Source organism: Oenanthe melanoleuca, chromosome 9, assembly GCF_029582105.1.
Source record: "Oenanthe melanoleuca isolate GR-GAL-2019-014 chromosome 9, OMel1.0, whole genome shotgun sequence".
Taxonomy (NCBI): domain Eukaryota; kingdom Metazoa; phylum Chordata; class Aves; order Passeriformes; family Muscicapidae; genus Oenanthe; species Oenanthe melanoleuca.
In genome coordinates this window covers 969,721-1,249,374 of record NC_079343.1, presented here as the reverse complement: position 1 = coordinate 1,249,374, position 279,654 = coordinate 969,721, and the positions used below count along the sequence as shown (strand labels likewise).

The 279,654-nt window shown below is 42.9% G+C and overlaps 4 protein-coding genes and 2 long non-coding RNA genes across 11 annotated transcripts; 2 read left to right on the top strand and 4 right to left on the bottom strand.

Moving 5' to 3' along the window:
• Positions 1-25,579: 25,579 nt before the first annotated feature.
• Positions 25,580-27,230, top strand: LOC130256749 (transcription cofactor HES-6-like). Its single transcript, XM_056498682.1, is given in 5 exon segments — positions 25,580-25,658; positions 25,661-25,731; positions 25,803-25,889; positions 25,965-26,074; positions 26,076-27,230. Coding segments are annotated over 5 exon segments (804 nt in total). The 3' UTR covers positions 26,533-27,230.
• Positions 27,231-42,071: 14,841 nt separating this feature from the next.
• On the bottom strand, positions 42,072-88,185 carry PER2 (period circadian regulator 2). 5 transcript variants are annotated; one of them, XM_056498258.1, is made up of 27 exons: positions 88,087-88,121; positions 83,331-83,815; positions 81,765-81,822; positions 80,824-80,887; positions 78,730-78,890; positions 71,423-71,912; positions 70,642-70,710; positions 67,401-67,555; positions 66,765-66,886; positions 65,026-65,227; positions 63,415-63,466; positions 61,975-62,117; positions 61,697-61,775; positions 57,211-57,317; positions 56,421-56,574; positions 56,148-56,256; positions 55,642-55,773; positions 54,419-54,515; positions 53,729-53,885; positions 53,519-53,646; positions 51,900-52,073; positions 51,382-51,642; positions 49,785-50,629; positions 47,869-48,055; positions 47,166-47,358; positions 45,466-45,616; positions 42,072-44,520 (listed from the first exon to the last, which is right to left on the bottom strand). In XM_056498258.1, the coding sequence occupies exons 6-27, from the start codon at positions 71,692-71,694 to the stop codon at positions 44,371-44,373; spliced, it is 3,939 nt and encodes a 1,312-aa protein (XP_056354233.1). In that variant the 5' UTR covers positions 71,695-71,912; positions 78,730-78,890; positions 80,824-80,887; positions 81,765-81,822; positions 83,331-83,815; positions 88,087-88,121; the 3' UTR covers positions 42,072-44,370. The 5 variants fall into 5 exon arrangements, with proteins under 5 accessions (XP_056354233.1, XP_056354234.1, XP_056354230.1 ...); XM_056498259.1 differs by lacking the exon at positions 83,331-83,815 and having other exon boundaries at positions 78,730-78,982; positions 88,087-88,185; XM_056498255.1 differs by lacking the exons at positions 83,331-83,815; positions 88,087-88,121 and adding an exon at positions 87,771-87,929.
• Positions 88,186-89,003: 818 nt separating this feature from the next.
• On the top strand, positions 89,004-103,077 carry LOC130256547 (uncharacterized). The gene is made up of 3 exons (XR_008841151.1): positions 89,004-89,262; positions 90,000-90,215; positions 102,991-103,077. It is a non-coding gene; the product is annotated as an uncharacterized LOC130256547 (long non-coding RNA).
• Positions 103,078-110,304: 7,227 nt separating this feature from the next.
• On the bottom strand, positions 110,305-158,618 carry VAMP2 (vesicle associated membrane protein 2). The gene is made up of 5 exons (XM_056498260.1): positions 158,106-158,618; positions 120,899-121,016; positions 115,560-115,718; positions 113,576-113,627; positions 110,305-111,669 (listed from the first exon to the last, which is right to left on the bottom strand). Coding segments are annotated over exons 1-5 (348 nt in total). The 5' UTR covers positions 158,108-158,618; the 3' UTR covers positions 110,305-111,652.
• A 12,621-nt stretch (positions 158,619-171,239) lies between these two features.
• Positions 171,240-239,325, bottom strand: PIK3CB (phosphatidylinositol-4,5-bisphosphate 3-kinase catalytic subunit beta). Its single transcript, XM_056498727.1, is given in 25 exon segments — positions 171,240-172,881; positions 173,345-173,477; positions 174,269-174,414; positions 175,415-175,538; positions 175,956-176,120; positions 181,407-181,485; positions 181,784-181,893; positions 182,533-182,711; positions 184,928-185,027; positions 186,000-186,143; positions 187,028-187,149; positions 191,837-191,908; positions 191,910-192,026; positions 192,736-192,789; positions 195,680-195,810; positions 196,598-196,694; positions 197,008-197,259; positions 199,790-199,867; positions 200,331-200,501; positions 200,746-200,928; positions 203,582-203,805; positions 206,406-206,631; positions 207,605-207,807; positions 220,193-220,308; positions 239,172-239,325. Coding segments are annotated over 23 exon segments (3,198 nt in total). The 5' UTR covers positions 207,758-207,807; positions 220,193-220,308; positions 239,172-239,325; the 3' UTR covers positions 171,240-172,743.
• Positions 239,326-239,697: 372 nt separating this feature from the next.
• On the bottom strand, positions 239,698-259,600 carry LOC130256771 (uncharacterized). 2 transcript variants are annotated; one of them, XR_008841185.1, is made up of 4 exons: positions 259,497-259,600; positions 256,217-256,540; positions 240,347-240,515; positions 239,698-240,119 (listed from the first exon to the last, which is right to left on the bottom strand). It is a non-coding gene; the product is annotated as an uncharacterized LOC130256771 (long non-coding RNA). The 2 variants fall into 2 exon arrangements; XR_008841184.1 differs by having other exon boundaries at positions 256,217-256,499.
• Positions 259,601-279,654: the final 20,054 nt, after the last annotated feature.

The following is a 279,654-nucleotide window of genomic DNA, read 5'->3' as shown; positions in this document are numbered from 1 at the left end:
GTTTCCATAACTAAAAGTTCTAAATAAACCCTTTGAAGATAACGATTGACATTTCTCCCAGCCTTGTCCCATGTGCTCTGAATAAAGAGTGTTTGAGCATCTGCTTTTGTTTGCTTCTTTCACAAACAGTTTTTCCTCGATGCAGTTGAAAGAGCTGCTTTGGGGTTTTCCCCAGATACTTTGTAGGAAAGCATTGCCTGGATCATAGGAACACTTTAAAATTATGAAGGAAATAGGGAGTTGGGTTTATTAGCCTGGATCGATGCTTCAAGTTTTACTTATAACTGAACCACAAAGATCATCTCGAGGTAAAGTTAAAATTCCCTGCGAAGTGGACCGAGGAGATTGGGACAAATCCTCTTGCTCGCTGGCGACGTTTGCTGCCCGTTTTTCATCTCAAAGGCAGTTAGAAGTTGCTCACAGGAGAAATAAAAGAGCAGGGAGCTCTTAAACAAACACGGCGCATACTAATGAATGGCCCCGCAGTTCAGAGGGGCTCATTATGCAGCGAGACCCATTTGATGAGGAGCAGAAGCAGTGAAAAACAGCACCTCCGGCTTTAGTATCTTTTTCTGTGAAGCTTTCCCTTTTATCCAGCCCTCTCGAAGAGCCATTAGGAGCAGCGGCATGAGGGTGGTAGGAGAAACACCTGGCCTACACCTGGCTGCAAGGAGGAAAAGGTAAGACACAGAATTGCACAGATCAAGAACTGCAGAAACCTCAACCTCAGTTTCCACCCCCTGCCTGGAAACGATGGGGCCCTTTGGAGTGATCTCCAATGTGAAAAATACACATCATCATCATCATCATCATCCCACTGCAAAGGTCCAGAGGAGGAAGGGAGCAAACCATGAAGAAAAACCAATCAGACAAAGAAAACTGCAGAATCCTGGCAGATAAAAGACATTAAAGATCTTTCCAGTTTACTGTCACACATACTGCTGAGTTTAGGTAAAATCCCACCCATGAGAGCCCCACAGCTGCACCCACCAGAGGAACCTCCACTGCACACCAGTGAGACCACCAAGGAGAGCAGCTCCCCACCCCAGCCTGGGTCTGAGATGCTCTTTTACTTCTAGATGGTGTCAACAGTGTCTCTCAGGGCACTCCTGGCCACCTTATTGCTATGCTGGGAGAGATTGTGATGAACATATTTTACTACAGTTTGACAGCATCATCTTAAAAACATACATTCCCTCTAAGAGCTGTAAATCCCCAGTGACTATAATTATTAGCTATGGTTGCTGTGCTGAAAAGAGATCAGCGGGAAATATCTATTTCCCACTATCTCTGCTTGTTTATTTTGTGTCTTTGAAAATACTTTGTGGTTAGCGAGTTTTATTATATCCTGTTTCTAATCAGTAGGGGCTTTTTTTCTGTTGTGGGTGTGGAGGGAAGGGTCACATCACAGCTGGTGAGAGAGTTTTAAAAATAGGAAAGTGAGACTGCAATACTTGGCCAACAAGTACAAGCCACTTATTTTTCATTGCCTTCATTTCAAACAAAGGGGAATTTTTATATGATCTCCTTGTCCTTTATCCAGCCAGTACTTTATCCAGCCCAGCTCTGCTGCTCTCCCATCTGCAGCAGTGGCTGTGTCTGGGCTGCCAGAGGTGCCACAGCACAGCCCAGGATGGATCCCTCAGCACCCAGACCAGTGTTCCCAAGGCACAGACAGGGTTTGGAGGCACAGACACCTCATGTGCAGGCTGAAAACAGCCAACACAAGCACCCAGACCAGATTCCTGGGCTCAGGCATGGCCAGACAGACCTGTTTGCTGGATGCATCACATCTCCCCAGCACATGCAGGGTTGGGACAGCAGCAGAGTTGGGCTTTGTCCCCTGCCAAAGTGCTGTTCCAGGCATGTATTTGTGGATGGAGAATTAAAAAGCAGAGACCAGTTGCTGTGTACACAGGGATGTGGGGAAGGCTGGACCTGAGACTCAGGACCCTCACATGCCTTCAGTGTAAAGCAATTACTGATTTTTATTTTGTAGATGGACAAAACAGCCACATGTATAAGAGTCCTCTTTGTATAAACTTCACTCCCAGACTTGCTCTCGTGGAAACCAAGAGGAAAACTCCCACTTATTTCTCAGAAAACAGGACCAAACCCTTTCCCACTATGGAGTACAGAGCTCCATCAGTATGTAAGAGAAACTGGGGCTTGCCATGCTCTCTTCTCCCGGACACACACAACCCATGGGGCCTCTGAGCACCCCTGTCTTTTCTCTTTCTCCTCCTCCCAGCCTGAGGGTCCCACAGCCATGCTCAGAGACAAGGCCAAAATGCTGTAGGGATTTAGGAGTGGTGCTGAGCCTCTGCACATCACTGCCTGAGGGGGCTGAGCAGTGCAGAAAAAGGGAACACGAGCTGTATCTTCACTTGACTCTTTGTTGAGTGCTCACTTTGGCAGAAAGGAGACTCTGTGCTGCCAGTGTGACCTCTCAGGGCCTGGAGGGGCTCCTGATCCTCTGCACTGCCAAGCAAGCAGTCTTGAGAAACCCCATGCAGAAATGTTTTCAAACTGCTCTGAAGCATGCTGCCATGGCTGTGAGTGCTGCAGATCACTGGCAGAAGTGATCTCCTCTTGGGAGGAAAGTGAAAACAAACCCACCATCAGCAGAACACCAAAGGCTTCACTTTCCCTTTGTAAATGCCATTATCCCACAGCTTCCAGCCAGTGCATTCCTGCCTTACAGGGACATCTCACATTTCATCTCATGAGAAGCAATGCTGTGTTCAGGACCTAACCCAAAGTCTGTCACATTTTTCAGAGCTTTCACATACTCATGAATAATGCAGCAGAAGCTGGAGCCAGCCCTGGATCTGTTCTGCACTGCTGAGATATTTCATCTCTAGTCAAAGTCCTGGTGAGAACATGGCTTGAGGCATCACCATGGACCCACCAGAGCCTGGGAACACTTTGCTCTGAGACTCTCCTATGGCTCCTGCTCTAGGTAGCATGCACTGCATAAATCCTACCACATATTTGGAATTAAAAAGTGAATTAGAACATTTCCATCAAGTTTTCTGTGGCTGACAGCAACAAGCAAATGGACTTCTTCAGTCAACCCACATCTGCTGCCACAGATGAGAGAGTGTTTGGGTCCTCTGGAAACAGCTCAACGGGCTCTTCTTCAGTGCTGAAGGACTGTGCATTCTGCTCTGCAAAGTGCCACTGAGGAGAAATAGGAATGATGTCTCCTCTCCAGGGTCCCCAAGGAGGCAAGGGGAAATGGCAGCACAGAAGCTTTAGTGGCTATTGGAAAGCTGCTTAGCAGGGAATGACTTGCTGGGATAAGAGAAACCACTGCTAAGTTGGTCCTTCCTTTACTAGGTGTTCTTCCAAACCCCCTCCTCTCTGCCTCTCTCCCTGCCCAGCCTCCTCCTCATCCTTCACAGAGCAGGAGTCTGCTGTAGGACAATTTCTCACTCCAGCTGGCATAACCTGGAAGTGGTTAATTGGCAGCCCCAGAAGCACCTTCCCATGTTTGCACCATCTCCCCCTGCTCAAGCTGTTTCTCTTACACAAAACTGAGAAAAGCAAATGTTAGCCAGGATGCTGCAGTGAGGCAGGGGAGCCATGGCTGAGCTCCTTGGGACAGGGCAGCTGCAAAAACAAGGGCAGAGCATCCCTGTGTAGGAGCTGGGACTTTCCTGGGTCCCTCTGGGCTGTGGCAAGAAACCACTCAGGAGAACCACATAACCCCAAACCTCTCTGACCCCTGCCCTGCCCTCCTTAGCCTACATGGGTATTAAAGTACAAAGCAAAGCACTTCAAAATATGAGCTCTTCCCAGTGCTGTGAGAACAAGCAATCCACATGGGATAGCAATCACATCAGCCCATGTACTCCTCACAAGTGCTGAGATGTTCCTTTGATAGGTATGATAGAAGAGCAGTCTGGTCACTGAACAGGACAAAAGCAATGCCTGCACAGACAGGTTTTCCAAACCAGACATGGTGCTGTCAAAATACTCTGGGCTAAAGGAGACCAGTGGCTCCTGGCACCTCCCATGGTTTTGCACTGCCCTCTTGAACACACCTGTGAGAAAAACCTCTGCAGGAGTCCAGGGCTTTGTGCTGCCTTGACCATGAGAGCCCAGGAACAGAGAGCACTTCCCAGCACAGAGCCAGGACACCAGAGGAGAGCCCTGAGCTTTCCACAAGCACAGCTCACCTCAGCCACAGCCCTGGGGGTGGTGTCAGTGGCCGCCTGGTTCTCCAGAGCAGACACAGTCTCAGCAGTGCAGAGTGGGGCAGCCGCTCTTGTTCCAGTCCAAGCTCTCACCTCCACCTGCTCTGCACCTGAATTTTTCCAGCCTCCTGCTTGGGGGTGATGACTGTACTCATCTCAGAGATCTCTAGATGAAAAGCACCAGCAAGATGCCAGTGATTACACAGATTTGAGAGATGAGGCAGGACTTGAAAAGCACCTCTGCAACCAACTGCCATATGAATCACTTCTCCACTGTCCCCCAACTCCAGCACTTGCCCCTTCCCTGTCCCTCTGTACAAACACACCTTTGCTACCACTGGAGCCTTTCCCCTGCTCCCCACTGCTCCCAGCATTCTCCAAGGCACATTCCCACCAGGTATGGGACACCAGGAACACCTGGAACAGCTCTCCTGCCATTCTGCCCTGTATGAACACACCCCCCCAGACCAGGCATTGCTTATCCTCCAACAGCAAACACAAAGGTAACATGAGAGCGCCAAACTGTGCTGGGCAAGGTTAGTTTGTGGCTGGGAGATGGCTCAGCTTTGAGGAGTGACTCTTGCTTTCATGAGAGGTTTTTTCCCATCCTGGCCCCTTATCAATTGGCTGGGAGGGGATGTTGTCCCTATCAGAGCTCTGTCCCTTCCTGCTGGAGGTGGTGCCTGGCCACTCCAGGCCCCAGTGATTCATGCAGGAAGAGTGTGGGTTGAGATGATAGCCCAGCTTGACAAGGAGGAGCGGGAAACCTTGGCACTGAGCCTGAAAAGAGCCACTTTTCCTTCCAGGTGTGCCTCCAACAGCTGCAGGGAAACTGGCACTGCTCTGAGCACTCACCTGCCTCTGCTGCCCCACCCAGCTCAGGGGCAGCTGAGGCACAGACCCTGAAGGTGGGCAGCTTGGAAGTCCTCCTGGGGGGATTCCCTGGCCCAGAGCATCTCCTGGTCAGGCTGCTCAGCCCTGTGCAGCACAACCAGCCCCAACCAGCAAAACACCCAAAACACCTCCAGCTGCCAGCCCAGTGCCTCCACACCCTGATTTGTTCCTGCAGAGGAGCTTTTACAGCTGCAGAAGGCAGCAGAGGCCTTCCCAAGGTGTCCCAGGATGGCTGCAATTACTCTCCAGATCACAGGGATCCCAGGGAATATCCAGCATCTGTTCTGATGGTCTCAGCAAGAAGAAGTGGAGGAAGAAAACCCTTCTGGCCATTCTCTCAAACACCTACTGTGTAAAACAGCAGCCAGTGTTCTCTTGATGGCCCATGCTGACCCCACCACAAAGGGGGAATACTTGACCCTCACCCTGGCAGGGCAAAGCCTGCAAACACTTCAGCACAGGCCACGCTGCAGCTGTAGGTGTGGGACACAAATGAGATGACCTCTGGTCCCTGCAGAGCCAAATTTCAACACCCACTTAAGGCCACTACTCACCAAGGGCTCAAGGTCACACAAGCCCAAGGGCAGTGCCCACATGAGCAAAGAATTGTGTGTGGCAGAGGAGATCAGCTGGCTGAAGCTGTTGGTTTTGAGGCTCCTACCCCTGGGTAGGTGCCCTGGTGGGCTGCTCGAGGATGGTCCTTCCAGCTAGGCTGGATCTCCTGCTCCAAGCCCCCAGACCAAGCCTAGAGGAGCAGCTGCTGCTTTCATCCACCACATCCTCCTCCACAGCTGGAGAACGTCTGGTGCAAGCTCAGACAGAGCTCCTGATCTGGTTTACCCCAAAATGAACCCAGTTTGCATGCAAAAAACTGCACTGCCAACCCATGGAATGTGCAGAGAGTGAGCACAATTAGGAAATTTGCTCCAAAATGAAACCAGTAGAGTCAGAGCCTATGATCTCTCATCTCCCACTGGTTCTGGAGGGAAATATGGATACCCCAGATGAAGCCTTAAGTGCTTCCATAAGCTTTTGGTTTCAGTGCTTCAATCCTGGTGCCTGGGGGGGATTTTACACACCTTTCACCTTTCATCCAGCTGCTGTGTGTGCATCCAGCTCCTGGCAGGCACATCAGAGGGGCCTCACCCAGGCTCAGACAGCTCTCCTGCCCTGAGCCGGGGCGGGCAGCGCTCCAGCCCGCAGCTCTGGGATGGAGGCACGTCTGAGCAGGAGGGATCTGCTGCTGGGCACACCCTGCACGCAGGGCACACAGCCCTGGGATGGTGCTGGGGAGTGCTGGGTGCCACGGGCTCCTCCACAGCCGTGCCCTGGCCAGGGAGCATCCCCAGGGAGCACGGACAGCTCGAGGGGCCAGCAGCAAAACACCGTGGCACAGGGGCCAGCGTGGGCCAGGGGCTTCCCCTGGGCTGACTGAGTGCTGCCAGCAGTTCTCCATTCTCTTGGCAAGTGCTGCTTTCAGTGGTCCTCTGTTACCCATGGGTAAGGTATCAGTATCAGCTCTCATCAGCCAAAGAGGAAATACTGGGAGTAAAATGAACAACAGGGACAGCAGGTACACCAGCTGTGTGTGCTTGTTTTAGAACAACAGCAGGTTCACCCCAGCATCAACATCTCTGCCATTCCCAAGAAAAGGTCCTTCCACCACCCTTTGTGGTCCTTCCCACCACAAAGGTCCTTCTGTCCCTTCCTTCTGGGACAGAAACCTCAGCAAAATGGGCAATAACCACCTCCTCAAAGGCAAGATGTTCTCATCCCAGAGGTCTTTCACAGCTTCAACAAATTTCAACAATTCAGTCTGTTTCAACAGAGCTATACAAAGAGTATTCTCTTTTCAACCTTGTCACCCCTTCACAGGGAGGTAAAAGGCTGAGGAGGAGTGGAGTCTGGCTGCCTCAGAGCCAAAATATCTGAAATATCCATGGCTGAATTGAGTTCCAGACACCTTCAGAGCTGCATGGTGACTGTGTTCAGCACTTCTACACTGCTGCCATTGGTAAAATTCCTGCAAATATATGTGAAAGCCCCTCTCAATAAACATGTGAAGGGAATACACACTCATTTTCAGGAACACTGCAGTAATTCAACAATGTTTTCTTTGGCCCACCATATGTGTGCATGTGTATACATAAATATACATTCATATGGGTGTGCATGCATTTAAACATACACATACAGAAATATCTGTGAGACTTCTTGGGAAACAGAAAGATAAGGAGGCAGCAAAACTTGAGGAGCCTAAAGCCAGTACACAAAATAATTGCTTCTCTGAGAGCCTCCCTACATTTTTCCACAATAAAGTCAACACCATGGAGGGCAGAAGAACCAGCCCAAAGCAGCAGTGAAACTTCATCTTGGGCTCCCAAAGAGTTACTGCAATCAGGCAGGATGAAATGGTTTCCAAGATCATACAGCTTGTTTGCTGTGGAGAAGGGACCTCCTTTTCTGAAGGGACATTTCAGAGATGTGGGAACAAGAGAGCCACCATTTTCAGGAAAAAGAAGGATAGAAATGCGAATTATTTCCATGCTCCTCTCTTCCTCCAGCTCCCTCAAAACCATCAGAAGGTTGTTCCTAGAGGCAGCATGGTGTGTGTGCACTGAATGAAGGCTGTGCTGCATTCCTCCTGGGGAGATAAGGAGGTGAGGGGAGGAATTCTTTCCCCTGCATGTCTGTGCATGACCCAGACCCAAAGAGCAGCAGTGTGTGACTGGCAGCTCCCCAGCAGATGACTCTCAAGTGTTTGAATGCAAGTCAAGGTGGCAGAAATGGTCAGGCAAGAGGTTTTCCTCCAAGCAGCCCGTTCAGACCTCCCTGCCTGCTGGGCACCTGGGCTTGAGAGCTGAAATATCTCACCTTGGGGTGCCCTGAAGAAAAACCCCAGCCTCAGGATGTGACTGGGTGTGGGAATGTGGGCACAGAGACGTGCACAGTTCCCTGGCATGCTCTGCTCCCACCACACATCCCTGCTTCCAGGTGGGAGCAGGGATCAGCCAAGCCTTGCTCACAGCCCTCTGAAACTGGCTGAGGGAGCAAACCTCTCCCTCAGATTGCTGAGCAGGAGGTGCAGTGTATTGGCTGCCAATCCATTGATACAGCTCCTGCCACTGCCCTTCACCCATCCTGCTGGTGCAGCTATCCTGGCAAAACTCCCCACCACAGCAAAATCCACCAGTGCCACCAACACACCAGACAAGCAAAACCAGCTTTGTTTACCCAGTGCTTTTACAGTGGTATGACTGGAAGAGATTTTGCAGTGAAGCTGAGTGATTAAAGTCAAACAAAGAAACATCTTTGTGTGGATGCCCTGTGCTGTGCAGCTGTTGGCAGGTGAGGTGTCTGATTTGAGGTGCTCTGCAAAGCAGGCACAAAGGGCTGTTTAATTACTGCTGAAAAACTCCCAACCCTTGGGGGAAGGATATGTGCATTTCACTGTTCTTTGGCTGGGGTAAGCAATCAAAAATCTGTAGGCAGCTGGAAATGGAGGCAGAAAAGCAGAAGAGAGCTCTCAGCATGAGCTTCACTCACCTTTACTCTGAGACTGGTGTAAGTGGCCTTGGGCCTGGAGACCCTCCAGGATCTGTGGGATACACCTGTGCAGGAGTGTTTGGTGCCTAACAGCCAGGTCAGAGACAGGAATTTCCCCTGTTTGCAGCACTGCTCCAAGTACCTGTTACAAAACCAGAGCATAAGAACCACTATAGATGAGAGTAGGAGCCCACCCAACATAACATCCCATCTCTGATGGCCCAGGGAAAGAGTTAACAGGGTAAGCACAGAGCAGTCACTCCATAGCACAGCCTTATTTTGCTTTTTTTAATGGTTTCCATTTGCAAATTGCCTAATTATAATGCCTGTACGTTGAAATCAGAATTAAGCAGGGCCAGAAAAACAAAGCTTGAGGAGAGCTGAATTTCAGAGAGCTGATGCTGAGGTTCTATTTTAAGTCCAGTCAGACTTAGGGCTGCCAATCAAAGGGTCACATTTGCCTTCAAAGGCTGCTGTGCTGTGAGGATTTCCTGATGCTAAGCCCTGGTTTAGCTGCCCATGGCAGAGACCAATCCTGCCGACGTATCAAATACCCAGCAGCTCAGAGCTCTTGTCTGGGGGATACAGAAACACATTTGCCCTAATCCCATTTTCCAGGGGCTGCTGTGGCCTCCCAGTGCAGGAGATCCCACCCCTGGAGCCCCTTGCTGGTCTCTCCAGCAGTGTCCCTGCACCTAGAGGTGCTGGGGACTGTGTGGTGCTTCCATGGCCCTGCTGTCCCCAGGGAAGGGTTTGACCAGGAACACAAGGATGGGAAGGGATGGGGCTGTCCCTGCACGGGTGCCCCTGCAGAGGGGCAAGCTCAGCCTGAGGCAGCCACAGAGCAGCCACAGAGCAGCCAGGACAGGGATCTCCCCCACGCCTCCCATCTCCTCCCACCACCTCACCAGAGAGTTTACAATTACTTTTATGAGTTTCCCCAAGGGAATGAAAAGATTAAGGCATGAGTAACAAAACCAGAGGCATGTGGAGTCTGGCCATGGCACAGGGAGCAGCCCAGGCTCCCACCTGCACAAGGGGGCTGCTTTGATGCCTGCAGCATGCAGGAGCTCCCATTTGGATTATTGGAGACCATTTTCTCCAGGAATTTTGCCACACCTCGTGCTCCCCCCGTGCCATCCTCCATTGCAAACCTGACCCCAGACATGAGCACATCTCACCCTGTCTGCCCAGGGATTGCCAGCTTTTCTCAGCTCACAGTGCAGTGAGTAGCAGCGGCTGTTCATAGGGAGAAAAGATGTTTTCAGAGCTGGTTTTGGCACCCCACACCTTCCCCAGTCGAGGGGAATTTTGAGTTCTCATCTGGTTCCAAAGTCTGCACAACCTTTACCAGAGCCACAATTGCCCAACTGCCTACAACAACACAGTCTGTGGGTGAATTCCATGTTTCTGGGTGGTATCAAATCCATGTTAGAGGAACAGAAGCTGCAGAGGAGGAGGTGAAGTGTCTCTGGAGGAGACACAGCACAGGGAGGCCAGGGGAAGAGAAATTCCATGTTGGTCTCTTGGAAACACCTCATTTCACATGTAACTTTGGCATGGATGACCACCAAACCTGCTTTGAGGGGCCAAAAATAATACATGTACATCACACTTGTGAGAAAAACAGGTACAGGAATGAACTGGCATTGACAAAGACTGCCCTGTGCAGGGTGTGCTCCACTTGGGAACAACCTGCTCTGAGAGAGCTCCACATTCCAAGCTCAGAAATCAGAAACACCTGCTGAGGCTCTGAGCACAGGCAGCCCCTTCCAAGCTGGGGCTGGAGAGGTGGAGCAGTCTGCAAACCCTCTGGTCCAGCATGCAGGGGTGGCTCAGGGTGTGCAGCACCTCCCTAAAGGTATCTGAAAGCAGAGTGCAGCCAGGGGCTCACCCACAGCCATGGCTGCTGTGACAACCCCTATTTTGGGAACACAATACCCACAGGAGCACTCTGGGGACTGTCCCAGCTGCTGGAAACAGGGCAGCTCCTGAGATTACACTTGACACAGGAGGGAGAGGATGCCAGCCAGCACCTGCCCTGTGTGTACAACACCACAATCCAACAGCTGCTGCCTGCCCCCGCCCCCAGAGCTCCTGGAAGGTGAATACACTGATATAGGATAGCCCCAAATCCTCAGCAGCCAGGGCAGCACTCAAAGGCATTGCTGGGCTCTGGAAAGGACAGGCACAGGGACTTGAAACAGGCTCTCTAGGATGGAGATATCAAAACACTTGTGTTGTGGAATAAGGACTTCACAAATTAAAATTGTGAATTGGTGGGTCTCATTTCCAGCTGGGACACATGGGGATATTTCTTCTATACATCATACCTGGTTAGGGCAGGTTTCAGGTTTAAATACATATAGATTTCACAGACTTACACTTTGCTCACCTATTCTTGCCCTTTTTCCATCTCTTTGTGATTCATATTATAATTAGTCTTTTGTGGAGGTCTTCTGACGAAGGAAAAACTTTTTTTTTAGATGTCTGCTATTTGACTTTGCTTCTGGGTAGGTGCAGTGGAGGTTTGGCTAGTTCTCAAGTTAGCTTATCTTGGCTAAAACTGGGAGTCTGGTCTTTGCTGGTTTCTCAATCTGCAGGTTCTGTTTTATTGATTCTTCACAATATTTAAGTTTTGCTTTACTGAGTTTTCATAATGTACTACTTATTTTTATGGCTTTTACTTAGCAACTAAATTTTTATGTGTTTTGTTACAAATTTTTATGTGTTTTGTTTTTACTTAACCAGCTGCGTTGTTGTATCTTTTATTATGTTCTCTACTTTCACAAAATTGTTAAATTGTTAAATAAGCTGTGGGGCAGTGTGGCACACACAGCCCTGCCTGGTGCCTGTCCAGAGCAGGAGCTGCTGTAGGTGCTGGGGGGGGTTCCATGCAGAAGTTATTCCAGGTCTGATCTGGGGAAATGAGACACACAGTAATTCAATTATCAATTTCTCTCCATCCTCCTCTGCACCCTGCATCAGGTGTGAGAGGCAATCTTGCCAAGCACCAGCCCCTTTCCTGGTTTCAGATGATCAAGGGAGCTGCAGCACAGGTATATTTAAAGAAAATGAGCAACAGAGAGAAATGGCCCAGGTTTGCTCAGAGCAGATGGATTCTGCCAAATTACAGCACACAGCACTTAATCCACACAAAACCCTGCTAAATTTAGTGAACTAGACTCAGACCAGGTAAAACTGCCAAAATACCCATGGGAGGCATGACAGAAATCTGTCCAGATTTCCATAGGACAACAGCTAATTTAAAGCCAGAACTCATGCACAAAGATACCAATTTCAGTGTGTACCTTCAGTGCAGTTTCAGAGCAGAAATTTCACCAAGAAAAGCTGGGATGAACTGAACGAAAAATACTCAACAAAGGGGTTCCATGAAGGGTGAAACCATCAGGCATCCATGATGGTGTGTGGGTCCCTGCTGTTGGTAGCAGAGCCCTGACCTGAGCACAACAAAACACCAAATGCTCCCACTTTGAAGCCAAGCTAGGAAAGCAGCTCACCTGTTGGTTTTTATTGTGCTGCTGTTACCTGTGTGGTGAATTCCAGGTGGGGAATGTAACAGCAGACAGGGCAGGAGTGCCTGGCTCGTGGTGAAGCTCAGGTGCAATGTGAAGCCCACAATGAAGAATTCTGTGGAGTTCCATCCTGGGGTCACTGCTGAGTGCAAACACAAGGTGGGACAACTGGCAGCATTTGTCACCTTTGGGGAGAAGAAGGATTTTTAGCCCAGATCTGGAGATGCTAAAAATTTATTAAAAACCAGCCAAGGTTATTCCTTGGCTGTTGAAATCCTTGATTTGGGTGTTGGTTGCAAGCAGGAGTTGTGCAGCTTTGCCTTCCAGTGAAACTCAGCAACCCAGATTCTCCATACCCATCCCCTCCCCACCTCACCCTGCAGGCTGGAAGGAAGGAAGAGCAAGGGAAGGGGATGTACACAAAGGAATGCTGTGGAAGGAAAGGTACAGGAGCAGTGTACTTTGGTGGGTAGGGCACAGAAGGGCTGGGTCGTTCCTACATCTGCCAGATGTCTGCTCTGTGACTTCTGTGTCATTCCTCCACCTAACTCTTCCAGTCTGCACAAGTATTTAGCTGACAGTGTTTGCAGAAGTCCTATGGATAACAAAAGTCCTATGCATAACAAAAGTCCTATACAAAGCAGGTCTACTCAAGCCCAAGTAACCTGTGTGTGCTGTGCTCAGAAAATACACTGTTTTCTTTGACCCCAGCTGTCATACACATGTAAAGCCCAAAGGTGTGCATTGGTCTGTCAGTCCTGGTAATGCTGCACCACTGCAGTGCACAGTGCAGAGAGAACAGCACCCAAGTAGGATGGAGAGCCTCAAACTCCCCCACACTACACCAACATCAGGTGATCAGTGGCAATCACACAGGCTGTACAGTTTGGGCCTGCTGGTATGTCTCTATCAGGCAGTGACCTTAGGGCCAGGCACCCCTGGAGGATTTTCAACAGCAGAGGCACAACAAATCAGTCACCAGGTGAGATTTGGCACTGTGGTGAGGTGGCAGCTGGGACACTCCTGGGCAGGTGCACACATCTGAAGCAATGAACGCAGGAAAGACACTCAGACCCCACCCTAAGACATTGCCTGGGTCTCTTAGGGCACTGATCCACCCAAACCAACACTTCCTGCACTGCCAGACCCCCCAAAAAGCTGGGAATGTGTCCCTGCTGTGCTGGAGTGAAGGCTGGGAGTGCAGGGGGTGCCTGAAGGCAGCCAGGAGTGAGAGTGCACTCAAGCAGCTCAGCCAAAACAGATCAATGGGCACTGAATGGGAGGGCCCCATGGACAGCCAGGGTACTCAGAAAGCTGCTGAGGGAATGGAATGGGCCAGTGAGCAGCTTTCCCTGAGATCTGATGTGGATCAGGCTGGAGCAGCCCCAGCCAGACACGCCATCTGCTCAGAGCATTCCACAAGGACAACGCGGTCAGCGGTGTCAGGACCAGCAGACAGATCAAGGGTGTTAATGCAGAACATATCCCTGAGCCAGCTGGCAGGGACAGATCATGGAAGGCCTTCCAAAGGGCTGCCTGAGGACCATGCCTCCTGCTTGGGCCAGACTGGAATTCATCAGTGGCATTGTGTATGCAGAGGTGTGACAGCCACGAGAATGTAAAGGCTCTCCAGAGGGGAAGGAATGGCAGGATGGACAGACAGCAGCTGACAAATCACCCAGCAAAAGACATGGCTGCTGTGAGACAGGAGATTTCACCCGTCTCACTGCTCTAACAAAGCCATCAGGCTGTACAGAAGCCCTGGCAGAGGATATGGTTTCACAAGGATCATTGGTACACTTGCAAGCAGAAGGCCACTCAGATGAGAAGGGTAGCAATGAATTCACAGCATATCTCTGAAAGTTCACCTGCTTGGAGTGATCTCCAGGGAGCTCCCACAAGATGCAGGACATGGCCAGTCCAAACACATGGCTCATTAGAGGATCCAGGGCAGTTGTTCTGTCTCTGGAAGGTGCAGGTTACCTCTGCTTTTCTTTTCCAGGGTTTTCTCTCTGCACCTCAGCTCCTCTGCATGCTCCACTCACCAGGGTGGCTGTCTGAGGTAGAGGGGGAAACAGAGGGAGCTGTATTACAAAGTTCCTGAAGGATTTAGAAAGCAGACAGGCATTAATGGGGAAGGTGAGAGTTGTATCTCTTTTCTTTATGGGATGGTTAATGCCTGAAAGAGGCAGCTCACGGCTTGTTTGCTGTATCTCCGGAGTAAGATGAGTCAGTGCAAGAAAAACAAACAAGCAAACAAACAAGCAAGGGCTGGAGGCCAACCAAGGGCTAATTACACTGAGCATCGTTTGCCAGAAGAGCCCCCTGCTGAGCTACAGCTCCTGCTGGCAAAGGGAGCCCTCAGTGTGTCCAGACAATCCCATCCCACAGCAGCTCCCAGCAGCACAGGGCTCTCCTGGGGACACCCTGCAGGCCAGGTGCCCTTTCCTCCTCACTCCCCCACGTTCTGAAAACAGGCTAGAGAAATGCAGCTCACTGGAGGACAAGCCCCTTGTGGCAACCTGGATTTTAAGGAAGAAATGTGGAAATTGTACAGGAGTTCCTGGCATGTCACGAGCTGTCTGCAGCAGAGGCAGGGGACACCGAGTGCAGCCCTGCAGAAGGGCTCAGCTGCACAACATCTTCATGCTTGGCTTGTTCAGCTGATCTCACCCATGTACAGAAACAAGGCAGGCCCTGGGAACACAGTGTATTTACTGTGTTTGAGTTGCTTTTTAAAAACCTGATTCCAGCAGCATTAAAATTAACTAACTTGGCAGGGAGCCTACAAAAGAGACTGCATTTCAAAACTTACCAAGACAGTTCATACAATTATGCTGACAGTAAAATGCTGAACTTAATTATGACTTCAGCAACTATGACAAATTTGTGATGATTAAGTTCAAGATCTGCAGATAATAGGACATGGATAAACTGCTGGGTTCCCTGGGCTCCCTTTTTGACTCTCTTCCTCTCTTCTCTCATGAGGAAAAAATCCTGCCACAAGCCTCAGTCAATCCCAGTAATGTTCAACTTCTCCAGATAAATTGAACAAAGGAACAAGGAAGAAAAAAGCTATGAGGAAATGAAGTTCATGTAAATTCTGTCAACATGGGCATCTGGGCTGAAGTGAGAGGTCCTGCATGGGGGTTTTCCTTCTGCTGTGATGCAGAGCCACAAAGGATGGGCACAAAGGAGAGAGAACCCAACCAGACAAAGCAAAGCCACAGGGAATCAAGCTTTTCCTCTCCCACAGAAGCTCCCTAGGAGGCAGTGCAGGAGGAGACACTCTCCTGGAGGCTCACAGTACATCACAAAATACATTAATGATAGTTTCATGTCATCCCTCCTCTCTTTCACTGGCTACTTGTGTCACACAAATGCTAAGCACAGTATTGTTACTGCCCCAGGGTCTCCTGCACACCCTGCACCAGACCTGCTCCTACCCAGAAAACCTTGCCTTGCTTCTATTCCAAAATCCTGAGTGGGTTCAAACAATATTCCAGCCACCTTGGTCTGCTAGAATAGCTCCCTCCCCTCATACCCACCTCTTGGTCAGGGGCAAAAGTGACTCCTTTTCACATCTATTTCCCTTCCTGGCCCAACAGTTTTCATATAGAGATGATACTGCCCTGGGAAACTGGAGCAGAGAGCCTCCATCTAGATCTGGGTTACTGTGTCAAATGAAAATCACCAGGTACTTTGATCCAGAAATTCCTGAAATTCTGACAGCGTGCTGGCAGTCTTACCAGAGTGAGCAGAGTGACTGGAAAGCCTTTTGGAAGGGACCTGTGGATGTCTCTATCCAAACCCCTCGAAGCACAGCCACTGCCAACAGCAGGTCAGGGTGTCTGCAGCTTTATCTGACTGAGCCCCAAAAGCCCCACAGGAGGGACATTCCCTGAGCTCTCTGGGCAGCCTGGGGCAGAGAGGGTTCCCAACACCTGGTCTGAACCTTGCATTGTGTGACCCCTTGGACTGTGAGCTGTCTTTGGTGGGAAGGAAGAGCCTGACTCCACCGACCCTGTAGCTGCACTTCAGTAGCTGTGGGATGTTGCCAGATTCCCCTCAGCCTCCCCCTGACCAGACTAAACCCCTTTTCCCAGTCCTGACTGTGTTGGTAGTTCCCTGCTGGACCCCTTCCTTCTCTCCTCACCACCCTTCTTACCCTGGGGTCCCAGAATTGGATGTTCCTGCAGTTCATGGCACAAATCTGGAGTCCTGCCCACTGTCCAGCACTCAGCATTCCTGGAGCTGTGAAGCAGCCTGATGCTGGGCAGTCTCACATGGATAAATCTATCCAGCAGGACCATGGAAGAGGTGTTGCAGACCTGCTGAGCAGTCCAGGGTGAAACCAGAGCTTTCAATAATTCCTGGCAGTGGGCAGTAGTGAGCTGCTCAGTGTCAAACACGTGGGTCCAGGGTGCCAGCCCTGCTCAGGCTGCTGCACAGGGATGGACATCTGCTAAAACATCGAATGAAGTTTGGCCAGCCCTCCCCTGGGACTCACCACCTTGCCTTGGGGGGCCTCAGGCAGTGCCTCTGTCTGGAGAAGGAGCAGGAAACTGATTTGGAAGCTTTCAAGATCACTTCCTCCTCCAGATGAATTCTGTGCAAATAACATTATTGACACAACACAGAGGCAGATCGCACTCGAGTAAATCATTCAGTGCCCTCCCTACGTGGATCTGAACTCAAACATTGTAAACTCTTTTCCTGGGACCCAACACAAACAGAATAAAAGCAGCCTTGTAGCCAGGACACGAAAGCAGAGCTCCCCTCTCTTAACCCCTAACCTAGAGTCCACATTCCCCTTCCCTCCTTGCTTTCAGTGCCAAGAGCTGGGTTTGTCTGGCCTAAAAGGAAAAATTGAAAGCAAATCTCCTGCTGGATGCCAGACAGGGCTTGCCAAGAGACCCCAACACAAGGGCAGCCCCTGTCCTGGTGGAAGCAGTGCTGCCCACGAGCACTGTGCATGTCCACCCTCATAAGATGGGTCTAGATCCAGGATGGATCAGCCTCAAATCAGCCCCAGGGCTTAGGAGGTTTTCATACACATCCACACAAGGTCTCCTGACAATTTCCAGATGGCTTCTTGCTAAGAATAGGGATTTCTAGATCTCCCTTTCAAGAGACACAGTTCTCAGACACTATGTTTAGATGGTTGACATTTAGGTTTCTTCTCAGAGCTCAACTCTTTATCCTTTTAATTCTTCTATAAAAAGCAATAAAAAATAAATGAATGCATAAAAATCAAAAGAGTCATCATAATATATGAACTTTACCTAGAGGAGAAAATCCTAGAAAACAGGAAGGATTCTAGGAGAGGTGACTGGGTCAGCATAGCTGTGGGGAGATGCTGAAGGAAACCACATGCTGCAGCACTTGCAGGACCTGCTAAACACAACTCACATGAGAGCCAAGAGAAACTCATGACAGCTTCTTCTGCCTGCACTTTGGACTACATTTATCACCAGAGAGCTGCCCCAAAAAGCACCACACACTTTTGGCAGTATAGAGAGCTCTAAGGAATATGTGAGTGCCATGGCCAGGGACAAGCCAGTCCTCCACTCTGAGCTGCAGGAGCCAGCTCAGCCCTGCCTGCCCAGTCCGGGCTGGCTGAATTTCAGGCACTGGCAGGTAGGGGCTTGCAGTGTTGCCCTTGCTTTCCATAATTAGAGTTCCCCCAGGGTCTGTTTACATTGACATCTAGGGTCAAGCCTGAGGGCTGGCTCCACCCAGCTTAAGCCTGCATCTGAGCTTGGGCTTGAAACCATCTGCTCTGTCCTTCCTGATCCTCCAGATGAGCTCTTCAAGGAATCAGTCCTGTTTCTGCCAGGCTTGTCTCTGATTACAGGTGTCAGGGACAGGAAGTGAGCTCTGCTCCAGACCAGACAGCTGTGGCTTTGGTGTTTGTGGCTTTGGTGTTTGTGGATTTGGTGTTGGCCAGCTGCTTGAGCTGATATCTTGTAGGGGTGGATTGATCCCAGACACTCAGCACGGAGGGGTAGGAATGACAAGGTGATTTCTTCCCTGATCCTGAAGTCTGCCCAGAAAGCCTTGAAGAGCAAAGCTAAGGGAGGTACCAGAGGGGATGGGCAGCAGGGCAGGGATGGAGGTGCAGAGGGGATGGGCAGCAGGACAGGGATGGAGGTGCAGAGGGGATGGGCAGCAGGACAGGGATGGAGGTGCAGAGGGGATGGGCAGCAGGGCAGGGATGGAGGTGCAGAGGGGATGGGCAGCAGGACAGGGATGGAGGTGCAGAGGGGATGGGCAGCAGGGCAGGGATGGAGGTGCAGAGGGGATGGGCAGCAGGACAGGGATGGAGGTGCCAGAGGGACATGGAGGTGCCAGAGGGGATGGGCAGCAGGACAGGGATGGAGATGTCTCTAGGAGCAAGCCTCAGTGATTTCCCTTTACAACGTGACACAATACTCCTAACAAGGCTTGTACTCCATGCCCCTGTAGCCAGGGCCATTTTAAAGATCACCTGGAGCAAGGGCCACCTTCTGCACCTCCTCCAGTCTTGTGATACTTGGGAAGCGGCTGGTCACAACTCCAGAGCTCCTGCTCCCCAACACCCAGCTGAGGACACAGCTCAGCTGAGCTTGCTGAGCAGGCAGCTCAGCAGCTCTGGGGACAGGCCACCCCAGCTCTCTCACAGCCCTGGCAGACCACACAGCACTCCTCTGAAGGGCTGCAGGGAAGGAAGCAAACAACAGCCCAGCCAGAGTTGCCCACGTTTCAGTTTGTTGTTTTTCAGACCTGCCCTCTAATTACAGTTTTAGGCTGTGTATCTTTGGGATTTTGATTTGCCCCAGCAATGTGGAGCAGTGGATCTAGTCCTGCCACTCTGCTCAGAACCCCCTGTTTGTGCACGTGAGCAACCTTGGTGTTTGCTTTTCTATTAATTGCAAGGACACAGAAGCTATGGCTGTGCTAAGAAATTTTACTGGAGTTTACAGAACATCAAGTAATTCCCAGAAGGCAATAAAATGGCTTCACCCCCAAAACTAGCCATTTCAGAGTCCAGTTAAACTGGATCCTGAATTCATGGAGTAAATGAACCCCTTCCCAACATGCCTCATTAAACCAGGTGTGCTGCAGGGATAGTGCTGCCCTTTCTCCAGACTTTAAAAACAAACAAATCAAAATAAAGCACTTTTAATTCTCCATTAAAAATAACATGTTTTAATATGAACCAGCATTTTTTCTCTTTTAAGTCACCCTGCATAGCATAAATACAAGCCTACATGGTATTCCTGACTTTCCATGATTCCACTGCTCTTTCCTGAACTTTTTTGCTTCTGTGATTTGTGATTAGCCAGGTGAGCTGGCTGCAATGCCCTGTGCCTGCTGACACGGGCAGAATCATGGGAACAGCCCTCATTTCTGACAGATTTTGGAGGCACAGCACCCTCAGAAGGTCCCTTCCTTCACCACCCCACGACAGCTGAGAGGTGAGTAGATGTCTGAGCAGCCCTCCATGACCAAAAGCCAGCACATGGCAAACAGCAGGAAGACATTTGGCATTTTCCTGCAAATGCCTGAGTCCCACTAAAAAAAGACATGAAGAAAAATGATGATCCAGCAGAGGAATTGTGTTCTCCTCTTCCAGCTGCAATCCTGCATCATGTTTGTGAGACCTTGTAGAGTTCATGTTTCTCTGTGCTCAAGCTCCAGAGCAGTTTCTTAGTCCAAGTGTTCAAAAATGTTATGCTGCTCTTAAACTGTGCTAAGCTCTTCCAGAAAGGACAAATAGATGTGGAGAGGAGGGAATGGCAGCACTCACCTGCTCCTTCAAAGCTGCCTGGTAAGCTTCCTTCACACAGCCACCCATCAATGCAGCACTTCAACCACAGCTCCCCACCCAAATGGATGCAAGGAGCTCTTGCAGAGACTAAGGGGACTCAACCACGAGCATAAATTAAATGTGTACTATGCCAAACAGATGAGCTGTGCTGGGCAGCAAGGCTGAAATCCACTCTACACTTAAAGTGGTTAAAAACCACCCCTTGCCATAGTACACAGCAGACTGAGAGCTCAGGTTCTTTTTTTCACACCATTAAAAGGACCCTAGGCTACAGAGTGTCACCTCCTTGAAAAAATACCAGCCTAGGACTGGAAAATGGCACAGTTAGGACAAAATCCACAAATACCTTGCTGTGGCCATGCCCCAGGTTGTTCATGGACACCTCCAGAACACACATCTGTCCAATGTGAGGCATCCCCTGCAGCCAGATCAAACCCAGTATTTGTGCAAAACACAAAATGGGGTGCCAAGACTCTCAGTTGGTCTCTGCTTCTAAAATATTTGGACTTAGAAAAGACCAGTGTTTCTCAAAATCGACCATCAAATATATTCTATTGCTAAAAAGGCTGTCACAGATTTCCCCTAGGGAACAGGACTTTCCCCTCCTACAGACATGCAATTTGTAACGTGAGTACAAACCTCTGAGGGACAGTGAAAGGGGGCACTTTCCAGAGCATTTCACAAAACAGACAGGAGCAAAGTTCAGAGCCCAATTATGTACATGTTCATCTGATAAAAATGAAACCTGTGTCCTGTCAACAAATGTGGAGTGGCACACCAGAGGTGCTCTGGGAGTCACCCTGGGCACGCACTGTGTGTCAGAAGCAATACTCTCTGAAGGGCACACACTTTAAAAACCTTCAGCCCTAGTCAGGATTGTGTTTAAGGGCTTCAGCACCTTCTCTGAAGCAAATGTACTTTAATGAGGATGCCTGTAAGGCATTTAGGAACTAATATCTGGCAGAGGAGGGCTAGTGATACACGCAGCCCTGTTACAAACATAGTATAAAGCCTGTGATGAAGACAGCCCCATGATAAAGATAACTTTTAGTTAGCAAAAATATTAGAGAAATCAAATACAAGAGGCTTCCCTGGAAACACGATGGAACTGCTTCCTGAAGCATCACAGGCAGACTCTGGTTTTTTTAATCCAGCTGAAAAGAAACCCTCTGTACTTGCTTCAGACAATTATTCTCACCTCCCTGAAATACCTTCCACAAACGTAACGTGCCCAAGTGATGCTTTCTGTAAAGTCAAAGGCACAGAGGGGTCCTGCCACAGTCACCCACGACAGACCACAGCTAAAAGGCAGGAGCTGAAGCAGTTTGCAAAGCTTTATGAGTTTGGGTTCCCTTTGTAGAAGCCCAAGAGGTTGACAAGGTCAGAAACGTGGCACAGAGGCTTTTGCTGGGGCAGTCCCACTGGTGCACAGCACCCATCCATCCCTCACCATGGGGGAGGCTCTGCTCCCCTCTCTGCTTACTCAGCACAGCCCCTCACCATTTTTTCCATCTGAAAATCACCACCTCTTGAAATGGCAGAAAGTCAAAGTCAACCTTTGACAGAAGGCTGGGCCCATCTTCTCAGGCAAAGGGGACCCCCAGCTTCCACAGGCAGCAAACACAGTCCTGGGGCTCTTGTGTGAATGGACATAAGACCCTTTTGAATGCCACTCATTAGTGTTTTGGCTGGCATGAACTGTTCCTCTGTGTCCCAGATGATGAACACTGGCACTGCTGCCAAGTCTGCTGATAAATAAATAAGGATAGGAAAGCCTTATGGTTTTTGAAAAGGGCAGCAGGAACTCAGTGCTCAAGGCAGCAAACACAATTTGCAGTAACAAACAGACTGGAGTCCAAGAGCAGCTCAGTGGTGATATTCAATCCTATTTTCCTCTTAAACATCAGCAGAGAAATCGATGGCACTGAAGGCAGCTAGGATCAAGCTGATGGGGATGCTGCAGCCTTCTCCCAGCAGCCTTCCTGGTTTGCTTCATTTATCACCTACAGCCTCAGCTCTTCCAGCTCCAGCCTCACTCCTAGGCTCTGCTAGCAGGACTAATTTTCACCAGTGACAAGGCAAGAGACTAATTACAGTACACATTTCATTTGTGGAGGGACCCCAGGGAGAGGAGGAGGGGGAAGAAAGCTTTTTACTTGCTCTGCCACCTAAACAGTTTGTATTTGTTAGTGTAGAAATAAGTCTGATGGCAGTGAGCTGATGCCTAAGGAGCAGCTCATCCATTAACCTCACATCCACAGCTCACACCCCACCATTTATATGCACCATTAATATTTATAAGGATGACGTGTCTTTTTGACAGGAACTTGTGCCTCCAGCAACAACAGATGTTACACCGTTTATGAAAGAAACTACTCAAGCATTTCCAATGGACCTTGTGCATGCTCATCATGTCTTTATCCCGTGCCCTGATTGTATTATCCACACAGAGCTGGGTCACCTCCCAGCTCCAGTCCAAGAGCATGGATGGCAGCACACTTGTCTGCAGAGTACTCGAAAATGTTTTGAGTTTCATTATGTCTCTGTGAATGTTCTTCTGGGAGCCAGAGACCTTCCAAATGTACCTGCCAACTCAAACAGAAGCGTGTGAGGCCATGACATGTCAGAAATGAGGGTTTGCCACTTACCTGGGCCTCCAAAACACATGGCTGAGGCTGCAGGATGGCCTCCCACGGTTGCCTTTGCCACTGTCACCACAGCTGCATTAGTGCTCATGCATCATCTAGAAAGAATTTAAGCCTGTTTCATAGACTGTGTTATACACACAAGCTTACAGGAGAACACATGCAGCAAGGCCCAGATGCCATTATCTCTGCTAAAACTGTGCTGTTCCTTGGCTAAACTGCAATTTCTAGCTTGTCTCTGGTAGGACAGAGCTCCCTGCTCTAGCAAAGGTTAATCTCCCACCCTTGATGCAGGAGGAAGCAGTGCCTGCACACCTCCTCATCAGCAGGGAGCAGGATGGGCTTAACCTGGATAAAGTACAGGTAAGTCAATGGGTTTAGTGAAATCTTCAGGAGCCACCATGCATGGACAAGCACCAAGGTATTGGACAAGGTATCTAAGGAAGGTTTTCTTTTACTAGATTGCAGTTGACATTTCTATTAAAATGCATGAGGTTACCATGACTCGCTTCGCCTGATGTGATGGAACTTGTTTAAAGTAGCACAAAAATGTCACATTGTCCCTGTGGGCTAGAGGAGATAGCTTGCAGTGCCTTCCTCCTCCAGAACAGCAGCTCTAGTGATTCCCTGATATTTATGGCACATACATTTTTAATGCCCAGCACAAACAGCTCCAGCATTTGTCAACTCATTTGACCTGCAGCTTTTCAAAGGAAATACAAAAAGACATGCTGCAGAACAAGAGGCAGCAGTGTGTACAATGCCTTGCCATCAGCACCCACCCTGTCAGAACAGAAATAGGGTGTTATAGACATGGCCAACCCTCTCTGGCTGTTCTTAGCCAAAATTTGCTGCTGAAGTCTCCTTGTGCAACCAGAAAAGCTTGCCTCTGTCTCCTCACTGCACAAAAACTCAGACTGAGATTTGTGAGAGATCACTGCTATTCAGCAGCCACCAGAATTTCATCACCCAAGCCCTGACACATCTGAACCTTGACTGGGGTGAATTTGGGAGCTCCTTCACTTCTCATTTCCCTACATTAGCGATGCAGCACCTCTAACCCAGGTTAGCTGTGAAACACAGCTGGTACAAACACCTGCAGCAAAGAGGCCTGGCAGGTTTGGGGACTGCACACGATTTGCACCAGTGTTAACCCCACTGCTTGAGCAGTGAATACATGAATATTTGTGTGGTTTGGTTTTATCCCCAGCCAGCAACCGGCTCACCCACTTCCCCCCACCCCCATCCTAGGAAAAGGTGAGCTTTCTCTGAAAACAAGCTCACAAACACTTGGAGTTCATCTTTTACCAACAACTACATGCACTGTGCATTACTGCACATTTCCTAAATGTGTCTGTGCATTTGTGTGTTTTTATACACTCTGATGACCCTTGGTGCCTAGTTTTGGTTCAGAACGAAGATGCTTCCCTCAAAATTGTGACACCCATTCTTTTGCTGCAGTTTGGTTTTCATTCATGGTTTTTCAGTCATGGTTTCCCCTGCCACTTAGGCAGGCTAAGTATGCATCAATCAGGCATAGAATGGTCACTGGTGTCTCTACTTGCTTAAACACAAAAATGTTCTGTATCTGGCCTGGTCCACACAACATTTCTGCTTAGCCAGTATTAATTATATCATTGAAAAGAATGAGCTGCTTTTCCATTGTGTTATATGGAGAATTCAGTGCATCAGAAGCAGAAGGACAGATTTAGACACCCAGCCCCCAGTATATCCCACTCTGCCCCTGCCTGGTGCAGGGAAACTTGTCACCACCTGAGACTCTCTGACAAAACCCAAGCACTGATGCTTTAACATAAAAGGGGAAAACACACCAGAAACACCTTTCTGCAAACAACACCTCCTGTGCATTGCGATACAAAACAACGAGTGGCCTGAGCTTAGATCTCCAGCCAGGACATCCCAGGTGCTGGCTTTACCCTTCTCGCTCCGTGGTGGCCCTGGGAAGGCAGCGCTGAACTCCTCCACCCCAGCTGCCTCTCCTGTCACACGTGGATCAGCACAGCGCAGGCACGGAGCTTTACACGGCACTTTGAAGATGAAAAGCAGCGTTAAGCAACAGCGGGACTGCCAAAGGAAAAGCCATCCTGGCCTTTCCCGGAGCACGCCCCGGTACCCGCCGGGCCACACGGGACTCGCCAGGCACCGATCCAGGCGCGATCCATAGAAATGGATGGAAGCGGGCGCCCCGCGGCTCCGAGCTCTCCGCAAGGAAAGCCTCAGCACCAGCACACCGAAGGGCTTTCCGTGGCGAGACACACCGGGGCAAGCGGAGCCGGAGGGAGCTGTGCCGGACACGCACAGGGAGCCGAGCCTGCGGCTCCCAGCGCCGGCTCCAGCGGGGAACGCGTCTCCCGTTTCCTCGGGCGGTGAAAATATGACATGCATTAGCGAGGAGAATAAAAGCGGGGAAACAAAGGAGCGGGAGCGAACACCTGTCGCTCTCCTCGGGGACGAGCCCTAATGCTTTTATTTGCCTCAGTCTGCCGGGGGAACTGCAGCTGCCAGCTGTCATCAGCATCAAGTTACCGCACAAAGCGGGGCAGGCGGGCGGCGCCCGGGCCGGGGTGCCCCGCACAGCCCCGCGGCTCGGCGGCATCACCGCACCGCCTCCGGGGCGGCTGTGCCCGCTCAGCCCCGCGGCTCCCGCTCACCGACCCTTTCGGCCCAGGTCGGTGCTGGCGCCCCGCTTTCCCCGCCGGCCCCGCCGTGCCCTCCGCTCCACGAGCAGCCCAGCCGCACAGAGGGGCGCTCCGAGGCTCCGCGCCCGTGACGGGTTCGGGGCTCGCTGGGGTGCGATGGCCCGGGAGCCGCGCAGTCCCGCCCGGCCCGGCCCGGCCCGGCGCAGACAAAGCGCGCGGCCGCCATTGGCCCGCCGGGCCCAGGCTCGGCGCGGCCCGCGCGGCGGCCAATGGGCTCATTGACATGCAAATGGCCGGGTATAAAAGGGGCGGCGCGGCGGCAGCGGCGCGGAGCGCGGCGAGCCGGCAGCGGCGGGGCCGGGCTGGGCCATGGCGCCGGGCACGGACCGTCCGCCGCGGGGCGAGCGCTGCGCGGAGCCCCGCAGCGACCGGAGGGTGAGCGGCGGGGCCGCGGCGGGCGGGCGGGGCCGGGCCGGGAGGGGCTGACGGCGCTGTTGTCCCCGCAGACGAGGAAGCCGCTGGTGGAGAAGAAGCGCCGGGCGCGCATCAACGAGAGCCTGCGGGAGCTGCGGCTGCTGCTGGCCGACAGCGAGGTGAGGCGGCGGCGCGGCGGGGCGGGGGCCGGCGGGGCCCGGGGCCGCGCTGACGGCCGCGGCGCCCCGGCTCAGTTCCAGGCGAAGCTGGAGAACGCGGAGGTGCTGGAGCGGACGGTGCGGCGGGTGCGGGCCGTGCTGGAGCGCCGCGGCCGCGGTGAGTGCCGGCCCGGGGGGCGGCGGGGCGCCCGGCCCGGCCCGCGCCTCACCCGCCCCTCTCTGTCCCCGCGGCGCAGGGGGCGGGCGGCGGCTCCTGGAGGCCAGCGAGCGCTTCGCCGCCGGCTACATCCAGTGCATGCACGAGGTGCACACCTTCGTCTCCAGCTGCCCCGGCATCGACGCCACCACGGCCGCCGAGCTGCTCAACCACCTGCTGGAGTCCATGCCCCTCAGCGAGGGCGGCCGCCCGGCCTCGGTCACGGACGCTTTGGGGGAGCCGGCGCTCGGCGCCTGGCCCGCGGGCGGGGCGCTGGCCCTGCCGGCCGCAGCCCGCCCGGGGCTGGCCCTGCCCTGCCCCGCTGAAGAGACCTGCTCCGACTCGGACGAGGCGGAGGCCGAGCCGGGCCAGACCGGCACCGACGGACTGGACGCGTCCCAGACGCAGGGCCTGGCCTCGCCCAAGTCCATGTGGAGACCCTGGTAACGGCGGAGGGGCGGGCAGGCTGCCCCCGCACACACGCGTTGAGCGTGTCTGTCGCTGTGTGAGTGCCTGTCTGTCTGTCTGTGTGTGAATGTCTGTCTGTGTGTGGTGCGCTGGCACCGGGGGCTCGGGCTCTCTGACGCTGTCACACCCTGACAGCCTAATAGCGAACGCGTTCACGTTTCATCCCTGCGTGTTTTGTAACTTCAGGGGTTGTTTTTACGGGAGGATGGGGAGGAAGGAGGGAAGGGGTTTGTAGTAGCAAAGCTCTCTGGTGGAGACACAGCAGTTTTTTTATAACCCTGGCTCTTCTTGGCCCTTAGGAGCGGCCCGAACACCACTATCTTTTAAGAAAAAACCCTCGTGCATTTTAAATCGCGATAGTTAATTCCAGGAGAAGCTCCAGCTAAGTTTTAAGTGTTCTAGCGATAGCACAGACCCCTGTAAGGTGTCACTGGGGGTAGCATCTGTACCTGGTAGCAGTCTAAAGCCTCACCTTTAGGGAATGGAGAGAAAACTAGAAACCTGATGGAATTAGACAAACATAAGATGATGGTGGCAGGGTACCTTTTAGAAAGGAGTGTCTTTATGCACATTTTGCTTTTAGCACATTTGAGTTTGTGATTTTATGTATATTAGGGTGTGAAATGTTTTTTATTTTTAATCTTTAATAAAAAAAAACCTGAGTTCACACCGTGGCATATATTGTGTAATGTGATGAGCTTCTAACCCATTTAAAAACATTTAAAATACAGCTCCCTCTTGTTGGATCTTAACACCAGTATGTGCATATCATGGAAACAATGCTGGTAATTAAGCACTTAATTCTTCTACTAAGCATTGTTAACTTAACTATTGGAATTCAAATATCTCTTTTGTTTAATTCCAGTTGACACTTAGGTTTATTGCATGAGCAAGGTCATACTGGCTGAGGTTGGTCTTGGGCCACAGAGTTTGGGGCTGGTTGGTCTGGATGCCAGTCTCAAATCTACTCTGCTTGATCTGCCATCTGAAGCGTTGCTCACACATGCACAGCCCTAACTTCAGAAGTGCTAGGCAAATCCTGTCCTGGGGCATAACTCACAGGGGGGTGGTTTGCTTTTTGAGTTTTTTTTGTTGGTGGAGAGTAAAAAAAAGACTGAATTGAACAGAGTGTGCAGTGGATTTGGAAAGTTCTTTAATGTTTCTGGGGGCTTGGAGGGGGACCCTTGGCATTCTGATCCATGAGGTTTGAGCCCTCCTGGTTCCTGCTTTGGGGAGATGCCAGGTTATTTATGCTGTGATACAATACCTTTCAGGGAGCTGTCATTGTAAAGAAGAAAAAAGGGTCTTAAATACATGGAAGTTCCCAAACATAGAACAAGCAAGAAAGGAAGCAACCCAATGGACCAAGGGACTAGAGCTGTAGCTTTGTTAATAACCACAGGATAATAAAAACAGAAACTGAAGTGCTAGCACAGCCTTTTCTTTGCAGTTTTCTTTACCTGAGGTGGGTGTTCTTGTTCAAAGGTGTCTATCTGAATGTTTGGTCCTTCTCCTCCCCTGTTGTGCTAAATTCCCTTTTGAACTGGAAGAGATTGGCAGAGAGCCTCTGGTGATCTTTCTGCTTTAGGGAGGGAGGTTAGGGGTTTGGAGTGTAAATGAAGCCTGGGACTCTTGCACCAAAACTAACACCCCACACACCTGATAACCTCTTGGACCAAAGCTGCACTTCTCTAGCCCCAGCCCAAGTCCAGGTTTATTTATATCACTTTACCTCAGGTCTGACATCTTGTGTGATACTTGGCTCTCCCCTCTTAGCTCAGAGCTCCAAGGGCAGTTCACACACAGCCCCTCACCCTGTGTTGGGACCCTGCTCAGCCAGAACCCCTGGAAAAGGGCTGGAAAAGGCTCTTGGGAAGGAGCTTGAAGCCACAGCCCAGTTCCTTATAGTGACAGCAGCAGCCACCGCCCAGCCTGTGGCTCATAGCAGCATTCAGACCCTGCCTGAGCTCAATGGCATCCAGGGCTGATCCTGGCCCTAGGCAGCCTCTCCACTGCTGCAGGAACACCAGAGGCAGCTTGGCTTCATCTCCATGAGATGAAGGACCCTCAATGGTAGGGCTCTCTCTAATGCTCCTATGAAAGCAAGTGCAAATCCTGGCACTTTGGTGACAGAAACACAGCCCAGAGTCAACATAAACGTGCCAGCTTTGGGGCAGCTCAAAACAAAGTCATCTCTGCTCAGCAGTACTGCACCTGTGGTGTTCAGCTTTCCTTCTGCTAGCCTTGGAGAATGAGAGCCAAAGCTGGTCTTCCAGGTTCCTGCTGCTTTTCCCACTCCTGCTTTTGCTGCTGCCCTTCCCACAGCCAGGGGAACCTTCCTGGTCTGGGCACCTGGGCCTTTTCCATTTCCTCTGCTGCAGGAAAAACAGGCACTGGGGCTGTGAGGCCACCTGGGCAGCTGCTCTCCCAAAGCTGGGGTGGTTGGGAGGAGCAGAGGGAGTGCAGCTCTTTCCTCTGAGCACTGGCTAAATATAAAAGCCAGGTCAGAGCAGTACTATGAGCAGTTTTTCAATAAAAAGCATTTTAGAAATGTGTTTGCAATATGGCCTTTTTTTAAAAAAAAATCCACAAATTAGGTTCACAGAAAGTTTATATCCTCTGATTAGGTGTTGTTGGATTTGTCTATTTGCATTTCTGTACCTTACTGCAAAGGTGTCAAATCTGACACTTGCCTGACAAAGTCAGGAAGAGGTGAGCATTTTGGGGGTGGGATTGGGGAAGGGGCACTATGGGGAAAGAAGGTTTCCAACAGCTCTGATGAAAAACCAGGGAAGCCTTTTCAAGTCCTTTATAGAAACTGCCTTTATTCTTTTCCATTCCAAAGTAATACAAACAGACCATCTGATCTGACAGTGCACTGCCTTGTAAAAGGACAGAGGCAGCACACTAACAGGACTCCTCTCATTCGATATGCAGGTGGAGAATAATAGAAAGAAGGGCTCGTTTTCCCCTCTCTTTGCATGTCAGTCACTCACACCTGTTACAGGGGAAAAGTGCTCCTTGTTAGACCAGGTCAGCTGGGAGGACTTGGAACTCAAATCTCTTCCCAACCTCCTGGCAGCATGTAGCAGGTCTTTTATCAGAGCCTCTGGCCAGGAGGCAAGCTCAAGCGTTTAAATCACACCAATCAACTTACATCTTCTTTCATCTCCCACTAGCAAGTATCCTGCAGCTCTCTGCAGTCTCCCTCTCCAAATAAACGTTTCAGTCTCTATTCCAATTAATAGAATAGAAGAATAAAGCCAGCCCAGGCCTCAGCAGCAGGTCTAGGGGGTGCACAGACATCATGCAGGAAATCTCTGCTAAGCAGCCAGTTGGTTTCTGTCTTTAACACACCTTACATTTCTTACCATCCAAGATGCTGCTGTGAGCAGAATGGTATCAAAATGTCACAGAAAAGAGAATTTATTCCTATGAGAAGAGCTGGAGTGAGTGTTGGTTAACCCTGGCACCCAGAGCCTTGCCATGCTATGGTAAACTCCCCACAGATACCCCCACAGTCCCAAGTGGCCATCCACTCTCGACAGCTCCAGTGCTGGAGCCCAGTTTCAGGATTTCCCAATTTTTGGCCCAAGCACAGTTCTGCACACACACTCACAGCAGCAGCTCTCAGTCCTTACTGCTCATCCACCCTGCAGACACACAGGTTTTACAGCTCCCTGTTCAGCTGCTGGAACACACCCAAACTTCTCTCCAAACCACTTGCTCTTTCCTCTGGAGATGGAAACAACTGGGCCAAGCAGCACATCTCCTTTCAGGTGTGCCCCAGGCCATGGTCTGGGCCATCCTTGTTGGAACCTGATACACACACACTTCAGTAATTGAACCTGATACACACACATAATCAGTACTGACCCTGATACACACAATACACACACACACACACACACACATCAGCACTGGACCTGACAGACACACACACACCCCAGTACCTGAACCTGATACACACACACGTACATACATCAGTGCTTAAATCACACATACATATTGTACTGAACCTGATACACACACAAAAAATACACCTGATACACACACATACATCAGTACTTAAACCTGCCACACACAATACATATATCAGTATGGATGGGACTGGGAGGGAATATCATCTTGCTCCACAGAAGAGCACAATGGTTCCAAGGTCATGCAGGAAGCATGTGGAAAAAGCAGGGATTCACTCACTAATCCAGCTGTTTTAACCAGAAGCCTACCCTTCCTCTGCCTCTTAAGAGATATTATATTATTTTCTTTTTTGTATGAGATGCCTAGTTCCAAGTTGCATCCTCTAGCAAATTCCCGAGTCCACAGTCATCTAAATGGATAGTGTCACTAAATTGTCCACTTTAGACTCCTCAGGCTTCTCCATGAGCTAAGCTAAAGGAAGAGCAAAGGGGAAAAACAGCCTCTCTTCTTCCATGAGATTTTAGTGCCCTACACTACATTATAATTTCATTATAGTTTTCAGCAAGTGAGATTCATTGCACTGCATTTTAAGGAGGTAAAAAAAAAAAATCCAAGCTGGTTCAGAAAACATTCAAACATGAAAATATACCTCAGAGCATGAGGCCTTAAGTTAATTTAGTTAAACAAGATAATGACTGAGGGTGATTTGATTAGTTATGCCTAGGATGCATTACACATATGTTCTATAGGTCCCTTACCAGCCAAGGAAGTCATGGCTTCAAGAAGTCTTTTAATCCAATAAAGTAGAGCCTTAAGTGCCAAGACCTAGATAATAGATCCAGATTGTCTGAAATGAGAAGGAAAAGGATTGAAATTAGACACTGAAAGAAGTAATGAATTTCCTTTCTTTTAATGTCAAGTGAAACAGAATAGATTTCCAGAAGCAAATACAAGTTGCTTTGGTTACAAACAAAAACTACTTAGTAAAACAACAACATATGAGTAATTACATCCCTTCTGGCTTTGGATTTCTTAAGTGTAAAATTAACTCAATTTGTGGTTTTATAGTTTTTACATTGGTCTCTGGCTAAAATATTAGTAGAAAGCAAGGAGAGTAGCTTTCTTTGTATCTGAGAAAGCTCAGACCCAAGGCATCTTCAAAATGCATTCACAGGCCATTTCAGGAATTGCACAGATTCAGTCACCCTCAGCTGAGCTCTGCAAAGCTCCTGCACCATTTAAGAACGAAGCAGAGCAGCCTAATTCAAAATCATCCCCAGAGAGGCACAGCTTAAAGCATCCTAAAAATGATGTGCCTGTGTGCACTGAGAGGGAAGGGACATTACTGAGCATCCCCAGAGCCTGTGTGCCCACCCAGGGGTTCCTGAGTGGGTTTCAGCTCCTCATGGCCCCTGTGGAAGCCTGGCTGTGTTTTGGGCTTTGCACCATCCATGACTGACACATACACAAATAAAACTTCAGACTTCCAACCTTCCCATCCTAAAATAAGTTTGCCAGAACCAGCCTGTGCTTAGCAAAGTCACTGTGAAACCCCTTCCACTGTCATCATGAAATAGGTTTTATAGTCAATGTTCCACATGTTGAGAAAGGAGGGAAGCAGAAGAGACACACCAGCCCCAAACTCTTCCACCAGTGGGGAGAGGTTGTTCACAGCAGCCACACATCTCACCAAGAACGGAATCACACCAGATGAGAGAATTTGCCTCCTTTGGCCTTGTCCTGGGTTACAATGTAAAGATGTGCCCAAAAGTGTGTATTCTATCACCATCTGCTGAAACCAGGTGGGGCAGTGATCCTTATCTCTGTGGAGATATCCTCTACTAATGGGCCAGCTGTTAAAACTAGGTGGGGCAATGTTCTTTACCTTTCCCATGACCCATCCTTCCTCCAGGAGATATCTCCTGTTAATGGGTCATTGAGTCCCAGTGCATGACTGATAAAATTACATCATCCCACTGGGAGAAGCTCCACCCAGGGGGAGGAGCCAAACATTTCCTACCTAGATAAAAACTGATATTTGGAACACCAGAGCTGCCCTTACATACTGGTTTCCAGAGGACAAGAGCTACCAGACCTTTCTACAGGATCACTGCTTCAACAAGACCACTACATCTGCACTGCTGCCACCACTCTAACTAGCAGATGTCGTCAGTGGTTTTTTTTTTGTACTATTGCATGTATTTTATTTTTCTCTTTTTTTCCTATTGAATTGTATTTCTGACTTGGAGTCTCTCACTGGTTTTGGTTTTAAACCATCACAGGCCTGTAGATGTCACTTGATGTTTACAACCAGCTTTGGAGGCCTCATTACTCGTGGGTGACCCCAACGTTGATAATATCTATCTACACACTTCCACTTTCCAAAACAGCATGCTCAGATTCCTTTCCTGCCCAACAGATCCTCAGCAGATGCCTGCACAGTACCAGGAGCCCAAGATTACTTTACACACATAATCCTGTTCCAGATTCTCTCTGTCATTCACAGGAGCAGATAAACTGCTCAGAAAATGAGTGTAATTGAATTCCCCCATCCAGGCAGAGGGGGCACACAGCTTCTTACCAAAATCTGGGGTTCTGGAGCAGATGCCCACTGAGGAGTTGCTACTCCCCAAGCAGCTGAAAGCCTCCCAGTCATTAATCCCTCAACTGAACCAGCATTTCTTACTAAGCCGACACACACACTCAGAGAAGCCCAAGACACCTCAGGAGCTTAGGGCACTCTGTAGAGTGTCCAGGATGTCCTTTATTTCCCAGCAAGCTTTATATAAAGTGACAGATTTCAGAAAGCTCCCGAATGTGCTTGGTCTCTCAGAGAAAGGTTTAAGACCCAAAGGGCACAAGCAGTGCCACATCACACCTGGTGGAGATGCTTAGAGTGGCTCCCTGGAGCAGAGACTGGACAAGGTTAAAAGAATAAAGTGGGGATTTATTAAAGACCTTCAATAGATACACCTGGGGCAGTCAGAAGCCTCAGAGGCTACACCCAGAATGGACAATGGTCACAAGTTTTTCAGACAGATATAAGTTTGGCCCATTTACATATCAGGGGTTAATCCTCCAATTACAGCTTCAGGTAATGAAGTCATTTGCCCCCAGTTTCCCCCCTCCCAATTCATTGTTGTTTACTTCTCCTGGGGCCTGAGCTAGTGAGGTGCCCTTGAGTTTCAGGCCTAGAGGAATTGTTTTGTCTGAATAAAATGGGACAGGCTGTGGAGTTTAGAGTTCTACCCTAAAGCAGTACAAGAGCTGGAAGATATAAAAGCTAAAATCCTAAGGCATGTATGGGCCTGGCACCCCCAGCTGCACTGGTGGCTCACAGTGACCACAGGGGCTCAGTGGGACACCCTGCACTTCCAGCTGCTGCAGGAAGCAGGAAAAATGATTCACATCCTCTCAGCCAAGCTGGACTGTTGCTCCATGGCTACAGAGCTCCAGTGGCAAAGCAAAACACAATGCAGAACCCCCAGTCCCTAATGCTGCTCTGTGCTTACTCAGGACTCAGCTCCCTGCTCCTTCCCAGCAGCACCACTCCTCTATTGCTGAAATTACAATCTACTCCCCAAACCCCTTTGAAACAAATCCACCAAATTCCTACCTGTCAGCTTTTTGCTAGAAGAATTGGATGCATTTCCAGGGAAACGCACACACACAGAGCAACTTGTGTTGCTTGCTTTATCACCTTGGGATTTATTTGTGTTTTTTAAGGAATGCAACAAAAACATTATGCTGATGTACAAGCTGTTATAATGACAGCCAAGAACAGTTTACTCTTTAGTTCTATCATGAGCTATACAAAGAAGGGAGAAGTATTATCTCAGGGTTTCTTGGGGGGAAAGGTGATAAAAACAGAATTTACCAACAACTTCCATGTGTCTTTTGTGGGTTTAAACAGCCACACACCAATTTACAGCTGTTACAATCCATCCTTTCATAGTAGAGGGAGGCAAAGGGCAAAGGAAGAAGGCAAGGGGACTAAAAAACTCTTATTTAGGCTACAAGGGAGAATGAATCTCTAAGGCCAGAGCATCTCAGAACTGTAAAATCTTCTCTGAAAATCAAGGCTCTTTCTGCCAGCCACTGTTGTTGAATCAAGCCAATGTTTTCCTACACTTTAATTTGTATCTTATGAAATTCAAATAAATCCATTCAAAACAAGTAAAATCATCTCAGTTTCCCAGGATGGAGTCTGCTGCCAGACACTTCTCCCTCCATTCTGTATTTAGTGTGAATTTAACTCCAGAACTACATTAATGGACAACTGGTCATTTGTCTCTCAAGGCAGTTTTACTGCCTAACTGACCAATTCAGCTGAAAAAGCCTCCTCAAATTTTACATTCACAAGTCTCCTATTACTAAAATATAATGAGACTCAGGTACTGGATGAACCACTAAGGTCTTACACAAAGAACAAGTGTTGATGTCTGAATAACTGATGCATAAACTCTACCTGTTCTCTTTGGTCACCCAAACAGATTTGTTAAGTCCTACAGAACACTGAAAACTTCAGGGAAGGGTTCTCCTTGGCCAGCCTAGCAATGACCACTCTGACTCAGCCAAATATATGCATTTAAAAGTAATAGATGCAAATGACATGGGCCAGATGGAAACTGTAATATGCAAACAAGCATAACCCGTGCCATGCAAAATAAGTAGATCAGGAAAGAAAAAAAGTTACATGCATTCAAGCATTCTTTGCTTTGGTTGTGGGTTTTTTGTTCTTCCCCTTCCCAAACAGAATGCTTGCATCCCTACTGCCTGCCCTGGGAAAAAGGATTCCTGCAACACCATGGGGATTCTGAGGTATTACCACCCCCTAACACATTAGAGTCCATGCCAGGTACTTTTAGACCTGTGTGCATGAACAGGTGGATCTTTTGGTCTGGCAGTCCTTCTGTCACTTTTCCAGCACAGCATCTCCAGTCACTGAGCACAGGGAGTCACCTGTGACACACAGCAGGGGCTGCCCAGGCTGAAAGGGGTTTAGCTGTGGACCAGTTTATTCCATCCCTCCTGGGAAAACCTATCAGTTTGTGAGAAAGTCCCCACTGAGTGTGCTGTCTTCACCTTTCCTTCATTTCTTGTTGGTGAGAAACCAAATCAAAACTGCTGCTTACACTGCATCCCCCCCTAGAAATGAGCAGAATCCTGCAGTGTAACTGGGGAGATTTGGCTTTCTGGCCCAAATTGAAAGATTTTGACCTCTGGTCCTTTTTGAAACACATGAGCCTTCAACCTTGCTGCATCTCCTGTTAGAATCTCAGTACTGGGCAGGGAAGTGGGGACTGGAGAGGAGGGAGAGCCCACCTGGTGCTCGGGGTTTGTTTTCTGCAGTGTCTGTAACCATGGCATCTGAGCAGCACCAAATCAAACACACACCTTCCAAAGAGGAAGGGCTCCACTTCCCCTGGCCTTCCCCTGGAACAAAAGAGTATCATTTTATACATGTTTTGTTTTCAGAGAACATTTGATATGAAGGAACTGTTTGGACAATGATATTTTAGACATTTTTCTGAATAAAGCAGCTCAGTTACTTATCTGGGGTTTGGTTTTCAAAGAACCCAAAATCTAAAGTGCCTGGACACACAATTTTGATTTAACTCATGCTAACTGAAAAGTTCAGATCTGTATTGGTCTGACAATGCAGCTTAGCACACAACCTAGATGAACACAGCACTTTGTGGGGTTGGGTTTTGCAGCTGTAGCTTCTTTTGCCAAAAAGCTCTAAACATCACTTTTCTATGTCCTACTCAAATTTTTTTTTCTATTTTTTTGTCTAGACACAGGGCAATTCCAGCCTGCCCTGTTTTGACAGCTTTCTTGTTTGTTATGGTCACAGATTATAGATACACACAGATTCAGCCCCGTGTCTTTCTTTTCTGCTTGTATTTTAACATCTCCTCACTTCCATTCAATTAAACTGTTCCTAAAGGTCCAAACATGCTCAAGCCTCTGGAGTGATTCATCTTTGTTTCTTTCTCAAATTCTCTCTGACAAGGAACCCCTGTATCTCACCCAAAGGAAGAAAAATTGTGTTTTGCTGTTAACAAATCGATTTTTAAAAAGGCAGCGTTCAGCAGTTCCAAAGAGGCCTCTGGAGCTGTGTTATTATCCTCTTCCTCCAATTCTTTCACCAGTGTCACAAACCAGACAGCAACCACCCAAATGTTTCCAAGAAGAGCAAGCTGCCACCTTCTATATATAGCCCAGGTGTCACAGCTCAGCCCCAGCCTTATCTAACAGCCTTAGCAGTGCAGAAACAAAGCTTGGAGGGCTGGGGATACATTTAATTACAGCAATTTACTCATGCTAAGTTTTGGCAGCTTCAAGTCACCACTGTGTGTAAAATCTGAAGAATTTGGGGAAAGCTCTTGTATCCACACTCCTGGGAGCAGCCCTGCAGAACAAATAGTGCAGATCTCTCTCCTCTCCACTGAAAGACAAATTTTACATCTGAAAGTTGTACAAGTTTTCCTTGGAAATGCTCGAATAAGCGAGTTGGACTGTGTGAATTATCGAGGTGACAAATGCCATTCCATTTCTGGACCCTTCTCAAACCAGATCAGGACTCAGTGCTGCACTGCCCCTGATTTACTGGGAGCTCATTCAGCAATGCAGGATTTATGTGCCAAGATACCCCAACCTGCCCTGCAAGGCTGCATTTGTCCCCTCAGAAGGCACCATGGGCACTGTTCCACAGCTTCTTCCCAAGCCTTTGGGCCCTTTGATCCTGCCAAATCCACCCAAGGAGACTCTCCCTGCAAAGCCACCCTGTCAGTGTAATGAGTGAAAGGTAACACCATAAACTTCACAGGCCTGTGAACACTAAATGAGGTGGTGAAGGCAGTCATAAATCACTTCATCAAACTAATTGTGTCAGTAAGTGAAACCTGTAAAACCATTTACAGTATGCAGTCTGCTTCAATTTATATCATTCTGCCATGAAATCCATGTGAGACTATAAATGGTTTTCTCAGATTGAGATACAGACACCTTTATCCCACCTGTTAGCTGACTATCAGACAAAAAAGCCAAAAAGCAAACAGATTTTCCTTAAAAATCCAAGCCAGAAATCCCTGAAAAGTCTATTAAAATTTAAGACTTAAACATCACCTCATAATGATAGAGCAGCACATACAGGGTTGGTATTTTAGGGGGACTGGCAGGATAATAAAACAACGTTGTTCATATGTGTGTTCCTAATCAGGGCTTTATAGCTGAACTCATTTAAATTCACTGCTCATGTAATGCAAAGTAATTATCACTAAAATAATATTAAATTCACTGCCTGACTACATCCAAAGCTTTAGAAGCCTTCATTGAAAAGAAACATCATTTTGAACACTGAAAGACAATGGAAGCTAAAGACAAAGGAAGAATTTCCTACTTCTATACATGATGTGGGAATCCTTCAGTATTCCCACGTGGCTTTGGCAGTTAAAAATTTCAGCACAATTCTAAAATAAATTTATTTATACAAATATTTGCCTCTAAAAGGGAGGGTGGCAAAAGATCTTCAAGGCAACCACGAGTGAACAGCAGTTTTGCTTCCCCAGGGATGTGGGGTTTAGGAAGAGGCAGGCATCTCCCTAAATCAGATCTGAACAGAAGGCTCTCCTGCCCCTCCCCTCCCAGCCCTGCCCTGAGCAGCTGGGACAAAGTCTTCCCTATTCACAGGCAGCAGCAGCAGCTCTTCAGAACACAAAAAGAGGAGGAGGCTTGTGAAGACAACTGCATATAGACACTGGAAACAAGTCCCGATGGCCACATTCCTGCCATTGTCACTGCTGCCCGCATTGTGTCACTGTGCCATATGCTTTTTAAATGCACAAATTGCAATACAGAAGGTGTTGGGTTTGGCCCCAGGCTCTGCATGAGGCAGAGCCCCAGAGCTGGGTTTGTTACTGAGCCCTCAGCCCACTCTAAAGATCCTCCTGCAGCCAGAGCCATTCCTGGTCATTCCTGGGTTTTCCATGTCCTGAGGCAGACATGCATTTTTTTTTCAACTCCATTATTTCCTGGAGATTTTTTTTAAAAGTAAATTGAAACCTCATTTAGCCTAAACAGGAAGAGAAACTACACTAGAAGATACATAGAACAATGAAAAATTCAAAATGGTTCACTTACATTCCATTTGATACACATTTGAGATACATTGGTTGATATAGTAAATGACATGTGTTCTCTCACTGCAAGAGAAAAATAACATGATTTTATGTCACAGAATCCTGTATTGCTACAGAAAAAAACTACTTGTTTTAGGACTCTAGAAGAAACATTACCTCTGCATTGCAGAGGTACTGCTCAGCACAAAGTTGTTACTCTGCAATCTAATTAACCATTTTCATTAGAAACCCCTGGTTTTTACCAAATTTAGGAATGTAAGTGAGCCATGAAAGATCAGTTTTCCAAAATATGTGAGGAAAGATCCGCCAGTATTCAAAACTGAGACTGAAGGTTAAAGGAGGCGAGAGAGGTTTATTAACGCAAGAACAAAAAATCCTGAGCCTATTTTATGTGTCAGCCTCAGTCTTTACATGCTCCTAACAAAACTGCAAGCACTTAAACGCTGGAGAGAGGCTGTCAGGAGGAACAAAAGTGACAAACAGAATGGAGAGATGGCTCAGGTTAAATTATTGGTGTAAATCCTGTGTACCAAGCACACCACTCACCTGGGAGCTGAAAGAACCCATCCCACCAGGCTCTTCAGAACTGAGCTGCTCCAAACCAGAGCAGGGCATGCTCAGGCCACCCACCCAACCCTTCCTCTGCTTCCCACAGCTAAGCACGTTAAAAATTGCAGCCAATCAGAGAAGTACATTTGCTGAATTTATCCAGCACCCTGTGCAAAAAGGCCACAGATTTCCAAGGGAGTCAGCTGGTGACAACAGAAGGGAAAGCAGCAGACCTTACCTTAGACAAGCAATAGTCAGGTTTTTTAAAAAAGAAAAGCATAGCCAGTAAGTTCTTGGACAGAAGTAGAACTTTTGAAGCAGGCAGTGCAACAGCAACACAAGCAGTTTACTTTTAGATCACCGTAACAATTAAAAGAGAGCAATAAATTCACTATATCCTGTTTTACTAGAGACTGAGGAGTGAGAAGCACACCTTGACAAATCCTGGAATAGCAGGAAATTTGAACCCACTCTTGTATTTGTCTCCAAAACAAAAGAAAACAAATGAAGTGCAAAGCAGTGCATCCCTCTAGGGTGAGGGTGTAGTGGCTGCCCCACCAGACCTTTCACCAGCTGCAGCAGGTGCTCGTTTCCCCTCCTGCACTGCACAGACAGCACTGTCCCAGCTGGACACCCTCAGCCTGCCACAGCACCTTTCACAGCGTGCCCTTCAGCTACAAGGCACTTTCTCTCTAAGTGACTGAAGTGTTTTCATACTCTCTATCATCCACTGAGCTTCAACACCATTCACATGCTGCCACAGCAGCTTCTCTGTCTGCAACTAGACAGCCAGAAATCCTGGGCAATGAAACCTCTCCACACACACACACACTGCTATTGCAGCCTGGTGGATCTCTGTTTTATCTGCAGATACCAACAGAAATACCCAGGATTTAGAGTTCAGTTGCCTCAGTTTCTACCCAGCCTTATGTTATTTCTCCACTTAGAACGCCTGGAGAAGTTTGGGTTGAGTCTTTTGTTTGCTTGGTATTTTGTTTCAGAGAAGCAGAGACACAGCTGTTACACACCTTGTGTACCACCCCTGAAAATAAGGTCCTCTTCCACAGCCCCTGAGAAAAAGGGGTTTCTGAACTGTTCATTACCTTGTTCACTATGCTGAATAAATTTCTTAAACTCCTAAGAACTTGTGATCAATGAAACAGTGGAATTTCTGGAAGTTACACTTACAAACCTTATCTTCCTTCAAGCCATCCGTTTTTCACTTTGTCAGAAACATGCAACTCATTTCACCGTGTTCTTTTTTGGGTCAGAGGCTTATCAATGTCTTGTGTTCTTTCCACCCTTCTTAGAGACAAAATAACCATCAAAGACCTTAATTCTCAGTAAGAATAGCATCTTTTTCCACCTCTGCATTCCTGACAGCTGTTAAGTGGACTAAAACCTGATGCTTTCAGCAGTCTGTTTCCCTTTTCCAAGCAGAGCTTATGTTTGCATTCACTGTCATTGGCCCAACAGCTCCTCAGTATGAATTTTCTCATCTCATTTGAAATTCGAGCCACAGAGCTTTCACTTCACATCAAACAATGTCATGGCAAACTCAACAGCCCCAACGTGCAAGAAGCTGAATAAAGACAAACAGGGTGGAATGGTGCCAAAGATAATCCCAGGACACCAGTGACATCTAGGGGCTGCTGAGGTGGGAAGAGCTCGGCCAAAGGCTCCTCCCAACAGCTCTGCACTGCAAGCCCTTGGCTCTGGGTGCTGACAGAAGATTCCTCACCAAGGAGGAGTACACGAATACCTGAAGCCACGTTTAACTCATACTCATATTTACAATTGAAAAAAAAATTACCAAAAGCAGAAATAAGCGTGAAACATTACCTGGCAGTTTATCCAGCAGCAGCAACTCAGAGCTCCCAGGGCTCTTGTGAGCAGTTATCAGAACTTGTATCCAAATGCCAACACCTCTGCAGTGGCACAGGGGGTTCAGGGGGGTGACACTCAGGTTTGCAGCTCTGCCAAAGCACCATCAATGCATCTCTCCTCTGCACACTCACCTGAGCAATGGACCGAGGGGCTGTCAGGACAGAAGTGTTTTCAGACAGACACAGAACTGCCCAGAAATCTAGAGTTAATTCAGAGGAGTGCAAAGGCCCTTGGATGATTAAATAAGCATGTTTTAAAATGCAGGTCCTGGCAATTAAGTGCCAACACCACCATTCTGCCCTTGGTGTGAAGGAAATTCATCTGTGTACTGAAGTGTTCTGTGGTACCCAAACACCTCGACTGTGCAGCTTACAGAAGTATCTGGGTCCTTTATGACCACATCAGGGCTTGTGCTAGCTTGCTCTATTTAAAAAATTCCACAAACCTCTCAGAACAGCCATGGAAAAAAAAGAGTTAATGAAGGTCTCATAACTTGAGTCCCTTCTGAACAGGAGCCCAAGCCCTGAGCTCCAGCACTGCTCACTCACCAGAGAATTCAACACCAACAGGGAAGAACTCCAGCTTGAAAAGTTTCAGCAATCTTCAAAGACAACACCTCACACCTCGACAGAAAACTGAAAAATCACTGTACAGAGCAAATCCAACTGGAATTCTGTCCCCAAGCCACCTTGTAAATGCTCAGGGACTGCAACTGACACTGAGCAAAGCAAAAAGCACAACAAAGGTGTCTTCCAGCAGATCTGAACAACAAAGAGCCCAGCTGCACATGCTCTTCCAGGAAATTTGCACATGATTTCAGAACAACTCTTCAATATAAAGATTCAATCTTCCATGTGACCCTAAAGTCAGAGGTCAGAAAAGCTGGCAGCAATTTTACTCCAGGACAGGAAGCCAGAGCTAACATCACAGCAAGCTCTAGAGTCTGAAATACCAGTTCACATACCATCAGCAAAGCACTGACTTCTTACTTGAAGCCTCAAGGAACAAAAAGGCAACTAAAAATATATCTGTTTTATTTACCAGTTTTCTAAAAAGCAAAGTCATAAAAATTAGTCACAAGTGGCAAAACCAAAATATATTGCACAGTGTACAGAAAACATTGTTGACATGTTGACAAAGTGTCATCACAAATAAATCATCTTACAACAGTTTGGAAAAATTACAGCTTCAGAATCTTATCTATAAATGGAGGCATGTAGATTTAAAGTTACAGGAAAATATTTTCATACCACCCTGTAAATGCAAACACTTTAAGGATGCAAGATTAAGTCCATAAGTAAGCACATCCACAAAATGCTCTAAATATACTTTTCTCTTCCTTTCACTAAGTTATGGTTACAAGATGGTCATTGAAAAAAAAATAATAAAAGAAATGAGGACAAATTTAAAAAGATATGGGAAAAAAAAAAAGCATGCTAAAGCAAAGAAGTTCAAAGTGGTTGAGAAGTCTTTGAAAATTATTTGTATAATTATGATGCACTCCTTTTATATAAAGCTTTTATTTTTCCCAAACTCTGGTCCATGTTTGTGTTTCCATGTAAAAATGAAATATATTTCATATGTTGGTATAGCTGCACTGTTCCATTTATGATTAAAACATTGAATACATTGGACGTGAACACCAACACTGGAAAATTTCTCATTCACGTTGTATTTACAAATATTTACTTTTGACCTTGCTGAGCTGTTAAAGACAGCCATCAGATCTTGCTGGGTAGTGCTTCACACTACATTTAAGATACTTATTTTTAAAAACTGTTTAGAATTGATTCTGCCTGTTTCACAAGCTGACACGCTTTGCTACCTGCAGAACCTGTCTCCAGTGCAAATTTTCCAATTAACAGCTCATGACTTGAAGCAAATTATTTCTTCTGCAAAGCGAATACCAGTCACTTTTGTGTGTTTTTGGTGTCAGATCTAACTTCACATCCTCTCTGTGTGCAAAGAGAAATATTTGTATAGAATGAAAATAACCTTAAATTTCAGTGAATAGAAATGTTACCCTAATAAAAAAGAAAATGCTTCCCATGAAAAATATTTTAAGACAAACATATCAAAGTTAATTGAATTAACTTTCGTCATTTTTTACCCCAAGACTTACAGCTGACATCTAGCAATACAGCAACTAAATGTCCTTTAACTAACCAACATATTAAAAGTAGTTCTCTCATGTTCTCTTCCCACATCCAACAGACAGAAACAGCACAAGAACATAAAGCACACATATTCAAGTCAATACAATCTCAGAGGCATTAAAATGAAATCTTCGACAGCAAAGGATTCCAGCCACGCTGAATTTGAGATTGTGTAAATCAAATAGAGTGAGTCAACACTATTCTCAAAATCACTTCTTTTTTTATAAGAACCATCTTCAAATGACAAGACAATCCTCCCTTGCCACATACAAATTTGATGTTTGTTTAGCCACACTGGATAAACTGATGGCCAACCTCCTGACAGAACAAGTCAGAAATAAAGGTTAAATTTACCCCAAGCTCTGTCTCACAGCCACTGGAGCAGGGCCAGCCATCCTCTGTGGTCTTAAGTATTTAAAATCTTTAAGCATAAGGATTTCTTGAGTATAAAGTCTCAGAAATTATGCTTCAAGGTAATACAGTTCATAGATTTGCAGTGTCCATTTAAATAAAAGGTTACAAAGTTGTCAGCACTCCTCTGCACTTACACATCAACATGAACTTTAACCCCAGACCATTGTACAAAAGTAGCCCAACATTCCTCTTAGACAAAAAAAGTTCCTACATTCAAAACTAGAGGAGACAAACAAAGAGGATGAGATCAACTGGTATGAGAAGGGCAAATGTGAATTGATTTCCATGAAGGTTATTTCTTCTACTACGCTGGACCACTTCAAATATTAAGAACAATGCTAAAGAGCCACTAAGCAAAATTGCTCAGCAATTTATAATGCTGAATCATCACCAAAAGGAGATTTGAAGAACTGCATGTATGTGAGGAAATTTTCAGCACTTCTTAACCCACTCTACAAAAAACAGTAGGCATCAATGAAAGTTTCTATAGTTTATAAAGAAATACTTGAGGCATATAAGTGCAAAATGAGTCTTTTAAAGAAAAGCTATACCATCTTCAACAATGTCCTTACTGGGAAGAGATTGCCACCATTTAAAAAGAGATTCATTCACAAATGACTCTTCTAGAGCAAGAAAAACACATTTGCTTTTATAAGCTGGATTCATCTTCCTGGATAAAAGATTAAAACCTTTATGGATCCTTCACTGTTGTTTTGAAGCAATTTTCAAAACAACAGGCTCAAAGGCTATGTTTGTTCTTCACTGGCTTGATTCAGGGAAACCAAGTTGTTTTCTCCACTATCTTCAATCATCTCATTAAGGTCCATTTCATGGATTTCTTCTTCATATGATGTATAAAAATTGCTCTGTATATTGTCCTCACAAAAAATACATTCCTAAAAAGAAAAAAAAAAAAGAATACAAGCACTCATAAATAAAATTAGAAAAAAGCTTTTGCAAGCACCAATTCACCTGCATGCAATCTTTGATTCCAAGAGAACCTTTCCACCTGTGCTGCAGCTACCAGATATATTTTACTCCACAACTTTTCCACACACCATGATTTTATAAAGTGCAGTGTATCACAATGAAACTACTTGAGAGCTCTGCTGGAAGCACTTGTGCCACAGATCACAAGGTGGGTGCTTGTAGGATGAGTGCTGCAGCAACATTAATACCATAATTAGGATTCTACTCTAGTCCCTTGACACTGACTTTTGAACACTTATGTGCAAACAGAGCTTCTGAGTTTGACAGCTTTTGTGCAAAAAAGCCACAAATGATAGAAAGCTTAGAGAAAAGAAAATGCAGTCAGGTATTTGTGTGTGAATGAGCAAAATACATAGACAACAAATTAAATTGCATGGATCCTTTGTTTTGTTGGTTTATTTTTTTTTTCCCTTTCGAGCTATTAAGCTGCTTAAGAGGAATAATAATCCTGAGTGAGAAGTCTGATAGAAAAAAAGGATCAGTATATTGCCATTCATTTTGTACTCTGAAAACAATGGGCATCCATTTCTGCACAAAAAGTAGAGATTTTAATGTAGTGAAGTTTCTGCTATGTTACTAAAGCATTTCAAAGAGAGACACAAAATTTCAGAAAGAGAAAGGAAATTTCTTACACTATATTCACCAGCACTTTAATTTCCTCCATTGGAAAGAAGATTTATGCTAAATTGAATCAAGCTAGAAACCACTGTATGGAAGTTTGAATTTCTTTCTTTTTTCCTATGCATAATTGACCAAGATTTCATAGGAACAGGAAAGGAAGAGTCTAACACAGGCAGTTAATAATTTAAGCCCTATTATACATGCAAAAGTAATTAACCCATTAAACTTACAGAATTAGCAACAGTTTTTGGCAGTCCACCTTGCTGGATCCATGGATGAACTTCAATAAGCTCTCTTTTTTGTTCTTCTGTAAATTTTGGCTGTAGTTTCTGCATTTGCTTTAATTTCTGCTTATCTTCTTTTAAAACTGTTTCCAAATCCCTAAAAAAAAAATGTGTTTAGAAATTGAGCTTCAGCAGTTTCTGGGCCTCATGCCTACACGAGGTTACACAGTCAAATACTAACATTTTTAAAGACTATTTTTGTTCTAGAACGTTACGCTTAGAAATCTTCCATTGGAAGAAAATGAAATGTGGTTACTCCAGCTGCTCTCTGCATTTGCAGACATCTCTGCTGGCTCACTGTCTTTCCAAATCCCAACAGTGAGAACAGTTTTCTTAGAGCCATTCAGGCAGCAGCACCAGTGGAACCAGCAAAACTCCAGTTTCCCTCTGCTGCAGTTCCAAGCTCCCCTTCAGTGGGAGGACAGCCCAAAGCAGAGACTCGATGCACAGGAGATAAAGCAGCAGTGATAAGATGTGTTTAAGAGGGTCACCAAGAATGAACTAAACTTTAGAACACAGCTCTATTTCAGCAGCCAAAATTCTCTACCCCTCCAAATGCCCTACATCTCCATCCAGGAACCTACAAAACCCCATCCCACAGCAAGATTTAGGAGCTGTATCCCTTTACAAAAGACAACAGAAAGCTAGTTCTGAGAAACCCAAAATAATTTCTGCTCCTTACAGGGTACCTAAGAACAGGTTGGATTTACACTTCACTTCTTGGGCATCACACTCTGACAATGAGCTTCACTCTTCTTACCAAAATATCCTGTTCTTTGGCAGGCTTTGCTGCTTTTATGGGCTGCTGGAATTCCCACCTATGGCTGTCAACACTTCAGACTACAAAAACTGAGAAATGTCAAAGTATTTTTAAAACTAGGGAAAAAAAACACCCAAAGTTTTTACAATGTATTCTTTACTTTTCCCATCATGCCTCTGCTTCTGTATTTTGAAAGCTTGTTTACCTTCCTTTTCAAAGGCTTGTCTTTACTGAAACCTCTTATTCTTCTCAAAACACCATTCATTGCTCCCAAGAAATATAAACAAGTAGGTTGAAAAAAAATAATCCACAGACTTGTCACCCCTTCTTCCCCTACCTACTCTTTGCTACTGAAATAGTGAGTTTTATATTTTTTAAAAAAATGTTTCTTTTATTAGAAGCCTTACAATTTTTACCTTCTAGATACTTGTCATAATTTATGAAGAAGAGTGAACACATAGAAGTTAACAACTCAGAAAATAAATCCACAAGTCCAAGAGCAGCATTCCACTGGATGTGGCATCTCAAGGACAAAAGCCAAGAACTGGAGATCTTCCAGGCCAGACCATGCCTAGACCTAAGTACATTCACCAGGGATTTCTGGGCAAGTAGTTACAAATCACTGACTATGGAACAGCTTCCAAAAAATACACATAGTTCATTTCAACTCAGGAAACTGACCTAAAAATACAGCTAAGCCTAATTAAACAATTTTTCCTTCTTGAGAAGCTCTTGTATAGTATACAAAAACATATAAAGGAAGCAAGAATTTTTCTTGACACTGAGTTAAACATTAAAACCAGTTTATTTCTGCTGAGACAGAGATTCCTATCCACCTTTCCTCCTGTACATTCTGCTTCCCCTAAATACAGAATGTGTGAATTACCTTGAGGGGATCTGGTAGGTCATCATCACTGTGTCATCTGTGTTAGCCATCAGCAGCCAGATGGGATCCTGAAGCACATATTTGATGAAGTGCTCACTTTCTTCCATTTCTGTCTTCATTTTGGTTTTATGGTGATTCTCTGAGGAATCAATGCTCCCAAAGTATTTGCTGGTGTGACTAGTTTCACTGCTACCTGTAAACAGAGATTTAACATTTCATTATAAATTGTTCAATACATGGATTATACATAGAAAGTTTTTGAGTGTAGAGAAGATTAAAGAGAACTGAATGTATAAATACAACCACTATTCTACTTCTTTCTTTCAAAGAGAGGGAAATTCCACCCTTCCATGCACTAATCTTTTAAAAACTTGAATTCTTAAGTAAAGTCTCCATTCAATTTCAACCGAATATTTAACTCACTTTAATTTAAAAGCTTTAAATGAACATGAAGGAGTATGGTCTTTTTATTATTCCTTTATGCCTGTATAATACTTTAATGCCTGTTTTACACACACTTAGAAAAGGTTCTATTTTGTAAATCAAGCACAATAGAAGAACATCTGTGTAATGATGTAAGAAAGAAATCAAGAATAAACTATGCAACAAGGAGTAAAGACAAAGCTTTTCACTTGCTGTTCATGGTGTCTGCAATAGCTCAAACTCTTTGCAATGCCAGGAGGGCTCTGGCTGCCTGAGTTACCTGTTCTGCTCCCTGACATGCCACAGCCATTGGACCCAGAGCCCAGGGACTCAGCAGCTGCAGACACACCACTCCCTGAAGAGGCTGAGCCAGTGCCTGAACATGCATCCTCCTGCAGTAAAATGTCAAGCAGGACACTGGACATGGAGAGTTCATCACTGTTTTGAGCATCCATTGGAGATTCAGCCTAGTGATAAGGAGAAAAAATAAAATTAAAAAACTAAACACCAAAAATCAAAGCTTTTCAATACTAAATGTAATAAATTTATTACTTTAAATAAATACTTAGAAATTATGCTTCAGGGTAATAAGCAGTTCATAGTTTTGCAGTGTCCACTTAAATAAAAGGTTACAGAGCTGTCAGCACTCCTCTATACTTACACATCAACATGAACTTTAACCCCAGATGATCTTACAAAATTAGCTCAACATTCCTCTTAGACAAAAAAGTTTTTACATTCGAAACTAGAGGAGACAGAGGATGAGATCAACTGGTATGAGAAGGGCATATGAGATTGGCTTTATTTATTAATACATTTATTACTAAATGTGATAGCTGTATTACTAATCACACAAATCATTAGTAATAAACCCATTTCACTTCATACTCTAATGTTTATGTAATTATTCAAAGACAGTCACTAATAACATAAGCCAAGGAATAATGAAGTGGAATGACAGGCAGACAGGGGGTCTTTCAGTAAGACCAATTGAATTTCTTTTCAAAAAATTAATAATATAGTTTCATGAGAAAGTAAGAAACGTATTTCCTATTCACTTTTGACAGCACCTACTGTCCTGGGCAAGTCAGATTTTACCCAAGCCACTCACAACATACTAACAATTGCTCCTACTATAATCTACCTCAAAGGATATGCACCAACATTCTTCACTGTTCATCTCCTTGAGATGAGAAGGAACAGTAGCATTGAGAGTAAGAAAATGTTCCCAGGTGCTTCCCAGCAAGGTCACTTATTTGTATATTTTTAAGGGAAGGAGCATTAACTACACTAATTTTTCACCTAATCAAAACTTGACTGCAAATCAGTTTGACTCCAAATCAGTTTGAAGATTAAATATTAGAAATTAATGCTGACAGAACTTAGCAAAACATGTAATAATGAAGGAACTGACTTTACCCTGAACACATTCCTGAGTAATGGAAAGAGGCAGCCAAAAAGGATATAGGATGCAGCTCCATCCCACCAGCATTTATAACAATACTCTATGGTGCCTTTAGAAGGCACAAACAACAGTTTACATATTTCTACCATGGAAACCTTTACAGACATAGTACTCCATCTCAAGTTATTTGTTAGACTGATTTATCAAATGGAAATGAGACAGGAAATAAAAAAAAAAACCTTGAAACAACCAAACAGTTCAGCATAGTTTTAGTGCAACAAACAAAAAAAATAAAGTTATGGTCTGCAAGAAACTACGAATTCTTCATTTACTTTGGTTGGTTGTTTGTAAACACAGATGTGATTTCAATTTAAATCAGCTTCTTTCAGACCACTTACAGATTGTTTTTCCCATGCACACAAGCTCACTAGCACAAAAGTTTTTGCTAAAAATAAAGTGCCCACATTCTTTTACAGTTTATTTCAGTGGTTTTCAATGGGCTTATCCATATTCTTATTTTCTTCAATGAAATGGAACAAAACTCTTTTAGGACATATTTTTAATCTTCCTAGTGTAACTTTTGAAGAATAATGAGGTAGATTTAATTTTGAAAGGTTGAGACTATTCTGTTTGGACTTCATGTTTTATTCAGTTTGCTGAAGTTTGAATTTACCAACTACAGCTCCTGGCATGCTATAACTTCTGTCTATTGCTAACAAATAGGTCCTGGAAGTGAAAGGACTGAAAATGATGGAGCAGAGCCAGGAGAAGGGGGTGTGACCCAGACTTACAGGTAAGGATTCCTTCCCACTGCCGTTATCCGCTGTCCTGATCTTGCCTATGGCTCCTTCCTCGCCCAAAGCTCCGTGTAAACCCGCAGGAGCTCCACTCTCTGCAGTTTTTGTGGTTTCCTCCAGCTGCAGGAGATTCAGAGGAGAGCTGCACCTGGACTGGAACAGAGGTGGGGAGGCCTGGTCCTGAGGCCCCGGCGACTGTGGAGTGCAGGAACGGGAGGGGTCGTTGCGCGGCTCTGCCGCTGGAGCCTTCTCAGGCTCTGCTGGGGGGTTGTACTGGAACGGCTGGGCTGGGAAAAACGCCTGCTGTGGGAAGGGGCTGGCTGTGGCAAAGGGGGGCTGTGCTGGGAACACCGTCTGGGAGAAGGCAGGGTGGGCAGGGAAGTTGGGCTGGCTGGGGTAAAGCGTTGGAGGTAAGTTACTGTTCATCTCTGGGTACATGTAGTTGGGGAGCACAAGAGCCACCATGGGGGTCATGAAGGGTGCAGAGAACTGGGATGGCTGCATAGGGCAAGTGTTTCCAGAGTCTGGCAAGTGATTAAAACCAGAGAGAGAAGTTTCAGGAGCCGGCGGCACTGTCCCTGCTGCTGGAAAAACAGGAAGGGAATATGCAGGCATGACAGTGGGGAAGGACACTGCTGAGTAGCTAGCTTGGGAAGTCTCTGATGGTGACCAAGCTGTGGCATTTAAACCTTGCAGGGGGAACCGATGGGGGAATTTAGCTCCAGAAGTTGTGCTGTCTGAAGATTCCTGTGGTTTAATGCGCTTCGATTTCCTGTTCTTTCCACTTTTCTTCCAAGGCTGATCCATCCCAGAAGTGGCGTTTCTTTGTCCCCGGCCACCTGCAAAAGGAAAAGTTGTAAGAAAAGTTATAAAAATATAGCTGTGCAGGACCTGCATAACCATTTAAATTTTAAAAATAAAGATAAAAATCTGAAAAAAATGCTTAGCAGTGTCTGACTTCTGTTCCAAGTCAAGTCCAAGACTTAAATGAGAACAAAGACAGATCACATCAAGCACTTTTGAAAATGCTACCCAGAGCTTCCAGGCCTAATAAACAAAACCATCTCACTATTACTGCTAGTCTCTGCCATTTCCATTCTGCTGATCACATTATTACCTTAAAGGCAACCAGACAATTATCAGATTGTCTCACCAATTACACAGCAGTGGAATGGGGAAAACTGGAAAACAAAGGAGCTGAAAACAAAACAAAACCACAAATCCAAACAAAAGACAGATGGCAAGACAGAAGGAAAAGAAAAGCATGGGAATACAAGCACAGATACAGTAAAGCAAACATCCTAAAAGCAGGTTTTGTTGTCCCTTGAAAGTAGATGCATGACAGTAATAGCAGAGAACAGAAAAATCAAAATATTAGCTACTAAAATGTCCATTATGACACTAAAAGCAATATTCCACTTCAAATCTTCTAGCAAGATTTGTCACAAATTTTTTCTGTGGGTTTGGAAAATAGCATGCAACTGTCACTGTCCACACTGGTCCAACAAAACAATTAAAAATGGAAATGCCCTCCCAACAGGATGCACTTTCTATATAAACACAAGTTTTATTGTGAAAACTATTGCCATACCACGTTCAGCAGGCCGTCCTTTTGGTTTATCTTGTAAGTAGTAATTGCAGTGTGATTGAAAAATATTAAATCTCTTGATTTCTTTGAATTTATTCAAGAAACTCTGCTCCTCTTTTTGTGTATGCACTGCAAGGACCTCCTTTGTAAGTCCCAGTTTTTTAAATGGCTCCTTCTCTTGATTTATGTGTGCAGAGCTGGATGGAGGGGCAAGAAGTTGGCCATCTATGACTTCTGCTCCACTTGGCCCATCTTCTATCATTTCTATAGGAACAGAAAGCAAAATACTCAAGATGAAGCAAAGAAAGCCCTGTACATGCATTTTTAATGTATTACAATTCTGTAATGATTTTGCTGCAAGTTTGAGATTACACATTCCATCCCTATTTATCCCATTTGCTAAGACCATCTTGGCTGTAAGAAAATGTAAGTCACGAGCAGACATCAGCCATTCACATGTCTGAAATGTGAACTTGCTAGCACTTGCCATCTTGAAGTAAAAATATTGGCAGAAGTCCTACCTAATTCAGGTTGTGTTTTTTTGTCTCCAACGTGAACAATGGTGCTACTGTAGCTGCACTGACTGGTGAGGGACACAACACTTTCAGGCTTGCCAGGTAAAGCCAAAGATGTTAAGTGAGCACCAACCACTGGGGGACCACTTGATTTACCAGATGCCTTCAACACAGCAGGATCTGTTAAAAGAAATAAAGCTGGAGCTTACTGAACATAAACTAGAGCAAATTCAAGTTACATGCTGATAGGGCTGCAAAACAGTAAAGGATAAACTGTGCTTGACAAGACAAGAAAGTGAACTTTTTACTTTATACATTCCAGGAGCAACAAATGCAATCCTCTAAGCCCATATACAGCCAAACCAAACCTTTTCTATGAAGAACACTTCCTCTTTTTCTGGTCTTCACTCTTTTATGGCACAATTTTGGAAGGAAATTTCTAGCCTCTTCCAGCCCAAGAATAAATTGCTCCCAGCTCCCACAGTGTTGTACACTGATTTATTTCATTAGCTGGTTACTCTAAGAGCTTTGTTTTGAACATCTAGCTATTTAAAATTCTCTCCCTTGAAAGCTACACACAGTAATCCAGCAGAGGTCAGAGCAGTGCCTCACAAACAGCATTAAGACATTCCTCCTCTCACAGCAATACTTCCATAATGCATATTTCAGGTCTGAAGTTTGCCTTTTTCCTGACTGGTGACTTCATCTGTCTCAGACATCCATGCAACAAAGATCTGGTGACCCACATCATCTCCTGCCAAACAGGACCACAGAGTCTCCAAATTACAGCATTTCAATCTTTTCTGCAGGGCTCTCTGCTCCTGGTCTACTGATACCTTCTAATTTGATTCTAAAAGCTGCATTAGAACCTCTTTTCAAAGCTCATCAAATAGCCGAGATCATTCCCACAACCAATTTTTGACAAACTCCACTAGACACTCTCCCTTCAGCCTCATATAATGACAAGGTAGAATGAGCAAATCTCTCATTTGCATGCAGTTCTTTACCAGTCTCACAATCCTTGTACTAACCAGTTGCATTCTTCATTTAGCTCCCCATCCAGACAAGGATGCTACATCTAAGGCCTAAAAAACTAACTGAATGTTTCTGCCTGCAGCAAACTTTTTAGACAGCTCACCTCAGTAATCCCCATCCTTTTGTTTTCCTGGATGAAAATTGGGTTCTAACTTCTTATAAAACACAGAACAGTCCAGTGCTGCATTTTACCTTCTCTTGTCCATTTTTTAAAGCAGAAATTTAATATGCATATTTGTGCTGCAATTAATTAGCTGCTAGGTTCTTCAGCTGATTGTTCTCTCAAGTCCTAATGGTGAAATAAACTTCTTACATTTGATAATGATTCAAGTCCTGAACCTCAAAATCCTGCTGTATTTTGCACAGTACAAATTAGTTTATTGCATCCACAATCCAGATATGCAATCGACTACTCACTACTTTAATTGTAAGGAAGATATTAATGATAAAAGTTAAATCACCAACATCAAACACTGAGAAAGGGGTATGAGATCATGCCTAAGACACATTTGTCATTATTCTGCAAAGAAGTAGCATCCAACTGCCTGCCAGCAAAACTCAGTCATGAAAAAGCTGTGATGTAGAGTTACCTCCCAAAGGCTGGATAGAATTATCAGCTGCTTTTTGTTCATGAACTCCAGAACTCAGTGATGCAACACTTGTTGAAGGTTCACATTTTCTTTTTGCTGTACCAGGCACGTTACAACTCTCCAAGTACCTAAAATACAATGATTTAGCAATATTAGACATACTAGTCTTGTGTCCAGAGGTCAAGAGTAATTTACTCACTGGTTGCTCACCTGATAACACTGTCCAAACAACTGATCTGCTGATAGGAATACACAGGTTGTTCTTTCCAAGCCAGCTCCTCAGTAGCGACATTTTTTGGAGCAGGTGTTCCTGCAGCATCCTTTCCCCCTACACCTTTCACCTGACCACCAGCAGTATTCTGTTTTTCTGTGGAAAGAAATACTGCTATTAAGCAATTAAGACATTAAATCCTTACAAACTCCCCTAAAAGCAACAGTAGTAAAGGTTTTTCATTTCTACAGATTTAGCAGGTCACAAATTAACCACTGTAATGCACTAATAAATTAATATGTATAAATATTTTCCTGTCCTTACGGATTCTTGGAGTTACAAAGTTTAATTAGATTGCATATGGATCCAAAGGGAATAGAAACTATGGCTGTAAGAGAATATATATCATTAGGGGTGGAACACACTCAGGATGAGGACAACTCTAGTGCCCACTTAAATTATTTCAAGACAATAGCTTCAGGCCATGCCTTAGCTGTGTCACACCACTATTGATTCAATACAGCCAAACACAATATTTGCCTGGGCACACTACAGAGCCACAGGACAATATAATTTCAATTGATAAAATTCTGTCTTTATGCATTGATTAGAATTCAACTATTAAAGAGTCCTGCTGCCATATTAGCCAAGGCACCAGCACAAGACACTGGGAACTGCTAATGTCTTACCTGCAGAAGACTCTTTCTTGGAGTCCAGTTTTGCTTTACTGTCAGTGAAAATATGCTGTCCTTTATTCTTGACCTTACGGGCATATTGACAAACCTCCTGAAAGCAGTTTGGGAAGAACAGTTATTTCAAAATTTTGACATAAAAGGTGTATTACAAAATTTTGACATAAAACATTACTCACAGCAATTCCTCAGTAGACTAAACCTTAGTTTGATATGAGGAGAAAAATGTATATATACAATTTTATTGTGCCACTGCAAAAAATTGAAATTGGAAAGAAGAAATTGGAAGTATATTTCTTGTAAACAACCAAACTGTATTTTGTTTAATCTGCTTGAATAACTTGGATAGGAAAATATAAAATACCCATTACAAAGATGACTTCGGAAAAAAACAAACCTATCACTTGGTAAAAAAACCTAGAAGTCTAACCAAACAGTGACAGGATGTTACAGAACTGAACTGTAACTGACTTCACTGTCTGTGAAAATAGTGAAGGAATGCCAGCCATCTATTTCCCTGTAAAATAAGAAATCCTGAGACTTCATCTGCTTATTCCACCAGGGTTTAAGAACTGAAAGCCAGGAAAGTATCCACCTTGGCAAGAGCAGGAGTCTGCCATGTCTGATCACAGCAGCACAAATCAGATTTGGGAGAACTTGCCTACAAGCAATACAACTTCTCAAGGAAAATTTTTGGCTTTCAGAATTAAACACAAAGTTTGAAGCACAAACTAGAAGTTCGTTTTATTCCATTCAATGTACTTCATGCTGTATAAATGCTGTATTTTTGCAACATTAACAGTGATCAGCTATCAAGCTATCCCTTGGTTATGCAGGTATTACTGCATTTAATCTTCTTATTTTCATTTGGGAAAACAGTAATTACAGAATTTCCCCTCCCAAAAGGAACTGCTTTCACACATTCAGCAGGTTTCCCAAGAAACACAGCATATAACATGTAACAGACATTAGATTAAATAAACACACTGAGCAGGGTTAAATTCTTTATAACACTGACTTTCATGTCTATCACTGTGCTTCAGTACCTGAGGCTTCATCTACACCAGAAATGTTTATTCCCTCAGACAAAAGCGTTCTTCTACATCGAACAAAAAAAGAAAGATGGTATTTTCTTTATACTTTCTCCTAATTTTAAAAATCCCTACTTTAACTGGTTTGTTTTGTACCACATACTTGAATGAGAAAAATTCAAAACCTACTGGTTTATCCTTATGAGTGTCTTCATTATTATTTCCTGTGCTGTCACTGGAGGATGCCACACTCATCAAGTGCTCATGTGAACCATTGCTACCCAGACTTCCATAGCCACTGGATCCACTGTTGTGTACAGGCTGTTAAAACAACATTTAAAAAAAATATGTATACACACAGACACCACACTCAGGACACCAGTAATTCCATGTCAGGAAAAGAGATTTTATTTTATGCTGGGTTTTCTGTTGCTTGGTTTTGGGAACTTTTTGTTTGGTTTTTTTTTGTTTGTTTGTCTGGAGGACTCCATAACTACACAAAATTCTTAAGATATCAACTGGAGCTTTAACCCAGTTCACTAAGCCTTGTCTGGTAATCATGAGTGCAAGGAATTCCCAGGATTATAGCCAAAAATTCCAGTAGAGTAGAAGAAGCTGACCAAAATGTCACACCAAGATAAGCAGCCTTTGCTCAGCAGGACATGGGCAGGGTAAGAGCAAAGCACTTGCTGTACCTGCAGTAAGAGCCGATAGATCTGCTCAGTGATCTCCTGAACACTGGGGTGAAGGATTCTGTCCTCTGTGTAGTTGGGAGCAGCAAACACATCTTCATTTAAGGGACCCCTGCACAAACCAAACATACACCAGCTCACTGCAAAGGCAACTGCTTCAACCACAGAGACCACAGTTTCCATTTACCACCTATATATCCCACACAGAATCTAATGCTTATTCTGTTCCCTCATCTTAAACCTGAGGGAAGAGAAAACAAAAATATATTGACTTACGTCCTAACTTTGTGTCTTCCAATAATAAACGAAACTTTTCGACTCCAAGGGTTGATGAAACTGGACCAGCTGGTGTCCATGGTGATGTAATCTCCATTCCTAGTGCAAAACCTGATTGGTGAATAGTCAAAAGGCTGCCCTCCATACTGAAGAACTGCAATGAAGGATTCAAACAGAAATTTCAGATGGATGTTTGCACAATTCTACATAACGATTCAGGATTTCACAATGAACTGTACATTCATGGAGGAATGGGCATTCAATGTACTTCCTCTTCATGGAGGAAGATGTCACTTGAAGGAATAAACACTGGGTACATTGATATATTTAGAAATACTGAGCTACCAGAACAAGCAGATCTTCATAATTTACTGGACTATGGTCAAGAAAACCACCTTTAGAATAAAACAAGGCTGAAGAAGCAGCTTTACAAACTTTGCCAGAATGGCTCTTATTTTCTTCTCCATGAAATAAGAAAGACTATCATATAAGACAAGACTTCTATCACACCATTCTCAAGAAAATTTTCTTTATATATGAAATATTCATTTACAGTCCATTTGTTTACAAGAGATATGTATGCTTCAAAGAAAGTAAAAAACTGAGTGATTTCTCATTTTCATAGATTTGCATTAAGAATCGAGTTGTGCAGTAAAAGATTCAGATTTACTTGCAGAAAAAATCAAAATCACAATTGATTTTCTCCTACTACTTTTTGAGGTCTTTGTAGTCCTTATTATTAAGTTCTAGAAAGAAATTGATACTTCTGCCACAATAAAAGGTTACATACTTTTTTTGTGAATTGCTAGCATTAAGGGTCTGTCATTTGGGTGAAGATGCACCAAGACTGGTGTTCCTATTAAATCCTGAGGTAGGTATCCCAACAGAGGTACTGCTCTGGAAAAAGAAAGACAAAGAAAACATAATAAAAATCAAGCAGAATAAATGTATATTTCATTTAAAATGTTATCATTTTAAGCTTTCTTTACTGTTTTTCCTGTGAAGACAATTAATGGTTTTAAGTTTACATTTGGTGAAAAAGCAGTGACAAGTTAACAACAGTCATACACCTAGGGCAAAGGGGGCTTGCTTTGTTTGTGGAGTGGGGTTAGACCAAATCAAGGAGTCTGCTACAGCAGCTCTGTCTTTTCTTTGCTGCCTAACTTTAGGGGATAAATACTTACCCTAATTTTAAAAGAGCATTAATAAAGTTTAATCTTGTAAAACTCTCATGAAGGTAAATAGTACTCCAATCCCTTGGCGCAGAGCCATGGCTAAGGATCACAGGATTACCAGAGCTGAACTAGCACCAGGGGAGCTGACCAGCACTCAAGACAACTTTCACACAGGCAGGTGAAGAGTTCAACTCAGAGGAGCTGCATGGGAGCAAGCTTATTAACCAGAGAATTAAAAGCAGTGGTACTGAATTCCTGCACATTATCCATGACCATGTCTAGTGACGTGAAAAACTAATTTATGTGACAAAATAATTGTTACTGATCACTTCAAGCATTTGCATTAAGGATAAAGGAGGGAAAGTTCACAAATACCACTTTGCACCTTACTCTGAGGGTTAACCACTGAAAATGTGCTTTGGAACAAAAAAGTACTAAGTCAACACTACTCAACAATGTTTAAGTTGCCAGATGCCAACAAGTGACCTTGTAAACTCAAAATGCTGTACATCTTCCCCCCAGCCCCACTCACTGCCAAAGGCCCAAGGACAGGGAGATACCTGAGAATCTGAACTGCTTTAATGAAGAACTCAGTCCCAGTGCACCAGACAGGGGATCTGTGTCATGCAGGAACTCAAAAGCATCATGCAGCAAATGCCTTCAACACTGCCTTCCAACAACCCACTGGAATTACAACAGTCCCCCAAAACATCAAACATACCCCTCCTGCAAGGAGGCTGAGAGGGGAAAGAGGATAGCAACTAATGCCTTATTATCAAAGCAATTAGTTTAATAATGAGTCTTAAAAGCTTGTAGATGAACTGAAGCAACAGAGCAGAAACTGGCATGGAACTCATACCAACTCAGATCACTTTGACACATTGACATTTAGAAGTGCTGCCAAGTTCAAAGCACATGAGAAAAGTTGTGCTGCTAGAGGACTTTAAAATCTCAGTCAACTCCAAACAACTTCAGTCAGGGCTTCATCAAATAACACTGTTAGAAGGTTTTGTTCAGCACTGCTCTGTTCTTTGCCACCTGCTTTATGAAAGTCAGGGATCTAGAATGTGAGACTGAGCTGGCCTTGCCTGCTCTGATGAAAAGGAAACTAAAAGATGATCCAGGAGCTTCCCACACTGCTGGAAAGAGGAGTTACAAAAATGGAGTTACATTTTCTTGAAGGTGCCAGACAATAAAACTACGGGCAATGGTCCCAGACTGGAGACTGGAAAGCTGATGCTGGATGTTAGGTTTTTAACAGAGCAGAGCAACACAGGAGGGCTCCCATACAGACTGTGTAATCTCTGTCCCTGAAGGTTTATTATGGAGGCAAGACCACAAGCTGACCCCAGCCAGGATTGAGCAAGGTTTCATTTCAAGCAAAAGGATGGAACCAAGACCTCCAGCAGTCCCTTCCAGCCAGCCCTTCTGTGCTCATATAATGCTGCATTTGAGAATGATGTCTTGGCATCATTATGCTTCCTCATAATGAGTAACTCATAAAAATTCAGAGGTTAAGTTAATAAATTAATTTTATGAATGCAAATACATGTGTGGCATAAGAATGGCTGATGAGAAGATGCTGCCAAGTTTAGTGTGTGGTGTAGAGTGACATTTAAAGTGTCAAAAAAATAAGTCTCTTTAGATTATATACTGTTATATATATATGTATATATATTATTGTGAGTTACATACAAAACTGCTTTAAATTAATTTACAAAGATCAATCTACTGTGAACTACTTACACCCATATGCATGAAGTATCAAATATATTAAGAGAAATACATATAGGTATGATCCATTTAATTTCAAGAAATATTTACTTTTACTTAACATACTCTGTGCAGAGATCCACCTGCAGGGTTGAGACAAATATGCATTTTTCCAACCCCTGACGTGCTGATTACAGAAATTAACTTTATTTTACGCAAGTCAAGCAACAGTTTTGGGGTTATGTTATGAACAACGCTCAGTCAACAGCAGGTGCTCAGTCTTGCATTTTTAAACATTAAGAGTCTGCTTTCTTTAAGAATCTCTTGCTTTGTGTATTCCACCAAACCCTGGAGGGCTTAGGAGTAGTAAACTGCATATGCATGTCTCGGTAAACATTTATTAGGCTGCCAATGCTCTCAGGAGTTAAATAATTGAAAGCAAAATCAACTACACAATCACAAGAACAGAAATAAATGACACAAAGTACTAATTTCAGACCAAGATGCAATCAACCCTCACTGACAGTGTTAGAAAGTGGTATTTGATAACAAGTGGCAACATCAGACTATGAGGAAAGAAGCTTCCATAGGATCCACAGAGAAGGATTTACTGGACTTGCTCCACTCAAGCCCAAGAATAAGGACAAGGCTCTCCACTCAATAATTTTGCCATTGCTGTTAAATGGCTACTGCAGATCACTGAGCTGTGGATGCACAGAGGAACAGAAGCTTTGCACTGTGCCCTCAGCCTCTTGGTAAAGATAAACCCACTCTGCAGCTGGCTTGAGCCATGTGTGGAAATGAAGGAGAGAGAAAAATCCATGAAGAAGACATAACTACAGTGGATTAAGTTGTTTTTTTATCAACTTGAGCCATTTAGAGGGACTGTATAAATCACAGCATGGAAAACCAGTTTGTCAGCATTACACTGTCTATCCTACAGGAACTCAGCCACAACATCTGCCTCTCTACAGATAAAACTGTCTCAGAAGTCAAACAGTGCTCTTTTTACATGAGTCCATCTTAGTCAAACATCTCAATAACCTCCTTTCCCCAATCCCTCTCCTGCTGCAATTAAGGATTTTGCTAAGAATTAAATATTTTTTCAGAAAAAAGATTTCCACACAAAAAATACCACAGAATCTCAAAATTGTCCATTGTACTCCTACTCTGTCTGAAGACATCCCCCCATCTCAACCTCCAAAGAAAATTTCAGCATTCTTAGAATGCTTGAAAACAGATGGGACAATCTCAGCAGTCAGATGCTACCATTGCAGCTAACTTAGCTTTTGCCAAGGAGAAAAAAAAAAAATCAAAATGAAGTGCCATATACAGCCCAAATATCAGAAACCATCACAAAGAGAACATCAAGGGAAGTGGAAAAGGAAGGGGAAAGACAGTGTTTTCAACTCAGGAATAAGTAAATTCTCTTATCAAGTCCCCAGGGCTCAGGATTGGGTCCAGCTGTGTTTAATGTCTTTATCCATGATCTGGCCATGAGGATGGAGAGCACCCTCCATCAGTTTGCAGACAACAGCAAATTGGGTGAGAGTTGATTTTCCCAGGGAATAAGCGACAGGACAAGAGGAAATGGCCTCAAGTTACCCAGGGCAGGTTTAGACTGGCTATTAGGAAACATCTCTTCATGGAAAGGGTTGTCAAGGAACAGGCTGCCCAAAGAAGGGGTTCAGTCACCAATCTCAGAGGTATTTAAAAATGTGCAGATCAGGCATTTAGGGACAGGATTTAGTGCCAGACTTGATTGTCTTAGAGGTCTTTTGCAACCTAAATTATTCCATGAAAGCTTGGTTTAAACCTCACTAAGTCTTTGTATATACATAAAGATCACAGGTGGCATTTTTGTTTCTAATTTAGAAAGCAAATACTTATTCTAATCAGCTTTCATGACTGTCAAAGGAATGTGAAGCCTTCAGCCAGTGTAATTTGAACTATTTTTATATAATTTTTTTTTTAAAGATCTAATGTTGTACTGAAAAGCTATACCTCTGGTTGTACCTGGGCCAGAAGACAGCAACAGCAGCATATTTGCTGAATCAAATTAAAAAACCCAAAAATCCACACCTCAATGTCTCATACAGATAATAATTGGCAGCACAGGAATTCCTTTGAACATGGGTTAATTGACTGAATTTATGTCCAGAATTTCCCAAGAGGGAAGGAAAGTGGGAGAACAAGTTGTTTGCAGGCACTTAAATATCAGTATAACGTGTTCTCATGCTTAGTGAAAATGGGGGACTGTACCTTTCTTAGGTTACACACTCTTCAGCAGTTACATGATTTTTTAACCCCATATAGACACCTTAAATCCTGCAAAGATACTGGACAGCTTGCTCATCAGTAAATTGAAAAATAGTTTTTGTAAGTTACCTTTCATCTACATCCTGGAACAAACAGGTCGGGGTGTGTGTAGTTGTAAAAATCCTTTTGTCAGGAGGAATTCTGGGTGCTGAGAGAAAAATAAAAGCACATTAGCAACTGGGAGTTTTGCATATATAATACTTCAAGCTGCCAGTCCAAAACTCTGGCCAAGCATATAGGAAAGCAGCAAGGACAGAGAACAGAAACAATTCTCTTTCACGTTATTAAAGCTTGAACAGTTCTTAGTTTTAGGAAAGCAAACTAGTCTTTGAGCACTGAAGCATTACCTTCATAACCAGAATGGACTTTTTCTGCAAGCAACACACAGCAAAGCTGGTCTTCTGCTATTTCTGGATCTTGCACTTTGATAAGGTAAGGAGTCATCCGGAACGGGTGATAGCAAATCTCATTTTCACGCTCCTTTCCCGCACTAATAATTAGAGAGTTAATTATTTCAACAGATTCATCTTACACTAAATAAAATTTTAATTTGTCCATTGTATTTCCCCCATGACACAAGAACTGCATGTTAGCTACTAAAATAGGACCCCAGATCTTAGCTTGAGGTTTTTTTGGTGGAAGAGAATCTAAATCTGATGGTATTCTTTGCACACCAGCTTCCATAAGGATTGTGCTGTTCTCTCTACTGCCTGAAACAAATATCCACAACAGCATTACATGGAAGTCTGACAGAAAAGCCCAGCTCACACAACAGATTGTTACTCTGTTGTCCTTAAGAGGGATGAATTTACAGGGCTTTTTTATGAAGACCGCTGTATCCCCATAGTTAACACAAAGATCACCTTTTAATCAATATTTACTCCAGTTTAGAAGGAGTGAAGACTCGATATTTAATAACAGGTGTTTGCTTAACCAGAATGCAAACATAGTAATGAAAATAACCATTTACACACTGACCAAAGAAGAATCAGTTGTAATAAGTTTGTAACAGCAAAGCTTAATAAAAGTAAAGCTTTTGGAATTGTTAGTTGGACAAAAAATCTCCAGTAACACTAGCAGTACTTTTACAGTACATCTAATGCGACACTCTGGAGCACTGCATTACCTCCAATTCATTTCAAGTTTATTCATACTGCAATAATAAGTATTTACTTCAGAAGTAAATCAAATAATTGGATCCACTATTTTTGTTTCAGGAATGCTGCCAGAGACGCAGTAAGCATCAAGAAATCAAATTGCACAAGAACAAACATGAACTAAGTTGTTAGCTTTTCCTAAATGAAAAAATACCAAAAAAAGAGGAGTGATTTGGGGCAGGAAAAGAAGGAAGAAAAGCAAACCAAAAAATTGTGTCCTCTATTAAGTGCAAAAGAGATAAGTCAAGTTACCCTCGAGTATCTTCCTGGGGGATACTCGAGACAAATTTGAGACACTGGTTTTCTAGAATGAAGACGACCCTGAAGCAAGTGCTGAACCATTTACATGAACCAGAGGCTTTCCAGAGCAAGAGGAGATGTTGTACCACCTTCCTTTATGGCACAAAGGTCAATATTCACAGGGATTAACTTCCAAGATGGAACTTCCTGAAATCAGTTCAGTTTTCTCTGTTGCTGCTACAGTAAATCAAGGCTGTGCATCTGTTTTGCTTTACGATCACATTATGAAGAAGCACAAAATGTACATACCATATGGTTCTTATAAAAGTCAAATACTTATGTAAGGCTTGGTTTCATAACACAACACTAAGCTTTACAGTATTGTCTTACCTGATGCGACAGAAAAAAGATTTCTCTTCCATGCAATCCTGGGTGGAAGACTCTAGAAATATTAAGCATATTTCATAATGAGTTACAAATTACCAGAAGATGATAATATTTAGTATAAAAATTTTTCCTCAGATAACAAACATTGAAATTTTTTAAAGTTTATGTTCCCTGAAGTTTCCATATATATATATTAGTTAAACAGTTGTACATCATAAGCAACTAAATCTAACCATCACTCAGATTCTGAGGCTGGCATGTGAATCACAGCTACTTGTTTATCAAGTCTTTATCCTAAACATATCTTTTTCCTAAGCATATCTAAAGAGTTGGAGCTGCTTACTCTTATCTTTCACAGTACTTTATACCAATGACTGAAAATATTTGATTACCTAGGACCCCAAAATGTGACCCTTTTCCTAGTAGGACACTAGGCCAGCTCAAACACCAAATACACACACCTCCTAGAGCCCCTCTTCTCTTTCCTGAAGACTTCTCACGTTTGAATCTTATTTCCCTCCTTTTCCAGAGGAGCCATACACTGATTTCCAAGGGAAGCTCTAGCATTTCAAAGGCCTCTAGTGCACAATATTATGGATATTATATAGTTTGGCAGTTGATGTATGAGAGAAGGTGAACATTTCTACTTACTGCATTTTTTAAATTTGAAGCTATACACCAACATAATAAAGCTACAGAAATTGTTTCAAGAAAGCAACACCAAAAACCTCCTGCATAATTGAGTAACCAGGATTATATATCATTTACCTCTGACCCTGTTTTGAGCCAGAGGCTGCACTAGAAACCTCACAAGGTCCCTTTTGACCTGCTTTATGTGCATTGCTTTGCATACATGCATATGTATGTATGCATGTTTATTGCTAATTGTTTTTTCAGATTAAATATGGTTCACACCCTGGCTTTACTTCACAGATTTAGTATGCAATGGATTGGAATTTCAAACATTTAGAGCAGACCTTGAATTTCAAGTGTTTAGTTGAAATAGCTGGCAGATATTTCTCAATTACTTACAGCTGTAGGTACATGAGTAAAACAATCCTACCACAAACATATATCAAGTGCCCTGAGACATCTGATCCTTCACAATTAATTATGCCTAATATAATCTAAGGCTAGAAGAAGAGAGCTGTGATCACACTTGGTGAGTGCACAGTGATGACTGCTGAAACACCTTTTTCTATACCATAATCTGTGTCCAGTATTCAAATCATAGCCATTTTAAAAGGAGACAGAGTATTGTCCCTTTTATATGTGAGAAGGAGAAAATGTGAAGAAAAATTGTTTGCAATTGCTAGTATAATTCCTAGCTAGCATCAATTCCTACTTTGTTTTCATTTATCATCTGGTTGAAAAGGGAATGAAAAATGATAAATAATGACATTGAGAAGACTTTTAACCAACAGACAAGTCTTGTTGATTTATAGAATAGATTTGTATACCTAACGTTGTTTAGAAGTGTTCTCTTAATGCCTCTGTGCTGCACCATCAAGAAGTGACAGGGAAGGATGGAAGGACATTCAAAATCAGTGCAAGTATTTGCATTTGCATGACTGAAAGAAGGCCAGAGAAGTACCTGCTGTTGAGACCACTCACCAGCTCTATTGCAAATGTTCCATGATGGTAATCTGTATGGGGTGGTAGAAGTATAGAACACACTGACATCCTGAGGTGCCAAAAACTCCACAAATTTGGCATTTTTAAAATAACCTCTCTTGCAGCGGAGAATAGAAGCAGCTTGATCAGAGATGTACAAAATTTTCCCAGTTATCAAAGAAACAGCTACAGCAAACATATCCTAAAAACAAAAATCTCAAATTATTTAGACAGTTGGAAATCTTCCTCGGTGCAGAATATATTTCTGAGAAAAACATTTAAGATACAAAAACATTTGTAAGTTCAAAATGAGAAGAAAGAAAATTTAATTTTATTACAGATGTTGTTCAACACAATGAATCTGCTCATCAAGTAGACACAGACAGAATATTTTTCAATTATGTAGTAAGAATAATACACTACCATTTACTAGGTTACAAACCCTAAATATCCTTGTCTACAGTTCTATGATGCAGAATGAATTTGCAAATTAAGAATTAATGACCTTTCAGCTATATAACTTCACATTTTCCCTGTGCTTGTTATAGACATGATTTACATTTATGAAATTCAGGTGTTTCTGAAAGGCTGTTTGTGTTAGTTGGTCCATCCACAAAAGGTGAAAAAAGGGCTCTAAACCACTTGGTAAAAAAAGAATGAGTACACAGGTGGGAAGAAATCCCACACACTTGGATTGTTTCTCTTCCTGCCACAGAGGAGCTTCCTGCATCAAAACCTTTAGTGCTCCATTCATAAACTCTGCACAGGAACTGGAGAGCTGTCAGCAGAACACTGCTTTTAGAAACGGATATTCACATTAATTGAAAAATGTTAATGATATTCGGCTGAATTTCTCAATTGTACTTTACACTTCCTATTTATTTCACCTTGTGGGCAGCCTTTACTACTGACAGATTCAACAAAAACCACCTATTTAAGCTATGGAACATACCCCACCATGCTTTTGTTTTAGAGCATTCAGACTTCATATATTCAAACAGAGGCTACAGTTCAAAAAAATAGTAGGAGGTAGTCTAATACATTTAGATGCCATTATTTTTTGAAGACTCCATAACTTATTCCTAAAATACTAGTAATATGGAAATAAATATAATTTTAAAAATCATTCAGGTTATCATTTAACTGCTAGAACTACAGTGATGGTCCTAGCTGTTCTTATCTCTATGGGAACACAGCATCACTGGACCCCACAGAAAGCCTGTACCAGTTGCAAAGACCAGTCAAATCCCACAGAACAGGACACAGCGATTCCAATACTTCTGTCACTCTTCAGTCACACTAACACAAAGAACTGGTGAAACATCAAATAGCCCCTTGTTATAAGAATAAGCTGAAGTGATTCACCATGTGCCTTGACTAAAATTTGGAAAAAGTTAACTCTCCAACTTTTGCAGCAAGTGCACTGAAATGAGAACTAATGTCTCTCAGTGCTTTGTATCACATGGACACAGAGATGTGTCACACCAGCCTCTCCAGGCACAAGGTACAATTCAGAGGATCAGGGAGCTCAAGACTAGTTATTGCCCGCCTAACCAGAAACAAGTTTTCAGACTCTGCAAAGGCTGAGTTTCTTAGCCTCTCCTGGAAGGCAAAAGGATGTTTTTGCAGCTTTGTGGTCCAGCTACCAACTCTTCCTCTCTAAGAATAAGGCATGCCTGAGAATCTCAGTTCCAGGAAACATTTTCAATACACACTGAGACTCAGGGCACCGTACTCACCGCATTTTTCATGATGTATTCTGAGGTTATAGTCTCCACTTCTTCCACTGTGTAAGATGATACATTGAGACCAGCAGGTTGGGATTCATTAATCATCAACAACTGGTAATATTCCTCATTGGCTACATGAGAGCAAAACAATTTATAATCAGGATTATCAATAAATACACAGCCCAGGAGCAGTAAATGGCAAAAATATTTTTTGGCATAAATGCAAAAGTTGGGAAGTTGGCAGTTGGGAAATCTAGGCACTATTCCAAATGCATCACCTTCCCTGGTAGAGCTTCCTCATCACTAATTCAAACAAATGTACACATCTAAATTTACCCATATATGAACGAAAATGTATTTTAGTCTGACAGTTCAAACAGTATGAAATGGTAAATTGTTTTCAAATCAATTTTCTAACTCAACCAAACAGCAGTAAAGTATCAAGCCTCTAGAGAGTTGCTTCAACTCCCAAAGGAACAAAAGTCAACAAAGCCAGCAAAAAGGAACTACATGAAAATATCTGGTTAGAAAGGTTTTCAGCCATAATACAGTTCTCTGTGTAGAGCTATGTTTATTTAAATTCCTATTTTGAAAGTTTTGCTTTAGCCAGGTTAGCATTGTCTAGGCAGTATCACACTTTATTACCTTTAACTTGTTTAATGCTTTTAAGGGCATATTTCAACGTTGTTAGGACACTGGATTTGCCTTTGACTCTCTTCTCAGAAGGAAGGTGAGCTTTCAGCTCCTGCAGTGTTTTCAGCAATTCTTTTTGTGTTTTGGCTTTAGTGGACTGCTCACTACTGCAATATGAAAAACAAAAACACAACATCACTCAGATGCTTGAAGTGACACATCATCCTCAGAGAAGCCCAAATGTACTCTGGCACTTATCCACATCCATCTGTACCACTAGCCTCATTAACTTTGCCAGTACTCAGTATCAGCTTCCAGAACTCAGGGAAATTCTTACATGACCATTGGAAATGAAAGATTTACCACCACCTGGAGTGTGATTGTAAAACGTACTCTGTATGTGCAACAGTACATATGCCCAAGCACCACAGAACTTATTTTTTTCTTTGCCACAATCTCCCCCCTCCCTTTTTAGTGGTTTTTTCCATGGTTCCTTTCAAAATCGAACTCAAAAATGTTCATGGACTTCAAAGGAGGGAAGCAGGAGGTCCATTCAAGTCTTCACCTCCTGTTCAAGCAGGCTCTCTTAAGAAAGGTCCCTGAAAAGGGAATGGCAGTGGGAGAGCATCAAGTTAACAAAACAAATGGAGAAACCCTTTGAATAATACATCCCAGCTAGGCATAGCAATACATTAAGATAAGGAAATTTTGACTAAATCTGTAAGGAAAAGAATCAAAGGAGGCTGGAGACAGAAGCTGCATTCACAGGTCTCAGGTGCATGTTCAGAAGAGCTGTCTCAGTGGAACAGAACAAACCACAGAGACTATCAGCACCAGTATCAGAAAGTTATCATCATCTTCCTTTCCAGTTCCTGATATCTCTCCCCATTACTGAGTGGTGCTGACACAATCACAAAGGAAGAGAAAAGGAGGCAAGGAAAGTGAGGGAGAGGGTAGCAAAGATGGATGGCAGATATCTAGGAAAGAGTTAAAATGATAAATCACCTTGTCTTTTGCATTGGAGATTTTAAACATTCACGACAACCAAGAGGATTATAGAGCTGTTCTTAAATCTTCCTGAAAATTTTTTCCCTTCCAAAGGAAGCTCTTCTCTTACCACCTGATTGTCATGGCTGACAACCTGTATGTTATCCTGGGCACTGCTGGAGAAACAATAGTCCTGGCAACTGCACTGCATGACTGAAGCAGCCAGAAAAGCAGCTTCAGCTGCCAAGAAATTTTCAAGAGGATTTGTGAACATTTTTCTGAGAAGTTTTAAGACTTTGAAAAGGTAGTTAAATCATCTGACAGGTGTTGGGTGTATTTTACCAAAAATGCTTGCAAAGTGACAAAGCTGTATTAGAGAACACACATTGTTCTTGCTTCCATCACAATGCACTGTGAGAAATGCAGCATTCATTTACTCACTGGTCATTTTGTACCAAGAAATAATGGCAAGGGATCAAACAAAAGGCTATAGTACCCTCTTGGGAAACATTATGTTCATGCTGTGTGTTAAAATCACGTGTACAACGTGGCTTGACAGTTTGGACTGCTGCAATCAAACAGGGCTTTGTTAACAGAGGTTCATAGAAGAGCCCTCCATGCTGCCAGTAGGGAAAAAGAGAGAGAGGAAAGATTCTGAAATAACTGAGCATACTACTGGTTTGTACTCTCAGAGAGCAGACTGCTTTATGGGCATGGTCAGACTCTTCTGCAAGGAAAAAGAAACCTTTCCAAATTAGCCTATGGCCGCAGCAAATACAGAAGACAGACATTATTGGAAAATAAGTTACACCACTCCAAAATGTTTTTCCAGAGAGCAGTAGCACTAGGCACAGCAGCAGCCACAGGGAAGGTGTGACTTGCAGAGGACAGAATAAGAAAGTTCTATAAAGATATGAGATTTTCATTTTGGTTTTTGTGGACAGCAAACTGGAAAGGTACCTACAGATACTAAACTAAAGTTGTTGGTTGGCACTGATACTGAATGCAACCCCAGCAGTTCAAATCAAAGATTAAGCCTACAAAGAGAAGTAGTTTATCAGACTACTTTAGTCCTCTCTTTCAAGAGCATTCTCTAGATACTTTCAGTCTCCCATTGTCAAATGATGATCAGATCCTCTAGAGCTCTGCAACCCTCTAGCACTGTGCCTGATGCCTGGGAAGAATACTCTACCATCTGTAGTCCTAAATATTTCTGAGCAGAGAGCTATTAATAAAATCTAAAATTGAAACACCAAAAAAACTATAGTAAATAACCCCCTCCAAAATCTCACAATGAAGAAAACAGAATCAATGGGAAACAAAGATGAAGAAACGCCTTTGGTTCACTCTTTCACACTAAGGCAACATAAACTCTAGATCACAATTTCCAGTTGGAAATACAGCACGGAAAAATATCTCAATGTGTCTGCAAGGCAGACACAGAAGGTATGTTGAGCAAGCACCAAATGGTGCATAGGAGTAATTTGAATTTGCCACTTTTCTAGGAACCGCATAAGGTAGAAACACATTCAGGTAGGCAGGTCTTAGATACAGGTCTTAACATCAGCATGTTCTAGCTAGATAGATTGATCTGCTCAGGACCAGGCTTTGATGTCTTGATCTGACTCCAAAATTGACTTTAAAGAAGCTGACTTAAAAAAAGAAGTGCAGCAGGGCACTCTGAAGTGCCTAAATATGAGCCTTCAAGCTCCCAGGCTATCAGGGACAGAAACAGAGTTCATACAGAGGGATTCATTCCTGCAGCTGGTGTTTGCACATCCTTTATCTTTACACCTTGGGGACTTGAATCCCAGCAAATGGGACACAGGAGAGGCAGGTGATACAGCTGCTGGACACCAGGAATAACCCAAGTCAATGCTGAATTCTGATGTTAACACACCACCAGGTTCAGACTAAATTCCAAAGAGCAAAAAAAATATTGTAAGCTAGAAAACTCCACTGAAGCAATATTCAAAGGGACCAACAAAAAAAAATTACAGAGTTAAGTTACCCAATCAAAACAAAGTAACATGACTTAAAAGGTTACCACACAACTTGCATGGAACAGCAACAAAAAGATCTAATTTAATCAAGCAGTTAATATGACAGGCTACTGATTATGGAGAAGAAGAAATCAAAGACAAAGAAATCTTGTGTAGTCATCCAGGCTGAGGCAAAACAACAAAAAACCAAAATACAGTATTATTTAGTTTTCAGCATTTAGCATATGTGCAAATTACTGAAAAATATATGCCTGTTAATTTACCTGCAGCCACTGCTGGATTGATTGTGTTCAGAGTTTGCAATCATCAGACTAAATGCATTTGAGCTTGAACTAGAGTAAGGAAAAGAGAAAAATATTAATATTTGAAAACCGAACAAACAACTTTTAGTTCATTGTAGCTTTTTATTTTCCTATTAATGACTAGCTGCCTTAAAAACAAAAACAAACAATGCAAAACCAAATAATCAATCAAACCTGCAAAACCCTCAAAACCCCAACCCCAAATTTTAAAAGCTTCTGCATGGTACAACAAATGGGCACTAAAGCTGTACACATTTATGTAAGCAGCACAGAACAGCTTGAGCTGGAAAGGACCCATAGGGATCACTGAGTCCCAACACCTGGTCCTCACAGCACTACTAGGGAGGTGGTTCTTAACATAGCTTTGCTCTGTCCAGTAAACTATTATTGGAAAGATTAAAATAGCATGGTTTCATCTTCACGCACAAGAATCAACTGACAGGTTTTGATATACAATTACAGAAATTTTTTACAAGAAAATTAATTAATAATAAATAAATAAATAAAAACACAATGATGAGAAGAAAGATACAAATGATGCTGGCCATGCAAACACCAGAGACTTTTTCTTTATGAATTATATTACATAATTTACATCACATAAGAATACAACTTAAGCAGCACACAGCTTCCATGCTGAAGAGGTTTTATACCTCAGTTATTATTCAGAAATATTGATTCAAATTTAAAAAGTTTTCAGAGGCAAAAATAGAAGTGAAATGTATCTAATAATAGCTCCTACCTTTTATGACAATCTGAAGATTCCATAAGCATTGCTGAATCCTTCCCATTTTCATCAGATTCGTGACCATGAGAATCATGTCCACTTGAATAGTTTTCATTTGTGTCATTCCCACTGGAGTCATTCCCACTGGAGTCATTCCCACTGGAGCCACTGCTCATTTCAATATCTTCCTGCAGAACTTCATGAGAGTCTTCAGGCTTCGCTTGAATTTCTGAATCTTCAGCAATCATCTGGCTATGGCCACTTGGAAGTCCAGAATAATCACTCATCTTGAGCTGCTCTTTTAAGGAGAACGATGGAGAAATGTTTCCACTGATGCCAGGCTGCTGCTCAGGGTTCTGCTCCTCAGTGCTAGAGGAGAACCCCCAGAACTTGACAGAGTCCGTGGGACACTCATCAGAAACACTGCCAAGACCAAGAGCAAATCAAGCCATATTCAGAATTTTCTCTCTGTACAAACTGTGTATGGAAGTACAGATGCACAAATCTGAGGAGGAAGGGAAGGAAGAAAAAAAAATTATTTTCTTGTTTGCCTTGCTGACAAACTGGAATTTGCACTGACTGAAGAAAGTAAAAAATGCGACATGCATGGTTAATACAGTCACCATTTGAATGGTGAAATGTTTCAATTAAATTGAAAATCTTAATGTTTTATAATGGAAAAGGTATTTATTTTGTAGTAAAAACTCACACATAAGAAAGAAAGTTGAATCATCATGGAAAAACTCCTGAAAAGTTCACTTATTCCCTTGTTTTCTATTTTCCTACTTAATACTTATCAGTATTGCTACCTAGATTTGGAAAAAGTTATTATGATTTACCTTGATGAAGAAAAAAAACTCTATTCAGATATCAGAACACCGCTTATTTGGTTTGCAGGTAATTTGGTCTTCAGTTTTACATTTTGGGGTTTTGGTTTTTTTTTTTTAAGATCAGTTGGGAGGGAATACTACTGTACTCTTCATTTCTTTCTTTCGACAAAAGCCATGTAGATAGGCAGACAGAACACACAGCAGGAACAGAGAAACTAAACACACCTTATCACCACTACCAAAAATTCTAAGGTATAAATAACCCTGAGAATAGTTTTATCTACTGATTGTCACTAATTTGGGGGGGGAGGGTATAAAAAAATGCTTGGAAAAGTAAAGTTAAAAAAAAATAAAAATAAAAAAATTCCTGCTTGTACACCAAATTCTAATGCATCAGGCTCAAAAATCAGAGTGTATGCAGAGGTGAATCAAGGACAGACCAATACTGAAGCACCATCAAAAGAGAAGTACTGGAGAGCAGTTCAACTTTATTAATAAAAAAAATCATATTTAATCTGACTCATATCCTTATCCATTTCAGTAACTTAGAGACAACAACAGTGTAAAACTATGAACTAAGACTCTCTGTTGAGAATCTGTTGTTTTCAAGACAACAGAACAATGTGTGTTCTTGCCTCTTTGTTCCTTTAAAATAGTCAAGATTACAATTATTAACTAATAAACCACTGACTGGATTACCAGTCAATAAAAAATTCACAACCAAGTTTTTTAATATTAAGTATAGCAGTTTTGTCTTAAACACAAATAAATATAATATTTATGTTTTTAAGAAAGACTCTAATGGAAAACATTCACAATAGTAATTTAAAACACACCATGATTCAACTCCCCCCCACCAAAGCAACACCACATGGAAGCTATTTTCTTACACTCCTAATTGATGTTTTTCCAGACATTTTATATTTATTTGGCATTTTCCAGGAAACACTACTTGTCTCCTCATTTGATCAAAATAGTATGTGAGATATCTGCTTTCATTTAAAAGTATAGTTTAAGGACATCCATTTCAGCTATCAGTAACAGTATAAAAATAGAAATAATTTTTTCCTTATAAGTTTATTCAGAAGTAGTTTATTGTAGTTAATAATAGAAAAATGCCTTTCAGTAGAGCAAAGTACACTTTTTCCTTCTGCAGGTATTCACTTCAGGTACTTCAAAGCAGATAAAAGAGACCTCCTGTGATGCTGCTGTATTGAACACTATATCCAGGCACTGAATTACCCCTCAGGAGCTCTGACAGTTATTTTCTGGACTAAGGTTAACCACTTCTGTCTTGAAAATTACATAACCAAGCATGCGATAAAAGAGTATTTACTCTGAGATGGAACTGTAGGATTACATCACAATGCACATTCTCTGGTGGCCAATGATTAACTAGGCCAGACAGTTCATCTCTGGTTTCATCTCAGTGACAGAAGCAGCTGCCCCTTGCCTTGCCTTCCCCAGGACACTGAGTGAAGCCCTGTGGCTCTGCCACACACTGCCCACATCCAGGGCTGCAGGGCATGGCCTGAGCTCAGCCTGCCTGGGGGTGAGAGGCACTGAAACCACCCAGCAGAGCCAGGATGGAGCCTGGCACAGGGCACACCTGCATGCACAAACCTCCTGCTGCTGCACAGGTGAGGAATGCTCTAGAGATGTGCTGATCCATGTGCTCCCAGGGGATGCTCTTCCCACTGCTGTGTAAATCAGAGCATGTCTGCTTAAACAACTGCAGCCACTCCCAAAAGCCATTTCCCATGTGTCATTTATTCTATTCTTTCTCAGAGGACACCGAGGTTGTAAAGCTCTATGGAGAGTTCTGAGAGTAAAGGTAATAAACCCCATCAGGATCCCAATGAGTTTTAAGAAAAAAGGCACTCACAGCATCACCTTAAAGGAGGTCTGAGGTGTACAAAAGGTAAGCTGTTGAGAAAGATAAGGATTTGACAGGAAGGTCTCACAGATATGTATGTATAACAGAAAGATCTTTGAATGTAGAATCTGAAGAAGGAATAAAAATGACATATTATATTGACATATAAGAATTGCTGAGCCAGTTTTACTGGGTAACTAAGAAGGCAAAGAGCAAGTGAGTTGGAAGGGGCTTTTATGACTCTGAGCAAAGGATAAATCCACCTCAAACAAAAGATGTTTTTACTAAGCAAAAAGATTTTCACAGACAAACGAGAAAATCAATGTTGCAAGTAGAAGAAAGATCTCAGAATTTTCCACTGCAAGAAAACTAAAAACCAACTTCTAGCTTAAACTGTAACATACTAACTTTTAGTGATTGGACAATAGTAACATGAATATTGTAATGTTAGTAGTTAGGATAGGCTACAGGTAATAGTCAAGGTGTTGATTGGTTGTAATGTAAGAAGATACACAGCAGAGAAAGAAATACAATGTTTTGTAACATGAATAGAAGAGAGCTTCAGGGCACACAGCTTGCCTATAACCAGCAGCTAAAGGCCCACACACGACCCACAACTGCTGGAACCTCCTCAATGCAATAAACAGCATTTTAAGAGCAGTCTAAAGTCTCCATCTCTGTCCAGCTCTTACATAAGCCAAGATCTAAAATTTCTCATCCTATATTCTGTACCCAAGGCTGGAGTTTGCTCCTGTTTTCCTAGCAAAATGCTACTTAGAAAGAGCTTTAGATACATGAGAAATAATACTGCCATGATCAAAACACTACTACCTGTTAGGAAATTGTGTTTTCTTTAGAGATAGGAGAAGAAAGCTCTCACAAAATAAACTAAAAAAAAAAACTTTGGGCTGCTATATTTATTCCTATGAAGAAAACTACGTAAATCACTACTGATAGTTTTATAAGCATGAGCTACCAAAGACAGACTCTCAGCATAGTCCTAAATTCTCTGAAGGTAATTAGCCCAATATCACAGTAACACAGTATTAATAAAATTGTGCTATTTATATGAAGAGCAATGAATGTGCCACAGCTTTCCTACTCTGATGTAAATACTGTGTTTTAGTCTTTCAGCACAAGAAACCTCTTCTCCTGAATTCTGATGCAAGAGAGGATTACACGTGCTGTAATATTTCCAGCCACGAGAATTCTTCACAGACATTTTTTAGACACAACCTTTCCTTGGAAAATTATTTTCCCAAAGTCTTTTGTGTAATCTTTGGAAGTTTAAGAGGCAATGAAAATGTGCCATGGCTAGCATACAGAGTCTTACAGTTTGAAATTCTGAGTTATTAAACCACTGCTGAGTAATTTTTTCCACCTCCAAATATCATCTATTGTCTCGTCTCCTCCCTTTTTTCCTTGACACCCAGGCTAGCTTCTGCCAGCTATTTGTAGGAAACTTCATCAGTGTTTCCTTAGGTGGGAGAGAATTGTTCCCCAAAATTAAATAAATAAATAAATAAATAAATAAATCTGCATGCTATCCAATAACTTTTGAGGAATTTCCCATAACTCCTGGAACAAGGTTGATTGATTCAATGAGAGTAAAGCTTTCAAGGTTTTAAAAAACATTTTTATTTTAAGCAATGAGCACAAATTAAAGAGTCAACAACAGAAAAGAAATAGCAACTGACCCTTAGGAGATACTATGTAAATTTTTCTCTTGATACCTGGCAGAAATTTGTGTCAAGGATCAATTCAATCCTGTTACTTCTGGCTCTAACAACATTCCAGAACTTCTGCAGCTTCATCTATACCTAGTAACCACAATTTGGATCCCAAGGACAATCACACCAGGGAAAAAAAAAAAAAGAAAAAAAAAAAAAAAAGAAAGAAGAAAAGAGTATATGAGTAATGGAGAGAACACAAGCTTGTCATCTTGAGCTGGAATGGTTTTCTTAGGCAAGACTGGAAGATTAACGTCACTGAAAGTCAGTCTTGCACAAAATTTCTTCAGTTTCAAAATCTCCAGAGCCTCAGTGCCAGAGGCACATACCAAAGTAAGGAATACAGGAAGAGTAAAGAGGAAGGAAAAAGAAAAATATAACAAACTTGCAAGAGCTTCTGAAGAAAAAGAGAAGCATTTCTAAAACAAGACTTTACTACTTTGGGGGAATCTTGATGCCATTTTAATTTATAATGTGATGTTAATACATGCCCTAACTTTGGAGACATTTTCTTAGAAGAGGTTGGAGTAACTGAAAAAAGCTCAGGCTGGCAATAACCCTTCACCACGCTCTGCAATTTAGATAAGAAGTGATGCAGCTGGCTAGACTTCACTCCCAGCAGAGAAAGACCTTTAAGTGGAACATCTGCATGCAGACACCAGCACTGTGCAAACACTTCAGGAGCACAGACGGTCAGACAGCACAAAGAGATTAATTTATCTTTGAAACTAATCTCAGGGAAAATGACATAATAAATTGCACATATTCATCCCACTCATATGCTTGAATAAATTCCCAATCACTAACCAAACACTGGAAGGCAAAAGCTTGCATGTTTTCCCAGTCTGAGGTGCTCTTCTGTTACCAGTGTGAGGAAGGTAATTACATCCTATACCAAGTTCAGTAAGCATCTGAACATGGAAACACAAAGAGCTCTTTTAGGGTTGATCTTGGAAGAAGACAGGTTTTTCTTTATTTTCTGCTCCATCTTCTAAATTTTTAAGGGATGTTGTCTATTTTGACTCTACAAATAAAAACTCTTTTAATATTAAATTTGCACCAGTTAAGCTCGATTTTAAGGCAACTGGCTCACACAAAGCCATTCTGTTCCCTCTGGCAAAGACTAGAGCTCTCTAAGATCCTGATGCAGAGCATGAAAGATTACCATAATTCCACTGAGCACTAGGGACAAATGTAGGCATTGATTTGCCAGGTTAGATATGCAGCAAATGTCTTCTGGTTACTCATTACCTACAGTTGCTCCTTTATCCAGCAGTAAGACAAAGGAAACAGCCTGAACTTTTAACATTACCAAAAAACCACACCAAAATACGTATGGACAAATGCTGAAAGAATTGAGCTTGTTTTTGAAAAACTCCCTTATAGAAGTGTTGTAGAACACCAAGGAGGCAGATTTCTTCTGAAATCATAACTTTAAACCCAAAAATTGTGTTTAAGCAGAGATCTGGTTATGTTCAGAAAACAGATTTTTTCCAGATTTCTTTTCACATAAAAACCATCATGTTTAGTACTGGCATATAAAGGAGGAGAAACTAAGAATCCAGAGTCAAAATTATCCCATTCAAGAACTGAGTAAGAGGCAAACATCTCATGATTTGAGTCTAAATTTGCAACTACTATAGATCTACCAATATTCCCAACAAAGCAAGAGCCACACTACATTTTATGCCTATAGACATGTGAATATTCAGGTACTCTTAACTGTACCAGAACCAAAGAGAGATATTCCTAATGGTCAGGATTAAATTTGCCTGAAGATCTTGTCAACAAGAAGAGCTTCCAAACGTCTTCTGGATTTTTGCTTTGCAAAACAATAAACGTTTTCTTATTTAGATGACAAATAACTAGCAAGAGTTTAGTCATATCATGCAATTCTAGATATGATTGAAAATTAACATCTACAATGAATGCATTCCCTCTGTGCAATTAGACATAATTAAATGCTTGGGAGTTGAAAAACGTTATGAGAAAATGTTGGAAAACAAACAATAATCCAAGAAGTGACTTGCTCAACTTCACCAACATTGAGAGCTTTGTCTTTTCCTGGCAAGAACAATTAACAGAATATCTTCACTGGGACTTTTCTAGGAAGGGGGGAAAGTAGAAGATGGCAATATTCTCAGATTATAGGAAACTATAATAAAGATGTTCAATAATTTCTTGTGACATTTTTTTACTTAAAAAAGGGAACTTTTTCACTAGATTACTTAACTCACTCCAAGTAACCGTGAATAAGTTTTGCTCTTTTGCTAAACAAGCAGTGAGATGTCAATATCAATAAAATTATCAACATCTAGTACACCACACATGTGCCCATAAAATCTGAATTTCACAGTACTCATTTCACAACCATTTGAAAAGGATTCGCCTTTCAGCTCAAGAAAATCCTGAGCACAAGACTCTTATTTAAGTAAGAGTTACTAATAGCCTTACAAGGGTCATCTTCATTAACCAGCTTTGAGCTGCCTCTTTACAAAGAGAACTGATCAAGTCACAGCCTTGTTCCAGAAGCATTGAGTGCCACCCTGAATTTCTAACAGCACCTATACAGGAAGAGGTCAGCATAAGATCAGGCCCTGGCATTCACAGTGAGGATGCTTCCAACTAGATTGTTTCCTCACTGAAGAAAGTAAACCTGAATTTAAGAGTAAGTATGGTTTTAGGCTAAAAAAGGTTTTAGCTTCAAGTAAGGTAACTCCCAGTTTATAGCCAAAATATTGTTCTGAATATGTATATATGACTGAAACCCTAGTTTAAAGATAACACAAACACAGAACAATGTATTTTCTGCATAAGCTCTAAAGGAGCAGGAGGGGAAGCATTTTTCTACTAGCATGAATCATAATAATTATGTGTGATTCTTACCTGTTTCTTCTATGAAAAGGTGGCAAAAGTGTTTATCAAGCTCCCTCCCAGCTAGCATCAAAAGCATGAGGTGCCTAGGTCCAGAGTCTCCCACATGCACTTAATTCTTGTCTCATCCTCTTCTACTGGAAATCTTTGACCATTACAGAGTCCGGACACCTCTATAACTATAAAATATAAAAGAAATACCTGGGCCCCCCAACAGTGTCCTCTTCAAACAGATAGCAGAGAGATGCTCACAGCTATGTCACTCCTATGCAGATAAACGTTGGTTAAACATGAAACTGTCATACAGCACAACAAGACAAAAATTTGCATTTTAAACACTTTTGCTTTGAAATAAGATCTTAAAGAGTTTTAAAGTATAGCATGTTCTGCACAAGATAAAATAACCCCTAGGATTCACAATCAGAGTGGTATCACACTATGTACAATCAGCATGGGCTGACACAGCCACTGGGAACACAGGGCTGGCCTCCCCAGCAGGGCACCGAGCCAAATGTCTGATGTGGTCAGCAGGAGCTCCAAGTACTCATCAAGTTTGGTTCCAACATCATTTTTTGGCTCTCTATCACAGTAGGATTGATAAGAGCATTAAAGATTTTACCGGGCAGTTATAAAATTTCAATTCACATAATGACTGAGATCAAAAGAGACTTCTGGAGGTACCTTGTCCAACTCCCTGTTCAGGCAGTCACCTAAGAGCAGGCTGCTCAGGACCACCAACAGCTGACTCTTGGATATCTCCAAAAAAATGGATATTCCATAGTCTCTTTGGGCAATCTGTTCCAGTGCTCACTCACTCTCACAGTAAAAAAGTGTTTCTTAATGGTCAGATGTCTGTACTGACAAAATCCATCAACATTATTATTTTTCCTAATAAAAATATTTTCTCAAGAAAGACACTGGGAATTTTGATGAAAAACACAAAAAAAAAATCTGAAGTTCTTCTAGCAAACCTGGGAAACTAAGCCTGTTGGTGCATGCCACTGCCATGTGGCACAAAGAAATGGTAGAATAAAAATCAGAAGTTCAGAAGACTAGCATTTATGTGGCAGACAATTACATCATTCTAAGTGCTTCATCTGAATATGCAGAAGAAATGTTTTGAACAGTGTTCAAATCCCAAGCTAACCACTCTGGAAGACAGCCCATGCTAACATGTCTTAATTTAACATGCTGCACGTCTACCAACTGTTAAAAGTACATTTGTGTTGGCCAGACTAAAGGAAGAATTTATTCACAACATTCCATCCTGCATAACATTGTGAAGCCAATCCAATTCTAACACACTCATATTACGATATAAATCTGAATGCACTGGTTCTTAAGTATTTTGCTTCTGTTTTTATCATAAACTGATAATACAATATTTAAATTATAGGCTTTATCTCTGACCACAAGAAGTATTAGAAATTGCTGTAGCCAGAAGTACTTGCAGATTTCACAGGTTTTAGCCTGAACATTGAAAATGTGGAACGTCTTTCAGCACCAGTTAAATCCTTGTTTAAAGGCAGCTCTTGCAATTCCTTTACACTAACTCAACTCCCTGTAAAAATTTTAATTAAAAAAAGTAAAAAAGGCTTTCAAAAGTTTAAGTTTGAAGATATATCCACAGCAGCAGCATGTACCATTTTAATTGTGTATCATATTGGTTTCATGTATTTAACACATTTAAAAAGACATTAAAACATTAAGAAATAATAGTCCTTGTAAATTACTACTACACGATAAGCCTTTCTACAATTTAATGGAAAGTAAGACAATTTTTATCTGAAACAAAATGCCTGGTTTGAATGACTTGTATTTAAACAGTCTGAACAAAATTAGAGGCAGCCAATTCTATTTGTTTTCTATTATTTTTCAGAGGAAATGTAAGGTGATTGAGTATGCTCAAGTCCCAAAATACTAAGAGTTCGTCTACAGATGGCATCTCCAATAAGGTGTTTTCCACAGATGAAAGTCTAATTTGTTCAGTTTACAGAGAAGGCAGAACTTGTGACATTTCCTCATTTCCTTCCATACTGATATATATCTAAGCACAGAAGACTTCAAACATTATCAATGAGTGAAAACCCAGCTGTAGGAACACACCTGTGATACAGGAGGCAAACCACGCTGAACCAGGTTCACTTTCTGCAGAGAACTGAAGTCACACCTGCAGCATGGAAAAGAGTCAGCTTTTAGAACCTATTCAGATCACATTTTCCAACCACAGAAAAACAGGTTTCTTTGGGTTTTTTCCTCAATCATTTAGACTAAACAGACATTGTAGTGTTGATCCTCAAAATGTCCCTAACAATTCCATCTGTATTGCAATATTAAAGTACTATCCAGATCAGCTGTCTTTCCTGTCTGGGGCCAATGCTGTGGCATCATCAGATCACATTTAATGAAATCACATTACAAATTTTCTTTGCATCACAGATTACATTCCTCCACCATTTTCCTTTAATTATGTTTCCATTTTTTTTCCTCCAGTAGCAATCAACTTTTCTTCATTTTCAGAGCAGAGCACAAATGACTAAAAAATACTGTTGGAAGCTATGATCAGCTTTTTTAAATCCAAGTTTAGGAACAAAATATTTTCCCTTTTCTTCCTGAGCTATCATCCTGATTATCTAAGTAACAGGAGGTACTTGGTTTTCTGGACCCCAAAATTCTCCTCATAATTAAAAGTTCCCTAACACCTGCAAGAGCAATCAAAAAAATGGAAGCCATTAATAAACATCTGCACAGCAAGCAATGCAGATGCAGCACTGGATAGTGATACTACATTAAATTACAGTTTCATAAAGATTTAGAGAAGCCACAGCATTTCCATGTACTTCATGATTTGTGCAACAGGTCTTTAGAAATGCAAAGCCCTGAAGGATCTCAATTTTTGGACATTCTGACACTACATTTCAAAGGAAGTACACAAAAGAGCAATAACAAAATCACAGAGACACCTCCCATGCCCTCCCAAGCTCAGAGTCATTAAGAAAGATCTGGTACCATAAATCGCTTTATTGAGTACAGCATAAAAAACTCACCTCAAAAGAATGTACTAATCATGACCTTTCCAAATCTCAAAGTGTCATCAATATAGTCCTATAAAAAAGAAAAAAAGAATATCAAGCTTTGTAAGCAAGGAAAAAAATTATTATAAAAGATAAATCAAGTCCACTTCATAATGCAATACAAGTCCAACTATGCAAAATACGTCTTTCACAGGGGAAGAACAATTATAAAGACTACAAATACAAGATGAGAGGAGATGCAAGAAATTTTACTAAAAAAGTATTTATTACTGTAACCCAAGTTCTAAATTGGTTCTTTCAGCAATGCACAGAATAACTACCCACAGAATTCTATTCCCTGTATCAGCATAAGAAACCCTCCCCCCAAATTCTAATTTCTGCCAGACGAGAAATAAAATTTATTTTCCCCTTTCATATAAGTATTCCTTGTGCTGTTAAACCCATCACCTGTGCTCAAGACTCCAGAGTGGATCTGAACAGATCATCCCCAAGAGCAAATAGAAACTCTCTCAAATTTGTTCTTTCACCTTGAATAAGAGACTTGGCCCAGAGCCAAGTTTAATTGCCAACAGATTGGGTATTCGCCATTATTTAAAAAAAAAAAAAAAAAAAAAAAAAAAAGAGGCAGCCTGAGTGCTGAGACATCCTGTAAAGACACTAAACACCATCTCCTTCACATGCCCCATGCTAATTTCTAGACAACCTTCTTTCCAGCTTCCAATCTTAAAAAAAGGTGCCCTCTTAAAGGTACAAAAAATTACTTCTATGCAGTGTGAATTTTAAAAAACACCTTATTTTATTTGTAACCAGAAAATGCTATTGTCTTCCCAAGTGGAACTGGAGAGACAATTAAGGGCAGCATCAATAGTCAGAACTCTAATTTTGCAAATCAACTCTCACCCCTTTTGAAAAAAAACTACAAAAATTATGCATTTGAGGTTGACAAGTGCTGTCCCAGAAAGGAGGGAAAAATTATCATGTCCCATCATACAGTCAGATATTTCACTGTTATTAAAGGTGAAACTAGATTTAAAAGTACCTCAATACCATGCATCAACTTTAGGATTTGCTGACATCCCCATTAAGCAGTATATTTGCATATCTACTACTCCTTTCCTTTGACAAAAAGGGCAGACTTTCATCACATTTACTGTGGTTCCAGGCTAATGCTGCTCTTCAGACATTGCTGTGGTTCACACCCTGTTCAAATCTCAGTCAGAATCAAAGTCCCCTTCTGGAAGACGCTGTGCCAATTAAATTCTTGTCCCCATCGCATCAATAATCCACTCCAACTAGAGCAGCAACCTAACAAACACCATGTACTTGTACTAGGAGTTGGATGTATTAGTACTGAAATAAGAGTCCAAGTCACAGGAGAACCATGGCAGAGATGTAATTGAAATCAAGTAAGTCCTTTATATACTGAAGATTTTCATACAATTAAAGAAACTAAGCAGAAGCATAAAAGTACATCTAATAAGGTCAAGCACAAAAACTGTACTAAGATACAAAAGCTCCAAAGAATAAGGAGGATAGGAAGCAAAACCAAGAAAAATGACAAGTACTAGACATCCTCACCACTTCATCTTGACTCTCTAAGCTTCAGTTACAATAAATTGCAGATGTTATTTAACAGCGAATTGCCTCTGTTTCAGGACAGGATGCTAGAACAGCAATGTAGTTTGGTTTTACTTTTTAAAAGTCAGCTCTACTTTAAAAAAAAAAAATCTATACAAGGAAATCTCTGCCCATCTCTAACTATTCTACCTATAAGAAAAATCAAGTGTTAAGAATCACTACAGTATGCTCAAAAACAGGTGGAAGCAAAACTAAAGTCTTTCCCAGACATTTTGGCATACAGATGAGGTTTCTTTCCCAGCATCAAATACTGTCAGGATCAGCACTGGTACTGCTTGTACTGAACTTCTGCAGCCTCCTCACTCCATCTGCAGAATCTCCTCATTTTCTTCTCCCAAGAAATGCTTTCTGTGTATTTCAGTCCACTCATGTAAACAGCATGTTGAGTCACTACTCCTTCAGCATCCTCAATAAAATTTTCCATCCTATTGGCAGAAAACAAAGGAAAAATGAAAACCATATTCCATGGTTATATATGTTGAGGAAGGTGAATTTAGCCTCACTTCTGATTGTGTTCTACAAGCAAAGTTGCCTAAATCAGACTACTAAAAAACATCAGAGAACTCGTAAGGCTCCTCTAGGACTACCACAGTACTTCAGCAGCAGATCACCAGTAGCTGAGAATACCTGTACAAAAAATCCTTGACCTTACAAAAGCTTTCACACACACGAATTCTCATAACCTCCCTTTCACATGTGGATAAGCAGGAAAAACATGCACTTTAGAACCACTGCCTGGGCAGCTCACACGAAACTCAGTACACTGCTGCCGTCCCTTGGTAACTCCTCAACAGGGCAGAGGACCAAGCAAGCGGTGCAAACCCAGGGCAGGCATTCAGACAAAGACCCATCTACACCTGAAGGCACCCCCAGAAATCCAAAGCAGAGGCACAGCAGGCTGCCCAGGTGCCAGCACTGGCAGCAGGCAGCGTACGAGCAGGCTGCACAAGCGTGCCTGGGGATGTGCTAAGCCACTTAGCAGAGCAGCAATCTCGGCATGGACACCCGGGCATGTGCAGCCCCATGTGCTCGCTGCCTGCCTACTACACATGGCTGCTGGCTCCCGGCAGCACGGACAGAGCTGCTCACAGGGGCACTGCAAACATCTCCACTCGCCTTACACAACTCCAACCATCCCACCTCCTGCATTCTGGCCTTCTCTGCCATGCTATTTCACTAAAGCAGCCTGGGGCCGCAAGAAACCCCAGTGACAGATAGCAAAACTATCACCCTCTGAAGTGTGGTTTGGACTGCTACCTTCTCTTTTCCCATGTCCTTTAAACATACTTCACAGAAAAAAGTCATCCTCTCACAAAAAAAGCTCTGTCAGAAGTCAGAGTTCTACAAGCAAAGGCAATGTAGCTTTGGTTCTACTTTTAAAAAGTCAGTTCTACTTTAAAGAAGCCTTTACTAACCAACAACAACCAACAATGTTCCAGTCTGACCCCACAGCAGGGGTTAAGGGAGCAGTTAAAGCAGGAAAGCAGACACTTTTTACACAGGACACAATACAGCAGCAGCATTACTTTCAAGACCAACACTTTCTGCATCCGACTTCCTCCATAACCAAAAGAACAAGTAAAAACCCTTCTTAGTAATACAACAATATCACAAAGAATAATACAGGTATTAATTGACTCCTTTGCTGTTCAGTGCTTGACAAGCTAAGTTAACATAAGGAATATTTAAGCAGTTTAAAACCTGCACTACAAGGATATAACTGAGTGTGGAAAGTATGAATGCAGTAAGACAATCCAGTTAAAAATCTCAATAATTCACCATCCTTATAGAGGAATTCTAGGCCATGCAATCAAAACTGGAGACAAAAATTCCTTTTCAGAAACACCTGATTACCTAGTAATTAAGATGTGGTAACGTTATGAGTATAATATAGTGTCTACAGGACACTCATGCCAGCTGTTGCATAAGGCCTTGCTAAGAACATGACGTTCCTTTTAGCATAGGCCAACCATAGCAACCCTATGGAAAACACTGCAGCTGATCTAGACTAGTGATAATTTACTTGTTCTACTGGCTACTGGTAATCTTCTTGCTTTTAAACTACAACAAATATACCTCATCCCATGGTAACTAGCTCATTTCCTTATTCTTTGAGGGGTGAAAAAAAGATTTTCTGCAGTAAAGCACATTCTAATACTCTAAAGATGTTAGAGAAATGAGGGCGTGGCAAGAACCCAGGAAAAAGAAAACTGTTTAACAGTCTGTATCTAAGCCAAGCACTTCCTGGTCATAATAAACGTCTGAAGCAGAAGAAGCATCCAGAACTCTACTGCCAATCACTTCCCCACTTCACTCTATTCTCATACTTTGAGACCAAACTCCATCAACATCTCAATTTACTAAAAAAGCTCATTACTGTAAGAGTGTACTGTTTGGGGAGAGGTTCAAGTAAGTTTATCAAGTAAACCGTGTTGTTACATACTTTAATCTTATGACTGGAGGAAGAAAAAGTGGAGAAGGTATTATGCCAAGAATATGCTGCCTCTTTAATGTCCCTCTGTGGAAATCCAAAATGAGTAACAGTAAATGGTAAAAATGAAGATGACTTAGATTTTCACAGACAGAATTTGTTTGCTGAAACAAATATAGAAGTCTATAACAAGTCCCACCAATGGAAAAATAAACAAAAATTCCAGCAAAACCACGCAGCCTTTGAATAAATGAAACCAGAAACACTTGCCAAATCTGAAGATGTGCACAAAAGCCAAAAACCTGATTTCCATGCCTTTGCCTTCTGAACTACATCAAGACAAACCACTTCTTCACAGGATAGACCATACTCCTTCACTGCAGCATTTGACATTTATGACACCCAACTAAAATATCTTACTTCTACCTTGAAATACACACTTGAAATGGTCAAAATCTCACCAAAACATGAAGGGTATTACTTTTTTCCTTCTACTCCAGGCCAAAGGCCATCTCTTTTCTTCTATGTGCTACTAGTGAGGTAAGTAATTTCCACAGTCCAGAATCAGGACTCCAGACCTCAGGACAATGTTGTCATTACAAGACTAACATCTAGCTTTGCATGGAGCTAGGACACTCCAGTCCTCCAGTGAAACTTTCTCACTTTGCAGAAACAATGTAAGTTTCAGAGACAAAGGTAAAACAGAAACATCACAAAAGCACTCAAACACGCACAAGCGTAAGCTAGAAGGAACTTGATGTGACAGTGCAACAATGCGGGCACTCTACCTAACACCAGTCAACTGTGGCTGAAACAATACTGGCAACTTGGAAGGGCTTCTCACCATACTAATCAGGTTTTCACTCTACTTTTGACTTGAGAGACACTCTTACTGCTAGAATCATTGGAGAATTTCCACTTCTTTCCCTTTACTTGTGATAGCTATTCAAACTTGAGTGTCCAAGACAATACATCTCAGAGTCTTGCATTTGGAAAAGAAAGATGTAAGCTTTGGAGAAAGACTCCTTGTCAGAGAATGGACTGACAGGATGAGAGACAATGGTTTGAAACCACAAGAGGGTAGATTTAGATTTGACATACAGATGAAACAGTCTGACTTAAGGATCTCAGAGGTCTTTTCCATACTTAATGATTCTGTTTCTCTGCATTGATCAGACTCAATTCACTGTCTCAGCCAAGTTACTTTCTCACTGGAGTCCACTCGCAAAGCACTGCAGTTTCCCAAGTACCCGAGACCTCATACCGATCTCCTGGGAGGCCTTTCTAAGCTCCTACGGTACACACAGAAATGCCGTCGCTTATCCTACCCTATTATGAAAAGTCAATGTAAAGCATCAGCCTGACTGTTACCATGCTACTCATCTATTTGCATGAAACTACTTACATAAAGCGTTTTGTAATCATGCCTGTAACAGTACGCACCTATTGTGAACAGCAGCACAACCACACCGTCTCAAGGAACAGACTGTCCTTACAACTACCGGCAAGACAAAAATAGGCACCTGTTGCCCATTCTACCTGTAGCTCACGCATCTCGGCGGCGCTGAGATTCTGTTACTCACTGCCACACAATTCCTCCCGCCCGGCCGGTGGGACGCAGCCCGTCCCGCGGGACGCGCGTGCCGGCTTTCCCAGCTCGCCGCCCGGCGCTGCCCCGCCGCACAGACACGGCCGCAGCCCGCGGCCAGCAGGGACGCCAGAGCGGAGCCCCGCCGGGAACCGGGCCCGGTCCGGCCCCGCCGCCACCGCTGCCCACCGCCCGCCGCCTCCGCTGCGGGCCGGGCCAGCGCCGCCCCCTCCGCGGCCGCCCCTCGGAGAGCCCAGCTCCCGTCCCGGCCCCGCCGGGGGCCGGTGTGTCTGCGCCCCCACTCCCGGGCGCTGTCCCGGTCCGCGCTCAGCCCCGCACCCCGCCCCGGGCAGCGACTCACAGCCGGCCGCGCTTCCCCGGCTGCGGTTTCACGGGCGGGGGGGGGGGCGTGTCACGGCCGCCGCTCCGAGGGAGCCCCACGCGCCCCATCCCCGGCGGGCCGGGGGCGGTCAGCGGGACGGACCTCGCGGCACCGATCGTCCCGGTAACGGGAGAGCACCGGCGCGAGCGTTACGTAACCTCGGCCCGGCGGGCGGGGGAAGAGAGAGAGCCCCTGTGCCCCCCGCGGCCGCCGCCGGCCGCCCCCTCCCGCCGCTCCCCAGGGCCCCCCAGCCCCTTCTGACCGCGAGGAGCGCGCCCGGCGGGCCCCCACTCACCGCGCGCGGCGCGTCCCGCCGGCCCGGCGCGTCCAGGCTCGGGCTTCATACGGGCAGAAACGTGACCGGCCGCCGCGCGCCCGCCCCGCCCGCGCTCCCATTGGCCGCGGCCGCGTGACGCCAGCGGGACGCGCGGGCGGGGGCGGGGCGCCCGCCGCTCCTATTGGCCGCGGGCGCCGCCGCTCACTTTACATAAGCCTCACGTGTGGCACCATGTTTCCACCGACCGCCGCGGCCGCCTCCCGCGCCTGCCCCGCCGCCGGCCCGCCCCTCCCCTCCCCCGCGCCGCTGCCGCCGCCGCGCACTCACCGCCGGGCCCCGCGCCGCTTCCCGCCGAAGCCGCGGCAGCTCCGTTCGCCGCCGCCCGCGCCCGCCACCGCTACAGGACCGCGGGGCCGGGAGGATGGATGTGGGGGGGGCAGGGGTCACGTGATGGCCACAGGGAGAGCTGCCCCGCCCCCGTCCGCTCGGAGCCGCGCGTGACGTGTCGTGCGCGCGCGCGGGCCCGGGCCGTTGGCGGCGGGGGCGCGCGCTGGGCCTGGCCGGGCCCCTCAGCGCCGCCCGGGCCGTGCCGAGCCGTGAGGGCGGCGGGAGGGCCCCGCTAAGGCACCGCGCCCGGCACCGCAGAGCCCCGCTCCGGGACAGCGCCCGGCACCCTGCCGGCCTCGGCCGCCTTACATAAGGCAGCAGCAACCGTATCCCGTTTCCTGGTGCTGCCGCCCGCGCTCGGTGCACGCCCTGAAGTTTCGAAACTGCCCCAGAGTATTGTTCGGGAGGCGCCGGGTCACAAAGCAAAGGGCAGCGCACGAGAGTGCAGGGCTTCAGCGTTCTCCCGCACCGGCCGGCACATCAGTCTGAATTACTGTAACAGTGATTAAACTAAGAATTTAAACGTATGTGCTGTTCCAGGGAACAATAATTTCCCCATGCGGTAACATGTTACCATACCATTGCTTTCCATTCCAACTGCTTAAAAAAGTCTTTCATATTTATTATGAAGAATATTTCTCCCTTTTGTTCAAGCAGAACATTCAGAGACCATTGACGTTTCCCATCGTACAGTAAGAAAGAATTTAATGAACTCTTGTGCATCGGTCGCACAGGTTTTCACTCGGTCCCCTGCGCCGTCCATCCCACGCTGGCGAGAGAACCCGAGCTCTGAGTTGCTGCAGTTCGGTGAGTAACCCAAAAACCCATTGCTGAGCACTTCAGCTCTGGTCCCGTCTCCACACCTTCCAAGGCTAATCAGAGCAATCAGTAGCTGAGAAATTAATGTTACTTTATCCACATTCGGAGCTTCCTCTGTCTCCACTGTGGTGCATAGCTTTGCAAAGACGGAGCAAAGGAGCCAATGCCACATCCAGGCTGATAGCAATTTACACTCACTGCATACAGGCAGTTGCTCCATAGGATGAAACAGGACAGAGCCATCAAGGCTTCCACTGTTTATCTGCAAAATGAGGTTAATGCCACTTCCCTCCATCACTGTGGTGTTAAGGATAAGTCCATTAGGTACATAGATATTTATGCTCTGACTGTTACAGAAACAGCCTCTGAGTAAAGGACTGTAGAGTATTTAACTGCTGGAGAGGAGAGGGGGTGGGTGGCGGAAGCATTAGGACCAGATTCTGCAACTGGATTTGTTGCAATGCACAAGTCAGCTTACCAGGATACCATTCTTAGTTTGTGCTCCTCTGAGGAGTCTAATTTTAACAATAATCCTAATTAGTCTTTGTGTAGTTTGGTCAACTCCTCATTGGTAGGCCTTCACATCCAGAATTTCATCGTCTTTTTGTAAGTCCTCTGCTTTAGGCCTAAAGGGATGTAGAATAATATCCTTGGTTTCCATGGGATGTTGTTTTTTGTGCTATGTGCCAAAATTATCTATCCCTGGCTGTATTCTCTTACCACAGACTCAAACTAAGGCACTTTAACCAAAGCAAAACCTCAAGATCCACGTTGTTCCCCACCCCATCAGATTACAAATATGAGAAGGATGGCAAACCATGGCGCTGTGTTAGAGCTAAATGAGTTTCCAGGACACACATTCTCCACTGCAGCAGGGCATGCCAGTCCTGGCAGAAGAGTTACCACTGCCATCACAAATAGCCAGTACCTTTCCCACCCAGGTAACTACCAGAGGTATTGCTTGAGTTCTGCTTATTTTAAAGGGATAATAATCAGTTGTTTCAGTCAAGCTTATGGGAATAATTTTTAAGTTCTATTCATACCACCTTTTAGTAGGTACAGCTTTATATTTAATGTATCAAAACCCAGAGTAAGCTATGTTACTCAATATGTGATTATGCACACTGAAAGAGTTCAGTCCAAATTCTGCAACTTCCAGAAAATTGGCGCAAGACAAACCATGTATGTAGATACAAATTATCTCAGACACCTCCAATTTGAAATAACAAGAGCCTAGCCATGGGGCTTCTAAAGGAGTAAATATTGCTACTGACTCAATGGCTCTTCTACTAAGGAATAAAGCAAAATAAAGTTGTTGCAAAATTTTATGGGTTCTACATGTTTGTTTTTAAGGTCACACTGCCTGGTAAGCAGCTATAACATAAGAGTTTTTATAGCAGCAGGAATAAAATACATATATGCACACACAAATGGTTCTAAAGGACACAAAGATTGTAAGAAAAGCACTTAAATAGTCGTGGTTTTTTCCCAGCTTTGTTTATTTTGTGTGTGTGTATGTTCAGTTGTAACTCTTTGTTCTTGCCATGCTCCAATCATTCCTATATTCAGCGAGCCCTTTCTGTGTATGCCTCACACACCAGGTCCCACAGGGTCAGGAGTTTTCACACTTTTATAAGTTTTGGTCCATTTTCTTATTGGGGCCATTGTCCAATTCCAGCTCCAGGTTCTGCACACCCATCCTCCCAGATTCTCTCCTCAATTCGCTGCTGTTTGCACTTTTTGGACTGAAGCTGCAGCAGTGTCCTTGGTTCTGGGGCTGGAAAAGGATTGTTTTGTGTGACTAAGCTGTGAGGAGAACTTGCTGACACTTTATATGAAGTTCAGAGTTACTAATGCAGTACAGAATCTGGACAATATGAAAGCCAAGCCTTAAGGCATCGGCGGCACTGCCCCAAGGCTGCCCTGCCCAGGCGAGCTGGGGCACAGCTTCGAGCGCTGCCCGGCTCCCTCGTGCGGCCCCGCCAGGAAAATGCTGCTCTGCCTGGGGCTTTTTAATGGGATCCCGCTGCTTCTCACACTTGGATTTTTAGCCACACACGTAAATGCCAAACCTTTTCCCAGCATACATAAAAAGTAGAATTTTTGCTTCACTAAAGAAATTCAATCAGTTCTGATAAGCAGCAGTGTATTGACAGTATCTACATTTTTAAAGGGGGAAAAAAAAAATCAAGTCTTTCAATATGGAAAAATCATAATTTGAAACCACTTGAAAAACTACCTGAGGACTGCTTACTTGGATTTGCTGAGGAAATAAGTCTCCTTTTTTTGAATAACTGTGCTTCCCTATCCACTTGTAGAAGTTGCCTGTTCCAAGATACTCCACAGCATTGATGGAACTGTATATTATTATTAAAAAAAAAAAAAAAAAAAAAAAAAATCAATGCTTTACAGCTGGAGCCCACGTCTAATTCTTCATTTCCTAGGTCTAATTACTCACCGTTTACAGTGACGCTGACAGTCATTGATTCTTGCAAAGATCCGGAAAGGCTTTTTTTGCTAATGAGCAAAAGTCGTCACTCTTACTCTCTGTACAGACAAAGGAGGAGGAAAGGAAAAAACCCACTTTCCTCATTACCAGTAAGTATATAGACAGGTTTTCTAAAAGCATTGGAGAGTGTAGGAACAAACTGTAACAAATAGACAGCAATATCATACAGTTTTGAAAATACTTTGATTAAAGTGTAAAGGAATGTAAAAAACACGATAAAGAACTTCAACTCAAGCAGCAATTTTCTGAAATGTGCTGCAGTTCAAAAGTCCTTTCCACAAGTGTCTGCTTGTCATCAGACAGAAAATCCTTTGCTAACAACTTCTGGGGAATGTAGTTTTTCATTTTGTCCCTATTCTTACTGTTTTCTAACTATTCTTATTAAATTCAGTTTCTGTTGTCAAATGCAGTGTAATTTTATATTCCAAATATCTTGAAAAGTGACACATGAAGGAGCCCTGAATTGTTAATTTAGAAGGATACAAATGGAAGGGTTGTATCTTCCCATTGTATCTCCAAGTGGTTATCCCCAAGCCCATGAGCATGATTCTAGAAGCAAACAACTCAGAGCACTCCAGTTCTGAGATCCTGCTGTTTAGTGTGTGTTAGCAACTCATTTTCTGCAGTCAGCCTCACAGAAGACTGAATGAAGAGAACTTGAAATTGAGTTCACAGTGCTGAAAAGGAGTTTAAAGCTTCCTGCATAACTCAGAGAGTGATAGTTTGTGATTTCATGGTCACCTAAGGTGATCAAAGACCTTACACATCCACCAAAAGGAACAGTCCTACCACCTCCTCTGAGTTAAAAATCAGTGGTTATGCAACTGTACTGTTAGTCAGGTTAGGAAATCAATTTGACTGAAAATATCCCGTGAAAGAAGTTTTTGGTTGGATTACATCACAGCTGTGGGAGCACAAAAGCCAAACCAAAACATGATCAAAGAACATATTTTGAGCTGGAGCGAGGATCCAAGACCAAGAGGAACATCAAATTACAGAGTTAGGCACTTAAAATGAAATTTGCATGTCTTTAGATTAGCATAAGAGAGCTAATAAGAGATGCCAAGCAGGAAAGTGCATCCTTGCTCTTGCCTTGTGTGTTGGACTTATACATCCTCCTCTGCCCTGAAAGAAAGTGATTACGTCAGGCTGGGCTTCATCATTCAAAACCATCCAGACATTTCTGCCAAAGACAGCTTGCACAGTGTTTCTGAGCTGATCTAACATTTCACTTTCATCAAGGGGTTGGCACCATTGCAATCGAGTACTCATGGCTGTGTGGTGTTAACTGTTCTTTTTCCCATTCTGCTGCTTTCCTGGCCCCTCAGTGACCCAGTTCACTGAGTTTTTTTCCTGCCTGTAGGCTGCTGAGTCTGATTAGTTGCTGAGAAGGTACGTTCCCACATCCAGTTGTGGCATGGACAGGGCGTTGGAAAGCTCTTTTAAAGGCAATGAGACAGCAGAAAGCATTTCCACAGCTTTTGATACCCGAGGCGCACTGCTTTCTGGATTAAATGTGCCCATATATAGCAGGTGCTCTTGAGACACCCAAATTCCTCAGCAGACACCTGAGCATCCAGGACTATGGCATGGTGTGTATTCCAACCCTTGCCTCCCTGCTGGTTACTAATGCACACTCTTTGTGTTAATTTAAACTCTGCATTTGCTGACCAGAGCCAGCTTATTGCCCTCCATTGCATTTATGATCTGCTTTTGGGCTCACTGCTGCAGAGTGAAATATTACCAATCTTTTATAGAGTGAAAGACATACCTTTTAAAAACAGAGTAAGGGTAGAGAGACAACATCTGGGTACTGGCTTCCCCACCAGTGAGCATTTATGCAATTTTCATTAAATAATCATTACATAAAATGTTGGATTAGGTCTTGGCATGGGATTGGAGCTGGACTCATTCACAGGTAAACTGACAATCACCCTGCAAGGGAGTCATGCTGCTGCTCTCAGCTACTGGGAATCAAGGCACCTTTCTTCCTGACTGGTTTCTTTTAATTTTTAACAAATATGATAGCATTAACAGAAGCATTTGTAGGAAACTGGATGCTAAGTGGCAAAGGAGCTAGAATCTGTTCCAGCACACCAACTGCCCTCCCTGTCACAGTCACAGGCCTAACTCCAGCCAGACACTCAGCCATTCCTTCCACTACAGTGCTAATTATAGACCGGTGATTTGCACTTGGTGAGGAAGGAAGAGCCAAATTTTAAATGGGAAAGAGTGTCTTTCTGTATAATACTGGAGAGTGTCTCTTAATTAAAAACACTTCATTTTCAGATTGAGTTTCCCATTACTCCTCTGTGTCAATTAATTTTCCGGCTTCAGTTCACACTTGAGCTGTTTTGAGCTGCTTGTTGCTGCTACTGAAGCCAGCGGAAGCTTGGGCTTGTTTTCAGGAGAGGGTGTTCAGTGACTGGCTGAGTTTGCCTCAGGAAGGAAACCTGATGTACCTGACCACACTACTGAAAACAAAGCAGGGATTTTAATAAGCAGGCATTGCAGAAGTCCCTTGTACTAAGTCAATTCGAGAGATTTTAGGAAAAAAAGTTTTACAGATGGTGTCAATAAGTAGAAGCTTCTGATAAGCAATCAGAAATTCTTTTGGCTTAATTCTAATAAATTAAAAGGAAAAGAGAGAGCTCACTTTGCACACTGTCATTGAAATATAGAAACGGGGGGTGAAGGATTGATACAAAGTGTGTTTGGATAAATCCCTGTGACATAAACAGCTTTGGCAATTTGCTCAAGAGAGTAACTAAACCAAAGACTGCAGAAATCTTTCCCATATTTGTGGATTATCTGGTATTTAATTGGTATGAGCTTAACTACAGTCCTTTACTAAGTGGAGCTCTAGGGAGAAATTCCTCAGCTACCTTGCTTCCTAAGTGTAAAATTTCATGAAAATTATGTGGCTGGAATATCCTTGGGATTTCTTCCTATCTGTCAGGAGCCAATAAATTTAAAATTACCATGTGAATGGGGAGAGGTAAACAAGCAGACAAAATGAAAACAATCACATGAGCCTTTTTTACACAGAAACCCACTAAAATATAGTACTCATTTCCATAATGAGACATATTCTATCCACTTGTTGCATGTCATACTTCATTAGCAGTAGAAGAACTCTGGAATTCAATGCTTCTGTTGTGTAACTTCACAATAAAAAAAAAAATAAACTAATAGTTTAAGCCAGTGAATAGAAAAAAAAACCACAAAACAAAGCAAACCCTTACATTTCTTAAAGGAGAATGGTTAAAGGACATAAAATGAAAGCAGGAATTAGTGATCCTAAGTCATATCAGCTAATTGTTGTTCCTTAGAGGAAAGGCTGTGCTACAGGAAAGCAAAGGAACTATATTTGAGAAAAATGGAGTAGCTAGAGCAAAACAGAAAGATTAAAGAAATCTTACCTTGCCAAAAAAGCTGAGCTCTGAGATATGCCTTCCATAGGCATTTGTAAAAATGCTGTAGAGCTCATGGTTTCTTTGGGTCTGGATAGGGAACTAAGTGAGCATTGGGGTATCTTTCTTTCTAGAGTGTCTAAAAAGCATATCCAGCCACCTTTCATTCCTTTTATTGATATGGCTAATCTACAATTATCATTTTGTTTCCCCAGCCCTGCTCTCCTACTGTGCATTACCAACCAGCTCTTGTTGGTAACAATGCTGGTAGCTTTTGCTGTCTTCATTTAACACTGAAGGAAGCAGTGCTTAGTGCTTAGTTAGGAGACTAGCTCCTCTCATGCAGTGGTAGAATTCTTGGTCTTTTTGAAGTGGACAGTGCAAGGAAAACTTGGGGCAGCCTTAGACTGCATCTGCATTGCAGTGGCAGGACTGTGAAGCATATTCAAGCCATCTTTAAGCAGTAAAGTACTCCCTGGACAGGCACAGAGCTCTCTGGGTGGAAAGCCCACCCAAGGAACCCTGAATCATTGAGCCTTGCTCCATCTGGGGAGCACACAGCAGTGTGGGCAGGCTGGGCTCCACTGCAGCTCTTGCAGCTGCTGCCCCCCTCACTACTCATGCCCTAAAGTTTGCTGAAGTGTTTCCTTATGTGCTCCACTTATGGCACTGCTAGAAAGATCAGAATTTTCCTCTGCAGAAATACTCTACACCTTCACTGTGTTGGTTTCCCTATATTCCATCTGGGATCCCTATCAAGGGGTACCTAACTCACTTTAAGAGGAGGGTTAAAAGCAGCAGGTGTTTTGACTAAACAGCTTGTATTTAAAGACAGGGCTAATCTACTTCAGTTACCTTTTGGCCTAGTCGTAGTGAATGCTGTCCTACTCTTCAAGGCACTTCAGAAGCAAACAAAAAAGGGAATGTTTTTAAAATGACAGATTTTAGATTTCACTGGAACCTAATAACCAATGAATCAGCTGTTCTTGTCATACACTGACTACTGAGAAAAGATTTCCTCAAGTTCTAAAATTAATTAAAGCACATTATGCCCCTGTCTATAAGCTATAACCTCACTACAAACTTGATCATTAGAACTTGGACTCAGATTCCTCAGAAATAAAAGTCACTGCCCAAGACCAGAAACGTGGCACTTCCCACATCATGAGGCCCTTACACCACAACTCAAATCCTGAGATTTTATACTTGTTGAGAAAGGAAGAGCCAGATTTTAAATGGGAAAGAGTGTCTTTCTGTATCATTCTGGAGAGTGTATCTTAATTAAAAACACTTCAATATCAGATTGAGTTTTCCAATCTTGCAATTCACACTGAATTAATGTCAAATGTCAGTTACAGAAGCCAGATCTATTTGGATGAAGCTTTTCCTTCTTTTTTTTTTTTTTTTTTTTTTTTTTTTTTTTTTTTGGTTGGATTACAGTGCAATGAATTGTACAGGGAGATTATTAACAAAAGGTGCTTGAAAATTGCACTGAGCCCATCCAAGCACAGCCACTGCTACTGAAGTGAATGGATTCCATTGTTTCCAATTTGGGATGCCACAGCAATCCTGCAGTATCAGTCCACTACAATCAAAGTGAAACAATAGGAGAAGACCTAGTCTGGTAATTGTAATTAATTAGTAATTATTAGCAATGGTATTGCTGTTCTTAGTATTGATATGTCCATATCTGCTGCTGGAGGTGATTACAGTGTGAGAGCTGGGACACCACCAGAGAAGATGGAATTGTTGTGGAGCTCTTGTTTCAAACGTGCTCCTGCAGCACATCAAGGGGTGTGTGAGAACACTGTGCAGAGCTCACTGAGGAACTCTTTGTTCTCCCTTCAGTTCTACTTTTCTGACTTTGGAGAAACCAGTTATTAAAAAGGAAGGTAGAGAATGTTCTTAAATGAGTCATGTTTGTTCTGTGGCTGTCAGATTGCATCCATAACTGGTTCAGTAGCTCCATTCAGCTGGTGAGGTCATTCCCATGCAGCACATGACACAGGGAGCCTTTGTACAGCTGCAGGCAACATGCTTCACATTGGCTTCTGACTTTGGAGATCAACAGGTATTTCTCCTGTTGATGAAGAGTTTTCTGATGCTTGCAAGAGCACAGGACAGGCCTAAAACACACAGGAAACTCACAGCCTTTCATTTGAAGACCAAGGTGCGTTTATATTTTATACTAGTTTTTAAACAAGACTTGAAACATTCTATTAATGACAAACAAGACAACATGATCAGACAGCCTGAGCAGTGCCAAAGCAGAGAATGTCAATGTGTAGGAAGCAGCCCTGGAAGCATCAGGATAATGCAAAGGTGGCTTTGACAAAGTGTGCAACTTTTGTGGGTAGACACAAATCATCTGATTATTTTTTTCCTTAGAGGAAGTGTGGAATTTAAGAATTAATGTACTTGAGATGTAATAGCTATTGTAGACAAGAAGGAGAACAATATTTTGTTCAGCACCATGAAACAGAGAATAGGTGGGATGAAGCAGAGAGGAAGAATGAGACAATGACAAACCCACAAAGAAAAGTGCAGTTACGTTTGAAAACACTTGAGCAATTCGAAGCCTCCATCAAGAAACTGATTGACAAGAGATGAAAAAGAATTCTGAAAAACTAGAAAAACTATTAAAATTAATGCCAGTTACAGCAGAATGCCTAACCCAAGGGGTGGACAATGCAGTTTAGTCCCATACAGACAAAATTTGACCAAATTTATTTTGCATTTGAGATTGAGTCTGACCCTCTTAACCTATGTTGGCAGCATTTGTGAAATAAATTCACAAGAGCAGTGAGCAGTGACTGACAGTGCCCCTGCTGTCACAGTGCTGTCACTGACTGCCCCTGTTTGACATTCCCAGGCTGGGCACCACAGGGTGGTCGTGGCTCTGCTCTCTGGGTGCCTCCTGACAGCAGCTGAGTCACTTCAGGGAGCTGCAGCAGGCAGGTGGCTCCACTGCTGGACAGCTGAAACCAGAAAACATGGGGCTTTTTGTTCTTTGGGATTTTTCCAAAAGAAAAAGAATTTCCATTTTATTTTAAAATCAACATTTTAATATAAACATTTCTTATTAAATATTTACTTATTTATCTATGGGAAAATAAAGTTTAAAAGACAATCTGCTTTCTATCATTGCAGCTATATAGTGATGTGCCCACCCTTGTCAGTGTATTTTGAAGGGCTGAGGTGGTGCTGCAAATCTCTACAGAAAGCTCCCAGAGGTTGTACTGAGGACTGCAAAGAGAAAACAATCAGGAGTAGAAGCTGCTAGTTTGAGTGGATTGAATTCTGACTCCTCCCTCGTATCTGGGCCAAAGAGGAGCAGAGAGGTTATGTGCTGAAGAGGTCCTTTTTATGCTTAAGTGCCTTTTGCTTCCTCTCTTTTCCAGGCTTACACCATGATGTGTTGTACAAGGCTGAAGAAGTGTTCAGACTGCACTTAGCTGTGCATTAGTGATCTACTCAAAGACCATTTTTAATCAAGTCCAGACACAGGGATACCTTGTGTTACTGGCATCAGAAGACTTAAATATCCTAGATGAGAGCTGATAAATGTACATATAGGCAAAGGGAAGCCCATAATGGGCACAGCACCACTGCTTATAGAGCCAAGCTTGGCTTTCTCATTCCATCCAGTTTCAAATTCTAGGCTCAGCTGCAGAAGAAGATGTGGGCTGGCTCTTTGTCTGTGGTAAAGACAGGCCTTGAGGATATGTGTGCCTATAGCTATCCAAAGATGCCTTTTTTCCTTAACAAAGACTGTTTTTTTCATCTAGCTGCCAACCCTAGGCATCCCAAAATAATAGTATTTTCAACAGGCATTCAAAGAGAACAGAGATGCCTGAGTAGTCAAGAAATACCTCAGATGGTGAGTGCAGTATGGAAATTTTACATTTGGTATAAAAAATCTCTGGGGGGAGAAAAAGTCACTCAAATTGTGAGACTTTTGAGTAAAACAAAAGACTAAAGTGAAACTGTTAGGTGATAGGTCACCTGGCTGTCACCTGGGTGGGGACTGGATGTATCAATAGGATTTGTTATGTGATAGAGGCAGTAGAATTTGGATCTAATTAATTGGTGAGGATATTGTTTTCTATTGATTGAACAATGATAATTTTGTTGGTCCTAAACAACAGAGGTAAGAAAAATAGATTAAAAAACCCAGCAGGTGTAACAGGATTATTAGGATGACTGCCATGGGGGTTGGAGGGTTAAGGTAGTTGTGAGAAATTCTAGCATGGTAGTAAGATATTTCAGGTTTCTTCAATACAGACACCAAAACGTTTATGCCACCATGTACAGCATTTGGCAAACCTTTACTTGGAGCAGAGAATGGAGAACTGCAATGGTCAGAAGAGATGGAACTGGCAAGTGTGCATGGATGGACTGTCAGGGTGCCTAAGGAGGACATGGGCAGCCAAACTGCAGAAAAACAGCAAACAAAGAGTGAGAACTATGCATTGTGCCCAGATCAGAGGCAGAACAACAAAAAGAGGTTTTGAGCCAGCTCAGAAATGAAGCTCAGATCGAGCTTTCTAGAGGACTGAAGCATGCCAAAAGTGTGTGATTATGAAATGATGACTGATAAGCAGGTAAAAGGATGGCAAAACTAATCCAGACAGTTCCTGGTGATAAAATGGTTGAACTTTGTCACTAGAACTTGTAGGTGTCTCCAGAGTGAGACATTAAAAGGAGATTAAAGTATTCTCTGCCAGGGCAATATGTGCATTGTAATGACTGGTTTACATTCCCAGATCCTCAGTCACTATTAACCCCAGTGTTCCTTGGGCATGACAATTTCAGATACTTCCTTTCTGCATCGTATTCAAAACTTAACTGACTCACTGGACAGTCTGATCTGAGAAAAAGGAATTTCTCTTTGTCTACCTGGGTGTTTGACTCGGACTAGTGAGAATTTTTGGTTTTCTCTCTTCTGTACCTTTCTTAGATCATTAGAAAGGAAGTCTAAAACAACCTGGATTGGTGCAGGGCTGTATGGTGCTGGCAATACCCCTGATCTAGGCAGCTTTTTCAGTGCACTGTCTATATGGATTACTACAGATTATGTCACATTAATGAACTGGATGGTATTGGGGAGCCTTTCCAGCTCCTGCTGTAACTGGACTGTGGAGCAGGTGTTTTCTAGGCTGAGCCAGGGAAGGTGTAAATGATGTTGTATTGTACATTTTCTAGCAAAAAGAACAATCTGCCAGTCATCAGGTAAGTACTAGAAGTCAAATTATCAAACCTCCTAACTACATTCTAGAGAGTAAATCTGCATTGTGGCCAACAGGATGTAGAAACACCAGGCTTTACGTGCCTTTATAAAACAGTCAGCCAACAGCTGTTAAATTGTAATTACACTGTTCAGATGATAAGGGAGGAGACAAGGATGTCATTTCTACAGAATCGTTCTAAAAACTGCCTTAAAAGCATAATAACTCAGTGCCAGGAAACTCCCCTAGTAAAATGTGCTGTTATGGTTACCATGGCGTGGCAAGAGCTTTTGATGATAGCTGCCCAACCACAGGCAGTGCTACAAGGTTATGTTCCCCTAGAGCATAACTCCTGTTAGAAACTTCTGGGAAAGCAAAAAAAGCTGCCTTGGCTCTACAGTACTTACCAATGCCTAGCTCTCTTTCATGTGGAACTCAAGCAGTTTACCAACTTTTCTTCTCAGATTGCAGTTTTGACCATCTTTAGTCACAAAACATTTTTAAAAAATTTTAAAACTGTCAGGAACACTTACAAGCACTCTTTCATTCACTTACCTTACAAAGCCAAGTGTACAGGCAGTCACTTCAAGGATTGTTTTGTCTTTGAACTGTTTTGTATTGACTTTCCAAAGCATGTGCATGTCCCAAGAACTCATCACCCCACATAATAATAATAATAATAATAATAATAATAATAATAATAATAATAATAATAATAATAATAATAATAATATAAAATCCTTAGGAAGCATTCTTTCTGTTCCCTGAACTGCCATGAGTGATGTAAATCTATCTGACCAGAAGGAAAGATAGATTTTTCATATCACCTTACTGATTCTTCCATATTCATCTAAATATCTCCATTATTTTAAACATAACTTAATTTTTGCTTGGTTTTATCATTTGCTGGAAAATTCTGTGTAAGATCAAAAGTCATGAATTGGGATTTTTTTCAATAAAACTGAGCTAATTATGCAACCTTGCTGTAAGAGCTCTACTGGAGCATCAGCCCATTGTGCTCCCTTAATGAGACTCACTTTGGCTCTGATCAGTTTCCTGTGTTCTTTAATATCAAGTTCACATGCACCAGTCAACATAATTCACTTTCTCACTTCATCCTTATCATTATCCTTCTCCATTTCACATAGAGCATAATGTGCAAGGTATGAAATCAGTGATTGCTTTGTCTCCTTTTAGACTCAAAAGTGTCCCCAGTTTTTTGCCAGGTGCACTGGGTTGCCAAGGACAAATCTATAGTTTTGCTAATAAAGACCCTTCATTTAAAAAGGCATCTTGACATTACCTAGGTTTAGGATGTGGAGAGAGGATAATGTGCCTTTTATGTGTTCTGAGATCATTTGCAACAAAATTAGAGAAGTTGTTGAATAATGCCCTAATGCATTGAATGTGTGGAGCTACCTGGGAGTTACTGTGATGCTTATGCAATTTAAAATTTAGGTGTAAAGGCTAGAAAGGGGAGAAAAGCAGCTTCCAACCCTTGTCCCTTCAAAGGGCTTAATTGCTCATTAGGAATAACCATGGCAACAGTTGCCATGCCCCATTAATCCATCACACAAGTGGCAGCACCAGCTGCCTCAAGTTGAGGCAGGAGAGGACCCTGCAGGAAAGCCAGTATTCCCCTCGCTGAAAATCCTTCTTTCTTCATCTAAAACCTGCCCAGCAGACACCAAACTGGGGAACTATCAGTATTTCACAGCATTGAGTTCCCCAAGTTCACTGTGCCCTAATAAAAGGAAAACACACATTAACCATTCAGAAAATCAAGAAACTGGTCAAATGCACTAAATACATTTTCTCATCTGCTCCTAGTCACCATTTGTTAATGTTTGTATATTTTTGTGCAGGGTTCATTACGGCTTATACAACGGAAGTGCTTTTTTTTTTCTTTTCTGTTACGCTGACCATGTAAAAACTCAGTGTGAATTAGAAAATCTTCATTTCTACAAGTCTCTAGTACTTAACACAGAGGGAAAGTGAATGCTGAAGCTGTTTATCTGGCCTTAAACTGTGTGCATTGGGAACAGAATGATACAAACTCAAACTTTTTAAAACAAGATTTATTGGCACAAACATACATGTTACAAATGTCTACGATATTCTTGGAAAATATGTTCACCACTTCAAAAAAATCACTGTTCACAGAAAAGTACAGTAATATCAAACTTTGTAAGTCATCACAATTTCAGCATCAAAATACATGCATTTTATCATTTATAAATGAAATTCCACTGACCTCCAGGTAAAGCACTTTAAGAAATGTCCTGGTCTCCACAACATTATTTTTTCCTCTCCAGATAGTTCCAATAAGGTGCAAATGGATTGTTTTCTGTAGAGGCACAAGTCACAGCTCCTTGCTCAGTACAGCTGAGTCTGTGAGGTGAGAGATGCTGTTTCCAGCACAGACTTTCAGGTCCTTTCTGAGTGTGTTACTACGGAGCTTAACACCACTGTGTGGCCTTTAAAAGAATGCAATTAGAGATTTGGTCTGCAGTTTGGGCTTTTAAAAGGGCAACTGAAAACTTATTTCTGATTATTCCCATTACAGGAAGTAAAGCTTGAAGAATTACAAGGAAAGAGGTAGAAGAAAGGTTTTTATTTTGCACTGCCATTCCATCAGCATTTGAAACAGGCGTGGCATTGCCAAGGATACTTGTGAGGAGTAATCTCAGTAAATCCTCTTCTTTCTTTGGTGCCAGTCTAGTAACTTAGTAGCCACTCAAGATTTTGTCACTGACCTCAGACCATACAGAGCAAGACTCCAGCAGATGTCCCGAATCTGATCCTATTATGCCTATTCCAGTTTCAGTGTCAGAGAAGCAGGATTCACACACACACAGGGGAAAGAATTCACTGATGTCCTCAGCATGAGCACATCTTAGTCCAATGGCAACAAGAAAAAGAAAATTTCTTGATGTCAGTGGAAGTTCTTTAAACAAAGGGGGGTGCACTTAGTTCCATTAGATCTGAATTTTATTCTAATCAGATCAGTGCACAACAGAACAAAAAGGCAAAGCCATAAAGCACATGCACTTACAAAGGTGTTTCCTGCACTTTTATCAGCCTTGGTAGGGCATTGAACATACTCAATGACAGAATTTGTTGTGGAGCCATGGGCCTTGGAGGTTTTTAAGCCTCATCAAGACAAAACCCATGCAACCTGCTCCAACCTCAAAGGCAGACCTGCTTGAGCAGGACATGGCACCAGGCAACCCCAGCGGTCCTTTTCTCCCTAATTCTTTTATCATTCAAAGGAAAGGTTTTTCCTCTTCTGAATTAGAGCATGGCACAGATCCCATGCCAGGCCTGCACCTAGCAAGGACAAATGAGGGTTTTTTTGTTGTATTAAACAGAAAGGAGAAATTTCCCTGTATGCTTAGGCACATGTTGAAGTCACTTCCAGACCAGGGCATGCCTTGCTCCTCCCTCCAGGCTGGCGAGGGTGAGATGCTACAGAGCTGAATTGATTACACAAACACCTCCAGAGGCTGCTCTTCTGTGCTAAGACCCAAGCATAAGTCATTAAGGAAAATACTAATTAGCTGGCTGTGAACTCATTTCCTGCAATGAGCATAACAAGTTTATAATAAGAGTTCATATATTGCCACTTAGAGGACTTTTTATGCTGCAAAACAAACTAAAGGTTGCTCACAGTAGATAGTGGCTGTTTAGTCTCTTTCACACTTGGAAGGAGAACTTCTCACCCAAATGGCAAATGCCTGTCTACATTTATAAGCACTTCCTTTTGAAAGGGTAAAGAAAAAAGAATAGGAGTTGTCAAATAAAACTTAAACCTCTAGACAGTTGGTGCTTCCCCCTCAGAATGTATTTTTGCAACAGACAAAGCATGTTTTTAAGCCCCACTCTTGAGTAGGAGGTGCTAATTTCTAATCTTTCAGTGATGCTGATAAACCTAATGTGAGCAATATTTTACCATGTTTGTGGTTTGGGGAGGGAGGATGTTTCATTTACTAAAATAATTACGTTTTTCATGACAATTAGTGGGCTATCTGTAACATTTTATTGTGCAGACCTGTGAGTGTGTCATAGCAATATTGGCATTTTGCTGTCTGGGGAAAAAAATAGGTGGAACATAGATTGAAGTTAGCATTTCTAATGAGAAAAAACAATATTCTTTCATCTATAGGTAAGCTTTGGAAATGAACTATTTGACTACTTTTATAGCTGCCAATTGCTTAAACAACACGTAAGTAAGTAATAAAGTTTATACCCATGGTCTTTACCATACATTTCTACTTTTAATCAGAATATTTCTTCCCTTTGGGTTTCATGAAAGGCTGAACTTGCATTATTTAGTAACTTGCTAGTGGCATGGTTGTCATACTGATCACTGAATTTTTGGTTCCTGCCAAGACTACTTTCATTAATAAAGAAATTTTAGCAAACTTTCAGATCAATACTATAAATATTAATAGCTAAACTTCTGAAAAAAATTATTCATTGTAGATCTATGAATTTGTAGATCCATTACATGCACTATCTCAATCCTTCATCTTACAAAGAAATAATTGCAGCTGCCATTATTTAGCTTTACTTTAAACAAACCTGCAACGTATCAGGGGGAGAAACCGATTTAATGCTTTTAAATTTCTCCTCACAAAAAGCTCAGGCCACCACCATGTGTTCACATATATTTGACAGGAATGTAATGGATTCAACAAAGGGATTTTTTAATCCTCACCTTAGACCTTTTATAGGTGGGCAAGGACAGGTACTGGAGTGGATCAAGAGTAATAAAAATCATCATGCTATGCCAAAAAGATTCCCTCACCAAGCCCAAACTGCTTCAGGACAAAGTGGACTTTCAGGCTGGATCTTTACTGCCCCCGGCACTCTGAAATTCTGATTTGACTAGCCCAGGTCTTGGGCTAGAACACCCCAAATGGTGCTGTCTACAAAGGATGCTGCACCATCCTGCCTGCATAGATCTCCTGCATTGTCCAGAAAAAAACCCACCATCTGTCATTGTACATTTTAATATTTGAATTTAATAGACAAGCACTGCTTAATTTTAATATAAAAAGGGGGCTCTTAGGTAGAGCCACTTATAAAAAGGAGTTGACTGAATGTTTGCAGTATTTCACTTAGACCATTTCCCAGTCTACAACATTGTGATTACTACAATATCTTTAATTGCTGTTTACTCTCTTTCCAACAAAATTAATGAAACTTCTGCTACAAGAACTGTTAAATAAATTGAACTTCAAGTCCAATGTTACAATGTAAGGTAGTGTAGCAAAAATGCTGTTGCTTAGCTTTCTTTTGTATCACATGATTTTGAGCCAAATGAAGAGCCAAGAGAGAGTGAGGGTTTGAGGAGAGCTGGGCACTGTAGGGAGGAGGTTCTGCTGCAGCCGAGGCCCACCTGAGCTCTGGCTCAGGACAGCACTGACAGTGCTGAAGGCAGGGAGTCAACCCAGAGGGCAGAACAGCCCCAACACTCTGCCTTCCAAATACTCTACACTCCAAAACCACAGCAGCTTTCTAAGAGAACAGAAAGAGACTTGAAGAACAATGGATAAGCCAGACACTGTGAGAAGAGCAGAAGAATGGAGAAGGTTTTCTTCATAACTTTGTTGTTCTCTATGATATTTTCTCTTTGAGAACAAGTACTTTGCCCTTTTAAACTTCTAGTACACGGCTTCTTTGGTTGAATAGAGTGTTATGTGCAAGCCACGAGGCTGTATTCATGTTTGAAAGCCATGCAGGTTCTGGTTTTTGCTGTGGAGAGTTAGCAGATGTGATACACTCATGACAGAATGAGGTTACTGCAGGAGTGACTCATTGTTGAATAATCAAGTGTTTACTCCACCAAAACTGCATGTAACCAGACTGCCACAGTTTTTCTGCTTTATTCTAAGATGTAGCTTTTAAATGTCAGTGCACCAGGAAGAAAGGTAAACTCCTTGGGTGGCTCAGATCTCTTTTTATGCATGGGTTTAAAGGCAGAGAGTCTTACAGCTCTCAATGGAGAAGAAAAACTACTGAGCACATCAATTGAGGCATTAATCAACTGAAGAAGGGAAATTAACTGAAGAGGAAAATAAAGTCCTTTCCTGAAGTATTTCTGAAGTAGACCAGATGGAGAAAGAAAAACTGGTGTGAGGTTCTGGTTTGGTTGCTTCCCAGTCTAGAATCCCTCCTGACAATAATGTTACCATTTGAGAAACTTTCAGCCAATAATTTCTCTACAATTCACTTTTTTCAAACTACTTGCTTCAGCCTTTTAATTTTGCTTTCAAAGAAACTAATTTGAGGGTGCTTTGTGCTTTCTTTGGCTCTTGTCTAGCAACACGGATCTAAATCAGGAGAGGAAGAGCTGGCTGGAAGAACATCTCAGTCTTCTGATGAGATAGAGGGCCAAAGGTTATGATCTGTTACAGGTCTAAAGTTCAGCATGAAAATCCAGATCAAAGAGACTTTGGGGCCTTTCTCTAATACTCACTGTGTACATTGGGAGAGAGCCCAGTGCCTTATATGGCTGCTGGTTCAGCCCTTTTCCCTGTTTAAAGGGCAGGAGAAGCAGGGCTGGGATGGAAATCCTGGATCGTACCCAAGTGCTCCCTTAGGTTATTTCTGAAGGTCTCCCACCAACATGCAATCAAGCTGCTCTCTTAAAAAAAATAATACATCATGCATGTTCCCTCTGTGTGGACAATCTCTCACAGAATAGAGAAAATTCACTCTTAAAAAGCATGAAAGAGCTGAAATCAAGCTTCTAAAAGTTCCTGAAGTTTGAGTCTCCCATGGTTGATGCCCTTCTGACAAGCAGACATCACCATTTTGCAGATATGCTCTAATATCGACGTCAAGAACTTGCTCTTAAGAGCTAAAATCCATTGTATTCAGACAAGAAGTAGTTCAGCTACTCATAAATATTTAAGTTGGGTGAAGCCCTGTCAGAGGAGCAGTGACAGAAACTAGTAGAATTTGATAGACAGAAATTAGTAGAATTCTAAAAGGTCTTGCTACTCAGACAAAAGCACAGCAGATTGAGGCTGTTCTAATTCACTCCTTGCACAGCCAATAATGTCCTGCTCTTCCATTACTGAGTGTTTAAGTCACTTATTGCAGATCACTATATAAAAAGAAAAATATTTTATTTGCCTGAACTGTTCTCAGGGCTAACACCATGCAGGTTCCAACCGAATGAAGAAATCCGACTGACTACATTTCTAAATCACCCCTCGTCTTACAGATCCTAGGTTACATTGAGAATCTTTATCAGATTCTCCCATCCTCCTTCTAATAGTATTGGATTAGGTTTGACTCTGCTGGATTGACTGTGCTGTTATGTAATGCTGTCCAGTGAAAATCAGGTCAAGTACCTTGCTAGAGCTTCCACTCTAGGTTTTCCTGCCAAGTTCTGTGCAAGACTGTTTTTGGGTTTAAAGCCACATCTGTGTTACTACAGCATGATCTGAATTTGAGAGAAAGTGTAATGCCCAACAGGACCTCAGCAGCCTGCTGGTAGTGGGTGCAAGCAACACTTGTTCAAGCTCAGAAGCTGATGTGGGATCATTTACAAGATCACTGAGAAGGGCATGGTACAGGCTCTGACCAGCTGTTAACCCCTTCTGTTGTTGGATGCTGCAGGGAAAAGCAGCCTTGAAACCTTGCCTTTCTCAGCCTTTACAAGGACAAGAAATTGATTATACACCTGCAGGGTGTTTGAGAGCCGAGTGTCTGATGTTTTGCAGAAAGCATGTTTTCAAAGAGGTGTTGCCTTCTTGGACCAATGAGTCTTTTCTATTCTGTTTTTCACGTACTACCCTATATAAAGTGTAGTGTTTAAATAAACACTTTAAATAAAGCTCTTTCTCTCTTTTGCTTCTCCATTGCATGAGGAACTATGTTGCATTATTCTTTCTGCCACTCACCTACAGCCTAAAATGCAACACCCTTCTTTTCAGCTGTGCTGTGTGTGAAGGGCATCTCCTGCTGCACAGCCTCTGGGATGTACAGCTGTGCTCCAGAAAGCAGAGGAGGAGTTTCTTGTAAGGATGGAATGTGCCGACCTCAAACAATGTCCAATTCTGGATAAAGTTATCCAAAGCATTGCTTCCAGCCAGAAGAGGCTACAGTTTGTCCCCAAGGTGGCAGTGGAGTCCTCTGAGGGTTTGCCAAGGGGTCACTAAAAGGAAGCTTTGTGTGATGTTCTACCAGCCCAAGGGAAGGGTCAAGGCAGTGTTAGTGAGGCAGAGCAGGTGCTGAAATTCTCATTGGTGGTGACCCAGCAAGAATGACTTCAGCTTTTCATGGGAAATTTACAGGCAGGCAGTTGTACCTGCATGGACATTTCAGATGTAGAAGCAGTGAGTGGAAAGCAATCAATCCTGGTCCCAGCACAAGTAAGATCTCCAGCTGTGTGTACACATATTGTGCCCTGCACCAGCCTGCACATAGGTGATGCTGCTGTGCAGTCTGTGACCCTGAACAGTCCTGTTTTACATATCCTCCCTGCTGAAGGTGTAACCCTCTGCAAGAGCAGCTGAGCTCCGTGTGCACCAGGGAAAGACACACTTGTTCATGCATCCTGGGCTGAATTAGAAAGGTTACATGACTTATCTCACCAATTACAACCAACCACCACAGCACAAATAGTAGCAAACATTGAGCATTCATGAGCACACTGTGGGCAAACAACTTTGAAAAGTTAAACACATTAATTTGCCATATTTCATTACCACACAGAAGGAAATAGTCTCTTCACAAACATTCTACAACTCACTAGAAGGCAGGTTCCTTAACTCTTCCTTGCAAATTCTCACTTATATTTAGCAGTCATCCCTATTAGTTACATTCCACATAGTGCAGTTTCTATTCTTCACTCTCACCTAAGGTATTGATTATTAACTTGCTTGAACTACATTAGCTGGGAGGATGTGAGCTTTGTATCCTTGTAGCACTTCCACTGCAGTTTCACTTGGAGCTTTGTGTGTTTGCAGCTAGAGGATTCAAACTCTTTAATGTGTATTTGCAGTCCTATCAGCTGAGTATCAGTTCAGCCTCCCAGAGGAGAGGGAACATCTGCATTAAGGCTCAGTATCAGCATTTCACCTTCCTGATTGCACCATCTCCAGCAAAAGCCATCCTCATCTCATGACTGTTCAGTAGAGAAGCTCTGTGAGGACACCAGGCTCAACAGGGGTGTGGGTGGCAGGGTCTCACTCTTAGATAATTCCTCCATATCAGCTATCCAGTTATCTTAGCAGTTTGAAAAGGCTCCTGAAGTTGGATGGCTCATTCCTCTACCAGTGAAAGCTCATTTATACACAGCTGTGTCACCTCATGGAGTCAGCCTTTCATCACTGCTACGATTTTTGTCCAGCCCATGAGGATTTCAGAATTGTTTGTGTTCTCACCCAGCTGAAGGACTGAAGTGATCAGGGCAAACCAGGGAGTATCACATCAGTAACTTTGAATATTCTGCTTCATTAAGACTGGGGCTACTTATGACTTAATGATATGAAGCAGTACATGTGATTATAAAGTGATAAATCTTTAGGGAAAAATGCAACTGGAACCTTTCAATTCATCATCATCATCTGCAAAATTCTACTTCAGCACAATTTATATACAGATTCATAGCAACAAACTGGTCAGGCTCTCCCATTTTTTAAAATCTAAAACCATGTCAAGAGAGACACTCCACAACGGGAATGTTTGCACTACTATTATCACTGTTTCTATTCTCTAATTACATTGCAGACAAAAACCCCCAACCCATCAAATTATTATTTTTTTAATTCCATGAATTCTTTCTCGAAATTCTGAGAAAGTTATCCTAAGAAGAGCCTTTTCTGAATTTCCTGGCTCAAAATTTGATTGATTTATTTTTAGTTTGGTTAAGGATGATTAAACTATTCACTGTTTCAAAAAGAAAGAAACAAGAAATTCACAAGATCATACAGTAACTTCCTCTCAAGCCATAATATATAATTTCTTTTAATTACTAATTACATCAAATGCTAATTTAAATGCTAATTTAAATTAATTGAGTGTAATTGGTCTCTCAGATGAGCACTTTACAAAGATGACACTATAGTTTATGAACTGTCAGCATGCACAAATTAAAATATATATTTTTTTTAAGCCTATTAACACCACTATTTTGAACAGTGTTTCTGTTCCTCCCTCTTCTCCAGGAAAGCTTTGTTAGGCATCCTTCCCTTTCTCAGCCTCTCCCCACTGTTCCCCCCTCCCTTCTTCCTGATTTTTGAACCATCCTGGCAGTGGGGACCATTTCTGCAAACTGCTGCAGAGGCAGTTTCCTCCAACAGAGCTGGGCAGCCACAGACATCACCAACACTGCCCATGGGCTTTAAGTCAGGGCCTAATAATTGGGAATTGGTATTCAAGAGATGTCCCATGAAACCTGACAAATGCTGAGTTTTCAGCAGGAGACTGTACCTGAGTCATTGTGATGCTTGTATTACCACTTCTGCATTTCCCTTGGCTTTTTCAGGGCTGTGCTAACTAATGCTTTTTATCATACCAGCTTTTTTTTTCCTGGCTTTCATATTGAGGCCATCTTGGTTATTCAGAACACCATGAGGTGTTTTCTTATAAGGAAAAAAATTAAATGCATGAAAGATGATAAACCAGTCTTAATTTATTTTCTGCGGACAACGTTTTTAGACTTGGATTCTACATTTAATCTCAAAAAAGTCCATGTTTGGTTGGCTAAATTGAAATATGATATCTTACATGAATACTATAGGTAACTCTCTTCAGTGGGAGTAACAGATACATCTGACAATGGATTTTGCCATCCAACTTGAGGAGCTCAGATTGAGAATTTTGGTCCTTTTATTTTCTGCAACCTTAGATTTGGGTCCAAATCCACCTGACAGTGTCCCTTTAAACAGGAGCTTCCCCACAGCTGCATTCTCTGATTCTGAGATGTTTTAGGATGCTTTTCATATACTACAGTTTCTGAAGGTCAGTGCGTACACATTTTAAGACACAGTGATTAGACAGTGTATGGAACTACTTGGCAGTATTTAGCTGGTACAGTTTCTTGTGGAAACAACAGAATTCCAAAATACACCACACTGAATGCTTATGGGTTATTACAAGCAAAAATCCCAAGACACCGGGAATTAAAAAGCGGAGTTCAACAAAGGAACACTGATATCGTCGGTTGATATGAACAAAGTTGTGCCAAGTCTTCCTTCTTTGCTTTTTCAAGTGGAGAAATAAACTGGGAAATGAAGCAGAGGGAAAGAAAAAACAATTTTAAAGACAAAAACTAGGAGTTACTACAGAGTTACTGTTGTGCTTTATCTTACAGCAGCCCCTGCAAAGCCGTGTATTGTTTCCTCCAGCAACAGGAGCAGGCAGCTTGGGACATCTCAGCACCCATGGCAGCTTGCTGCTGTGAGGAATGGCTCAGTTTGTCTGCACCTACAGCCACCCCTCGTGGAGAGCATGATCTTGCTCCCACTCCAGCCACAGACTGGAAAAGTCATGCAGGCCTTGTCTAACAGGACTTGAATGCTTGATGTCTATAGGGTTTAAACATACACTTGAGAGCTACTGTAAATAAATATAGCATTGATTTAAATACACAAGGTCCTTCCTGAAGCTGCAGCCTTTAGGCACTTATCACAGAAGAATCAAATAGACTGGAAAAATAATTTGAACAACAGGTATACTTGAATCTCACTGAGCTGGTGCTAGATCTCACTGTGGTGAGCCACAGCCTGGGTTCAACAATGTGACACTCAAGTTGTGATTAAAAACATAACCCTAAACTCAACCTAACCCATGTCAAACCTGCACTGTCTTTTTTTGTTGTTGTTTTTTAATTTACCAGGACAAGCATTCAGCATTTTAAACCAGAAGTCAAACAACATTCTTACTTACATATGTTTCATCCTAAACTTCTGTGGAGGAGTTATGAGTTATCTTGACCACTTTCTACTTTCTTGTTAAGACTCACATAATGCTCAATGAGGAATGTATACCCAGCAATTAGTTCAATGGCTGCACATCTTCTTTTGCCTGGTTGCTGCATTAGACTGCAGAGCAAGGGCCAGTCTTCCTCCAGTCAATACAGTTAATTAATATCTAACCATTTCCCACTCTTGCTGTATCAGTGTTACGAAACCCTGGAATTATTCTGGGTCACTCTGGTGCCAGCATTCATAAGACTAATAAACTGTCACATGTATCTCATTCCATTTAGTCATGTTTACAGGTGATCCTGTAAGCCTTCTTTACAGGAGCAACAGAGGAAAATGGAAACATGCTGGATACCAGGCATGTAACTTGAGAGCTGGCATTAACTCACATCCACAATCTGGCCTTCTGGTGAATCTCTTCTGCATTACCACCTGCATTGTGTATCTGAAGAAATCTCCCTTTTAGGAGTTAATGCCATGTTACAGTTATGTCACCTAACAGCTGTTGCTAACACAGGGTTACATAAATGAAATGTTCAGTTCCTGTCATTACAAGGTCCCTGAGTCCCAACCAGCATGACTGCTATTATTCATTCATAGCTAACTTCCCTGCAACAACTGCGTGGAATGAGATGATCTTTTGAGAAAATAAATCAGCGAGACTTTGGGCCATCTTTTAACAACATTTGGGCATTTGAGGTGCAAAAGGATCTTCAGAAACACTGACATCTCAAATTCTAGCTGATATGGCAGAAATCAGGCACCTACACACTTTTAAAAAATTCATCAGATGCCTGTTTGACTGTGTGCCTTCACCCTCTTTTTATAGACATGAGGTATTTCAAGAACTTCTTAGTAGAAAACACCAGGACTGTGTCACTCATCATAATGAAAGGAACATCTCTGAGACTGCATAAAATTTTATTTAAAACATAGAAAGGGAGAGCTCTTAATCCTAGGGAAAGTTATGTAACATGCTAATGTAAAAAACATTAAATGTCAACAAATTCTGCCAATATGTGTCCAGGGAGTTTGCAGTAATTCTCACTATAAAAGCATAACACTGGAAGGGAAGTTTCACAAATTAATCAGTTTAAATATTTCATATCCTTTTTTTTTTGTTGCTTTGGTTTTTAATGTAACAGCCATTCTTAAGTCACAAGCTACTGAGATCATAAATAAAAGAGAAAATGAATTACTCACTTATAATTATAATGAGAATGACTGCGCATACTACACCAAGGATGATCATCATCTATAAAAAGAAAGTTATAAGAAAGAAAAAGAGAAAGTCAGGCTTTCACACAAAAGGCATAAACCCCTCATTTATTTTTGCTTTTACTTTGTGACTCATTCCTCATACTTTTAACTCTTGTAAACTCACAACAGACTTGTTAAGGCCCCAAATTTAGTGTTGGTTTTAAAATCAACAATGGACACAGCCTCTTACCAAAGCTGGCCAGTCCTTGCCTGTCAGCTAAAGATGCTGTGACCAACCTCAACCATTCCCAGAAGTAAAGAAAAACTCAATTTCCAAAGTAAAGCAACTCCAGTGGCTGGGTTCACACGTGGCCATTCATCCCTTTATTCCAGAGTCACCTCGTCCCTTTTCCCAATGTTCCTGAAGTCAGTGAAGGGGCAGCTGGAGATGAAACCCAGCAGCTCTGTGCTGCTCTGTGTGCTGGTGCTGCTGAGACAGGAAGCCCATGCTAGCCACAACAGTAGCCACAACAGTTATAGCCATCAGGTTTTCCTGGAAACAGCTCAGGGCAAAGCAGAAGCTGCTCCCCCAGGCACAGAAGAGCAGAGGCAGATGTGCCCAGCCCACACCTGCACAGAGCTGCCTCAGAGCCCCCACCTGGGCTCTGAAAAGCTGAAAGCTAACAAGCCCTCCAGGGATGCTGCAGGCCAGTTGCCATTATTACCCAGTGGGTAGAAAGACTGAAAAACAACCAACAGGGCATGTCAAATCAAGGCTTTCATTCCTCCTAACATGAGGACAGAGCATTGGCTTGCAGGACATTTTTTTAAAAAATTTCTTCCCTCTCTTTCCAGAGTTTGGCAGTCAGAGGAAGGACAGGGAGATTGTTTGTCAGGGAAAGCAGGAAGGGAGAATGAGGAAAGGAGAATGAGGATGGGTTTGAAGGTCTAGTGTAGTGCAGGTCACTGTTGTGACTGCAGTCACGTGGGGGACCCTAACTCAAAATCTGTGCTTATAGCCCCAAAAGCCCTGCTTCCTGCACTTCTGGGCATATCAATTGGGCAACAGCTAAAAGAGGCCCAGAGGACCTGCTCAGATGAATTTCTAACCTAGATCCTCTTATTTCTGGAGAGCTTGTACATGTAGTTTACCCAGAATATTTTGTCTTGCTTTACATTTCATAGTGCTGTGGGTTGAAGACAACAGGCTGGCAAGGGATACATGTGGGATTCTCCCTTGGGAGCAGCTGGTTTTATTTGGGTGGACACAAGCAGTCAGCAGGAAAGCTGGTATTGGGAAATGGAAATTAACCTGAATTTTTGGCACAGTAGTCATGGTGGTGGTGGTGCACAAGTAGGAAGAAGCAAAGACATGAGCCTTAGAAGAAGAGTAAGAGGAGATGAAGTTTCTGGGTCCAAATTCCAAAAATACTGGAGGACTTCTGAAAAAGGAGAGTGAGGTTCCCCCTGCTCTTGGGAAAGGATTAGATTTTGAAGGCAGCTGGCTGATGAAAGTCCTGCTTTATCCAAACCAGCCCCTCTTCATAAGAGACTGTAATTTCCTCCCTTCTCAAGCAGTTTGTGGAATCCAATTTTGGGGGCTTTTTTAATGGTTTACCATCCTGGAGAAAAACGAAATCAATAATAATCCCCACATGGAAAAAGCTTTTTTTCTCCCACTGCTAGAATTCACTGCACCTGATGAGGTTTTGTGGTTCCCACAGAGAACTGACATGAATTGACATTAAATGCTTTCCCATCCCTATTTGAAGGCACTAGGGAAGTGCCAAGAATTGTATCTACATTTTATATACTGCAGAATATATGTGTTCTGGTAAAGATCAAAGTTGCTTGAGTTCTGGAGTCTCAAGGTCAATGCACCTCTTTCTCACCTTGAGGAGAAGAGATGACTCAGAGGAGCCATCCTGAAGGCAAAGTCCCACTGAATGCAATGAAGCAATTCCCAGCAATGACTTCTATTCCTTACCTTGCAATTTTTCCACCAGTATTTCCTCTTCAGTTTGGCTGCACTGGTCTCAAACTGTGAGGCACCTGCTTGCAATGCATCTGCCCGGTTGTCGAGCTCTGACAGCTTCTGGTCCCTCTCCAGCACCTTGTCCACGTTCATCCTCATGATGTCCACCACCTGTGAAGGCACAGACACACCTGGGACTCCTCCCACGGGCAAGCTGAGGGACACCCACCTGGTCACCCCCTGGAATGTCACACCTCATCCTAAAGCAGCCACGGTGTGTGATGGGATTCCCTGGGCAGTGCCACAAAATCCCACTGTGGGAACACACTCAGTGAGCTACACTGTGTGGATGCCCCTTAAGGCAGAAAGTAAAGAGACAGTATGAAATACCACAGTTCCATTAAAGGTTTTGACTTCTTTTATGTTGCATTTTGGCTATAGGAGAGTGGTGAAAAGGATAATGCAACATAGCTCCTCATGCAATGGAGAAGCAAAAGAGAAAGTTTATTCAAAGAAACACTGCACTTATATAGGGTAGTAGGTGCAAAACAAAACAGAAAAGACTTATTGGTCCAAGAAGGCAACATGTCTTTGAAAACATGCTTTCTGCAAAACATCATGCAGGACACACATGGCTCTATGATCAACAAGAGGTGTTAATCATTGTTATAATTTCTTGCTCTTGAGCAGGCTGAAAAACCCAAGGCTTCAAGGCTGCTTTTTCACTGATTCCCAGCAGAATCCAACAACATTTTTATAGTGATACAAAAACCTGATGAAGATCTCCATACCACACTTTGATTGATATCACTAAGGACAAGCCATTATTTTCCTTGTACATTTAATACCTTCCTTAACTGAAGCAGAGAAATCAGCTAAGTAAAGGCCACTCTAAAGGGAACTGTATGCATTTCCTTATCAAAGAATTTTTCTCATTCTGCAGATCTTTTGGGCAAGATGACTCCTCAGCCGTGATTTGAAGTCCTGCTTGTAAATGGAGAAAGTTCAGCCTGAAGAATGGCAGAAAGCTCATGGCTCCTTATTGCACAGCCAGCACACAACAGGCAAGGGATGTTCATGCATGTTTTATACACTGGGTAAAGTGAAAATCCTCTTCTAGCAAGCCAATAACTGAATGGAAATCCTGTAGAAATTCACCACTAAAGCAAATGTCAGACAGCGTCACAATCTCAGTAAAGTTGTGTCCAATTTTTCTAGCAGTGGGTGAGGCTGATCTCCTGTTAAATTTCACTCTCTATAATAAGGAATTCCATGTTATACATATTTAATAAAACTTAACTATTACCTGTATAAATCCAGAATTATTTAAAGGATACATTACTCAAATACAGTGAGATGAAACTGGTAGTGAAAGAATCTTTAGTAGGACTGGCAGAAGGTCTCAAAAGATTTGTTTCACTTGTCCACCAAACTTAACCCAAAATTAAATATATTTTGGGCAATCCAAATTTTCTTACTTGCTTTTCCAAACCAAAACCTTCCAAGCACTTAACTTCATATAAAACAATAATAACATTTTAAAGTATTGATTTCTTAGCTAGTATTCAGTTGAATTGTATCTACAACGATTTGTAGCGAAAATGCTAAACTATTTGAAAATGCTGAAACAAAATACTCCACTATTTCCTACCCATTCTCTTAGCTTTTTGGAATTTTGGTGGGTTTTTTTGTCGTTTGTTTATTTGTGGGGGGTTGCTTGGTTTTTTTGTTTGCTTGTGGGGTTTTGGGTTGTTTGTTTGGTTTGTTTTTGTTCTGTTTTGTTTGGTTTTGGTTTTGTTTGTTTCCCCAGAACTACTCATTGAATCTAGCCTGGCTGCAGTGAACACTTTTCCAGGTGAGATTTCATTTTTGTCAAATAAATATATGTTTGCCCGGGCCTTAGAAAATGAGCCCTACAACGCCTAGAGGAATCAGGTGGGAAAATCCAATAGAGGAATAGCTAAAATACTCTATGGTCATTGGTGTAGCATTAAAAATATCCGTGATTTCCTGCAGATCCAAAGTTTCCTGCACTGCCCAGGGCTCTGCTGCCACCTGCGGGTGATGTCCCCTACCTGGCAGGGAAAGAAAATACCCGGGGAAGATCAGAGAGAAAGGGCAAAGGAATTTTATTTTATTTTATTTTATTTTATTTTATTTTATTTTATTTTATTTTATTTTATTTTATTTTATTTTATTTTATTTTATTTTATTTTATTTTATTTTATTTTATTTTATTTTATTTTTATATATATTATAATTTATATGTGTTTATATTCATTTCTATTTAATAAGGATCTTTATGGTACTGACACCTTAGGATTTTAGCTTTTATATTTTTCAGATAATGTAGTGTTTCAGTGTGTAACTCTAAAACTCCAGAACCTGTCAGCTCCTGTTCTCCCATTTTATTCAGACAATTCCTCTCTGGGTCTCTGGGCCTCGCAGTGTCAGGGCCAAAAAGTATAAACAAAAGTGATTTGTGGGGAGCAAACTGGGGGTAAATGACTTCATTACCTGAAGCTGCAATTGGAGGATCAACCCCTGATATGTAAAATGGACAAAACTTATATCTGTCTGAAAAACTCATGACCATTGTCCATTCTGGGTGTAGCCTCTGAGGCTTCTGACTGCCCCAGGTGTATCTATTGAAGGCTTTTAATAAAAAGCTCCTTTGTTCTCTAACTCTGTCTAACCAGTGTTCCAGGTAGCCACTCCAAGGAAACAATTCATCAAGGTGGGATGTCTGAAATGCACATGCATGGTAGATCACATATATAAATTTGTAGACCTTGCAAATTAGCATATATAACAAAGATGCCTCAATGAGAGGCTTAAATGAATGGTGTGACATCTCCCTATTCTAAAGTACTCTCCCCAAATCAGCCTAATTTTAATTTGCAGATGCTTTAGATGTGGCAGCTCAAGATAGCACAAAGCTTTCTGGTCCCCTAATGTGAGGCTTTTAAGATGTCTGGTCTTCTGACCTAGCAAAATATCAGCACTATGTAAAGATATTAAGTTTAAAAAATTACAAATGTGCATGTTAAGGGTATTGAGAATACATAAAAGGTATATGGAAAGTAAAAAAATCATCATGGCATCACCACAGTGTTACAATCAGTGTCACCCCAGCGACCTCACAGTGCTGGAAGTGCCAATTTGCCTCCCATGGCTACTCTTATATCGTGATTTCCCTGTTAAAAAGGAGCTGCTGACCACATGCTGTCAACTCCAAACCCGTGAAATATTCTTCATTGAAAGAGTGATTGTGTGCTGGAATCCTCTGCCCAGGGAGGGATGGAGTCACCGTCCCTGGAGGTGTTTAAACAAAGCCTGGATGTAGCTCTCTGTGCCATGGTTTGGCTGATGAGGAGGTGCCAGGTCATAGGCTGGACTAGATGATCTCAAAAGGTCTTTTCCAACCTAATTCATTATCTGATTCTGTGTCAACTGCAGCCTCTCTCAAACAGAAGACAAAACCCCCACAAATCCTGAATTTCACCCACATAATCCTGAAATCCAAGCACTACTCATTGTCTACTCATACTGGACAAGATTATGTGGTCTCCCAAAAAAACCAGATTTTTGTGGGTCTCATGAAAGAAGTCAGAATACAGAGTACTTTAAACACAAGCATCCTCACTGATGCCATCTCTACTGATCTACTTGAAGAGCCCTATGTATCTGATAGACACCACTCATTTTAGGATAATAAAAAGCAATTATTACAATATTTTAGGGACAGTTACTTTTGCTGTCACTCACATAAACAATTACAGGACCACTGTGATATATCATGTTCAGGGCAAGAAGTTTATTTCATTATTCTGACCAAAGACAAAAGCTAAAATGTAACATTCCTTTCCCCACTGGAAGAGAAAACAAAGAGATAAAGAGAGAACCTAGTCTAGACATTTCTACAGGCGTTTCTGCAGCCAGAAGGATGTTGTGGACACATCTGAGCACCAACAATGGGGAGACCAGGAAGTCACTGTTCCAGATTTTCAACAAAGAAAAGCTTCTCAAAAAGATAAAGCTCATTTTGACAGGTGTATTTAATTCATTTAAGAAATGCATTTCAGTTGGATATTTTAAGGTCTTCTCACTATCTCTAAAGCATGCCTGAAGCTTTTGAAAACAGAGGCCTTTATGCATGTAAATAAATATTTTCTAATGTGTATTTTATCAAATTGGTGTTTAAGAATCACACAAGCTCTGTGCACTTCACTATGGAGAGTAAGCAATGAGTTACTTCAGTCTTTGGAGGGGTTTAACAATATTCTTTCCTTAATAGAACACTAATGTGGACACTGCTGAAGGCTCAGGGAAAATTCCACCTCAGATTTCTCCCAGGCTGTTGGCTTTCTCAGCTCCAGCTCGGATCTTTCCCAGGCTGGAGACTTTCTCAGAAATAAACAAAAGAAGGAAGAAGAAATAACATAGACTAACACCTGTTGTTGATCACAGAGCCGTGAGTGTGCTACGTGATGTTTTGCAGAAATCATGTTTTCAAGAAGTGTTGCTTTCTTGGACCAATGAGCCTTTTCTATTCTGTATGGCACAATCTATCCTATATAAGTGCAGTGGCCTTTCAAAAAAACACTTCTTCCTGCCTCAGAAGTCGTGTGTGTGTGTGTGTGTGTGTGTGTGTGTGTGTGTTGCTATATTTGCTGTTCCTAGTCTGACAGCGACACACAAAGGCACACAGCAGGTGTGTAAGGATGCTGCAGCTGATTCTGTCCTCCTTCCACACTCAGGGGCTGCACCCATGAGCAGTGGGGTGCTCACTGTTCCCATTCCCAGAGCAATTGGATGGGCACTGGCATTACAGTCAAGACAAGAATTTAAGGATCCAAGCTGGAACAGGCACATGGTTCTCTGAAAAGGAGTGGGGATTTTTTAAAGATGCTGTTATGACATCATGTGTGGGTGTCTTTCTTTGGGAATAAATTGTGATGATCAATGGAGCTCTTGCTAATGAACACCACCCTCAGGGCTCAATTCTGATGGCTTTAATCTATCCACGAGAAGGTGATGGCCTATCTCTGTGAAACAGTCTGTGAAATCAGCATCTAACCTTTAGGAGTGCAGGAACACACTACAAGAGCTGCTTTCACTATGACATTTCCTCCTAACCAGACTGGGAGGAATTCCTGAATTGGCACCAGTGCCCACATTTAATCTGCAGAACTGTTGCTGGTACAGGGATGTTTATATTCAGGATCTCTCTTGCACTGTCTGCCTCCTTTGATAAATCTCATTTCTCAGACCCACTGCCTTCAGATGAGTAGGAGTTGCACGAGGGAGGAAACTGCCCACAGCAGCACCCTTGTGCTGGAGCCACTTACCTCGTCCACCTGGGCTTGTGTCTGCTGCAGCCTCTTGTTGCTGGACACATTGGTGGCAGGAGGGGGCCCTGCAGCCCCTGCAGCACCGCTGGGACCCTGGGCAGAAGCTGGAACAGACCTGGAGCAAAACCAGAGAACCTATGTCACCAAAACTATCTTTACTTGTTCACTACCCCTTTTCTGGAACTGGCAAAAGGTACCTATCTCTTCAAAGAACTTCTGAAGTTTCAAAGAACCTTCTTCTTCAGAGAACTTTTCCATTGTTTCAATCCATGTCTTCCATTCCTGGATCACAACCCCACCATTCCATTCCATTCCATTCCATTCCATTCCATTCCATTCCATTCCATTCCATTCCATTCCATTCCATTCCATTCCATTCCATTCCATTCCATCCCATCCCATCTTATACCACAATCAGTTTTCACACTATTTCTTGATGGGACTTTATCAAACTCTTCCACCTCCCCTGCTGCTTTTTTAAAGAGCAAACAATTCAGATGACCTACCTTAAACTGATCACAGGCCTGACTAGGAGGGCAGAGCTTATGTCCCACTAAGGAAACACACTCTACTCTGGGGACCTTGTGTTCATGCAGTAAGAGATGGGCTGTGACCCTGTCTTCCCTCTCAGTGCACTGAGTAAAGCACTGCCCTGCTCCTCTCTTTGGACTTCACCAAGCAAAGATAAAGAGGAGACAAATGGAAACAGGAGGAGATTACATCCCTCACAAACAGAAGGGGAGGAGAAAGAAAGGGAGGAGGAAGTGGGGGTGAGAATTGCACACATATGGGGTCAGTCATCCCTGGCATCCAGCAATGCTGACCCTCCCCAGCCCTGGGCACCAAATGCCCCACCAGAGCAGCTTCAGCACATCCACAACCCCTGGATGAGTATCTGCAGCACTGCTGTGAACAGAGCCCTGATCTTCTGCACAGCAGCTCTTAAGCTCCAACACTGGCTTTCTCCAGTTTGCCCTATAACAAAGGACAAAACAAAGTGTCTGAAAAAAATCCAACAACAGATCTGGTCTGTCTCAGAGTGTCAGCTTGTGCAGACAAATCACCCTCGAGCCTGAGCAGGGTCCCTGAACCTCAGCCAGCCATCCTTCACACCCACTCTCTAACCTGGGAAACCTCTCTTCTTTCAAGGGACCCCTCTCACCCCTTCCCGCAGGCAAATACAACCCTTCCTGAGGAAATCCCTGAGCATGTGAACTGAAAAATATCACAAATCCCACTCATGCATTACCAATGCCTTCCCACAGTGACAGACTGAGAGAACACAGTGTTTCTCTGTGAATCATTCCCTTCTACATCCTGGGGTCTGATTAATGCTGCTGGAATTACGGCCTCATTAATACACTGTCAAAACAGTGCCTGGGGGCACTAAAGTTAGCTCCCCAAAGGTACCTTCAGCTGCAAAATTCAGTTTGACAGTTGTCTTGGGTTGCAATACAAGCTGTGGCCAGAAATGTGAATTCTGTCCCCATCTGTTGGAGCTGGGTGGGGCAGTGACCCTCATCTCCTGGCACATATTATCTGCTAATGGGCCATCTTCATCCCAGTGGGAGATGCTCCAGCCAGGGGAGCAGCCAAGCCTTTCCTACCCAGATAAAAACTGAGATTTTGGACAGCAAGTTACAGCCCTTCCACTGGATTCCAGAGGAAAGCCAGACCTTTCCACATCATCCCTGCACCTTCAGAGGAAAACTGCACCTTCTCCAGGAGCACTGCTCCAGCTGAACCACATCTGCCCCTGCAGGAGGATGCAGCCACCATTGAATGGGACTGTGCCAACACCCTGACTGACTGACAGGTGTCAGCTTGGATTCTGACTCTGGCAGGGCTGGGATTGTTCTTTGTAATACTGTATTTCTATTTTAATTTTCCTAGTAAAGAACTATTATTCCTAATTCCCATATCTTTGCTTGAGAGCCTCTTAATTTCAAAATTATAATAATTTGGAGGGAGGGGGTTTACATTCTCCATTTCAAAGAGAAGCTCCTGCCTTTCTTAGCAGACACCTGTCCTTCAAACCAGGACAACAGTGTTGCCTGAGGGCTGAGATCCCTGTGGATAGCACTGACCCTCAGAATCTCCCAGAGGTGGAGCAGCTGTTTGCAGACCTGCTGTAGCTTACACTTCACTTTTTAACTGGGGCTAAGAATGTCATTAGCAAGCTTGAGCTGAAAGAGAAGGAATTGAGCCATGCTTGCTCATCCTTTGAGGACCTCATGGCCACTACTAAAAACATAAAAAACAGATGCTGCTGCCACCTGCAAGGGAATCACTCCATCCACTGCCATGGGCCAGCATCCCAACAGGATTTATTTTGAGTTGTCACAAAGGATCAAAGTCTGCTTATAAAGTACATCACATGTAATACAAAATGAGATCTCCCTGGAGCATTAACAGCCTCAAAGGGCGATCCTGGTACAACAACAGAGCTAAAATGGAAATAGTAGAACTTCTGTGCATTTAAGGAAGTAAATAGGCATTTTCCCAAACAACACAAGCAGTTTTTTTCCTGTGGAAACACTGTGTCACTACTGGAAACATCAAGGGAGCTCCTCTCTCGAGTTATGCACTGTTAGAATCTCAGAGACTACAGAAGAGGAGTATGTGAGAAGAGGTTTCCCTGCCACATGTTTTGCTGTAAGCAGAGCTTACAAATTCAGTGATGTTCTTGGTCAGAGCTACGAGAGAACTCCAAAGTTTGGAGCTCTGCCACGTACCTTTTCTGCCTAGTAATTCTCATATTTTTGCACCTCTCAAGCAGTCCTTAAAATGACTTGACATACAGTAGGCACTCTCAAGACTGCTTTATCCCAGCATTCTTGCTGCCATCTAATTTGGTTTCAACTGCATTTTCTGGGGCTTTTCTGCTCCCTGCACAAGGGAGGAAATGATGGGAAGAATGGGTGTTTTTACAGTTGATCATCAGGGCAGGAGTTACTGCAACCACCAGAGAGATGACAATCTTTATGCTGAGGCACAGCAAGCTCACAACATACCCATCTTAATTAATTATCCAAAATCTAATCCAAGTTTTCTGGTAAAGAAGGGAACTGAAGGCCTGCATCACGTGAAAGCATAGACATTCTCTGCAATACCATAAAGCAAAAACTCTAGAATTAAAGTCCAGCCTACATTTACATAATTCTTCCTGCATTTACATAATTCTTCTATCATTGCCTCTGTACCATGTCATATCAGCTTATAATTTCTCAGAAGCATTATTCAAATAATTAATGCAAAAATATTAGCATTATGTTGTAGAAGCTTCCTTTTGAAGTACATGAAGCATCAGAACTTTAAAGTATAATTTCTCATGGTCTGGCATGATTTTGGGGAGCTACAAAAGAATGCAAAATCCATATAAAACTTCATCACTAGGCCCTTAGCCATCAGACTTGTGTACTTTTTTTAGGAAAAGGAAAAAAAAATTGCCATTGGTGCTGAGACTTTCCATTCCCAAGCACGAGTCAAAGTAATTTTGAAGGAGGAACAAAACTCTGTTATTGCTGGTGAAAAAGGGTATGGACCCCTAACAAATACTCTTGAATGGCAACCACTCTGTGGCATCAGAGCACAGCCAGGTTTGGATCAGTCAGCACACGAGCAACCCAAGAGACTGAGAGCAGTGCAGGCTCTGTGTTTGCAGAAGAAACGTTCAGGGACTTTCTGAGTGACTCAGCAGAATGGTCTCAGCTGCCTCAGACATCCTCAGTTCCTCCAGTTGGACCTGAAACTCGTAGGTCAAATTCATGACTAAGAGATTTGTCATCTCCCTGAGATGTTTGGGAAGCAACTTGCTGTTCAGACCTGACAGTCAAAGGCAGCTGCAACTCACAATTAAAAGAGAATTGGAAATATCCAGTGGTACTGTTTTGCATTTCAGCACTGGCTGAAAAACACATTAAGGATGATTGTGTATCTAATATTCTGGGAAACCATCTGACACACACTTTCATTTTTGTTCATATGTGGGAGCTACGCAGCAGAATTTTTTCACTTAGTCAGGGTAGGGGAGGGAGATGCACGATGCAAACACCAGGAGGATGCCAGGCCACCACTGTGCCTTGGTACAGTTCACATGAGCACCTACAAGGCTGCTTTCAGCATCTTCTTTTATCCATCCAAAGTGCCTTTTAAAGCCTCCAGCTACAGGACCTAATCCCTTCAAAGTCTTCATCCTGACAACACTGCACTAAGCTAAGGAAAAGCTGTTATCCCTACATATGGCTGCAAACAGGAGCAGGGAGATGAAGGGACTTCTCCAAGGCACAGAAATTCTGTGGCAGGGCAGCCCAGCCCTATTCATTGGCCTCCTTCTGCTCCTCTCCAACTCTGACTCGAGTCAAAGCTCACAACCTATTTCTAACAACAGGAGTTATTTTCTACCCTTCAGACTTAAACAGTGAGAAACACAGCTAAAGCTGATAGCACAAGCAAAGTGAGAATCACATCACACAGCTTTAGGGGGTGTCAGCTGGCAAAGCCCAGGAGAGGGGCAGTGAATGTGCATCAATTAATGATCCCTACCAAAAATGAAACCAAGCAGGCAATTTTTGAAGAATCCCAGTCTGAGTCCTCTTTCCCCAAACCTTTTCCCTATTGTTCAAATAAAACAACACTGCACTGTGTCTCTTCCCATTTATTTATTTATTTATTTATTTATTTATTTTTCTGCTCAGGTATTCTATTTGTGTAGTACATATTTACTATTGTAACTTACATATATTTAAGACACTTTTTCCATGTGGACCCTTTCAAAAGGCACCCACCCATTTGGGCTTCACTGTGGAATTAGAGTCTGTGGTTTCAAAGGCATTGTTGAACTGCAAAATAAATCAGAAGACTTGCAAAGCTTTGTACTCTTGAGATTTAACTCTAAAACTATTATTAGAATTAGCTACAAATGCAAATTTATGCATTACTTTAGTGGCTATGCATGTCAGTGGAGATTCTAGCCCAAGGAGCAGCTGCAGAAACAAACCCACCTCCCAATCCCTAGAGCAGAGAAGGCTCATCTGTGAATTGAGATGCACTGGAAAGCTTTGAGGCACAAGGATCTCTGAGGAAATAAAAGAGCTCTATAGCCCTGGGGGTTTGCTATAAGTTTTGGACTTGCTTTGTTTATTCCTACGCAGTAACAGCTAAACCAATTTTTCCACTGATTGATTGCAGAGAGGGACTTTTACTGACAGCACTTCAAGTCTTCTGCATTCTGGAGGAATTTTCAGGTTTCCAGCTTTGTGCTAATCAGATGCTACCACATGGGATTTTAATTTTGCACGAGGTCAGTTTAGCCAAGACTAGCTAAAAAAGCTTTCTTACCAACATGGCTGTGTGAGGTTTGACAGAACCCTAACGAAATCCTGTCTGATAAACAGAGCAGGCTGAAATTCTGTGCTAGTCTATTCATGTGTCACCTCTCAAATAAATTGATATTTAATCTCCTTAAGATTCTGAGCCTTCCAGACTCAAATTCTTAACAACAGCATGGACTAACCACAGCTGTGGGTGGACAGTCACGTTTCTCTTAGGAAAGAGACATCCATCCCAGCACCTCCTACCAAGTTTTTTGGTTTTCCCATAGTGAAATTGGTTAGTGTCAAATGGTAGGTCCTTTAAAAACCACAGAATAATTCTGTCAGGAGAGGTGCAGAGAAACTTCTAGCACCCCCACAAAATTAAGTGTTTTTCAGGCTCTCATTCTTCTTCCAAGTAGGTAGGATGTTCTCTGCCTGTGGGGTGAGAGGACTCTCCAAAAGACAGCCCTGGCTAGAGAACATGACCTCCCACCTCTGAGATGCTCTCAGTAGAGTTATTTGCTTTTCAGTTCAGCTGGCCACTAATTGTACATATTTCAGATTTCTAGCTCATCTTTCCCCCTCCAGTTATTTTAGTAGGCTAGGTTTATCCTTGCTTTCATTCTACTAATCTCACTTCTGCAGGGGAACAAAACAAAGCTGCTCAATGGGAGTGAAGAAAGCCATGATATCATAAAACTGGTTAGGCTGAGGAGATGATTAGCTGATTGACAGAGCAGCATCACTGCTGGGCTAGTGGACATTTGAATACTGTGGCTGGAGGGATTGTCAGACTACAGAAAGATGTTTTCAGCCCTCTGAGACCCCACAGAGGGAGTAGAATTAGCTCCCAACAACAGCAAACAGGCTTCCTTCACTTACAAGGAAAGCAGCACTGCTCAACCAGAGATGTTGCTCTTCATTGTGCTTTTGTTCTGCCTGAGCCCCTCAGTATTCAGTAAAAATGTGACTATTGACAAGTAAATGGCTACAGACTTAAACTTAGATACTTCCATTCCAGGACTATCACATTTCAAATTATTCCTCGTGCTGTTTGAAATAACTGTGTAATGAGTAATAATGAATCGGTGGTAGAACAAAGCCCCACGTATAAAAGGAATTAGCATTTGAGATGTCTTCATTTTGTGAAGAAAGTTCTGCCTTGAAAACAGCTCTGTTCTCAAATGTGCTTTTCATGTATTACCAACAATATTCTACAAGGACTCTCCCTTATTACCAAATATTTACTCTGATCACCAGCCAAAGGATAATACTCTGCATTTAACGTCCCGGGAACACATTTAATTAAATATTCCCACTAGTTTATTATGACTGCATTAACCATCTGGTGTGCTAAATATGCACACAGAGGAAAAGGAGAGGAACCCTAAGACATCATCTTTAATTTGATCAACATTTGTTAAGTTAGTAATGACCAACTGATTTATCTTCTCCAGTATCTTCTATTCAAGCCAAATAAATGTTGCTTACCAGCTTTTAGGATTAGAGGCAAATTTGATCTACAGTGATATCTTCAAGAACATTCTTTCATCATTTTGAGCCCTTGGATTTACAAAACTGCACCTTGAAAATCTTTTCATAAGCACTATTTACTATCTGTGTTATGACTGTGAGATTCTTGAATTTCCTTTCCTACCGAGAACAGAGAAATATTTTTATTTGTCACATCTTCATTTTTAACATCTATAATGTCATATTAATTTAGAAACATTTACATTTCTGGACACTTTACTGCTGGATCCAATAATAAGGTAGATCTCAATCTCTGTCCACATTGTTCAGCAGCACAGAATTAATGCAGGTTGCTGATGGGGAACTTTAGGCCATGCCTTCAGATCCCACTCAACCATTCTCATCTTCACATCTGTAAATTTATATACTTACATGCACTGAAAAATACCCAAACCAGCTCTAAAGTAAATCTCCTTTTGAGGTAATTTCCACAGGCTGACCTGTGACTTCAGCCAATTTTAGTCCCATGCTATCTGTTTTTTCTTAGAAAAGAGTTAATTCTCATTTGCTGATAGGAAATGAATTGTAATCTTCATACTAAATGAGATGTATTTTCATTAGAGAATGAAAGGAAATACAGGTGTAAGCAATAATAAAAAAACCTTTCTCTTAATACTTATACATATATTAACTTTATACTGTAAAAAGATAGAAATGTAATTTATTGTTTTCTCCATTTTCCTTGTTTAAATTCATAATTTGTGTAATTTGCATCAGGCTGCTTTCAGATAAAAATTAGTTTAGTAAAAGATATGAAAAATCATTTATGTGATATGTTCATAATAGTTAATAGTTAAAATCTATCTTCAGTTTATGCAGAAAAATACCAAAACACTGTATTGCACTAAAGTCAGTTTTCAGAAGTGTTACCTCTTGTTACTAGGTAGTATTGATTGCACCTTCTACTAATTCTTACAATGTTTCAGAATTGGCAGGTTTCAGACCTTTGTAATAATTTCTCTCCATCAGATAAAAGAACACAAACTTTTTTTCCCCTTTTTAATTTTTTGATGCTTTTCATTTGGTTAACCTTGAGTTATGATGTGGGCTAAAGGCAATAAAACTGAACAAAGATCAGGTCTGTGATCTAATTTTCTCTCAAAATTGTTACTATTTCAAGCCAATTCAATATAGATAAAATCTAGTGTATGTAAATGAACACACTGTTACAAAAAAACAGAATTTTCTTTTACAAAAGTTTACTGTGCTCCATTAGCCCCACCAGTTCTTGTGTTAATGTGGCTCATTTGAGCTGAAGTGGTTCTGAAATCCCTGAGAGCCCTTGGTTTTGCAAGGTGCATTGGTAGCAACTTTGGTACTTCAGTACCTTCAGTTGTCTCAGCTCTGTCCTGCACATTGAGGTTACACACCTGAGAAATAACACAAAGATTGACCATCACAGCAAGAGGGGCTCTTTTCTCCCTAGAAAAATTTAGTAAAGGAATTTTAGTTTATAATAGGAAAGTGCTTATACTGGGCATAAGACACAACCCCCCTCAGCTAGAGTGACAAAACCTCAACAAACCAAAACAAAGAGATTCAGCAGAGAAGTCAAATTCTGGATAAGACAACACCTTTATTTTTCTTGCCCTAAGTTACTGATGTGAAATTAGGGAAAGAAGAAACTGATTGCAAACACATAAATCAGAGTACAGCAGGCTGTGAGAGGAAGCCTAAAAGAACAAGGCTTTACTCAGTGCCTTGGTGAGGTACATCTGAAACAAAGCAAGAACAAAACAATAAGTGAGTCACTGTCATTGCTGCCATTTCTTATTGGAAGCTAAGAAATGCAATCTGCCTTGATAACAACAAACTGTAAGGGCAAAGACATAAATAGCAAACATGTTGCTAGAGAAACGTTCCAAAAATCCAGGACTCTAAAGCTGGAGCAGACTTGAGGAAGCCCAGTGAGGTTAAACACCCTGGTCTGCCAGACATCCAGGCTCACAAAGCTGGGAGGAGAAGCTGCAGGGCGATCCCTAAGGACACAGCTCAGTGGAGGAAATCCCTGTTTGTGAGCAGGTGCTGATGTGCTGCCTCGTGGCTGGGCATCCCCTGTGCTTCTCGTGCACAGGAGAAAGAGCAGCCCCTGTTTGAGACTTTCTGTGTGGGATTTACCCTGAGCAGTAACCAGGCAGCAGCTGGGCAGGGAGTGGGAGGGAAGGAGCAGGGCAGAGTTTGACTCAGCCATCCCCTACCCCTGACTCATGTGCTGCTGCTGCTGCTGCAGGGACTGCTGGTGTTTGCTGCTGGCTGTAGCCAGTGCAGTGCTTTTGGTTCAGCAACTTGAAATTTCCTTGTTGTGAGATAGGATTAGGACGAAGGTAAAACAGGTTCAACTTTAAATGGTACAAAGAGATAGAAACTTTAAGAACAAAAACTCAGAATAAAACTTTACACGACATCTTTTTCCCCCTACACCCTTCTTTTCTTTCACACCGAAAACATACAGAAAACAACTCAGTTTACTACCTCTAAAATAATTTTTCAGTAATTTATTTGGGAGAGAAGACTTCCCTCTTTCATCTATGAAGACTTCAGCTTTGAAAAGTCCTTGTCAAGTACAAAGGAGACTGCCCAGGTCTCGGCAAGTAAAAATTTTAGGAAACCTTTGTTGCATTTTAGGCTATAGGTGAGAGGCCAAAAGGACAATCCAACATAGTTCAATGGAGAAGCAAAAGAGAAAGTTTTATTTAAAGAAACACTGCACTTATATAGGGTAGTATGTGAAAAACAGAATAGAAAAGACTCATTGGTCCAAGAAGGCAACACCTCATTGAAAACATGCTTTCTGCAAAACATCACAAGACATCACACAGCTCACACACCCTGCAGGTGTGTGATCACTGTTATAATTTCTTGTCCTTGTGAAGCCTGAGAAACTCAAGGCTTCAAGGCTGCTCTTTCCCTGGTTCCCAGCAGCATCCAACGACAAACCTTCACAAACACCACACCCAGTTAAAAGTTCCCTCTGACAGAGAAGCAAGGAAGGCTCTCAGAGGAGTGGGAAGACTGATAAGCTTCCCTTGCTTTTAAGTAATATTTACTTAAGGTTTTTCTGCCTGTTTTTAAGAGACTCAAATTAAAACCTGGGAGGCTTTGGGGCTTCCCATTCTCCTATGCATCACTTCCCAGCATTTGTGATGCATTTCAGAAGTAAATCAACTCTTAACATGCTTTTTGTTTGTTTATTTGTTTTTTAAGTCCCAGAAACAACAAAACAGCTGAAAGAAAGTCACATTTCCATCAGCAGTGAAGAGTTTTTGTAGCCTGTCTATACATTTGCCACTGCTATTCAGTGGCAGTTTCATCACAGCTAAACTTCATGGGGTAATTACCACCTCTAATTATATTAAAGCTTAATTAGCAGGAGGCTTGTTAAGTTTAAATCATGTCTATCTACTTGGCCAAGAAAAATGCAGTGAATATTTCACCCCACCTATTCATTACTTAAATAGCAGTCTGTGCAGGTGTCAGAGAACAGCAAAGGGATCTGCACAGAGAGCCAAACTTTCACCTTTATTTCTCCCAAAATGTCACATTCAGTTCCTGAAGAGCTTCCATGAACACAGCTATCATTTACCAGTGTCCTATCACAGGGTTCCACCTTCCCACAATGTTATGATTCACACACAATATCCCTTCTTCCCATTTCAACATCCATCAATTCCTAGAACTGGATTCCATTTAACCAATAAAATACATTAAAGCAATAAAAGGAAACTTCTCATTTCAAGTTCTCATTGAATTTAAAAAACACCCTCCAAAAACATAGAATATTTTGAATAAAACAAAACTAGAGCTTTAAAGACTTTTTAAAAAAGATTTTTGAGATTATTTGGCCAAAAAAAATCGCTTGGTAAGCTAATGTGAATTCATTAAATACTTCCTAACAGAAAATCATGAACTATATTGAAACTTAAAATGTCTGAAGTAAGATTGGTCTGTAACATTACAGCCACCTCTGCTGAATCTCCCCACCCTCATAGGATCCCCCAGAGCCTTGTGGTTCCTCCTTAGCCTAAGCTCCCACCTTTATTTTCCCATCTGTCTTTCCCTCAAACTCTGATTTTTTAATGACCTTCTTTGCTTTACAGAGAGACTTATGTTTAAACCACATTTCCAGAACCCTGGTGTGATTTCTGAAGCTCACAGCCATCCTCTGTGGCTCAATGCTGTGAACACCTGTACATTTGCAAAATGAAACTTCAATTTTGCTTTTCTTCCCCCAATAAATCTATAAACATCACCTGACTCAGTAAAGACCAGTTTACTCTGGTTGTATCTTTCAGTTTAGTTACATTCAGGACACTGCCTTTTGCTATTTGTGAAAATGCCTAAACATTTTCATGCTTTAAAATCTCCAGTGAGCTGCATAAGCAGCCCTTGGGGTTCTCTGGGTGAAGGGAAAGTGTCTCCTCCCTGTGTGCTGAAGGAGTATTTCTACTTTGCTTTCCATTCATCTGAACCTTGGAAGTTAGTTAATTTTACAACACTCCAAAATTAACCACTTGTTTCTCATGTCCTTCTTTGGAAATAAAAGGCCCTTGGGATTGAGAAGGAACATTTGAGTTTAAATTTGTGCTTTAAAAGTCAAAAACTTAAAAAAACCTTGAATTGTCCACGTTATTCAAGTGACAAGAAGAACTGGTGGCAAACATACTTGAGACAAAACAAGACATTTACAATCAACCAAAAACTCCAGTTTATAGAAACAAAGCAGCAGCCAGATGACTGAAGCATGCCCTGCCCTCAAAGCTACTCCTCAAGCTCTCTGTCTTTCCACCTGTAACATCCTTGAAGGGCAAAGTATTCTCTCCTGCCACTACAGTTCTGACACAGATACAAACCTCAAAATAAAAGTTATTCATACATTTTATTTCCATAAATATTAGATTACTTTCTACTGCTACCCCAACTAAATATTAGGAATTTCGTCCACCTGTCCACAACAAATTCAGCCTGCCTACAGCAAGATTCAATGCACTGATAGAGTTCTTACTTTTTTACTACTATTCCTTTTTGGCCTCTGTGTCCTTGTGCAGTGGAATCATCACTCTGGGGCTGTGCTGGGAGTCCTTTGGATGTGGTGCCTTAAGATTTTAGCCTTAGTACTTTTCAGATCCTGTACTGCATCAGTGCATAACTCTAAACTTCATGCAGAGTGTGAGTTACTGTCTCCACATTTTGGCCAGAAAAAACAATTCCTCTGGGCCTGAGAGCCAAGGACACCCTACAGGTGCATCAGGCCCCAAAAAGTATAAACAAAAGTGAATTTTGGGAGCAAACTGGGAGTAAATAACTTCATTACCTGAAGCTGTAATTGAAGGATTAACCCCTGATATGTAAATAGACCAAACTTATATCTGTCTGAAAAACTCATGACCATTGTCCATTTTGAGTGTAGCCTCTGAGGCTTCTGACTGCCCCAGGTGTATCTATTGAAGGCCTTTAATAAATCCCCACTTTATTCTCTTAACCTTGTCCAGCCTCTGCTCTGGGTACCACCCCAAGGCATCAGCTGCACACCTGATGAGAGGCAAACAGAGGAAGGAATGTGCAGGGCTGGAGCCAGTTCCCAAGGTAACCAAGAGATGTGTTAAAAGGGAAAGTGGTGGTAAGTAAATAAATGCACACAATAAAGGCCCACACATGACTAACTTTCCTAGAAACCACAGACAATAGAGAGCAGCAGAACATGGAAATTCATGGATCTTGTATCTGTGAGGAAACACACGAATTTCTCCCAGTGAGATGATTAAATAATACCCTCATTCACAAGTTCCCTGTGATGCCTTGGGCTGGTACCTAGACAAGGTTAAGAGAATAAAGTGGGGATTTATTAAAGGCCTTCAATGGATACACCTGGGGCAGTCAGAAGCCTCAGAGGCTACACCCAGAATGGACAATGGTCATGAGTTTTTCAGACAGATATGAGTTTGGTCTATTTACATATCAGGGGTTAATCCTCCAATTACAGCTTCAGGTAATGAAGTTATTTACTCCCAGTTTGCTCCCAAAATTCACTTTTGTTTATACTTTTTGGGGCCTGAGGGCTGTAGGGTGTCCTTGGCTCTCAGGCCCAGAGGAATTGCTTTGTCTGACCGAAGTGTGAAGACAGTAGTTAACACTAGTTTACAGCTATGCCCTAATGCAGTACAGGATTTGAAAAACATAAAAGCTGAAGTCCTAAGGTGTTGCATTTTTGCTATAGGAGCGGTGGAAAGGATAATGCAACATTGTTCTTCGTGTAATGGAGAAGCAAAAGAGAGCTTTATTTTAAGAAATACTAGTTACATAGAGTGGTAAAACTGAACAGAAAATACTCATTGGTCCAAGAAGGCAACACCTCTTTGAAAACATGCTTTCTGCAAAATATCATGTCTCCAGCAGGTGTTTAATCTTTGTTATAATTTCTTGTCCCTGAGCAGCCTGAGAAACCCAAGGCTCAAGGCTGCTTTTTCCCTGCTCCCAGCAGCATCCAGCGACACTGAGGCATCCCCTGCAGGCAGCCAGGAGCACTCTGCCCTTTCCCTCTTCCCTCACCTTTCCCAACTCTCACATCACAAACAGCTCCTAAGCGCCAGGGGGTGTGCAGAGCATGAGTCACCCCGATGTTCTGATGCAGGATGGAGATCAGCCACCTGTCAGAGCACAGCCCAGTGCTTCCAGCAAGCCAGCAGGGACACTGCCTGCAGCCAACCTCAGCAACCCAGACGTGCTTTGAAAGGGTACAGGTGTAAGCCACACCTCAAACTCTCACAGACAGGTGGTGCTGGCCAGGAGGAGACTGCTCCACGCTAGAGGCACAGCTGACATGTGGCAGCAAGCATTTCATACCAATAAGGCACCTTAGAGTTAATTAAACAATAGAGAAATGAGATTTTATTTAGATGGCAAGAGGAAATCATTAGGCTTTGGACTGACAGCAAAAAATTCTGGGAGCTAACCACACAAGGTCAGTCAGTTCCCAGTGTAAGCAACTGATTTTGACAGAACATTTCCTTCTGAATGAGGTCTTAATTTTTAATTTTTTTTCTTCTCCCTCCCCAAGACAACAATGGAAAAGAGAAAATTTATATGAAAAAGGACTCAGGAGATCATCCTGACCACCCCCTTATCTCCAGGGATAACTGAGTGGTACTTCAGACCTGGCCCAGGTCTGTTCTGTCCCCAGCAGGATTCGTATTGGACATTTTGGAGCTCATTGAGCACTTTTAACTCACCCAAGCTCCTGAGGCACCAGACACATTAATTCTTGCAAGGATGCTTTGCAGTGCTTAGGGATACAGCCCCCACTGAGGGTACCCAAAATGCATCTGCATCACAGGCCCTGCAATCATCAACCAGCTGAGAGACCTCAGCACCCAGAAAAGAAAGAATTGTGACTTGTGAATACAAGGAAATCTTGGTGCCTGCATGAAAACCTTAAAATCAAGCTCTTTATTTTATCCATGAAGCCCTAGAGTGGCTGAATATCCATAGAGGAATTCAGAAGAGAAATGAATATAAGTAATTTTCCTTGCTAAAATTTCCTTGCTATAATATTCTCTGGATAAAGCTGTACCTTGAAACCACACCTGTTCTGAAGAAGTGTCCATGAAATCATTGGCAAAGTACATTTTAACCTGTTCTGTGCCTCCTCTCTTTATAACTGGGTTGATTCAATTCCTTAGCCTAAATTAGAACTGACTTGTTAAAAATAATTTAATAATATACTCATAAAAATCTTTAGATTTGCAGTCTGTGACCTGCTGCCTGTGAATATTTAAATTATTTAACCGAGGCAAGTATTATTAGAAAGACAAACTACAGTGTTTTTGGGAAAACAGATTTTGAAGTCAGATTCCAGCATTCAAATGGAAGAGAAAATAACAGAACTAGTCCAGCCTAAATGAACAGAACACATCTCTATTTTTAAAATGATATTCTAAATAAAAATGACCAACAGCTTGTGAGTAATCCACTGAGTAGAAGTTCTCAGAGATTACTTACAAATTATTAAAAAAAAAAATAGATTATCAGACTTCTCTTAGGCAATTCTGAACTGAAAAGTTCAATAATAAACTGTGAAGTATTGATTCACACCAAAGTCATAGAAGTTACTAGCAAGAACAAGAGTTTGTTATGTTATTTAAGAAGCTGAAGTAATTCCACAAATACATAAGCATGACTACATGTGCATGTGTATCTCAAAACCAGAAACCATCAGAGATCAGAGATGTCAGACATTACATTATTCTCCAACATAGCAAACAAAACCATAATGATCCAGGATTAGTGGGTTATCAATTTGAATGGTTAAATGAAGGCTAAATTCCAATTTTAAAAACTTGAACATCAACGCATTCCTCCCTCCTGTAATTCAAAAACTTGTAGTGGCTTAAAAAACTAAACTGTGAAATAATCTATCTACACAACACAATAAATTAGGATTTAATGGCATTTTGGCCTTAGTCTGTGTTCCAAACTGCAGTTCATTTGAAAAAAAAAAAAATCAATTTCTAGCTGAATTAATTTGATTTTTATCAATAGCTGCTAAATTAAATTCAGACAAAGTATATATTTGGTATTTATGCTAATCCCTCCACACTGTTGCATCCAGGTTATTCATTATATAATCTGTTGCTTGCAGGGAAAAAAAAAAATGTTTACAAGCTCACCTTCTTGGATCGTTTTTGATTTTAAAGGTTTTATTTTGCTAATATACTGTTTATTCAGTCACTAAACACTAAAAGATTCTAAAATCCTTTAGGAGTGAAAAGAACAGCATTCAGTTTCCAGTAATGAGCCAATAATTCCCACAGTCCCACCAACATCACCCAGCCAAGCAGGGTTAAAGCAAGTTATGTCTGAATCTGTGCTCACAGAGGGGGGCACACAGGATGAAAAATTCGATCCAACTTTTTTTTTTTTTGTCAATGGTGCAACTCTGCAGTTTGTTACTCTTCTCTCACCTTCTGCCACAACCTTCTCTGGATAAAGTTGCACCAAATTCCCCCCTTCACTCCCATCAGTTTCCTGAGGAACACATTCACAAATATTATAACATCTAAGTGATTGCATAGCACCACAGCTTTTTAAAAACAAATGCAAGTTCTCACACACATGCACCCCAGCATCCACCAGATGTAATGCAGCCCTGTGCCCATGTGGATTAACACCAATAATTCCAGGAGTTCCAAATTACATAGAAGAACAGTTTGGAAGTGGTTATTGATACTCTGACACCCCATAATCCACCTTTTATGGCAACTTTCCAGAGAACCTGCAGCTTACTTCCACATACAGCCTTCCTGAACAGCACCAGGACAATAAAATACCTTCTAACACCTTTAGCTTGACATTTTTTTATTAAGAGTTTGACTAGCATTTCATAGGATTCAATAGATTTGAAGGGCCCAGTTTTCTGATACTCATTTTCAGAAGTTTGCAATACCACTTTGTACTGGGTTTTTTTGTTGCTGTTTTGGGGTTTTTTCAGTTTTAAGTTTTTCTGGTTGTTTTTTTTTTTATAAGAAGCTCAACTCATCCTTCAATCTTGAACATGCAGAGTTTTACATCTGGGATTAATTACAGACATTATGTAACTCCCCACCTGATGGTTGGTGCAGGTAGCTCAGAGATTTAGCTGGAATTCAGTAAGATTACTGTCCTACCATTGTGAAGGAAAAGGGGCTAATCTGACACAGGCATTTTCCTGGTGAGAAATGCCTTGATGAATTGCTTTTAATCTGAAGAACTTTCTAAAGATGTAAATTCAGAGCATTCTGCCAGTGAGTATGTCTGAATCACACATCTTTGGTTTAACTCATACAGAAAAAGTGACAGCAGCTTCAGCACCCCGTCATCTCCTCGAGAAAGCAATTATAGTAAAATATTCCTGTCACAACTCCACAGGCCATTAGGCAATGTCCAAGGGGCTCTCAGCAGTGGGGTACAGCTCCATCTTACCACTTCAGCTGCCCTCTGGTGCAACTGGACACAACAGTGTCCAAAAGGAAAGAATATTTTCATTTGATTATCATTTGTATGTTAGTTTGCTTGGAAATGAAACTGATCAAAGCAGGACAAAACTCAGTCCACTGGCTTATATATTTATATATTTATATATTTATATATTTATATATTTATATATTTATATATTTATATATTTATATATTTATATATTTATATATTTATATATAGAACAGACTCTGGGGGTACATTATTATGCTTCTTCACTTTGTGCCAATTTCTGCCTTTTTTTGTGGTTAGGGTCCCCTAGGAGTTGTTACTGATACTAAGCCTTATCCCTTCTGCTGGTCTAGAACACCAGCACTGCTCAGAATTACTCCATTTATTCCCTGCTTTATGATGTTATAATTGTCAGCAAAGAGCAACCTTTGCAGGCTGCATTATGAACTGTTCCACGAGGAACTAAGCCAATAAAGCCTGGCTTCATATCCAAACTGCTACAGCCCTCCCCAGTCACCAAAATACCACCTTGCAAGCCTTGCTAACTGACAATTCTTCCAGTTCCTGCCTCACCCACCAGCTCTGCTCCAGCCTCTCGCTCCAGGGAGCATCAGTGGGTGAGGCGAGGTGCCAGGACAGCAAGGAAAGGCTCCTGAGCCTCTCCTGCTCACCTCTCCCAGGCTGGCAGCAGTACCTGGGGCCTCACCTCCCCCTGCCTGCTGATTTTCCACAGCCTTTAGGAATCTGCATCCGTGGGGTCTTTACCACTCCATCAAGTTTAGCAGGATGGTGAAAGGTTTGTAATCACACAAACTATTTCCTTGGAAGGGCTGGCCAAAGCCAGCACCATTTAAAAGCCTTGCATGCATCTCTTCTCAGCCTCTGCTGCAGCTTTTGTCACTCAGTTTTACACCTCAGTCACACAGTGGCTGCCCAGGGGAGGACACTGATCATTTTATGTACAAGTGGTATAAGACATGAGCAGGCAATCATTCAGCTTCCAAAGAATGGTGTTTTGCTTTTCTTCTGCATTCAGTCACTCAGCTGCCCTGAACGAAACAACAACATGAAAAACGTGGAGTGCTTTGAAAGTACAAATAAAAGAATCCACCACAAATGTTCATATTGATTTCAGTTCAGAAGAAAATTAAAAACACTTGCCTGGAAATCCAGATGTATGGCTACTGAACATGTAGTCCAAACACATTCCCATTAAGAAACATCCTACTGGAAAAGCACGATGGAACAATTCAATTCTAAATACTCCAAGTACTTTGAATCTTTTTATAGAAATCAATGCCAACCGACTTCCATTTCCACCACAGACCCACACAATAGAACAGTAGCCAAAGCATGTTTGTTGGTTAATATGTGGGCAAGTACATGCTCTTGTTATCAGTTTGATGACAGGTTTTAAGGATTTAATTTTGCATTAACTTTCTTACAACTCTTTCAAAATCATACATTTGGGGGTACATATGAAAATATGTACAGACACCAAGTGATTAACATGATTGATGTTTAGTTTCTGTAACTTAGAATTAACAAGCCACTGATCACTTATTGTCTCCCAGCCTTAGGCACATCAGTCCCTGCTGTACTTGTTTCCTTTGGTTTTCAAAATTTTTAAAGCATTTTAAAAACCCTAGTGAAAAAAGAAGTGGGTAGCTCATACACAAGAGATCATTAATTAGATAAAAATAAAAGTTGGGGCTTCAGAGTCACTCTTTGTAGCAGCTGAAGATCTGCCTCAGAATTTATACAGCAAAAATACCAGTCTTCAAGCACTGTTATGAAGAGCTTTGTAATCTCTTTAAGAGCTTGTAATTGGGTGAAAGATAAGTAACACATGCCTTTTGCAACAAGTTTAGAGGTTTACAGATGAGTAAATTAGCTTAAAAAGATCAGCCTGGGATTTCCTTTAAATTTTATCTATTACTGCCTGTTTGAGTTTGTTGTCTGAATGGAACAAATATTTCTGAGTTATTACAAAGAGTATTGGCTCTGAAATCCACCCCTTATTCAGTGCTTGAGTATTTCACACACTGCATTTTCTCCTGCTACATTCATGATACAGACAGCCCAAATGTATTTCAACATTTCATCCATTTATTATGAGGGGGAAACCCTCACCCTCAGGCTTGTACCTTACACTTTTTAACTTGTGAACATCTACTTCTCAACAAGATCTACCAGGGAGTAAATGTGCTCCTGCAATAAGTTATTTATAGTGACATTTACATTGAGATTCCCAGTATTGCTTCATTTGTAATCTTTGGAATGACTTAATTCCCATCCATTCAGGCAGAAGTCCTGAACAATGAGCCACCCTGACTCACAGAATCTAGAATGCAGATAAGTATCTCTTGTTTGTTTAGCTCCTTAGCTTGTTAGGGACAGGGAGCATCTCCTCAGTATTTGTACATGATCAAGGAGAGCAGAGACTCTGAACTCTCCTGTTATACTGAACAATAACAGTTTTAACTGTAAAGCAAATACGGAAATTAAAGGAGCACCCAAAGCTCTAGCTCAGCCACACTAATCTTGTGAAAGCAGTGACTCACCTACTAATGGCTTTCCATAAATTAGGCAGCTAAAAATGGGTAGGAAGCATGAAACCATTAACAGTTCCCGTGGTGTAAATTCTCTCACTGCATGTGAAGAAAATCCATGGCAGTAAAAATAAGAGATGAAGGTGTCAGCACCCATCATGTTTAGATATGCTGTTAATAATTCAAATCTTCCTCCCTTGGAGAGGATGGCTTCAGGATGAATCACTCTATTTCCTTTCTCAAATGAAAACTGAGGTTCTGTCACTTACTAATCCCAGATGTTTTCTTCCCAACTATGGAAAGAGAAGTCAAGGTGGCCAATTGCACAGTGGAGCCCTCCTGCAGCAGCTGTGTGTGCTGTCACCCCCCACCCCTCCACACTCATGGAAAAGGCTGATGGCAAAAGTGACAAAACCCAAAGAAAAGCCACTCTGAGCTGTGTGAAACAGGAGGAGATGGATGACGAGGAGGAGTCATGCATCTTTAGGAGTAGCACTCCATTTTACCAGTTGCTCTGGGCCTGGCAGAAACAGTGTGCCAAAGGATACCACTATAATTACTGCTTTGTACATGGGCACCATGGAAAAACAAGGGCTGAAAACTGAAATTTTAGAACCAGTATCAAAACTTAGCTGCTGAACTAAGATAGCATGGTGTCCTAGGTTACAATATGCCCACAAGTGTGTATTCTATCACCATGTGCTGAAGCCAGGTGGGGCAGTGATCCTTATCTCTGTGGAGATATCCTCTGCTAATGGGCCAGCTGTTAAAAACCAGATGGGGTAATGTTCTTTACCTTTCCCACAATCCATCCTCCCTCCAGGAGATATCTCCTGTTAATGGCCCATTGAGTCCCAGTGCATGACTGATAAAATTACATCATCCCACTGGGAGATGCTCCAGCCAGGGGGAGGAGTCAAGCCTTTCCTACCTAGATAAAAACTGAGATTTGGAGCACCAAGGCTGCCCTTACCCACTGGTTTCCAGAGGACAAGAGCTGCCAGACCTTTCTACAGGATCACTGCTTCAACAAGACCACTTCATCTGCACTGCTCCCACCACCTTAACTAGCAGGCTGTCAGGTTGTATTCTGACTCTGTCAGTGTTTTTTTCTTTTGTACTATTGCATGTATTTTATATATTTTTATTTTTTCCCTATTAAATTGTATTTCTGACTTAGAGTCTGTCACTGGTTTTGCTTTCAAAACCATCATATATGGTTATACAAAAAGAAAAAAACCCAAAACCACAACCAAAAAAACCCCAAAGTGGTGCCAGACATAACAAAGTGCTGCATTTTCTCATGACACAGAAAGGACCATAACAGAACCTCCTAGAAAAGGTGGGAACAGCATGGCCTAGTACTGAGAGCTGGCAAAGGCCTCAATTCTATAACAGTTCTTGACATACTGCCTCAGTCACTCTGTGGCACCTGTCCAGTTACTCCTTTGAAATCCTGCTGGCATCCTACTATCAAGAATTCTGAGTATCAAATATTCAGCTCAAGGTCTCTTATCTTCTCATTTCCAGAGTAATAATATTTCTCACCAAAACCATTTGTTCTATGAAACCCAGGCTTGTTGCATCTACTTCCCACAACTTGGATTTTGTTCATACTTCACCAAACTCAACAAGATCTGAAGACAATAGAAGATAGCAGTGCTTTGCTATTAATAGCTGAATTTTGCACTCATGTTGCTCCATTCCTTCTGGACCATGCACCTACTATTCCTTTATGTAATTCCTTCTTATCATAGGGATAGATGAGACATTGTTCTTGCAGTTGCTCTTGCTTTAAAACAAGGGAGAATTGCTAGCTTAAAGTAAAATTGCCTTACAAAAAGAAAGGCTTAGAATTTTATTTTTAATTTAGTTGGGTTTTTTTCATTCAAAGTTGCCTATGAGATGGAAGCAACAAATCCCAGTCAGTTTAGCCACTTCTTAGAAGAGCAGAGGAGCACTCACAAAGCACAGGCAGTTCTAAAGAGGAGCAAGGGTTGGGAGACCAGGATTTCCCAGGGCCTCAATCTCCCTCTCCCCATCTGATAACACTCCTCCCACAGCACATGGCCACAGGCAAAGCACTAAAAGGGATGTGCTGATGAAGAGCACCCCAGTATTTTTATATAAATAAACTTTTCTTCCTTACAGTCACTATGCAAATCTGCCCCCTTTATCAAAACAAACTCCTGGAGACAGAAAGACAAGAGAGACAGGCTGTTTCTTGGAAACTGAGAAGGCAAATGAGAAACTGACCCAAGACAGAGAGCAAGCAGGTGTTGCTGAGAAGTAGTTGTGATAATTGATAAAAGATTTGTGTTAATCATAGAAGTATTGGGGTTTGTATAAACCAGAATACTAAAGTCTGAAGTGAAGCATGAACACTAGGTAGAGGAAAATATATTATTAAACCATTCTGTTTTAAATCCCCCTGCTATGAATAGTATGTTTTCTAAATAAGTTGTATCTACTACCAGTTTGCAAAACCAGACTTTCCAATAGTCTGATAGATTTTGCAAAATCAGACTTCCTGCCTTTGTTTGATCCATGCTGCCTATCTATAAAGACCAGACTTCCCAATTTTTGCTGGTTATATCTACCAAGACCAGATGGTTATCTATAGGACTTGACTATTGCCCAGAGACTTTACAGATGTTTATTCAACCACCACTGCTTACCTGGCAAAAATATGACAGCAAAAAACCAAAAATTATTGATTACAATGAGAGACCACTCTATAAGAAGAGGCTGCAAACCAAGGTTTGGTGGAGCATGGAGTGGTGGTGACCCCTCACATTCCCCAGTGCTGCTTGCTCCATCTATATAAAATAAAGCAATCTAAATTTTGCTGAATATTGAGACAGTGAATGTTGTTTAGGCAACACTGTCAGCAAAGGAAGCAACCAGCAGGTTTGTGGAGATGCAACTGCTCAAATATCTGGAGCAATAAAGCAGAGGGGCGAGAGCAGCACCTAGAGATGGCTGAGTGTCTCTCAGTAGATCCAGCACTCCATATTTAGTGCAGGAGAACCTCCTCACTCAGGTAAACACTGGCACAAACCCTGGGACTTGTGCCTGGTGGTGAGCTCAGAGAAGGATGGGATATAAATGGGAGAAGTGGGGCACCCCAGCCTTGGACAAAGTCACTTATCTCAGCCTCTGGAGGCTTTTCAAAGGCCTGGTTCTCACTGATGTGCCACTGAGAGGGAGATCCTGGAGGATCTGTCATTGCTGTGCCATTGAGAGGTGGATCCTGGAGGATCTGTCATTGCTGTGCCATTGAGAGGTGGATCCTGGAGGATCTGTCGTTGCTGTGCCACTGAGAGGGAGATCCTGGAGGATCTGTCATTGCTGTGGCACTGAGGGAGATCCTGGAGGATCTGTCATTGTGCCATTGAGAGGGAGATCCTGCAGGATCTGTCATTGCTGTGTCATTGAGAGGGAGATCCTGGAGGATCTGTCATTGCTGTGTCATTGAGAGGGAGATCCTACAGGATCTGTCATTGTGCCATTGAGAGGGAGATCCTGGAGGATCTGTCATTGCTGTGCCATTGAGAGGTGGATCCTGGAGGATCTGTCATTGCTGTGCCATTGAGAGGTGGATCCTGGAGGATCTGTCATTGCTGTGTCACTGAGAGGCAGATCCTGGAGGATCTGTCATTGCTGTGCCATTGAGAGGTGGATCCTGGAGGACCTGTCATTGTGCCATTGAGAGGTGGATCCTGGAGGATCTGTCATTGTGCCACTGAGAGGGAGATCCTGGAGGATCTGTCATTGTGCCATTGAGAGGGAGATCCTGCAGGATCTGTCATTGTGCCATTGAGAGGGAGATCCTGGAGGATCTGTCATTGTGCCATTGAGAGGGAGATCCTGCAGGATCTGTCATTGTGCCATTGAGAGGGAGATCCTGGAGGATCTGTCATTGTGCCATTGAGAGGTGGATCCTGGAGGATCTGTCATTGCTGTGCCACTGAGAGGGAGATCCTGGAGGATCTGTCATTGCTGTGCCATTGAGAGGTGGATCCTGGAGGATCTGTCATTGCTGTGCCATTGAGAGGTGGATCCTGGAGGATCTGTCGTTGCTGTGCCACTGAGAGGGAGATCCTGGAGGATCTGTCATTGCTGTGGCACTGAGGGAGATCCTGGAGGATCTGTCATTGTGCCATTGAGAGGGAGATCCTGCAGGATCTGTCATTGCTGTGTCATTGAGAGGGAGATCCTGGAGGATCTGTCATTGCTGTGTCATTGAGAGGGAGATCCTACAGGATCTGTCATTGTGCCATTGAGAGGGAGATCCTGGAGGATCTGTCATTGCTGTGCCATTGAGAGGTGGATCCTGGAGGATCTGTCATTGCTGTGCCATTGAGAGGTGGATCCTGGAGGATCTGTCATTGCTGTGTCACTGAGAGGCAGATCCTGGAGGATCTGTCATTGCTGTGCCATTGAGAGGTGGATCCTGGAGGACCTGTCATTGTGCCATTGAGAGGTGGATCCTGGAGGATCTGTCATTGTGCCACTGAGAGGGAGATCCTGGAGGATCTGTCATTGTGCCATTGAGAGGGAGATCCTGCAGGATCTGTCATTGTGCCATTGAGAGGGAGATCCTGGAGGATCTGTCATTGTGCCATTGAGAGGGAGATCCTGCAGGATCTGTCATTGTGCCATTGAGAGGGAGATCCTGGAGGATCTGTCATTGTGCCATTGAGAGGTGGATCCTGGAGGATCTGTCATTGCTGTGCCACTGAGAGGGAGATCCTGCAGGATCTGTCATTGCTGTGTCACTGAGAGGGAGGTCCTGGAGGATGTGTCTTTGCTGTGCCACTGAGAGGGAGATCCTGGAGGATGTGTCTTTGCTGTGTCACTGAGAGGGAGGTCCTGGAGGATGTATCTTTGCTGCTCAGCTTTAGCTCCTGTTTCTGTGTGCCTGTGAGCCATGAAAGCTGCAGGATGAACAGGGCCCACACACACCTCCAGCAGCACAGATGATCTTTGCTAAGAACAACCTGAACAAAAGCTTCTTTCCAGAGCTCCTCGCCCATGAACACTTCCTAGCTCACCAGATGGGTTTCTGCCCTTTTTTCTGTGATAATCTCAATGTAGTTTTGACCCTAGCAGACCTGCTCAGGCTATCAAAGTGACTTTAAGAGTCATTACAGTAATGTCAGTCTCTGGTCAGTCTGACAGGACCTGCTTGCAGTGCAGGTGCATTAGGCTGCAGGCACCAGCACAGAGCACTGCAACAGAGCAGGAATTTAGGACTGCTGCTCCAGGGCTACCTTGACACCACAGAAGTGGAGGCTGCACCAGACAGGAAAAACATCCCTATTCCCACTAATAACCCCTTAGCTACAACATATAATCTCAAGTACTTAGCCAACCATCTAACTACCCTTTATCTCCAACAAAAAACCTACCCCCTCCTATTCCCCTCTTTTATGTTTCAACTAACTGTTTTCTCCAGGTGTTTTTTTACCTTGTCATAATCCATTACCTTCATATGCTTTGATCCTTCCATAGGGAATTTATTTTCTCCCTTCAAAGATCTTTTCTAGTCAGAAGATATTTTCCCCAGTCCACAGGCTGTGTTCCATTCAGATGTTACAGCATGATGTTTTTTCCCCCTCCTGCCTTTTATATATATATATTTTTTTTATTATTATTTTTTTAAATGAACATTTAAGAAATCAAAATTCAAATTAGAACCAAGCCAGGCAAATTTATTCCTGATGACACAGGATGTGGCCTCTGACAAAAAGTCTAAAAGACACACATTGTGTACAGACTGCTGGAACAAATTCACTCCACAGGTTTTGTGAGGCAAAATAGTTACATGAGAGCAAAGATATTCAAAGGTCAGTCTTAGATCAACTGTTGCTACACTGAAGGAAAATAAGCCATAAATATATTCTATACAGCTACAACTGCCCTAGTTTTCCAAGGAGATTTTAATTCTTTGGTTCATTTATCAATGTTTGTATTGTGCAAATCTGTGCAGTGCTGAGGTTGCCAGTGTTGCAAGAATCAATTTGCTTTACTTACATGTTTATTACAGACAGGGGACAAGAAGGAAAGAGAAAGAAGCTGGATGCATCCTCTTCTACCTAGAATGGAATCACACAGCCCATGATTTTCTTCTTTCATGAGCAGGGCCAGTTCCTCTGCAGTCAGTGGCCACCCCCTGTCCTTCTAGGAAATAAACTCTGTTTCTCTGATACTGCAGACACAACCTTGAAACAATTGTTCCTGCTCTGTTGCCATTAAAATTGCTGCAAATGGAGAGGGTGAGCACCAGCAGCACATCCTGGGAAAAGCAAAGTTCCCCTGGCAAGAAACAAGGACTCTTCACAGCCAGATCCCCAAACTGGGACAGCAGCCACACCACTGGACTGGGGATGAGGCTCCCCAAAAAAAGGTGTTGAATTCCAGCATTTAAATTTGTCAAGCAATTTCTCCATTTTGGATATTGTGAGCAACAAACAAAACAAAAGCCTATCCCAAAACAAGCCATCTAATGCACACACATATTAAAAATACCAGCCTCTCAGGGCTTTATTTCTAAGGACAGAACAAAACACTGAATTGTCAAACACAACATGCTTGAAATCATAATGCTCACATGTAAAATAGCTCTGGCACAGCATCATGGAAACTTCTGAATTGAGCTTTCTTTATACACATTGGCACAAAGCAAGTGTCTTTATAAACAGCAGCAATTTGAAAAAAAAAATAAAATCTGCATGTTCCTGGGGAGAAGTGTTTGTTCCTGTGCTGAATATCTTCTCACCTAAAATCTCACACTTCTTGTGAAGAATTAACATCTCTCCTAATCCTTGTAAGGTCAACTTGTCTTTTTTGATCTCTGAGCTACACACCCTGAGTATCTGGACATGCCTAAGAGCAAGTTCTGTGAAAAATCCATGTTAAAAAATAATTACATCGATATTTAGAAATACAAAATACACAAGTAAAGGGAAATAAAGGCTTCTCAAGAAGAGCCCTGCTTTGGTTATGGCAGTAGCTATAAGGAGTTCCCAGCTCCAAACAAGCCCCCACTACTTGGGCAATGGTTTAGTAATTGAAGATAACCAAAGTCCTTGACTCTTTTTTTTTTTTTTTCTCCTTCCCTTTGTTGTGCTTTGCAGACAGAAGGCAGAGACAGCAGTAAATTCAAGCTCTGCACACCAGAGAGGCAGAGTGATGTGCAGTGTCACAGAGTGTTGGGCACTCAGCCTGTCCTTGTGTCCTCCTCACCCTTGTCCATCATGACAAGTCTCAGTTTTCTGTGCTGCTCCCAAAAAAAGGATTTACCAGGTTGGAGCTCGGCAGCACAGAAAATGCAAAGGCTTTTCAGAAATTCAAAAGTTCCTTAAGAAAGAGTCAAGGCCCTCACCTCAATCCCTCACATATTCTAAATTAATTTTCTTCTGACCCCAGCCCACATCCAGTCTGTTCTGTTATGAAAGAATGAGCAGAGTTTGCCGAGTTTCTTCTCTCAAAGAGACAGCCAAGAAGAATAAATGCAGATTATTCTACTTTGACCAAATTAAAGGGAATTGTAGCTCAGAGCAGAGGGATTCCCTTTGTTTATCTGACAAAGGAATTTCTGCAATCCTGCCTCCTGTCACTGCTGACAGGCTGTTGGATGTGTTTCTGTTGCTACTCCTTCATCATTTACATGCAAAATCCCATCAGCAACCTGCACAATCAGTCTCAAAGCAACACAAAGACAACAGGAATAAATGTAAACCACTGAGAAAAATCCTTTCCACTAGAGGAGTCTTACAAATGGCTGCATGTACCCAAACAGTGAAGCACAAATACTCTGCTCCACTTTGAGGAAACAGCTGCCTTTGCTGTAAATAGACAAAAACAGACCTAGAGACAAGCACCAGAACCAAAGCACAAAAAGAAAATTTAAAAAAAGGAAGTGAAGTTTTAAATTAAATGAACATTTGGCTAGCCACTGTTTAGGTTTTGTTAAATGTTTAATATTTTGCAATATTTGGGGATTTTTCACATTCACTCAGCAAAGTAAGCAATGCTTAATTCATTGGGAGTTACCTTCTGAACTACTCTTTGCTACTTTTTAAAATTTGTTTTTTAATTTCACTTTATGCAAAGCTACTGCAGCATTCCAGCATACTGGAGCTACTCAGAGTGAAAGCAGCTTGTACAGAATGATTTAGCTCTGGGCTAAGCCTGATCCTGAGTCAGTAGCCATGTTGCTTCTGAGGATTTTGGATTTAACTTCCCACACAGACATGACCTTCTGGAATCCTTCTCCCTTTCCTGCACAGCACTTCATCCCCTAAGGGACTTCAGTACTTTTCAGCCACTCAGTGCCACCAAATGTAGGATTTCTGGAGTTCTTTCACTTGATCCGAGACCTGCAGATTGCTCCAAGACTACAGAGAGCTGCTGAGAAATCCTGGTGCCCCTTGCTCACTGCCAGCACACAAGAACCTTCTCCAAGGTGCAGGCACTCTCTTGATTCTTACACACAAACATTCAGATTCTTACACACAAACAGCACAATTTCTGCCCAAATATTTGCTGTTGGACTCTAACTGTTGTGTTTTACTCCAGGTGCCTTCTTTCTGCATGACAAGTTTCACCATGGAACAGGAGGGGCTGGGAGGGGCAGATCAGGACTGAACAGGCTTTATTTCCAAAGCTGGGCTGCTGAAGGAGCCCTTGAGCAAACAGCTCTCTGGGAGTCAGCTGCAGGAAAAATACCCACTTGCAGAGAGCATAACTGGCTCTGCCAGGTGGGGGTTAAACAAGAAAAGCACCTGTCAGCTGTGATTTCTGTTAGGAGATCACTCTGCTTTACTGCTGAGACATCTCAGTCTGCACAGAACTTAATCAAATCTGCTCATTCTCCCCCAGAGTCAAGTGCATAAAGCTGATTGTCACTGCAAGGGCAGTGAACATGCTGATGGGAAGGTCTTTGCTTTAACACTGCTGCTGCTGAAGCCAGGTACCAGTCACAAAGATGAAATACAAGAGACCACATCACTTCATGTACATGAAGCAATGGAGACTGATGTGAAAAATGTGATCCCTGTCAGCATGCCAAGATGTGCAGGGCATATTCTGCCTTTCCATTCCTCCCCCCTGCCTCCCTAAAATATTCAAAGCTAAGAAAAAAGCATCAAGGTGTTAAGTGGCTTGAAATATTTTTGTACTTGTATCATCTAGTAAACAAAGTTGCTGAGAAATGTCATTGTGTGATCTTCACATGTGTGTGGGAGACAGAATCTCAGCTGTCAGGGAATGACTGTACAGCTCCCTGCTGGAAAGAAGAAGTCAAACATTTCACAAAGCAGACTTTTATAGCCTGGTGGGATCTCTGCTGAGCACTTGGGATATCCAGGCTGTCAGCAGCTCCCAGGAAGATTCCTGCTGATTCACCCTGGCAGTACCCATCCCAAGTGAGCTGTCCCCAGATGCCAATCAGCAGAAAGGCTCCAACCACAGCTCTGACACCAGCTCAGCAAATTCTGCCTTCAAACCCTCGGGGAGCCAGTGGGACAGAAGTCATCATCAAACCCCAGCCCCCTTTAGATGTGCAGGAAACAACCCAATACCAAAGCCACTCAATGCACTCGGGATGTTTTTGCTGATACTGATTAAAGCTCTTTGCTCACCTTCCCTTTGCCCCCTGAACTGTCACCATGGCAGGTGCTGGGTGCAGCTGCTGTCCCTGTGCACACACTGGAAGTGGACACTGCTGGAGATATGGGAAGGAAAGAGAAGGGAGAGCCATTCTCTGTCAGAGCAATCAGCAAACCCAGCTGCAGTTCAGAAAGCTTTCCCACAAGTCAGCCTAAAAGAGTTGGGGGACAGAGGGGATGAGAGAGTTTTGTCTCTTCTTTTAGTGTTGCTCAGGATCACGTACAGGCTTAGAATCCCCCTCTAAACTCCAAAATAAGGTACAAAACACACACCCATGCACTGGTCTGTGCTGCCAGCAGCAGTGCCCTTTGCCTTGCTGCAGCACACTGTAATTAAGGCCCTGTTTTTGTATGTGAATTCAAATGAACAAATGCAATTTCTAACCATTAACCTCCTGAAGTAAGCTTTACCAGCATCCTGATATTTCTGAAATGCTGACACTTGCATAGTCCAAGACCTGTGTCCAAAAAAGCAGTGAGTGCATCACACCACTCCCAGCTGCCAGAGCCAGCACCCCTGGCTTTGTGTGTGCAGGGGACATGCTGAGAACCAGGGCAGCCAGTTCCCAAGACCTTGCCTTCATGGATGCACACCTGCTCTTACATAGGCTCCAACTCAGCAGAGCTGAGGACTTTGGGTGGATCACTCACTGTGAGGGTTCAGAGTGATTCCAGAGAGAAAAGCAGTTTGAATGGGAAACTCACTGCTCACCTCTCCTCCACAGGTACATCTAGTGCTCCAGAGGTAAATCTAGTATGAGGAAGGAGATCTGGAGAGGCAGGGAAGATGCTGGGATAGGGAACCATCCAGCTCCTGGTGATGCCTTAAGTTTTCAGCTTTCATACATTTCAGATCCTGTACTGCATTAGTGCATAAATTTGAACTCCAGACAGAGTGTTAGTTGCTGTCTTCACACTTGGGTCAGACAAAACAATCTTTCCAGGCTTGGGAGCCAAGGACACCCTACAGCCTCAGGCCCTGAAAAGTATAACCAAAAGTGAATTGGGGGGAGCAGACTGGGGGTAAATGACTTTATTACCTAAAGCTGTAATTGAAGTATTAACACCCAATATGTAAATGGACCAAACTTAGATCTGTCTGAAAAACTCATGACCATTGTCCATTCTGAGTGCAGCCTCTGAGGCTTCTGACTGCCCCAGGTGTATCTATTGAAGGCCTTTAATAAATCCCCACTTTATTCTCTTAACCTTGTCCAGCCTCTGCTCTGGGTACCACCCCAAGCATCACCTCCTGCCTTGGCCAGCAACCACCCCTCCTGTGTGCTGCAGGTGGCAGGGAGATTTCTCCTCTGCTATGGATCTGAACACTCTCACTTGGTACAAGCACATATGGATTTTTATTAAATTGATCACCCTGCTCTGCTGAGGCAGCATTGACAGGGGAACAGCACAATGGCTTTTTCCAGACTCCCAGGGTCTGGTGAGACACAGTGTAGGGAGCTGGGAGCTGACACCAAGCTGCAGAAGGCTGCACTGAGGATGGAAGGTTGCTTGCACAGAGTCTGGGTTTTGTTCTCCATGGGAAGAACAAGAACTTTTGCATTCCAGCCAAATTTAATAATGCATTCCAGTGATCTGCATTTTTCTAAGCTCCTACCTTCCCTCCCTTCCTGAATACCATAGGTTTTCCCATTCTGTCAGAGATGACATCCACTGCCAATGGGTTGAAAATCAAAGTTATCATGGATGAAACATTAAGATCTTGAATGTCTGGGAAACAGCCAAATGTTAGTTTAATTAACTCAAACATATTCAATTTTGATTGACCTTTTCAAACAGAACCAGAGAAACACCGAGGCTGGAAGAAACCTCTGGAGATCATCTAGTGCAACCATCTGTTCAAAGCAGAGCCCATCAGATGGACTGGCTCAGGACACCATCCAGGCAGATCTTTCATTATCTCCCAAAACAATTTTCAAAACCTCAACACAGGCAATCTGCAGTCCTTCAAGAAGTTATTTCAAACCAAATTTTGCAACTTCAATTCCTGGAATGCAAAGAAGTCTTTTGACAATTTTATAGCAACACATTTTCCAGAATAGGAAATAAGAAAGACACTTTTGCTAGAATGACTGCATCTTTAATACCGTTTGCTTTTCAAATCTCAATTACCAGTGAAAAATTTAAAATTCCAATATATAAATTCCCATCTGGATCTTGTGTAAGCATCTTAAAAGAAAGCCAGCACCCATCCAGTACCAAGCACTAAGAAGATTTCAAGGCAACACTTATCACTGTGGGTTTCTTCTCTTCAGCTCCTTTCTAGACCATGTAAAGAGTTTTGGAAGCTCCCTGGACACTTTTTTCCCTACTCAGCCTCCAGCACATGGAGACCATTGGTGAGACAGGACCCATGAGAGCCTCTTCCACCACCCAGCAGCTCTGGTTCTGTCTCCAGCTGCTTGCAAAGGCTGTTCTGGTTTCAACAGGTTCCAAAACAATGAAACCTCCAGTGAAGGTCACAGCACAGGCTCCTCACCAGCACAAACTTTCTGCTCCCTGGTGTTTCCAAATATGCCATGAGCACATATTGGAAACCATTGCCATACATTGCAATGCATCTACTGGTTTACACTGCAAGAGATGAGAATGTACTTAAAAAAAATAAACAGAAACAAACCAAACTAAACAAAACACAGCTCCTGAAACATGGGGTTTATCTTCTAAAAGGTGATCATAGGAGAATCTCTACTTTCCTGAAGAGTTCTGTGATACTGAGTCCAGGTGTAAGACAAAACATATGATAAATTACTTTTTTCTCTGGTTTATTCTATTAATTATATCTACTATTAATAATACTTTTATTTTTCTTATTAAATTTTTCATCTGAAAAGAGCAAGGAACTGAACCACTTAATTCAGATCATTTGATTAGAAACTTCCGTTCTGGTTATATCACCCAGTACAGAAGCAGCAAGGTAACTGCAACCAACAAAACACTTGCAAAGGTACAGACAGCTCTATTTCAACGAGTTACTTACTAATTTACACTGGGAAAACACAACGTTGTCATAGCCGAGCAGTTAAACCCCACCTTGCAATCATTTGATGGTTCTTCAGTGCATAATGGAAAAGGGTTTAGAGTGCTCAACAGAAAGAAAGGAATTGCATCATTAAAAAACCAGGCTGGTTAATTGCAGGTAATGGCTGAGAATAATGACAGCAGAGAGTGCTGAATGACGTGGGAGACAGAATATTCTGCCTGTGAGTTGTAATTGCTTGACACAAACAGTTTGGTCAATCTGAAATTACTTGTGGCTGTCTGTGCTGGAGCTGTAAACATTTGGCTGAAGCTGGCAGGGAACGGCTTCCTTGGGTTCTGCATCCCACAGAGGGTGCCAGAGGAGCTGGTTTACAGTAATTCTGATTTCTTTGTCTGGTGATTAGTGACTGGAATGCACAGAACTGATAGTTTGCTGGACTGGTCACTCTCTTCTTTTTCCCTGGATGTGGCTACTTGGTAGAAAGCCCAGCAGCAGTCAAGGAGAGGGAGAACATTGCATCCATTCCTCTCCTTCCCTCAGCCTGTCCATGCCCCCACCCAGGAATGTTCTGTACACACCTGCACACAAACATGGCTTTGCCTGGTGCTCTACAGCTTGATCACTGATTCCTCAGGAAGACATTAATTATGGAAATAGCTCCCCAAAAGAAAGAGAAGTGTTCCTTTGCCAGACCAATTCATCTTCTGCTGCAGCCACTCTCAGTGTCCTGTGAGTCACTCCACAGCTGGAACTGTGAAAAATGCCTGGGAGTCGAGGGAACAAGCTGTGGCAGATGCACAGCAGAACCAGGGAGAGCTAAGTCACAGGGAAAGGGACCACCAAACTGCATGTATTTGGGTTCCATCTACTTAATATTAGCCTGTTTGGAGGAAAGTTTATTAGGACACATAATCTTTGCCTGTACTTGTCACATATCATTCCTAGGAGCTCCCTGAGATTACTTCCTTGGCTGAGTTTGAACTCTACACTTTCACACACTCATCACCCAAATATCCAAAAGATTTATGACCTACTTGGGCCACCCTTACTTCAAATGGCAGGTGGAGTGTATTGGACACTTCATGTGAGCTGGAAGCATTTATTTCTATTGCAACACAAGAAGTTGATCTGTGTCTGCATGGTGCCACAAGAGAGCAAGTGGAGGGAAGCAAACAATGAATAAAACACATGAATCCCTCTGGTGATGTCTCCAGGCAGCAGATTAAACAGCAGCTCCTATTCTTACACCCTCACTTCAAGCTCTCACTCAGAGCTGTGAGCCCCAGAACCAGCACACAAGTCAGGACTGTGCTGAAAATGGGGTGCTTTCCACTTCTCACAACCTCTTCTCATGCACACAGCCCTGCTGCTCTGAGAACAGCCTGGTTATTTTCACTGCAAGCCCCATGTCATCCCTTAGGTGAGAAGAGCAGCCCACCCCTCCACAGCCATGGCTGTGTGAACAGTCTCAAACCATCACTCCCTCTGGCTTGGCTGCAGGGAGGAGGGAGAATGCCAGAAAATGTCACTCCTGACCTTGGCCTGCCTGGGTTTGAGGCAGCTGGCCACAGGTGTAAAACCCTGAGAGCTCCAGGGGACTCACATCTTCCTGCACAAAGGATTTATGGAGCTCTTATGGAACATCTCTAAGGGAGCACAGGCACAGCATGGAACAGCTGCACACTCAGAATGTGCATCCCTTCATTTCATGCTGGACTTTCCTAGGACATGCACTGGCTGTATGCACTTTTGCAAGGCACTGGACTCCCTGAAAGGAGTGCATCAGGGCTGTGAAGTGGATTATGCTGAATTGTTTGTCTCCTCTGATCAGCACGAGAGAAGGGCAGGGAGATTTTGACAAGTTCTATAAAATTCTGCCCACAAAAGCAGGGCTAAGTAGTGCTCCACAAACAACAGGAGAAAATGGTCATGACATTCTTCTCAGAGAAACTGAATAAGACATTCAACCAGAACAGACTCATTGCTACTGCTGCAACCATTTTAATCCCACCCATGCCCTCCTTGCTGCTCTAAAACAGGCAGGATTTTTTTTTTTTTTTAGGAAACACTAACTGCTGCCCTAGGAATGAGATGCAGTTTTGCCCTGGGGAGAGCCAGGTGCTTTGCCCTGCTGCTTGTCTCACAGAAGTTGTGCCTGCAATGGGGACATTTGTTCTGGATCAGAGGCACCCTGCTGCTGCTCACAGACCTGGCTGCACACAGCAGATGACACCATGCCTTGAGCTGCTGCTGTACAGAGTTACCCACTGGCTTGTGACCATTGCAAATGAAACAAAACCATCACTTCACCTGCTGCTGTTGGCCTGTTTTCCAGCAAGGAGCAGAGCTCAGAAGCACCTCAACTTTGAGCACCATTTTGTCCTTCACTGCTTCTCACATCTCCTCCAAATGAGTTTGTGTGCTCTTCCTCACACCTGGAACAATTTTCCCAGCTGTACTGGCAGCTGTTACTGCCAGTTAAAGGTTAGCTGCACTAACCTTTCTCTGTTCTTGCTTTAAAACCCTTTTATGTCCTTCTCCTTTCATTCAATTGTTTGATGTTACAGCCTCCTCTTCCCTGCTTGTGCAAATGTGAAAGTTACCTGAATGGATCTCACCTGCCTGAGCTGTGCTCACTGTGAGAGGCCACAGGGACAGAGTGCCACCTGATGTGAATCATGCAGCTCTGCTGGGGGATACACAACCCTGGATCACAGAAAACATGGTGAATAAGGAACACAAGCATGAGGTCAAGCAGAGTCTGCTCCTGTCAGCTCCAAACCAACATGAAGCTGCTTCCACACACTGTGAGGTCCAACTGCAGAGCTCCTCACCCCAGGACACTACAAACTGAGCAGCTGGGCACCTCACTGAGAGAACAAAGCCCACTGGGAGCCATGAAACACAGAGAACTCTGCCCAGGCTCAGACACTGCCTGAGCTGGAAGCTGGGAAAGCTCTCTGGGAACACCTGGGCACACCCAGTGCACCCTTCCTGAGCAAACCCTGCTCACACTGGGCTGGGTGGGGCTGGCACCTGGCCCAGGCAGAGCTCCTTATCCCAGCAGTGAGGTCACAGCACCAGGATGTCTGTGCTGGTCTGGGCAGGCACAGGGGAGCCCAGGGCTCCCACAGCTGGAGCAGCAGCAGAAGGGACCTCTGAGTGTTTGGTGCTCAGCAGCAAGTGGCTCTGGCAGCCAGGCAGCCACAGCTGCTGCTGCAAGTCACCAATCCACACTCACCTCTGCTGTTCAACACAACTCAGCAGTCACTGGGACGTGCCATTCATGGAGATGCTCAAAGGAAAGGCTCCATCACAAGAGCTGGCAGTGAAACAGGAGCCAACTGACACTGCCAATGACAAGCTGCTTGTTTATCTTGGTTTCCTTTTGCTTATCAAACTGAAAATCCATTTGGCCAAATTAGACAAAAACTGCTTTCCTGTTTTCCTCTAATTTTTGTCAGGAGTCTGATGTAAAGTCCCTACAGAAGTATGACCAAGTTATATCAGTATCACCCTTTCTACTTCATTTACAAATGCTCCCATAAAAACCTACATACACCAAGACTGAAACACACACAGGTTATGTTAAACACTACCTGATTGTTGCTTAGTGTCAGAACAGCTCAGACTGTATAAAACTGCAGCAGCAAACTCATATATTAATCACTGAAGAACAGCTCACACACAAATAGAAGTGTTTGATGTCATAACCTGGCTCAATAGAAACACAGCTAGGCAACAGGATCCTACAATGGACTGGCTTTAACTGACAGACTTTGGTATTTGCATAAGGAATCTTCTATTAGGAAGTTATTTTTTGGAGTTCCTTGCTTTGGAAATATTTTGGACAACACGAAGAAAAGCTTCTTGTCTGAAATATTATATAGGAAACAACATTAAAGACATAAGCTAACATTTCAGAATATATGATTGTAGATGCTATTTTGAAAATGCCTCCTGAAGAACAGTTGGTTATTGGAAATATTTCAGGAATAATTTAATCACAGACTTCCTAGACAGTCTGAACTCCTCATGTTCTCTGAATCAACCAAGCTCCAGTTCTTACAAGATCACCCAGTACCAGCACAAATGACTGTTTGTTTGAGACATCTCCTTGGGTTCTCCCTTAAGGGTCGCTGGGAGTGAGCAGTGAATTGAGGCCACAGTAAAACGATGCTTTCAACTGCCTGAATCCTTTTGTGAATGAAGAGGGGTCTGATCAATGCCTATTTACCTCAGCACACTTCTGATTTCAGAATGGACTCGGGGATTTCATCACCGCCTAGCAGAGAACGTTAATGCTTCCCTTAATGCTCCATGTGAAAACTTGGAGTAGGTATTTGGAGAGATGGGAAGAAGAAGGAAGAGATTACTATCAAGCACTGCTGACAGGAAGCCATTGGCACTGGAGAAGGTGAGGCTGGGCTGATCAGACAGAACCGTCTGGGAGGGAGCATCTCACTGAGCACCGAACACAGCCAGAGCCGCTCGCTGCGGAGCGGCAGCGCTCAGTGACTCATGCTATTGAACAACCCTGACTCGGACCTGTTGAGGATCCTGGCCCAGCCTTCCCTCTTCAGCATGAATCCCACTAGAAACATGTCAGGAACCGCCTGGGCCGCTGGATAAACACAGAGGGAGCCCAGATGCGCTCAGGTGCCCGGCAGCAGCGGCAGCGCAGCAGCGGCAGCAGCGGGTCCGACGGGCGGTGCTGCAGCAGCTCCGAGCGCGGCACCTGCCGAGCCCCCCGCCCTGGGAGCCGAATCCATCCCCGCGTCCGTGTCCATGCCTGGGAGCCGTGTCCACCCCACTGCCCGTGTCCACCCCCGGGAGCAGTGTCCATCCCACTGCCCGTGTCCACCCCTAGGAGCCGTGTCTGTTCCCCACCCTCTGCCCGTGTCCATCCATGAAGCCCGTGTCCACCCCCCACCCGTGTCCATCCCCCGGCCCGTGTCCATCCCCCTGTGTCCATCCCTTGAAGCCGTGTCCACCCCCCACCAGTGTCCATCCCCGGCCCGTGTCCATCCCCCTGTGTCCATCCCTTGAAGCCGTGTCCACCCCCCACCCGTGTCCATCCCTTGAAGCCGTGTCCGTCCCCGCCGTGTCCCGCGGAGCAGCAGCAGCAGGTGCCGGCTCGGTTGGGCGCTCCGGGCCGGTACTCACATGGCGAGGGGCGGGCGGCTGCGCTGCTCCTCTCCAGCAAAGATGGCTTTCGGCTCCGCGCCTGCTGCCAGCCGGCTCTACTGTTGTAGGCTCTGCTGCCGGGAGAGGAGGGGTAGGCTCCGGCTACTGAGCATGCCTGCGGCTCGCATCACAGGGTGGGAGCGGGGCGAGGCTCGGGGTGCCCGCACACCCGCTGCCGGCCGAGCGCTCCGGGCGGCCCCGCACGGCGCTGGGTGTGGCCCCGCAGCGGGGCTGCGGGAAAACCAGCCTGTGTTTCTCTAGCCACCTTCTCTCTGCCTCTCCTCGCTAGGCAGAAACATTTTTTTAAAAGGAGGAGAATGACGGAAGGTGCTGCCGTTCAATCCCTGCTGTCGTGGGTGAGGGCTCGTGGATGAAAACCCGCAGAGCAAATCCAGAGACAGATAAACGGCCAGACCAAGCACTGATTCTGGGGAGGTTGTGTCTCAGATGAGGTACAGCCCTCGCTTCTGGCTTAGACATCACCTCACACTCAATCCGGGCATCCAACCCCACCCTCCATGAGCATCCTTTCCTTGCATGCCCCATCCCCCTGTGCAGAACAAAACTTACTCTGAAACAGCACATGTTCCTCTGCATTCAAACCAAGGCCTTCACACATAAACAGAGGTGAAGGAATGAGAAAGTCTGCATGGTTTCTCAACAAGTGGCATTTAACACTGCTGTCCCAATGATACCTTGTTCACTTGTAAAAAGGTGCTTCACTGTCGCTGCCTTCACTAATTCTCCATGGGCAGCCAGCACTGGCCATTCAAACCAGCTTCCACTTCGGGTAAGGCAAGTAGCTTTTCTAAGTATCTACACCTCAGATCTTGGGGTGCTGGACGGGAATAAATTGTAACAGCGTCATCAGATCAAATCTGTTTCCTGATGTAGAAATCTAAGAGAAGGTGAATTGTTCCTTAGAGCAACAGGCAAAGACACAAAGTTATAGGGGTGAGCAAGGCATCAATCCCAATTTCTCGACTTGTTGTCAACCAGCTGAGTATTTTCATGCAGAATGCAGCCAGGGAATGTGGCAGCACCCACAGCCAGGACATCAGGACACTAAGCTCCTGCCCAAACCCTGGCTCAGGTGTTGTCACAGCCTGACTCAGGTGGGAGCTGTGGGCTGTCAGCTCAGAAGGGATCCAGCTCTTGGGGAACTCTGGAACTCCTCAGACTGACTGTCACAGGAGCCTCTCTCCCTTCCCCTCTGCTGCCTGAGAGCTTCCCCACTGCGTTGAAGTGGTGCCTCCTGCCACTGGAGGGTGAGCCTGTCTTGTGCTGGAGCCAATCACCTGCATCAATTAATAAATGTCCCTTTGGGCAGCACTTCGAGCCTTCGTTTTTTTGCTCACACATCACACTTGTCAGACCCTGGTCCTGAGAAACTTTTCCTGATGGAAGTGGAAAACACTTCAAACTGTATTTTCTCTGTGTAAAGATGGAGTTTCAGCTGACGGTTACGCCCTGATGACAATCAGGAGATTCCCAACTACCTTTAAGCTTTATCCACCCACAGATTACTTAGCTCAGCACTTCTTATCTGGGATTCCTCCATAACTCTTCCCTCCTGAGGAGAGTTTACTTTTCAGATATCCTAGACAAAGATACATTCATATTATATATATATGATAATTTATATGATACATTTATATGATTATTTATGTGATGCGACATCATCACCCACATTTAGGCTGGCACCAAACCCAGGCACCAGCTGCTACCAGGGACATTCTCACCTTCACATTCAAACCCAAGCCACATCTGAAGGCTGAGAAAGTGATAAGTCATGCCTGGCTTGCGAGGCCAGGAACTTCTGGGTCAGAGACCTTGCCCCAGACCTTTCTGCCCTTTCTGTGGTCTCACTTCCAGTCATTACTTCAACTACATGCAGGGTGGAATAAGTACTGATGCTAGGCCAAAGCTCACAAGACTCAAAACATCCAAACAAGCAAAAAACAACCAACCAAACAACAACAACAACAATAACAAAACACAAAAAAACCCCCTGGAAGACTCCAAACCCAACATACTGAAATGTTTTATTATACAAACTATCCAGAGTAAACAATACAGTGTTTGTGCTGACCCCATGCCAGCTTTATTCTGATAGAAGGGGAACAGAAAATAACCCCCACAAGCATAAAGGTGAAATGGCAGTCAGGAAAATTAGAAATCAGAAATTAGCAGAAGCATTACAATACAGGGAAAATACCTCAGACCTTGTGAGCACAGTGCAGAATGAGCTGAAGCTACACCCATGCCCCACATCATATGGCCATGGCTCCCTCCAGAGTGGTACCAGAGAGTACTCAAAACCAAATCAAACAGCATCATTGCACTGCAGCTGCTAAAAAACAGAGAATTTCCTACCAGCTAATGAAGGCATCACCATTCCAATCCAAGAAGGCACATGGTCCTGAGGAAAATCCACAGCTAATCTGGGGGATGTGTCCTTTAGCCCTGCATTCCCTGGAGCTTGCAGACTGCCATTAAAGGCCACCAAAGCCTTTAGTGTTAGAAGAGATGCAGAGACACCCTGTGGTGGCAAAAATAATAAGACCAGAATTTGTTCAAACAGCTTTAAATTCATTTAAGTCACAGAACTGAATCAGAAAATCTGCATCCTGGGGACACAGAGAAATTGTCTCCCAGTTGCTATTCAGGTACTTTCCTCTCTCCAGACCTCCTTTCCTGTCTGGCATCTTTTGCTCTGTCTGTTTGCACTGCCACAAACATTTTCCCTCTTATTCTGTTTGGTATACTATTAACAGCAGGATCAGGGCTGCTGCAATTGGAGGCACGTCTATTGAAATGCTCCACTTTCAGAAAATAACTTTCCTGCCCCTCTTGGGGCAGGAAACAATCAGTGTGCTTTGTAAACTGCTGGGGTTTTACCCCATCCATAGTTTGTATTTTGTCCTGAAGCAAAATTTTGTCTATGAAGGCAGTTTCAGAGCCACCAACAGACTGCTGAGGATGTTCAAGAATGAAAGCCACCAACAACCATCATCAGTGGAAATCAGTTCTGGAGTCGTGCAGGTGCTAGAGCTTGCTCATAATTACCTAGGGACAACCTGGAGATAGAGCACTGAGGCTCCTGGAAATGCTCTGTACTGTTGTTACATGATCTTCACCTGAAGGGAACATATTTTCTCACAGATCTGCAAGCAGGATCCCCATTCAGAAGAGTCATCATGTAGTCTATAGGTTTATGGTTTGCCCACAGTAGAGTAAATCTCAGGGCCAGCCACAGTGACACTGGTATTGGTCTCTTTGGCTCACAAAACAAAACAAAACAGTGCTAAATAAGAAAGCTGAGAGCAGTTAATTGGTTTATAGAAAGCAATGGTAATTAAGTTAATTAATGGTAATTAAGGTTTAAGCAGAAAAGAAAAGCAAGGTAAATAAATCAATTATTCAAATGCTGCATTTTCAAATCTTCTGATCTGGCAATGCATTTAAACAAAGTATAGGAGGAATTCCCCCTAAATCATCAGAACTTATGACACTGGAACTCAACACAGCCAGATTAATTCATCTTCAAAAGAGAAATGAAATACTGTATGTGTCCAAAGTACAATTTTTCAAAAATTATTGTCTAAAAGGATTAAGAAAATATCTATTCTGAATATCTTCAACCCTTTGTCACCGAGTTTTAAATGTTTATCTTCAATGCCTTGTTTTCTTCTCTTGACTTTTTAGACAAGTGGAATTGGTACTGAATGACCCAGGCTTTGCTTATTTCTCAGAAGTGAGGCAGATTCCTGTCTGCCCAGCTGCTGAATTTATTAGCCACAGCTGGTCTGTTCTGCAGAGCTTCACCTCAGCATCATTGCTTGCCTAAAATGGGTCTAAAATTTGGAGATTTTTTTGTCACAAATTAAAACCTCAAGTCTGTAGTTGTGGTGTGTGTAATTTTCTTTCACTCATTACTTCTATTCATTCCTTCACAGCATATTAGTGCTTTAGTAATAATTTCCTTTTACAAGTCAGTGCAGTGTTTGTAATTCCTTTAATAAATTGTCTTTTCTGCCATTTCTGTGAGAGATCCAGGCTCTCTTTCCTGGGTCCTGTTAACACCCTGGGTGGCTCATTACAAGCCTGAGTAGCAAGGTGTGACTCCTTGTGACCCTGTGCTCCTTCATGGTATTTACAGTTCCTTGCTAATGGGTATTAATGGATAATTCTGAAAACTTTGCAGCTGTGATCCTGCCAAGTGTTTGCACAGTGAGGCCCAGTCCCTCCTGCCTGGGTGTGTCCCTATGGTGAAAACTGGGTACAGGGAACTCTGCTTAAAAGTCTGGAAGGGGCTGAGGAGGGAGGAGAAGAAAAGTAGAAGAAGAAAAGTTTAAAATGGTTGCAAATTTTGGTTTTGTGTGGTTTTTTTTTTTTTTGAAGATTTGTGGGAAATATTTGTAGCAGGCAGGAACAAGACAGCAGACAGAGAGGGGAGGAGGACATGACCCTCCAAGTCAAGCAACCAAAAGTTAACACAATTACCAAATATCAAATGTGTAGCAGAGGGACTAATTCGATCAGAGAGGCCAAAGGGATAATTCTTGGAGACAAAGCCTTGCAACACGGAAATGCAGGCTAATCAACTGCTTTATCAAAAGAAAAAGGAAACAATTTCCAAGCCTTAACTAAAATCCCCAGTTGGTTCTTCATCTTTTCAGGGGTCTGGTTTTTGCCTAGCAGGGTTTGTTCCATCTCACATTTATTTCACTGCTCCTGTTCCCTGCACCAAGCTGTTTCCTGGCTCCTGCTCTTGGCTGTGTCAAACAAGCTGCCTCTACTCTCGGTTTAAGGAACTTCTCAATCATGAAAGAGAACGAGCAGAGGGAAATATTCATTACATCTAATGTCCAAGCCTACATTCCATAATTATGTGGAGCAGAGCAAGGCTATCCAGAGTCCCTTTGTGCCTGCAGGATTTTGCAGAGCAGGTATTTTCTTCATCTGATGGCAAGTGGCTGCTCAGTGATCTCCACTGAGCTCCTGCCTGACCCGGACCCTCTCAGGTACAGCCCAGCAAAGCAGAGCTTTTCAGACTCAGACCTCTGTCTCCAGCTAAGCAGGTGCTGTTGTTATGACAGATAAAATGAGCTGGCACAAAGGGAAGAAGGAGCTCACAGAAGAAAGCACAGGAGATGGGAAGCACGGCCGAAAAAAGCGAGAGCGGCTGTTCAAGAAGAGATTTTCTCGACTCTTCTCTGGGTCTCCCAAGAATAAATTGTAAGTACATCCAAGATTATATTTTGCAAACATTTTGTGAGCATTTCCAGAGCAGCTTTGGTAGAGCCACAGACACCTTGTTACTTCTGCTGGATTAACAGTTTCACAAATGAAGAAACAGAGGCTAACTAAATAACTTGAGCTAAAAACCAGTAAGTCACTGGCAGCACTAGAGATGAAATTAACTCCTCCAAGTCTTGTGTGTCTGTGTGCTTATCTTAAATCCATTTCCCTATGTTTCCAGCAAGAGATTAGCAGGGGAGGCATCTCTGTTTCTCCAGGTACACACCAGCACTGCCACTGTTAAGAGCAGAAACTTTGCTGCAGTTTTGATGCACCAGATCTGTAACTCTAGGCTGCAATGGAAAATGTCAATGCATGGGCAGCAGCAGAAATCACTGCTCAACAAAGTTAATGATACTAAGTTTCTTAAAATTAATAATTAGTGCTTGTGTTCTTGCAATAGTTCTGCTGTACTTACTCTTTTCAGTTAGAAAAAGGGAAACAAAACAAAAAGACAAACAAAAAATAACTATTCATTTTTTTTTTTAAACCAAAGTAAGCAGAGGCAAAAATGGTTTTGAGCTTACTGCTTTGTGAATATATAAATTTTGAGTTATGGTAATCATTCTTATGGGATTTGAAATTCTCTTCTTGGGTCTTTCTCCCTGGTGTTATTCTTCCTTAACATGAAGTAAACTGAGTGTAGGCTAAGATCAGGAGGGGTTTCCAAAAAGTGTCTTTTCTTATCCAAGAGCTGTTTTCCCTACAGATCTCCTAAAAGGAGTCTGTCTTTGGTAATTATCATGAAATTACCGTCTTAGCAGGAAGTGCACGCAAGTCTCCACAATTACTCAGCTAACTGCATTAGGCTTGATAGCCACAGCAGCTGCTTGCAGGCTCCACAGAAGATTAAAATACACTACCAAGAAATGAACCTGGGAGCCACATTTTTCCCCCAGGCTGATCTAATTGCAGCACAACTAATACCAAGGGCTTGGTTTTGGGATTTTTCTTGCTGCGCTGCTTAGGAAGTGAACTAGAAACATCCAAGAAGTGAATTCCTGCTGCAAATGTTCTCTGTTGTTCGTAATTTCACTGAAGAGTGCATTCAGGAGGCAGACAAATACAACTGAAACAATAAAATCATGTTTTCTGAACACTGATCCTTATTTGTAAGTGATAAATATGAATTTTCCTCAGTTTGAGCTAAAAGGAAAAAAAAAAATTAAAAGTTGATAAGTAATCTAGTAACCTCCCAAGGTACTCCCACATTAATGGAGAGAGAGTCAGCCTTCAGATTTCACTGGATCTATTCCTACAGGCACTGCAGGGCAGGGGGTTTTAAATGCATTTGAGCCATCAGGGTTCACAGAATTTTCACAGTGGTGCAGCCAAACCAGATCATCTCTGCAGTGAGCACTGATTCATGGGCTCTGTAAGGGACTGCGTAGGTAAAACAAGGGTCTGTTTGATCCAATTTGATCAGATGAACTTTCCTTTCATCTCTTCCCCCTCTGGGCAAGGCCAGTGCAATACTGGTCAGTGCTGGCTTTACTGGCCAGCATTGGTGTGCATTGCTGGTGCCCACAAGTGGGACAAGAACCTTTGTGATGCTGTAGGGTCAGACACACAGAGCTCTGTGGAGTTTGTCTTTATGCAAACACACGAGGCTCGTACCACAACCATGCACAGAAGAGCTGCATATTGAAGCTCCTACCCTGTTAGCTGATGCCACTCTCTCATGGCTCTGTTTAATGATGAAAATACTTTAATAATTCTGTGCTCTGAAACTAATGGCTTGTCGCTGCCACCACAGCACCAGAGCCAGACTCCCTTTTTGCTTCCATCCCTGTTTTTTCAGGTGGCCACACCCAGCACCCACTCCTCGCATGTCACAGGTAGAGCCTCTGGAAGGGTTCACAAATCACTCACTAATTGCTGCCCTGATCCAACCAGGAGTGCGAGGGCTGAGCTTGTCACCTCTCCCTGTGTCTGTTCCAGCCCGTCACCTCTCTCTGTGTCTGTCACCTCTCTCTGTGCCTATTCCAGCCTGTCTCCCCTCTCTGTCCCTGTCACCTCTCTCTGTGCCTGTTCCAGCCTGTCACCACTTTCTGTGTCTGTCACCTCTTTCTGTAACCCTTCCAGCCTGTTGCCTCTGTGTCTGTCACCCCTCTCTGTGCTTGTCACCTCTCTCTGTGCCTGTTCCAGCCTGTCACCTCTCTCTGTCACTTCTCTCTGTGCCTGTTCTAGCCTGTCACCCCCTCTGTGTCTGTCACCTCTCTCTATCCCTGTCACCCCTCTCTCTGTGCCCCTTCCAGCCTGCCACCTGTCTCTGTAACCCCTCTCTGTCCCTGTCCCCTCTCTCTGTCACCTGTCACTCTGTCCCTGTCACCCCTCTCTATGCCTATCACCTTTCTCTCTGTCCCTGTTATCCCTGTGCTCCTTACAGACTGTCACCTGTCTCTGTCCCTATCACTCTGTCCCTGTTCTAGCCTGTCACCTCTCTCTGTGCCTGTCACCCGTCACCCTTCTCTGTCCCTGTCACTCTGTCTCTGTCACCTCCCTCTGTAACCTGTCACTCTGTCCCTGTCAACCCTCTCTCTGCCCGTCATCCCTGTGCTCCTTACAGCCTGTCACTCTGTCCCTGTCACCCTTCTCTGTCCCTGTCACCCTGTCCCTGTTCTAGCCTGTCACCTGTCACTCTGTCCCTGTCGTCCTTCTCTGTCCCTGTCACTCTGTCCCTGTCACCTCTCACCCTTCTCTGTCCCTGTCACTCTGTCCCTGTCACCCGTCACTCTGTCCCTGTCACCCCTCTCTGTGCCTGTCACCTGCCACCCTTCCCTGTCCCTGTCACTGTCTCTGTGCCTGTCCAGCCCCCAGGGAAGGAGCCAGCCCGCTGAGGACCCGGGGAGGTGCCTGCCCAGGAAAGGCTGCCGGCGGCCGAAGGCCCGGGAGGAGCCGTGCTCGCTGCGGCAGCTCGGGCAGCGCTCCGGGAAGATGTGTCCGAGCTGCGAGATCCTGCTGTGCCGGCGCTGCGGGACCCTGCACTCGCAGCGCGGCTTCATCGCCCACAGCCTGCTCGACCACTACGACCCCGCAGCCCTGCCCTGCTGACGGCCCCGCTGGGCGGGATGGCAGCTCTGGGAGCCGAGCACATCCCAGCCCCACAGCTGGGATCCACCGGGATGAGGGATCGTGGCCCGGCACCAGCCCCGCGCAGCTCAGCCGCCGCAGCCGCTCCGCAGCTCAGTCTGTACGCAGCAGATGCGCCCATTGAACCCGCAGAAACCCGGCAAGCGGAGCTGTAACCTACACAGTTCTCCTCTGCTGAGGATAGGGAATTGTTTCAGAAATATTCTCCAGAGCTTTCCCTTTCCTCTCAAGGAAACAAAGATTATCCCATTGAGCTGCAAAAGCAAGCGTGACTACTATATGCAGAGCCACTTGCAATGCCTTTGTTTGCTTCAGTGTTGTTTGTGGTCTGGAATATTAAACGTTTTATTTTTTAATTAACTATCTCAGAGATGCAACTTTATGGGGGAAAGGGGCTTCTAGCCACAAGGATTGTAGTTCACATGCCAACTCCCTCCTAGAATTTCCAAACTTGCACAGGCTTTCAACATCTCACTTGTGATCCTGCACTGTGTATTAACAGGAGCAATAACAATCCCAACTCACAAAGTATTTAAGCCTTATTTGAGTTCTTAAACCCAGATCTGTATTTTTAAGTAGTTCTTCAAATAGTGTAGTGCAGCTCCAGACACCAGGCCAAGGCTCTGGGGCAGGGGTAGGTGGCATTAAGGTCCAGGTACACATAAGACTTTATCACTGTGCAATTCCCAAGCAGAGGTGAAGGCTGGAAGTAGCCTTGGGAACAGATGATCCCAAGTCCAGCAGCATGCACCTTTTCCTCCCATGCCAACGGGCACAAATCTATGTGCAGGATTAATTCCTCGCACTTTGGGAGGGGACAGGCTAAACAGACTTAGTCTCTCACAACCATTAATATTAAGGGTTCTCTTATTTAGCCAAGCAGAAGAATACAGGCTAGGACATTTGAACCTTTGTTTCATCTCTCTTTTTCCTAAACTGAAAGTAACAAGTCCATAGGGAAAAGGACTCTGTCCTTCCCACTCCTCTTTTGGAGCTGTTCCATTTTTGTTTGAATGTTTGATAAGGTGACTGGAATCCAGATTTTTTTTTTCTATCCCTATCTATACTTGGACTGAGCTACAACATCTATTCTCATGTTTAGTTTCCACCTCCCAGGAAAAGAGTTTCAACAAGAGGAATTCGGAGCCACATAAACAACATTGCTGTGCTCCAGAGTATCTTGAACAAGAGTGCTCAGCTCCCTTTGTGGAATGTCAGACACTCAATGCTCCTCATGCAAGGGGTACAGAGCCCATGCCAGGAACCAGACTGAGCTGCTGGAAGCTCCCAGGGCAAAGATCATTAGGAATTTCATATAGGAGAAAACTTCAGGCAGGATTCACAAACTGGAATGAACTGCTGTCAGATTCCTCCCTTCTGCCCAGACTTCACTGGCTCTCCACACTGCCAGCAAGTGCCCAGACTTCCTGCCCAAATTCAGACTTCTAAAGCCAAAAATGAGATCTTATGAACATCCTTGTGCTCCAAGGGCCTTAATTCCTCCAAAACCACATTTCCATGGTGCTTGATTGTCACTTCTGTTCATTTTCAAAAGCCAACCAGGACATGGCAAGCCAGAATTAACCTTTCACATTTCTCTGGGGCTGCTCTTCCTAAACTGGAACCCTTCACAGCTTTCCCAAGTGTAAGCCATACCACAACTTTAAGAAATACAAATTTAACTCCATTCCTCTTCATCAAGCAATCCAGAGGAGACTTCTCCAGCCAATCACCTAAGGAAGAGAAAAGTGACAGACTGAAAGGATGAAGCACTAGCTCATCACAACAGCATTATTTTAAATCCTATGGTCCCATACAGTGAAATAAGTTCAAATAAGTCACAACAGAGCCTTTATCCAAGAGGATAAAGAGTATTTTACTCCCGAGGGGACAGAACAAGGAAAGTTCTCTCAGCCTCTGCCTGGTAGGACTTCCTGTGTGGCTTGCCAAAGGACACAACAAGCCCCTCATGTGGGTTATTAGGCTGGAAAGGCACCCAAGTAGCTGCAGTGTGCAAACCCAGCTCACTGAGAGCAGCTCTCTCTGTCCCCAGTGAGTGTGCAGCTGTGGGCTGTGCTCCTGAAGGACAGCTGGCAACGTGGGCAGGGTGAATCCATGCTCCTGGCAGGAGCACCTCCCTCTCCTCCATCAGCCATGAAGTCATGTTTGGGGAGAGCAACTCCAGCGTTTTTGTTATGCACTGAGCAGCACCAACAGTTTTCTACTTGGTTTCTCAGCAGCTGGTGAATTACTGCACCTTTCCTGCAGTGGCTACCAAATCCTGCTGCAGAGATCTGCCTGGTGCTGTGTTTGCTCCTACCACAGCCACATTAATGTGCCACCCTTGAGCCGAGCCTGGCTTTTCTCTAGTCAGCCACACCACAGTGAGGCCCTTTTGTCTCCAAAATTCCCAGAGTCCCATTCATACAGTGAGGCCCAACAGCACCAGGGTACTGTCCCCTCATATGGCACTGACACTTGTGTACCAGAACAGCTCTGCTCCCTCAGCTCTTGGAGTGTCATTCTAGACAAGCCATTTTTAAAATTATTCTATCTTAGCAGAGGATTTCAGGCTTAGATTTTAAAGCTGGCTCAGACACATAATTACACTAATACACTATATTGTGAAAGAATAATAATAGAAATACTGATTACACATTTAAAAATTTAGGCTTGAAACCACCCTACAGAATAAAGCTATGATACAGCCTGACATATCAGTTATTAAGAGCCTCTACTATTTAATTATCTGATTTCAATAGCTCTGGGAGATTAAAGAGGAATATTGTACTCTTTTGTATTAAATTAAGGAATGGGGTCTGTCCAAGGCATTCGCTGGAATGTGAGTGACTTGACAACAAACAACACCCACTGCCCAAACAACCAATACAAGCATGAGAGGGAAAGGAAGAAACTTCACAGCTGAGGGACAAATCCATGGGAGCTCTTTCCCTGGAAATCCAACACAGGACAAGCAGGAGTGTAAAAGCAGCAGTTGTCACTGTTTGTCACAAAATAAATGGTTCAAGGTAGAAAGCAAACCCATCAAGTAATCATGCAATCAGTAATAAACATCATTTACATATTGCATATACCAAATTTCAGCTGTCGTTTGAAAGCCCAGGCCAGCTTTCACCTCTGCAGATACAATGAAGGCCTTGAGGAGGAAAAGTCATTCTTCCAGTGCACGTATATAAAGGTAATTCACATGAGACCACATGAACTGAAGGTTCAGCACAAAATCCTTAAATTTTCTTATTATAATCTAACCATTTGATGATTTCTGAATGCAGAAACTGGTCCAAAATACTATGTTCCAAATCAGCCCAAATTAACTTACCAATTTAGGATTAGAACTGGATATTTGGAGGAAAGTACAGAAATAATCCATGGATTGATGTGCCAAAATCCAGTCTTGGATGACAAACAGTGGAGGACACTGTCACTCCTTTGACTTTTCACAAAGCAGTTCATTTTTCTGTTTGTTTGTTTTCTGAATGAAAGTCTATATGCCACAGGCTGGAACAAGTAGGATGAAAACCAGGAAAAGTGGTGATGTATTTACTAATACAATTCAGCAAAGCAGAACTCTGCTCAAAACTTTACATGAAGGTATCACAAAACCAGCTTTGGTGAACTGGTAAATACCACTTCCTGCCAGGTTCAGCCCTGAGACATCAGCATTCCTCTCAGCTATTTGAAGATTAACTCACAAGAGGAAAACGCCTCATTGTCTTTGCTGCCAAACACAAAAATAGATCATTTACCTCGGCTCTAACTTTCTTTCCCCATTCTTGCTAATTAAATGCCAAGAGTAAACAGAGAGAAGTTAAAGACAACCAAACACAACACAGCCATTGACGAGCTATTAACCAACACAAACACTGAGCAGAAGCAGCATTTCCTAATCACCTCTAAATACTCCTCAAGGAACAGAGCCAGTGGGGTTTTCTCACCATCTCTAATGCTTTTATAACCTGCATTAAAGCTGCATCCAAAATCCTCTCAACCACCACAAAACCCCTTTTGTCAGCGCAGTACCCGCAGTGGTGCTGGAGGCAGGGAAGGTGTTCCTGCAGCTGGAGGTGACAGCCCGAGGGGAGCCTGAGGCTCCCAGAACCAGCCGTTGGAGTGGGGTGGGACATGGAACCCAGCTGCCCTCGGAGTACTGGAATAAAGGAAATAAAGATGGCACTGTGCTCCCTCCTGGCACAGCCCTCGCTCAGCAGCTCCAGGCAGCCAAACTGCTCTCACCAACTTCATCTCGAAGTTCTGGAAAAGCTGATGTGTCCCTCAACAAGACCAGAGATATCCAGGTGCTCTGTCTCACAGAAAAACAGAACGTGTCCAGGAACAGTTCCTTATGCAAATTCACATGCTGTGAATTACCTGAGGATGAGATTACTTTTTTCAGAGATGTCACCTGTGAAGTAGTTTTTTAACTTTCCTGCCATCTGCTGTAGAAATAATTTTTAAAAAAGGACATGGCACAATTTAAATGCTACCATATTGTATATAAAAGAACCAGCCCCAAACCCAACAAAACCAACACACGTACCACTTGTTACTTTTAGAATACCTAAAAGCAGAAGTCTTTTCAGACAGATAAGCTCATAGGTTGAGGACAAGAGAATCAATGCCCCATCCTGACTCCAGGTAAGTTCTTAACCTCTAAAATAAACGAGGAAACCCCAAACCAACAAAAATAAAACACTCTCAACAAAGTAAAACCAACTTTAATTAAATTCCTACATCATCCAACATTTCTATGCAGAACAACTGTTTAGTCAAAAAGTAAATATATATGTTTAATTCTCTTTCAAATGTCCAGAAGAATCAAGAGCTACCAGTGTTCCTTGGAGAACAAGCAGTAGTTAAACCTCTCTTGCTGATGTTCAGGAACAGTTTGTTACATCTTTTAACCAGCAGTTCCCTATTGCACGTAACAAATTTGCTCTCCATTTAAGCACCTAAAGCCTGGTACCTCTGCTAAATAAATTAAAACAAATCCAGTTTCTTCAGCAACCATCTTCAACATATATATCTTGGTAAAAGCAACATTACTGCAAGCTTTTAATAAATACAGAGATCAGTGACTGCAGTGGTGTTCTGTGGAATGATCTTTTCCCATAAACTCTTGCTTCTCCAACCTGTTGGGGTTTTTGGTATGTAAGCTCTAAAAATCACTTTGTGTAGTTTATTTAATGAAAACATCCCTTACATAGGTCAGTACATCTCGCAGGGAAGGACTGATCTGAGATAAGGATTTCAGTGTAAGGCTGGAAGGAGCTTCTTGCTGGAGCCAAACCAAATTGTGCCTCTCTGGGAGCTGAAGGCAAAGCCCCAGAGGCTGAGTGGGAGGGAGACTAACCAATGAGGGATTCTCAGGCACGTCTGGAATTGGCCTAACCTTCCTCATTCTTAAGGGCTTCTTTTGTGTGTTAAGTCAGAGGAACAAAATTGTGCAACCCTGAACATCTGGATGCTGCATCACATCTGTCAGAGGTCTCCCCCATTCTCCACACACCCACCCTTCCTTAGGCAGCAGCACAGACATGAAGCAGGTCCCTGCAGTACAGTGATACCATGGCTGCTATTTACAGTAGAATTAATGCATCTGTGCCAGTAGGGCAGAGGTCATGTGAAAAATGTACACAATACACTCATTTTTTTAGCCAGATTAGGATATTAAAAAAAAAATTTACTCTTCAAGTCCTAACTTTAAACAGAGAACAGTTCTGTCAGAGGTCCTCAAACCTCCCAAGGATATGTTAGAGCACATTACCCTAACGTATAAAAACAAATATTTACACCTCCATAAAGTACCAAAGAATTTTTAAAAATGCCTAGTAGATCTCAGCGTGCAAAGTCAGCAGGAACTGATTATCCAGGATGTTCACTAACTGTAGAGACAGTCTTGGAATCAAGCATTCAGAAGCAGAGTGCAAAAGACTCAGGAATTATTTCAGTCCATTTGTTTTTGCTGTTGTTTCTTTTCTTGTTTTGGATCAGTTCATAGAATCCCAGAATGTGCTGAGTTGGAAGGGACCCATCAGGACCAGAGACCAACTGCTGGCCCTGTGTGGGGCTCCCCATGAACCACCCTGTGCCTCAGAGCGTTGTCCCAGAGCTTCCTCAGGTTTTGTTGGTCCATACCACAGAAACCCTTCACAAACACTTATCAAGGTAACCTTCAGCTTAGTGCAAATGCCAGAATCTCCTAGGACCTGTAATCTTTTCTGACAGTGTGAGCCATCCAGTTCACTTTAGTAGTCCAACTTTCCCGCAGAGCTTCATCAAACTTTTGCTTGAACTGCTTTAGTGCTTCTTCCTCGCTCTTCCCTAAGGCGAGGGAGTCCTAAGGCAACAGGGAAACAAGGACTGTTAGGAATTTTTAAAGCACAGTTAGAGCCTCCTTAACCTTTGCACACAAGCCACAGAGTGTTTCTTTCTCCTCTGACATTTTTTCACTTACTACTCATTGAGCAGTTGGTTTAAGTGATACATCTTCCTGAGTTTAAAGATAAAACTGAAAGAGAATGAAGCAAATAATTTTCACCTTTACAGGTCTATGCTTGTGCATGAGCCAAGATCTAAAATACCCGAGATGACTCCATTTAAGATGCACAGATCCTGAACTCATCCTTTGAGCACTAGGACTGACTACAGACCTTGTTCTATGGAGCTAAAAAAGAAAACTTCCAGAACTGTGTGGCAATCTTGACAGAAACAAAAAACAACGAAAATGTATTAACCTTGGAATCAAAAAATGACAGCCTGGGAAAACGCAGAGTCCTGCTGAGCTGCAGCTCTTACTCTACCTTGAGATACTGGATGTCCTTGACAGAGGTGAGCTCTGGCAGGCCTGCAGTCAGCATCAGTGCAAAGAGGGTAATAAATAGGTTGCCGTGCTTGCGCAGGATCAGGTAGGCTTCCTCACAGTACTGCCGGAACCTGTCGAGCCAGGCACATGCAAGGAGCACAAGAGGGAGAGTTACACACATGGAAACCAGCATCTGTCATCTGCTCTGACAAATACAGACTGTGGAACACAGCACAGAGAGGACAGAGGTGCCTGCAGAACTCTCAGTGCATTCACACAAACACGTCCCATGCCTCCCCAGCGAGCCCTCACTACAAAACACCACCAGCTGCTCTTCAGAAAAAGCAGAAGTGCCAGAGGTCATGGTCCCATCCCCCTGAGAAGTTGTTAGGTGGAATGCCCTGATTATCCTATAGCGTGGGCTACAGTGGAAAAGCCAAAATTCTATTGCAATCCCTCTAATCTCTGTTACTTCTAACTCCTTCCATGGTCAAAACTGAACCAGCTGCCAGGGCTGGTGGATCACGAGCACGTGGCTCCTCATGGCCAAGCATCCAAGCAAGGCCAGCATGGGGCAGCACAATGAACATGCCCTGATGGACAGGAAAGAGCCTGCTCCTAAGGGCAGTGCTTGAACAACAGTCTGGAAGCTCTGCCTGGAGCCCAAAGCTGCGGAAGGCAGAGCTGAGCCCAGCAAAACCTGCCTCCTCCTGCTGTGGAAGATCAAAAGCCACTGCAGAGCTGCAGCTTCTGGTTCTGAAGTAATCTTTGGACATTCCAGCTCAGAGAGAGCAGCAGACAGTCCTGTAAATGTGTGTTGGCACACGTCCACATAAGGGCAAATGAGCAAACCAACCCCAAGTAGGTTCTGGTATGCTGGAAATTATCATCTCAACTACAAAGAGATCCAAGTAACACTTACCGGCCAAATTTTTCAGTGTTCCCTGTTTTTCCTTGTTGAATAACATGAATGAAATCATAGGTGAGTATGAAAGGTACCCGTTCCCTTTTAATTCCAAACTTGGACTTAAAGTTTCCAAGAATATGCCCAAAATCTATGTGAAAGAGCTAAAAAAGGAAAAAAAGTAAAAATCAATTTCTCCAGTGAAATATGTCCCTTCTCTTATACCTCTACCGGATGCTGGTATCAAGAACAGTTAACTCCTAATATGACTCTCTAAAACCTGTAGTTTCAATCCTTTGGGAGTATCTGGTTCCAAAACACTTTAAAATTTAAAGTAGTAATAACATCCATGCACTTATGAGTGATCACTACAGCAAAAGATTCACTCAGGTTTAAGCTGTTGCTGCCATGAAACATCTTGGTGGCAGTATCAGACAAAAATGAGCCCAAGGATGAGCCCATGAGGCTCAACATCATCACATCCAAGGCCTTCCCACACAAGGATAGAGGCAAAGGGAGCAGAGCTGAGTTAATCTGAAGGACCCTGTGGCAGCTCCCCATGTCAGAATCAAGGATAAGGGCACTCCAGCTTTCTTCCAGGAGGTACAGACTTAAAAGAATACTGCAAATGTCTGCAAAACTCTCAATTTTATAACCCTTGCTGGTTTTCTAAGCAGAACGATTTCAATTAAATCAGACAAATTCCATTACAGAGTAACAATTAAGAAAGAACATGTCTAGCACTTTCCCCAGGTTCTGAGTGCACAGCATTGTGCTGATGCTGGATTCCACACTGAGCATTTCTGCAGGGCTGAGCTGCACAGCAGACTCACTTCAGGGAAACCACACTGCTCCAAAATGCAATTTTAAGGATTTTTAAGGGCAGTCTTCTGCAAGATACTCTAAGACCACTTTTATTCAATGAATCTGAACCACTAAAAGGCCTCTTGGATGTTCTGTAACAGCTCTACAGAACAGCCTCTCTCCATACAGAATTGCTGATGGACCAGGCTTTGCTCTGTCCTTCCCCCAGCATTACACTTCCTTTCCTTGAAGCTCTCTCCAACCCTCAGTGAACCACAGACATCAGTTCTAACCATGTGGGGCTTTCCTCTTGCAAATCAAAGACACCAAAGGCATTCTGCCTACAGAAGTGATTTTTACCTGCCCATTTTTCCTGACCATGATATTGTCACTGTGTCTGTCACCAATTCCCAGTACATATGTAGCTACACAGTAGCCAGCACAAGACAGAGTAAATTCTTCAATGGCTCGATCCAAGTCCTCTCTGTAACCACAGAGAAAATGGTATTAGTGCACACTATTGGAATTCATGTCCTGCCTTGGCCTCAAAAAGGATTTTTGCTTGTTTAAACCAGAAATCCATTAGGATGCTGTAAAAGCAGAATTACTTGAGAAAAAATACTGTAACAACAGCTATGGAGAACAAGTAATATGGAAGGCAACATCAAGGCTTGAGACCCATGTAGTCTTCTTGGGTTTGTGCTGCCAAATCTGATCTAACTTACTCAACAGCACACAGCCAAAATGCTGCAAACGCCAGGCCCAAGGGTACCATGAGCTTCAGGCAGAATTTGACATGCTAGAAAAACAGTTAGCAAGAAACCACACCTTCCTCAACACTGAAACTTCAGAGGAATTTTGTAGTTTATGCTATAGCTGAGAGAATAAGTGCAGAAATTACCCTAAATTGTATTCCTTCAGCCAGTTCAAGAGTGCATCCTTGTTGAAGGCAGCAGCAGCAACGTTGCTGCTGTTTAACTGAATGTCAGCAATGGTTTCTGAACTAGAAACAGCCTCAATGAGGCCAGAGTGATCTCCAGTTGCTAAACAGCCATAGGGCAATATCCTGCAAGGAAACACAGAATCATGTCAGAACCTCAAACAGCAAAGTGTTCCTTTAGTGTACTCAGCTTTTGGAGAAGGCTGAATACTGATTTGACCAGTAAAATCTCCAAGATTAACATTCAGAAATTGCTTGTAAATGTAAAAGACCAGCAATACATTTATAAATGTTAATTTTTCCTATTATGCACACAGATGCAAAAAAGACATTTTTAAAAGCCATTTTTCCTTTTTACTGGAACCCAGTTTCTTGTAACTCCCCAGGACTTGCCACAGAGGGAGCCCTGTGCCTGCATTTGTGAATTCCTGCCTGGACAGACCCTGAGCCGCTCCAGTTCATTCCCAGCAAATTATTGCTGGAAATGCAAAAGAGGATCTTATGCTTTTCCACCTTCTTCCTACTTCAAAGGAAAAGTCTAGAAATCCTTCTAAAAATTAACATAAATAATGTTTTCCAGCTCCTACTAAGCTGAAGCATAGAAACCCAGTGGAAAACAGGAATACATCTCTTGACTGGCTTGGTATCTCAGAACACATCTGTGCATTCCCACACCGTGACCAGTGAAAATACCTCTTATCATGTCACTGCATTCCAAGACACAGTAAGATGGAAATCAAGGAAAGATGTGCATAAATAGGTAAGTGTATTTTCTTCCAATACATTTCCTCCCTGTTCAGCTTAAAAAGCTAAACAGAATGGCAACACCCCATGGAGCTCAGCATGTGCAATGGAAACTTCAAGCACACTTTTCAAAGGCAATGCATTACACATTGAGGTGTCTGCTCTTGTGCCAGGCAGCTCAGGCCAAGAATATTATCTCAACTGTGGTCATGGTCCATGGGTAAGAGAATGGATACCAACAAAAATCTGTACTGCAGCACACAAGGTATAGACCAGCACTCACTGATTTACAGAGCTGCATAAAACAATTGCAGGACATATTAAAATTGACATGTGTGCCTTCAGACATACATACATATATATATGTAAAGAAAAAATACTGCTGTGAAACTGTCATTAGTATTTACACACACATATATATATATATAAAATTATATAGTTTGTGTGTATATATATATATATATAATTCCTTACAAAATTAAACAACTTTTTTGCCTTATAGCTATCAGGGAACTGAGCAGTTTCTCCACCAAAGGGACAACACAACTGAAGTGGTGCAAGTAGTGATGCCTTGGGGTGGCTCCCTAGAGCAGAGGCTGGACAAGGTTAAGAGAATAAAGTGGGGATTTATTAAAGGCCTTCAACAGATACACCTGGGGCAGTCAGAAGCCTCAGAGGCTACACTCAAAATGGACAATGGTCATGAGTTTTTCAGACAGATATAAGTTTGGTCTATTTTACATATCAGGGGTTAATCCTCCAATTACAGATTCAGGTAATAAAGTCATTTACCCCCAGCTTGCTCCTCCCAAAATTCACTTTTGTTTATACTTTTCAGGGCCTGAGGCAGTGAGGTGTCCTTGGATGTCAAGCCCAGAGGAATTGTTTTGTCAGACCAAAGTGTGAAGAAAGTAACTAACACTCTGTATGGAGTTTTAGACTTATACACTAAAGTACAGGATTTGAAAAATATAAAAACTAAAATCCTAAGGCATCAGAAGCAGTAACAATATAGGCTGGGATTCTTCATTACTGACAATGGAATGCACTGAAAACCAGATTCAAGTGAATATTTCAAGAGCACTCAACTTCAGAACAACAGCAGAAGTGAAGGCTTGGAACGTTCTTCCTGTTTCTGTTCAGAGCCCTGCCCAGTTCCAGGAGCAGCAGCTCTCCAGGAGCAGGAGGGTGGCTGGGATTGCCCCTGGGCACAGGGAAGCTCTGCCCATCCTTATCACCACACCACAAATGGGAGCCCAAGCTGGCCAGGTTAAAGTGCACGCTGGCCTCCTTCCATGGCACTGCAACCCACCCCGCTCGCAGCCGAACCGGGCACACGGCCAACAGCTTCCCCTTCAAGAGCCAGCAATGATGAAAGCCTCCAGCCCCTGGAGGGCTGTGTGCTTACAACTGCAGGAAAAAACATCCTTGTCAGAGAGACAGTTTGACAGGAGTCAAGTTAGGGACAAATCCTCTGGGCCCTTTCCATCCCATCCTGGTCTTTCTGACTTCAACATCTGTCAGCAGGATATGCTCCCTGCTTTTTAAAGCAGCAAAAGCCATGGACAGATCAATGTGAAATCCTGGCTAGGACAGAGAATTCTCTTCACTCATTTAAAACTGTTCTTTATTTCAAGTGTTTAATTCACCAAAGCAGTGCCCTTCCACACACACATGAAATACTGGTGATTTATCAACATGTTCTCAGTAACTTCAGGTCCAATAGTTTAAAAATGATGACATGTTTAAGAGTTGTAACAAATACATTTTTCAGTATGTGTATGAGCCCTGATTTCACTCATACACAGCCAAGTAACCTTAGATCTCACACATGTAAGGGAATACCTTACTAAAACAAAAACCTACAATGGACAGGCACTGAAACTAAAAAAAAATGTTTCTGAGAACATCCTGGTCGAAAAGTAACCAAGTATTACATATTTTTATGACAATTTACCACAGCAAAGGTGGTGTGGCATAGACCAAACTCCTCAAATTCATGATTTTCCATTGCTGTTACTTTACTCATTTCTCCACTAATACAACTTTGATGCTATAACAGAGGTAAAGGAGCCCAAACACTCTGTGACACAAGGATTTTCCTGAGAGGGGCAGCACCACAGACCTCACAGCATCCTTGGGAAGAGAGATATTGTGCTCCTCTGCTGTGACATCTATTGCAATAGGCCATCTATTTCCTGCTCAGTGTTCAGGTACAAGTTTGTTTTAGAAATTAAAGTGTGGGGATTAACTAGAAAATATATTTTTTGCTTTGTTCATTTCTCTCTGCTACTTGGATGGTGTTTGATCTTGCCTGGGTGCTGATCCTTTTCTGGAAAGCAGATCCATCCTATACCCCAGGCTGTGCACACGGAGGGAGAGCTCAGGATGAAGAACATACAGGAGGACATGGTGCCATCTTCCTGCACACAAGTGTCCCCTCTGACACACCCTCTGCCCTGCTTGTCACCCATGAGACAAATCAGTTGGCAGTTAAACAAGCAAACATTTCTCCTCCTTCAGCTCTCAAAATCAACATATATTTGGTGTTGTTCTCTAGAGCTGAGAAATCCCACTGGGAATATCGTGCTGGCTTTAGACACAGACTAAGCTAAGGTTTCATTTTCAATCACTGCTAGAGAACTGAGTGTGGATTGTGATGCAATTAGAAGGGAACTAATCCTGTCCCCAGCTCAGTGGTGCATTGGCTGCCATTTGATCCACACCTCATGGAAGCTGGACAATCTGCTTGTGGCAAAACATAACTGATGGATAGAGGCAGCAGCAAGAGCTGCTCTGACACTGCTGGCATGAGTGAGAAGCCCTGCTTTTACTTGGATGGAGTTACCAGACTCTCTGCAGTGGAAAAAAGTTGAAGAGTGCAAAATCAATTGTGCGTCCACAAATGGAACTAACCTCAGGGAAACTAAGGATAATACAGGCCAAGAAGTAAAGACTGCACTCATTAGTATGGGCAAATGACAGTATTTTTCAGGAAAGCAGCTCTTTGACACCACTTTTTCAGCTGAGACAATTGCCTCTCACTCAAGCAAAATGTAACCCCTGAGCCTTGACTCACGAACATGGCAAAGAACACATCACCACCACTGCTGGCTCATAGATTCTGGAGTCATCTCTCCTTGAGAGAGACAGGCTGTAAACACGGAGATGCCAAAGCCTCACCCTCATGGCTGTGCCCTCATGCTCTGGGTGTTCTGAGTGCTGTTTTGTACCATTCTGTTCCCAAGGAAGGTCATTTCAGAGCCTTCTCTTGGCAAGTGCCTGATTAATCTCTTGGACAGACACTGAACTGTAACCCTGCCTCAATCCCAGGATTTTATTTCATAATGGTAACTATGACAGGATGAATGAAAGGAAGATGTTCCCAGTTAAGCAAACAAATTGAAGAGGCCAAATATAGAACTTCAATTCTCACTAGGAACTTCCCCTTTCTACTTTTTTTCCTTCACAGAGTTTTAAGAAAAATCTTGGACATCAGAGCTACATTTTGGTTTTCCTTTGTCATATTTAAAAAAAAAAAAAGCCTTAGTCAGGAAAAGCATATTTGATGACTCTAATCACTGTTCCTGTTTGCTAGGCACAGTGTGTGGCCCAGGCTGGAACCACAAACTGCTTCTGGGAAGGCAGCTACTGAGGAATGCCTCATCTGGGATTCCACAGCTGCCAGAGGCTGTCCTTGCCCCCAAATGCTGGATCAGCCTCCTCACAGTCAATTTATAATGACATAACTGACCTAAGGTTTCCTCAAGTCAGCGTTCAACTTCACACACACTCAAGCACCTCATTGCAAATGTACCTTCCCAGAAACAAATTGTAATTCACATTCCCAACTTTTCTTAAGCATTCTAAATAACAAGTTAATAATTTTACTTACCTGTGCTGATGTTACATGCCTTATGTAGTTCCCACTAGTATATTTGAACCATAAAAAAATTGAAAAGAGCTCAAATAACCTAAATGAAGTATTTCAGGCAATATTCAAATATAAGTACTTCTAGACTTTGCAAACAACAATTAAACAGAGGATTACAGCTCTTGCACAGGCATACAAAATTTAATTTATGGCTAAAAATGGTGTCTAATAATGTGACACCCAGTACCTTCTTTAGGACTACTTTCCTAAAGTGCAACCGAATTTCTGAACTATATTACCTAAAACTGGTTCATAAATTTGGGTAGGAAAGCTTCCCTTGTACTAGAGGGATTGTGCTGGTAACAATGACTGATACTCCTCCTGTTGCTCTTAGGAATACTCCAGTATTTGTTCAAAGAAGTTATGTTTACCTTATCAAGCATAGGAAAGCAAGAAAGCTGCTTTGCAAGTGACTTTGGAAGATACAAAGGTATTTCTGGTCAGAAAAATGCACTCTGGCATCCAAACAGTGTTTTACCAACAAGAGAAATGACTTCAGAGTTGCAGATGTTCCCAGTGGCTGTAAGTGCTGGTGTGAGCAGCAATAAGAGTTCTGCTCACAGCAGGAAGGAGAGGAGGTAACACTTCTCACCTTGGCTATGACAGCTGAAACCTCTGGGTATCCCAACAGATGCACAGAAAGAGGACAGTGGGGAAGGTGCTAAAAACAGGAAAGCTACATTTCCAAAAGCAGGCCCTCCATCCAAACAAAGCAGCCCTTGGGAGACCCTTACCGGAGATCCAGGCCAGCCTCTTTCCACAGAATGTCCATCAGGCGCAGAATCTGGAGTGTCAGCATGTCCTGCCGGAGATCTGCAACCAAAGGGGACACCACTGCTTCAATTCCTCACAAACTTCCTCAAGTTTCCAAGGCCTTCACAAAAAGGGATCTAAAAATACTCACCCAGCCTAAGGGTTAAAGTGGTATTAATCATAAATACATCATCCTGACTGGCAGTATCTATGCTTTGAAACTCAGTCAGGAGATGCTTAATTTGTTTACTAATGTCAGAATAATCCATATTTACATTATGTTAAAACAGAATAATACAGCTCAAGTGCAAACATGACAATGAAGAAGGAAAAATTGAAAGTTTCTAGCACTGCTTACCGTCACCATTTTTGAAGATGATCCCTACAAGATCTCCTCCAAACATTTTGTTGTTGTACACTATCCAGAGAGGCTTCATTTTAGAATCCATATATCTACACTTCTCAACACTAGAAGAAAACATGACAGAGGTTTTAGTCAAATAGGAATAATTCACCTTTAAAGATTTAAACATGGTTCAGAACATGAGAATATGTAGACTTGCAGTCTGGAATTACTTAAATGTTCTCTCTGCTTTCATTCTGCTGCTATGCCACTCACCAAGCTATGAACACATTTGTTACATGTGGAACGTATTTGATACTGACTGGTGAATGTATCTCTACCGCTTAAATCAAACATCCTCGTTTTCAGAGAAAACTGTTTTATTTATATCCTTTCCCGTCAATTTTTAGACTTTACATTTAAGTGCTGTGAAAAGTTTCAGAGGTCTTTGTGCTTATTGTTAAAAACAGGAGCTAGGAATGCAGTCGAATTCAGTTTTAGGCTTTCATTTAAATATGTTCAGCCATGGTAATGCATTGACTAAGACAGTATTAAGTTCATGGTGGATCACAAAAATCTTTTAATTTAACTGATATCTTAACCTCAGAAGATGCCCAGCAGAGCTTCTGTCACTATAGGAGAAGTTCTCTGTGGCAGCACATGCTGAACAATGCAGCCAGAGGAAGTTCAGGCACAAATGTGTCCCTACTCTGCTGTTTCCATGCAAAGCTACAGTGAAACTGTGCTCATCATTCTTTACTTACTGCAGTTCTGAGAGTATAACAGAAGGATTCAAAGGAGACTGGAGGTCAGAAAGTGCTTCTCTGTAGGCATTTTGTTTCAAACATGTATGCATTGCATCTTTGCCTTTTGCTTTGCTTTGCTTCATGGCATTCAGCTTAATTAGACTATTTAAAGTCTTCATTTTATTGAGGGCTTCCACCTGAAAGAGATGTTTTATCATTAAGAGTTATTGCTCTGATTTGAGATGTAACACAATGTGAAATGTCCCATTTCACAATAAAATCAAGTATTAAATAATTCTACAGCGTTTAGAAAATGGAAATAATGGACGGAAATTAAGTCACTCATGTTTCAGAAATATCATTTTCATAATTACTAGAGACACTGATTAAATGAAAGCTCCTAAGCTGTGGGTCACTTTTAAAAGCATGACTTAGCATTCCCAAAAAAATGAATGAGGCATTTTAATGTATGACACATTAACACAAATTCTTTCTTCAAAGTACAACTTTAGTTCCCTGTTTCAACAAAGTGCATAACATAGGTGCCCCTAGGCATACTGAAGTAACAGAAATACTGATTATTTCATACTCTAACAAACTGAGACATTACTTGAGATGAGCTGTGGATGCAGATACTTTGTTGTTCACATTAAGTTGCATCCAACAAGGCACAGCCATGTGACCACCCGCAGACAATTTTCACACAGCAAAGTCTTAAATGTGTGTCATTAAAATCCTGCTGAAGTCAGGCAGAACACAAAAGCTTTAATTGGCTAAGGTGTTTGAAATAACAGCATCTCAATTAAGCAAAGTTTTTACCTTAAAAATATATAAAAAGTCAAGGCAATTATTTGCAATAATACAGGTGGGTTTAACTCCTTTTCCCCCTTTTTGCTAAGTTTTTTACTGTTCCAAAATTTCTAAGGAAACTGGTGATGTAAATGTCTAAAACTGACAGAGAAAAGCCCTTTGACAAACCTAGATAGCACACAGAGCAAATACAACTTCTACACCTAAACAACTTTTGGACCAAATAGTTCTAATAATCAGCTGTATTTGCACCAGCAAGGTGCTGAGCAAGTCACAGATTCTCTAGCAAACAGCAGCAATGTAACAATTATGAAAGCTCTTTTCTATACAAGGAAGTTCAGCCTGACTTACAAGGTGCTGAGTCAAAACTCACCCCTCCCACAGCCTGAACCCTGCCAGGCAGGATGCTGTGGAAATTGTATGGAGTTTGATTATAAAACTGGGCAGTGGAGAGCTGCCAGGTCAGCCATCTGTCAAAACCAAAAGCTGCTCTGCTTTTCCACTATTCTAGGAGCTGTACAAACATCAGTGACAAGGGAACAAAATGGAACCTGTGTTGTACAAACAGGAACTTTTTGAAGTATTTCTACTTTGAATTTCTTCCGTGTTTGCACAGTTGGGAATTTTTTTGCCCCTTCTTTGATTGTACTGACATTTGCTTCCTGTAAAGTGCACAAAAACTTTACTGACCTTACGTCTATTGCTTAAAGCATTTCACCACCTACTCTTTTCATGATTTTGACAATGCTGACGAGCACACATGGAAGAAATGGTGTTTTCCATGTCATGTGAGCTGCAGCAATAAGGAGCACAACAGAACATCCCCTGTTCCACATGCTCCCAAAGCAGTTTCAATGCAGACAAACACCACCATCAGTTACTCATCCACTGCGAGAATCTCTGTAGCCCAATAGAGTAAATACTTTAACTACAGAGAGAGACCATATTTCAAATATTTTTAAGATCACAATCTAAATTAACTCACTAAAACCGCATTAGAGACTTCAAACATGATTTGTGAGTGTCTGTTAATGATCTGCTGATACAATTATTAGTGCTTTCAAAAGCAAACCTCTTGTGCTTATTAGGGTACTTAAAAGTAAACATATCTCTCCTTTATTCTCTTTTTCTCTGTGTGTGTGTAGGACAGACCTATATTATCACTGCAATGAGTCTTCGGGTGATTTGCAACTACCTTTTAACAAAAGGTAAAAGCTGCAGGAAGCAGTCCTTGAGTAATCTAGGTAAAATTTAGAACAAGCTACCCTTACAGGGAGAAAAACTTGAAATGCACAGAAGCCCTTCTTCAGTTAATCCAGAGAGTCCCTGCTGTGTCCAGAATACACAGAGAATGCTGAATGTGTCTCACCGGTCTTAGAGCACTGTAAAACCAGCTCCCTGAGGCCCCACAGCCCTGGCCACTTTCTGTGTCATGGAGGCTGCTCCATCACTCACAGCCCTTTTAATTGCCTGTGCCACTCACATCTCCTTCTTCTCCACACTGCCCAACTTGGTCAAGGCAATACCCCCCCAGGAGCAATGGAATAAGGATGGGCTCTCCAGGCTTGCATAGGTCAGGAAGACAGGAAAGGGAAGTCCCTACCTGTTTAGCCAGCACCTTCATATGAGCCACGCTGCCCCTGCAATAAGCCTCCAGTATCAAACCGAACTGCACTGACACGGCGGGGATGTGAACCTCCGACCTGCAAGGGGAAAAGCTGCTGATCAGAGTAGAGCACTTGCCCAACTGCATCATTGCAGCCATTCCAAAACCCAAAACAAACACAAAACCCCCAAAACAAGCATTAGAACACCTCGTGGTCACATCAAACATTAAAACACCTCATGGTTACGTAGCTGAACCAAAAAGCCCGATTTCTCAGGAAATGCTAGAACCCCTCTGTGCAGGAGATGATGAGGATGGGCCAGTCTGGATGCAGGATCCTTGTTTCAAGGCCCAGGACTGCTCTGGGGCAGCAGTGTCCATGCCAAGAGGTGGTGACTCAATACCTGCTTCAGGACCACCTTTCATTCAGAGCAGCACTGAGAAGTCACTGAAGGGCTGACTTTAAACGACACTTTGTCCAACCTCTGTAAGGGAAAAGCCCAATTTGCCTGAAGGAGAACACTTTGAAACAAACCACTGAAATTTGTATCAGAGCCAATTATCCTCCAAAACATTTTTATGTAACACTTGTTCTTTTTAGCTAGAAATATTAAAATTAATTTTGTCCTAAAGACAGAATCAACTTATCCAATCTCTTCCAGTCCACTCTGCAAGGCTTCTGCCATTCATGAAACTGCTCATCAAAAGTAGCAAGAACACACAGAACAGCTTTTATTTTCTGTTAGACTTGCAGCAATAAATTTTTTTCCCAACTGTGAGGTATAAATATTGCACTTTTACTGCACCCCACTAGGAGTATTTACAAATCGAACTGATCAGGTAGTCAGAGCTGAATGCAGTTTGGAATACTTTCATCCAAGGGTAGATTACAGACCTCTCTAATTTATTTTTAATGAGAGGTCTGATTGACAGATGCCAACGATAAAGAAACAAAGGGGAGTTGTGGGGCACTATGATAATGGCTCATTTAGAAAAACTCTCAAGAAATCATATTTGAAAGTCTAATCAGGCTCAATAGTTTCAGAAAGATAAAAGGAAAATCTCCTACCTCAGGTGCCAGAACAACATCTGTCCTATTCTCCTATTGCCCAGTGCTCTTTCCAGGAGAAACCTGGAGAGTGCACAATCCAGGAAAGGCTCATACTTCAGGACTTGCACAAGTTGGAGAAGATATTGAGAGAGCTCTTCATCACTAGAATGAGGTACATAAAAGCAGTCAGTAAGAAAGTAGCTAGATTAGTGATACTCCAGAAATTCAGGTGCATGAGACAAACCCAAACGTGACAGGATTTGGTTCAATACCAAGCTGTCTCCCAATTTTTCCATCACACAGAGAAGGACAACACACAACTTAGTGCAACTTCCAGATGGAAATAATTCCAGATGCATTCTTAGGATAGGCCCAGCAGCCAAATTCCTTGTTTGGATTGGAAAGAAATCAAAATAATTTTTTTTTACCCCAAAAGTCTATCCTTGACCATTAAAAATTAATCACTAAACTATTCACCACAGAGAATTCAGAATTCAAGGACAGGAAATGTGCAGTAATGACAATGTTACACAAGTCCTGCCCTAGGTTACAGTGGAGAGCAAATGAAACGCAATAAGGAAAGAACTGCAGAGAACAAAGGCTCCTGTGAATCAAAACCAAATCAGTAATTCTCTCATTATTTATTACATGCTGCAGCTCACATTGCTATTAAATGGTACAGAGTGGAGGTGGCTGTGTGCCAGGTGTTTACAGCATTTGATCCAGGAATACTTCTCCCTCTGTTATTCAAATGTTTCTCTCAGAGTTTCTTGCTCTCCTTTGCCCAAGCAAGGATGAACACCCAGTCCTCTCTGGGACAAGGGTGCCCTGGTTCCCCTTGCAACACAGAAAACAATCATCAGTTTTCTACAAGGTGTCAGAATAAGGTGGTTTTATTTAGCTGCCAGTGAGCCCATTCAGATATCAGACTGCTTTATTTGGCCACCTATTCATGGCAGGCAGCATGTTCAGCTCTGTCCTCTTGGGGTTGTTTTATCCTGTGAGCAAACAGAATGAAGTTTGGCACCCCAGAAAGCCTCACCTACCTCATCTGCCTCAAACACCCCACTGCATACTCCCTGACGTACTGGTCGGGGTAATTGAAATCCAGCAGCTCCAAAGCCTCCCTGGGCAGCAGCTTGGGCCAGATCTGCAGGAGGGCCTGAAGCTGTTCCAAAAAAAAGGAGACAGGTAAGGACACAGGTGGGTCTCACTGATCATAAAGATACTCAAATGAACAGAAGAGAGTGACCAGCGGCCAAGAGGGGGCTGTGGGAGGGTGGGTAGAAAGGAGAGCAATAATTTGGGGTAACTGGGCTCATTTCTGATTAAGTTTCTCACTCTTTAAAATTATGCAGATTATTTTTATGCTGAAAAACTTGTTTCTTCACACAGAGACACAATGCATAGTAAACAAAAATTAGGTAATGCTAGATATGCATGGTTTAAACACAGATATTGAATAAAAATAAGATGTTTTGTAAGTGCTCTCATAAATTTTGGTAACAGTGAAAGTTTTCTACTAAGGATAAAAGAAAGGTTTTTCTTGAGAGAGATCCTTCCAAAAATATTTGTCCGCCTCAGCTGATGAAGCCTTTTTGCACATTCACTGTGAACAGTAATGAGTTTAAATTGAAGGGAAAAAAAAAAAAAAAAAAAAAAAAAAAAAAAAAAAAAAAAAAGAGTCAGGTTAGATAGTAAAGCAAATAAAGAACCCCTAGACTGATGACAATAATGTTCTGGGAAAAAAATACAGAATACAGCAATGCATATTTTTGAACTACCAAACAGAACAACATTTAGGAGGTCTCACAAAATAAATGATTTTATTGCATTGTTATGAAGATCACAGCTACCTGCTGAGAGCAATATGTATGGAGTTGTAGCACTGAAACAGTGCACTATAAATGCAAATAAACACTTTAATGCACATTAATATAAATGCATATTAGTATAAATGCAGTGTATCAACAGCATAAGATGTTTCTTTCTCATTATAATAATACCACGCCCTATAAATTAGATAACACAGGTTATTTCATATTTCAATAGCAACTTATAAAGTCTGAATAATTACCAAGATCTTGTTTTTCTCCTGATCTCATAATGACTTTACAGCAGTGAAAACCTTTATTTCTACTCTGTCACACTATCAACTCCTGCTTCCAGTTCCTGTATGACAAATATGAGTTCACATTCTCAGCCCACATAGGCATGTTCATAACACCATTTATCCACCATGGGGGCAGATTCTGAATTGAGTCATCATTTTTGTGAAATCCAGAAGGCAAGAAATGGGCATGAATGACAGTACAGAGCCAGGGCTGTGCTGCAACTCCAGAAGTGGAGGAAAAGATCAGCCCAACTGTTCCCAAGGGCAAATACAGGTAAGGACACATGCACAATTCATAATAATGTAAAGTAAAACTAAGGGTGTTTTAAACACAGATGTCACATTCCCACAGAAAAATCCACTCCAAAATCTACTGACCCAGCAAGGACTCAGTCAACGATGCCAGTCCTTGATGTCAAGGACTGCAGCCACCAGCATTTCTGTAGCAGGAACACTGGCACTGAAAGTCTGCAGGAAATACTACCCTGATCACATACTTAATACACAAGGCAAACACTGAAAGTGCAAACAGCAGCTCTGCTTGTCAGACAGCCACAGACTCCAAAACAAAACTATCAGAATTTCTACTCTACCTACTGTAAATCATGTGCAGAACCTGCAAAAATATAGAGACATTTTATTAATACTGAATGATTGAAATGGAGAACCTGAAATAGTCTGAAAAGATGAGCTCAAGTGGCCCCACATGCCTCATACATCAGGAAGTGAAAGTCATGGTCCACAGCATGCACATTTACTGGGAAGATGATTTGAAAACACAGAGCTCCTCCCTGTGCTGAAATCATTGCACAGGTGGTTACAATGAGAATGAACAATGCATGTTTCAAAGCTCGAATTTGGCCTTGGTGCATTAATACTTTCTTCTATAAGGAAATAACCACAACTTCTTCCCTAACAAGACTATAGGAGACAATACAATTAAGGACAGGCCAGTATTCTTATTCCAGTTATTTCAAGTAGTTCAGTTGTCTCTTCTCTGCTTCTCATTATTGATGGTGTCACTTCACTGAAAGCAAGTGGATTTTTTTTCAAATATATATTTTAATTTTTTTTTAATTCTGCTTTGAGAATAAATACTGCTTGTGAACTCTCCTAACAAGTCCTGCCACCCTGCTAACTCTGCTGAGCAGGGAGGTTATGGCAGCAGTAAGGGCAACTCCTTCTGTGCAATCAGTCTACTAAAATCCTGCAAATTCAATGAGGGCTAGGTAAATAATTCAGGAAAGATGCTTGACTCCACTGGACATAACTTCATGGACCACTGAAATAACAGATTAAAGACAGATAGTCTACAATCAAATATGAGAGAGCCCATTTCTAAAAGAGCATTACTATTTTTAAGCTGCATTAATAAAAACAGGAATATTGTTATTAAGTCCACTTGCTTACAAACAGCTGGTGCTTGATTGCTTTTTCTTATAAACAGCTAGTGTTTGATTGTTTCTTTGGGTTTTGTTGTATTGTGTGTGGGGTTTTTTAAACTTCTTGCTTGAAGTGTCAAGACTTTTACTGAAATGCATCTAAAAATGGGCATTAAAACAACTTTTGGTATGACAGCATGCACATTGTAGCAGCCAGCTACAGCTAGTACAGCAAATATTTCATTTTAATGGGAAGCACATTATAAATCCTGATAATTTTGGAATTCCTAAAATTCATGAGCCTGTCTTGCCTTACCTGAAAAGGTAAATCAGTTAGGAGTACTGATATGTCTATGTACTACAGAAATATCCAGCACATTTAAGGTAAGATCTCATTTTTCAGAGAGACTCTCCACACTGCCAAAAGCAATATTATGATATAAACTGCACTATTGCCTATAGATAAGCAAACATAAATACCATATTCCTTCCAGAAAGTATATAGTAACAAGACAACATTTTCAGCCATCCATTTAAATAAAAATGTTTATGCATACACAATATTTAATGTTTCCAAATGTAAAGAACTTTAAGCTGTCAGCTAATATCCATACTGCAAATAACTGTTCAAAACTGCCACCAAGCACCATATTTCAAAGCCCCAGCACCCAGGATGCGTTTTCCTTCACATACTTTAAGGAGCAAACAAGTGCTTGCTTGTATTTCTACAGTTTTGATTTCCAGATAACTTTTAATAAAGAACAATAAATTCAGAAGTAATGGAACTACTAAGGAAAAGGATTCTTGCACATGAAAGAACACAAGTGAGCAAGGAATGTGTGGGTGCTCCATTTTGTTAGTCTAGTGTTCATGGCATAGACAAAAAGCTGGGATGAAATTTCATTTATTTTTAGAAGATCACAGAACATACACACCTAGCTGTGATGAAGCAGAAAATGAACTCTCTGCTGGAGCAAACTAAGAGTCTGACTGACTGGATAATTACAAAAATCATGTAATGGATAGACAGAAGATGGATTTTCATGGAGTGGCTGCCTTTTCTTTCAAGAACAGGTTGCTTGTAACAGGTGAAGTTCAGAATACTAAGACCCAATAGAATCTTATACCATCAGTCACAACCCTTCACAGCAAATGCTTTTTAGCTCTAAGTTTATTAAAAAAAAAAAAAAAAAAAAAAAAAAGCGGTTAAAAATTATTAAAATGAGACTCAGGAAAAGACACAAACATTATCTCAGTGTAGTGGTCTGCAAGAAGCTGAGCATCATTAATATCTGAATTCTGTCAGGAAGACCAGAACAATGCCTGGCTCCACCCCTTGGAGTGAGTGCTGTGCTTGGTAACTTTGCCAGACTTTTTAGTTTGGCCCAAACTTAACTTTACACAGTCTTAACTAAAACATTTCAGTGCCAATCCAGAAACCTGTTATTTTATTACTTTTAAAATCAGTCTATCAAACAGGGATGGTCTTACTATGAGCTTGTACAATTTTTCCTGTATCAAAGTTCAACCTACCCCCAAAAAGTGTCCCAAGAGTTGGATTCTATTTGGGTACAATACAGTAGTAAAAAGTAGCAACACCAACTTCTTTACAGAGTAGTGAAATAACCTTGCACATCTGTGCAAAAAACATACTAAACAATTTTACTGAAAATGCAACTTTTATCACAGCACCAGCCTCATATCCTTAGCAGTTAGTTTAAAGAGAGTCTATTTGGTCAGAGACAGGATGAGAATGTGTTTTGTAGCACTGATAGGTCTCACATCTCTTTGAAAAAACATCTGTCTGCCACAATGAGGTTTAATTACCCAGTCTGAGACGAGGATTTTATAATATTTGAGCATTGTAACAATTTTCACAAGAAGTTTTATTTCAGATCTTGATTTACAAACTTTTTTTTAGAATAGTCTTGTAAAAAACAAACATTCTTGCTGTGAGGGTGGTCAAGCACTGGACTTTGTTGCTCAGAGCCTGTGGAGTCTGCACCAGGTGGAGATACTCCCAGCCCAGATCAGGCTGACCATGCTGGAGCACAGGGCTGCACTGGATGAGTCTCTGAAATTCTTACTTTTAACATCAAATCTGAGCACAAGGTTTTAACATTAGCCTGTATAAATATCCACTGTTCTCATCATTCAGAGGACCTCTGAAATGCAATTTGGTCTTGGATTATGGGGGTTTTTTGAGATAATAAGTTCCTCTTTATATGTCCAGGCTGCAGAATTCAGACACTGAGCTCCATTTCACCATTTCAAACTGGCTGCACTTGGGAAAGAAATCCTATTTACTGATGATTTAACTGAAGCTTTTTTTCCCCACCACTATTGTCCTTTTCCCTTACCTGAGCAACATCTTCAAGTTTGTTCCACTTTAAAGAGAGCAGCAGTTTTGGCAACGATTGTGGGAAATTTTCATCGACAGTCATACCGCAAAGTCCAAATGAGATCCATTTCATTTTCACAAAGCTGAGATAAAGGATCTCTTTCCATTATATCTTTTAGCACAACATAAAACTTCTTACCACCTCGACCCTAGGAAATGAGAAATGTATGTGATCAATTCAGTAAGATTCTTGTATGGTAGCTCAAATACAACCCCTAAGAACCTAGAGCAGAAAGAACATCAAATACAAACTAATGAAACACAGGGAAATGACCACTCTGCCTTTCTTTCACATTCCTTACTATAGGCACTGTAAGTAACAGATTCCAAATCCAGTGTGCAGAACTTTCTGAAAAGATAACTTCAGAGTTAAGAACACTAGATGGCAATATTTCTGTTTTCCAACTCCAACATTGAACACTCATCTAGGATGCATATACTTTCTTCTTCTATTTTCAAATGAGTAAATTTAGATACATGGATAATTATTTCTTTTCATTAGAAACAAAAAATACTTTTGCAACAATCAAAAGAAGAGATAGTTGCCAATTAGACAGACAGTAATTTTGGTCTTCTAGTCCTAAACTTGTTTTTCAGATCTAGCATAAATCTTAGCTGTCTTCCAAATCCAGACTAAGTATAGCTTTTTAACAAAATGTAGATAAGTCCAAATACATTGGGAAAAGCAGATACATATCTGAATTTTAAAGCAGTTCATCAAAGTGAATTATATAAGAAGACAGAGCCAGTAGAATTGCTATTTGAGCAGTTGACTTATTTATTTCTAGATTGATGTGGAAGACAAGAAACAAAAAACCCCAGAAAATGATTTTGAAATAGTCTTTAGATGATGCTCACCGCCATTGCAGCATTGTCACTGTTTCTTGCAATCTCAGCTGCCTTTTCAAGTATCTGCAAGAAGTAGGTTTTAAATACATCAGATTTAACCTCAAATCTGACTGCATTCCTAAAATAAACATTACAGAAATAAAGCAGATAAGGAAATGTTGCTATCTTTAGGCAGTTTTGTATATCCAGTGGTATAGATGGACTTGTGTGCAGTGTCCCTTTTCTCATCTGCAGGACTAGGGAGATCAGGACCAGCAGTGATCATGATGAACTCAATTATTTGCTTTTTCATCACTCTTGGGCTAAATTAAACAGCTTTCCTGATGACATCTTGCTTTCTGTTTCTGCATTTCCTCCTTATTTTTCACCACAACAAACCAACTCCTCTACTTCAAGTTATCCTTTGCTTTCTCACCTCTGCTGAGCAGTTTCCAAGGGCACTGTTTCCATGCCCATGGATCCATGCCTCCAGCCCTCAATCCCAGTAAGAATCCACAAGCCCAATCCTTGCACCATGCTCTCAGACAGCCCATATGATCTCAATCAGTGTCCAAGTACTTCCCTAGATCTTGGATCTCGCCTCCTTTTCTTTTTCCTTTTGAACATTTTACGTGGCTTTTGAAGCTCATGCAATAGCCCATAAAGGAGAATTAAGTCTAGAAGTAAATGCAGTTCTTCAAAGTGCATTCTGAACATTACTGCAACCAAGCCAGGTGTTACAACAGCTGAACTGGCCAGGTATGTTTATCTACAGGTGCTGCTGCTTCGAGGAACAAATCATAAAATAAAATCTCAATAAAGAAAAAAGTCTAAGGAACTCCAGCACCTTCTTTCCCTGAGAGCTCTGCCCCTCCCATCACCCAGGAATACAAGAGCACCCCCAGGTCCAGCAAGACTTGTGTTGCCTTTACTCAGACAACACGAGAAACAACAAAAGACTGCAATAATCAGAGCATAAATACCCAGCAGCTAAAATTCTTAGAAAGGCATTCTAACTTGTTTTATTTATTTTCTCTGTATGAAACTCTCATTAATATCATGTATTACATCTGCTGCTTGGCTACAAAGCTTATTTACATACTGTGTGTAAAAACTATGCATAAATAAAACCAGTGTCCTAATTCTATGTTTGATTCTTGCCTCCCTGTGCTTTGCAGAGTTACTCTGTTTGCAAATAAACTTTCAAAGTCATTGCAAGTCCAGCTTTGTTTGAGTGAACCCTGAGCCTCAAGATGTGCCTGCAGCACTGGCCATGGACCAGCCCCACACATGGCTCCTGTCTCAGGCAAGTTTCTTTTCCATGGTCCAGGCACTTTTGCTCCCTCAGCCCCAAACAGCTCCTCGCTGTACAAGCAGCCTAATGAGATGATTGAAAAGATTAATCTATTTTTGCACATTATGTTTCTCAAAACAAAAATCTGGCATCTCATTCTTTGTTTTCTTGGCAGAAACCAGCAATACCACCAGGAAAATGAGAAGCAGCCATAGAGCAAGCAAGTCTCAGCTGGAGCACTGTGAGAGACAATCTCTGGCTGATGTAATTCCAGCAGCTGCAATGTCACTCCTCATTCTACAGAACCTTCACCAAGAGAATCTTTAGGAGATTGAGCTGAATGAAGTTGGAAGTTACAAGGGATGAAGACCACCAGGCCCTACCTTAATGTCACTACACTCCTGTCTCACTTAGTAAAAACTACTGGCTGCATTCAGCCCAGAGTTTTAACTTCCTGTGAACTTGGTATTGCAGGGACAAAGAAAAGAAACACCAGAGCCAGAAAAAATACATGATCACTAAAAAGACACATTTTTACTTAGCCTGTCTGTAATATGTACATCAATTTTTTTCTTCAGGAATTAAATACATATAAATACATTAAATACATATAAGTAAAATGAGCAAAAAACTTAAAGCATTACAAATAAAGCAATACCAAAACTGGATAAAATATATCCACTGTGAAGCGTTAATGGGTCAGCCATAAATAAGGCAGCAATTGGTCAGTACTGGTTTAGCTCTTACTGTATTTCCATTGGTGTTTGAATAAAAGAAAAAGTACTGTGCTGACAAGGAAGGGGAAACACTATCAACCCATACTGAAACAAAGAAACCCTATCTTGTTACCTGATTTCATTTTTATGAACCTTGAATCTCAAATCTACCCTTGAAAAAGATGATAAAACCTGGTCATGCTAAATCCTCAAACAAACAAACAAAAAAGGCAATTCCTCTAGGTTGTTATTGACTTTCCCCAAACCAAAATTCAGACTAACATGTATGAGTTAAGCCTGACTTTTATAATGTATTGTTAGCAGTCTGTTTTAAGACTTACTTCATTACTTGTTTCCAGGTCTTAGCTTTTTTTACTTGTTTCTGAACAACTTTCCATCTATCCTTTACACTTCAGAAATAACCACGTGTATTCCAAATATACACTTCCTTTCTAGACAGATTCTTATCTTCATCTGTAGAAAGCTGCAGGGCCACTTCAGCAGATTTAGTCCAAGAGCAGACCTTCAGAAATACCTTTGCACACAGTGTCAAGAGTCCATTTATCCTTTAAAGGACTTGAGCTCACAGGGCAGTGTCCCAAAGAGTGCGTAACACACATTTGTACCAAGAAAGAACAGATCTTTATAGATCACAGGCAAGCACAGTTTGAAGGTTTCCAGAATAGCAGATTGATCTTACAAAAAGCTAAATTTTTCATATGGGAAACTGATTTCCTTTTGACCTTCCAAAGACCATGTACAGACCACTTTTAAAAGTGTACATCTTCAACACAGACCCTGAAGTCAAGCACTGCCACTCCCACAGTGCAAGTTTAACAAACTGCAGTATGGTGACTAAATGGCAGAAACAGGGGAATTCACTGGAAAATGCAGAGTTGAAAGGAAAGAATAAAAAGCTACTTCCACATAAACATTCAGGACTGCTCTTTAGGTCATCCCTTACCTTATCAAAGGGAGGGTAATTAATAGGCTGTTTTGAATATTCCTGAAATCTAATGTGCAAAGCTGTTGCATTTTCAGTGTAAGGGTTGGTCTGGACAGTTCCCATGGGATTCAACATTTCCTCAAGTTCATCTGAAATACAGGCAGAACAGTTAATATTACAGGCCAGGCATGCAGTAAGAAATTACTTCCTTATAAAATGGAAAGAGCTCGTTTTGCTGCACAGCACTTTTAGTGCAATGCTCTGTATTTCCAGCATAAACTGCTTCCTACATTCCCAAATGTTGGATTATCACCCCATCAGAAACTGATTTCTTTAAATAAACATAATAGTCCAGGGAAGCAGAGCTATCCCCACACTGAAACAAATCCCAGTGAGATCTGCAGCTTCTGCAAAGCAGGAGACACCCTCTGAATCAAATGGAGAGCAGAGCTTCAGGCCAGCCAGGCTGGGACAGCATTCCTCAGGATGGGATCACGAGTGACATGGAGGCTCCAGGAACTCCCACTAATTGATCTCAATATCAGAGAAAAAGGCAAAATTCTAACTCACAATTTTTGCTAATGCAAATATTATCACTTATATTATAACTGATCTATTCAATTTGGGGTGCATGGCAGAGGGACCAAATGAAGCCTAAACTGTACCCTAAAAGCAAGTATATAAGCATGTATCTATTTTATGTGGTTTTCCTTCCATAACAGATGAAACTTTTCAAGCAGGCTCTTGCTCTTCCTCTTTCCTGCTAAACAATACTTTCAGGAAAGAGATTAAAATGTTGTATATTTATCCACATAAAGATTACAAGTAATAAAGAGATTATTCCAAGAGAACTGAACATGCATACAGTAAACATTCTACTATTGGATCCCACACTCTCCCACACATGAAGTCCAAATCTGAAAAGCTGAGGTTTACCAGGAAATGATGACCAGCTGTGCAGTACCAGTTCTCCATTCCTCAAGTGTCCTTTATAATCAAACACCATGGTATTTACCCAGGCTACAGGATAATGCTGCCAAAGGAAACAATTGTTACATGGAAAAGAAGATGCCAGCAAATGTTACTATGCAGAAAACACTGCAATAGGCATAAAATTGAGAGGGTGCCTTGGGGCATTTTTCAAATGGTGATACCTTTCAGAAAAGCAATTAATCACTGAGAAGTATCAAAAGTTTTCATACCAAGATGTATGATTCTTAATACATATGCTCTTTTTAATACCTTTACATTCTGCATTCTTGAGCACTGAAGTGAGGACAAGGAAAGATTTCTGGATGCTCATTTTGATATAATTAGGAGGTCACTCAAAAAAAACAAATAATTACCACTTTTCCTGCTTTCCTAATGGTTTGGTATTTGGAAGGATTCATTGCCTTGGTGGACTTTTTAGTTTTCATCTTATCCATGACAGCATAAATAGCAAAGCAGAGCCTTGCCATCCTTGGCAGATCACAGACATTGATTTCAAACTCCAGCACTTCATTCCAAACGTGGTCACTTCTCCCAGATATTTCTGTGCTTACAATCGTTTTACAAAGGAGCTCCGTGCCATGGAAAAGACCAGCTCTAACATGAACCTGCCACAAAGAAATGAGAGATTAAGCTTGTCACAGAACCTACAGAATTCTGCATAGAATAATATACAGAACATACATACACATGAATTTCATCAAACAAACAACTAAACAGAATGAAGAAGCTGGCTAATTTTTTGATCACAAAATCTCCAGACAGAATCAATTTGGGCTTCTAAACAAGAAATGTCTGGGAGTTTTTTCAGCTTAAGAAAAAACTCACTTTTTATCTAAACTATTTCTAAAAATGTATAGAGGAAATACTGCTGACCATAACATCAGGAGTCACCTGTAATAATAATGACAACGTATGAAATTTCCAGGGTTTGTTTTGTCTTTAGTACCGAGAAACCAATAATACTAGGTATCTTGAACAGTGAAAACAAGGATCAGGAAAGGAGAAGGACAACTAGACTAAGAAGCTGGAGTTACTGGCACTGAAATCAACCCCATTACAGGTCAATGCTAAGAGGTTTTTCTATTCTTTCTTCATTTTTCTGTTTAATTTCTACATTTCTGTCAATAACATATACACAGAAAACTGCAGAGTGAAATGTGCCAGCTTCTTTCAGGTGGACTTCCAAAATACCAGTGTGTGACAGAGAGAGACAGAGAGAAAAATCCACAAATGTAATCTTTTTCGGTCAACACCAAAAAGAAGTTCTCAATGATAAATGTTAAATGTGTAAAAGTGATCTGATGTTTCAGGTTTCCTCCGCTCCTGAATCAACCTTCCCCACATTCCCTTTAAGCTGTCATGTTATTGCTGAGCATTGCAAAGGAGAGATATTAAATTTGATAGTGGTTCTGGGTAAAAAAAAATGTCACCTCTCTAATTCTATGACTTCTGATCCTGTTAATGTAAGAGATTGGAACCCATTTTTTTTCCTTTCATTCTAACATGCCCCTTTTACAAATGAAATGGTGTATACTGATGGGGTGGCCAAAGACAAGACAAAAGCAATTTCAATGTCATGTATTTGGAAAATGGGTGTTGGACTGCTGGGTGAGGTCACTCGTGCCCTAGGTGGATGTCCCCAGCCCAGCTCACTCTGGGGCACTGCTACCCAGCTGACAAATGTTTTGTTCCCCACTACAAACACTGCATTTGTGAACCTTGGTGGTGGTGGTTTCAGCAGAAATGGATGAATATTGGCTTATCCACAGCACAGTGGGGCTAAAGGAACAATGGCAGCGAATTAAATAGCCTTAGAATCAGGACTGGAAAACAAATACATTCTCAATAGTGACAATTCTGTAGCATGTAGACAGACAAGGCAGGGAAACATGCACAGGTTTGCAGGGTCACTGCATTCATTCTTGTTCTAGGTTACCCACAGGACTTTTAATTTTTCAAGACCAAAAAGCATTCAAAATACTAAATAACATTTAGATGGTGCCCAGAGGTGCCAATACAAAACAACTGCCTGTTTTTCCTGTTTCTTCTCAAGTTTAGAAAATACATTGATTGTTTTTCCCCTAAAAGCATACTGAAATTAACCAAAAGTCACTTTTCTAAACATGATAAAAACACCTTAGAAACTCCTGATAGCTATGTTGCTTCCAGAATCCACAAGGTCTTTTATCCTTCCTTTTAAAAACTTTAGACTCTACAGAACAGAGTTAAGAAGATATTTGGACTAGCTAAATAATGGCTTAGATAAAGAAGAGGGAAACATCTGGTTTTGCAGCCATCCATTTCCACAATCAGTGTCTCAGGTATTAGAATGTAACTATGGCTCATTTATCTGTAATGTCGAACTTCTTTATGGTGTTGACCAAAATGTAGGATTGCCAATTTACAAGGAGGTTGTAACGACAGTTTTGAATGAAAAAAATGAACCAATATCCTGAAAAAAGCATGAGAACAGCAAGTATCAATGGTTAACTGGGTATTTTCCTTATCTACAGGAGTGGCTACACAATTCACTGATTTCTAAAAGAAATAAAGGAGTTTAATTTTGTTCTACCTCACAGCCAAGTGTTTTGTAAGGCATTAAAGTAGCTGTGCAATAAATTCCCACGTGTTAACAACTTGTGGTCTGTACAGCAGTCAGTAGCCCAGTCATGTATATTTTTACAGGAAATGATACTCCAGCTTTGTGCTCCTCATGTGCAGAAAATAAAAGACAGATTGTAAAGAAGCACACAGTCCAAGTTTAGACATACAGGAATATATTCATGACTACAAAAATACCATGTTGCACTTTAAAACATTTAATATTTAATTCACTCTTTAAATAAGCTCATTTCACACCACTATCAGCACTTTAGAGAAACCATTTTTTAAAAAAATCAAATACCAATGAACACTTATGTCATACTGCCACAATGAGTGTAACGCTTCAATGCACATAGCCATCTTCAGGCAATAAAAAAATATTTTAGCAATAAAGCCAGATTTTGACCAATACTACCAATGCAATTGGGAATAAATAAAAATGCTGAAATCCAGTTAATTGAGCTCATTTAGCATTGAAAATCATTAAAATGATGAACAAAACGTCTTCTGATACCAGACACAGTTACTTACTTTGGCATTTTCTTCTGTGTTTAGTTTATTACCCTTTAGTAGAATAATCTTGAAAGGATTGGAAATATCCCACACACTCTGAGAAGAGAAACAAAGATACAAGTTCATTCTTCAACCCTTTAACACTGAAACCTCTTTTGTAAGCTAAGCATTTTAAGTAAAAATGTCAAATACAAACCAAAAAATGCAATTAAAAATATAAATTTGAAATCTTCAAAGACAAAATGGTTATCATAGCTACAAGAGGAGACAAAGTAAAAACTCAGTTGGAGGAGAGCTGGGGGTGAGAACACACATCATGTACTACATCCTGACAATTCAAAATTTATTGTTCATTCTGCAAAACTCCAGAGTGTGGAGTTTTTGATCTGCCCACACTTCTGTTTCTGAGGTAAATCTCCCAAACAACAGAAGGTTCTGAGTGGACACAGGTGACCTACACTGGAACTCAGAGGTCACAGCACAAATCCCAGGCACTGTGATTTATATCCCACGAGCCACTGTTCCCTTTGGGTCTCAGGCATTCTCCCCATGAACTTACAGTTGTTGCTCTCGTTTTTTTTGGTGGCAGAGGAAGAGGAAGGTTGGAGGATTTTCGGTTTATGGCAGCTTCTATGGCAATCATCTCCTGCTCACACATCTTCTTTATGGTGCAGCACTCCACCAGGGTCAGCTGGGGAAGGGTCCTGCTCATCACACAGTTGCGGATGTACTGCAAGCCCAGGGCAAACAGCTGTTAGCAGCCAGCACACTATTTCTACAGCAACTTCCAACCAAAGAAACAAAAAATTCATTACAGACATACAAAGGGAATGGTGCTCATGTGTTTTAAAACTGCAGAGAGCTGCAGGAGGGAGATGTTGCTGTTCAGTAATGGGATGGGAGGGATAGGAGGAAGCACCTTTGGCCAAGGCACTAGGGAATTGTTACAACAAGTTCCAAAATGCTCTGTGTACCTGGAACTGAATTAATGGGTGATCACCAAAGACATATTCCAGCCTTCCACTAACTTGCAGCACATAATCAGCAGGATCAACTTCCTCATCTTCTTTTCCATGGATAGTCAAACGTTTTCGGATTGCCAACTCATTCAGCTTGATGGGATTCATGTTAGGAGACACCTGGAAACTAAATACATCCTAACAAAACACAAGCAGAAGTACTGAAGGTCAAACTTGTCATAGGCAGACACACAAGGTTAAAACTTGTAGCACACATAATAAAACAGGTAGAAATAATAACTGTTAAATCCAGACTATTTTAACAGTTAAAGTATGTATGTTTAGTGCAATCAAAATAACAGACACCCTAAAAGCTATAAGATGTTAATTCCCAAACTTATATTATCAAAAGTACTTTTAAAAACATAGGCCTTTATCTGATTTAGCAGTGATTTAAAGATTCTAGAGCAACATATTGATCTAGAAGGCTGTATTTTGGAATGTTGAATGAGGGAGACAATAAATCACGATGCATTTCAAAGTATTTAGAAGCACTAAATGCATTAATTTTTCATCTTTCTGGCCACTAGCAAGTTATCCTCTAAGTACCACTGAACTCAGGAAAAAAGCTTCAAGTAAGAAAGTTGAAGAAACTGTGAATGTCATTTATGCAGAAAACCATCACCACTTTGAGAGGAGAGCAGAACAGAGGAGTAGCAGCCAACACCAGTAGCATTCTGAACACAACATGGAAAGACTGCATTTTTTAGAAAGTTTTTAATTAAAACCCTTAGGGGATATCAACCTATTTCCAAATTATCCCTAATTCTAATGTGTTCTAAAAAAGATGAAGGCAGGAAGCTGCTTTCTTCCATAAATTAAAAAGAAGGCTTAAATTAATTTCAAGTTCCTAAAGTACAAGATCTTCTGTGAAATCTTTCATCTCCCTCTATCTACCACATTATGCTTTATACAGGTTTATTTGCAAAAGTTGATTCAGGAGGTCCTGGGGTTTTGTTGTTTTATTTTTTTCAATAAAAACCACGCCCAGTTCTGAAGATGAGTGCACCCTAAACCCAGCTGCTAACAAACGTGAAGTGCTGTCACTTAGATTATTTTGAACGTGTGCTTTATTTATATAGACTGGTAAGAAGCCCCAATAGAACAAAAAAACTCTGCAGAGGTACACTAAATTAATTCAATTAATTCTGTGTTTTCTCAGTTTCTGCCTGGTTCATGACAGCTTCCCCCTTTCAGAAGGCTGCCACAGTGTGAAAGCTTTTTTCTTCTGCCTTAACTGCTGGTGGTAGACAGGGAATAACACTTTTTCTTCCCAGGAAGCTGATGCTCTCTGGCAGCTGCCCTGCTCCCCAGATGATCCCAACAGACATGTCACAGAGATGGGGAGCAGTCCCTCCTGCTCCAGAGACAGCCACAGAGCCCTTACAGCTCACCCACACCTTCCAGACAAAAAGTACTTTAATATTTCCTTCTCCCAATCTTGCAGCTGCAAAAAGTCCCCACACCTTCCTTTTTCATTCTCCTGGGATGACTGCAGTGCTCAGTGCAAGGAGTAAAGTCTGGAACAGAGTTTACTGCTCTAAAAAGCAGCACAGATTTGAACTGTTAATAGCTATGAAGGTCAGAGCTGGCAGCAGAAGCATTTGAAACATTTGAAATGTCAGCAGCCTAAGCTATTATAGTGGCAGGCAAATACATTCTGCACCAGAAAGAACTTTTGCACTGCTTTTGTCCTGTCAGCATATGCATATAGATGCAGTATTTAATCAAGGGCTGAAGATAATCTCACTCCTGAACAACACAAGTTCTCTGCTAAGCTGAAGAGGACTGGAAAATGTTTTGTCATAAAATACCTGTGCATCCAACATCAGCTTGGGTTACTGCTGATCAAATTTAGCTTTCACCTCTACATTTAATGTAGAAGCAGATTTGTGTACCATTTAAACCTCTGAAGTTTAAAAGGACAGTGCTAGAAATAATTCAGCTTTGTAACTAAAATCATCTGAATCATTAGAAAATCAGCCCCTTGCACCTGGGTCAAAAAGGACACCAAATCTAGCCTGATGTATTTACACACTTGTAAGATTTTTAAGGTTTCAATGCTGATCATTCATGGTAAACCAAAAGAACAGAGTGCAAGAAACGGTAATGGGAGTACTGGACACAAGAAGAGTCATAGCAACTTCAACATCATAAAAAACTGAAGCTAAAATATTTCAGGTTTTCCTGGTAGAAACTAAAGGGGGTTTTATTCTAAAAATAAACTATGGCTTTGTTAGCCTAAACGAAAAATTAACTCTAGGTCTCAGTGTTTTAGTTTTTCTATGTGCATACCTGGTAAAGGGAATTTTTTTTTTTTTTTTAAATAATTATTTCTCAATCTAATTAGCAGATCAACCCCAAAGATGTTCAGTGAGTCACATACAGAAACAAGTGTGTTGAATATGGTGCCTCTCAATTACCAGCAATCTCTGATGAATTGAGCTTAAAACTGAATGGAAAGAAAACACAGGAAGAGTTGGCCAAAAAAACGCCTGAACAACTTTGAATCACATTTTATATTTAAACAAATGTGAAGTAATATAGAAGATACAAGGTGTACATTTCACCTTTAGAAGCTGAACTCTAATTAGACTTTAGAAGTTCAATTAACCATAGAATTACATCCTCACTTTCTTTCAAGAGTCAAGGATCCTGGTGAAAGACTTTGCATTTTAAAGCAAACACCATAATGTAAGTGTTCTATTTCATTTATATCCTTGAGCAATCCATGCCAATTCAGACCTGGATCAAGAACAGTTCATGAAACATGATGAACAACCATTCCTACCTGGCAGTTATCAAAATGAACAGCCACTACAAGGTTTCCACTATAGAGCTTGTCTTGGAAGCTCTCTGGGATAACAGGATCCTGCTCTGGTGGGTAAGTATGCTTCAACCAGTCCATCCAGGAGAGACCCACAAGTGACTGAATCTTTTCCTCACTGATTCTCCTCATTTTAGCTCGGAAGTCATTCACCTCAGGATCTTGTAAAGCATCAAACTCATGGAGACCTAAAAGAATTCAAGGAAGCAAAAGGATACACAGCTGTACAAAAACTGCCCATCCCATTTAAACCATGTCACCCTAACTTAAAGCTAGTAATAAGTTTCCTTCAGACATCCCATCCAAAATGGGTGCTCACAGCTGAGCTGGGTTCTGCATTGTCCTGGGCATCAGTGGACTTCCATAGTTACTTGTATAATTCCCAGACAACCTGGCATGAGAGTTTATTTTAAACAAGAACCAATGTATCTCTTAGGTACTACGAAGTGGAAAATCCAACTTTACTCTGAGTTTAAGGCAGTTTGGAAAGTTTCAAGCCTCTCCTCACAAGAGCAAATTTTTTAAAAGCATAGTAAATGCACCATAAAGACCACAGAGCAGAAGTGCTTGCAAGCTATGGAGTTGTCTGAAAAATGACATAATCCTTTTAAATCTTGCTTAAAAGTCAAAAAAGAAAATCTTCTACTCAAGTCAAAATTACATGACTGAAATTTCTACCAATCCAAGACCAGTAAATTCCTTTCCCAAAGCATGTAAAGAAAGAATACACAGGGTAAGTCCTGCCTGACCAACTTGGTGGCCTTCTGTGATTGAGTGACATCAGTGGACAAGCAGATGTCTGTGGATGTCACCTGCATAGATATCTGTAAGGCCTTGGACATGGGCCCCATGATGTCCTTGTCTCTAAATTGGAAAGAGATGTATGGTGGACTGTTCAGTGGGTGTGAAATTAGTTGGATGGTCACATCCAGAGGGTCATGGTCAACATCTCAGAGTCCCAGTGGACATGAGTGACAAGTGGTGTCCCTCAGGGTATACCGGGACCAGTGTTAATAAACAGCTTCATTAAGGACATGGACAATGGATGGAGGGCACCCTCAGCAGAGCTGCAGATGACACCAAGCTGAGTGGCATGGTGACACACCCAAAGGATGAGATGCCAGCCAGAACCTGCACCATGCGGACACATGGGAACCCCACTGAGGTTCAACAAGACCAAAGACAAGGTCCTACACCCGAGTCATGGCAACCCCCAGTATCAATACAGGCTGGGGCATGAGCAGAAGGGGAGCAGCCCTGCCCAGAAGGATTTGGGGGTGCTGGTGGATGAGCAGGGGTGAGCAGGACATGACCTAGCCATGAGCACCTGGAGCCCAGAAAGGCAAACGTGTCCTGGGCTGCAGCACAAGCAGTGAGGGCAGGTTGGCAGGGGATTCTGTCCCTCTCTACTGCTCTGCTAAAGCTCACCTGCAGTGCTGCACCCAGCTCTGGGGCCCCCAGCATAAGGGGGACAGGGACCTCCAGGAGAAACTCCAGAGGAGGCCACAAACAGGCTCAGAGGGCTGGAGTGCCTGGAGAAAAGCAAGCCCTGGGGGAGTTTTTAAACTAAAAGAGGGTAGATTTAGATTAGATGTAAAGAAGAAATTTTTTACAAGGAGAGTGGTGAGGCACTGGCATCAGCTGTCCAGAGAGGTGGTGGATGCCCCATTCTGGACACAGTCAAGGTCAGACTGGACAGGGCTCTGAGCAGCCTGGTCTGGCTGAACGTGTCCCTGCCCATGGCAGGGGGGTGGAAAGAGATGACCTTTAAAAAGGTCCCTCTCAACCCACATCATCCCATGTTCCTGTGATACAATGGAAAGCTGTGACTTTTTGGTACTTCAGGATGTGTAGGGCCTGCAAGTGTCTTTATCTCTACTCATGAACTTCGAAGGACATTGTACAAATTACACAAAGCACCCAGCACCTTTTGAGAACAAAGCACTAAGTTTAGAAGCTCAGACAAGAACACATTTTTTTCTCTGCTAAGGTATAGAATAGGGGCTGCATAAGGCAGGGTTTCACACAGCTCTGATAAACCAAATATTCAATCACAGAATGTGAATCTCTGTGAATCTGTCAGGATCTGTCTGAATGGTTAAACTGACCAACTGTTCCCATTGTCAGCTCTAACAAATAGGCAGACAGTGTACTGCTGAAATCTAAACAAAACCTGCAGTCTTTATAAGAGACCTAACAATGGCTCATTGTTTTAAAACAAGAGGTATGACCTCATATGACCCTGTCAATCTTGATTGTATAACCAAGCAGAGTAGATTTGAAAGCTGAAAATTCTGAAATAACATCAAGAATAAGTTACTGTGAAACCTTTAAAAATAGCTTTTCATTGTTCAATGAAAATCAGTATCACAATTGAGAGTAAAAACAAGAATCATTGTCAACCAACTCAACACCACATATAATAAAATCATAACAATTTCTAGTTCCTTCTGAGTATCCAGTTTGCTGGTAGGTTATGATAACACTGCTCAACTATTATACTTCACTTTGTAAAAATAATAACATATATTTTCTCCTCATCTACAAAATAAAATTTGTTTCTGATTGATGTAGCAATATAACATTGAAATACAATACAGAAAGTAGCTTTAAACAACTTTCATGTGCTTCATCTTGAGCATTTAAATTCTTTCCAACTGTACCAGTATTTGTTTGACAAAGGGAAATACTGATTTTTTTTTTTCATAAATCCACTCCTACCTACTCAGTTAAGATCCTCATACACAACAAAGTTTAACCTCATTTAAAAAAAATTAAATGGAAATACCTTTGCCTATAAGGACACCTATTTTGGAATCCAACTTTTCTCCTGGATCACAGTTCCTTGTCACTAGTTTAAGGACTGGAAGAAAGGGTCTAACATCACAAAGTCTCCGTGTTTCATCCTCTAATTCTTCATGTACAGCAGTCTGATTCACACATGAGAACATGTAAGAGTCAATCTCCATGAGGAGATGAAAGAGTGGGTAGGAATGTGCCTGCTTCCATAACAACTGCAATGAAAACAAAGAATTACATTTTTTAAAATCTCTAGAAAACAAGGACATATCTTAAGGCATTGAAGGTAACATTCATTTCCATTTATGCTCCCAAAACACGTTTGTTAACTTGGTTAATTTTTATCACTATACATCATTATATGTTTATTTGTCTCACTTTTAGTCTCTACTTTTCCAGGATAGACCTCTGTAGTTAGCATCAGCATTCCTTTTCTCTGGAAAACAGCTAAATATCAACAGTACATGCTTATGGCATGTCAAGTTTCCATGTGCAACAAGTAGCAAGAAAACCAGACAGCTTAGTTCAAATCCGTTACTGCTGTCACTTACACATTTGTTTTTAAATTCTTTATCACTTGAAATCACTTATTATATTAGGAAGGTTAGTCTGTGTTGTGATTCATTCACTGCCTCATTCCTCAGTAACTTTTCCCAATGTCCTCACACGGCCATTATCTAACCAAAGGACAGTAGATTGTTTTTTAGTATCTGTGGTCATTTCATTATGTTCTCCCCTTCCTTTCATTTGGATATTCCCTCACATTTTAAGGGATGCTCCAATTTGTACAAAACCTTTAAGAGAAGGCAGACATAGTTTTTAAAACAATTATCTTTGGTGTCAGTCAACAAAAGCAGGAGCCCAATTTGTCACTTCTGCACTAAAAATCTAATCAGAGAAATGTTAGATCAGCAAACAATAGACTACCAATGTGTTAGAAAAAGGTTCAGAGTAGCAACACAGCATTAATACAGAGCTGTTAGAATAATCTCTGCTGAACTGTAACTTCCCAAACCTTGCCCTCTGCCCAAACTCCCCCACTTCTTTATCAGTCAATCTGCTGGGCACGTGCTTTCAGTACCTCATTTCTATGCCTGCTAAAATTCATAACTCGATTTGCCAGAGGGCATGTCAAAATCAGAACCAGCTCTCATTCCAAACCTAAGTGAACTGCCCCTTTGGTGTTACCTGTTTAATCTGAGATATGGTGGCATCTCGAGGGACATCCAGGTTGATGTAGATTCCAGTGGGCAACAGGAAGTCCACAGATATTGAGCCATCAGCACCAATCTGTGAATCCACTGCCCAGATGTCAAGGCTGTCTGTCACGGCAGGAGGCATTATGGAATCTCAATAATATCATAACCACATGGCCCTGGGGGAAAAAAACCCTAAAATTCAATATACTTAACCTCCTATAATTAGACACACATTTTAAAGTCTTTGGAAGGTTTACATAAGCCTGCTTTGTACAGCTCAGCTTACAAGTCTGAGGTCTCTAATGCCAGTATTGCAAACACATAAGCATAGTTTTACTCATTAATGTTATTTAATATAATAAAAGTATTTGCCTGACAAAGCAATAATGTTGAGATGTTTATACCATTAAAACTAAGAAATAAGAGGAAAAAAAATTAGAAATTAGCTGAAACAAAGTTAGAAATTAATTTCAAGTTCGCTCTAAAATTTTACCTGTGTAAAAAAAACACAACCAAAATAAACTGGGATGAAGAATGTCAATATTTCATATGAAAACTCATGATCAGTTTCATAATTTTATTTTTTGCAAATTTCCTGTTTGCTGTTCATGAATGTGGTCAGTGACATTCAATTTTAAAACCTGTCTTAACAGCAGGAAAGAAATTTTCAACTCTACTAGAAAGTGCCCTTCTTCTCTAAAGACACTTATCTCAATTTGTTTTCACCCTTTGAGAATGATCACTGAACTCCACCCACTGTGGGAACTGCACCCACTGCAGGGTAGGAAGAAACCCTGCCCATGATCTTCAGCTCACTCCTCTGCTCCCCCTGAGTGTTTGTCTCTATTTCAGCACGTTTTTATTTACTCCTAATGCAACCACCAGATTTTCTGACCTTCCAATCTTTTTTTTGATTACCACTCTCGAAAGCCGAGCTTTCCCTTCAGCCATGGCTCACTGAATCATTTACCTTCCTCAGCATCCAGACAATGCTCTCCAGCTGCCAAAACGATGGGAAGCATTGCAAAACACCATTATAAAGCCCTTTAACAGACAAGTTACCCCTACATCTTTTGAATTCTTGTTGGACAGCACAAGATGTGGGAAACCACCCTTTGTAACAGAAAATGTCAGAATGGTCAACTCCACTCGCAGCTTTCCCATATTTCAATTAGTCCTTCCCTTCCCCACAAGAAATAATAGATTATGCCAGCAGCACAAAAATCAACTTGCCAGTTCAAAGCTGCCTTGGCTATTTGACAACAAACTCCATCCCACCTCTAACTGCCACATAAATACACTGAATAACAAGACCCAAATAATTCCAACACCTTTCCATCTGGCCTTAGCAAAGCTGTGAGGACCAGCACATCTTGTAACCACACTAATGCATGAATCATTTCAAATCTTTTTGTACTAGATAAAAATACAGCAGAGTTTTCATTAATGCCAAATAAAACACCTTCAAATTTCAGAAAGCATAAGTATATAAGGAAAAATATTTTTTCTCAATAGAAGCAGGAATTAGGGATTTCCTACCATCATCAGTATCAAATAATAGTTTTACCACCATTATGTCCACATTTTCCCCAAACAAAGTCCACTACACTGAGCAGATTGAATTAAAGCAAAAATAATTGGATGTGGTGGTGTGGTAAAAATAACAAATCAGATATGAAGGTACTTGATATGAATTACCACAGTTTACAAATCCATCCAAACATCAAGTTCAGCACGAACTCTAAGCTGTCTAAAGGAAAGAAATAAAATGTTTCCCCATCATTGCACCCAGTACAGACTTCATTAATGGAATAACACAGCATCTATCAAAAAAACCAAACTCATACAAAATGTGTAATTCCTCATCACCAATCAGTATATTTTCCACAAGCTACTACATTATTGGGATACTACTTATTTTCCTCCATCCAGTTACTTGTACTCATAAAATGCTGGATGCAATTCTGTTCTAACTGTAATTAGAACTCAGCAAAAAATAATAATACTATACATTTTTCATGTTTGGATGCACATATTTGCAGTTATTTTCTGTGGTCATGAGGGTAAAATAAAGAGGTATTTCCATTGCAAAGTGTTACCTGGACAGGTACAGCAGCAAGGAAATCTGTTTTATGTAGTTATTTTGTATACAGTTCATTCCTGCTTTAATCCATTGTATCTTTACTATTTTCATCCTCTTTCAGACGCTTTTCACAGTTGCAGTTGTTGAAACCACTTTAGTGCATCAACAAGAGTTTAAAACGTTCAAAGAAACAAGACTTAAAAATGCTGCTCCATATCCTGGAGCCCAGACACCACAACACAGAGTTACAAAGTTCTTGTACTAGGTTATAATTACAGATTTCCAGCACAGACACCAGAATCTTTTAAAATTCCATTTGCATTTTCAATTAAAAAGGGAAGAGAAGCCATCTTGCCAATCTGAGCATGCTGAGGAGCTATTCTTGCTTTCAGGCACTTACTTAATACTTCCTTCCTCAAGGAAGCAGGTCAGTGTGTTTTGCAGCCAGCACTCTGTTTCTGCCCCAAGAGCTGACATCACAGGGGGAGAGAGAACCAGATTTGATCCTGAGAAACACAAGACTGCCAGCCCACAGCAGCTCTGGGGATGAGTCATGGCCCCAACTGGGACATGTGTGGTGGCACTGGTGACTAACTAACAATATCACATCTAGGAACTGAAACAAAGGCAAAAAGCCATCTGGATTGGGAGCAACAGCACCAGAGACATTTTAAACAACTTCCAGCTAAAGGAAAAAAACAACAATTCAAATAATAATAAAAAGCTATTTCAGGCTGTTAACCTCATTGCTATTCCTGCCCACTGCCACATCAACAACAACCTCACATTACAAAAGAAGGAAGTAATTAAACCAGCACTTAACCTTGGCTCCTCAAGTGTCTAATCAATGACTTAGAATTTCACAGGAGTAAAGCCCAATACAAAACGCCTAAGGCACAGGTAGTACTGACAGACTGCACTCAAACCTTCTCATGTAAAGTGTAAGTTTTCTTTAACCTGCAAATTCCAGATTCATATGTATGTGCCCACACACTCACCCTCTTTATCAATTTGTATTTTAATATTCCAGTGGTTCTGCCAGAGCTGCTTATACTAATGGAAAGAAATGGAACACAGATGAGTAAAACACCTGCAGAAAACAGAAATTTATCACTCATCTTTGCATTTATATATATAATATACACAAAGAAGCCCTGAAAGAGGATTTCTCAATTGGGTGTTGCTGTTGTGGTTTTTAAAGGACTTGCCATCTCTAGGCAGATAAAAGAATTTGCTGTGGTGCTAACAGCCTCATTCCAGAAGCCAGGAGACCTTACAGCTTTCCCTTCACCTCCCAGCAAAGGTACATCTCATCATTTAATCAAAGGGACAACTTGAAAGGAAAAAAGGAAAAAACACATAAATAAAAGGGGTACCAGAGGCAGGCTGCTTATCCATTGAGTTCTAAAATAGTTTAAGGACAGACACAGTCAAAAGTAAGCTGCACATATTTTTATGTGAATTGCAGCCCACTCATGTTTTGCCCCTAACCAAAACAGAACTAAAATCATAAATCTTGGGTTAACAAAACCCAGGCATTCAGAAAACCCCCAGGAGTTCAACACTTACTCTTTAGACTAAAGGATCAGTAGGATTTCAGAAGCTGTGGTTATATGTTGGGGCTATGTTCTCTTTCTAAATTACCCAGCCATTTTCCTGAAGGCAGGCAAGACTATCTTGTGCCAAGCTCAAATCCATCCTGACTCCTTCAGGACATTGCTGAGAGCCCAGGACCACCCAGCTGCAAAGGCTTCCCACCACTGCAGCCAGAGCTGGTGAAATCAATTTTACCTGTGCTGGGCAGTTAAGCTGCACATGTACAGAAATTAAATCAATTTTACCTGTGCTGGGCAGTTAAGTTGCACATGTACAGGAATTAAATCCAGGAGGTGCAAATATCTGACATCAGACAGTGGCAACCAAGGAGATCCAAAGGATAAGCATGGGAGGGAGTTTGTAAGGTTATCCTGAAATTAAGAGGTGCCCAAGAACATGCTCAAAGAGAGTCTGGAGCACTGCAAGGAATGAGATATGGAGCAACAATGCAAAGAACTCTCCTTTGAAAATAATTTATCAGCAAAAGACTTAGACATTAAAAAGCACCAAATCCACTTGAATTGTCAACACTCAGCATTTATCTGCGTCAGATAAGTTCTTCTAAAATCAGCTTTTTGAAGAATGCAGCAATTATGAAAACTCACAGTGTCATTAAATCCTTTACTTCTGAACTCACCACAAATCCCCTATCACTCATCCTCTGAGATCTGTTTTTCTATTGTTAAAAGAACACCAACATAAACTCCAATGCAACGTTCAGTGTTTTATCTTGAACTATAATCCAGAAGAATACTAATAAAACACAAGCAAAAGTAGCTGCAAAGAAGGTGGTAATTACAAATGCACATATAATGCAGCGTCAGAGGAAAATTTTGATCTCCCATAGCATTTATTTTCCTGAGAACCAAGACTTTGGAAAAGTCTTTAGAAGAGCTATCTCACATCTCAAATTATGTCACCCACCCCTGAAATGTGGTCAGTTCTCTCACAATGAAATCAGTATGCTATCATCCCAAACAGATGGCAACAATCTGGAGGAGAGGATCATTTATATATTACAAGTAATTTTCCTTAAGAAGTAAGTTTTGTTTACACCACCTCTTCTAAACACAGGTGCATTTTAAGTGCATGTAAATATCTACAGCTCAAGTAAAATCTAAAGCTGGATTAACTCTTTTCACTAAGCCCATTAATATTTACATAAAAGTCAAATATCAGAAGCTAATTTATTTTGGATATGCAAAAACTAAGGGCACTCTGCTTATCCAGATTTTTGCTTTATGCAATAAGTTGTTACAACTGTTTAGCACCACATCCAAGACAATCATCACTGTGATCAATACGGCTCTTTATCTACTGCTTGCTCTGCCATGTGGCAGCCAAGGGGCTAAAAAAAACCAAAAGTCTTGCAGTAGTGAAAAGGGCCACCCCATACAGATACACAAGAGCAGTGTTTAAACAGTCTCTTACTGTCCAGAACAGACAAGATGACAATCTAACTACAGTCATTTTCTAGGAAACAGCAGCAGCACATCACGTAGTCTAAGTAGGAGAAACACTAAGAACATATACAATACAATTATTGTAATGGTTTTTCTAACCATGTAAACATCTAGTACTATAAAAAGATGAGCAAGCCATAAATTAAATATTTGAGAAGAAACAAGGGAAAAGAACCTAGTAGAAAGATGGAAAAGGAGTCTGAATACAAGCATTAGATCAGGGCCAGTTCACAGCTCTGTAGCACTACATCCTCTTCTGTTCCTCAGTCTGTACCAAGTTCCCGGGAGCTGTTCTGGAGCCCAGGACAGTGTCTGAGAGCTGCCTGGGACTGCCACAGGCTGTGACAGGGGCACTTCGGGCATCAGCTCAACCCTCTCCCCTCACCATCCCTGTTCCATCCCCTCATCACCACTGTTCCATCCCCTCACCATCCCTGTTCCATCCCCTCACCATCCCTGTTCCAACCCCTCATCACTCCTATTCCACCCCTTCATCACCCTTGTTCCATCCCCTCATCATCCCTGTTCCACTCCCTCATCGCTCCTGACTCATTCCATCCCCTCATCACCCCTGTTCCTTCTCCTCATTGCTCCTATCCCACCCTATCCCCTCATCAGTCCCATTCCATCCCCTCATCACTCCCACCCTATTAACCCTGTTCCATCCCCTCATAGCTCCCGTTTAATTCACCTGCCCTCAGGGCAGCTCTCTCTGAGGGAGTGCGGCACTCTCTCTCTCTCTCCCTCAGGGCAGCTCTCTCTCTCTCTCCCTCAGGGCAGCTCTCTCTCTCTCTCTCCCCCCCTCAGGGCAGCTCTCTCTCTCTCTCTCTCTCTCTCTCTCTCTCTCTCTCTCTCTCTCCCCCTCAGGGCAGCTCTCTCTCTCTCTCTCCCTCTCTATCCCCGAGGGCAGCCCACAGCCAGAGCAGCACTGTTCAGCTTTTCCGCTTCCCGGCCGTCCCTCCCATCCCGCGGCAGCCCCACAATGGAAATCCCGGGGAACAAACACGTCCAGTTTGCACGGGCCGGGAGCAGCCTCAGGCTGGAGCAGCGGGCCCGCCCGGAGCGGGGTGTGGCGAGACAGGGCCTCACCTACACAGGGGCACAGGGCGGCACTGGGCTTAACGAGGAATCACAATCACCACTTTGGCAGAGACCTTGGGGATCATCGGGTCCAACCCCTTCCCTAAAACCTCAACTAAGCCATGGCACCGAGTGTCACATCCAGGCTTTTTTAAACACATCCAGGGATGGTGACTCCACCCCCTCCCCGGGCAGACTATTCCAGTACTTTATCACTCTTTCAGTAAAAACTTTTTCCTAACATCCAGCCTATATTTCCCTTGGTGCAGCTTAAGACCGTGTCCTCTCCTTCTGTAAGCTGCCACCTGGAAAAGAGACCAACCCTGACCTGAGTACAACCACCTTTCAGGGAGTCGTAGCGAGTGAATTGCACCGAGGTTTGGTTAAAACTTTAATGTGACAGGAGCACACCTGCTCCAACATGAGATACTAAAAACTGCGTTTACTGTTCACTCTTCCTCGGTCACACAGGACCAGTAATGACCCTTTTAAACCAGATCCCATGCACTGGTAACAAAAATGTGGTCTGTGTGCCACTGCAGACCACAGAAACCCTTGCAGACTGTGCCATGACAATTCTCATTTAGCCCTAAAGTGTGAACCCACTTAAGGTTCTTGCCTTCTACAGCTGCACAGGTGAATTTCTATCCCAATGGCTTCCAAATCTTAAAATGCAATCAACTTGATGATAAATACCTAAATCAGCAGAGTGGAGATCTTTCCACTCCACAAACGTCATGGGTATCTATCCACAATAGCGAAGATTTTAAGAGCTCAAGACATGCACAAAGTAGACTGGAAAGTTACTGTTAAAGATCATGTGCTACTATAAATACTGCCCAGCAGTTAGTTCAACTGCCACATGAGCTGGCCCTATGGAATGGAAAATTAAATGTCCGTTTAGTCAGGGTTCCTCCAGAAATCAGAATAAAAATATCACCATTTAGTTTTCTAAAAATATCTATAGAAAATATGAAAGGCCTTTTTCAAAGGCCTCCTTCCCTCACAGTGCTCACACTGGCACCAAGAGTGGTCTTCCAGCCATCAAGTCTAGATTCTCTCTCATTCTCCTCATGAAATACAGCTAATTTTTCACAAAGATTATTTTATTAGGGTTTTTTATCCCAGATCCCTGAGTATTTTGCCTGTTATTCTCCTGTAGTTTTATTCCTCTGGTGTGCCCATAGCATTTATGCACCAGGTTTTAAAAACTGAAGTCAGGATTTTAAACCCACTGTGATTGCAGTTTCCACTCAGATATTAATGCCTCTAAATAAAAGTGGCCCAGTTTTCAAGAAATGCTGAGCACCTGAATTTGCAATTGACTTACACAGGACTCAGAGATATGAAAAAAATGCAGACATGTTAACTGGTCACAAATTAAAATTTAATTTAATTTTAAGTAACTTCATTTGAACAGATGGTTAGGTTTTAAGAAAACTGTCCTACAGTTCAATGAAAGTAGAATTTAAAAACTAACTGTGAATGAAATTGTCTTCAGAATTTTCTTCCTGGAAAACAAGTCTACATAAAAGAGAACGACACTACTAAAATGGTATTCCAGACTCAAAAGAACTTACAGACTTGGCTTGAACAATGAGGATAGAAGGAAAATTTTACTTCCTCTTACTTTATACTCAGGCAAATACACACATCTGCTGCTCCCTCTAAACAATATTCATGATGAACTGAACAAGTGAATAAAACTTAAGTCCCAGGCTTCTGACAATTCACAGGCAGCACGTAATTCATGATGAGCACAAAACCAGCTTCTCACAGCTAATTCACAGCCATCCTCTACTCTACCTTGAAATCACTGCATAGAGACATGAAAATATAAAGAGTTTCAGGCCATCCTTTTGAATGGTGCAAGTAAAGTGAGTTGCAGGGAAAAGAAAAACTCCTTTCACATTTCAATATTGCTGTATGAAATTGTCTTTGGAAGCATCCAATCACTGGATCATACTGAAGCGGGGGACACTATGATAAAACATTCCCTTTCAACTAGCAGTTCTGCATGGTTGAGGAGGAAGGACTAGAAAGGAATGGAAGAAAACAGCACATTAGAAAAGCACTGTCATATGAGTAACAGCTCATTTGACACCCAGACCAAGAGAGACAGGGAGAGAAAAGCTCAAAGGAAAAAAAGCCCAGGCCAGTTATTCAGTATTTTATATCAACAGGACTGTGAGAAAACATCTGGTAGAAACACCTTTAGAAGAATCTGTAAACAGCTCTCTTAGATATTTAGGAAAACTTTCAATAGCAGCAGGCAGAGTGGGCCCTGACACAAGGGGCAATGCATTTGTATAGCCCACTCCAGGACAGAAAGGTGAAACTGAAGATTTGGGAAAAGATTCGAGCTGATGAGTTCACAACCCAGGTAACTCCCTTCTGACCCTGCACAGCACTGTGGATACTTCATGAACTAGAGGGAGTGTTACCATTTTCCCAACTTGGAGATTAAATTTGAGATAACTTTAGTAAAGGAAGTAATATAAGAGCAGATCTCTATTTGAAAGTCTTCAGGGACAGTTATGGAAAGATCATGTTAAAAAAAAAAAAAAAAAAAAAAAAGGCAAAAACCAAATGGCATCAGGAGGCCAGCATGAAATGTTAGGGTATGTTGAGTTCCAAGAACAGACTATAAACATTGAAATGATGGCACAGCTCACTTGGATATTTTAAACAAACAAACAAATGCAAGCTTAATAAAGCAGGAGGGGGCACAAGGGAAGGAGGAGGACTGGACAGTCAGACTGAATGGGAAAGGAGGAGAAGCAGCTGAAGGACAATAAAGATGTCATTTGAACCCAGGTGAGTCAGGTGTTTCCATAAAGCTGCACCAGTGCTTGTGCCAGCACAGTGAGAAGCAAGAGGAGTGGCACAGTGACAGTTCTCACAGCCTCAGGGCTGCCTGGCCATTTGACAACTCTCAAGATCATTTAAAAAAAAGTAGGCAAAACTATAGCCTAAAGGCCTGATTTTCTAACATTCCAAGTTATTATCAAAACTCCTATGCAATGTCTCTGTCCAGACTCTGAAAAGATGCATTAATAATCTGTGCTTTTATTGATTTATTGTACTAAGTAAACTGTAGGGGCCTTGTCTTCCCACTGCTAAACAAGAATTGTACCTAACTTCTTAACAGCCTGACAACAAAACTAGGAAATAATAAGCCTGGATTAGTTCTGCTCTCTGGGATTTCCTTGCCTGTTCTACCACTCAAAATAATTTTTTTATTCCACTGTAAATACAAAGGAAACATTCCACTTATAAGACATTTAGATACATAAATAGTCAATATTTCCTCTCCTTTGGAATTGTACCAATGGACCTACACCATCAAATCTCACCAGCAGCTGTTATATCTAGATAACACTCTACTATAAAAAAAAAAAAGTTAAAAACAGAAACTGAGGTTTTCCTATAAGTAGATACCTCTTCATACTGGGACCAAAAGATTCACATTTTAGTTATTTCTAGTATTTTGATCAAAATCTCTAGGAAAGGGGATTATTCTCCAGCAGACAGAGTGCATGCATTTGCAGAGGGAGGTGAAGAAGTGAAATAATTAAAACCTGTTGAATATCAATGAGGAGCAAAATTTTCAACTACAAGGAGGGCACACAGACCAAAACACAGAAGCAGACCGTGCTTAAATCTCCTACAGAGATGCCATGGATCCTGAAAAGTAGAAAGATATCCTTTAATGGAAAAATATAAATTTTACATGCTTCATCAGGCCAGGCATTGTTTCTGATAGGGTCTGTTTCTTACATAATCTGGTCTGGATTTTTGCAGTTACTTTTCTTCCAATGCTTCAATGCCCCCATCACACAGATTCAGAGGTGGCTGCTCACAGCCATTTGTTACAGGGACAGGACTGGTCAAGGACTCACAAAGCACTGAAGGAAATCCAACAACTCAACTCTAATGCAAATATTTGGAGGTATTTCATACATCTTTTTCATGAAACTTATTTATAAAGACAAGTTGAAATACGATGCCATTCATTAGAAAAACACATTCCTAAAAACCCCTTTTGTCATGAAGTTAAAGGTAATAAAGCCAAAAGTAGCCCTGGCCATTCATCACAAGGACCAAAAGAATTGAAGATTATGTAGGAATTACAGACAATTTAGCCTGGAAGGGGCCTCTGGGAGTCAGCTGGTCCCAAGCTCAGCTCCAACACTGAAGTTAAAGCATGTTGCTTAGGAGTCTGCACACTTAATTTTGCAAGTCTCCATGGATGGAGGCTCCACAGTGTCCTAGAAATGCAGCAACCCTTGGAGCCCTCAGCATCCCTTCAGCAGGGCCTGACTGCTCCTGGGGTTACTTTTCCCCAGCATCTGCTTCCAAGTACTTCACAAGAACTCCACCTAGCTTTTTAACTGTGAATAGAGATGCTGCACAGATGTTATGTTAATGCTCTTAGTACTTTAATTTAAAAATTCCAATTGCAAAATACCTTGTGATGCTCAAAAGACACACAAGTACACACAAATGGCCAACTAAAAACAAACAGGTGCACAACATTTCCCAAAAAGGAAAAATCTGAATTAATTTTAAGTTGTTACAATGCAATTCTCTGAGTCTCTTAAAAAAAAAGAAAAAAAAAAAAAAAGGGGGGTGGGTAGAAAGAAATAAAGTTTACTGACAGCTGAAGACCAGAGCAAGTTTTGTGTCAGGCATAAGCCTAAATACAATTATTTAAAATGACTAAAGCTGTCTCCAGTAGATGTTCTTAATTTTATTTGTTTGGGGAGTTCAATTGCAATTTTATTGTTTATGTTTAGTAACTTGATTACCAGAGTCAAGAATTAACTTGCCAAACTAAGTGTGCAGACAGCAAATAGGTTGGTTTGTTTGTTTGTAGTGGAACACTGTGAACAGGTGCCTGTATTTCTACTGTATCATCTAATCAGGCAGTAAAAGACATAACTCCATTGTAACACTGCTCCTGAAAACTTCAGGGGTCAGAATTCAGAATCAGGTGCCACAAGAATGTTGCACATGAGTCACTTGACATTTGGCCTAGATCAGGAACTGATGCAAATTTAAATGTGCTGACTAAAAATTGCAGCATTTCTTCCAAGTACTTAGAGAAAGGGAACTAACGCACATCAATTTCTTTAAATCCACATTGATTGATTTCCTGCCTTAAAAGAAAAACTATAAAATTTTCAATCCAATCTAAACATATTATTCTGCCAGTTAGAAGCCCTTTGTTAAAAACACCGAGTATGAAAAGCATTTTTTGTCCAGTTCGGTTCCTCAGACATTTTTCTACCCAAATTATGACACTCTGTACACATCCATGTTTAAAGAAGAAGCTAAGAGGAGTCATTTCCTCTTGCTAAAAGAGCAATATGCCAAAATATACTTCTTGTAAACTAAAATGACTTCTCATCCCTTTCAGTTCTAATGACCAGATTTTTTTCATTCTCAGCCAGGCATTCAGGAGTATTTCCAGAGACTCCTGCAGAATTACATTCACACAACCACACTAGCATGAGTAAAATGTATCAGACATAAGCAGTTTTTTCCCAGTTTCTGAGGAGAATATGTTTTAACAGCTGAAAATCCAATGCAAAGTGGCAGAAAAATGATTATATTTCTCAACTCAAGCACAAGAAGTTTGCAGAAATTAAGAATTACACTATATCAGGATATAAATGTTTATTTATCTGGTAGCAAAAACTGTAATCCACAGTATCTGCATTAGGTAGAGAGGCTTCTTTTATGAGAAATGAGACACACATGTGGCAGCTCAGAATTCACAAAAGCTGGAAATGAACTACAAATAGTCAAGGAAAGATGCATCTGACATTGATAAACTGGAAACCTAAGCAAGTTTGATGAATGATGAAACTACGATACAAGACAAATAATAGTGACAACAAAAATATTAAAGTCACTCAGATGAGTCATGACTGGAGAATTACAGACAAAAAAAAAAACAAACCACAAAAAAAAAAAAAAGTATTTTCAAATTCCCTGGAAAATACAAGCAGTGCTTTAACTTTTTCCAGTAAATAGGGGCTTATATGTAATCATATCTATACCAGACAACTTCCTGCTCAAAACCATAGCCAGCATACACAGCAGCCAAGAGAAAAACCTGAAACCCATCTCGATTTCACAAGATACAACCACTTCCAGGAGGGAAAATGGTTCAGTGAGAATCCATGAATCCATTACCAGCTGATCAACTGAAATGAGTACAGAATCACCCATTTATATTTGTAATAGAATGAAGTTAAATGCAATAAAATCCTAATAACCATGCTGACTTTACAAGCAAAAGATAACAGAAAACAACCCCAAAAAATCCCAGCCCTGTAATACTTACTCCAATGAACCTTTCTTGTTTCAGTTTGACTGTGTAGCGCAGATACTTTTATTAAACATTTTCTTCCTATTACTCTTGTTTTTTCAAAAGATTCCACAAGATGACCTCAATGTGATCTAAAAAAAGCAAAACACAACATAATGTAATTGACCAAATGAGAAAAATCAGCAAATTGTATTTGGTTTAAAAGCTACACCAACTTTCTGTGCAGAAATACCTAAATAATCACTATATTTTACTGCCTTCAAATACTACAGCATCACATTCCCATTACACAATGTGATTAATCTAACAAAATTAATTGAATGTCAAATCCACAAACACCCTGCTACGAGAAAGGAAAAAAAGGAAGTAATAATTTGAATATGCCATTTATTCTAATAAATCTTATGATCACAAATTATTCAAAAACATTCTTAGCTGCTACAAACATTTTCAAATGCTTGTGCACTCAATTTGAATTAGACCAGCAGATATCCATTGCAGCTAAAGCAAAAAAAAAAAAAAAAAGGGAGACAGTTGCCTTCATTTTCTTAAGCACATTTTCTCTTTTTCCTCTGGGCTGCAAGCTGATTTTGGTGGAGGCTTTTTGTTTGTTTGGTCTTTTTGAGCTTTTTTAAGAGTGTAATATCATCTGTAGTTCTACTATGGAGAAGCTGAGTTGATGACACAAGTGATCCCATATTCCTATTCATAGTTCAACATGTGAAAGGTTCAGAAGGTCTCTGAGCAACAAACACCCTGCAGATGTACAGGGCAAGACATCAGCACAGAGCCAAGACATCCTCCTTAGCTCTACCCTGCAAATCAAGCTCTCAACAAACAGAATACACACAAACTACTTCAGTCCCCCCTGAGCACAAGCAGTGCTGTCAGTTTGCCCTGATGTTATCTCCAGGTTTGTAGGCTAAGCCACAGAGCACAAGTCGTGTAACTACACTGCATTTCCCATAAACAATTGTTTTTCTAAACCACACCAAGTAGGTCCTACTGTGAGAACTCAACACAGTACAGTGCCCATGAGGGAGGGAGGGCTCTCACTGCCCCGTCCCACTCAGAGCAGAATTTCTCTAGGAATTGGCATGTGGAGACCTCTGAAGCAACTCAGGCTCTTCAGTGGCTTTGAGGGATAAATACTAACTGCCCCATGTAGTTAAGTCTAAAAAAAAAAAAAGTTAAGTTACCACTCCATGTACAACCTTTTGGTGTATAAAGGAAATTCCCAAAATGGAATTTCACCTGGTGTGCAATAAGCCAACCCACACACATTGAGTTATTTATTTACAGAGGCAAACACTTCTCATAATTAATGTCTAGGAGCCTACAGCAGGCAACACACACAAGGAAAAAAAAAAAAAAAAAAGACTAGAGAAAAATGAAAACAGTATTATGTGATTTGGAAATTGCAAGGACAAAGCAACAGTGTGAATCTCACAGAACCAAGGCTAACTACCAGCCTGGAGTTCATGTTTTACAGCCATGTCAATATTTGTGCTTACAGAATCAGAAGAATCCAAATCAAAAGTGACTGGCCAGCAGGCAGGATCTTAGGAGGGGGTGTGAAATGCATCCTACTATAGCTAACAGGCATGAGAACAGAATTCCACCCAAGGAAGAAACCCTGCATGACCCATGGCCCCTCAGACAAGGGGCACAGTGTGTGACTGAACCATACCCTGTGGCAGGAGCAGGATACTCTTTGACTAAAAGCTGGACATCCTAAATTTCTAGAGGTCAATGGCTAACTAGACACATGATGACAAATCAGATGGTGAGTGCCCAGAAATTACCCAGGGCCTATAAATTGCACAGCTTAAACAAACCACTGCATTGTGAATAGCTCCTGTCACAGTGCCTGTGTTCCCCCCAGTCTCTTGCTTCACCACAGATCCCTGTCCTGCTTCCCCTCTTTTCTCACAGCACTTTATATCTCTGCAGCTCACACAGCACATTGACAACAGGCTGGTCCTCTACAACCAACTGTGGGGGATCAGCCAGCCCTTGAGACCTTAAAGCACTTCTGATGCACACAAACAAAGCACCCATTGCTATAGTCAAGCATGAGAAACAAACCCTTCAGAGAGCATGAGGGTGTGAAGCCTTTCTTTCCTCACCAACCAACCTTTCCCATTTTTCAGAGAGGTGGTATGGATGGGCTGCAGATCACACCATGGGCAGCCAGGACACTTTCCACCTTCACACCACGAGTGGAGAACTTTCCAAAGGCTGGTTACACCCAACCAACAGGCACAACTCTGCTGGCCTTTTACAGACCACAAACTGCCACCAAGCACTCCAACTATGCAACAAACATGCCAGCATCATCTTTGGGAGCTCCATCAAGATCAGAAATACTTGAAGGAACTGCCTCCCAAACTGGACTCTCTAATGAGGACATCCCTTTTCCCCACTGCACCTCTCTGGGGAACATGGGAAAAACAGAGCTGGCAGCTGGACATTACAAACAGAGCCTCTCTTGTGGGTCTGCTGGGTGTGGCAGCCAAAAAAACACCACCAAACCACCTTGGGCCCACACCCAGATGATTTCTGACAGTACCCACCAGGGACCCAACAGAAATCCTTTTCCATTCCAGCTTGCAACTTCTGCACGAGAAGTTGCATTTGGCAAAATAATAATTTTCATGAATCTTTTAATTACAATCTCATTACATAGATAATGATTTTACATAAATTGTAACTTGTTTTTTCTAAAACATTAACAATCTTATGAGGCAATTCAGCAATTATGAAACTGTGTGGTGACAATCAAAATGCCTGTAACTATACTAAAACTTTTTACAGTTCTTCACTTACACTCCTTATGTCCAAAGGAACACTTATGAATGCATGACCAAAAAAATTTATATCACAAGGGAAGAAAGGAGGAAGAGTTGTAAGAAACTCTTGCCTAAAACTCCTCTGTAGAAAAATGTTCAAGATAAACAATTACAAGCCAAGGAAAAAGGCCACTCACAAAGACAGAAAAGAAAGTAGAAGAGAGAAAAAAAAAAAAAAATATCATTCATAAGCAACAATGTAAGATGCCATATAGAAATTACTGAGCTCATTGTGGCTCTATTGTCTTCTGCTCTATAACAATTTCATCAGACAGGCTGCTGCTCTGTCAATTCTTCCAGAGTACACAAAAAAAAATCCATCTGTTGGAGAGGATGCTCCAGGCATACTTCAGGATAAGGAATTCTGAGTGGGTTGAAAGACATAATATATCAGTTTCTTGGGTATCTTCTCTGTAATTAAACCTCTTACTCTGGAAGAAAGCACTGAGGCTGACATCAGGAGAGCACTAGCAGATGTTTAGGACAGTGATACACAGCTGGGTATTTTAGAGCTTTTGGGTCACAGCTTTGGTCACCTCAAAGCTGCCTTGAGCATTTCATGCTCTCAATAGTGCTGAAGATTGGGCAAGTATCACACTACATTAGCTGTTGTAGCAATGAAGAAACTCACCATTTCACCAAGTCAGAGACAAAAAAAAAAAAGTAAATATGAAGCATCAGTAAACATATCAAGCATCTTCAGCTTAAAAAAATAATCAAACATAATGCAACCCAGTCTTAAGTTCCAGCAATAACAGACATAAAATTCTTCACAAGCATTCACTGTCAGTAATTAAGTCATCACAACCCAAGTCCAGGAACTACAACAGTGAGCAAAAGAGAAGCAGCAGTGCACATCTGTCTAAATGACAGCAACTTCCAGCTCCTACACACTGCACACCTGAGTGCACAGGCTGAAAATGCAGGTTAAAGCCTAGATCTGAAAGAAGTATTTCATCTGTTACCTAGTGCTGTGCCAGCTGATCCAGACAGCAGAGCTCTACACAAGCACTGTCCTACCAATGCAGTGCCCAGAGTTTCTTCAGCAGCACAAACCAGTTTTAACCTTTTAAAGGTGGCACTTATTGCTGCAGTAACATCAAGAGACAAAATACCATCCTGACAATGGACAGCACACTGTTACACACAGGACAGCATTCTTCTTTGTGTTCTACTTTCTCAGGTTTTGGTTCTTGGTCAGAAACCAGTAATATCCTTTAAAAAGCCTAAGATTTCTCAGAAATGTGAAACCCACCTATCTTGTACAAAATCTTTTAACCAAAACTGAACAGGAATAGAGCTACAAGTTCCCATTGCACAAGAACAGCCACAGAAAAAGAACAAAAAGGCAGAGACAGAAATTGCAGAACACCAAATGAGTTCAAAACAGACATCCATGTCAGAACTGTAAGTCAGTTTACATCCTTTCTTATTCCTGAAGATAGGCAAAACAGAGACCACTTAGCATTTTCCAGTATTATTCTTTAAGTTACACAGGTAACAGTTAAGAACATGATTTGAAGCTAGATTCAGATACACCTTCATCAAGAAGAACTCGATACCATAATTACATTTTTCCAGTGGGTGGCTGTGGGCAGGAGCCCTGTCTCCCAGCACAATGAATCACAGTGTGAGGAAGCCTTGGTCACTCTTCCCAGAGCACTGCCTCACTGAGCCCTGGCTCACCTCTGAAATCCCTGCAGTGCCCACCAGGCTGGGTTAGAACAGACTTGTACTCACACAAGCACAGACTGATACACTCTACAAGGAATCACTTTTTCACTTGGTTACACATGCTGCTGAGCTCCCTTTCAGTTTAGAACTGCAAGACAATATCAAAACAATCTTGCAATTTTTCACCAAGTCTTTATTTTGAACACAGTGATTTTCTAAAAGGTGTCAGTTACTGACATTTGAATTTATCTGGGAGGAGGGGCGAGTGTGTCCCTTTTTCACAGTGATGTATCCTGCCTGATGGTGCTCAAGGTTCAGCAAGCCAGTAACCCTCCTACTAATTGTATCTTGGAACTCAAGCTGATTGGAATTGTGAGGAAGATAATCTTTTTGCCTTACAATAAAGTCAAACTTAAGAGCAAAAGACTGCTGGCACTTACTAGCACAGGAAAATGAAGGACTTTTCATTAAAGCAGAAAGGAATGAGAAGGAATCACCTGCACTATTTAGGATCAACAAACAGAAACCTAAGCAAAAATAATACATTTTTATTTTGCCAGAACACCTAAATTGTTTTTTGTCCTGCTCTGTCACCTTCAAAAGAAATGCCTCTGGGCAAAGCAGAAGGGGAACACATCACTGTTAAGGAAGCTTAACAAGAGGCTCCTAGACAGCACATTTTCCTCCCACACTGTGCAAGGCAGCCAGTCATTCCCTGACCCGAGGGTAGTGACTGAGATGGAGACTGGCAAAGTCTGTGCTAAGGGAGACCCTGCAATGCCCTCAGCACTCCAGGGCTGGCTGCCAGCACTGGTCCCTTCTGATGACAAGGGCAGAATGAGAAAACATCCTAGGAGAGGTCTGGGCTGCAGGATGTACTCTGCTGCTACTCCACGGTTCAGAAAGCACCAAGTTCAAGGCAGTGTGTGAGCATTTTAGAAAAACAGCAGTGTTTTTGTGATTTCAGATGACTCACAAACAAGTGCTTACATCTGCTTTATCCTGCTCCACAAGCACAGAGTCAAATGAGCAACACTTCCAGCTCATCTCCAGCTCCCACCCAGCTCAGGGCACAAGTGATCACCCAGCTGGCTCCTGGGACAAAGAACTGAGCAGGTCACACTGAACACACTCAGCCATGCCAAGATGTCACTGCTCCCAGGGCCCACACATCACCTGCACCTCCATGCCAGGGCTGCAGCTTTTCTAACTCTGCTTCACTCCATGTGGTGACAGCAGTGAAGAACTGGAAGCCATGGTCACAGAGCAGTGCTGCTCTTCCCAGAAATCCTCACCTACACATGCATGTGTGTTTATTCTTTACCATTTTTACAAGTTTAGTAAGGGATAAAAGGGATAGTTACAGAGTTGGGTGTGTAGTTGTAGTCAGAGGTACGTTGGTTAATTGCAATAATGTTTTATTGTATTAGTTAAATGTATATTTATTAAGATTATATATAGCTAAACATTTTTTAAATTTGTTTATATGCTTTGGGAATTCTCTAGTTTGGCTTGATTTTTGATTGGTACATGTAGTTTTGAGGGCTGTGTGTTATTTTTTTTATAACAGCATCTTGTTTTGTGGATTTAGTAAGAGAGTTATTGATAATTGAAGGGCTAGAAGTAAAGTCTTTTTCATATTTGTTTTTCTAATGTTATTTGATTATGTTGATGGTTTTAGTTATTATGATTGTCTATTGGCTTTTACAAATTATTATTAACAATTTTTATATAGTACAGTTTGTAATCACTTTTAACTGCTTTTGATATAGTATAATTTGTCAGCTTTTTATAGCCAATGCCCTGCCCTCTGTATAGCTTGTATATTTTAGTGAGATAAACATATATCATAGTTTAGGCTTTTGCAAAATATTAAAATGGATGGTATGTGTTAACTTTTCCAATGTGCAAGAAATTCTCCCTGACATATGAAGTGTGAGGCTGAGCCAGCCTAACCACTGAGCAGCAGTTTAGGCAGGTGCAGACAAACCCAGCACCCTGCACAACCCTTGTGACACCTACAGAGATGTTTGCAGGAGTCACTGAAGCCCAACCAGCCTGTCTGCCACCCCTGCACACTCCCAGCAGCCCTGCCACCCAAATTCAGCTTTCCACATCCTAAAACAGGCTGCAGGCACTAATAAAACATTTGATTCTGCATGGATTTTCATTACATCCAGAACAGTATTTGAGGACAAAAGTCTCAGAGGCAAGGGCAGGGTCATTAATTGGCAGCAGCACAGCAATCCCTGTACCTGTTTCTTTGGTCTTCTTTCACAACAAAATTACATCCCATACTTTTGATGTTTAAGCTGCTCCTGAATCTAGAGCTAATTACTGGGCAGAACACAAGGACTTGCTCTTGAACAAAATCACCCCACACCATCACTTCTAATAAATCTTATATTCATTTATATTCATTTTCAGCCATTCTAAAGTTTATGATGTCCTTTTTCATGATTTTTCTCAGATTGACTTAAACTCTGAAAGGCTCAAGGTGCAAAAGGACTGACAAAGCATTTCCTCTGAATTCAGGAACACCTGACATTGCCCTTATTGCTGATGCATTTTCTACTCACTAGTGTGTCATAGGTATAAAAACACTGAAAAACCCCAACTGGCTCCACCCAGGAGTTACTACATGAATAAATATTTACCTGCAGTTTAAATAGAGAAATAAAGCAGTGAGTCTTCATCCTGTTTCTGTGAAGATCCCATCATGATTACTGAGTTACCTGAAATGTTAGTAGCACTACTTCTGTTTCTTGTGATCTGCATAGTCTATTTTTTTCACTATTTTCATGTCCTCATGTTTCACTTCCCAATTACATTCTCTGAAATGCCTAATAAGGTGAAACTATGCAAATTTACTTCTATTTCATTCCCAAATTCTGCTTTTTGTCGTGCTCATATTTGAATTCATATAAATGAGAACATGGAATTAAAAAGCAAGACTGAACAATGTTTCAGTAATTAATTATTATGAGCCATTTTGTGAAGGTACTGCCCACCCTGCTCCAGGTATCACTTGAAAAGCTTTGTTCTTTATGATTAAAATAAACTCCCAAGTGTGGATTGCATGAGGTTATGAACCAACACAGAAATACTTAAGTGTATTTTACTGACATGCTGCTGCAGTCCAACTTGCTGTTTCATCTCAAATATTACCATACAATAAATAATAACAGCATTCCATTACTAACAACATGCATACAGTAAATACTATCTGAAACTAGAAGTAATCACTAAGAATAGTTTCAGTGCTGAAGAAGGAGAAGTACAAGCACCTAATAAATGCAGTTTACCTCCAGCTATATCCAACATTCAAATTCAAATCTATAAAGCTCTTTTAGATAATAAAAGTGTGCATTTTAATCTGCTCTTGCTCCCCACTCCCTCATCTTTCAGGTAGTGAGGCCTCATAGAAAAAATATTTAAAACATGCAGCATAATTTCAGCATGACAATTTATAATACAACATAATTTAAGAACTCCAATCTGAACTAATCCCAGGCTAAAAAGCAAGGGAGTGCTCGGTCTCAAAAACAAAAACAAAACAAAAATAAACAAAGCCCTAAACCCACCAAAACACAAAAACACACCACCAAAAAAAATGAACACAAAAGACAATCCTCCTGTCATCAAACCAACAGTTTAAGTCTGAATTTGGATCCAAAGGTCAGATTTGAATAGTACTCACATATTTTACACTGCCTTTGGACATAGAACCTAAAATTACAGAATACTTGTTGTAAAAACAAATGGACCAACCCAAACCCTTCTGTTTTCCTCAGCTGCAGTGCTCAGCTCAGCCAGTTACACCACACTGCATTTTCTGCCTTCCTTCATTAACAAAAGGCTTCAGTCCATTCACCAGCTACCTGTTCCACAGGCCTGTTTCTGAGAGAAGCAAAAGTGACTTGTGGTGTCAGGAGCTCTTCAGAGAGAAATTCCCTTCCCTGGTCTGAGAAGGAGCAGAGCCTGAGCAGTGCTGGAGCTGTGACTTGCCCCAAGAAGTGACAATCTCTGACATTTTCAGATGCAAGGTGTGGAAGCATGGAGGAGAGGCAGCAGATACACTATGGCCAATGCATTTATCCTCCTGCTGTCACTCAGTTATGACAACAGTATTTACACCAGTATTTATACCACCTTCTGGCAACAGGCATCTAAAATCCACCCTCTCCCTGATAAATGAACATTTATCATATTATATATATAATTATATATATCATATTAACATAAATGAAGAGCTCCTTCTCCCAGAGCTGATCACTGGAGACTCTTTTGACAACTTCACTGCATTCTGCACCCCAGCCTTCAGCTGGTTGCCTCAGCTCCCAACTGCAGGAGTTGCAGGACACAAGGGATGTAAACCTGGGCACACTAAACAGCTGGTGCTGCAGCAGCATCTGTATTTAAGGAAGCAATTATTAAACTATGACAAAAATCACCAAAAAAGTGACTCTTGCTACTGAAAGCAAAGGCTTTTCAGTTGTCACACAAACAGTGATGGCTTGACCAAGACAGAAATTTCTCAATACCATACTTGACAGCAGAAGAGTGATTTTCCAAGGAAAAGTTAAAAAAATATTTCCCTAAACTCCTTTCAAATTTTCTTCCAAGATAAGTGAGAAAGAAAACAAAGCCACTCTAAAATCCTCTTTTACTTCTCACCAGTATGTTGCAAGAAAAAAGTACATCACAGAACAACAGAAAGTTTAGCAACAAATAATTTCATTTGCCACCACACCCCAATAAATCTTTCTTCAGCTTAACTGGGTCTGTTAATCACCAAAATGTAGATGCTTGAGCCAAAGATTTCAGGAATGCTGCTATTTATGAAGAACCCTTCTTGTATAAGGGGTGTAACCACTGCCTCTTTTTCAAAAAAAAATTGTCATTACATAGGTAGAAACCCTTGATTACTGCACAAATAGAGCTAAAATCCACCCAAAGAGTAGCATGCTACTTTCCTGGCCAACAGGTCCCAGTTAATCAACAATGAAGAAGAAGCTTAGGGCATCAAAAGAGTGGAAAACTTGTACAAAAATTGATATATATTGTCTGGTTCCTTCAAGCTTTATCAGCACAGCACACAGAGCCTGCATCTCCCATTCTCCTGAAGCAACACCCCCAGGAATTCACCCCTAAGCAGTCACACACCAGGATTTGAAAAACTGGCAAGAAGTGATGGGAAGACAAAAGGAGCCATCAAATGCTGAAGGCCTCTATAAATCCTGTAGTTGCACACAATAAAAGTTGACAAGTTATCAAACTACAAATAAATCTGAAAATTTAGCCGTGGTTTGTGAAATTCACATTGAAATGAAAGTAATTTAAGGATACTAAAATGATGAGCAGCAGAGGTAGACTAAGGCAAGAATTGCTCTGCCTTCTCATAAAATTTACCTGGAAGTTAACTGGAACAGAAATAACTCAGAGAAAACAGCTATAAATAGAAAGGGGTTAATCATTCAAATTTCTATTCCCATGACAAGAATACACTAAAGACTCTAACTTTTTAATCTTATGATACAATGCTTTAAAAATACTTTAGCTGCTGCACTACAATCTGTCTCTACCCACTTTTTAAGAATAATTTCTCCTTTATTTTTTTGAATGCAATAAAGGAGATTTTCTTTCAACAAAAACATTTTCACTGACAGCCATCAAAGCAAGTCTGTGTAACAGCTGGAACAATTATATGTGGTCACTTAAACTGATCTTTTTTTAATGGGGCCACTTAAAAATACATTTACCTTTTCTCCATCCTAATATAAAGCACATTAAACTTATTTGTCATCGATTCCAACCACGAGGGCTGCTACAAAGTATTTTTCAATTAAGTGCTTGCATTTATCCTAAAGCAGCAGAGAAACTCAGAATAATTAAGGTTGGAAAAGGCCTCTGAGATGATGGAGCCCAACTGTTCTCCCAGCACTGCCAAGCCCACCACTAAGCCCTGTCTCTAAGTGTCACATCCATCATATTTGCTCAGGGACATTAACTCAAGTTTACCATAAAAAGACACCAAAGAAAGAAAACTGCCTCACCCACAATGCACAGATAAAAAGACATCAAGATAACCCAATGTCTCTGAACTCACACAGAGCCTGTGACACACTTGGAAATAGAATCTAATTATTACAAATCCCCAGCCAGTGCTTTACTCACAGTATTTCTCACCCAAGCAAATGAAAGTTGGAGCTTTTAAGTTAAACCAAATGGAGTATGGGAAATAATACACAGAAAGAAATTCTTTATTCAAAATGTAGAAACAGATAAGGACTTGTGTCATTTTGTGGTGTCCAGCAAGCTGACTATAAAGGGAGTTGTAAAACAGAGTATTTGCAGTGACAGAAATCAGGACAGCACCCAAGATGTGCATTCAGCTTCGAAAGATACAGAGCTGCTGCAGATCTCCACTGACTACTCATTACAAGAAATTGTGAGCAAAAGCTTTGAATTGTGGTTTTAGCATTACATCCAGCTCTTTAAGTTACATCCTCACATTCTTGCCAAACTTGCTTTTATTGAAGAACTTGACTACAGCCCTTCCCTTTTATGCAGAACTTTTCTGCTCTTCCCTCTCACTGCAACTCTTCATGCACCAGATTTATTTACAGCACCCAGAGGAAACAGAAGCTCCCAGTTATCAAAACAGACTGCAGAATGCAAATAAACAACTTATGTATTTATGTTAGCTGGACTATGACACTGAGTATAAAAAAAAAATGGTATCCTAACAGTTAAAGCAACAATTCCATAAACAAAATGCTACTGTTGTTATTATTACTCAGATAAAAACAGAGTTAGGTCATTATTTTGAGCTTACTAAAATTTTCAACATATCTAGAGGTCACCTAATTCAAGTATAAATAAACATTTTTATTAAAAAAAAATATCTCCCTACATTACTACCACTAGTAACAAATGTAAAAAAGAACCTCCAAAGTGCTGGGGAAGTAAAACTGGCCTAGCATGAAGACTCTCAGTATTCTACACATCTGAAGAGTGATATCTCTATCTTTAAACACATGGGAAATTTTGCAATTGTTTGCACACAGCCTGTAAAAGCTTATAAACTCAATAAAATGATTTAAAGTTAGATATGTAATCAGATGCAGATTATCAATATATTATAAAGCAGTTTTCTATTTTTTAATGAAATATAAAAGGACTTGTGTCAAAAGCATTGTATCTGTCTTACATGGATATTAAAAAGAAGCAGAACAGTATTAGTTACCAAGCAGATAATCAGTCCCTTCTCATTTTTATTATTAACAACAGAAAGGAAAGTCTCTTTTTCTGCTAGCAAGTTTTGTGCCAAAAATTAATGTACCATTTGCTGCTGACAATCTGCCAGACTAATGATGTTTTCCTTCACTCCAGAGGGTTCAGAAACTACTACTCACTTTCCATCAGCATTCATCACAGATTCCTGCCCTGAAAAGAAAAACAAGACAGCTCTTCTACAGACAGACACACACCTCAGTTATTACTACAAGTAAATAATTCAAAACACTTCAGCAGAAGTACACAAGTGTTCTGCACCTCCTGCTGTTGTGGCTCAATCCACAATTCCTGGCATAAGACAGAATAAAACCATAGAATCATTTAGATTGGAAAAGAGCCTTAACAGTAAGTTTAACCTAAACTGGTGCTGCCAAGCCCAGCACTAAACCTTCCCCTGAGTGCCACATCTGCACACCTTTTAAATACATCCAGGGATGGTGAGTGCACCACTTCCCTGGGCAGCCCATTTCAATGCTAGATAACTCTTTTGGTGAAGAAATTTTTCATAATATCCAACCTAAACCTCCCCTGGTGCAGTTGAGGCAGTTTCCTCTCATCCTACTACTTGGTGCTTGGGAAGAGGCTGACCTTCACCTGACTGTAACCTCCTTTCAGGCTGTTGTAAAGCTGCACTAGTGTAAAATTGTACAGCAAGTTGGGGCTACCCCATTCCTGAAGTGTCCAAGGATTTGGATTGTGCCAGGCTGGACTGGGCTTGGAGCAACCTGGGATAGTAGAAGATATCCCTGCCCATGGCAGGGGAGTACAACTGGGTGATCTTTAACTTCCCCACCCAAACCATTTTAGAATTCTACATTTCAATTTTTATTTCCTACTAGGTTTGGACTTGTTTTGGGGGATTCAGTCTTGTCCATCTCCATTAATTAGTAACAGGACTAACTCTACTGTGTCCATTGCCCGTGCCCACATGGACAGCACACACACACATGCACTGTCTCTCTTCCACTGCTGTCTTTACACCAAGCACTAACCCTTCATTGTTTAGATGATCCCTGGTTAGGACTTGGACAATCCTCCTTAAAAATCTTATGTCTTGAACTGCATCCTTAGCAGGGCATAACCAAATAGTAAATTCAGAATAATCAGATAGCCAAATAGTAAGTTCAGAAATTCTTTTCTTTAAGTAGGATGCCCAGCACTAAAGGTCAGAAATACAAATACTCCAAGCCCATGTGATTTTCAAACACCAATACATAATGTGTGCAGTGATGTGAAAATCCCAAAGGTCTTGCCTTCCTCAGCAACACCTATTTAAATCAAAAAGGGAACTGGGGGGGTGGGGGGGAACAAAAACCCAAACAAACCACAAAAATCCCCAAACACCAAAAACATCCCAACACCAGCAGAGAGTAAATAACATTGTCACGTATGGTTAACACACAAATTTTTGGGGGTTGGGAGGAAAATAATGGAGGATATGGGGAGAAGGACTAGCCCAAGAGTAGTAAACATAAGTGCCACACTTTAAAAATTTAAAAAAAAAAAAAAAAAGGTTATAAAACTGGAAATACTGAAAGGTAGATGAAGTGGAAAAAAGCACAGGCAAAAGGGCCAAAGTACTCTTCAAAACCAGAAAAGGAATCTGAGACATGAAGCCAAGCAGAAAGGGGATTCAGTGCCCAGTGCAATTTTCAAGTAAAATTTTATGTGCTTCCTTCAACTCAGTCAACTTTGTACTTAGTTTGAGTTTCTGCTGGCCTTTGTTTGCCTGGTTCTCCCCTGCAGCTGTGTCTGTACCAATGGTTTGTACACACAAACTACAGACCAACCTGCAGCCTCCTGGGGGACTACACAGCAATGCTCACACCACTGACTGAAAACCATTCTTCTGCAGGACTCCAAAGCAGTTTTTTGGCTTTTATTTGTAGTGACACAAATGTAATCAGTTTTTTAAATCACCTAGGCTTCATATTTTTCTGTTGTGAACATTCTATACTCATAAACATCAAATTGTTAACTGAAAATAACAGCACATTTCAAAATGTTACCTTTGCTTGTTAGAAAATAAAATGGTGCAACAATAGAAAAATACATCTCTCAAGCACTGTATTTACCAAAGATAAAAAAGGTATTGCTCAAGATTTGGCTCCCTTAAGATCCTCAAGCACTAAAAATATGTTACCAGTTATTCTATTTTCTAGAGATTTTGTACAATGTTCCCCAAACTACCTACCTACTTTGATTTTTAAACTGCTTCTGATACTCTGCAGCTGCACACAAGCACAGGTCTTCATATTAAATCTCAATTAAGTCACAAAATCTCAAATTAAGTCACAAAACCACTTGACAGCAGGACTCTGGGCCTCTTACAGTGTCAGGTTAATGGTACAGACCACCAGCTATTGCACAGTCCACATAACAGCTTCCATAAACAACTGGTTATTCTTATGTTTATTTTTAAATTGTTTCATTGCCCTGATACCTCCTGTGCACACAAAGGATTTTCAGAAACACCAAGAATTAGCAAACACTTCATAGCAACACTGCACCATAAAACTAAAGGCACAGCAATATTTTTACAAATTCTTATTAACAGACATCTTTCACCACAGAGCCTCACGTGACTTCCACAGAACTCTTTATCTACCTCTGCCAGCCACACAGCTCGTGCCCACATTCTGCCAGCTGATGTCAACTCCAAACTTACATCCTCCAATCCATCTCTGAATTCTCTCCCAGAGCTTTTTTTGAACCCACTGGATACATGGTGCCTGGGGGCAAGGAGAGGACAAGAATGATCCGAAGTGAGAACAAGCAGTGCAAGCCTCTGATGGACTTAGTTCCAAATTAATGCCTCTGCTTTCTGCTTTGCATACAGAAAATATGGGGGGGAAAGCCCCAGAAGAACACTGTGAAAAGAAATTTAAAATCAACCTAAACCTTTAGCAGCCCCTAAATGTGAACCCAAAAAGACAGCAATGAGAGTGCACTGATTACTTGTGTCTCAGAAGAAGAAATTAGAAATAACAGTACTCTCACTGTTCCTCCCCTTACAAGTAAATTCGTGCAAAGACAAAACATCACATACCAGCACAAAAATTAAACCCCCAATCTCTACTTTACTTCCAATCATGACAGCTTCTGGAAAACAGGAATAAAAATTGTATTTACACAGCCAGTAGTGAAGTGAAGTACTAAAAGATTATTTATCAACCTAATATGGGAAGTAAAACCATTCAGCTTACAGCAGCATATAAAGCTGAGCTACACAAGCATAAAACTAGACATCAATACCTCTGATGGTATACCTTTAAGATATTTTGATGAATTCACAAAGCTATTCTAAAAAAACCAGAGTAACAACTATTGAAAACAAAAGCAGGATATTCTAGAAAAAGAAAAGCACCCTTTACAATTCAATTTCATAGCAAAAAATTAACGCGACACTACTTATGAAAAATGCATGTTTAACAAGCTTGAAAAAAACCAAAAGGAAGCCACGAGTAGCAATTATGTATTTTGTCTCAGAGGGAAGTTACAGTACTCCTTATTTTTATGCTCTTTTAAAATTAAATACAAAACATACTTCTATGCATGTAGCTCCAAAGACAAAATTACTCCCGAGTTCAATTAATTCACAATTTTAAGTCAAGAGCACCTAAGGTAAGAAACTGATACAACTGCCCTTTTCTCTTTTTAATGAACTGAAAAGGGTTTGGCCAAAAGCCAAAGCCGGGAAGGGGCAAAGGTAGGTGAGGACAGCCCCGATCTTCTGTTTATGTACAACCAGTTTCTGGAAGTCTGTGCCCTGTGGCAGGCTAGAATTAAACTTTGGCTGCCTAGAAGAAGCCAAAATCAAACAATGCAACATGCACACAGACACAGATTATCAGAGGGGAAGTAGAAGTGCCCCAATCCCACTTCTCAAAGGAAGCTGGTTTTGACACCTCGGTGTCACTCTTTGTCTCTTTAATCTTCTGAAGCCAGCATGTAAATTCAATTATGTTGGTACCTACGTATCCACAAGCATTTGCACAAGAGGGCCTCCTCTGCAGCTCCTAATGTATGCAAATGAAACCGCATTCCTGAATTTCTTTCCACCAAAGGCTGAGATAAAAGGATTTACCCATGTAAATCTGATGCACTAACAGATTGGTCGATGTTGCTTTACCAAGTACCTGATACTCCAGGCGTTATCCAGATCCATGTAACCTTCACCTTGAAGGTTCCCTGAATTGTGATCATTTCAAAGGTTACCTGCCATTAATTCTGGATTGTAAGTACACACCTTACCAACCCAAAGCACAACTGCTTGCATTTAGTTACTACTAAAATGAATTATAAAAAAGGGTTAAATTTCTAACACAAGATGATCTTTGCCCCCAGATCTGATTTAATTATCAAAACAAAACACTGCAACTTTCACATATAAGTGACTAGAAGGACTAGCAGCAGCACTGCCACAAAACAAATTGTTTCATGCACTCAGGAAATAGTACCGAATTTTTGGCCCCCAGGATTCCAAGTCCCCATACCTTGAGGCAAACGATTTGAAATGCAGTGGGTAACACCATACATGTCAGCCCAAGAGTATTGGTTTGAGGAAAACACACATTCACTAAAAAAAAACAAAACAAACAAAAAAAAAAACCACCACCAAAACAAACAAGCAAGCTTTTCTATGCGTGTGAATGATGCTTATTTCAGATTATCCTGTCCTGGACTGCTTCCACAGAAACTACCAGTTCAGAAAAGGGGCAAACTTCCTATCTTAATGGTCTGCTGCTCCCAAGAGCAGCAAGTCAAGTCCAGCTAGTGCAGCTAAACCAAAGCAGCCCCGTGGCCTTTGGATAAATACAGCACCACATTCTACAGCCCAACAAGCCCTGCATTTATTTTCAGGTAAGTTAAATGATGGCAACCTTTAAAGAACCAAGGGCAACTCTTCCACGTGTATCTTTAGATCTGTGAAACTGCCTGAAGTGTGTGCCCTGGTCACTGAAACACAACAGCAGCTTTCTAGCTAAACAGCCAAAACACCAGCCTGCATTTCCACACAACTTGTAAATAACAACATTCCTTCCTCTGCACCCTGCTCGTACATACAGCATTCTAACAGCTTGGATTTTTACTGGATTTTGAGTTTAAATTATTTGCAAAATAGAGCATATAACAGACATATGCAAACTTTAAAGGGAAAGAAATAGTGGAACAGGACATGTTCTCTCTTCACTACGTCACAAAAGTCAAAGAAAGATTTTTTTTTTAAGAAGGCTTTCCTACACTAGAATTTGGAGCTCTGCCAAAAGTCCATAGACAATTGGGGAACCAGTGAATTCATGACATCAGATATTCCAAGGAAGTGAAACCTGGCTGAACGGAAGTGAGTTTTGCTCAAGAAAAATAGATACTTAAATAGACAAATAACAAAAATATTTTAAGACCATGTATAAAGGAGGTCTCTTTTATTTAAAGAAAAAAAAAAAAAACACCAAACTGCCCAAAACATTTAACTGATGTTAAAAACTCCACTCAAGCATGTTTCCAAGGCAATACATATCAAAACATTATTGATGTTACCAATATCCCCGATATTGTTTCTAAAAAGACCAGTAAATCAGTTACCAAAGAATTTTTGTTCAGTAATCCTTTCCTGAATCCCTCCTCTCCTGAAAAGGACTGCTTGCTAGCATGGAAATCCCAAAGCCTGGAAACCACCACCAGTCTGAAGTGAAGCTTCCTGATTAAAGTTTCCAGATAACCTGGTGACTGATTCCCCAGCCTCCTTCATGCATTCCACTAGGCTTCACAACCCTTTGCCAAGCATACAGATGTTCAATATTCCTTTATATGCAATTTTCCTAAAAGCAAGCATGCTCTGAAGTTTTATTCCACCTTTTAATTAATCTTTGAAGGCATACAGCTGTGGGAGTCTCTAGCTAATACTGCAAAACACAGGCCAATAAAATTTCTCCAACATCCTCCATGCATTCATCTCACTTCAAACCCTGAACTACAGTCCTGAAAATATAAATCCTAGGTTGCTGGGGTTTCCAGCTTCAGGAACTTACTAAGCCTGAATGAAGTTCAATATCAACAGAACAACGGCAGGATGGACTTAGTACCAAATATTTACAATTATGGCTACACTTGTCAATTCCAAGTGAACAAAAGTTGTTAGTGTATCTAGTGACAATAAAAGTCTGTAACTGCATAAAGTTTGGGGGAAAAAACAAACATCAAAACCAAAACAAACAAAAAAGCCTCTCTACACCCCAATGAAAAGTCATCTTTCCGGATTTTGGAAAGTGTCCAGCACGGGTCTAAGCACGCATGTGTTGGAGCGAGACAAACCAGCGAGTCTGGCATGAAAGGTCTCCGTTTCCCTTTCAGGAACTCTTTGGGACTAATGAAGATTTATTTCCCCGTGACACAGAGGCAGTGTGCGCTCGAGCACTCCCCGCCTGTGGAAGTTTGGCTGTTCAGGAGAGCGCACGATGACAGCGCAGCCAAGGCACGGCTCTGTGCGCCGCCTGCACCGCGCGCGAGCAGCTGACTGCGAGCACATTTCCAAACGCGGCTTTGCCGTACAAATTCCTGCGGTTCCGAAGGAAAACAACGCTCAGAAACCCAGCTAAAAACAACCGGGAGTATCGAGTAATAGAAACTCCACTTAAAATTCACAGAGCAATCACCGACAGTTCTCAGCTGGGAGAAAAAAAAAAAAAAATAGTAAAAAAACCACCAGGCACAGCGCAAAGCTTGTCCGGCGAACGCCCGGGGGGAGCAGGCGCCGCGCCCCGGGACCATGCAGCCCCTCCCGAGCCCGGGCAGCGGAAGGCGCCGGGGCTGCGCCGCTCGCCCGCGGCGGGAGGGCTCACCCGGCCCGGGCACTTGTTGCGGGGCCGCTCCCGGCGCGGTCCGCACAAAGGGCCCGCCCGGCGCACCGAGCCGAGCTCAGCCCAGCCCAGCCCAGCCCCGGGCCCCTTTCCTGCCGAGCGGCCGCGTCCCGCCGAAACCTTCCCGGCGCGGGCAGCGCGCACGGCCGCCGCGCAGTTGAGCAACCGCGGTGTCGCAAGCGGCGCGCTGCCCTGTTCCTGCGCAGCCCGGGGCTGGGAGGCACCGCCGGCAGCGCGCCGGAGGCCGAGGGCAGCCCCGCCGAGCCACGTCCCGTCCCGTTCGGAGCGCGGCCGGCCCCGCGCACCCACCTGCCCGGGCAGCGGCCGCCGCCGTGTCCGCGCCGCCCCAGCCAGCGCGGCGGCGCTGGCGCCAGCGGGGAGCGCTCCTTCGGCCGCCGCCGGCACCGGCGCTGCGCTCCGCCGGGGTTACCAAGGCGATGGCTTCGCCCTCGGGCCGCCGCCGCCAACCCGGGCCAGGCTTTCGCTCTCAGAGCGCGGCGGGCGGCCAATGGCGCGGCGCGTCCCGCCCCTGCGGGCGCTCCCCTTCCCCGGGCGGGCCGCGCCTCCGGCCGGCGCTGCGGCGCGGGGGTCGGCTCTGCTCCGCCCCGGGGCGGGCCGGGCTGCGGGACCCCCCTGGCGAGACCCGCAGGCGCTCCGGGACGGGCGGACAGACGGACAGACGCGCAGTCCCGGTTCCCCCGTGCGCTGCTCCCGGAAAGCCGCTCCCGCAGCCCCAGGCAGCCGCCCGTGGGCACGCTGGAAAGGCTCAGCCTAGAGCACTTTTCCCGAAGCACCTTTTGGAAATCAGCAGGGTAGAGCTCGTTACAGCAGCCAGTGAATTCCCTGATACGTCCTCGTTTCAAGAGTCTTGGTGCTGAGCGGTCAGGAATAATTGCGTGGAAACTGGTAGCTATCAAAGTTGGCTTTCTGAGGCTTGAAAGAAGCAATCAAAGGAAGACAAGGTAGAATGTAACCGGTAACGAAACAACTTTTTAATGCAGCGGGCCCGTCCCCACCCACTGAAATCAGCAGCAACATTCCTGCCGCCTTTAATGAACGCAGGGCGAGGCGTAGCACATCCTTGTCCGCAAAGAGTATGATCATATTATGCATATTTTAACATCCCTATGCTAATAATCATCTTGTATCATTAAGCTTGTCTATTTTAGTCTGTTCATTTTTCCAGTTATTCCAGTTCTGAAAATGGATGGATGGACAGATTTACTTCCTCAACTTCACTTGCCGGTTCTCAAGGCACTAAAAATCCATTAAATGCGGATTAGAAAATATCTAGGAAATGCTTTGTTGTTTTTCCCAAACCACCCAACCAACCACAACATGGATTAAGTGGAAATCTCTGAGAAGGACAATGATCTCCCCTATTACTTCAGCAAATGGGATTTTTGCATGAATGGTGATCAAGCAATGCTACCTCTAGGCAAGTCTCAGAGGAAGGGCAGAAGTTAATGAGAAATCTTGCCTACCGTGTGTCAGTTGCCTTCACAGCCTGTCTGTCGTGTATCAATTAACAGCTCCCTTTCCTGCTTTTAACCAGTTCCTTAAGACTGCTCAGTACCACAGGCATTACTCCTGAACACCATGCTGCTACTTCACACCACAGATTGTAGTAACTTCACTTGACTTCCCTTCTTCCTGGGAAAAAAAAAAAAAAAAAAAAGCCACTAGAGTTCAAATGAAACTGGTTTATCAGGCAAATGTGCAGCTCATACAAATACATCATGTTCTGCATTACAAAGTTTAGTTCAGCATGTTGACCCACTTGTTTCTTCTGTTTAAAGTTTACATTGCAATTGAAACATATTTCTGAAGAAATAAGTATTAATGAAATCCAGTAGTCTAAAAAGTCCCAGATACGCAGTTTTTCAAATCATTATGATACTTGTGGTTTTAACATTAAATATTCCAGATAGTCTTGGCTTAGATACTGAAACCTTGGCTCAGTAGTTGGCCTCACTGGTGACTGGAAAGGCTTGATAACTTTTTTTAAAAAGAGCTATTTACTCTGGATCTTGTGACATTAGATGGTTGTTCTACAGGATCCAGTGCAGTCTTTGCAAAGCATAAACCGAGTATGATGTGACTTACTGGACTGAGCAGAGGGCTACAATCCAGAGGCTTAAAAATCCGCTTACTGTACTGCCATCTTTTTATTTGAATAATGATGATGAAGGGTCTATCATACATGAAGCCCTAGGCACTTTAAAATTGTCTTATATAGAAAATTTCTGTGAGTAGACTTCAATGAAACCTGACCACACCGAGTTTTTCTCCAGGGCTGTAATCCCTGATTTCAAATTTCCTTTCCATTTTCTGTTTTATGCCTCAGAATACAATATCAGTATTTAGCAGGGGGAATAAAGAGATCTCAATCAGTAGTTATTAACATATTTCAGATTATAGTTGATCAGCTTGCATGATATTCATGTTCTTGTCACACATGGAGTTGTTACAGACAGTGTGTGCGATATGGATAAGGAACTTGCCTTGAAACATCTTAAAGAAACACTTTTATATCCTGTGTGGTATGCAAACAAAAAAACCAAAAACCCACCAGACTTCAAATATAATTTTAATTTTCAATTTCCTTATCTTTGAATTCCCTTCCCAGCCCCCTTCACTAAACAACAAATGTTCTATTATTCTGCCCCCCAGGCTATTGTTACATGTGTTCTCAGTATAACGAAAGGGTTTTGTCTAAAGAGGCTGGATCTGAGTCATGTCTTTGCATGTGAAGCAGCTGTACACCTAGGGCACATTCTGTGTTGCTTGAAAATGTGTAATTTTCAGGTTTTTGTGTTAACACTCTTTGAATCCTGTGTCATTTGCAGCAATCAGAAGAAGCTAAGTTGTCTCCGTATTTGCAATCATCACAGAACCATGGCAGCAGACAGACATTAGAAAAGGGCAAGTGGAAATGCCATGGTGAGGATGTTTGGCCTGAAGCAGAAAAAGCCGTTCTGAAAAAAATATTGAAGTTATTAAATCTAAAGGACCATGATACTGAACGCAGCTAAATACTGGGTGGGAGATGCTTAGAACGGACTCATTAGAAAATTTTAACACTTAGAGCAACTTGCTACTCTCTGATACTCTGATACAATGGCAACATCTACAAACCAAATCGGCTTCAGGCAGTTAATACACAGGAATGTTTCCTGGTGAATGCAGAGCAACACAAGAATCTCTCATCAGTAATTCTTTTCATAAAAAAAACCTAAAAAAAAAATTAAAAGCTATATTCAAAACTGTGTGAGCAATACTGAAGAGAATAATGGGCACTTTACACTGCATGGTCATCCCTTTGTCAGCTTGCTGCCTACTGCTGTCCAAATAAAAGGCTTTAGAACATCTTGTATAGGACAAATAACATGTCACTCTCCTCAGTAGCCACTAGAGGAAAGCCAGTTTGCTTTATAACATTCAAAAAATAGCTTATCTATTAACAAAACTTTCATCTCCCCTTTGAAGGCCCTCCTTCATCTAGACTAGAAAAAAAAAGTCTCCTGTTGCCTAAAGTAGGAGGTTGTTACAGTTTGGCAGATAGAATCACTAGTAACTGAAATTTAAAAAGTGTTAATAAACAAGTGAATAATACTGGTTGTGACTATTTGAAGCCATGTGTTTAGTACAATAGATCCCAAGAATCAGCTTTAACTGTCAAAGTCTATATTTAGTCTCCTGCAGGGAAACACTAAGAGATTCCCAATACATTATTTCATGCCCTAGGTTAAAGTACTGCAGCACATATAAATGGTATGACAGAGTGGATAAGGTATGTGGGTAGCACAGTCCTCTACCAGCCTCAGATACATAGGGAACAAAACAGAGTACAATGGAACTGATAAAGGGGCTGGTATCTTAGGCCTGATCGAGCAGAAACTGTGGGAGAGACAGACACAGATAAATGCTCCCTGGGCAAGAAGTGATCAAGAAACGTGTTGTGAAACTTTGTGATAAGATAATGTAACCAGGTGACCTAATGTCATGAAGAATGCATAACCAATGGGAAACTGTTACCAAAATCAGAGCCCTATATAATTGCCATCCATGTAAAACCCTAAATAAGCACCCTGTGCACTCAATAAAATCAGCTTCTGATCCAAACTGGGATGCTCCCCTCTCTCCATCACCAACAAGCTGATCAGTACAAGTTGCCTCCTGGACCTCGCAGCTGTTAGACAGCCCAGTGTGTGAAATCCAAGCTGGCCTCTGCCAGCAGGGCCTCTCAGTGAGCATGGAGAAGTGCTAATGGCACGGGGAAGGACATCGTGTGACATCCTCCTCCGTGCTCTGAGCAGGCAGAGCCCGAGGTGCTCTGGGCAGTGCTCTGCTCCCTGTGCTGGCTCCAGCAGACCCCCAGAGGTGCTCTGGGCAGTGCTCTGCTCCCTGTGCTGGTCCCAGCAGACCCCCAGAGGTGCTCTGGGCAGTGCTCTGCTCCCTGTGCTGGTCCCAGCAGACCCCCAGAGGTGCTCTGCTCCCTGTGCCTGTGCTGGCTCCAGCCTGGCTGTGTAGAACCCAGAGCTGCCCTTTGTGTCTCATGCTGGCTGTGGCACAGGGCAGGCAGCAGCAGCAGCAGCAGCAGCCCCAAGTGATGTTCAGTACCAGACTGCAAACGCACACATCAGAAAAAATAGATGCTGCGTTTGGCTATGAGGAAACAGCCTGCAGCAAGAATAAGCAGCTTTTAACAGTGCTTTGCTAAACCAAGTTATTTAACACGAGTAAGATTCAGTAGGAAAACGTACAGAAACCAGAGAGACAAGCCCAGCTACAGCAGCCCCTCAAATCCAGCTGCAGCAGCCCAGGCACCATCCTGGCACTTCATTGCTCTGTTCCCCACACTGAATTCCATGTCTGAAGCTTCTCATTTTAAAATTTTAAACCTACCTTAAATGACACAGAGCCATCTGAGATCCAGGGCATCTTCCTCAACCTCCCTGACCTCCGAGGCTGCTGTGGCACACCAGAATCACCAGCACATCAGCTGAGGCACCCATCAGGGCAGCACAGCCCTGCTGTGAACGGCTGGGCTCAGCTCTTTCTGCTTTTCCCCGCTCACAGAAGCTGTGGGAGCAGGTGAGCAGCAGCAGTCTGAGCTGGAGGGAGGCCTGACCACACCAAGGCTTTCCTTCTGCAGCACTGGCTGTGCTGGTGATCCCTCAGAGCTTCCCTGGGGCTCTCCAAACCTGGACCCTGGCTGGGGAACTGCAGAGTCCCTCTGCACCGAGGCTGCAGCTGTGCCAGGGAGGGCTGGGAGCTGAACCCCCACCACCAAGGAAATCCAGCCAGAAGGCTCGTGGTCCTACTGCCTCCAAAGCAATGACACCCTATGGGCAGGAGCTCCAAGGCAGGCACTTTTAAATGGTGCCATTTCTGTCAGTTCATGCAAATTCTATTGTAATAAAGCAGCAAATTTTTAATAGCAGTGATCTGTAGACAAACTGACTGAAAATACTTATTGTCACTAATTCCATATACCATAGCCAATGTCTCTTTTTCTGGTCTGTTCTGGTTTCTAGGTATGGTCACACTTTACAAGACAGCTTTTTCATGAGGTACGTGGACCTCCATCTGTATCAGCAAGTGAAGATATATAAAAAACAAAACAAAACAACAACAACAACAAACAACCAAAAAACTACTCAGAAGTAGGAAGAGTAAGGCCTTCACAGCAATCAACAGAATTCTGAAGTGGCCAACTGACTTTCCTGCTATATTCTTGCTTTATATTGAAATAACTCTAAGTGGTCTTTCATTTTTCCAGTTTACTAACACAGGCTTTGTAAAAATAGTTCCATCAATACAAAACAAATTCTTTCATCAGAAGGCCAGTGCCTACTAGAGCAGGACTTCTGTCGGCATGTAACCTTACATCCCACACAGGCAAGTCTCCCACCAGCTATCACTTCCTCTTGCATACTTTATGGGCCTGGACTCATAACCAATATTAACATTTTATTAGCACAACTGGATTGTTAGAAATGTCAGTTTTTAGACGAGGCACCGAGATCCCTTGTGTTATTTCTACCAACTTTTCTAATCAAATACAAAGATCCCATGACACATTTTGACAAAAGTAGGGCACAGCCAGCTTATTTATTCTTTTACTAAAAATAGGCTTCAATGTCCAGCAGGTTGTAATGTGTGAGACAGCACTTCAAGTGTAACAGCTGCTCCTCCTGCCTCGATACATCTGTGTTACCAGCCCCTCTTTGCAATCTGCTAATTACCAAAATCAAACATCAGCCTTCACAAGGAGTTCCCTTTTGCTGAAATGCTTACTATGATTAGGCCAACCACAATTGGGAAAGCAATAAAATATCTTCTCATCCTTACAGGAGGAGTTTCTGACACCCTTCCAAGCACAGCACAGCATGTTTTACATCTCTTGGGTTAATGGCATATTACTATTCTCAGCCAGAGGCAAAGACTAGAGAGAGATTCATTACAGGAAATCCGTCTCTGTTTCAGCCTCTTTGCATATTTATTTTCTAGCTGGCCTTTTTGTTAAGGCAATTCTGATAACAGAGCAGATGTGACAACTGTGAAAACCAGTAGTGATCAGGAATACTATTGAGGCTGTCACACTTTTTAATGACTGTGGATATGAAACACTGTATAATTCAGAATTTCACCTTGAGGAGACTTTCAACTGATGTTTTGTCAAGTTTTCTGAGAGGAGATCATTGTCCAGCCACTGCCACAACAGAGAAAACAGAGTCTTTATCCCTCCAAGTACACAGATGTATTATCCTTTGGGTCAAACACATTTCCTGACCTGCAGTGCACAGTGGGCATCACCTCAGAATTTGGCCATGTGACTTTGAAAACCATGAAAGTCTTGCTCCAACCTAAATCTTTCTTTATCTCACACAAGTTACACATGATGTGCATACCAAAGAAAGAGATAAAAGCAAATGTGTGATATACTGCTGCTACCATAAGACACAGGTACTGCATTGACATTTTGCTAGCCCATGGAAAACATGGTCAAAACAATAATTTCATTGCTTACCACCACACTACATAGCAGGGCAAACTAAAAAAGTTGTCATGAAACCTGAAAAATCCATAAGCACTAGAAAAATGACAAATACTACATGTATCATCATTCCTCAAAAATACCAGTTCTAACTACAAATGGACTATTATTTTGAATCTCTAGCTAAAACCTCAGATTCTAACTTCTTCCCTCTGGTGACTGTGTTGTAATTTTAATACTACTGATGAGTTTCTATTTTTAAAAGGACTACAAATTATACATATATATTGCAGGTAGGCTTTCAAAAGGCATTTACAGATGTCTTATTAACAATGTTTCAAGTCTAATACTAATTCATGTACAACTAATTTCAATGTTTATTTTTCTCTAAAACTAAATCAGTGCAAACAGAGGCATAAGCACACACTGAAATTGGTGAGAAGCAAGAATGTTCAGTTCCCTGCTGCAGGAGACAGAAATAATTTCATCTCAAAGTTCTACTAAATTTCTGATAATCCAGAGCCATGAGTTCCACCCTTGGAAAAAACACATTTCAGAGCAGTGTTATTAACAGGCATTGCTCAAGCAATGCAGGAGAGATTCCTGGAATACTCCTAAAATGCCAGTACATTTTTTGAAGCATTGCTCTGACAGCTTTTCATTGCTAGACAATCCAGTCATCCTGAATCAGGAAGACTTATGTTATTTCTAGGAATTATATTTTAGACAGTTTCTTTGAGCTACAGATGCATCATCCTAATTTTTAGTCTACAAGAGCTAAAATTACTAAATCTGGCAAGATGCCATTAAAAAAAAATTAAAAATTGTTGCAGTGTAAGAGTACAAGTATATTATTATTCCGTTCAAAACTAGAAATTAATCCTGCCTTGCTATTTTGGAAACTCGGGGCTTTGTGCTGAATCCCTTTTTACAAAGTTTCCAGGTATTGATTAACCAAATAAAAGCTGTGTGTTTCACCCTCTCTGCCTGGCAGTCTATCACAACATGTTGAAAGTTTCATTTGTATGACTCATACGCCCTTAGATTAAACAACTATGCAGATGGTGCCAAGTCTTTGTTTATCACAGCTTTGTCAGCAAAACAGAATCATCCAGCAGGTGAATCATGAAATTGCTGTCTGTGTGGATGAGGGAAGCAGAGATGCCAGCTGAACTTCACGCCTCCCAATCTATTTCTCCTTCTCCTCTCCTTCACTGTGTGACTGCAGCCCTGTTCATGTAAGCAGAGCCCTCCCTGCCTTTTCCCCAACACAAAGGCACAGCTCACTTGGCTGCAGCTCTTAAAGCCCTTTAGGCACATCAGAACTGCAGCTGAAGTGGCTTGCTCAGGAGAGTGCACTTGCTGCCTCCCTCTGCGTGGAAAGTGGGGTTCATTTCCAGAATGAGAAGTGCATCCATTTCAGTGGCTCCAGCATTCAGTGTGGAGCTCCCCTGCCTGGAGAGGGCTCACAGGGGGCTTTCATTGCAATTCTGTTCCACTCTGGAGAAAGACTGACAGGGTGGCAGTGCTCAGAGAAGGAGCAGCCATCTGGACAAGGTTAGGTCACCTTCAAAAGAGAGCACATTCCAGCAGCTCATAAAAATGTGGCTCAAGAACACTTTTTCTATTCCTGGAATGTACCTCATTGCCAAAGAAGGTAGCTACCACCAGGAAGATATTCCATGGGGAGCAAACAAATTCTCCTGCCAAAGCCATTCCTCGCTGCTCCACCCCAGCTGATATTACACAAGTTGAATAATGCATGTCAAGGTATTAAGTAACATGTAAACACTTCCAGTAAATGTTTCTACTGCAAGCCTTGCCTTAGCTGGTATTGCTTCCCTCCTGTGATAATGGAAAAACATCTTCCTCAGTTCTTCTGCACCTAAAGCTTATTAAATGAGGCACATCCACCAAACATTGGCTGGTAATCTTCCTCTTGCCCCATCTCCAAGGCAGATTTTAAAGCTCTTGAAAACTCAGAGATGGCCTTCTCTGAAAGCCTCTGATTGCCCTCACAGCCCATGCAGTGGGGAAAGCTGATGTCTCAGGAGTATTGCAGTTCTGGTAATACCCTAAAGAACAGATGACAAATGCCAATGGAAGCAAGCTGGGGGTTTTCTCCTCCCACCAAGGATGTTTTATATGAGCCTTGTCTTCCCATTGTGCATTGCCCAACAGTGTTCCCCACCCCAATTTTGAGAATATGTGTTATCACATATTTTTCCAAGGGGAGCCACAGTTCATTTCAATCTGGAAGAGGAAATCTCCTTGGAATTTAGTGTCACTTTAGGCATGCCCACTGCTTCCACAGTGTATGCCAGTAATTCCTTCTGCTTTACTGCCTGGGACACTCCATAGCAGGGGCAAAGGCAGTTCTGAGCCAACTGACCCAAAGGGGACATGGTTACTCACATCACTGGGATGAAGATGGGCTCTTGAATCACCTCCATGAGACTGAGAATCATTAGTCCCAAGGGAGAACTGCCCAAGGAAATTTCTGGGATTGTCCACTGGCATTGGTACTTTTGTGAGGGTTTTCTGTAGGAGAGACTGACCTAGAGTCAAGTATCCAAGAAACTCCCAGGGAACACCACCAAATTCCACTCTGAAAAATACCTGAGCAATTAGTTTAAGCAGAGCTGTTAAGTAAGAAGGGAACCCCATGCATCTTCTGTAACTTTTTCAATGTATAAATTATTTCATTTAATGTCTGTTAACTGCACAGGGCTGAGAGCTGTACATTGAGTTGGATTGTTTCTTTTCCATAATTGTTTTCCTGGCAACTGATTGCAGCCCAGCTGACAGTGTGACACCAGTAGCACTAAACACTACTTAGATCCAAGGGTCTAAGTCTCTGCAATTGGTAAGAAACATGCTCCTGTTTGGACAATAAATGGAAAGCAGAAATACCAGTGAACGACCTCCTCCAAGCCTTCTCTGCCCCCTGCTTCCAGCAGCAGACTTTTGTGCCTGATCTCCCACGTCTAGAAGAGAAATAATGGGAATATCACAATTCCCAGCAGCAAGGCTTCCCACCTCTGTGATAACTACAACACCAGCATCAGTGAGTGTCCAAATACCATAAAGCACAGGGGAACTGAAATTACACCCACTATGGCCAAATCAGGTCACAATTATGTGACAACTGTTGTGTACATCTCAGGAACTGATACAGGCTTATTTTTTTGTCTGGGCTGATCAGGACAGGCACAAAGCAAAACCCATGCCAGAAGGAGCCCAGCCTGCTCAGAAGGTTGTTCAGGACATGGTTAATGATTGTATTACAGCTATCACAGAAATGCCAGTGCTCAGTAAGGAATGTTGTGAAGAAGGGTTTCCAAATGCTACTCCCAGCTGCTTTTAGTTCCCCTACAGAAAAACTATTGGAAAGACCAAACCACCCACAAACACCTTTGGAGAAAGCTTTGGCAAGCCACTGCTGCTTTCCTAAGAAAGGGTAACTCACTGCAGCATTAATTTTTCCTTATGTTCTGAAATAACCTTTTTTTGATGAAAGACTAATAAAACTACTGATTCCCAGACTTCTAAAAATGTTAGGGCTAAGTGACCACTCAGAAAGACCAGTGGTGCCTAGACTTCTCAAGACCTGAAAAGTTCACCTTTTCATAAAAGCTGTTCATTTTTCAGCTGGGGCACCAAAGCTCAGGTATAAATTCCTGGTTCAGAGAGGAATGTGATGACAGCACAGGAAATGCATTTGCACTGTCCTTTTTCCTCTCCACCCACCCACCCACCACCTGCAAAGCAGAATTGTGCTGCCCAGCTCCTGCCTGGATCCCTCTCCACAGGGCCAGGGGAAGAGGGACAGGGGCAACTCCACAGCAGTTTGGCGTCCTAGCTCTCAGGGCATGCAAGAAGTGCCAGAGCTGAGCCTGTCACACACCTAGCTTGTGGCTATGAAGCAGGAAGGCCAAGACTGGATGGTAATGACAGTCTGTACACATGGAAATGTTTACATACCTGACTGTACACAGGCCTGTGTCCTTACTGCTGTGTGCTCTCTCTCAGAGCTTGGAGCAGAGCACTTTGGCAAACCTGTTTCAGCTGCAGTGATTCATCCAGGCCTCACACTGCAGAGAGCTGCTAAAGCAGAGCTGTGATGTAAGGGTCCCACACAAATCCTTTCCAGCCTTTCTAGTGCCCCCACACAATGGACAACAACAATAACTCACTGAAACTGAAACTTCAAGTACATCCTTACGGTGTCAGTAAACTACATTTAGAATTCCTTTTGTCAAGTACAATTTTCAGTTACAGTGAATCAGTTATGGTTGGGACTAGACAGGTGTTTCAAAACAGCAAAAAAAGTATCAAGTGTCACCTCTCAAGCACCTTTGTTCTCAAGCACCATTAACAACAGAGCAAATCCCTGGAGCAGTCACAATACAGGGAAAGAAGTCTCTCCATCTCAGTGAAAAAAAGTCTCAATTCATGAAATAGCACCTGTAAACTTCCAACTCATCCTGTGCTAATTCCTTCATATAATAGATTCAAAATAACTTCTTAAAACACTATAGTTAAACATTAGGTTTTTTTTCTTTGATAATTTAAACTAAAGATGTTTATTTAACCTCTCAATCTTGACTCTCATGCTAAATATTCCTCTGAGAAAAATTCTGAATAAAGAGGGAGGCATACTTCACCTCTTTTAATCTTAGTCACATCTTAAACTACCATTATGACAGATATATGTTAAAAAGAAATACACACAGATATGAAAAACAAGATTCTGTTATGGCATGTCAGGTTTTCTATCAAAGAACATGTGATTACACTTTGTGGTTTAACAATTTTCAAACCTAAGAATTGATGATGCTCAGCTAAATTATTCATAAAATATGCCTTGAAAAACAGCATGATTTTGTTTTGCTGTTTTCTCTCCTTCCCCCACAAACAGCTGGGGGAACAATCATGCAGTTCTATAGTGGCTTGGCCGTATGAACTCTATTAAAAAACTGATTATTTCAAGTTGTTAAAGATCAGGTGATAACCTCCCCCAAAAGATGAAAAAATGTGAACCGACATAATTAGTATCTGATAGAAGTGGGGCTGTTGCACTGAGTGAACGCTGAATTAGAATGATAATGCAGGGAGGCTCAACAAAAGCAGCTTTGTGTTTCTCCCTGCAGCCGGTAACAGCTCCTGCAGGGGCTGTCCCTCCCAGCATGTGGAACTCTGCAGGACTGGAACACTGGCTTTTCCACACCCTGCTCAGATGTACCTGGCAAGGGCTTCTACATGCTACACATGTGTGGGACAGTGTTTAAATAACTCCTTCTGTGCTGGCTGAGTAAGTCAGCCCCGGTAAGGAAACTCTTACCTCCCCAAACACACCTCACCCCGTGCCCGTGGCACTGCCTGCAGAAAGCTCAGCTGCCCAGCACTGCTCCTCCCTGCCTCCACCAAAAACGGGCTCTGTCCCTGCAGCTCGGGCTGGTGGCATGTGCTGCTCCAGGTGACACTGGCTCTTCACTAGCAACCTGCCTTTTCCATGCCCAGAAAAGCACACTGTGTTTGGGTCTGCAGTGGCTGATCCCACATACCCTCACCTGGAACTTTGCACACACACAAATCCTGATGAGTCCAACACCCTTTCCAAGCCAGTCTGCCCCTAGCATATGTCAGCTTCTGTTCATTTTGCCCTTTTCCAATTCATCCCATGTTGCATTTTGGCTATAGGAGAGCAGCAAAAAGGATAACACAACATAGTTCCTCGTGGAATGGAGAAGCAAAAGAGAGAGAGAGAGCTTTATTTAAAGAAACACTGCAGTTTTATAGGGTAGTTCATGCAATACCTGAACAGAAAATACTCATTGGTCCAAGAATGCAACACCTCTTTGAAAACATGCTTTCTGCAAAACATCACATCTCTCACGTCTCCAGCAGGTGTTTAATCACTGTTATAATTTCTTGTCCTTGAGCAGGCTGAGAAATCCAAGGCTTCAAGGCTGCTTTTACCCTGCTCCCAGTAGTATCCAACGACAACCCCATCTGTTTATGGTCTTTCCATCTAGTTAAATATGATTTTCCAAGGTTTCCAATTCATCATTTTCCTTGTTTTTTTCCCTATTTGATGTCCAGTTAATGATATTAAATGGAAATTTATTAAAGAACTATCTTAGCTCAATCTCTTCCCACATTTTTCTCCAAATTGGCTATGACCTTTGCAAAGGTATTTAGCAGAGTCAAATTATTTTTCCCATTTTTGTCAGCACGGATTTTGAAATCATTACCAAATTGTTTTTGTTACATCAAATTTTTAAAAAAAATGTTCTCTAGCTAAGCCGACATATTTTAGTCTAATCCCTTAAAAGTGCCTTACAAGAAGTACACAGTGGAAAAAAACCAAAAAAAGTCTGGTTTGTGGCCAAAATTCCACCTTGACATGAAGCAGAAGGGGAAGAAAAATTAAATCTCTTGAATAGTATTTCCCAAGTGTTTACTAAGAATTGCTTGCTTTCCTAGTCTCAACTCCACAGTAGTCTCAAATCAACAATGCCACATCTGGGTTTGATGAGCTCTGTTGAAAATCTGTTGAGACAACCCCTCATTCTGCTGCCCTGCCATCTCCAGTAAGTTCTGCATCCGTGGCACACACACAAATTGTTTATTTCCCACAGCTCACATTAACCTCTGACTGCTCTGTTGGTTCTGGGTGCCAGGGTGGAGTCAGGAGACCAGCTCAAATATCTTCTTACAGTTGCTGCTAAATCATAACTGTTTGAAAAGATTAAGTGTGACAGGTCAGAGAGAGGAACAAAGAGTTTTATTCATGGAGAATCTTACTAGCCTTCAAAGCAAGTCATATGAGAAATATATGAATACATACGTTTTTATAGTTCCTGCCTAAATTAGAAACAAGATCAGAAACCTCAATGTCCCTCATGAACTCCTTCCTGTTTCCCCATGTTCTTCTATCCACTTTGGATGATACACTGTTCCCTTTATTTCTCTTCTTCCTCCTCTTGTCCCTCCTTGTCCCCTGTCACCCCTCTTTGCACATCCTGCTCTGTGACTCTGCAATCACTTGCAAGCCTGTGTTGGATTCAGAGATGCAACACCCCAAGATCTGCCACTCTGTGAATCTAGGAATTGCCAGCTGTGAATTTTCCATCTTGCCTCCCCCAAAGAAGCAAAGTGAGTATAAAGCCAGACTCTAGCCCTCCTTAATAAGTGGTGCTCAAACACACTTCACAGCAAGGTAAGAAACAAGCAAATTAATATCGTATGTGACAGAAAATTGCCACATTAAAAAATGCAAAATTCCCGAGGAAAAAGGCCATTTCCTCACCCTCTGGCTTTGGAACTAGACCAGGGTAAACTAAGTGGGTGAGGCAGAAGTGCTGGACATTTGAACCCCTATCAAGGGGAAAAGAAAAAGGGGGAAAACAGAAAAAAAAAAAAAAACAAAACAACCAAAAAGACAGAAAACAAGTTAAAACTGTTTGCCTTAGGGCCATTCAAACAGGGCAGGTATGTTAGAAACCACTTCTGCTTGTGGGATAAAGGTTTTTGAAGTCAACTAGGGCAATAATTTCAGAAATATAGTAAAATACAGATAGTGCCTTTTGATTCAGAGAGAAGACAGAGCAAGAGACAAACTTCTGGCTGGACAAAAAAATCTTCTTGCAAGAACAACCAGCTCTAAAAAGGGTAAAGAGAGCAACAGCAGCTGCTTAGATTTACATTGATGTCAGAACAGAATTGAAACCAGCCAGTATCTCTAACTGGTACCTATTGCTACATTGGTGGGTCTAAACAAGTTTACAGCCTCAGAAGACTGCAATCTCCCTTCCACACAGGAAAGGAAAATCGTTTCTTTTAGAGGAACTCAGAATTGCTCAACTCTAATTAATCTTCTAAAACAGGAAATCCCTGCCAGCACAGGTGGAACTATAACACACTGGCTGTGCAGCTGGGGAACATGAAAAATGGGATTTCCGTGTTCCCATCTCACCCATCAAAAACAGAGCTGGTTAAACAGGCAGCTGAAAAATCTGAAAAGAAGAATGCAAGTAAAAAAACTGAGAGGGAATTTAGGAAGTCACTAGGTCATTCGTAAGAAAATTCCCTACAGTGTCAAGGATGGTTTGAGCCCTTTTGAGGAAGCTGCCATCACTGAGAGCAGAGTTTTAGGGCAAAGGAAACTCATCTGAATCTGGATTTTAGGAACCAAAATTGAGAGGGCACTCTGCTGCCTTCTGAAAGAGCCCTGTAATCTGCATGGACAAGTCCAGTTACCCTCAGCCAGCCCTTTGTTCTCTGTAATTGCTATGTTTAAATACAGTTTACACTGTTACTCACTGGACCACATCACAAAAGATGAATGTCAGGATAGACATTCTTTTCCCATTGAAATGTTACTTGAGTTAAAAGTCAAGACAAGAAATGGACATTTCTTTTTGATACTTACTTGTCTGCAACATTATAATTGTGGAGGCATGTAGAAAAGAGGGATATAAGCAATTATTTACATTGCTACACATTTCTGTTTGTCTAATTGAAGTCAAAAGACTTAGGGACTTTTAGATGGAGATGACACAGCTGCTTGTAGGGTATGCCCTGCACTCTGCTCTGAGCACTAGGGCTGTGCTTAACTTCAGCTAAGGATAAACAGTATTTTTCATGGCAGCTTACTTTTTAATTTTATTTTATTTTGTTTTATTTTTTGAACAATCTGGTCCAGTGGAAGATGTCCCTGCCCATGGCTGGGGGGTTGGAACTAGATGATTTCTAAAGTTCTGTAAGGTCCTTTCCATCCCAGACCATTCTGTGATGCTGTGACTGGGTGACATCAAGCACCACAAAACCATCTGTATCAGAAGAAAGACACAGGGCAGATTCAGAGAAACTAAAAAAAAAATCGTATCTTAAATGAAAACAACTAACACAAATAGTAGCACCAAAGCTTTGTTTAGACTAGGGGAAGTCCAGCAAGTCAGTGATAAAAGAAGTCTCAGGGTGGGGTACTGAAAGGTGTGTTTTCACCAGAAGAGCAGTGCTCTCAGTATAAAAGAACCTGAGTACTTCCAACCATAGGAAGTGACCCTCACTCATCTGATGTGCCAGACCAAGTGGGTAACAACCAAAACCAGATGAATTTCCTTTAACTACAAGTACACCTTCAACACTTGCTCACTGGGGGAAAAGATAAATACACTTACTATTAATAAAAATAACTCTGGGAGACCATGACATTTTTTTTCTTTTCTACACACATACACAAGTTCTCTCTATTTAGGCTATTAGAAGACTAATTTTCTCACACATACATTTCAGTCAATATAACAGATATTTGCATCGTTATGTTACTTTCTCTTGAATTTATGTTTCATTGAACCGTTTCTAAAGGTCATTGAGCCCACAGGACACTGTTGTAGTCAATGTGGTTTTCTAAGGAAGGCATGCTTGGAAATTACCTGAGCACATGCAGTGGAGGCAGTAAAAAGAGCAAGATTACTCAGCTGGGCTTTCATTTCAGCCTGGATGCTGTGTTCCAGCAAGAAAGTAACACATGATGCCAGTCAGAGCCACAGAACCTCGGCTGCTCACAATTTAATGCTGCCATGTGCATTGCCAGCACCATGTCAGAGCTGTGAGGAACCTGCCACAGGAGGCTGCAGGTGTATCAGAAGTGCAAGCTGCTCCAAAATGTACACCTGCCCTTCACCAGCCTCACAGCCATTCTCAGTCTGACTCTGTGATTCAGGCTGCTACACTCAATACTGAAGGGAAAGGTATAGGAACAACTGAAAACTATTTTCCTCCTGGCCTACTAGTGAAATGCTTAATTGAAGGAAAAGACAAAGATTTAACAGATATGTTCTTCCTCTTAAGATGGATTGGTAAAATACAGAATTTAACGTTGGGCAACTGCAGAACTGAGATAATGTCATGATGTTTTGCTTTCTACAAGATAAAAGGAAAACCCTGGTTGTTATATTAAGAAGGGAGAAGGATTTAAATAAATATCTTAACTTCCTGGCAAATTACAAGGTTTAGGTCAGCTCCAAAAGGAATTTGTGTCAGCTGGAATAAGGCATCTATGTGAAAGATTAATAAGAATGAAAACCAACTTAAAAAAGTAGAAGTAATGCTTGTTGAATTTATCATCACCTGTAAGACTGGTTATGTTAATAATCCTTCATGTTATGCCAAGTAGACTGAAAATAATTAATAGTTCACAACCTTCCCACAGAAGTTTCAGTGCCACTGTTGTTCTGACTGTTGACAATAAATACAAAGCACAATGCCAAATATTCATAAATTCCTGGTATATGAGCAACCTCCATGAAAAGTAATAAAAAATGTAACAGTCCAGCATTACCCTGTGAGTTCCTGGATGGCAGACTCAGTGGGGAGTTTCAGCCTCAGTGTTCACAGCTCTTCAATGAAGTCCATCTGCTCACAGGCTGGAGAAGCAGATCCAAGGCGTGCACTCAGGGCTCTGCAGCTGAGCTCTGCTGAGCCACCACAAACGGACAGGAAGGAGTGAGTGATGAGAACCAGGCTGCTGCCAAAGCTTGGCTGATTGTGCTCTTCAGGGGTACTGTTAAATCCTGAGGGCTCTCTGTCTCACGTGCAAGCTCCTTCCTCCTCGCCTGAAGCAGCTGTGAAACAATGTTCACCTCAAACCAGCAATAAGGAATGTCTGCAAGGGCACAGCACCGTGAGAGAGGATGGAGAGGAAGAGAAGGAAATTAAGAATAAAGCAAAAGATGGAAGGGAGGAAGGTCAGAAGGTTGTTTATAAGCTTACAAGATCTCTAAAATAAAGTCACACCCCAGAAAGATGCAGGTGGCAAACTGATCTCATTAGAAAAAACACAATGGTTCAGAGACAAGGTACATCTCTGCCAGGATCCTGTTTCCAGTACTAGTCATACCCAGATGTTGCACAGGAAGGTTCCCAGCCACACTGTTTGACAGACTGTCCTGGGCTCCCTAAACTAGGACACAGACTTTAATATGACTCCTGAAGGACAAGCCAGAAATATTTGGCTAAAATTCATTGCCAACTTAGAGAAACACTGCACAAGGAAGAAATAAAATCTACTATTTAGAACATGGTCCCCACGGTTATCAAGTTTAGAACCCGCCCATGGCATTTTTCCTTGGAAACAGCACTTGGTGCAGCACACAGCATCCCTACAGACAGCCAAAAAACTCTGATATAGGCCTGAAAGTGTGAGAAATGAACCTGGCTGCTCATTGCTCTGTTAGCCTAGGAACTGGGCAACTGGTGTGGCAACAGCATCAAATCCACCAAGGTGTGAAAGGACTGCAATATCCACCTGCACCATGCAGACTTTTGGGGCAAAGCAGAAAGATTTACACATCCACCCACTCTTAGGGAAGAGAGTGCCCCACCAGGATGACGTGGCAGTCAGAGTTTCACTCATGGATGCTGTCAAGGCAAGAAATGGACAAGACTGACTGCATTCATTCCTCATCCCTCCATTAATACTGGATCATAGGAAGTGCTGCCCAGGGCTAGTCAAAAAACTCCTTTCATTATGTTTTTCAATTGAAAATTTTGTCTTTCTCCTAGGGAAAAAGAAAACCAAAAAACTTTCCATTAAAGGCCCTCACTCTGTCAAGTATTTAATTTCTAAAAACACCAAGACCTACTATGTTTTTGTTTTCAACAAAAACTTGTTTTTGAAGTGGTGCCTCACCGGAGCTGTGGTTCAGTTGCCAGAGCACACCTCCCACGAGGTGTGAGATCACACAGAGGGGAGGTGATGACACCACTGGGGAGATGCAGCCTGGCCAGGGCAGCCAGGCTGCAGCTGAGTTAAAGCTGTCAATCAAAAAGTATTCAGATTTTAGAAAGTCTACTGCAAATGTTGACAAAAGTAATGTGCTTCGCTTTAAATTTCTCTGCAAAATAATGCATTTGGTGATCGTGTCTGTTCTTCACCATTTCTGGGCACTCCTGAAGCTGCCACTCATAAAAGTGGAGTGAGCAGGAAACTGGAGGCTCCAACAACACCATCACCAGACTCCTTTCATGCTTGGCAATTCTTCTCCTCCTCAAGCCTTTCAGCTCCGGTATCTGGCCACTCATTGCCAAAAGGGACTGAGCTCCCAGGGAACGCTCTGACAATGTCAAAGATTAACTCACTGATCCTCGTGTTACAAAAACTTACTGGAACACTGCCTGTAAGCCTTTAATATAGATTCTGATCCGAAGGCAATGGACAACCCTAACAGCAAAACTTGGCGCCTCAGCAGCTGTCTGAGCTCTCTGATGGGATGTGAAGTCTCCGAGAAGCAGCCCAAGAGCACACAAGCATCTGCAATCAAAGCTCCATTCTTATCAGACCCCTCCCAGTCTGCTCGAGCTTTACCAGATCACTCTCGTAAACTCCCTCGTTACAATTGCCAGTAGAATACAATAGCCTGAACTGAAAACATCCCCGGTCTACCAAGAACCCACTCTGAAGGACAAACTCACTGATAATGCTGAGCCCAGCTCATAGGATGAGACACTGATTGTCTCAGTACTCTAAGTGAGCAGCTTAATTGGAACAGAAAAACAGGGCGATGAGTCACAGCTAAGGAAAGCACCTTGCTGAGGAAGACACACAACATCAATGCTTTACATCATTAAAAAATTTGAGGTTACTCTTTAGGACAGCACACGTGGAAAATATTTCAGGGAAAAAAAAAAAAAGATGAAATGTTGTTTAATTGGTGAATTCTTGCCATTAACACCCTAAACGGTCTGACACATGCTGGCGGGCAGGAGGTGTCAGCCTCAGACACGCTGCCAGCCACACTTCCCCACTCCCAGCAGCTGCCAGATCTCGCTGAGGTTTTAAAGTTCCCCAACTGGAGGCCCTGTTCCCTTTATTTTCTGGTAAATTAGACACTGTAGTCACATCTCCTTGGTGGGTTTGATTTTATTTTCTATTCTTTCTTCTGCTTCTTTTTTTTTTTTCTTCTGGCTTCTTTTTGAAGCAGTAACATCTGATTTTATACAATCCTAACCTATCTTCTCATCTTCCCCCCCCCCAAAAGGGAAAGAGACTCCAGAAGCACCCTAGGGAATAGGGATTCTCGGAGGACTGGGAAGTTGCCACTGCAGTGGGACTGGAGAGTTTTTCACAGCGCGAAAAGCGCCAGCAGCGAGAGGGAGGGGACGCACCAGGAGCGGGCGAGGAGCGGTCAGCGAGCAAGAGCGGGACGGACCCGCAGCTGCAGGCGGTGCTGGACCCTCGGCTGGACCGCGGCAGAGCGGGGAGCGCTCACAGGGACATCCCGGCTCGGGGCAGTCTCAGGAGCGCTCACAGGGACATCCCGGCCCGGGACAGTATCAGGAGCGCTCACAGGGACATCCCGGACCGGGACAGTATCAGGAGCGCTCACAGGGACATCCCGGACCGGGGGCAGTCTCAGGAGCGCTCACAGGGACATCCCGGCCCTGGACAGTCTCAGGAGCGCTCACAGGGACATCCCGGTCCGGGGCTGTGCCGGGAGCGCTCACAGGAACATCCCGGACCGGGGCAGAGCCGGGAGCGCTCAGCCGGGGCTCCCACTCCTGTGAAGGGGTCGGGGGAGGTCAGAAAAGAAGCGAAGCAATAACGCGAGCCGCGGTCCTACCCGGCCGTGCCTCCCGCAGCCTCGCACCGCCAGGGCGTCCGCGGCTCCGGCTGCCCCAGCCCGCCCCGCCCCGGGCCGGCCGCCGCCTCTTCCTCCTCCTGCGGCTCGGCGCGGCCCCGAGGAGGCGCAGGGACAGCGGCAGCGTGCTTGGCCCTGGCTGGCCCGGGCAGTGCGGCTCACGCCCCGCTCCCCTCCCGCTGCCGCCCGGGACAGTTCCTCGTCTCCCCGGGCATTGGCACTTCCCGGGGCACTGCCACGGCCACTGCCATTGCCACTGCCACCGCCAGTGCACAGCCTGGCGCTGCCCCAGAGCCACACTGCACCTTTGGCCCGGGCACAGGAACAGCCAGCCCCCTCAGTTTACAGGCATAATCTTTTCAGCCACAACTTTGCACTTGGTAGTGAAATACTGAGTCACATCAAATGTTACCCAGCGGTTCTTTTATCTCGTTCTCTGAGGAAAGGTGATTATTGCAATAAAATCTGCTGCTTTGTTTCATGCCAGTCTCCATTTCCTCAGAGGAGCTGCCTGGAAAGCTTCAGGTGACGTGGGGGGATGCAGGGTCTGGGTCTGCCACAGCCAACTGAGGGTACTGCTTCCTTGCCATCCATCTCCTCTTCTCCCAAGCAGCTCCCAGCATGGCCTTCAGCCAGCCAGCCACCCACAGGGCCTGCCTTCCTCACAAACATGCCACAGGCTTCCACCTACCACAGAAACTCCCGTGGAAAGCACTGCCATCCCCTCAGGCTGACACAGGGCATCCCACAGACACACCCTGCAACACAGGGGATGCTCTGCCCTGCCTGAGCCAGCCCAGCACTAGTGCACAGCAGAAACCAGATGCCCACATCCCACACAGATGGCTGACTGACCTCCAGCCAAAAACAGGCCTTCACTCTCCTCTGCACTTCAGCAGGTTGTGCCAACCTTCCCCGAGGTTCAGGCCACTGCTTGGGAGATGGCGTTCTGATAAATAAAAAACTCTAACTTCAGGTGTAGTGCTGACAGATGTGTAAATCCAGTCATCATCCCTGGAAACTTGCCAGGTGGTAAAGCACAAAGCTCTGCTCCTGTGAGCTGCAGCTTGGATTTGGTACAAAGGCCAGCAGACATGAGGCAACTAGAAAGTTAAAAGGAGGACAGTGAGCAAACCCCACAGAAAGAGTGGCCTCAACTTCTGAGCTAAAGGCAAGTGTGGTCTCTAAGAAAAGCCTGAATCCAAAAAATGTCCTAGTAGGAGGCCTGGAACATCCCTCCAGGGCAAGCTGAACCTCGTATTCCTGTTTTATTGTCTGCTATAAGCAGCAAGAGTAGTGATTAGCAGCAGAGGAACTTGAACTCTTGTTTACAAGAGGAACTCTTGTACATTATAGTACTTGCAAGAAAGGTTTAATGAGAATTTTCAAACCTGCAAAGTTGGAATAGATGCTGAAAGCATGGCAATATTACATTTTTGAAGCCTGACATTCTTTTAATACATGGTATGGGCAATAGCTTGCAATAAACAGTAGCAACTCCAGATCCTCTCCTACAGCTGTGCTAGCCACAAATAAAGTTCTGAGCAGGGCAGGAAAAACAATGTCACAGAACAAAGAAACCTGAAGAGGCCTCCACCTGGAATTTCCTTTTCCAGGCTCTTCTCTATGCACATGGGTGTGCTTTGGGGATGCTCAGTGCCAGATCTCTCCCCTGACCCTGTCCTCTGGAATGAGCAGAGCTGTCCCTCTACACTAACACAGAACAAGCCCAGGTAGCAGCAGTTCCTTGCTGTTTCTTGCAGGGTGCTGGTTCCCCTCCCTTTGGACAAACTTCTGTCCCTACCAGTTACATCAGCACATTACAACATCACCCTCCCCTGTGGAGGAGTGCTTGGGGCACTCTGTACACACAGCTTCCACCTGGAGTCACAGTAACTGGAAAGTGAGAGTTTAGTCACAATTTTGCCTGGCATAAACCTGCACCACAAGAAGAAACCCCCTTCCCCTGCCCACTCACAGTGCTCTTTGCATCGCCCCTGCCCTCCCACCACTGCCAGCTTCTTTCCCACTGGACATGGGGGATGAGTGAACTTATCCAGGCTAAAACACAGTGCTTGGCTTCTTTTCCCAGTGTACTTGTGACTTCTTAAAAACTGCCTTCCCTAAGGAAAAAGGATATGTTCACTTGATTTTTTTCTCAAAACAGAAGGCACAGTACTTCTGTATCTAGAAGTTGTAATTTAATACTCTAAATTGAGGCATCTATCCAGGCACCTGTCCTAACCCCTGCATGAATTAATGGCAGATCTGATGAAAACCTAAGCAGCTAAGAAGCAACTAGGAAAAACAATCAAGACTTTAGGAAGGTCTTGCACAACTAACTCTCAGTAACTGTTACATCTGCATCAGAATTGACACATTTGGAGGTATAGTTCTCTACGACTGATTTTTGCCAGCACTTACCAGTAGCTTTTATGGCATGTGTAGGTTAAACCCTGCTTTGAAGGGATTCTACTTCCTTTGGACATTCTGGTATTACCATCTATGTCAAGGGAGCTAATGTGTCAAATCTCAGAGAGCAATGAGCAGCAAGGCACTGCTGGCTCTAATTCTTCACTGAGTGTTCTTCAGATAGTTCCTTAATCCCAGTTTCCAATTTCCTCCCACAGAGCATGGCTAACACTTCACTTTTTTCACCCTCCACCAGCTCTCCCTGTACAGATGATGCTGTCCCAGTAAGACTGTTCCCCATGCACTGAATACAGCTGTGGCACCTGAGCATCTCCTGAAAGGGTAAAAAGTACCAAGGTACTGCAGAGACAAACCCACCTGCTCAGTTTCTTGCCATTTCCACTACGGAATCTTGTTTTGTATGTCCACTGCCACAGATGGATTTTTCAGTGTGCAGACAGCTTGTCTGCCCGGCCTAACTTACAGACTCCTGGCCAAGGTTTCATCTCACCTTATCAGTGTATTCAGCATTCTTCAGATCCTGACAACCCATGCCCCTCCCTCACTGCTTCCCAGGATCCCTTTGTGTTCTTGTCCTTATCTAGTGCTGCCTTTTATCCTTCTTGCTTTTTCTTTTTACTATCATTTCTCACCACACACCTTGAGAAGGGTGAGTTTCCTGGAAGAAGGCTTATGGAAAAGATCTTGCCTCTCTATCTGAGCAAGCAAGGGAACCAGGAGCTATTTACATATTTTCTGATAAGCAGTGAGAATGACTTGATGGTCCTGTGAAGTCCACAAGGAATTGGCTTTGTGCTGTTCTGCATTTTCTGCTTGTCTATGCTTGCCCAATTCTAATGAACTAATAGTATTAAACATATTTTACATATGGCTATAACATTATTTGAAGGAGAAAGCAGTATCACAATCTTGAATTTAGTCATTCAAGAGATTATATTGGCAACACTTAACATTTAAAATAAGGAAAATAATTTTTAAAGAATTTTTTTTCTTTTAATTATCAGTTAATGTCTGCCTACAGTATTAGGTTACAGCTGCATCTAATTTCTATTTTTTTTCATGCATTTTTTTAGGGCAAAAGATATATTTTATTATATACTATCAATTTAAATTCTTTACTTTTTTTTTTTTTTTTTTTTTTTTTTTTTTTTTTTTTTTTTTTTTAATAAGGACTTAAACTGGGACAGTATTGAGCTTTTTACAGTTGACATTTTCTTTTCTTAACGTAACTTGAAAGATCTGGAGCCTCACAAGAAAACCCCAGAGCAGCCAAACCCCCTCTCACAAATACACATGAAGTGTGGTGCAGTAGCACCAAGAGCTCTCATGCCCTGGCACTGTGGGGTAGCTGTGGGAAGGGGGAGCTCAGCATTTTAGTTCTGCTGTGGGGAGAGGATGAGCAGCCCCAAAGTGCCCATTCTCACCCAGCAGCAGTGCTCAGGCAGTGAGCAGCCCTGCAGGAGTGTAGAGAGGAACCCATCAGCTGTCCCAGCAAAGGGACAGAGGGGACAGGCCAAGGGGCAGAGCTGCCTCCACTCCCCAGGGCTGCTCTGGGAGTCCCCTGTGCCCAGGACAAGTCCTGGATAAGGAAGTGCAGGGGAAAACTTGGACATCACTCAGAAACATTTCCCTTTCACTAAGTGAGCTTCTTATGGTATGAATGCAGCAGATTTCTGAGTATTTCTGGCTCTGTAGCTAAGGAATAAGAAAGGCTGGGCTATGAGGTAACTGACTACCAGGAGAGAACTGTTTGCATGACCACTTCTGAAAGCACAGCTGAAACTCTCCTGGGGGAAGATCCTGAGATTGTAACTGTTTTCACTCGGACCATATTCAAATCAGCCTGTACTGACAACAAACAGAGTGAAAGCTAAGCCAAGCCACAGTCTCGGGAGAAGACAGCTGTGAGAAGAGAGCCCCTGCAGGGGCTGCCCACTGCTCTCAGGGAACTGTACTGTTCCCACTAATTTAGTTCCTTCATTTTTCAGTAGATACTTGACCTGTTAGGACTTTCAAAGTGGTTAATTCAAAGTTTCATCTTACTCACAGCACTTATCAAGCCCTACCACTTGGCAAATACCTCAAACACACCTACTTTAAACCTGGCTCTAGATTACAATAGAAAAACTACCCATTTGGTCAACTAAAGTTGGTTGGTCATCTGTCAGTGCCTGACAGCCACACCCACCCTGTCTCTGACAGTCACCTGTTGCAGCATCTGCAGCAAGCAGAATAAAGGAACGCCTATTAATTTTCACTTCTCTTCATGGTTACAACCAAATCCTGTGATCGTCAAAATTCCTTACTTTTGAAAGGCTTTTCTATAGAGGTGGTTTGGCACAACACTGACTTTAAAGCAATAAGGACACACCATTTGCAAAAAAAAAAAACAACAAAAAAAACCAAAAAAAAACAAAACAAAAACAAAAACAAAAACAAAAACAACAACAAAAAAAAACATCCACACAGGGAGAAATCAGGCAGCAGGCTTCCTTCCAAGGAGCAAATTCCACCATTCCAACCCAGATGAGCTTTGTCCTAACATAGCACCTTGAAAACACAAGCAGAGGCCTAAAACACACAACTCCACACATCCATTTGCTGCCATATCAGATCTCAGTCCAAAAGCTTACACGTGAAAATCCCTCTTAACTCAGTTTTTGAACAGTTGTACTCATTCTCATTTTGGTAATCAGCTGATGGCAACGGTGCAAGTTCTGTGTGTGATACATTATTTCAGCTAAACATTACTGAGCTGTTCCTTCATCTTGCTGTGTCTGATGCAGGGCTGACAGATGCACCAAAGTCACAAGAGCTGTGCTGCTGCTAGGCAGCAGGAGCAAGCTGTGGGGAAAACAACATTTCAGTGCACCAGGTACTGCACAAGTGTATTGGAAATAATCACCCTGGACCACGGGCCTCGCTGTCTGAGAGGCAGAGCTGCACTCAGCGCTGCTAGCAGCCTTGACCTTGAAACGGTCCTGAAAGCAGGGCTGCAGAGGAAGAAGCAGCAGGACATTCGCAAGTAACTGCACTCAGGCGGAAAGACAAGCCCGCGGCACGTCTGCCACGGGATCGCTGCCGCTGCACAATTCCGCCGCGCAGCCGAGCGCGAAGCCTCCGGGAGCCGCTCACCTCCGCACGACCCGGGGCTGCGGCAGTGACCGCTCACCTGTCAATGACCCGGGGCTGCTGCAGTGACCGCTCACCTCCGCACGACCCGGGGCTGCTGCAGTGACCGCTCACCTGCCCATGACCCGGGGCTGCTGCAGTGACCGCTCACCTGTCCATGACCCGGGACTGCGGCAGTGACCGCTCACCTGTCCATGTCCCGGGGCTGCGGCAGTGACCGCGCACCTGTCAATGACCCGGGGCTGGCTGCAGTGACCGCGCACCTGTCAATGACCCGGGGCTGCGGCAGTGACCGCTCACCTGTCCATGTCCCGGGGCTGCTGCAGTGACCGCTCACCTGCCCATGACCCGCGGCTGCGGCAGTGACCGCTCACCTGCCCATGACCCGGGGCTGCTGCAGTGACCGCTCACCTGCCCATGTCCCGGGGCTGCTGCAGTGACCGCTCACCTGCCCATGACCCGGGGCTGCGGCAGTGACCGCTCACCTGTCAATGACCCGGGGCTGCTGCAGTGACCGCTCACCTGCCCATGACCCGGGGCTGGCTGCAGTGCCCATTCATCAGGGCTGGCTGCAGTGCCCACTCACCGGGGCTGGCTGGAGCACCCCTCCCCTCCCCATGACCCGTGGCCCAGCCGAGCAGCCCCGGCTCTGCAGAATACTCCCTGTACTCTCTGCCCTCACTGCACTCAGCGCCAGCTGGCCGCTCACCTGCCAGCCTTCGCTCTGCCAGGGTCAGCGTTTTTGTGAGGCACGGTGGCATTCATCCTCACAGACACTAAATAGGTGTTTTCCTGGGAAAACACAAGGATGCTTGTGGAGCTTACTTTAAGAGGATCATTGTATGCAAAGCCACTGCAATGCTTCCTAGAGTCCCTGGGATATTTTTATACTCATTCATTATAAGATCTACCAACTGCTACAAAATAGCAAGGGATGCAATAACAGCATTACACATTAAGGATGGCTTTTAATTACGTACACAATATCTATGCAAATGCCAGATAGCATCTTCTGCATGAAAGAGTTGGTTTGTTTGCTTCTTATCCTCACAGTATGGAATCTTAGTGCTTCTTATGATGCAATATTAATTTGGTTAGACTTAATTTAATCACTTTGGTTGGTAATTAAATTAGCATGTCTTAAATTAAAACAACCAGTATCATCATGAAGTATTTCTGTCACAGTGGCTCCTAAAATATTTCAGTCAGGACTAGATCCCTAATATTCAAGAGGCTGTGAAAAAAAATGCCTAAGAAAACGGGGCCAGACAAACCCATCTGCCTGATGTGTGAGTAGACCACTGCTGAATGGCAGGCACCTGGCACAGTATAGGTCCCTCTCCAGCACCAACAGCAACTTTTTTCTCCATCTCATCCTAGTTTGAATACCTTGACCTGAGTGTCATGTCCAACAATACATCTAAAAAAGCAGTGCTTGTTTCACTGCTTTTCTTTAGCTGTTTCAGTGTGTTTGGTTAAACTCTCGAGCATCAGAGAGCAAGTTCATAGTGATGATTTTCCTGTACACCCCAAGTCACTGAGGGGTGAAGTAACTGGATCAAGGTAGTTGTTAACTCAGTGGCTTGCCCTTATTTGTACTGCTGTGTAACTGTGCTAAAAAGTTGGGCTCCTGTTTGAGCAGGAGTAAACAGATCAGGCCCTTGTTGAGTCACTGGCACAGGCAGAAGAAGTCCAAAATCCTGTCACTGCCAGTGATGCTAAAGGCATAGCACACCAGGCAATAGGGGGTCTTTGACTTTTCTGCAGGAGCAGCTTCTCCTGACATGGTCTGGCCAACCAGGTGTTTGAAGAAAAAAGCAAACATTTACCTGGAGTAACACAGCACTCGTGGAAATACACTGTTTGCTGAACTGTGACTACTGCAGAGTATCATGAACAAGGTACAGTGTTACATGTACACTGAAGAAACAGAACCACCCCACAGATTGCCAGGCTACCCACACAGCTTCAGCTCAGTCCTCTGCAGGCCATGTGGCACAGTCTTGACTCCTTACTTCCCCTGCATTAATTCATCAGTGAAGCTTGAGCCCACTCTCTCCCTTGGAGCTCTAAGGAAGAGATTGTTTGCATACCATCTTTCAGCTGGATGACAAGGGAAACATTCACTGTGGGCCAGGAGAACACATACCCGACAGTGAGTTACACAAGCAGTTGTGAGATAGTACTGGAATGTCAGCAAACAGGATCTTTGGGTCCAGCTCCAGCTCTGGAGGCAGAGAGCAGCCTAACTCATCATAAACAAGAGGCCCATCACACCAGCAGGTAGATTTCCTTTGAAAGGTGATATGGCCATGCAGATGAGCCCTGTTGCTCTCTAGGCCAGGGCTCCATTCCCAGCTCTGCACACTGCAGTTTATCTGCAAAACAGGTGCAGGGCCACTGCCTCCCACCAGGAAGGATAACTGCCTTGTGGGAGTGCATGTGCTAAGAGCAGCAGTGGAGCATGTGGGATCAGACATCACAGACTTCTGGGCAGCAACAAACAGCATTGTGACTGTGTGTAACTTCTCCCCCTGCACTCGCCCTTCCCCTGGCATTGTGTGGGCTGGCAGGCTTGCCAAATGTGTCAGAGCCACGTGAAATGCATGACACTTGTGACCCTGCCCTCGTGGCCCCCAGGCTGAGGGTAAGTCTGAGACACAAACCAACCCAAAAGGAAAAGAGGAAGGTCTCACCCATAACGTGAAGGACTGCAGGACCAGTCTCAATGTGTTTGCTTATTCTGCAATCTTTGAGATGGAAAAACCCCCTGTAATAACAACCAAGCTTGTGAGTTCTGTGCTATGTATAGCAATTCTCTTAAATGTGAGCTCTGCATGTGCTTGTTGATGTCAATGCCCTGCAACCAAGAGCCACTGCTGCCTATCACACACAAGTCCTCATTATGTTGCATAACAAATTACCTTTGTTGCCTCACAGAATGGCACAGTAGATTTTGTTGTTGCCTGGTGTAAACTTTAGTCTTGAGAATTCAATTTTGCACTGACGCACTGCTGCTGCCTGACAAGTGCTTTATTTCTGCTGTCAAGCAGCAAGCTCCACGATATGCAGGCAGCCACAGAGCCTGAAAAACAAGTTCAGAAATACATAAATACACCACCACTATGTCTGCAAAACAATCAGCCACGTGGATCCTGGCCGCTGTAGCACTGGGCTTAGAGCTGCAGCTACACATCCTGGGAGGCAGCACCGCTGCACATTCATCCCTCGTGGTCATCTGATGTTTTCAGTTACAAGGAAAAACAGGAGCACAGAGAAACAAAGAAAGGGGCAGAACAGCAAAGGAATTTTAAACTGACAAAGAATTCATGGTGTTGGCATTTTAATGCTATACTACTGCCTTTTTAATGGATTTATCCAACTGCATTACACTGTCTCTTGTTTTCAGTGTTTAAGTACTGTTTCTGACTAAAAACCACTAGTTACAGTGTTCATCTACTAAAGAACAAAGTGTGAAAATGTTAACAAATTCATCCATATGATTACAAAATGTTAAACCTCACTAGGCACACCTAAATCTTCCTTCTTTATATATGTTCAGCACATATTTCAGGGGAAGGAAAACATTTACTGCCAGGCTTCAAACAGTGTTTCCTTTCTTAAAATGTTTTAGTTGGCAGCTTTTTCTGTTGGCATGTGACCAATAATCTGGATAAGTGGGAAAATAGTGGTAATATCTACAGACCAGATTTTTCCACTTCTTAAAATGAGCAATTCTATCTTACTTTCATATGTCCTGGCCATTCCCTCTACTCAGAGCACTACTGGGAACTCACTGATAGCTGCTCCCTACTTTCCCTGGACCAAGTCCAAAGAGGAAGAAAATCTAGGCATTACAAGGGCAAACTTCAATGAAGTCTGAGAGCTGGCCTGTTGGGATAACCCTAAATAAGGGTAACAAAATCTGGATGCTAGCTTATTTAAAAACACACTTTTTTCCGTCCCCTCCTAGTCCTTTGAGAAATGTATGTTCCAATCTCCAACACACACTCATCTCCCATGCACTCTACAAATTTTTTAGCTGCTTCTTAATTGAACCTGCCCTTTCATCAGTGCTCCTGTCACCCAACTGCTCACCCCATCTCCTCCACAGCCAAGCAACAGTCATCAAATAAATCACTGCAGACATTGTTGGACAATGGGTGAATGAATAACTGCTGAGGGATTGGGTTTTGCCTCTATTTACTGGCTGTGGTTAGAAACACTTGAAGCCAAATTTCAATTACTGGGATAAAATAAAGGCCAGCCCAGTCTGGGCATTTTAAGAGATAATTGTACTTAGTAAAGCACTAAGGCATGGCTGTTCTGAGACATTGCTGCTCACAGCTAATGGTGCTGGTACAAAATCTACCTGGGTTTGACTGCAAAGAGCTTTGGAGAGCCATCATGGGAATGAGTGTGGTCAATGAAGGCAGCAGGGTGCCTGGATGCTTGAGGTACAGGACAGAGAAACAAAAAAAACTCTTTGTAGGAACCTCAGGTATGTGAGCACTGTACAGCTGTAATTATGTTGTTATTAGAACAACTACTCCTTAGCTTGTGGACAAATATCATGAGCAGTGTTAAGTGGAAGGGAGGGAGGGAGATTACAGTCTGCCTGCTTCAGAGTAAAACACCCACCCTGAAGCTGGTGAATTCTTCACCTTCACAACATGCTGGTGACACAGGGCCTGGGAAATTTCAAATGGTGGCCCAAAAACCAAGATTTCCTAGGAGAGAGGAGTGAGTCAAAGAAGACTCGATAGAAGCATTACTACAGGAGATGTCCTGATGTTTGAACACAGGGATATGGAAAGAAATGGAAAGGGCAGAAAACTCACATCTGAAGAAAAGAAATACCTTTTCTCAGCAAAATTTAAAGTGAGTCTAGAGAAAGTCTGGACATTAACAAGAATAGACAGTAACCCAAATCCTGTTTACACTTCACACATTTTGACACTAACACGTATTGTTTAAGTCCTGCTGTCAGCTCTGGGCTGACTCTTTCAATACTACAAGAACAACATGACTTCAATGCAGTTTGAAAGGCAACACTTTAAATTATAAAATCCTTTTCTACAGAGCACATAATTAACCTATGGAACTCATTCCCACAAGATTTCAGTTGAGCTGAGACTCCTCCAAAAAGGATTACACGTGTATTTATTAGCTGGCCCAATTCCCTAGGGCAAGGGTAGTAAACATTCAGTTGGGTATTTGTTGGGTATTTGATCCTTTTTAAGTCCCTGTGGAGAATGTGCCAGCAGGCCTAAGGACCTCAGCCGTGGGAATGATCCACCCAGGAGCAGGAATCCTGCAGGGCTGCACTTTAACATCTGATTTCTGCTCAACGAGAGACGGAGCTGAAAGCTCAGCTCCACTGCAGCTGCAACAGCACCCTCGGGACTTGACTGCAGCCTTGGCAGCGGGAGGGCACAGGTGACAGTGACAGTGGGTGTGCACAGGTGACAGTGACAGAGGGTGTGCACAGGTGACAGTGGGTGTGCACAGGTGACAGTGACAGTGGGTGTGCACAGGTGACAGTGACATGTGTGTGCACAGGTGACTGTGTGTGTGCACAGGTAACAGTGACAGAGGGTGTTCACAGGTGACAGTGACAGAGGGTGTGCTCAGGTGACAGTGACAGTGGCTGTGCACAGGTGACAGTGGCAGTGGCTGTGCACAGGTGACAGTGTGTGTGCACAGGTGGCAGTGACAGTGTGTGCACAGGTGACAGTGACAGTGTGTGTGCACAGGTGACAGTGGCAGTGGCTGTGCACAGGTGACAGTGTGTGTGCACAGGTGGCAGTGACAGTGCATGTGCACAGGTGACAGTGTGTGTGCACAGGTGACAGTGACAGGGGATGTGCACAGGTTACACTGTGTGTGCACAGGTGGCAGCGACAGTGTGTGCCCAGGTGGCAGCGGCTGTACAGGTAACCCGCAGTGACCGCGCACCTGCAGTGGCCGCTGAGCGCACCGCTGTCCGTGCCGGGGCCTCCTCACCTGCCGAGCTCACCGGCTGTTCCATCCAGTGTTTCTGCCGTTCCGCCGCTGCAGCAGTCAGGGTCCGTGCGCCGCCGCCACGTTACAAACTCAGACCGGCCGGGACCGAGCCCTGGCCGCGCTGTTCGCGATTTCCGCGCCGGCAAAGCGCCGCTCCCCGGCTGCGGCGGGGCGGGCACGGGGCCATGGGCCGCCGACGGTGCAGCCCGTGCGCCTGCACCGGGCTCCTCGGGGCTCCTCGGGCCTTCCCGGTGCTCCTCGGGCCTTCCCGGGGCGCCCCCGGGCTCCTCAGGGCTCCCCCGGCCCCTCGGGCCCCTCAGGCTCCTCCCGCCGCCCCGGCCCGGCGCCCGCACCGCCCTCAGCCGGCCCGGCCGCGCCCCACGGCGACACCTGGCGGCGGCAGCGGGACTGGCGGCTCGGGAACACGGGATGGAACACGGGATGGGCTCGGGAACACGGGATGGAACACGGGATGGGCTCGGGAACACGGGATGGAACACGGGATGGGCTCGGGAACACGGGATGGAACACGGGATGGGCTCGGGAACACGGGATGGAACACCGGGATGGGCTCGGGAACACGGGATGGAACACCGGGATGGGCTCGGGAACACGGGATGGAACACGGGCATGGGCTCGGGAACACCGGGATGGGCTCGGGAACACGGGAACACGGGATGGGCTCGGGAACACGGGATGGAACACGGGATGGGCTCGGGAACACGGGATGGAACACGGGATGGGCTCGGGAACACGGGATGGAACACCGGGATGGGCTCGGGAACACGGGATGGGCGCGGGAACACCGGGATGGGCTCGGGAACACGGGATGGAACACCGGGATGGGCTCGGGAACACGGGATGGGCTCGGGAACACGGGATGGGCTCGGGAACACGGGATGGGCTCGGGAACACCGGGATGGGCTCGGGAACACGGGATGGAACACGGGATGGGCTCGGACACACCGGGATGGGCTCGGGAACACGGGATGGGCTCGGGAACACCGGGATGGGCTCGGGAACACCGGGATGGGCTCGGGAACACGGGATGGGCTCGGGAACACGGGATGTGCTCGGGAACACCGGGATGGGCTCGGGAACACCGGGATGGGACAGCTCAGTCACACCGGGATAAGGACAGCTTGGGCACACCGGGATGGGCTCTGGAACACGGGGATGGGGAGAGTCGGGCACACGGGATGGGGACAGCTCGGGCACACGGGCTGTGTTTGGGCACCCTGGGGTGGGGGAAGCTCAGTCACACCGGGATGGGGACAGCTCGGGCACACGGGATGGGGACAGCTCGGTCACTGTTCCGAGCTCAGGCACACCACATTGGGGACGTGGGGCTCCGTTCTTGCAGCTGCCCTAAAACTGACACTCCACCTTGGAGGCCAGACTGGCTACAGCCCCTCTGCAGCACTGCCCAGTTTGCAGGTCAGCTACAGGGGCATTGGGATGGGACTGCACCTCAGGAGGGGACACATCCTCCTGTAGCTTGGCCTGAGAAGTGGCTGAATTGCAGTGGAAAATCCCTGGAAGCTGTGGACTTATTTCAGCTGTTCACTTTAGCTTCACCAATTCAGAAGTCTATGGGTCTTGTGGAAGGAGAAAGTGGTTCAGCCTCAGCAGCCTGTGCTGGAAACAGAGCCTGGCAGCACAGCACAGGGACTGAGCAGCCAAAGGACACCTGGAAACTGATGCTACTCTTAGAAAAGACAAAGCAGAGCCTGGGCAGGGGCAGAGAAATGGAGAAAGGTAACATCCAAACAAGTTGATTGAGGAGAAGTACAGGAGAGAAGGGGAAGAAAGATTTTACCAGTTTTGTCTCTGCAATTAATCTCTGCTTTCTAGGGCACAAATACTATCCCTACACAAATCTACCTTTTGTAGAGGTGTTTCTTTTCCTCTGGACAGAGCTTATCTTCTCTTGGGGTGAGTTAAGAATTAGGCCCATCTCCCAAGACCCATCTTCCATGTCAAAATGCAGTGAGGCTGCTGGTTCCTCAGTGCTCCAGGAGCATGCCAGTCCCTTCCAGGTCTCCCAGGCAGACAGGGCAGGGCTGGGACCAGGCCACAATGTCAGTCTGCAGGCTGGGGTCCAGACCTGACTCAGCTGTGGCCATGGCTGGAGTTGCCATGTAGCTCAGGTCAAGGCTGAAAGCTCCAGGGTGAGCAGAAAGAGGCTCCTGGGCCATGGACAGAGGTGTGGCTGGGGGGCCCAGGGGAGGCTGTTTAGGATGATTGGAGCCTGTTGGTGCCTGACACACGAGAGACACACACCTGTAATGTCTGAAGGTTTGTGGTGATTCCAGGGACCTCACTGCGTGGGCAAGGAGGGATCTAACAGCCAACTGCTGAAAGAGAATGGGGACAGATTGTGCTGATGTGCAGTGGCAAGACAGGGCTGGCTCAGGGCCCTGCCAGGTCTCAGCAGTAAAAGCCTGCTTTCCCTAAAAATAGCCCTTCTGAAGCCAGCAGCCAGAGGGATATCACCCATTGTGAGGAGACAAGAAGAAGGATCAAGATATTTTCAGAATAACTGCAAAACCACACTATTTCAGTATTTTACAATAGCATCTGTGATCCCACATTAAGTGGGGTTTGGAGAAGCACCTACAAGTTTCTACAATTTTCAATTCCATTTCAAAACTCTGACTCCATGCATTTGCAGCCTGAAGATTCAAGACAGCTCAAGCTTCACTGTGCTGGGTTTCCTCAGCCTCAACCCCTCTGGAAAACATTCCTTGTGCACATTGCGTCCCTCCAGATTTTATTCTCATTCCAAATCTGCAAGTACAAATATAGTAACATTCCATTCTCCTAATGCACACTCACAAGATGTGCTGAAATGTCAGATGCTAAACGGTACAAAAAAGCACTTTAGCACGTTCCTGTTGATGTGCAGTATAAGAGAGAGGGCAGAAATTGCTTTAACATCTGTTGATTTATTAGATCTGAATACTCCCCTCCTTTCATCTGGCAGCAGCAGAGCCATTAACACTGCAGCAACTCCTTCAGAGCTTGCAGCAGAGCACAAGAGGATGGTCCCGTTTCTGTGGGTTTTGATTCCTGCTTGCTCTGTTCCCGAGGAGAGCTGAGGGATGCAGCAGCTGACCCCAGCACAGAGGAGTGGGCAGGCAGGTAATGCCCTGCTGGGGAGGAAGCAGGGAGGAGCTGGAAAAGCTTCCTACCGCTGTAGCTATTGTGTGCCTGCTTCCTCAGCCGCACAGGCAGGGAGAGCATCTCTGAGGCAGCCGGGGATGGAGCCCCAGCCCGGCACCGCGGGGCTCTCCCACCCATCAGAGCCGGCTCCTGACTGCACCACTGCTGAGTCATTCCAGCAGGAGCACACAGGCTCCTTCCCCGTGCCTGGTATTGTTTCTCATGCTGCTAAAAACAGCCAGTTGGCAATATTCCTTCTGCACATTTGAATTTACCCAGAAAACTCAGCTCGGCCAAAAATGTTGAGATAACATGATTTTTTTCCTGCTTCTGGATGGGAAACTGAATATTTTGACATATTAAGAGACTTCAAAATGAAAAAAAAAAAAATCAAGGCTTTGTTCTGATATATTTGAATTTTCTCAGGGAGTGGAGGGCCAGGGAATCACTTTGTTAAAATTTCCCAGTCAGCTTGAAGAATAAGGATATGACCTTGTAGAAGTGAACTGTGACATGAACATTTTCTGATAGCAGAAGACACAACCACTTCTTTGCTGTGGATCAAACAATGTGGCTGATTTGTTGAACACTGTCCAAAGGAGAAAATGTGTTCAGATTGGAGCATCTTGCCCAAACCCAAAGCTCCACACAAAGGCAGCACAGGTGGGAGCTGCGTGTCCCTGCCCCACCTCTGGTCCTGCCCTGCCCTTCCAAGAAGAGAGCTGGAGCTTTCTGTGGATTAGGGACATAGCCTGCCTCCTCTTGGAGAGAATTTAAGACAGGAACTGTTAGCACAGCTGGCTGGTGTGCTGGCTTTTGTCAGATGTCCTCCAAAGTGGCCATTGCTCCCTTCCCTTCCAAGGCCATGGGCACAAACCCTCTCTGAGCATCGATCCAGCAGCTGCAGCAGCTGTCAAAAGCCTTAGGCCAAAAAGCTGTGAGGACAAATTTGCTTGGAATCAAATTAGGACTTCACCATGGGATAAGCATCAGGTTAAGCCAAGCCACCTCAGGGGCATCATTTAAACAAGCAGGCCTCAGTTCTCCTTTTCTGCTGGCAGGAAGCCTCCTGACTTCAGTGTATTACTTTACCCAAATACCCTCATATTTTCCTAATATTGAAATTACAAACTGCCAAAGCAGCTAAATATAGCAACAAAATTAACTGCAGGAGAAATAAAAGCTTGTTTTGTGCCTCTTTTGATTTTGTTAGTAATATTTCTTTCCCTTTTCTGAGTACCTTGCTGAGATGGAAATAAAAAATCCTAATTGCCAAATCTGTATTTAATCTGATGCTTCTTTCTATGCACTTGTCATATATTCTTTCCTTTTTTTCACTAGAGGTTCCTATGTAAATGCAAATTCTCCACAGAGTCCTAGTCAAAATATCTGCTGTATTAGTGGGAACTAATCTCTTTGGTACTCAAGGAGAGAATCTCAAGGGATTTTTTCTTCCCTTCTGCTTCCAGCAGAAGCTCTGTCATACCATGAGCACTAACAAAAACTGCAATTTGTGACTCGATGTAAAAAATTTAAACTTCTTACAGCTGCATTTCTGGCTGTGATCTCCATGGAGATGTCACTGACAATTCCCACCCCATGAAGGTGCAGCTGAAGCTGGGACTTGCCTGGCTCCTGGGGAGCTGCACTGAGCTGCCTCTGCTGCTGCCCTGAGCTGCATCCCAGCAGTGCTGGAGCTGCAGAGCCTGAAAAAACTGCTCAAAAAAACCAATTGGGTCAGAATCAATCCCTCCAGCTGCAGCATTAAACCACTGGTGACTTGAAACTGGGGCACACAGCCCTGCAACATTTGCCTCTCTCTGCTTGTGTTAAGTCCAGCTAACTTTTGCCATCTTCTGGAGGAAGGGAATAAAATGAGGCTGCTCAGTTATATTTATGCTTTATGAAACTTCAGACATTAATTAATCTGGGTTTTTGCTGTTCTTACAAATATCACGAAGTGTGTAGAATTTTTAAGGAGCTTTTAATGATTTAATCCCCAGTTCCAATGCAGTTCTGATCCTGCCTCAGGCTCCAGAGGCCTCATGTTCTTCAGAAACACTCCCACAGTGCACATGTGGGGTTTCCTGACAAGTTCTTTTCAGCATTGCAGCCTGCTGAAAAGAACTGCTCAGTACCAGACCTGTAGTGCATTTCCCCTTTGACTGAAACAAATATCTCCTTCACAAGAGAGCTGTGCTTTCCCGTGGATAGTGAACTCACTTCCTCCTGTTTTGTTTATAGTCCTATGTGAGCTTTTTCCTCTTCCATTCCCTTTTCCAAAAGCTGTAAGACAATAAGACATTGTTAAGTGTTAAACATCCATGCTTCTGTTTCTTGTCTTCATAATAGGATTATTAGAATGATGAGAAATGAAACAGGGGAATGATAAGGGAGAATGGCAAAATTTAGCTCCAATTTTTATACAAAACAGCAGAAAAGACATCCAGAATTTGTCCAGTAATGGCCAGAGGCCTTTTTTTTTTAGAAAAATTACAGATTAACCATGTACTGTTAATGAACCTGGGATCCATGCTTGGGCTAGAACACTTTGTACCCTGGAAAAGGTGAACAATGCCAGCTGTGACAGGGCACGGGAATGAAGCATACAGGTCACTAACAAAATGCTGAAATGCCACTTCCAACAGCACCAGGAGATAAAGTGTCTATCACTGAACTACAGAATCCTTGGACTCCTCAAAGAGGGCCCCTCCCTGGAGGGACAAGGGATAAACACAATCATGGAAGGACCTGAGAATACCTATGGAGAAGAGGAAACTCTCCAGTGTGTGTGAGAAAACTAAAGGAGAGTCTGACCTTCCTCGTATGTTGGGGACAACATCAATCAGATAATTTCCATATCACTCAATGCCTATTTTAGCCCTAAGAAAGCATGAAAAGTTATGCTATTTTACTAGCAGCTTACATGCACAGGAACAGACAAGGCAAAACCAGTGTCACACATATATATATAACCATGAAAAAAAAACCAACCCCTCCCACATACTTTCAGGATATGAGTAGTCACCTTTATGCTTAGTTTTTCTAATGTAAAAGCTGACAGATTACACAATAAAGTATGATTGTTTTTCTTGCTGCTCTCCTTTTTCCTATTTCATATCCCACTTAATTTTTTTCTTTCACTTCTTTCTTCCCCCCTTCCATTCCTTACTCTTCCTACCCCCATATTAGCATTCCATCTTTCCACTCATTCTTGCTCTTTTCCTGCTGCTTCTGCTCTTCTGTCTTCTTCCCAGTCATTCATTTCTTTCATACTGAATTAACTCTACCCCTGCTCTATGAATCCTGACAATCTATCTGGTTTTAATTGTTGCATTGAACTTAGCTGGACATTTCAGAGAGCCATGTACATTTAAGCTGAGGACCTTTCCAAAGTCTTCATAATTCAAGTTGATCCCATGTATTTGATACAAGAGCCATATGTTTTTGTGGATCACGTATTGTTTCGCACATGTGAACACTTACAGAGCAGACCTGGGTTTGGGTATCCAGTGCTTTTGCTTTCTGAGCTGTCAAGTAACTTCGGGCTATGTAACAGCATTGATACTTTGAAACGTGCAGAGATTTTCTCCACACTGCTAAAAATATTCTTTAAATGTAACAAATGAGTCTCGGTGCTGACTGGGCTGTGTTTTCGCGGTGGAAAAGGAGCCCTCCCATGCAGCTCCTGGTCGGGGCTGGCAGGGTGGCAGCACCAGGGTTTGAGCAGCATCGAGACCACGATGCTTCTTCATCACCATCAGCCTTGTTAGCACCTGTCACAGGTGCTACCAGAGCTTCAAAGGTTTTCTAATTCATCCCAACAAACTCCCTAAAAATGATCAATTCATCTGTTGCATCCTCAGAACAGACCTAGAAGCCTTTACTCAGACAAAACTCCTGAACCTCACTGGTTTATAAAGTCTATAAAGAGGGGAGCATCATAGTGGATTCTGGCAAAGGCATGTAAGAATTGACATTTCCTTCTCAGCATCTAACTCGATAAACTGAACATTTAATCCTACCCTAGGTATGGATGTCCCTGGCACATCTTTGTATCAATTGTGTGCATCTCTAGGGAAAAGTGGGCAGAAACTAGGAATGATCTAAATGGAGGGGAAAAGTTCTCACACTGATTCAATTAGAGCAGTAGATGTTGTAATATAGCTTCAAGGGATAACCGAAACTTTTGGAGAGTGCTTCCTTTTTTTTTCTTTCCCTTTTTCTTTCCTTTGGCTGCTGCCACATGGAGCTCATTTCACATTTCAGCTATAATGTAAGTGATACAGAAAAAGAGTTCTCACATTGTGTCAGCTCCACTGGTGCTGAATCCACAGGCACCCTCCTCCAAGGAGTCTGAGAACACAGCCATGCTCAGAGGTTTACCTTTTCCACCCTGCTCCTGCCACACCTGAGCTTTTTAAGTGGATGAGTTTTATTTCTGACTGCCAGCCAGAAAATACTGAGTGACCACCAGAAAACAATCCATCTCGCTCATTTCTCTGGGAAAAATCACAAAAGTTAAATCATGACAGGTGTTCTGTGCTACAGTGATGTGAGGCACAGGACAAAGGAAAAAGTGCCATTAACTGACTGTCAATAGAAATCCACAGTACCACCATGAGGGTGCACTGAGTTCATTACTGCTGCCCTGATTTGCACCAGGCAAGCATCAGTGCTGGCAAGTTCTCTGGGAGCAGGGCACCCAGATAGCCAGCAGCCTGAAAACTTCACAGAACTATTTTGTCTGGGGGCTCTCAGGAGCTGAGGCTGCTTTATGTGCTGTGGTATTGCAGGAACGCCTCAATCTTGCTTGAACAGTAAACAAATACAATCATAGCTACAAATATAAACCACCAAAAAAAATTTACCGCTCCTGGAATTCCCAATGCAAGGTGAGCACCTTCCTCCTAGAAGTAGCCAGCACCCATCTTCCCACTGCGCTGGCTCAAGCTGCTCAGCGAGTCCAAAATTCAGCTGTGCTCTAGTCTTTGACAGCTCAGAAGTTGAGAGATTAGAGAAAAAACCACTCTGGGAATCAAGGCAGATAAGTTTGCTCACTGAAGAGAGCCGCCCTAGTTCAGTCCTTGCCACTCAAAGTCTCATCCTGCCATCAGAGCAGGCACATGGACGCTGCAACACCGAGCTGGGACAGTGGCTTCACCACAGCCAGGCTGGGTAGCCAAAGGGTGGATTCAATTGCACTCTGTATTTCTGTGCTGGCAGTGGTATCACAGCTCATCCTCCAGCTGGGCTGGCTGCTGAGACACAAGGGCTGGAGGCATCTTTGTGATTTTCCTCGTCCACTGCAGCCCGGGGGCAGTGGGAAGCCCTTGCAGTGCCACTGCCCAGCACAAATCCCCCTGTGCAGCCCCCCTGCAGAACTGAAACCGGGCAGCGAGCT

Coding starts and splice junctions, on each gene's coding strand:
- PER2 (XM_056498259.1), bottom strand. CDS start 71,694: ATGAGTGATTATTCTGGACTTCCAAGTGGCCATAGCCAGATGATTGCT. Junction 67,556..70,641: donor CAATCCAGCAGTGGCTGCAG/GTAAATTAACAG, acceptor TTCATATTGCAG/TAGTGAGCAGTCCACTAAAG. Junction 61,776..61,974: donor AGTCCATTCTGGTTATGAAG/GTAATGCTTCAG, acceptor TTTTTCTCTCAG/CACCCAGAATTCCTCCTGAC.
- VAMP2 (XM_056498260.1), bottom strand. Junction 115,719..120,898: donor CACAAGCCCAGGTGGACGAG/GTAAGTGGCTCC, acceptor GTGCCTTCACAG/GTGGTGGACATCATGAGGAT. Junction 113,628..115,559: donor ACTGGTGGAAAAATTGCAAG/GTAAGGAATAGA, acceptor TTCTTTTTATAG/ATGATGATCATCCTTGGTGT.